Consider the following 275,613-nt stretch of genomic DNA (forward strand, 5'->3'; position numbering starts at 1 on the left):
TTCATGGCCATGCATAACATAAGATTAATAAAGTGGTCACTAGTGTTGGAAAACTGACCAGAGTTCAATTTAGAGAAGTGATTGGATGTGATAATTAAATTAGGCCATCCGGGTTTAATAATTACCCGTTATGGAAACCTGAAGTTTCATTTGATAATGTGTTGACGCTCTCTTAATGTTAGATATATTAAATGAATTGAAAGGCAAGACATAACATTGAGATTGAGCTATATTTGGATTGTGATTCATAATAATTTGTATTGATGAAAATTTCAAGAGTTAATAGGTTTTGATTTCTTATTTAAAAGAGTAATGGGTGACCAGAAGTTCACCAAAATAACTTATATATTATTGTCAACTATCAGGTGACCAGAAGCTCACCAAATACACTATTTAAGTCTTTAAAGATCCAAAAGATTACCACCTAGTAGAATTACAAGCAAGTGATTTATGCTTGTACAACAATTCTTTTGATTGGGGCTATTACATGTCAGCACATATGAAATTGGAAAAGAAGAAAAATGTATAACTGCACAACACATGTCCCCCATTAACATTGTTTTTCCAGAGAATATTATGAAAAAGGTAATAATAAATACACATACAATGTAAAGTTAATGAAGAGATGATTCTTCATTGAAATTGTACTCCAGAAGAGATTGAACTTGTTTAATACAAATCTTCTGAAAAATAAATTTTGATTGTGATCCTTCTAATGAAGTGAATATTATTAATGAAAATTTGTCTATTAAGTTGGTATAAAATTAGATGCCCCTACAAATGAGAATTTTACCAACTTAGGGGGAGAAGAACGAATTAGCAAAAGTTGGAAAAAGTAATAAATAAATAATAATTATGATCCCTATAATGGTAGTTTGAGAAGTTAAATGCCAACTTTTGGCTATATATTATCAAGATATGTTGCACATTTATGATTTGATTTGTATTCAGTTATGACTCATGTTACATAGCGTTGAAGATACATTTTTGTCATATTAATTATGTGTATACATTGAGATAAAAGCTTGCCAATTATATATACTTGAATCACTACACCTGAAGTGTAGATTGTATTATCGGTTCCAAAATAAAGATGTGATATATGGCAAGATAGTGCAGTTGACACTTTTAATAGTGTGATAGTATATTAATAATATAGTGTGAGAAATACCCCAGATAGAAGTGGTATAGATATCTGAACTAAAATAGATGTCCTATGATATGAGAAAGTCATAATGGTACCAATTGAAAATGTATTCAGATATCATTGCAAAACAACATGCAGAATATACATTAAATAAATGTTATGATACCGGTACACAATGGAACCGACGAATAATATGCATATGCATGATAGAATGGACTAGTGAATAAGGGATCTGAAATACATGTCCATTTTTATGTCGACACAATGATAATGATCAAAAGTTTATCATGGACCAGAAGTCCAATGAAATATGGATTTTTCAATCCATACTGTACAATGTCTTGCATTAATTTGAGTCCTATATCCATGTGCATGCGTGAGTCATAGATTAATGGATTGCTTATATATTGCATGTTTAGGAAGTTGTTAGATGCATATATTTTGTTTAATATCCTTTCATAGTTTTATATTTCATATTGCATGTACAAGTTTCCATACAATAATTATGGTATATGGCATATGTGAGTATACGTTAAAAGTATAGTAAGGTACATATACAACTTTGATGGAAGATTAGAATGAGATATTTATATTCAAATGGGCTTATAATTGTGATGAAACTATATATGGCGTCGATTTAATAGAATGCTATGAATGAATCATGTAATAAGAGTTCCCGAAGAACTTATATACGACGTATCTAAATACCTAGCCCTACGAATTATGTATTTTGAATGTTGTACTTATTATCAAACTTCTAAAAGTCTATATGACTACATCATTGACATCTCAACCTGAAGTTTGAGCATGTAAGAGTTAGTGCGATTTATTATTGATATTTATAAGGGAACTCTCGTATCAACTACATATGAGATGTACAAATAATATAACAACAAGATACTTATGCGTGAGAATGTTTTTCTTATGGTCCAGCAGAACCATAAATAGAGTATGCAATTATATATGTTGCACTACTAATTCGTGTAAGATTTATTAGACACCAACTTGCATCTATCGATACCAACATCTATCGATGATATTACATTGCATGTTATCGGATTATTATTAATGAATATATAATCAAATGTTGATCATTAATTTTCAAACGCAAAATATGACCTCCGGAAGAAGGCATAGATTTGAAGTTTAAGGCAACTTTAAACAACGAGCTTCAAATATTAATAATGAGCTTCAAATAATGAATTATTATCATTGCAAGTATTGTAAATTGAAGACACAACACATCATGTGAAGACTTGAAGATGCAACGCCAATTTAGGATGATGCAAGATCAAGGAATGATATCTTTCTACAAGAGAGAAGACATTCAACTATATTGAATTCATTGCACAAGAAGATCAACTCAAGTTATGTATTCATCAGGGGGAGAAAATACGCGCTGCACTCTTTTTCCCTTGATCACGGTTTTGTCCCACATCGGGTTTTCCTGGCAAGGTTTTTAATGAGGCAGCATCTGGAGCGTATTACAAAGATTGTTGTACTCTTTTTCCTTCATTAGGTTTTTATCCCACAGGGTTTTTCTTAATAAGGTTTTAACGAGACACGATCTTTGATAAGTCATCCAAGGGGGAGTGTTATGATATAGATGTATAAGTGGATGACTATTATCCATGTACTATCTAGAATACTCTAGAGACGGGTATTTAATCTTATCCGATGAATCCCTAGATAATCTACATATATATATATATATACCCATCAATGGAATAGAAATAGACTGATCCATTCTCTCCCCAATTTCTCTCTCATTCTCTTTGTTTCATAACAATTTATTTATTTTTTATTTTTAGGAAGGAATATTCAGATTGAAGGTGGCTAACTAGTGACTAATAGGGTATCTAACCATTCGGAAGTTGATTGAAATGGTAACACTAGTAAGAGCTTCCATGTATCACCCTGTCGATTTTCACCGGAGTATACTTGAGATAGGTGGCCCGATGCAAAGCTCATGTACTCCCAGTACTTGTTTTTGAAAGAATGTTGCAATTCAAGGACCCTAGTGTATTAATCAATGCAAATTTCCATAATAACCTACACTAATCGGATTGGTAACTGATGTTCCTTGGTCCCCTGCTGCTGCTGATACCTTGCTAAGCTGGTGGTTCCGTGGTTGGCTACAAGAACAGAATGGAGACTTCCTTGGTCTTAGACCACTCTAAATCTCATGCTTTTATGACTGGTCTGATCAGCACCATCGTTTGCTATCTACTCAACAATCAAATCTAAAAAGCAAAATTAAAGTCTTAGCCAAAATATATATTTACAGTTGAGCAGAGAGGTTCTGCCCCAAAACTTAATGACAGCTTTACTCCTACTGATCTAGCTGATTAGCAACAGTATAAAAGGAGGTAATTCAAGACAAATATCCCTGATTCCTTAAGCAGTGCTCACTGCACACTGCACTAAGTTAAGCACATAGATAAATACAAGATAAAATTGATTTATCAGAGAAAACGCATGACACAAAAAGTTTTGGCCTTGGCTTTGAACACAAGAGTCACATATGTATATAAACCTCAACAGCTCATTACACAAAATACAAACTACATGACAGATTCACAATGACCTCCTGGGCCAACCTACAGAATCTACAGCTCCTCCTCTGTAATCATAGACATAGAACGGAAAACCTCGATGAACCAGAAGATATAACACAAAGTTATTCAATGTCATCAATCCAGTCACCATATATCCTGCTTATCTTGTCAGGTCCTTTCCATTTCTGGGCAGGCCTTTGCCCAACTGCCTGAGGTATACTTGAAGTCCTCTGTGATGGAATCCCTAGTCCGACATGGTGATATTCCTGACGAGGGGTTGATAAACTTGGAGATGCATCTGTTTTTGTGGTCATACCACTTGGCTTTGTTTCTGTCAGCACAGAGGAGTCTCTGCCTTCCCCTTCAGTTCCAGTGAATTTGTGCAATTCTGCCACACAGCAACAAGATGTTAGCCATATGCATCCCCTGGATAAAGATAAACCATGAAATCCAGCCCTAATTCATCTTCTCTCAACTCTAGTAATTGGGGATCGAGAGAAGACAAACCAAATAGCTACTGTTCAGGGGGGGGGGGGGTTCTACGGTTTCAAAGAAATTATATTTGGCACTAATTTGGTAATCCTGTTGCATTCTCAAATGACATTCACGTAATTACAAAAAGCACCAGTATATATTCTGCCTCAAGTAGGGTCTAGAGATCCAACATATGTGATGTTTTTATTCCTAAATAATAGGGCTAGAAGAAAGCATCCAGAATAAAATTCTTTTAAGCTGATTAGGTAATTGCAGATAGAAGCAGAAAGATCCCTAGCACCCAGTTTCAGAACAAACACAGATCACACAGTACATGTCTGTCTACAAAACCAAAACAGTGTAACTAGTTACACAGTGTGGCAAACAAATTTTCAACATCAAATGATTCCCAAGCTCCCTGCCATATCTCATAGATATCTTTTGGTGATTTAGTCAACAAATGCAAATCTAGGTGTTCTACAGTTACTTGGAAAATGCTTGACCCCTTGTAAAACAAGTTAGCTAAAATCTAACTAGAAACACAAGCTTTGAGCCAGCTGTAAACGTACGAAACATACGTTCCTGTTTGATTCTTTCAATGCCCAATCTCTCGGCAACCACAACCAAGCTAGAAAATCTTTAAGGAGAGGAATCAGGTGGCAGAATCTTAGCTCAAGTCTTCATAGCATAGAGCACACACTTCTCTAAGTATAAATGCACAGAACCCTCCAATTATTATCATGTGCTACAATGAAATGGGGGGCTTCAATGGATCTCTGAGTGTGAAAAGTATTAAGGAATTATAAAAGCACATGCCTCTTATTCTATAAGCTTGAAAAAAATAATCCCAAGCAATTGATCAAAGAAATACAAAAAGGAAAAAGATTTCATGAGAAACAACTAATTACTAGTCTCAGCTTCAAATAATTACAAGAGATTCCACCAAACATGCAACCATGTCACAGACTCACATAAACAAACCAAGTCATGAGACTTCAAAGGAGGAATTAAATCATTCATAAGAGAAAACTCTCAAATGATTTACAAATTAGAAGAAAGGTGCTAAGACTGCTAACAGGTAGATGAACCTTAGATGTCAAATAAGATCAGACGTTGAGAGCAATCACATGCTATGCAGAAGAGTACTATCTGTACTATAAAACTGTAAGGAAGTTTTTACAATTTACAAATCGAAGAAGTAACTCCATTAGGAACTTAGGATCCTACATACTATTCATATTAAGCATATAGGCATCTGAGTTAATGATCAGGTTTTACAACGTTTAACAGTCAGATACACAGAACCACTATCTATAGAAAGAGCTCAAGTCCACCAACTGCTGCTAATCTACGAACAATTGAAGTTATGGAAGCCAAATTATGGACAACAGTCATTTCATCAAGACTTGAGACCACCTTCCCAATCTTTCCCGAACTTTTTCACACACGAAATACAAAATTCATACAAGGAAATCATCTAATAAACATCTCTTCAATTCATATGCAAAGTTATAAAGTAAAAACCATTTTATCAAAAATGATGATATATGACTGAGTCTTAAATGGGACAGTGTTGCTGTGGTAGAAGAGACCAAGAATTTAGAGGAAGATTGTTATCAATTAAAGCACGACAATTTAAATGAGATTGATTTTAAGTAACAACGAGGCGAGTGCCAAAATAGCAACAGTTTAAAAAGGAAGGGACTGCCAGAACAGCAACATGTAAGAGGAAAGAAGGCTACATATATGGACAAGTAATTGTAAGGAAAATCAGCTCCCTCATTCAGCTACACTACTATAGTTCCATTATATTGTTGCTACTAGTGAGGAAGTATCTTATTTGTATCTTTAAGCCCCCATTGGAACTCAAAAGAAAACTATATCACCCTGATCAGGGAACATGGATTGCATTTCCCACTTTTTGTCTGTTAAAGTCGAGCAAACTGGGATAAATTGATAGCATCCAATTAGAAGTTTAACAAAATCTGACCAGCATTTTTAATGTACTCATTGCAAGTTCTATCCACATGAGAGTGTCATTATAAGAAATAGAAACAAAAGTACATTACACAAATATATTAACTGCGGACGAATGATACCTGCTAATCCATGGGCAAAATGGCACTTGCTCCCAAATGGGCAGCTACCGGTAGTCTCCCACTTGTTACAAATCCTGGTCTTCCAATTCGAAGGCTTCTGAGTCGGGCCATTAGCACCAAAAGCTCCACCAACAGTGGGACTCACACTTATTGCCACACTCTCTCTAGCTCTTGATTGCTCATCATGAAGGAAGGTGCAATTCTCTCCATAAGGGCAACCCTCTTCAGTATAAAACTTCTTACAATGCCTTCCTTTATAGGTCCTCGGAGATTCATTCCGCAATTCAGTGGTGCTTATAGTAGGTATCTGGTGCTCCTCCCTCTGCTCAACAGTAACACCCCTCTCCTCCTCATGAGCAGCCACAATCTCTTGCCAATTCGGAGGCGGCTTCCGGAGCTCTTCCAAGCCATGAGCAAAATTACAGTTAGTGACATAAGGGCAAACCCCGGCACGAAACTTACAGCATAGCTTAGTCTTATAAAACATCTTCCCAATGGCTTTCGAGCGGCTGCTCGCCGCAGAGTCACCACTCTGGGAGCTCCTAGTCTTTTTATTGGGTGGCTCAGCTCCGGCACCCGACCGCAGGGGCGGAGGTAGGTGGTAATTAGAACTTGGTGTTTCACTGCCATTCCAACTTCTATACTCATCTTCAGTAGCCCAAATTGCCTGATCATTTGGATTAATCCCACCCCAATTGTCAAATGATCCACCCATTTCCGAAAACCCAGGTTCAGTTCCAAAATCCATCCAAAAATTCACAATAAAAAAATCCCCCCAAACCAAAACCTAATTCTCTAAACCCCAATTGAGGAGAAGTAACCCAAAAGCCCTAATTTTCCATGAACATAAAAATTAAGCAATAGGGCAAAATTATAGCTAAGTTTTTGGGGGAATTTTGTACAGCACTATGAACTAAACTAAAATCAAATCAAAGCAATAAACATTCAAATGCAGAAGAACCCAAACATCAGTCACCAGCAGCAGAATGTGAAGAACCCAGAAATTACAGTTGAAAAATTCTCAACTTAAACTGCAAAATGTACATGAAATTCAAGAAAATTTCACATTTACAAATACCCAGATAGTAAAAGATGAAAACTTTACCATAATTTAAAGATAAGATGAGCAGATTCCACCCAAAATTGGGAGTTTGCGAATCGAGGATTTAGTAGAGAAATCTTAGAGTTGCAGAAAAATGGTGGTGGGATGTAAGAGAAAGCTGAAAACTTACAAAGAAAAGTGAGAGAGGATGAAGATGAAGAGAGAGATTGACATTAAGATTGAACCATTTTCAAGGATGTGTTGTTTGGTGCAGTGATGATGATGAAGAGAGCGCGAGGAAGTAGAGAAGATGGCAGATAATATAGCAGTAGATATTCTTTTAATTCTGTACGAATTATGACTAAACCATAATTTTATTATTACTACACTAAATTAATTAAATTAGTTACATGTAATTTTTTGATTTGTTTTTGCTATTTTGGGCTTGTGGTTGGATAAGGGAGGTCTCATGAAAATATCTTCTGTCCGAACAATGGTTGGACTTGACAAAACTGACTCGGTCTGAATTGTTCGAATGTAATTAGAAGAGGGTGACTTGAATTTGATTAACATTGCAAATTTTGAACCAAAAATATGTACGAACATTATAACTCAAGGAGAGAAAAATCTCGTGATGGGTTAGGTCCAACTTTATCGGTCAAACTTATGACATTGTATAACACATGTGTAAAAATCCAGATGAAGGCATATAAAATATTTTGATCAACTCTATGCTATTAATTATTTAGTTTCAAGAACTAAATCTAATTATTCATTTAGTCATGAAGAATTTTCTTTTGTTTTTCAAATTCATGACACCGATTTGAAATTTCAAGGTTCAGAATAAAGGTGTGCAAATCTTCATGATATACTAAGTAGCTCTAATCATCTAGTCACAAGAAAGTGTCTTGCATCCTTTAAATTTTTGACATTATACAACACATTTAAGAATTCAATGTTAGATATGAAGGTGTGTGAAATCTTGAGATGAATCAAAAATGTGTTGATAGTCTTACCCAAGGTTTCAATCCCTGATGTATTATCCTGAATATATGTGTTGTAATTATTTCTCTTGCTCATTTTTCTACAATTACAGGTAAGTTTTACTGATAATTTTATTCATATATTTTGGAGTTTTGCTTAATACAATTATCAAATGATCAAATAAAAAAAAAAAAAAAAAAAAAAAAAACAAAACAAAAAATTTAAGGAATTAGATATAAGTACAGAGCTAATCTTTATACAAATAAGTGCCAAGGAACAGATGTACAAGAAGGCACCAAGCAAGAACCCAATAGTTCAACTACTCGTAGTCTCGTACCATCCACGTTACCTTCATTTCATCATACACTATGTCCAGATGATACAATTGATTTCGTTACCTAAGGGCTAAGGCAGTGCTAAATCCTAAGGGAATCAACATATTTAGCCAAGAGGAGTAGAGGACATTACAATGGAGGACAAGGGAAGAAAGTAAAGTGATTTCCTATTTTGGAATATAATCAGTGATGTACAATGAAGAATAAACATTACTATGAACAAGTGAACTAATATGGAATGATGGTGTATTCAACAAACAAGAAGGCACAGAAGAACAAATATATTCCAGTCAAATTGAGGAATCCTCAAGATGGAAAGCAAATGACTCCGCCAATTCAACAGCGTCTTGAACCCTAAGCCGAGTCCCCTGTTGGCCAACAACTACAGCTGCAATCCTAGCTGCTAATGTACCCATGTCTTTTACATCTGATACTCCTCGTAATATACCGTACAAAATCCCTGATGCATAAGCATCTCCTGCTCCACATGTGTCTACTGGTACACAAGGTGATGGAGGAATGTATACAGATTCACCTCGGACCCCAATATAGGATCCTTGGGGCCCATCGGTCACAGACACAAGTGGGACAAAATGGCTTAGATACCTTGTTGCAGAAGCTGTGCTTTCCTTCAATGAAAAATTACACAGAGCTCTAGCTTCATCACTATTTGCAAAAATTACATCAGCATAGTTCCCTATTATTTCCCTGGAAATATGAAGAGGTGCCATATATCAGTCATGAAAATCATTTATAGTAAACAGAGTCATGATAAATAAAGAAATTAAAAAAAATAAAATCAAAGGGGATAATTTTGGTTGAAATACAACATTAAATAATAGCCGCATGGCCTGCTTAATATAAATGTTGCTGCAAATCCAAAAGTTCGGAAAAAGCCACTTTATAAAGCAAATGCATATACATTGTACACTGTATACTACTTACTACACTGATATATCCAGTATTAAGTATTCTCTAGACTTCAAACCTTATGTACCAATTTACAGCAAAATGTAGTCAGCAGCATGGAAGGCTACCCTTTCTCTTCCCATGTGGAACTATGATTATAGCTTAATCACTAATATATCAGGAAATTATAAGCAAATACATCAAGCTGCTTTTATGGTAAATTTCATATGACTTCGAAAGGTTGAGAAAGATGAGATAAAGAAGGATATCTTAATCATGTATGAATGTAACTTAACATGAAGATAATGCATATTCACTAGCAACCATGTGTTTTTTTTATCAATCATCATCACCATTCAACCATCCCATTACCACCAAGAGACAAGGGGATGAATCATAGCAAATGCCTAAATACAAATAACTGATCATCTATCCTTAACATTAATACCTTATACTATGTACTAAAGGAACCATGCAATTAGTGAATGAAGCATAGCAAATGTCTAACCAGTAATCATCATAGTGCCGCTCAATGCAGGACACATCTGATGCTGTAACTGCAACAAGGGCTCCATTGCTGTGTGCATCTTTGCATGCTTTTGTTATTGATTTAATAGTATCAGGGAGTTCAAATAAATAGCCTTCAACAACAAGAATGCTTGTCTTGGAAACTATATCGGACAGTCCAGAATCATAGTTAATTTTGGACGATGTTCCCTGCAGTCAGATTGATATAGATATATAAGTCTTTCAAACTGGAAATTTGAATAGATTAGATGTGCTTCAAACAAATCTTAAGAAAGTGCAAAAATAGAGGGTATGACAAAATTAAGCAATAAAAAATTGGATCTAGGAACATTATGGAGAGGCAAAATAACTCAAGACAAGCATGTGCGCACGTCAGTAAGTTAGTGCATTGGTTTAAAATACTCTTTTCTAAATATAAAACTAATGGCAGAAGATCATAGAAAGGTATCAAAAATTTATTGAGATATAAGCAAGAAATCACAAAGATATCAATCAAATCCTAAAAGGTCTCCTGCAATCATACCCTATCAATTGAGCTGTCAGGAATATAATAAAAAAATATTACTTCATTGACAGTCACCTAAAGGAAAGAGTACACTTCCCTCCAACTCCCTTATGAGCTTCCAGCTCAAATTGATATTTAGTGTATTCCTAATCCTTTTTAGGGTCAAAACATAACTCAGCTTTCTTCAGAAAATAGTACAGAATCAAAAAATTTCTACATCCTGTGAGAATGCATCAACACTATGTAAAATCTCTTGTACAAGGCCTACAAGCTGTAACTTCCACTTTAATGAAATTCAGCACTATTGTACCCCAAAAAACAAAATGTCATTGTCATAATTGCACTTTAATTAGTTCCTTTTCAAAAATGACTTTGAGGGAGTTTCATACACAGCAAATGGTAACTAAAGAAACATCCAAAGTGTGAGAAATTGCATAAGGCACAAGCTAGAAGGCAAGGATTACACATTAAAGCAGCATAAAATATTAGTAATTCAGTATATCACCCTCTACAGCAGATGATAAAATAAAAATCCAAACCAATTGCAACTCTGTAAATCTTACACAGGTAAAATCAAGACAAAGACCTGCCTCATAATCATGAAAGTAGTGGCTGTCCTAGAAACCCTTAGAGCTATATTGATTTAGGCTTTTGACAAACATTGACCAATTCCCATAAGATATAAAGAAACGATTGAATACCTGATATGCAAGCATTGTGCGCTGGGCATCAGGAGTAGTAAGAACTATAACTGTTCCAGTTGTCCCATCCTTGAGTGGTGTAGACAGAAAATCAACACCTGCTCTACGCAATTTGTTCCTAAAAAAATGTCAGAAAACGTCAATATTACAAGTAGCAAATTGCAGAATAACTTGTATAAAAATGTATAAAACTAAGAAAATGAATAGTATAAAGTTGTACTAAGCAAAGTCCTAAGCTTCTGCAAGAGCAGTCTTCCGCATTGTATACACCCACAAACTATTCATCATAGGAATACAAATTTTACTAAGGATATATAGGCTGCAACATGAAGTAGATTTGTATAAAGGACTAGACTAAGTCAACAGCAACAAGTAATAACTAGACAAACACCTACAAATGACTTAAACTTGCAACAGATGAATGGACAAATTATATATTCTAACCTGCTTTTGATATATATAGTTGGATAATATAACTGTGCTTTCATATAAAATTTTCAACAGCAGAAAAAATTTGAGGATCATCCAGATAAATAAGCATCCAATATCTAACAAAGTGCTTATACCTCATCCATAAAGGACTAACTAAGCATCACATATTTTCTTTATACTTTTTCAAAGCAATTGAAGGGAAATACAAATATACAATCAATCAATCAATAAATCAAAGCCTTAATCCCATGACATGAGCCAAACTGATAATTGAAGGGAAATACGAAAGAGAAAAACCCTCACCTATAGAATCCACCCAATGGATCACTACCAACACTGCCCGCCATGGCAACATTCAGAACAGGCCCTCCAACAGGAAGACTACCAAGCCTCGAAAGAGCAACCAAACTATTGGACAACGATCCACCAGCAGCAGCCTTGTAGCTACAACCATCCATTGCACGCAAAACTTTACCTCTTTCCTCATGATGCACTAGCCTCCTTGTCCCCTTTTCTAAATCCAACCTCTCAAGAAATTCCTCATCGACAACTCCCGAAAAATCAACCTATATATATGAAACACATAGAGTGTGATTGAAATTAAAATACACCAATGAAAAAAGTAATGGCATAATAAGGGTGTTCAAAGGTAAAAACAACTTAAAATTCTCCTTTTGCCTAAGATAACACATCTTTTGCATCAGAACAACAATACACAATCAAGATTCCATTTTCTTTTAATTAATTTGAAAGCAAGTCATTAGCCAAATATTACTTAAGCAGAACCTCCTTTACAAGATCATGTCATACAAATTCGGACACATGAATTTACCAACTTAGCATTATCGACAGTGCCGGCCGGGAAGGGGAGTTGATACCGTTGATAATGCTATAAACAACCACTTAATCATACAATGTGCCAAAACCCATTAACATAAACAACAACATTCACTTAAATACTCCATCATCGCAATTTAGTTGTCACATTACTAGTTCAAATAACATTATCAACATGACAACTAATTTCGAACCAAAAAATAACTAAATAAAAACACTTGATTACTAATAAAATCAGATAAAAATGAGGATAAAGATAATACCATAGCTTGGCCAAGACCCAGAACATCCCAACGGTCAACATCAGGAAGATTAAACCCAAATTCCTCTTCTTCAGCATCACTCACAATTTCAGCTGCATCTTTAAATGGTTCATCATCTTCAGCGGCACTGCTACTACTCTCGCTAGAAGCAGAACCGTCAGAAGCGGCGGCGATAGTACGTCTAGAATGTTCAAAACCCTTTGACAATCGACCCGAATAATGACCCGAAGAAGTGAATGCAGCGGATTTGGGTCTAATTAAATTTGGTTTACTACTACTTCCGAATAATAAGGGATTATTACCTCCATGAGAATAATTAACTATGTGTTTATGATGATTACGGAGATATCGGAAAAGCGCTCCAGTCGGCGGAATTAGAGATGACGAAAGAGAAGATGAGGCGGCGACAACGGCGGCGGCGGTTGTTGGGGAAGTAGTGGTTAAGAATTGGAGAGAGATTGACATTGTCAATAATGAAATGAAATCAATATAGAAATTCTTTTTAGTGATTTATCTAGAATGTGCTATGCTTTGTAAGGTTGAACTCGGGTCGAGTTGAGATTAGTCGGAATCTAATAGGCTAACGAGTACTCGTAATGTAGTTAAACTAAATGTTTATCTGCTACATTCAATGGAGGAGAGACTGAGAGAGATTCTCGCGTCTCAACTCCCTTTGTAATGGTGTAATCTTTGAGGTTGCTTATCCTTTCAAAGTTTCTCTTCTTTCTTTGGATTTGTGGATGAAAGTATGAAACGTTGTTATATTTATACGGACTATCCAAATCTACCTACCCAAGTACCCTGTAATAATCCAACTAATTCTTTGTGGAAATTTCTGATTTACCCTTTTTTAAAAAAAGATAAAATAAAATTGTAGTGGCCTCATGTAAATTGTAAACCCAGTAAAAAGAAATGGGCCTTTTCGTGCCTGCTGACGTCATGGTCCATGACCCACGAAAGTGGTTATATAGCAAAGCTAAACAGCATGCTTCATAAGTTAGTTGTTCAAGTATTCATCCAAGATTTTATTTTGCTGTCTTTGGTTGCATTATTGGCTTATTGCCATTATGCATAAAGCATACATTTTTTCTTTGTACTCTATTATGTGTTAGGAATTCCCTCTGTGAGAGGGGTTTCTATGTTTTCCTTATTTTTCTTACCATTAAAAAAAATTAAAAATAAAGCATATTTTTTTGTCAAAAGAAAACAATGCTAATTAGTTGATTTAGTATTCTTACTATTCTATAAGAGTTGTTTAAGTATCACTTTCTCACATATTAATTGTAAGGTCTTAATTTGTCCAGTCTCCAACTCTCCATTTAACAAATTTCAACAAGATATTGTACTTCAACGGTTCAAAGCTTGTTAATATGATGGGTAAGTGATGCACATTGTATTATTTCTCGCATCTCAATTCATTATGCCTTGTCATCAACGTACACAGTTTTTGGTGGAATTTAAGTGTGTGGGAAGGTATATGTAATGATAGATGATGAAATGTTACTTTTAATTGAATAGGACTACTATAGTGACATAGGGAATACAATTCAAAAGTTAATTCAAGTATAAGGTTCCTCTAATAAGATTCTTTAGCTGTCTATTGTGACTTATTCCGTCATCCCCTATCCCAATATATTGGCTCGACGTCAGGTTGGGGGTGTGTCTTTACTCTTTACTGAGTTTTCCAGTGTTTCCTTATTTATTTTTAACCATGCTCGAGTGTGAGGAAAATACAAGTTTATTTTCATGATAAACATAATTCGTTTATCTAGTGACATTTTTGTAAATAAATCAACAAAACATCTAGGCAACATGACATTTTCGTAAATAAGTCAACATCTGTGGGACTCGAATTTTAATAAAACTTGTTGACTTATCTATGAAAATGCCATGCTGACAGGGATGTTTTGTTAATTTATTTACAAAATGCCACTAGTTAAACGATTTTTGTTTATCACGAAGATCAATTGGGACTCCCTCCTAAAAAAAAAATCCTTATTATATTGATCATTTATGGATTAAACATTGAACATTTGAAATCTACTAGTCGTTGGAGCACGCGCGATGCGCGTGCTCCCCCGACGGTAAGATAAGTAAAATTCGCGATTGTGGTCAGTGATTGTGATATTTGTGATTGTGTTCGGGTTTTGTAATAATAAGGATATATGAATTTGTTAGTACTGACAAGCAATAGTGAATTAGTGATAAAGTTTCCATGGGAAATTACCTATGGAAAAACCAGTGTTATAAGTGAAATTATCTAGAACTCGTTACAATTTAAAGATTTTAAAAAGAATTATATTATTGTTTTAGATATTATTTTAGAACGCAATATGGTTTCTACTGAGTACCTAAATAATTGCTGAATAATTTGTTTTGAAATGATTGTGATTATAAGGAGTAGTTTAAGGAAATGCAATACTAAAGGTTGAAGTTATTTAAAATAGATTAAATGTAAAATATATGAAAGAATTGTGTATTTGTTTGTTATAGTTTTTAAAGTAGAAAATTTTCAATTGGTGGTTCAGTTGAAAATTATAGTAGTTAGAGTTTGTAATTGACGTGGAATGTATTAAATGAATGAGAAATATCATATGTGTATGTATTGAAGTTTATTTGCGGGTTATTTATCTATAAATTTATTTTATATACGATATTTAGATAATACAGTTGGAGGGAATATCTTAACACTTATTTTATTTAAGGTTTAAGTCGTTGAAGCATGCACTACGAGCGTACCCCCAATCCCCTCCAACGATAAGAAATACAATCATTTACAGAGTTTCAAGACCATGGGATCAAGATTAGTAGAGGAGTGTCCCAAAGAATGAATCTTTCTCATCACCTTTCAGAGCTGCCTCGACCAGATTCTTTCTTTGTCATTCTGCTCGCAAAATAATTTAACACGCTATCTCAAAGTTAAATGTTACATTTTACATTAAAAAATTTAAAATTAAAAAAAAGATCATAACCTTCCATTTTATCTTTCTAAATAGTGTGTCACCTGATGAGAAGGCTGAAAAAAGGGTTTGGGGCATTAGATACAACAGAGATAATAACATGAAAAAAAAGGAGAAACCTTTCATCAGCTGTTAGCCCTGTTAGCCTGTTGCCGACTTCCATGGGCGTGGCACAAGGGGCTAGAGTTTTTGCAGGTAGGCTGATACCACCACCTCTGAGGGACAATGTGGTACCCCTTACTAAGCTAGCTCTGGATATTAGATTTGAATCAAAGAATACAATAATCACAGTGATGTCATCGTGGAAATGCTGACGTACCCCACGGTCTATCTTTTTCAAATCAGAGTATCTCATCACTCTTTTTTTAGCTGCTTCTTGCAATGCAGTTTTTACCAATCTTTTAGCACTTCCCTACATTAACAAGATATAAATGTCTTACATTCCCCACTTTAAGATATAGTAGCAAATACTCCAAGAAAATAAGTGCCCACATAACCACATTATGAGCTGTATAAAACTATAAATACAAATATAAAAGCTCCAATAACATAATCATAGTAGCAAACATAACACATTCAGACTTTTAATGAGTGGGATCAGTTTAAGTATACAATCGTTTAACCTTCATGTTTTCAAAGCAAATCCTTTGATAAAAATGAAAAGGAGCATTCCTTAGAATAGGTTCTCAAAAGATGACACATCAAATTAAATTATCCACCAAATACAAACTACTTGATAAAAAGAAATGATAACCATGTTTCTTTTCTCCTCCTCCTCTTCCCATTCCCCTCCCCTGACCCATGCAACACAACCCAACCAGAGTTCCACAGCCCTCTCAGCCACCATACACCACCTCCATTTCTTGCTAGTGAGCAGCACAGGTTTCCGAATCAAATTGTGCTGGCCTGCTGGGGTTTGGTCGGTAATAAGTCAGAGTTGGGGTAAAGCTGGTAAGATGAAAATTCCTAAAGGAAGTTAGGGGTAATCTAAATTTGGCGGTGGTTGTGAAAGTGGTCGCGGAAAGTAAAATAATGCCACTTTTGAAAAAAAAAAAAAAAAAAGGTGTCTGCGTGTGTGTGTGTTGGGGGGGGGGGGAATCGAGGGTTGAGATGGGGATTGGTCTAATATCCCTATAATTTAGTAATCATGATGACATGATTACTAAATTATCAGTTTCCTGCATCTATAAGAAGTAAGAAGTGTAGACAGAATATACAAGCAATACAAGAAATCACCATATCAGGTGAGATTGCAATACAAAGTTTCATAAATCAAGCACAAACATCTAGAAACATCCCATCCCACCCTGAAAAAAAGTGCCAGCGTAGATAGGAAAGCACAAATAGTGAATACCATAAAATCTACCAGAACACACCTAATTCATTGTTGCTGGCCGAATTATGCGCTGAATAATGCAAAGTGAACCATTCTTTCCATATACAAAACAACAAACCTGCACAAAAAATATTACTATAATAAGTAGCAAATAATAAGACCATTTGAGTGCTCTATCCAAAGTGAAATTATTTTGCAATCCTCAAAAAAAAAAAATAACAAAACATAATACCATCTGATCAGCAAGCATAAGAACAGTCTTCAGTGAATACTTCCTACTACAGAAATTGAATAAATCTTCTAAGCTGGGCCCAAGTAGATCTATGACTAATACATTATAGTCTCCTTCAACACCAAACCATCTTACATTAGGAATTCCAGCTGCCAACATCAGACAATATCAAAGTAAGACTAATATCAAAATGTGGGAAAGAATATTACTATATTCAGCTTTAGAATCAATTAAGTGTCGAGAATGGAAGATAAGCTCATTACTTCCTTTTTGCAGAATTTTATACAATTTGGACTTGTAAAGCAATTGAGGATGCTTTGTTTTCACGTTTTCCTGAAAAGCATTGAATGATGTCAGAAAACCACAAAATTGGAAGGCACAGTAGCAGAGGTTTCATTTATCAGGTAGAAGGCAATCACATCAGTATCATCAAATAATAGCTAAATCAAATGCAACCCCAGAAATGAAATAGCTTAACCTGTTTCATGATTTCATCACATAGACCAACAAATAGACTTAAGCAACTGCAACATGTTATTTTCCTCACTCGTCTAAGACAATAAAACAACAAAATTGACCGTGAACTTTGAGACAATATGATTCAATCACAGCACCAGATTGCAAAATAATTTCACGAATCTGCAAGCTAACAAAATCACAGCTCTTTGACGTATGGGTTTAAGTAGTTAATAATCCATATTCAATTACCTAAACTGAATGAAATGTTTGGTAGCTCCAATTTTTCAAAAGTGAATTTATCCTTAAAGCTCCAACAGTTGCTAAATAAGAGCAATTGGGATGGGACTGGAACAACTGTTAACAGTGTATCACCTTCTAATGAAGCTATATAACTACCAAGGCCAAACCAAGCACTGAAAAGGCTAACAACATGATATGTGACACCTCTTTTGTATCAAGCTACTCATTGAATCGTAGGGTTACTGAAGATATGCAGAACAAAGGAAGTATAGCTCAATGGTTGTACATGAATGTAGATAGGCCTAAGGCGGCAAATTGTCAAGTATAGAAAAAATGCAAAGTCCCTAAATACAATTAAAAATAGAAGGTAAGAAAAAAAAAAAAGTTCAGAGGTCCTTGCAGCTTTGCTGACATATATAAACACTGAATATCACAGAAAAGATATCTAGAGCATTCAAGGTGCCCTCAATATCTAACAGCTTTAAATTATAGTATTAAAACTTACAGTCTCGGTAACACGTTGCTACCATTTTGAACAAGTTCGTAAAGATCAAAAACTGAAAAGCCATGCCTGCTCTCATCCTTAAAGAACAATTCCAGCTTCCTCAATTCTTTTAAAGCTCCCATAGTCCCATTGCTTCCAAAACACATATTAAAAATTCAGAAAAAATAAAAGCTATTATAAACATCTGCAAAAAATCATAACAGCAAGAAATTACTCACACGGTTCGATATACTTATGAAGAGAAGAAAGTTTAGAGATTCAAAGCTCTGTAAGCATTTGAACAGAGTACTTCAGAGCTTCTCTGAGATTGTCCAAATCCTAAAATTGAATTTACAACCCAAATTAAACAAAATTAGAAAGAATAATTGGAATGCAATAGAAACGCGATGAATTTTTTTTTTTTATATTAAAAAAAATTATCTCCATGTACAATTCTCAGAACAGAGGAAAAAAAGTAACACACAAAGAAGTATTAGCAGCGCCCAAAAAAAAAACAAAAAAAATCCCCATTTCAAACATGCAATAGCAGAGATTTAGAGAAAATTACCTTGATAATTTGACAATTAATCCCGAATAAACCAAACAAATGCTAACATAAGATCAAGGACGAATTCAATCATAGCAAGAAAGCAATAAAATCACAGAGAGTTAAGGATTAGAGTGTGCGAACCTTGAGAACAAGGTCAGGAATTTGTTGACGATGAAGGGTAGTGTTCATTCTGTTCAAGTTCCTTGATCCGTTTGAGATAGGCTAGCCGTAATCCATGGACGAATTGGTGGTGCGTTCTGCATCTATCGCTAGTTGTGTCGGCCTAGAATTCTACATCGCTTCAAATTAAAGAGAGGATACCCAGAAAAATTCAATTACAAACTTAAATAAAAACATCAATTTTTCTAAATACCACAAAAATGACCAGAGGAAGTAATCTAAGGAGAGAGAAAGCAGTCAAACACCACCGCCATAAATGAATGAAGGAGCAAGAAGCCAGAAAATGGGGAAAGTTGTGGTGATGGTAGAATTCTACATCGCTTCAAATTAAAGAGAGGATACATAGAAAAATTCAATTACAAACTTAAATTAAACCACAAAAAACTCAAATTTTCAAATACCCACAAAAATTCACATTACCCCATTTCACAATCAACAAAAGTAACTCAAAATGTTGGGTAATTAACCATCAAATGAACAACAATACTAATGAGAAATTTATTTTTAAGTTACCGAAAAGCAGTGACGGAGGGAAAATCGGTGGTGGTATTTGAGCCGCCGCCCTTGGATTTCACGTTCATCTTGAGTTGCAGAAGTTTCTCTCTCTAGGTTTCTCTCTCTAGGTTTCTCTAGATTCTCTCTCTAGGTTTACCTCAAATCAACCAAATTTGGGGAAAAATACTCAGAACTCAATAATCAAACTAAAACTTCAAATAAATAAGCAAAATTAACATGAAATCCTTTAAAATAAAGAGTAATTAACAGTATATAATGAGCAGATCCAAACCAGATAAATTTTGCTGCCATGAGAACCAAATCGGAGCAAATCAAGAGCTTGAACAAGCGAATCGAGAAAAGCAACGAGATTAATAACAACATCGTTATCTAACGGCAATTGACTCTCCTTCAATTCCTCAAACATTGGGGTCAAAAGCTTCAACCTACGAGCTAAATTACAGTACTGTTTCTTAACAGGAGGACGATAATCTGAAATTGAAGCAATTTCATTGATTCTATCAATTAAATTGTTGAGCAACTGAGCTTCGTTTTCATCCTCCATTGAAGTAGAAAAAGGAAGAAAAAATGGGGAACAAAAATGGCGAAAAAAAATCAGCGCAGACTTTAGAAGAAGTAGAGGAGAGAGAAAATGGAAGAAGAGTTGGAAGAAGCAAGAAGGTCAGGAAGTCGGTGAAAAGCAAGGGCCAAGTAAGTCGGTGGAAATAAGGGGTATAATTGGCAATTCATTAATGTTGGGGACAAGGCTGTAATAACACCAAAAAATACTATTCATAAGGAATAGTAGCAACATTTGCACTTTTATAATGGTTATGGATAAACCTAAAACCAGACCCGACAAAATCGATGTCGGGTCGGAAACTAATGCCCGGTTTTACAAGCTGCCAACATAAATAAGGGGAGATAGACGAACACACAGAGAGAAGAAATTTGGTTGAGTAAACAAAATGAAGGAGACTACAACACATAAGGAAGAAGAGGAGAGAGAAAAAGTTTGCAAAAGATGCAAATCAAGCTTCTACCCTTGTTCTAACACCCCTTCTTCCTGCCGATTTCATCCTTCTTTCTTCGTTTGTCGTCGTCACGATGATCAGAAGAGGTATTCGCCAATATTTTCTTGTTCTAATCTACTACTGTATTTTTCAATTAATGTACATGTTATTATGAAATGCTGAAATGGGTATTGTAGTGTTGTATGTGAATGGATTTTTCAGCATTTTGTTTGTGTGGAAATGATATGAATTGGGTATTTGTGACAGGGTTTTTATGCAAATTTGGAAAAAGGGTTTTAATTTTTAGGATTAATCAATGTTGTCTTCATTGTAGATCCATCTTTTTTGAGATGAATTGATGATGGGTTGAAGTAGTTTCTAGGTGAATAATGTCATGTAATTGTAAAGCAATGAAATAGGATTTTTTTTTGTGATGAATTGATGATGGGTGTAAGTAGTTTCTAGGTGAATAATGTCATGTAATTGTAAAGCAATGATATATGGAAGATCAATAAAAGATTAAAAGGGCAATCAACCTCTAGCACTGTTCATTATGAAAGAAAATATATTGAATCTATGGTGCCCCCAACATATATTTGACATATTTGTATATCGTGAAGCATTGTTTGAGCTTGATTTGATATGATGCCCACAAGGCCACAACCTTTAGCACCCGTTCATGTCTGGGAACTCGGGATCATAAATGGATACGAAAGGGAAATATATAGCTTCATTGATCATTGAATGTAGTAGTGCCCCACAACATATTTCATATATCTGTACATCATATATTCATAAAGCATTGGTTAAGCTTGATTTGATAGGTTTTGGTGGTACAGTTATATCACCAAAATAGATAAACAATGCAAAAGCAAGCTAGCATGTAGTATTAAACCTAAGTCATGAGCAATGCTTGGGTCTATGTATCATGCCATATCCACTACTTGCAAATTTCTACCATGTTATATTCGTTGGTTTTAAGTTGTTCGGGAAAAGCTCTCACATAATTGCCTTCACATTTTTACATCATCTTTGTCCTCTTTTCTGTGCTCTCACTTTCTTTCAATAAACATGCTGTTTCAAAGTTTGGTCGGAAGTATCCTTGTAAGTCACGACATTATGGAGGTTTTTGCTTTCAAACTTACTTTATAGTACCGAGATGAGACCCTTTGAAGATAAGAGCTATATTGAGATTGGACTTATTATTAGGGAACATGATGCTATTGAGTGGGAGTTTTCTTCTTTTTATTAGTCTCTTTTTAAGGATAAAGAAGTTGATTATTCTTGTATTGTTCTTCTAGATTTGGGTCCCTTGTTAAGTTATGAGTTGGACTGGGGTGATTTGTAAATCTATGAACTCTATCTTTATCAAATTAGTTCTAAGAAGGAATTAAGTCAATAGAGTATTCAGATTTAGTTGATGTGTTGCACAATAGTCTTGTATCTTGTGGCTGTTTTCGGCTATCAATCTTGGAGCCCTTGTATTTCAATATCTAAATAAATCTTCACTGGAACACTCGCCCTGCTTTGTGGTTTGTTTTTCTGGTAGATGTATTGCTACATGTATTGTTAACTGTTGGCCTTCCTAGAAGCAAACTTTTCAGCACTGCAATTAGAAGGTTTTCTTTTTTATTTTTATTTAATTCATTGAATGTATATGAAACACAAATATTCACCAAATTTAACATATTTGTAAATCTTGAAGCATTGGTTATGTATGATTTTAGGTTTTGGTGGTACCAGTTATTTCACCAAAACTGATTAAACGATGCAAAAGCAAGCTAGCATGATGTATCAAACCTAAGCAATTAGCAATGCTTTGGTCTATTAATCATGCTATATCACCTAATTACAATCAATCATGTTATCTTGGTTGATTTTGAATTTCTGAATGAAAGCTCACATAATTCTCTTCACCAAATTCGTCATCTTTGTCCCCTTTTTTATGTGCTTCTCACCTTTTTCAACTGAATTATGCACATAGATAAAATTGGCTTAGCAGTCCACCATGACTACACCAATGACTGCTTTATAATACCTGGTGAGAAGGCAATGTTTAATCAGCTATACTGAATTACTGATTGCCCCGAGACCAGCCAATGCAAGCTACATGTTTCTCCTGGCCTTGGACGCATCACTATCTTTAATGCCATCAATAACCTTTGAGGTTAGAGCCTTTTTCGAGAGTTGGCTGTTAAATTGATCTTGTTTAAAGTCTAGTGTGACCTTCTGGACATCTTCCTCAAACTTGATTCCTTAGCAAAGGGCATTTGATTTGTTAATATTTTTAAAAAAATGAATGGAAGTGGCTTCATTTAGACAAAAGAGTAGTTACTAGTTTGTTTTGATTTATAAGCTTTGTAGATTTTGGCACGGAGAATGGCCATTAAATGTGAAGACTGTTTGATTTTGGCTGACCATAGATTTGAGTTTTGCTGGTAGATCTGGTAGACTGGAAGCATAATTGGTGATTTAAAGAACTACAAAGTATTACTTTTTGCAGAAATTTGTTTTCTTAGGTCTTGATGTGCGTGCTATATGGTAGTTTATTCACCCCAACAACAGTGTGCAACCTTTGCCCTTCCCTTTCGTTTTGTTGTAGTGTTGTTGATGCCTCTGCCCTTACCTCTTATGAACGGAATCAAGCAATCCTTGTTTTGTCTTTTGTGTAGGTACTATGAACTGGGCCCTGATGATCCGCCATATGCTGCCAAGTTCTATGACTGTTGTGGTGCTGAAAATCCTGAGGCTCCCGGCTGTACTGTGGGTTCTCATATCACTTATGATGATGAATGATGTACATTGTATGCCAGACATCTCTAAGTGCATTTGGTTTGATGTATGCCTCATATGAATGTATATGCGATAAGTAATAGATTTTCACTAATTTGTAATCTAAATTTCTCTGTAATTTAGTCCTTCAATGTATATAGCAGTTGCTAGAATGGAGTTTGTTACCGTTTGTGTTAGTTCAAACTTCGAAGTATATAATAGGGAAATTTGTCCGTCACTCCAAGTCTCCAACCATTCATTTTTGTTTTTGTGAAATACCTAAGTGTATTTGATGGTGAATTTAACCTATAAATGATGTTATAATAGACGCATTTAGAGCAACTCCAACGGCAAGCTTGCCAGGCCACATAAGTTTTTAAGCTTAATGTCATTTTACCGACTTTGAACTCCAATGACTAACTAGTAGCTTACTTTTTACACAAATTTTTATATGCGGCTGGCCACATGGTGCGACAAGGGTTACTTGTATAGTGTTATTGTAGGTGTTAATTGTATTTTAGGGTTACTTGTATGGGTGTTACTGGATTTGTCAGGGGTTACTTGTAGGTGTTACCTGTATTATGGGGTTACTTGTATGGGTGTTACTGGTTTTGGTCAAGGGTTACTTGTAGGTGTTACTTGTATTATGGGGTTACTTGTATGAGTGTTATTGATTTTGGTCAGTGGTTACTTATAGGGTGTTATTGGTTTGGTACGAGGTTTTGGTCTGGGGTTACTTGTAAGTGTTACTCAACTCATTCAAGTAATCCATACAAGTAACCCCATAATACAAGTAACCCCAGAATACAAGTAACTCCATAAACAAGTAACCCAGAATACAAGTAACCCTGCCGCACCATGTGGCCTGCCGCACTAGAAAAAGCTCTGTACTTTTTAAATAAAAGTCACCTCCTAAATTAACTCTTTTTAAAAATATAATGGCCAAGCTAACTGCAATTTCTTATTCCATTAGTCAAGCTAGTAGTTAGGGATTATTTAATATTGCAAATAAATCCCTAGCTACAATAATTGGAGTTGCTCTTATAGCTAATTATATTAAAAGAATTTTTTTTATATAATTTGATTTCATTCCGATATTGCATTCCTAAAATTTGAACCATTGCTCTACAAAATCAATGTCAAACAATTGAATCTCATGTTCCACCGTTATTTTTTAAGTATTTTTTGATTTCCTACCAAACAAACAACTATTTAAAATATCGTTTTCCATAAATTTTGATTATCGTGTCGACCAACAACATTTCCTCCGTCTCTTAAAATTTTTCCTATCCCGGTTGGTAATTTGGTATATATTTCGTATGTAATTATTAAGAAGTAGAGCTGGTAAAAAGTCACGCCGTGTTCGTGTCTGGTCTCGTGTCAACTTCTTATTGTTAATAAAATCTATCCAAAAAAAAATACTCTATATAAAATCTAGAATAATTGTATAATTTACTTACTTTATTAAAATAAGTCGTGTTCAGATTGGTTTCGTGTTGTGTCGTGTCGTATCGTGTCGTGTGTAGGGAGTGGAATGGGTTTATATCAGGCATCTCTCCTGCGCCTGCTCTCCAACGAAACAAACCGCGTCGGCGCGTAGCCTAAAATTGGGCAATCCAACTACAAAATCCAAAGTCTCAGTAATTCCCTGAAAAGTCCGTCGACGTTTCAGCTGTTTTACTTAGACCTTAAGATTCACACAAATTCTCCTTCTCACTCCCCTCTTTCTCTCTCCTCTCCTTCATCTTCTTCAATCTTCAACCCTTTCATCTCACAATCTCAATTTCAATCTTCAAAAATGTGGATTGAGGTTATTTGTGGTTTGATACTCTACAAAGTACTCCGTATGTTCTTCGGAAACGACGACGTTTTGGACATCGAAACCTCCGATTTCAACGCCTTTTTCTCCGTCGCTTCTAGGTTTGTTTACTCTTTTCATTATTGTATGATGATTATTATGATTGATGAATTTGATTGTACTAATTTTGAATTGAAGAATTGAACAAATTTGATTTTATTTGAAAAGTGTGATTAACGAATTTGATTTTTCAGACTAGAGAAATTGTATGGAGGAAAGGCGTATGTTGGTCTTCGGATTCCTGACGCCGATTCCGGTTCTCGTCAAAGTATTGATCTGGTTCTTGTCACTAAACGGTAATTTTTCAATTTTTATTTTATTTTATTATTTTTTTTTTATCACTGTGTTAAATTTGTGTACTACCTCGGTCCGAATTTAGTTGTCACGCTATTAGTTCAAATTACACTATCGTTGTCATTATTGATTAATTTCGGATGGAGGGAGTACTAATTTTCGTGATCATCAAATCATGTACTGTCTATTAGGAGTGTTGTGGTTTAAGGGAAAATTTATGGATGCAACTTTGTTGGGTTGTTGTAATAATCTTGTTTATACACCGCTTAGTTGGTTAGGGTTTATGTAATGTCTTATCTGGGGTGTTTTGTAGGGAGGCAGTGGTGATTTGTGTCAAGAATTTGGCAGGGTTTGTTTCTGTTAACGCCGATGGAAGTTGGCTTTGTATAAGTGAGCACAAACATAAGGAAGAGCATCATCCCAATCCTGTAAGGCATTTGATTCAGTTTGCACAATTTACTTGCTAAATGGGTTTTGTTTAGTTGATAGTTTGTGTTGCAAACGCCAAGAGTTATTATTGCGTGTTTGTTGAACGCATATTACCCCCCCCCTCCCCTCAATCTCTCTGTAGTAGGCCACAATTCTATTTCCGGATGTCCAGTAAGTCCGATTGTGTCTTTGTGTGTGTGTGTGTGTGTTTTTTTTTTTTTTTAAATGTTTTTTTTACAGTTGAAGACAACCAAATTTAAAATTTGGTGAAGTTATATATGAAGTATTAAATTTTGTGAGCTGATTTCGAAACATTTTTTCATTTGAGTGAAAGAATAAGCTGACACTTTACTTTGTGTATTGATTGACTTCTTGTAGACTACTTATAATTCAAAATGCATGTGATACTTTGCTTTGGAGTGCAGTTGTTTAATCATTGCATTTGTTGTCATGTGAGGTTGGCTCCAAATAGATATTGAACTGTTTTTCTTCTTCCGGTTTTTTTAATTTGTGAAGACGATTGATGTCTATGCTTTATGATTGGTGCAATTTCACTTTGATGTGAATGTGACTTTGGTGCAAGTGTTTTAATAATATTGTTTGAGGAGGTAGCTGCTTAAAAATGAATATGTAATGCATTTCATGAACTTCAATGAAGTATAACATATGTTACTTTGGGCAGTACAGCGGCCTGTTAATGTTATGTCATGCATTGGATTTTCTTTTTGATGTGTCAACATATAGGATGTCTGATCATTTGTGATGGGTTACTCTGTAAACCTTCACCCATTTGAACTTGTGGCATTGTTTTTTAATTGTGGAATCAAAATCTTTTGCTTGTTGGTTGGCTGCTTTGGTTAAGAATTTATACTTTGTTTTTCTGGATATGAGTTTATGCTTTTTTCCCCCTGGTAGGTAGAAGAAGCTAAACGGCAGGCGTCTGTTCTGGAAGCATACCTTGAACAAAGAGGAGTTTCTCTTCCTGAAGGATATCTTTCCTCCAAAGTCATCATTTCCAACCCAAAGTTCCGGTAATCTATATTTTGTTGTTGTATTATATTGTTTTTGTTTGTTACACTGTACCAAACTTAAAAGCAAATCCAGTCATTTGTTGTTATAAATTTTTTCCCTTTTGAAGCCTATACACTGTAGACTACCTCCTTTCCCTTGGAATTTATCCTAGATTTTTGTAATTGTCTTTAAAGCAATCTTCTAGATTGCTGTTACACATCTTTAGATGGTTGCATCATGGTCCAATATTGTGTTTATTTTTGTAGTTTAATTTTTTACTTCAGTAAATCTGAAAATGAAGGGAAGAATAATTTTGTGTATATATCTGCTATCAAGGTGGTTATAAGAGGAGATGCATGCTTTCTTGGTTTGAAGATAATTATTGGTTGCGAATTTCGCACTGCGTAATCTTTTCTGATAGACATGCGGTCCTTTTGTCATTGTAGCATTTAAGACATCTAATTTTTCCCTTTATGGTGTCAAACAAAAAAATAAATCACAGAACATTAAATCCAGACCACTTCCCACCAGAAGTCGTACAGTATGAAAATTGGGTAAACTTGAAGCCAGAATCAAAAGGTGTGCTTTCTGGATGGTTTAAAGGGGCATTTCGTGCTGGAAAGAAAGATATACAGGAATCTACACATCAGCAACTTCAATCTATTCTTAGCACTGCTCCAATGTGGGATAGGTATGTTTCCGAATCTCTATAGTTGCCTGGTATATGTTTATGGACCTTTCTGCAGCATCTTTCTTCCATTTTACTTGAGAAGCTTATTACTCAATACAAGTGATACCCTTAAACATGTGAAATGTGAAGCACAAGTATGGTGTATGCGATATGTTTTCCTGACTATACCATCACAGGATGTATAAATATATTTGTTTATGATTAAAATTTTCTGCAATTATATTTTGGCTCTCATGATGAGTGGGATGTGTGAGAGTGAAATTCTAGGGCTTTGGAGTTTATTTAAAGTGTATGTATCTCACCTGTTTGAGGTTTTGATTTCTCTAGTTCTCATTGAGTCCTTGAGCCCATTGTTTCACACAAAGAATGCCAATGGTACTCTGAAAAGGTTTTGTTGTCTGTCTGTTTTGTTTAAAACTAAAATGTTGTGTAATGGTACCTGAATTGGTTTTCTGAATTTCTTCCAGCCATTATTTTGGTAACTTGGTGAAAATTTGCATCAGCTCTCTATGAGTTTGCTTGTGTGGGTTTTGCTTTGAGGTTGTGGATTTGTGGTGGGATGTGTATGTGTGTGTGTATTGGGGTATGCATTTTTCCTGTAGTGCAGTTTTTAACTATGTAGGTATAGAGCTGTGTACATTTGGACCTCTCTAGACCCCGTTTTGGCGGTATATATGTATCCAAACATGCTGTTTGTTTCTTTGCATATTATTAGTGCTTTTTTGAAAAAGAAACTGACAATCGAGAATGGAGTCACAGGGGCTTCTATTGGCCAAGTGCTTGAATTTATAAAATGTTCCAATTGCACAAATCATGTAAATTAATTATTTTTTTTTATTTTTATATTTATTTTTGCTGCATAGGCTGGAGCTCAAAGCCAGCAAATATGTGTTAGGAGAATTTTTGGAGTTCAAAGGCAAGAATGAAGATATTCAAGAGTTACAATATATCAAGAGGTCAAAAGTTGGCCAGATGATTGTACAGAAAACATCAATGTTTGGCTTTGGTAAGATTTCTGCTTTTGCGGCTCATTCATTCATCCAAAAATGTTTCTTCACTTGTATATCATCTTTTGTATATAGCACAAGGCGCCAAGGATTGCATGCAAGAGAGTTGTTCATTTGGACTTGCCCACTTTAAAGAAAAGATGATAAAATAAAATTAAGAATAAAATGTTTAAAAGAGGGATTTGACAGTGAATTTATAATCTTTTGTATATTACAATTATTCTCTAGCATGAGGCATTTTTTTGCGGTTCCTTTTCTCGTACTGAGGTATAGTCTTTGGACACAGTTGCTTGCTAGCCAAAATTGAGAGATAGTGGTACTCCATTTGTCCATAATTAGTTGTTACACGGTTCCATCATAAGTATTTGTCATAATTTGACTATATTGCTACATCCCCTTCTCTCCCTCAGTCATTCCTAATGAGGTTATCATGAGAAATCTGTGCTTGATGGCCTTGATCCTTTACTATATATAGGAAATATCACAACGTTTATTGTACACTCTAAATTAAAATACAAACGTGTGACTATTTAATTTTGTTTTCCTACCAACTAAAAAGCTAGGAGAAAAATGATGGCAAGTTAATTAATGATATTCTTGTGTGTGAATTATTGAGCTGTCCTGTTGCAATGATTGTTGATTGGTTATTCTGAGTCATAAAATTAGAATTTTCTTTGGGTATCCTGGCTGCTACCATTTCATAGGTTAATTTTTTATTTTTTTTATTTTTCTCATTGTATTGCAGCTCCAACAAGGCTTCAAGTTTTGTACTGTTTTCGTGATTATCGAACTGAAACCTCTTCATCTTCTGAGTGGAAGGAGGTGACTGTCAGGTCAAGTACTGAAGTTGTATTCCAGCCCCAGAATGCTAAGAAAGTCAGGAAGTTCAAGTTATCCGCTATCACTTCTCTGACACTTAGTGCCTAAGTACTGTACATTGCTCTCAATTAGAGGTAACTTGGTAACTTGAGAGGTATTCAGGTTTGTCTTAACTGTAATATCCTATGCCAATGACTCTTATCATTGTATAATATGAATATTCAATGTTGAATTTCAAGTGGTATACTATAGATCTTTCCAGTTAGGTTATAACCTGATGAGTTGTCCAATGTACTTAATCACAGATAAAGGTCGAGACAATCAACGTAATAATATACTCTGTATTTACTTTATTGCCCCTCTGTACTTATTTTAGTTGATTTTCAGCTTAATTCTATGAAGCTAGTCTCTTTGTTTGCAATTTTTTTTTGAAAATGTGGATATTATTTGAATATCCCCTTGCTATTGGTGGCAGAGCAGTAGCCAACCGATTTTGATTTGGTATGGGTTTGGGATGTTAGCCATGACAAGATTGTTCTTATGGGTCATTATTTATTGTGGGCAAGACTACAGGTGAATTTGTAGTGACTATCGCCCTTAAAGGCTCAAAAAAAGAACAATCTTTAGCACTTACCTTCTTATCAATAATCTGTATAGACTTTATACTAGATAACTCGTTCGTTGTTTTCTAGAAGTCACATATCTGTTCTCCTTGAACAATTGAGCATTTGAGCCTTAGGTGTTCTTAATTAGGTTAGAACTAGTGATAGTTTGCCAAAAATCACTGTATGGGTGCAGTACCAAACTACAAATCCTGATTTGCACTCGAGCTGCAAATTGATAGATAAATCGTCATATGGTGTATGGCTCTCCTTTAGATTAGATACATTTGAGTTGTGTTCATGCTGGCTAGTTGTTTTTCACTTGCTGATCGATGGGTTCTTCCCTCCAAGAACGATCTGCTCTAGTTATTGGTTTAGGTAGTCTTGGCCTTGGCATGGGTCTCTCACTCTCTTGTCTCTTCACATATACTTCGTATAATTCTATTTTAGTTGCAAGCAATGTATAAAAAGGCTCAAGGCGTTTTGGAGTACCTTGCGCCTAAGGCGCGCCTCATTGAAGTGAGGCGCATATAATAAGAAACAAACAAAATCTGGAAAAAAACTCATTATGCGCCTTAGTGCGCCTAGGCGCGCCTCGGTGCGCCTTAGCTGCGCCTCATTGAAGTCGCCTCGCCTAGACCATAAAAAGCGCATGACCTCTAACGCCTTGCGCCTCAGCGCCTAGGCGCGCCTTAGGCGCACTTTTTCAAACACTGGTTGCAAGATAACAAACCAGTAGTGTATACCAAACAAACCCACCATAGAAGAGTAGTTGGGAGAGGATTTTGATATTAATTTTCATTGCTGAAGTTATTTTTGCACTTAATTTTCAAAATTACATCAAGAAGATGAAAAATAATGGATTTTCATTTAGTTACAAGCTTTCAAGCATATTCCGGTGTTGAACAAAGAATGAGGCCATATGTACATGAGCTCCATTCAGTTTGGATGGTGGCGTCTTACTAATGCAGCTGGAATTGACAATCAAAATTCACCATCAACTGGTTGAGTTTCTTGTTGCTTATTCGTTGCGGGTATACTCTTGTATCCTCTGAGCTGCACATGAATAAGGTTAAGATTAAGATATGAGCTAATCTAATCACTTTACCTTTTAGTCCTTTTACCCTTCTGTCATCAGAAAAAAGGAACACTAAAGTAAGGCAATTTAGAGTACTCTTGTTTCTAATGCTAGTGTAATTACCTTTGAGGGGGAGAGGACATAAACATGGAGGCAAGCTTAACAGCATCTTTGTGGCAGTTGATGACATGATTGAAGCACAAATAACGTCCGTATGATGAGACTTCTTCAAAGATGCGAATATGGGCATCCACCAAAAACCAGAGATCTACAGCCACAAGAACTCCATTTTCGTACATCTCAGCTGCACCTTTTAGGTATGACGGAAAATTCTTTTTGCTGGTATATGCAGCAGGATGAGCAGCAGAAGTTTCACGCAAGTTATAATCTAACAACAGCCCTCCATTAACCGACACCATGCTCACTCCTCTGTCCATTGCAAGTGCCCATGCTGTCTTCTCTGCTAGTGTTTTTGACAATGCATGCCATAGCTGTTACAGTTTATTTATGTTAATTTAGAATGAGTTGATGATATATTTTGTTGCAACTTTCTTGAACTTTAAAGAACAGATTAGACATTAGCCTTGATGACAAGCAGAAACACAGCTAGCATGTGTGAGTACCTTGAATTTCTTACAGAAGTTGATAACGCTCCAACTCTTTTCATCAACATCACAAGACGATGATGCACCATCACGGGTATCTGTCCAGACAACAGCTGTGGCGGAAGAAGTAAAGATGACCTTCTCTATGGTGGGTGTCTGGGCACATGCTTCCAGAACATTATGTGCTGCTCTCACTTCTATGTCTGCCATATGTTCCTGCAATGTGCCAATCCAAATGCTGTCAAATACAATATAACCTCCAGAAAACAAGTAATAAGACTGTCTATTAGACATTAGCAAGCGGCGTACATCATAAATAGGATGCTCAAACGGAGGCTCGAATATGTAGAACAAGGCAGAGCAGCCGCTAAGAGTATCAAGGATACTCTGATAATCCAATAGATCAGCATGAAAGATCTTCAGGTTTTGTTTTTCGTCCCCAGTACATTGCACTTTCATGCTTTGCAACTTCCCTGCAAAAGATAACTTTTATAAATAACAAGAAATTTAAGAGTTTGTCAAAAAAAAAAAAAAAAAAAGAGGCTTAAAATGGTATTTAGAGCCAAAATACTTAAAGTCTAAAAAAATTGTTACTCTGTAGTCTGTAGTCCGTATTGGCATACTTAATTAGTGTTGGTCTAGTGGTGAGGACTGAAAAGCCGAATTTGTTGCCAAGAACAGCAAAGGGCACTTTGGGTATATATTTTTTTTCTTTTTTAAAATTTTATTTTTTATTCATACCCTTGAAGGGGTCAAGTGACTCAAGGCTCTTTCTAAGATGAAAGCACCCTCTACCAAGAATCCAAGTTACCAAGTCCTTAATACTACATGTCTTTTTCATTACCTACCAAAATACTTATACAAGTAATAAACAAAAAATTAGTACGAGTACGAAGTATAGTAGTACGTTAGAGTTAAGACTTAAGACTGTTTTCAACAAAATTAAATAAACTTTCTTCAGCAAAAGTAAGTTGAATACATCATAAATAATTAAGTTTCAACAAGAAAAGACTAGACTAGTTCAACAAAAATAAACTGAGTTTGAGCAAAAAAAAAAAAAAAAAAAAAAAAACAATAAAAAAATAAAAAAAAATAAAATAAAAATTGCAAGACTATTTTCATTATAATTACATACACGTATTTGAAATTAGATTGGGTCCCCTCAATGATACGAAGTGGAGTGTTAAACGTGATACTTTGCCAAATTTGTACCGAGTATAAAACGACGAATATGAGATAATGTAAAATTACAACGGGACGTCTGGACATATGGAGTACCATGAAAGTGTAGGACAAAAACTTGTACTCTAGTTTTTATTATAGTCCAGATATTTCTCATTATTTGATTAGATTTGGTTAGATGTAATTATATAAATAGATAAACTAAAATATGCCATAAATTATTGTAATTTACCCTTTTTTTTTTGTAATTTACTTTCTTTGGTGGGGATGAGAAATTGGAAATTAGGATTAAGACACTGAACAATTGAAATTAAAGAGAAGAAAGAATCAAATTCCCACATGAAAAGACATAATATGACTGTTAATCACGTTTCACATAAATTCGGCATATTATATTATATTCCCTCGAATTTCACTCATGAAAAAAAGCATCTTCATTATCAAACTAAAACAAAATTATTTAATTACAAAGATTTTTTTATTTCTTATTTTTTAGGAATTGTTATAAAGAATTCAGTATTTCAGTTACAAATCTTGTGGTGCTGTATAGAGAGTCACAAAGTAGTAACGTTAACAACATTTATTCTTGATTGTCAAAAAAAACAACATTTATTGTTGTAATAGGCTTATATCGGATTTTTGAGTACCACCTTCAAGACTTTACCGGTTTAGTTTATTGATGCGAAAAAATGAAACGAAGTAGGAAAGTAGACAAGATTAAAATCATGAGAAAGAATCAAACCTTTGGAATGAGATTGAAGAGCAGCATGAACAAAGTAACCTTTTTGCAAGAGATTTTTAACAAGTTCAGACCCAAGTGACCCTGAAGCATCCATTACACAAACTGTCTTTTGTTCCCTTGAAATTTCTGATGCTGAATTTGGGTGCTGGTGCCTCATTCCGTTGTCGCCGCCACCACCACCGCCTCGGCCCGCTTCTTGTAGGGGCATTTTAGGGAATTACGGATAGGTAGGGAGAGAAAAGAATTGAAGAATTTGGTTGATAGATTAGCTAACAGCCTAACACCAACATTCCAAACAGGCTGATGTCTCTGCCTAAATATATATACTTCAGGGGTAGTTTTGGAATTTCACAAAGTTGAGATTGGTTAGTTTGAAATTTTAGATTAGTTGGGGGACTGGTAGTTAGTAGGAAGCGGGAAATGACGAGAAACACATACTCTTGACCCATTTAATTAATTACTCTTTATTTATTTAATAAATCTATCATTTCCATTTATTATCAAAAAATTAAACCAACAATTTCATGACTCGTGGATAGTTCTTTGCTTATTTTCTGCCACGAATTAGAACATTAATCCAGAATTTTGAAGTTTTGTGGCCAAGAAAATAATTTTAGCATTTGGGCCAACTATTTTGATTGGTTACTTTCTCTATTTCAATATAGTTGGTCACATTTGATTTCAATATAGTTGGTCACATTTGATTTTTCTAATATATAAGTTATTGAACTTGTAATCTTAAAATTACTCCGCACCTTTGAAATTTAGTATACGGTTACTTCATTTTGTTTATAATTGCAAGATGTTTTCTTAACGCGTATATTTCAATGATGATGTGAAGAGTAAAGGGTTAAGGGAAAAGGTGTTCAAGTTATTTCAATACATGTACCTACGAATATTTACTTCTCTTATTTATTCGGTAAAATGCACGTCATAAAAATACTTAACGATTATAAAACAAAAAAAAAATGAGGTAGAAATACTTGCGTGGACCTGGTAAACAAAAATGAGGAAGTAGGTGTATTTGACAACTTGAAATAGTCAATATACATTTATACCAGTGTGATATAGTCTTGTATATTTATATACCCAAGTTATCAATATGAAACTCCATAAGTAGGGAACAGGTAAACAACAAAAATAGATTTCTTTTTTTAAAAAAGGAAGAAATTGAAAAGGATGTCAAAATTACGTGTGAAAATGGAACTAAACTAGAGGAAATGAAGAACACTCAACAATTGAACAAAGTACAAGTGCTCAAATTGTGTACGAAAATAAAAGAGAAGAGTCATAAGTAATCATAAATAAGTTCCCTCAAAAAAAAAAAAGTAATCATAAATAAGTAGTCCATATAATTTATTATTGCAAGAAAATAGACCTAATTTTATCTCCAAATTTATACCATTTCTAGTAAAATTGACAACTAAACTACAGTATATTGAATTAATTGAAATAGCGTGAACAGGATTACAGGAATACAGCAAAAGTTCTCATGTTTTTGAGGTAAAGTTGACAGGATTATTTATGACCTGAAATCAATAATAAACCTGAATTTTTACATAAATTGATCAGGCTCTACCTAAACCAGTATAATATGGAGTATTAAAAAACAATACTCGTAACTGTTATACGCAAGTAGTACATACCTTGTATAACACTATAAGGTTATGTTTGGTTCACCTTATTTTACAAGCATCAATATGGTGTTGGTTGTCGCAAAACTCAAACCTGTCTCTGTGATAGGATCATACCAACTTAAGCAAGCTCAGCAGGACAGCAGCTAACTTTGATCTCAAAAGAGCCAGAAGAACAAATCCAGCACGGTTTGTGCGGACTCGAGACACTCCTATTTTCATCCCGTATTGTACTCATGTTTGGTCAGTTAAAACTTTTACTGCAATATATGCCACAAACTTCAAAATAATGCCCTTGTGTGTGGACTGTGATTCCACATAATGTGCTGGACTCACTCATCGGAGACACAAGCGATGCCTTGAAAAGTATCCAGTAGCTCAAATTATAAAGCCTCATATCTTGTGTTTCACTACCTTGGCATTGATCCTTGCTCTGAATGTGATTGTGCTCGTGTCACTACTCTCTTTTGTACATAATATAGGAGATGGTGGAACTCACAAAATCACGAGGATGTCAAAATGAGTATTCATCGGGTAATTCATGATATTTGCTCAATAAATACCTCTTGAAGTTTTGTTTCAGGTTTTTACCTGCTCACCAAGGTAATGTGGTTAAGAAAATTGAGAATTCACTGAGACACTAATCTTTATCTTTTCCAATATCTTCAAACATAAAATAAAACTTGTTCATGTTACCTTTAGGTTGGAAAAATGATATGTCCTTCGAAAGATTTGACTGAACTACTTCCACAAGATCTTTCCCTGACAACAATTTGGAATAAGCTCAGGGAACATTTAGAAACCGTAAACTTAAAGCCGTCTGCTTTCCTTACCGGTTATTTGCTTTTTTCCATCATTGATATTTATCAATAAAGGAGTTATTGTGGTGTCCTCTAACTGCAAATGCATAACCCCACAACAATGTCAGAAGACAGCATACGGATGGCAACAATAGCAATGATAGTTACATCAAACTTCTAAAATATAGAAAGTTTGTGAGGGAAGTTCTTGAGTCCTGACCTTGGCAAAAAGAGCTTTTGACAGCTCCAAGGGATCAATACATGACGGGCCTGAATTAAATGCAGGAATGTATTTGCCATTCTGATATCCAGCTAGGAAGTGAAAAGCAGCTTGACCCGGAGAAAGCTTTGAAATAGCAGGAAGGACTCTGGAGCTGATTACAAAAGGTAAAGGCATCCAATAAAAAAAGATATATTCAGCAGAAGATTTTGGAAGTTGTTGTCAACGATGAGATGGAATGGGCAATATCTGCGACCAGCCCCCCTATTCCACTGAAGAAAGTCCATGGATTTATTGATACTACTACAAGGCTAGTAGCCTTTAGACCACACAGAAACCTCAGCTGTTGGACAAAGACTGTCTTTGATGTTTACACAAGGCCAGAAGCAATATCGGGGACATGAACTCAACACTCTTTACCAATGAGAATTGCACACTTGGGGTATTGGAGGAATCTAAAAGGTCAAAATGTCAAATTCACTCTCTGTTTGGGCAAAGGCACATTTCATCATGAATAATATCAAATGGCACTCAACTGGTTTCTATGAACTATGTTGTATTGTTGTTGTATCAGTTAGAATTTCTAGTTTGAGGATAAGAATATGGAATGAACATGTACAAATGAAATGTAACAGAAACACAGCAGCACTAAAATGATTTCTTTACCTATCAGAACATGCAAGGATAATAGCAGCAGGCACTTTGTAAAAGCTTGGTGTGTCAGTGTTGGAATTTTTGGCCCGGAAAAAGGGTGCAACACCTTGAGGAGCAAGAATAACACCTGGATCTGCAGACACCAACAGATCCGAGGAGCTCTGAATAATGTCTTCTGGTGCAAACAAGAGTACTACTAATTCCCCCAGCTCCAGAATCCTGTATTTGTATAAAACTTGAGCAATCACAAAACTTAAATTTCAAACACTTTGAGAGCCAATGGAAGCAGAACAGTTTACCGAGCTGCTAGTGGGATGCCCCCTCGAGCGGCTAATATAGGTTCTGATAAAGCTGCCAAACTTTGTTTGACTCCTTTTGCATCAGCAAATGCTTTACCACATAAAATAAGAGAAGAACGCTCAGTGTCAGCAACTAGAAACCCCATGCTTCCTTTGGAACCAAGACCAATTGCACTCTCTATTGCTTCAGTACTGCAGAGACAAGAGTAAGAATTGAACAGTTTTGGAAACTCATTACATCAAAACTAATGGAGGGAAACTAGGTAGAACTGCCCTTTATTGTCAAATTTAGTTTATTTATTAACAGAAAATAATCCCTCAAACTACAGGCAGTCATGTACATGTATTCTACTATTATACATCAGTAGACCAATCCATCAATTCCACGTGGAATGCTCTGACTAAGTCTATATCAACACACCTTATAGAGGAAGCAACATATGTTGTTATAGGGCAGGTATCATGCGAAACTGCACGAGTTGAGGCACTCCAAAGAACATTCGAAAGTGAGAGTAAAGCTGATGGACTATCACTTATCACACGGACTTTTGCAGAACACCTCGATGATGATCCAACAGCTCCATCATGAATAAAAATGTTTGAGATTGATGACAAATGGCTAGAGACCTAAATCTCATTTCAATAAACAAAAGACTAAACTCAAAACCTGACCATTCATACCATCCACTAAACATTCTAAGTTGTAGATTTCATTTAAATAATGTGATGATAATATAATCCATAAATCGCAATAAAAGAATCCTGTTAACTGTAAAAGGTTCACACATGCCTGTTTCAGCAATTTACTGAACTGTGCCTTTGAAATTTCTGAACATTCTCCAGTCACAGTTCCCCTGACATGAATAGGGAGCCCTGATAGAGATTCTGCATAGATTAAATGAAAGCAGAAGCTTCTGAGCTAGTATGCTAAAAACACGGGGACGGAAAATAAGGGGCAACAATTTGATACCTGTAATGGTTGCACCTTTCTGCTTTAGTTCAGATGTATTTAAGTTCAGAAAAAACTTGTCTTCCACAATTACACCTCTTGCAGCCAAAGCTGACTGCAGGCCATATGATGCTCCAGGATCCCTCTTCAGCAAAGAAAAGGAAAAAGAGGGTAAATCAAACATTTCAGGGGGCACAAGAGCAAACATCATGGTCGGAAATGAAGGATATGTATCAAAAGTAACACAACCCAATCAGTTCTTACAATTATGACAAACATAGTCAGTATGTGCAAATTAAAGTTGTGTGATTGCCTCATCTTGAGATAGATAAACCTCGATAAATAAAACCAAGTATCCTACTGGCAATTGTAATCCGTTATATTAATCAATCCTTATCATTCACTACCTGAACAAATACACATTCATGCCCATGATTCTTTAGTGGGAGCTCCACCCATCTTTGATAGCAGTTTCATCACAAGTCACAGACTTTGATTGCAATTCTACTAAATCCTCCCAATACAGTGGCATAAAGAGCCAAGGGAGTAAAGCTGACCTACAAACCTACCAAAACTTTTTTACAACCTTGAAAATTTTGTGGTCATTTGGTTGATTATGTGGTATTCAGAGTAAAAATCTAGATATTTGCAACAGAAGAAAGACCAGTTCCCAAGTGCCTAATATAATCCACTAATCCTGTGATCCACCCATGAACTAAGAGGGTGGTGCCAACTTCCATCCATTGTCCCAAAATCCATACTCCATATATACTTCATTTCGCCTCAAGTACTCATGTCAAACCCTCGACACTACAGCATAGGTATGGACATTACGACACTTCATATTGGGCCAAAAACATGCAAAATTTTCACAAATTAATCTTTTAGTAACATACATACAAGAAGTATCAAAATTTCAGGTATAATATCCCTTTCAGTCCAATTTGTAAAAAATAAATTGGGAAATCAAAACATCAACAATAGTAATATTGAGAAAGGAAAATTACATGGTAAAGCCTGTGATGCAAGCCAATTGATGACGAAGCTTCCGGAGAAAACAAGTACCTGCTCAAATGTTAGTAGAAAAAGAGAAAACCCCAGAAAAACCATTGAAGAGATGAAAGAAAAACAGGAGAAGATTGAAAGAGTAAGAGAAAAACTCGCCGGAAATTGCGGTAAAGTGACATTATCGTCTTCTTCTTTATTATTTTCCGGCGACGCAAATGGTTAATCACCAGTCACCACCGCTGCCATGTCCAAAACCACCCGCATGGTTGTATGTTTGTACTAGAGCTGATCATTGGGCGGGCCGGGTAGGAGGCTATAAAAATCAATTCGTTAGTTCAGGTCGGGTCAAGATTGGATTGAAAATCCTTGCCCAACCTCGGGCGGGCCAAGAGGGTTATCTAGGGCAAAATGGGCCATGACTATAAAAAACAGTTGAAAATGTGCTTGCCCATCGCCCGCCCAAAACAATTATGTATAGCCCTGGCCTGGCCCAATTTGATTAGCTCTAGTTTGTACTCCATACTAAGGTCCTATTTTCTTCACTTTAAAAAAATTAATATTAAGTAAAAATAATTTCAGTTCAATAAAAATAAATTTAGTTCATTAAAATTAGTTTCACTTCAATAAAAATAATTTCAGTTCAGTAAAAATAAGTTCAGTTTAGTAAAATTAATTAAAGTTCAGTAAAAATAATTTAAGTTCAGCAAAAATAATTTCATTTCAGTAAAAAAAATTGTATTTCAGTAAAAATAATTTCAGTTCAGCAAAATTAAGTTGAAGAGAACGGAGCCTAAGTATTTCTTTGGTATTCATGTGCATTTATTAATACTTATTTTAATACGAAGTACTCCGTAGTAAATATCATTAAGGGCATGTTCACATTTACTGAACTGAATTGAACTGAACTGATTGGAGCTGAAATGCATAATTTATGAGAGAAGAAAATTAGGAGCTGAACTGAACTGAAATTAAGCTGAAGTGAACAGACCCTAAGTACTCGGAATTTGTATACTCCGTATTACAGTTGTCAAAAATTGATCCGACTCGAGAACTCAACCTAAACCGACAATGATTTAAACCTAACCTGTACCAGGACAATGGGGTGAAACTAGTGACCTGTAACCCAACCTGAACATGACCATATGTAAACCGACAATCGATTTGATCCAATACTATTTGACCAGAACCCGAACTTGCTCCCTACCTGAGAGTAAGCGTCAACCGATTTAATCCGACCCATCAACAATCTAAATCCGAACTAGTACCCGACCCATTAGAACATGTACCAGAGTCATGGAAGGTTTAATAAAATTTATATGCCTTTTGTTCAACTTACATACTGGTAAAAATATGTAAACCCACAATCCGATTCAGCTTGTATACCTTTTTGTCTCAAGGCTTTTCACCACTAGGCGCCAAAACCTCAAAATTTCCTCAAAAAGCGTGAATTATAGCCTTCAATTTTGTAATTTTTTAACCTTTTTTCGCCTGAAACTAAAAATTACCATGATATTTACCATGGTCCCTAATATCCTCCGGGAGTACAATTGGGTCGGTGGAACCATCTAATATGCCCTTAAACGGTCATTTTACCCGTTCACAACTTGTAATGATTTCGTAAACTCAAGCCTACCACGGACGTTTATGACAACATATAATGATTATATGTGGTTGCAAACAGCATTATATAGCCCTGAGATTTATCCCTTAAAGTTTCAAGGCTTTTCGCCACGGTGCCCCGAAACCTCAAAAAAATTTCAAAAAGTGTGGATTATAGCCTTTAATTTTGTAATTTTTTGACCTTTTTTCGCCTGGAAATAAAAATTGTCGAGATGTTTACCATGGTCCCTAATACCCTCCAAGAGTCCAATTGGGTCAGTGGAACCATCTAATACGCCCTTAAACGGTCATTTTATCCGTTAACAACTTGTAGTGATTTCGTAAACTCAAGCCTACCACGGACGTTTATGAAAACATATAATGATCATATATGGTTTCAAACGGAATTACTTGACCCCGAGATGTATCCCATAGGGTCTCAAGGCTTTTTGTCACCGGGATCCGAAACATCAAAAATCCTCAAAAAGCGTGGATTATAGCCTTCAATTTTGTAATTTTTTGACCTTTTTTTGGCCGAAAATAAAAATTTCTGAGATGTTTACCATGGTCCCTAATACCCTTCGGAAGTCCAATTGGATCGATGGAACCATCCAATATGAACTTGAGTTCAATTGGATCGATGTTTACCCTTCGGGAGCCCTTAAATGGTCATTTTACCCGTTCACAACTTGCAGTTCGTAAACTCAAGCCTACCACGAATGTTTCAAAACATATAATGATCATATATGGTTTCAAACAACATTATATGTCCCCGAGATGTATCCCTTAGGGTCTCAAGGCTATTCGCCACAGACCCCTAACCTCAAATTTTCCAAAAAAAGCATGGATAATAGTCTTCAATTTTGTAATTTTTTGACTTTTTTTCGCCCGTAAAACCATTGTCCCTAATACCCTCCGGGATTCTAATAAGGTCGGTGGAACCATCCAATTTGCCCTTAAACGGTCATTTTACCCCTTCACAACTTGCAGTGAATTCGTAAACTCAAGCCTACCACGGATGTTTATGACAACATATAATGATCATATATTGTTTTGAACGGCATTATATGACCCCGAGATGTATCCCTTAGGGTTTCAAGGGTTTTCGCCACCGGGCCCCGAAACCTCAAAATTCCTCAAAAAGCAAGGATTATAGCCTTCAATTTTGTAATTTTTTGACATTTTTTCGCCCGGAAATATAAATTACCAAGATATTTCTATCACGGTCCCTAATAGCCTCCAGGAGTCCAATTGGGTCGAGGGAACCATCCAATATGCCCTTAAACGGTCATTTTACCCGTTCACAACTTGTAGTAATTTCGTAAACTCAAGCCTACCACAGACGTTTATGATAACAGATAATGATCATATGTGGTTTCGAACGACATTATATGACCCTGAGAAGTATTCCTTAGGGTCTCAAGGATTTTCGCCACCGGGCCTCGAAACCTCGATATTTCGTAAAAAAGCGTGGATTATAGCCTTCAATTTTGTAATTTTTTTGACATTTTTTCGCCTGGAAATAAAAATTACCAAGATGTTTACCATGGTACATAATACCATCTGAGAGTCTAATTGGGTCGGTGGAACCATCCAATATGCCCTTAAACAGTCATTTTACATATTCATAACTTGCAGTGTTTTCGTAAACTCAAGCTTACCACGTACGTACGTTTATGATAACATATAATGATCAAATGTGGTTTCAAATGGCATTATATATATGGTCCCGAGATATATCCTCTAGGGTCTCAACACTTTTCACTATCGGGTTTCGAAACCTCAAAATTTTCTCAAAAAGCGTGAATTATTATAGTATTCAATTTCGTAATTTTTTGACCATTTTTTGTCCGGAAATAAAAATTGCTGAGATGTTTACCTTGCATGGTCTCTAATACCCTCTAGGAGTCCAATTGAGTCGGTCAAACCGTCCAATATGCCCTTAAACAGTCATCTGAATTGTTCATACCTTACTGTGATTTCGTAAACTCAAGCCTACCACGGACGTTTATGAGTTATGACATGTGATGATCATATATGATTCAAACGACATTATATGACCCTGAGATGTACCCTTAGGGTCTCAAGGCTATTTGCCACCGGGCCCCGAAACTTAAAAATTTCATCAAAAAGCGTGGAATAAAGCCTTCAGTTTTGTAATTTTTGACTTTTTCGCCCGAAAATAAAAATTGTTGAGATGTCTACCATGGTCCCTAATACCCTCCAGGAGTCCAATTGGTTCGTTAGAATAAACCAATATGTTCTGAAACGGTCATTTTACCCGTTCACAACTTGCACAGATTTCGTAAACTCAAGCCTACCACGGACGTTTATGACAAATTATCATTATCATGATCATATATGGTTTCAAACAACATTATATGACCCCGAGATATATCCCTTAGGGTTTCAAGGCTTTTCGCCACCTGGCCTCAAAACCTAAAAATTCCTCAAAAAAGTGGATTATTGCCTTCAAATTTTGTAATTTTTTGACATTTTTTCGCCAGAAAATAAAAATTACCAAGATTTTTTTTTATCATGGTCCCTAATAGCCTTCGGGAGTCCAATTGGGTCGGTGGAACCGTCCACTATGCCCTTAAAGGGTCATTTTATCCGTTCACAAATTGCAGTGATTTCGTAAACTTAAGCCTACCTCAGACGTTTATGACAACATATAATGATCATATGTGGTTTCAAACGGAATTATATGACCTCGAGATGCATCCCTTAGGATCTCAAGGCTTTTCGCCACCGGGCCTTGAAACCTCAAAATTCCTCAAAAAGCGTGGATTATATCCTTCAATTTGCAACTTTTTGACCTTTTTTTGCCCAGAAATAAAAATTTCCGAGATGTTTTCCATGGTCCCTAATATCCTCTGGGAGTCCAATTAGGTCGGTGGAACCATCCAAAATGCCCTTAAACGGTCATTTTACCTATTCACAACTTGCAGTGATTTCATAAACTCAAGCCTTCCACGAACGTTTATCACAACATATAATGATCATATATGGTTTCAAACAACATTATATGCCCCCGAGATGTATCCCTTAGGGTCTTATGGCTTTTCGCCACATGCCCTTAAACCTCAAAATTTCCTAAAAAAGCGTGAATTATAGTCTTCAATTCTGTAATCTTTTGACCTTTTTTTGTCTGGAAAAAAATTTACAAAGATGTTTACCATTGTCCCTAATACCCTCCGGGATTCCACTTGGGTCGGTGGAACCATCCAATATGCACTTAAACGGTCATTGTACTCGTTCACAACTTGAAGTGATTTCGTAAACTCATGCCTACCATGGACGTTTATAACAACCTATAATGATCATATATGGTTTCAAACGGCATTATATGATCCCGAGCTGTATCCCTTAGGGTCTCAAGGCTTTTCGCCATCGGGCCTATAAACCTCAAAATTTCGTAAAAATGCGTGGATTATAGACTTCAATTTTGTAATTTTTTTGACATTCTTTTGCCTGGAAATAAAAATTACCAAGATGTTTACCATGGTGCCTAATACCCTCCGGCAGTCCAATTGGGCCGGTGTAACCATCCAATATGCCCTTAAACGGTCAGTTTACCCGTTCATAACTTGCAGTGATTTCGTAAACTCAAGCTTATCACGTATGTACGTTTATGATAACATATAATGATCATATGTGGTTTCAAACGGCACTATATGACCCCAAGATATATCCCCTAGGGTCTCAACACTTTTCACCATCGGGCTTCGAAACCTCAAAATTTTCTCAAAAAGCGTGAATTATTATAACCTTCAATTTCGTAATTTTTTTGGCCATTTTTCGCCCGGAAAAAAAATTGCTGAGATGTTTACCATGTATGGTCTCTAATACCCTCTAGGAGTCCAATTGGGTCGGTTAAACCGTCCAATATGCCCTTAAACGATCTTCTGACTCGTTCTCAGCTTACTGTGATTTCGTAAACTCAAGCCTACCACGGACGTTTATGACAACATATGATGATCATATATGGTTTCAAACGAAATTATATGACCCCGAGATGTACCCTTAGGGTACAAAGGCTTTTCGCCACCGGGCCCCAAAACCTCAAAAATTTCATCAAAAAGCGTGGATTATAGCCTTCAATTATGTAATTTTTTGACCTTTTTTCGCTCGAAAATAAAAATTGTCGAGATGTTTACTATGGTCCCTGATACCCTCCGGGAGTCCAATTGGGTCGGTAGAATAATTCAATATGTTCTGAAACAGTCATTTTACCCGTTCGCAACTTGCGCCGATTTCGTAAACTCAAGCCTACCACAGACGTTTATGACAACATATAATGATCATATATGATTTCAAACGACATTATATGACCCCGAGATGTATACCTTAGGGTCTTAAGGCTTTTCGCTACCGGCTCCCAAACCTCAAAATTTCCTCAAAAAGCTTGGATATAGCCTTTAGTTTTGTAATTTTTTGACCTTTTTTTCGTCCGTAAATAAAAATTGTCGAGATGTTTACCTTGGTCCCTAATATCCTCCGGGAGTCTAATTGGGTCGGTGGAACTATCCAATATGCCCTTAAACGGTCATTTTACCCGTTCACAACTTGCATTGATTTCGTAAACTCAAGCCTATCACATATGTTTATGACAACATTTAATGATCATATATATATGGTTTCAAACGACATTATATGACCCCGAGATGTATACCTTAGGGTCTTAAGGCTTTTCGCTACCGGCTCCCAAACCTCAAAATTTCCTCAAAAAGCTTGGATATAGCCTTTAGTTTTGTAATTTTTTGACCTTTTTTCGTCCGTAAATAAAAATTGTCGAGATGTTTACCTTGGTCCCTAATATCCTCCGGGAGTCTAATTGGGTCGGTGGAACTATCCAATATGCCCTTAAACGGTCATTTTACCCGTTCACAACTTGCATTGATTTCGTGAACTCAAGCCTACCACGTACGTTTATGACAACATTTAATGATTATATATATATGGTTTCAAACGACATTATATGACCCCGAGATATATCCCCTAAGATGTCAACACTTTTTGCAACCGGGCCCCGAAACCTCAAAATTTCCTCAAAAAGTGTGGATTATAGTCCGTATGTGATATTTATTGAAACATATTTTATCAAAATTTATTCTAGAATAAGTGGTAATTAAATAAGTACTTTATCTGAGTAAAAATGAATGATTTGCACTGCCTGAATGGCCTCCCACGGCCTCCTGTGCAGAATACATCTTGTCCATTTCCCTTTCCGAACTCGAAAAAAGTAAAAAAATTATCTAAACTAAAAGTGTTTAAAACTAAAGATGATAAACTTATAATGTTATAATACACAATTCTAGTCTAATTTCTCGAAGTTTTTCTATACTGAAGTAAATGTAGGGTGCCCCCAAAGCTTATAAAAGTTGATTATGAACCATAATATGACTATCAATAAGTTTATAGAGCCTGAATAAGATCGGTTTGATAATATGACTATTCCGGAATTTTGTTACTTCATACATTGATAATCAAGGTTTGCAAGTGATTACCAATACAAAATATTGGTGCGCTTGTTAGCTTTTACCAATACAAAATATTATTCATAAATAATAAGTTTGACTAATCTTTAATTCCGATTTCGAAAAAGCAAAGACAATCTAACGGCGGGAAAATATTGACCGACATGTAACCATTCGCCGTGAAAGGAATGGACCGCAGACCCAAAAGTGAGTAGCACACCCACATCACTTGTCACTATTCTCCTCATTTCCCGAATCACACCTACCCACCCCTTCTTCAATTCCACTCACATCCTTCAATAAATTCATTCACAATTCACAATTCACCATTCACAATTCACCATTCACCATTCACAATTCACCATTCACAAACCCATTCTTTACACATTCAACCTCAAAACAACAGTACTATCACAGAACTCTCTAATGGCGGATGAGAGAGAAAATGAGAATAAAAATGGAGATAAAACAAGAATATCAGTAGGATACGCATTACCACCCAAGAAAGTTGACAGCATCTTAAACCCATCTTTACTCACTTACGCTAAATCCCATGCTGTTGATTTCATCCCTATTGATGTTAATCAACCTTTGATTCATCAAGGTCCATTTGATTGCGTTCTTCACAAGATTTACGACGATGATTGGAGTCATCAATTACTCGATTTCTCTTCCAAGAACCCTAGTATTCCGATTATTGATTCTCCCACCGCAATTCAACGTCTTCATGATCGGATTTCGATGCTTGAAGCTGTCGAAAATCTTGTGATTCCGTCGGAAACAACGGAGATGAAGCCGAGTGTGGGGATTCCGAAGCAGGTTTTGTTGAGGGATGAAGACGAGATTGAGAATCTGGGGTTGAAATTTCCGGTGATTGCGAAACCATTGGTTGCAAATGGGAGTATCAAATCTCATCAAATGTCGCTCGTTTTTAATTCGAATGGATTGAAGAAGTTGAAGAATCAAACCCCAATTGTTCTTCAGGAGTTTGTTAATCATGGCGGAGTTTTGTTCAAGGTTTATGTTGCTGGGAAATTTGTTAGGTGTGTTCAGAGGAAATCACTTCCAGATTTTGATGTAACAGCTCATCATTTTGAGGATGTTATGCCGTTTTCGCAGATTTCGAATTTGCCAACTTCTGAAAAACAGCAGCTGGTTGATAATGTTGCTATGCCTCCAATGGAGTTTGTCAATGGATTGGCTAGTGCGTTGAGAGAGGGTGCACAGCTTAATCTGTTTAACTTTGATCTGATTCGAGACGGGTCGGAATCGAGTGGTGTCAAGTACTTGATCATTGATATTAATTACTTTCCGGGGTATGCTAAGTTGCCGGAGTTTGAAGCTATGTTGACTGATTTCTTTTTGGATGTTGTTAATAGCAGTCGTTCCGGTGTCGAAAAGGCTTGAGATGGTGCTGCTGTATGATGAAATGATGCTGTAACATTGTTCTGCATTCCAATGTTTAGCATGTAACTTGATCAATTTTGCTTACTGTCCTGTGTAGGTTTGTTGAAATCACATAAATGAAATGCATTTTGTTTTTGTCCCTTTCTCTAACAAGTCTTTGTTTAATGTTAGTACGAGTATCCAATATATAGCGCGGTTTTACTATCTAATTATCTATGTTTGTGAGACTGATCAATATCGTGTATCAACATTAACTTTTCACCTGTCCTCTAGGAAGTCTGTTGAATGTTATAATTCCATACAATTAGCAGTCTTACTCTTCTTGTGTGTGTAAGACTGATCTTTATCGGACATTAGCTCAGACTTCCTTGCCAGAATAATGTTATGTTTAGTTGTTATACTCTACTAGTGGCATTGAGTAATAATCCTGCTAATCAGATCATGGGCTTCATAATCATGGCCATCAAACCCTTGGCAGTTTCGTCCATTGCATTTTCGCAGTCTTAGTTGGTTTTGAGGACTGAGTAATATGTAATGCTTAAGTCTCATAAATCACATTGACAGATATATATCCCAAATTGCAAGCTCCCTTCTGACAAATACTGATATACTTCTGAGATATAACATAACCTTCTTGCTGAAGCACATAGATTCTATCCCATTATGAATTTATGATTACGCTTAGGGTAGTTTTTAAGTGGAATGTAACTTGTATTATAGGCTGCTAACCTTGACAATGCAGCAGCATTGAAGAAAAGTGTCCTGTTTGTGGCCTTTGCTGTGTTTCCCGAATCTTGTCATTTCTTTCCCTTATTCTGCTTTACATGTATTGATAACTTCTGTATTCATTTCGTTAGACTCTTCTTATTAAAGTATATAGTCGTATTAGTCTCAGGTAGCAAGTTTGATATCCCGAATTTTCTTATAGTTTAATGTTAAAGAAAGTGCAATGGCTCATCGTTCAAGGATGGAACCTTAGATTTCTTCTTCATCGTGAAACACATGTGAAAGATTATGATATTCTGTGGTTAGTTATGTGAGAAAGGCAAACATCTGTGGTTAGTTATGTGAAAGATTATGATATTCTGTGACTATGATGACTTCCCTTATTTATTATCAATAACCGAGCAATGTCTTTACTTATGTACCATTGCTAAAATGCTATCATGCTATCAGAAGCAATAAATTTGCAAGCCATTCTTCACATTGCTGTGCGCCTGTGCTTAATCCTTTCTTCTTGTGACATTGCCTCCCTTAATTCTGTCTGTGATTACTGTGAGCCATATCATCTGCAGATAGGATATTAATGGTGGTGTCCATACTATAATATATATAATCCGTATGCTTTGATGGTAAATTGAATTTATCAGCCCATTTCTTCTTTTTGACAGCATTTTCAGGACTCGGATTGTGCTAGGCACCTACGGTATTTGATATGTACCAACTTCATACGACCTTGGTAACGTACATTGGTAAAGTCCTTAACATTTGGAGCATCATCATGCAGACTGATTACTTGGAAATAGTAGGTAAGAAGTTGGTTGCTTAAGCAGGGTCAACGCTGAAATAGTGTACCTACTGCTATAATATGATCAAATTGCTTGTATATGAGTAATTACTTGCCTTTCTTTGTCAAGATATTGGACCTTGAAAGTTAGCTTGTAGTATCTTTTTCATTAATGATATAAATGTTGCTTTATTACTATTTTTCATATTCTAGAAATAATTTGGAAGTGGACAGAGAGGGATGCCTAGGAAATTCATTTTCTTGCTGGCTGCTGTAACACCATAAGAAAAATAGTCTTACCTAATGGTTAACAAATTGTTTTGACTTTTGTCTTTTATAAGAACTCAGAAGGTATATGGAGTTATCAGTCAGTTAGTCCAGAATATAACTAGTATTTTTCGAGGCTCGCTTTATACTCATTTGGTAATGTAACTTTCATGTGGAATTTTGCCCTCTGTTTAAATTTTAATTGGGGTGGAGAAATTCAATTGTCAAGCAATTGGAGATTGGTTTTTTTAACAAAAATATGATCTGTTTTAACGAGTCTTATTTGTTGATTGAAATGGACCTATCGCAAATTATTTCATGCACTTGACTGGTAGTACCTAGAATGATGCACCCAATCTAGCATATGCCAGTACGTGCCCATCCATGCCCTTGTGTGTGCACGAGCCGGCCACAGTATTGTCAGTATATGTTTTGGACCTGTTTCCATGTTATCTGATGGGCACCGCTGCATTAGTAATGAATCAATGATGCACTGTGAATGCTTGATTTTTTATAAAACAAAAAAAATGCTAATCTCAACAATATTATAATCTGCAATCAGATAGTACAACATACAGGCCGGAATGAAGTGGCATAGCTTTTATACAAGAGTCTTCTTCCATCTATATGATAGCAATCATATTTGTCCGGATGTAACACTATAGATTACACTATAATTTAAAAATCTTCTTTTGTAAAAATTATTCATCTCTGAATATATTTGACCAAAATTTACATTCTCTATGATGAGATAGGCCAGGAAGGGGAGGATGCTTGGCTGCCAATAACGAAAACAGAAAACACATAATATTAACAACCAATGGTTGTAATCATGTCATAATCAAGGGTAAAAAATTCATCATCTGCAAAAGCTAAGGTAAAGATAGAGGCTTACTCAATAATGTCTCTCCAGTATGAGTGTGCAGCATCATCAATAAGGTCATTGGTCCAATCAGCAGCTGCTGTTTCAAAGGGATTTGCAGTAGTTGTGGCTGAGGAAGGGTTTGATGACATTATCGCCTCACCCTTTTGGCTAATTAGCTTGCTGCAGTGGTCTGGTGAGGCCGGCACTAGACCAGGCATTAAACTGTCGGGTGTAAGAATTTCAACACCAGTTTGTTTACTGTCATGATATTCATTACTAGTATAACTCCTGTGGCGGCCATGTTTGAAATTTGGTTGAAATTGAGGAGTTGCTGGACTTTCAAGGCTGCTGGAACCTAAAGGATTTGAAGGTGGGAACTGACTACTGATAGCACCTGTGAGTCCGGTTTCAATCTGAGAATTAGCCATTCTAAGTAGGTTATCGTTCAATTGGTTTTGGAAGGGCATGGTTGAATTACACAGCAGACTTGTAATCTGAGAAGCTACAGCAGGTGGGTTGCTGCTGCTTGGGCTTAAGACCTGCAGCATATTGTTTAGTATGTGGAATTTTGCGAGTTGGGTGGTATCAGAGTCTATCAACCTAAGAGTATCTTCCAAATTAGGAACTCCATTTCCTGTACTGTTGTTCATCATGAGACTGTTGCTGAGGTTGGCAGCCATGAGCAACTGAGGGAGGTTAGCTAGCAGGTTTAGGTCTGTCCTCGGCCTGTGAGTCACAGGATCGATACCCATCTGCAGAAGCTTCTTTTTCAGGTGGGTGTTCCAGAAGTTTTTTATTTCGTTGTCTGTCCTCCCAGGAAGGTGGCTTGCAATTGCTGACCATCTGCAATCATCAGATAACAAATACATATACATGCATTAGAACTTTTGAAGGTTACAGACACAATGCAGTAAATTTGCTGCTTAACAGTAAAAAACATGTATGACAGTCATACTTGTTGCCAAGCACAGAGTGAAGGTTGATGATGGTTTGCTCCTCCTCATCAGTGAATTTTCCGCGTTTGATATCAGGGCGAAGGTAGTTAGTCCAGCGAAGCCTGCAGCTCTTACCACAGCGGTTCAAGCCAGCCAGTTTAGGGAGAGCTCGCCAACTTCCATGACCGTGTCTGTCAATGTAATCCACTAGCTTCTTATCTTCCTCTGGTGTCCATGGACCCTTCTTTAGACCACTTTCATCGCAGCACGGTGATCTCACCATCATTTATCCTTGTATATCAGTTCCTATCCCTGTGTCATCACATATAGAACTATTATCTAAAGGAAAATTCAAGCAATTAAAATTCTTATCATATGTTATATATACATGCACAAGTTTGTATAGTCTGTTTTATGTTTATACCAGCAGTTTCGATCCAGTAATTCGAGCTCAAATGTGTCTGAAGGCGGTGTTGAGGAAGGAGGATTTGTATGTGGAAATTAAATGGAGGGCATAGAAGTAGATGGAGTTAAATTATAGCAATTGAGTTTAGGAATCTTAATCTCTTTGCTATAGTGTAAGGAGGGTTTTTATAGGATGTATGTGTTGGCATATTTTATGTAAAAATTGACTTTAATTTAATTGCCTTTAGTTTAGTGTAATTAAGAAGCTTTCCTAGATATACTTTAGGCTTAGATGTATTTGTCACAATTAAATTCCAATTTTGTCCTTGTATAGAAATAATTTTTTTGGTAGTATATGTAGACTAGTTACTTGGGATAAAATCAAATTAGTTACCTAATCACCCAATTGTAGAGTTTAATGTCTCTAAAATTAATCCTAATTCAAACTCTTAACTACTACTATGTGGTAGGGTAATGCTACTAATTATAATTTTGTGCATAAATTTAGTGTGTTATGTTACCTAATCACATGTTTTCTCCCTTTGAACATGATATCATGTTTTCTCCCCTATTCGGATTTGCTAGCAGTCATTCTTACAAATTAATTAGATAATGATCTTGACACTAGGACTAATTATTAAGTGATAATGTTCTTGAATAATCTTCTTTCAACTCTTTTTAGTGATGGTCAAGCTAGAGATCAATCACAAAACACTAAATAGTTAAAAAAAAATGTAAAAAGTATGTTGCATTGGCCTTTAAAAGTTAAAATATATTTATCAGATAAACATTTGCGTAATGACTAAGGGCCTGTTCTCTTCCGTTGAAATTCAGTTCAGTTCAGTTCAGTTCAGTTCAGTTCAGCTCTTATGTCTAATGATATTGCTAATGATATAAAGCCAAATTTCATTCTTTTAAGCTCTTATTACAACGACGCAACAAATAATAATAATAATAATAATAATAATAATTATTATTATTATTATTATTATTATTATTATTATCAATAAATAATAATAATAATCATGAATAAATAATAATAATAATAATAATAATAATAACAATAATACTAATAATAATAATCAATAATTAATTATAATAATAATAATAACAATAATTAATAATAATAATAATAATATCGATACAATTCATTGTTCAAATGGTTCTATTTTTTTGATACACATTTCTATTGTTAATCTTATTGAGAAAATTTATAATTATATTATAAATTTTATAATTATGTCATATGAAATAGTACATTTGTATATACACATAGGTATAGTAATATATAATCAAAGACCACTAATCCGTAGTTAAAAATCACTAATTAATAAGTTCAGTTCAGTTCAGCTCAGTTCAGCTCAGTTCAGTTCAGTTCAGTTCAGTTCAGTTGATTTCAGTCAATCAGAACAGGCCCTAATATACAACCAAAGAAAAAAGGAATCAAATTTCTATATGGAAAAATATGAGACACGTTTTATATTAGACTCGTCAATTCTCTATGATTATTCTACTCTCTTCTCCAATTCTTTATATCCAACGCTCTATTATTATTAGGTATAAACTTGTTTTAGACCGTCTATACGATTCAATTATTGACTTGGATAAGATACGTAAGATTAGTGTTAAGCAAATGCATGACTAAATACGTAGTACGTACTACAACCACAAAGATTTTTTGAAGCAGCGAAATAGTATAATATGTGGAATAATATATGCATGCATGAAAACATAATTAAGGTGAAGCTTTACGCTGTCACCGTAGACTTTTGTCCTCGTTTATTTTTGGAGGGAGATGTTTAGTTAGATACGTGGCCGACATTTGATAGAGTCAAATACAGGACTGATTGCTTTCTTCGCTTTTGGGCTACTTACGTACTCCATAATGCATAATGTTTATTACAGAATACTAAATACGAGTTAGTATTTGTTCTAGTGGTAAGAATTGTATCTCATAAAAAAAAAAATTTATGTATTTAGATTTATTGTGAAATTATCCAAATTAAGGGTTTTTTTTTTTTTTTTTTTTTTTTTTTTTTTTTTTTTTTTTTTTGGGTGTGTGTGTGAAAGCACGCAAAAGTTGGCTTGTTTTAATAATAAAGAAAATTAGTTTTTTAAAAATGCTTTTGAGTTACATTACGGACCTGTTTTTTTTTTCAAATTATTTTCAGTTCAGTTCTTGATTTCCTTCTCTCATAAAATATTTAGTTCAGTTCAGTTTAGCTCAGTTCAATCAACCAGAACAGACCCTAATAAGCATAGATTATATTTGAAATTCTTACTTTAATTCTATCCCCAAAACCCTAATGTATTTGATTATGTAAATTATCAATAAATATACGGATACACCATTGTAATTTGATCAAAAGTAAATATAATTCACTTAAAAAATTGGAAAAAAAAAAGAAGACAAAAGTCGAAAAATATTGATTGAAAAACTTAGCTTAGCTTGATTTTGCTCTTACTATAAGATTTAAGGAAAAATAAATTAATTAAATCAAGCACAAGAGCTTGCTTGAGCCTAAAAGCAGCATCTAAAATCCAACAGAAAACAATAAAGCAGTAGGTAATCCTACTATCACATCAAAAGATATACTTACATTCTAATAATAATATAATTAATTTATACAAATTTTAGCTTGTAATTTGGTGTTCTTTTTGATCTCCAGTTGAACTACTATAAAATTTCAATTTACGACACAAATAAGATAAAATAAATAGTCTCTAACTGCTCCTTTAGTGTCGTTATTACACAGTTCATCTTCTTCTTACCAAACATTCACTTATCATTTTTGTTTGTTTATTAATATTATGTGCACCAATGGTTTAGCCTGACTTCCATCTTTTCTGTATAATTTTTCAATCTATGACGCACATGTTACTCCATTTATTTTATTCTTTCTATATTGTGCCTTGCTTGTACAACTACTTAAGAGTCTTATAATAATGTTCATTGTTCACTTTATGGTACGGTGTGACTGTCTACTAGACAAGTTAATTAGATGTGCACCCGGCCAGGTAGCACCGGTACGCACCCATGCACGCACATTATGTGTCAAGCCGCTTGTGCATATGTGTGTGAGCGGGTGAACCTATGTAATTATTGTCACCCCAGAGAAGTACCTACGTAATTATTAATAAATAATTATAAATATGGTAAAAGTTCTGTGTTGACAAATATAACAGTGCTATGAGTATTATTTTAAAACAAATTAAAGGAAGTATATTTCTCGGTTTTCACAAACATATATATGAATGTAATTTTCTCAAACATTATCTTTACTCACCAAAGGGAGGAAAAAAACACGAAGAAATTGTTGGTGGAAATTAATCGGAACAACAAAACAAATAATAGATCTAGGCGTATACGAAGAACACTTTTCTAAAAACGTTATTTGCCCCACTATACTAACAAGGCTATAATGAACACGTTTTTAGGTTACAATACACTTCAGAGCGTTTAGTACTAACGATCATGAGTTCCTAGAGTTTTTAGGGAAAAAACAGAGGAAAGGGGTGAAGAACTAGCTGATCATCGTTCATCAAACCAGAATTGATCATTTATAGATCAATAATGACGGTTATCTTAGAAAGGATAAGAACAAGCAGTTATTTCTAATGATAGCAGTTGATTAATACTCCCTCCGTCTCTTTATTAATGTCCACTTTCTCTTTATTATGTGAGTAATTAATGATAGAAAATGGACATTAATAAAAAGACGAATGGAGTATTTAATTAATTATTAAATAATATCTATAATCTATATCTATAATTCTATACTTAATAATATTCAAAAACAAAAACCACAAATTTTTCATATGACGGCATCACAAGTCACTCAATACCCCATATGACACGTCACCTCCCTTAATATTTATGTTTGTCTTAATGCATTCTACAACTTGCAAATTCAAGTAAGAAAATAAAGTGTTTCATTTCCACCTTTATAAAATAAAGTTCAATTAACTAGTACACATTACATAAACATATGAGTTAAAATAAAAATTGTCCAAAACACCACTTAGCCCATTTCATAACTCATATCCAATTATTTATAATATAAACAATACATCACCTTCTTATTCTTTCCATGTGGGATAACCTCCCATACATGATACAAATTACATAACATAATTATTATATTGGAAATACTCCACCAGAAATTTGTGATGAAAAAGATCAAAAGAAGTATATAGTTCTTGATTTTCACTAAAATATATATATGAAAGTAGTTTTCTCAAACATTATCTTCACTCACCAAAAAGGGTGGAAAAAAAACACTAAGAAATTTGTGATGAAAATGATCGTTACTCAAATATAATGCATATTAGTATATCTCATTATTTTTTGCGGTCAGCTTACAAACAATATATGAGTACATCAGTACATGAGTATAAATTTATTATAAAAAAAGTTGACGTATGCACCAAGAAAATCTTTGACTTAATGCAATATATAGTTGGACAACTCTAATTTAGCATAATAAAAATATGTAACTAGGTATAGTATATGAGTATATCCTTATCATCATACGAATAATACCGAAATGAAAATTACATACAGAGATTAAAAAAAAAACCAAACCATTATGCAAAACGCATGTATGCAAAAAAAAAAAAAAAAAAAAAAAAAAAAAAAAAAAAAAAAAACTTCTTAATTATAGAAAGCTGCAAGGACAATGATATAAATGAAATTAATTTTGATATCGACTCTGATTCCAAGACTTTAATCAACTATATATAGTTGATATTCATTAAAAAATGTTTGTAAAATGAAAAAACTTCGATCTGTCTTTACTAATACCATCAAATGAATTGTTTATTCATGTAAATTATTAGAGAAACATCTATTGACATAAGTTTTTCTCTTTGTGTTTTAATTTATATAGGATGCCATATAAATTGGTTATAATACTAGATACATGGTACGTACGTACACATGATTTAAGATCATATCTCGTCTAACTGTATTGTTAGAGCAAGGGGTGTTAATATACTTAAACGGATTGTATGACATGATTGACATCATTGATCTTTGATGAGTCAATATAGAAGTTGAAAAGAACGGAGAGTTTGCCTAAGAAGGTGGTAATGTGTCTCAAATCTTCCCATTTTACCTAGCCTCATTCTTAAACTTCATCCTCAAGTTTTTTCTATATATAACAAATCATCCTTAACTTAATTTCTATATATGTTTAGTATATAATTGCATGCTAATAATATGAGAGTGTCAAACAACAAATTAACAAAGATTTTACTAGTAATAGATTTCTTGCTCAACTAGATTTCCTTGTTTGGAATTTTGAGGACTAGTCGAATTCAAAACAATGGCGTAAATTACAATATTTTTAGTTAATAACTTGAACATTTAAATAAACTAAGGACAGCAAACACGCGGATACTAAGCTTGGCACTTCTTTGATACTTTTGCTTATTTAATTTTTGGAATTTAGTTAACAATATTAACAATTTTTGGTAGAATTAGTTTGGAATTCTTGCTTCCTAGCTCCTAGTTTTTCAACGAGAGATTAATTAAATTATGTTTCATTGAATTTATCCTAGCTCTCACAAAAGTTTCCAACATTATGTACAAATGTATTGGTGTGTATCAGTTAATTACTGAAATTAATGCGTTTTGGAGTAGATTACTAGAAATCTAAGACTTACAAATATTGATTATAGCTTAAAACAAGAAAGAATTGAGTTTTTACACTCCATTTGTCCAAAAATATAGTCACATGCACGCATTTTTTTTCAAACATCATAATTAAGTACATGTCTCATTTTTACTTAAAAAAAATCCTTAGTAGAATAATAGTCGGATCACCATATGTACAATCATGTATAGTTGTATACTCCCCCATCACTCAATCTTAATATGAAGGACTATCTCATGAAATATTACAACTTTTTCCGATTTGACTAATATTTTTGGACAAGAGAAGTATAACAAGATAAATTAAAATATCGGGAGACCACTAGGCCAGATTGATACGATTACTTTATCATTGATTAATACAAAGTAAAGTGTTCTCTTTTAACTAGGTTAAGAAATATGAAACTTTCCCAAAAATTGCACCATAATTAAGGTAACCGTACCAAGCTAGTATCTTGACTTTGATTTCAAATTTTATTTTTCTCATGCCTATATATTTACAGCTACCAACCTTTTGAACTTACCTTTCATAATTTATATGATTGTATGATTTTTATCCCTAATAATGATGTAAGCTTGTTTTGTTGTACTCTTTTAGTAGTACACTTCTAATATAGTAATATAAGGATATTTGTAATTTGTGAAGTAGTTTTTAATCAGATGTTTTTTGTTAAATATAAAATTTTAACCTCTGAAAGTCCAAAGTGACCATTTAGAAAATTCCAATTACAATAAGGCTTGTAATTAATTAAACATTGGTAATCATGTTATTATATATTGTAACCGATTCCAATATATGAATATTGAGCGAGAACTCATTTTTTCAAGTATATGTAGCACATACTACGTACTAAAAAATACCAATGCGTGTAATAATTAAGTATAACCATTTATAGATCCCGTCTTTAATATGGTTGTTATTCGATAATCATGATGGTGTAGCAAGATTATACTAATTAAAGAGAGAAAAGAAGATGCTATTGCCATATTGATCACCCTTGTAAATTTGTTTATCACCTGTAAAATGCTACAAAAATGTGTAGTACTTTTCTTTATTACCTTTTAACTAAAAAAGGAAATAGTCAATATAGTTATATTCCAATTACTAGAAATAATGAGGCAAATCTTGTAAGAAATAAAAGTACGTTTCATAACAAAAATTGATGAAAAAAAAGAAGGCTATACTAATAATGGGTAAGTGAACCATTTTTAGGATAGCCAAATTCAATCTTTTTCAAATTCAGTCTAGATCACAACTTTGTCCTTGAAATTGTAATAAAGTAGGTTGAAAAAAATGTGAATTTTAACAGAATATGCTCAGAATAATATTAATATGGTGTTAATCTTATCCTTAAATCTTATCTCTTCCTCCCTTTTCATTTAGTCATAACATTTGCTTAATTTGTAAAGTTATAGTTAATATAGGATATTTTCTGATGATTATGGCTACATTTACCAAGTTTTGGTCTCTTAAGTATCTTACTTAAGAGTTAAGACTTAAACGTGCACCTAGGTGACACTTGTAATGCATGCACCGCCCAAATACGCCTTTTGTGTATTCATCTTAGGTACATCATATATACTCGTATTATGTAAAAATCTGTACTTTCGTATAATTTACAATGGGGATCTATTACTTGTCAACCTGTAACATGATAGCTAAATCCTAGCGTAGTTGTGGACTAATAAGAGTAGCTAGTCAATACTCAATACTATAAACCTGATTTCGTAGCCTATCCAACTAACATATGAGCCTTTTATTTGTCAAGTAACTGAAAATCAAATATGATGAAAAAGAAAGAAAATTTCAATGCTTTACATTCACCATTATGCACCAGATGAACATAATAGCTACACAATAATCTCCTGTAATTATGTCGGGGAAAAAAAAAAAATCAATAAGATTTACATAAATATTGAGCACCTGCCTGCAATGAAAAGGTGGTAAGCTCTTTGGCACGTTGAAATGTACAGCAAACAAGAGATTATTTGACTGCTCCCGTAAAACAGATGATCTGCGATGATTACAAATTGGCAGATCCACACCACTCCATCGAACTTGAGTTGTATGGTGATGTATAATGTCTATTATTACAACTCACACACACTGACACTCGCTTGAGCCTTCATTCACAAGATTCCTCTTGCTATGAGAAGGTGTCATAAAACCACAGCTTTCTCTATACTTTGTCCATCTCCAGGGCTTTTTTTCATCGTATCTCCACAGCTTGCTAGCCACTGAATTCAAACTAGTCCTTACATATTTGACTGCCCCGATGACAAGCTCCCTGCACAATTAGGTAACAAGACTCAACATCAAAATCTAAACAGCAACAAAAAGCCTTGTTTTCCAATTATGACTACAAAGTACGTGGTATCCTTGATTTGTCAAAAAAAAAAGTCGTCTTTCTCAAACAAAGTCTCCTTCATTAGGAAGGTTTCAAAACAAAAATAGAATAATTAGGCTGGATCACCTAAACCATCCAAGCAAAGGGGTGGAAGAAGGTAACCCCATCTGTGCAACATCAAAAATATCCACGAACGCCAATTAGCTTATTTGGTAAGGTCTTGGGGTTGGGGTTGGGTCGTGTTAACCAAGACCTGGGATTGAACCACCTTCGTATCACTGCCTTTTGTGGGTCCCTATAGACCAAAAATAGAAAATAATATGGAGAAGTCCTAGAATGTCTGATAAGCTTCAGCAATAAATTGTTATCATGCAATGCCAAGATATAAAGGTCAACATGTGTATTCTAAAAGTTCTTAGCCAGCAGTGATTTCCATGTATACATTTTGTTGCTGTTCTGTTTTATCACTAGAAATGGCTTCGATTTTGTTACAGTTCTAAATCCTCATTAGAAACGCCTTCAGGAGATAAACACCTTTTACCCTTCAAAACATACAGTAGACCACTCTGGATGTCCAAACTATTTAATCCTAGCATACGAGCCAAAAGGAATGAATTCTATAGAAAATAAAGACCTCAAAAAGTCATCTTCACATTTTTTTCCCATCTTAAGTAATATATTGAACCAACAAAGAAACGTCAACCTAGACACACACACAAAAAGGCAAACCTTTGAGAATCCACTCATCCAGACAGAAAGCACTGCATCTCCCTCCTCCATGGTAAAGCCCTAGATTCGATTTTCATTTTAAGAGGGGTGATAAAATTAGGCCCCAGCAGAGATGCCCAAAATTTGGAGGTTGGGTAAGATTAACCTTGCACAAAAAACAGATTTATTTTTTTTCTTTTAAGGGGAGAAATACTTGATCCCAATCAGGATCTTTCTTTAACCGTATATAATCCATCCTGGTGGACCTTAACATAACATTAACTTATTCTCCCTATTGCACATTGACTGTCCTAGTGCACTTTTTAATGGAATACAAAGATCAACTTTAAAAATTAAATCAATTGAAAATTTGAAACTAACAGGAACATGAAGTATATAAATTCTTCAATCAGCCATCATATAAGACAATAACTTGAGTAAAAAAAATTCAACATATAGTCATAATTTGATAGCTTCAGGTCATAAATTCCAAAGCTATAAATCAAATGGGGCAGAATTAATACTTGGTAGATTTTTACTTACAGCGGTGAGCAAGGAGATCGGCCACCATTTACATAGTACACAAACAAATAGGCATCATAGTGCTGACCCTCGATGAGGTAGAACCCATAAAGCCTTCTTACACATGTGAATGACATTTTCTTGTACAGATAGATGGCTGGAGTATTGTAAGATATAACGTGCAAATATGCAGCTCGACATGTTGGGATAGTTTTAGCATATCTTGTGACCTCTCTGATCAGTGCTGAAGCTGAAGAAAAAGGCAAAATGTGGTTACATCTGCCAAAAAATCAGTAAGCAAATGCAGTAAGGAACTAATGACTTGAGGAATTGGCACATACCAATGCCGAATTTCCTGTATGCTTCAACTACTCCCAGGGTGAGAATATACACTAGAGTTTGATCAGATTGGGTGGAGTCACATTTAACCAAATCAGTGATCTGCAAATCATAGGAACACAATTAAGAATACTACATGAATACACCACTGCACAACATGTATATCACAGCTCATGAAATTTTGGGAGCCAAAATTTGCAGCAAACTTGTATAAAGCCCGTATTCTCACAAAAATCATGAAAGAGAGCTACACTATCAGCCCGTAAGGGTCCTCCACCGGAGGAGTGGAGGAGGGTGCTCCTTTTTATCAATGACTTACATGAAAGCTCTAGAATCATGTTCAAATTTGATTAAGGCATAGCAGTCAAGGTTTAGGCCATGGCTACCATATATCCCTCTTTCTCTTCAATTTACCAACCTGATATAACAGGCTGCATTGGCTAGCATATACCCCATATAATTACAAACAGGAGGTGAGCAAAAATGTTTTGTTTTTATTTTACTTTTTCAAAGTTCTATCTTAATGTAAATTGGGAAATATCATTCCACAGTTAAAATTAAATAAAGGGTAATACATTCAAATATTCATATTGCATTAGATAAATTAATTGATTACATCACAAACTACAAGCGAATAGCTAGTGTGGCTCAAATGTCAAAACATAACAGAAGGTTTCCCTGAATCCATGTAGCTAATTACTGATCTTGCCCATTACTGTTGATAGAACTATCAGAAACGAAATCTCATCCAATATTCCCTGTGGTCCTGTGGAGTATATCCCTATAGGGTAGCCTGATCACACAATCAGCCACACATCATCTACTTATCACGCTATCAGTAGGAAAGAGGGGTATCCAAAAAAGACACAAGGTGTGGAAAACGATCTTGAAGCTTTATTTATCGTATTAGATGTAAAAGTCAAAGTGGAATAAAAATAGTTGTCCACACAAACTCATCAACTATATGATTTCAAATCCAACAATATCAAGCAATCCACAACCTTGACCCAAGCCTATCGAATAATTTTTTTTTTTTTTTTTAAAAAAAAAAAAAAAAAAAAAAGGTTCCAAAATAGAGAGTAGTAGCAACACAAACAAAGAGGCATACCTCACTTTCTCTTGCTAGAACAATCTTTATGGTGACAAATCCAATAAGATCATCACTTTGAGCACCGGGTCTACTACGATCAACAGCTCCCCATGAAATTATTTCACGGCGATTTACAACGTTGTGAAAGAACTCAGGCTCATACCTTAAAGAATCAAAATCAAGTGATATATCACAGAAAGCTTACTTAAGTTAGATAAGCATAAAACAGAAAAAGAAAAAAGGATAATTGCATAAAAAGAAAACTAAGTAAAGAGAGGATAATCCACCTGATGGGAAAGAGATCTGCATGAAGTTGTTGGAGAATTCCTAAATCAGAGGGTCCAATTGGTCGGTATGCAATAAATGGACGGTGGGATGTCTTTCGGCCTATCATGGAACTCTAAAGCATTAATCTCCTGTAATATATTGATATATGTTGAGACAACGGATAACAGTTTCTTCTTCCATCTAAGAGCCTTCAGCTGAAAATTCTGATACAATAAATTCCACAACTTGACAATATCACTCGGCTTTCAAATATCTCCATAGTTCAAAATATCTGGTTTTGGCAAGAAGAAGAAATACACAATCTAATTTAGTTCTGAATCCATGGAAACTACTTTAAGTGGCCATATACTATACATCAAAACAAGACAACTCTCACAAATTATAGACACAATCCATCTGTCAAACAGAAACACATAAATGTCGCTTTTTATGAATCTTCCTATGTTCATATAATCCACAATTTTTTATGATATCATAGATGGTATCTTGCCAATGCGGATTTTTTAACTACTTTGATTTACCTATCAAAGACTTTTCCTACTTTGCATAAGGTTGTAATAAACCAAACTTAAGCCAATGACCGCATCAAGTATAAGTTTTGCAATTAAATATCAAATCTTTTCAAACCAACTGAAGTGATTAAGGTAATCTAGAACTAAAAGTTTACAACTTCAATCGATACTCGAAAATCTAGCAATTGGGTCGTTTGACAATTTAAAGTACAGCCATTTTTCACATTTGGAAACCTAAATAGCAGTAGACAATCAAACAAACGAGTAAATATTTCTTGGGAGCGGCCGTAATGGCCTAGGATCAACCTCGTCTACATCATTATCCTCATTCTATCTCCCCACCAATAATAAATAGATTTTAAATTACAAAAAAAAAATCATAAGATTAATTCAGCAGCCCTTTTCTTATATAAAGCTAATGGTTTTGATTATATTACGAATTTCCCTCAAATCACAAAGCAACATCAATTATATCCCAAATTTAAAATTGCAGTAATAATTAACTAATTAAGCAAAAAAAATCACAAAAATTGAGCAATTAAACATATAATTAAGTATCGTACACTTTATAATCAATGGAAAAATATAATGAAATCACAAACAGTAAAATCTTCTTCAAAATTGAATTTTCGACAGAAAAATACCTGCGACAAGAAGTGGGATTGAGTGAGACAGAAATTTAAGGTTATTAGATTAGTTTAACTGTAAAAGAAGTATTTGGGATTGCTGGAAATTTTTGATTTTTTTAAAGAGAAAATTTTGAAGGGAGAGAGATAAATGATGAAGATTGAAGAGGGTTTAAACTTAGAGAATTCCCAGATTTGTGTTTTGAGTTTGATACTTTTCTTTTGATCGTCAGTAGTTTTTGTCTCCTCTTTTGTTTTGTTGACTTTTCAACGTGTTTTGAGTTTGTCTCATTTACGGTTTATCGTTCAACTCAAGATTAAGTAACTTATGTTTACAAAAAAAAAAAAAAAAAAAAAAAAAAAAAAAAAGAAAGTAACTTATGTTTGAAAAGAATATTTTTAAAACTTAAGAATTAGTGACTTCTTATTTTGAACTTTGTATGTGGGTATAGTTTGTAATTCGCTTAATATCGTGAAGGATTCTCATCATCTTAATAAGATCTTAAAATGCGAAATTAATAATTGCATTCATCGTTTACAACTCTTGACTATCACTGCAACAAAATTCTAAAGTAGCCACATGTCCACATCATTTAACACTTTCGGGGTTTGGGGCTTTTGTGGACTTATTGATAGGCTTGTTATGGTTGCAAACCAATTTGTATGATATCAAAAAAAAAAAAAAAAACTCGCAACATTCACTTCAATTGTAAAAATAATTTTCAAAATTGGTTCAAAGTGTCCTATAGCCTTAAGTTTCTATTTTTTTTTCTAGAAAGGAAAAAGCTCAAGATACTTTTTATAGACCCCAACAGTCCCAAGAGACCATTTGGATGGTAATAAAGTATCCACTTTGCCTTTAAAGTAACAATTTAACCATTTGCACACGTGCCTCCCTTAATTAACTCAAGGTAGACCGGGTTTTTATGTGACTGACTACTAATCGTATATAATTCCAAACAACATTATATAACCCGGTGATGAATCCCCTACTATCACTTCAGTTTCTGACACTAGGTCCCAAAATATCCAAATAGGCAAAAGTGATCCAATGTATTATTATAAGTTCCAAATTTGGCTACGGGAAAACATTTTTGAACCTAGCAAGATTATGCACCAAGGTGCTACATAAGAGCATGGTTTATTGGGGTTTGTGAGTTATGAGGCTTTAGGTCTAAAATCCCCTTTTGCCCTTCCAATGTTGTATTGTTTTATGTACGACTGCTAACAATCTTACATATGCAGGTCCTAATTCTTGTGAATCAAGAAAAAAAAAAAAAAAGAGGTATTGAAGCCACCAATGTTGTATTATGAAGATGTCAGATCGGGGTCTTGTTACAACTGTAAATCCAACCACATGTTCCACCCTAAATTTTGCAACACAGAAAATATAGTATTCAAGCTTTGTTGTGGTCCAAAGCAAAGAAAATGCAAAGTCTAAATCTACACATTTCTTCGCGATGTAAGACACCTGTTAAGTTAATGATTACAAACTTGCATAAGAGATTAAGAGCATAGCCGGTGAGGCAAAGTCTAAGTTCAATTTGTCTGTCGCTGTTTCAAAACAGTTGCAAAGTTTCAATTCATTACGAGGAAGGAGCATGGAAGAGGAAGCACTCGCTAACATTGTATCTAGTAGTTTATAAGGCTTTGTAGCTTGATCACCGATCAAAAATCTACTAAATTCCACCAACCTACTACAAAAGAGCTCCAGTGATGAAACGATGATTCTGCACAGCTGAAGCAACTGGGCGCTTCCTGTAATCAGGATTTAGCATCGCCTGTAATTTGGAAGATAAAAAGTAAACAACTTGACACATTTGTTGTAGCAAAAACATAAAGTACTGCTCAAATTTTGTGGCAATCAAATGAAGTGTTATTCTCTCAACTATATGGTATAGAAGTGAGCATTACAAAAGTTGATCAACTCAAAGCATTACAAAAGTTGATCAACTCAACAGCACATCACCTACATTTAAACGATGATGCGAACATAAAATAACAGCACGGTCATGGTGAATTAAGACATTAAACCCAACATGCATTCAGAAGATAACAAATCAAAAATAACTGATGCACAAATCACCTTCTTATAACATGCTGACAGGGATGCATATATACAGATTAGATAAATTAAATACTTGGAAATGGATAGTTGTCATTACTCATTAGTCAACTACAAGTTGGCACAATAGAAAATTGAAGTTATTTCATCTAGCATGATCATATTAACTGTCAGAGATTCTATAACACATAACAGTATAGATGAGTGTTTAATCCATATAAAAGAAAATTGAGTTTAGAACAGATAATTTGTAATTTGAATGATTAGCTATCAGACCAGCACCAGACAGACTTTTAACAGAACAGAATGTATGACAATTACAATTACAGGTAAAAGAAAGTAATCCACTAACCTGAAGTAGCTCCCAACCAGCACCATCACCAAGATCTAGGAATTTGACAGCCTGTAGCAAGCGATCATCAGCTGAACAGTATCTGTAAACATGTAAAATGCAAAGAAGTTAATACATAACACTGAAGAAGGGTCCTTACTAATGGTTTTGCACCACAAATTAGATGCCTAAGATTTCATAACCCCGCATTTAATTTCGTAAAAACATCACACGGAACTCAATCATCCACATAATAGGAGATTACAGACAGCCTCCCTATTATGAACTCACCCAAAGCCACATTTTGATCATTACTAAACTGCAATGTTACAGCATATAAGTCTACCAAAACCGATGGAAATTCAAGAGACAAACAAAACATTTACCAATCCCATGTTCTAGAATGTAAACTCTTTATGTCCTCTTTCCGAGAATCAAAAGTGACTAGGCTACATGTACTTAGCAAGTCAATATAGCTATGCCCTAAAAGTTACATGTCTACGTCCTCAAAGAATACAAGTTGGTGGTCAGACGATTATAGATCATCTCTAATCATGACTTGTGCTAGAACAACCATCACACACGCGAAGTATAATGCAAATAACAATAATTTTAATAAATAAATAAATAATAAAAAAAATAAAAACTAATTATCTGCAGTGTGCTTATGGTATTAAGCTTAGATAGAAAGTTTGCAGACATACTCTCTGAATGCTTGGAGATCAAGCTGAAAAGTGTTCTCCACTAGCCTCTGCAATTCAGTGTAATTTAGTCCATTCAGTACCCATTCAATTTAAAAAGGCGGGCGCCACAGGCTAGCAGCTTATGTAAATTGCAATGCTACAGCTGAAGTAGTACGACTCACTTGTAAAGAAAGACTATCCATGATGCCAGTTTCACAAAATGGAGCGAAAGCCAAGTATGCAAAAAGAAGACCTGCTTCATATCTGCATATAGAATTTCAAAGACAACATCCAAGTAATTATTCATAATGCCAGTCAGAAAATCATTTTACGTTCAAACAAATCATGCATAACTCTCCTCACATACTTACATGTCATCTGCAATCCCAAAGTTTCTTTTCTCCATAGGATTATAAGCACCAGCTGCAATAGCTCGTCTCCAAAGTCCTTCTGACAAAGATCCAGGACCTTTCTCTAATGACGAATAACTGGGAAAAGGCATTAAGCGTGCATCCATTACAATCATTATCTATATCTATACCAATGATTCAAAACTTACTTATATGCCACGTATCACACATTCACACCCTTCATCCCATCCCTTATTTCCATGCAAATAAGGAATATTCCCTTCCTCATCCCCATTATTATTTGATTTAAATATATTTAGATTCAATCAGATATAATCGCATAATTGCATAAATTTAAAAAAAGTTACATTTAAATAGAAAAAAATCATGGCTTTACATCAACACGTATAAGACGGAAGTTTCACACACTCAACCTATGTGATGCGTACCCATCCACGGCTCCACTATCTCTATTTTTTCACTCTCTTCAAATTCCATGTCATGCGGGCCCACTTCTCAACAAAAAATCTTTGAATTATTATATATTCTTATTCCATACTATCTACCATTCTACCAAAGAATCTACTAGCCCTACTAAGTAACTAATATGTGTATCTAAATATTATAGAAAATCGATTTGAGAGTTGGAGTATACTTTAATTTGATCATGAAAGAATCTCTTTACTTTTCTTGTATCACTATCCCGGACGGTTCCTCATGATGATTTATTTTGGCCATCCCCAAACCATTTTGGACTAAGGATTTGTTTGTTTGTTTGTTGAGGTTGTAAAGAGTGAAGGAATACAAACCTAAATCTTAAGAAAAATAAACCATTAAAATTACTTAAAAATAGCAACTCACGCATCACACATATATAAACAAGGTTACATTTAAAGAGAAACGATGGATCTAACTAAATAATGAATGGGTTTACATAACACACATAAACAAAATAATTAGCCTCTACGGGGGTTTGGCCAGGTCAAAAGTCAAAGATAGGCCTCTAGAAGGGGAATTGGAATTTCACCCTACCTCCATCCCCTTAGAAGGGTATTTTGGTAAATCAACATACCAAAGGTTAAATATGTAATTTACCATAACATGTACCCAATATCCATTCATTAAGTTTATCTATATTTTTTCTATGATTCACACAACACCAAATAACCACAAGTAACTACTACATACTCATAAACCTAACAAATATAAAGCCTGTAGTGTTTACTTAATTAAATATATTTTTTCCCTATTAACATAAGCGGTGGTTGCCATGATGGCACAGCAACTTCGTGTTCAAAGGTTGCAGGATCGAATCTTGATCCCCTTCATTTTTTTGGTGGAATTTAAAGAATGGGTATTAATCTATATTTTGACACTCTTATTTTTCCAAAAAATATTTCTTGTGGGCCCTATAAAGGGAAAATACGGGAAAAAAATGCAGTAATTGTAAAAATAGGAAAATTTGCTAAAACGATCCAGAAGATGGGAAAAAGGTTGGGTTTAAGAGGGGGATGAGTTTTTGATACTCTTTACATCCCATATTTCCCTTATTGTGCTTTTTTTGAGGTTCATCATATTTATATGACATCATTATAGTCAAGGCACATTACATCATTACACTTATATGACATCATTATATTTCAAAATTTCATGACTTTCAAACTAGAGTCAAAACTTATTCTTGGTACTTTATAGACATCTTTATCGGTGTCTTATGGTTTCAAACCTCCTTATATGACCCCAGCACTCACCCTACGCATTCAATTCATTTTTTTATAAAATGTCAAAAATTGACCTGAAATCATGTATTATAGCCTTCAATTTTGGACAAACTTTCACTTTTTCTGACCCGGAAATAATAACAGCCGAGATTCTTACCATGGTCCCTAATACACCCCAGGAGTCCATTTCGGTGGATAAAAACTATTCAATATGTCTTTAAATGGACAATTTACCTGTTTACAACTTACACCGATTTCAAAAATTCAAGACAATCACGGACATTTATGACAACATATAAGGGTCATATATAGTTCTGAACGACATTATATCACCCCGAGATGTATCCCCTAATATCTCAAGACATTTCGATACAACATCCAAATTGCTAAAAAAATGTGGATAATAGCCTTTAATTTTGGAAATTTTTGACTATGTTTACCATGGATCCTAATACCCTCCGGGAGTCCAATTGGGTGGGTGCAACCATCCAATTTGCCTTTTAACGGTCAATTTACCCGTTTATAACTTGCACCGATTTTATAACTTCAAGCCTACCATGGACATTTATGACAACATATAATGATCATATATGGTTCCAAACGACATTATATAACCCCGGGGATGTATCCCCAGAATCTTAAGACTTTTCGACACAGTGTCCCGAAACCTCCAAAATTGCTCAAAAAGCGTGGATAATAGCCTTCAATTTTGGAAATTTTTTACTTTTTTTGCCCCGGAAATAAAAATTGCCGAGATGTTTACCATGGTCCCTAATAGGCTCCGAGAGTCCAATTGGGTGGGTGGAACCATCCTATTTGCCTTTAAGCATCCAATTTACTCGTTTTCATACACGCCTTTTGTATTAGCTATAAGCTTTCACGGGGCCTTTACGTAGCCAAATAATGGTTATATATGGGTCGAAACAAGATTATATGACCTTGGGATGCATCCCATAGTGTTCCGTGAATTACTCCAATTTCGCGTATTATAGCCTTCATATTTGGCTTCTATCATTTTTCACCCGGCGAGATTATCCATCCAAGTACTTCCATAGGTTCTCAAAGGGCCTTGGGAGTAATAAATAGTGTCCGGAACCATCTCAATCATCCTTAATCATCATGTCTTAAGGCAAAGTCGACATACCCTCAAATGATAAAAATATCTCCAAGTATGCCTTGTCCTTGGGTGCACATGTCTTGTGCACATGCCACACGCCCCCTTGCACCATCCAACATTCCAACACTTAGGCTTTGTGACTTATCTTAATCTCGTACTTAGCATTTTTTAGCATATAAGATGCACTGCTAACCACGTTTTCCAAAATCGTGTTCTTAGGGAATAGGGTGGGGGGGAGGGTTGAATCGAAGTGACACTCTTTTCATCTTGTGCCCTAATTAAATATATCTAACGGTACAATGTGCTCAAGTTTATGATGATAAAATTGAAGTACTATGTGCTTAAGTTTATGATAATAAAGTTGAAGGTTCTATGTGCTCGAGTTTATGAAATTAAAGAAGTTCAACCCAGGTATACGCTCTTCTGAATTCTAAACAGATTCCATGCTCTAAGTATACATACAAGCCAGAATGGATGCTGTAAATCTGAAATGTTATAGCTTTCAGATCTAAAGAATGAGTGAGGAATCAATGAAAATAATTTAAGAAAGAAGAAACAGGTAGCAAACCTTATATCAACTGAAAACGCAAAATCTCGGAGTTTTGCAACCAGGTAAGGTGCTTCCCTCTCAGATATTGTACTGCAATTACAAGACAAAATTTTAACAACTATGCACAAAAAACATTCACCAAAGTGACATAATCACATAATATATACTAGTACTTGTCATAGTTAGATAATCAGACAGCATACTTAAGAACAACAGAAGCTGGTCCAAGACTCTGGTGTAGTCTGTCATGGGCATGCATATAGACCAGGCCGTTGAAAATTCCCTGGAGCATCTTAATGACAAAATATCTTCTGCGTTTGAATGTTTGCCCTTGTTCAAAAGGATTCCAAAATGATTGTGGATCAAGAGACTTATTCTTTGTCAATTTTTCACTGGAAATCTTTGCATAGTCTGCAGCAGTGTATTTTCCATTATAGCGGAAAGCAAGCCACTACAAAAGGCAGATATATATTTAGTTTGTGGCAAGCAAAAGCGAAGTAGAAACAGGGAAGTTCAACACAACATACCTGCTCACCAGTTTTTGTCTCGAATCCACCTAATAACATCGAGAGATTCTGGCATGTTTCATTTGAGCAGCTCTGAGAGAAATATAGATATCCCAATTCATATAATTAGTAAACAAAGTGATCTGAAGTGAACTTAAAAGATCTTAAAGTCCATAAAATGATAAAACTACTTATCTTACCTGAAGAAAAACATGAGTACTTAGCTCATTGGCAGCCATCATGTCGGCCTCAGCACCACCGGTCCTTTGTCCAGGATATACCTAAACCAATTTTCAAACATACAATCGATACAGATACTTGGAAACTTCACCAATGATAATAATACTAATAACACACATAACCAGGTCCATGAATGAGTTACTCTAGTTATATTGATATGACTCTGTTTACTTTGAAGTAGATGGTCCTGATTTAAACCCAAAGGCTTTGACACAGACCAAATCCTTGGTGAGTGTAAGCCATTTACATGACTCCATCATGATATTAAAAAAAAAAAAAAAAGAAAAGAAAAAAAATAATAATAAATGGTGGACATATTAGCCAATTAACAATCACCATATTGAGAAGAAAATCCTTGAAAGTAAGGTGAGGTGGAGTTGAAGTGTGCTCTAAACAATAGAGAAAATTGACCGTTTACCCTCATAATTAATTTAATAAGAGTAAGGATTTCATGTTATACACCTAAAAAAGTAAAAAGGTAGCTAAATAAAGTATTTCTAACGAGAAAAGAGTAATTGCCTGCTTGGTATACTTTATTATTAAAAAATTTATAACTGTAATACATTTGTGTGTAATTTGAAAGTAAACATTCAAGCCAATTACCAATTGTCCATGAATACCAGGGACATTGACATGAGATGATCGTCTACAATTGATCCAGCAGTTTTGAGTTTTTAATTTTTTATAATTCTATTTTTCAATACCCGCATTTAAATAGTAATAAATGAAATTGAGAAAATCTAGAAGAGAACACAATAGAAATCAGAGTTGCAATGCCATTGACATTGACAAGAGATACCATTAACGCAATTTACTAGCTATCTTCCTTTTTGTTCCAGTACCTTAAAAAGAACAGAAGTGCCTCTCAAAGAACCTTGAGTAATTCTTCCTTCATATAGCCTGCAAAGAACTGCCAAGGACAACATCACTCCCTCATCTTGAGTTCTCAATTAAGAAAAATACCATAATGCAGTGATCAATCAAGAAAGCGTGTAATGCAGTGATGTAATGCAGTTAGTGATCAATTAAGAAACATCACTCCCTCATCAATCAAGTAACAAGTAACACAAAGGAAGAAGCATGTAATGCAGTGATCAATTAAGAAAAATACCATAATGATTGTAATACAGATGATAACAGAACACACCTGATATTGATGCCACCTTCGCCAACATCTTGCGTTCTCAATTTCCCCATATCCTCCGACAGATAATCATAATCTACACCACTTTTAAACCCTGAATAGCTGAAATGCCAGAGTTGATTTTTAATGATTTGGTGGTTTCAAAACTGAAAAAATCATGAAGATCAAGGAAAAGAAAGGGCAATAACATGGTAACCCTCCCCCCCCTTTTTTTTTTTAACTTTCTATTGGGTAGCCAAATATACAATTATTTTCACAATTTAACCTTTTAGAGAATGAGAACATCTTTGACTTATTTAGTTTTTTCTCACTTAACCTTAAAAGAACTCGGTAATACTCCGTGTTAAGTAAATATAACTATATAACTATATAAGTGTCGAACAATAAGTATAAAATCTAATCAGTTATATCTAATAAATGTATAGAACAAATAATCAATAAATATTAGTTCAAATAAGACTGTTCTACTCACCTTACTGCTTACTCACTTCAAGAAAGATAGGTTTAAATAATTAAGTTTCAAAGAATCCAAACAAATTAATTTAATATAAAGAAAGTACCCAAGTTTAATTCACAACTATAATGAGTTGGTTAAAAAAGTTTAAAAAAGCTAAGTTCAGCTAAGTAAATCTTTAGCAAAAAAAGCCTTATTATAGATGAATAAAATTATTGAGAACTTAAGAGTTCAATTACTTTCGTAAGTTAAGCATTCCAATACAAACAAACAAACAAACAAAAAAAAAAAAAAAAGTACAATAATGATGATCATTGATATGAAATAGTTTTCATCTCCATTTTATTCCCGTTCACCTTCCTACCCATTCCCCTTCCCCTTCTCAAATCATATTGTTGTCTCCTTTTTGTTTAATCCCTTGATAAAACTCGGAAAAGCCAAGTTTTACAAATGTTGACCTTGATAATTAACTAATACACAAGTATATACATCATCTAATGGATCTTGGTAAATCAATATCTATACTCGTGCTTACAAATATAGGTTGATTGAACCTAGAAATAATAACTTAATACAATAACTAGTTTTGAGGCCCGCACAATGTCTAGAGTAACTGCATTATTCCATGATTAGAATGAGATGTAATATGGTATACAATTTAATAATGTGTATTTATACGCAACTAAAAATATTACTCCATAACTACATAGTAAAGATGGACCTCGTAAATAAGTAAACAAAATCAAGCATCCCACTTAATTTGAGACGGAAGAAGTCATAAAAACCTAACAAAAACAATTACAGAGTAACATTTTAATCTCTGGGCCACGAGTCGGCCAGCAACCATCACACCCACACGGCCACACCATCACCACCACCATAACAGAATAGAAAAGGCAAGACAATTCCAACTGTTATAAACTCAAAGCTTTCCTAAACATCATACAGCATAAAAATGGCGGAAAAATTAGAGGAGAGAGAAAATGCTTATGAAACCTGGTAACATTGAAGAAGCCATAGCTACCAAGAAAAGGACCAACTTGAAAAGCATCAGGATTTGTAATCAAATTCATACTCGCTTTCCATTTGCATTCTCCTCTCCCCAATTTAATCGATACTCCATTTCTACCACTCAATTTCAATTTCCCCAACCCTAACCCTAACCCTAACCCTAATCCCTTTGAAATCAAATTCAGTGGTTCCGCCGCCATTAACATTCTTCTTCAACCTAGAAACAAGAAATTATTCGCTTTTTGATTGAAAATTTTCCACCATTAATTCAATTTTCTCTCTCTAAAACTGGATAAGGTTTGTTTGGACGGCTTTATTTATAGTGCAAAAAAAAAAAAAAAAAAAAAAAAAAAAAAAAGGTGCGAAATAAAAGGAAGAAAATGACAAAGCACGAAAGCTTACTGTTGATGGCGAAACGAGTAGGTAATACAGTTAGAAAAATGGCGGGAGATGGTAAAAGCTTGTATACTCCTTTCATGGCGGCCGCTTCTAATGCTGTATCTCAGCGTATTGCTAGTGTTGATTTTGTCCTTGATCTTCGAGATGCTCGGGTAATGCCATTACACTTTTGCTTCATTGTTTTCTCTCTTTCTTGTTCATCGTGACTATAACTTGTTTGATGAAATGCCAACTTATTGTTCTTGTAATTTCTCATAATTTATGTTACTCGGACTCAATTAATTATTCAATCTTCAATCTCTCTTTTTGGTTTGTTATGTGTCATGACTATAACTTGTTTGGTGTATTGTCAACTTAATTAAACGTGTAGCTTATGTTACTCGGACTCAGGTACTTGTGTTACTCTTGAATATGTGTCAATAATATAAGTGTTAAAGTTACCATTTATGGTCCAAAATAAATCTTTAAATGTCCATATATTATGTATAATGTGACATGCATAGATATAAAGAGTCCAAGTAACGATTATAAAATTATTCTATGTTTTGAGCATTTATAATTACTAATATCATGTTCATGTAGATACCATTGTCATCCGAATGTGAGCTACTTAGGAGACTATCTTCTTCTTCGTCTTCACGTCGTATTGTAGTGTTAAACAAGATGGATCTTGCTAGTCGCTCAAATGTCAAGGTGATTTGATCTTCCTCATTCGGACATATTATTGTAGTGGCATGTGTTATGTGTTTGCTTATAGACTCCTATTTTTTTCTTTTAACTTCAGGAATGGACAAGGTATTTTGAACGAGAAAGCTTTCCAACATTCGGTGTGAATTCACATAATAAAGACAACATTCAAGAGGTAAAATTAACCATACAAAGTGCAAAAAACATTGAAGAAGCATGTTGCATGTACTTTACAAAGGGAAGTTTTGCAAAGACGACGGAAGAAACTAGTTATTATCACTTATATATTGATTTGTGCTAATCAGTTCCTAGGCTTTTTGCAAAGCCAAGTGAGAGCTTTGAAGAAAGCAGAGCCTGAAAGGCATACCATAACAATGATGTTGGTTGGAATCCCCAATGTTGGGAAGTCAGCTCTTGCAAATTCCTTACATCAAATCGGGCGGATTAGAGCCGCAGGTTCAAATCTATCTATATCAGTTTTCATTTATGTTCAACACTGTCTCCTCTATAAGCTATTCTGATTGTTGACACTCTTTTCCTTGCAACAGAGAAAGGAAAGTTGAAGCATGCAGTAGTAAGCCCATTTCCTGGTGAGACGAAGGGTATATGCAGCTTGAAGGTAGAACACTCAGATGACTTTAACATTATAAAACTTCTGTAATCAGTTTGTGTCATGATGAACTGATCTATTGTGTTTCCAGGTTGCTAGCCATCCTAGCATTTATATCTTGGATACCCCCGGCATTCTACCACCACAGTTGGTTGATGTGGAAGTCTGCGCCAAGTTAGCTTTAACAGGTAAGGTTGACATGAAGCTTAAGGGGAAGAAGTAAAGGAATTTGAATGCACAGTATGGTTTTGAACTTTTGATTACAGAGTTTAGTCCAACTACCTGAACAAAGAAAATGTGGACGGAACATAGTTTAACTGGATGCGTTAGACACTTTCAGTTAATCAGTGATGAACCAAACCTCGTTAACTTGAGATTTGTATTGTTAGGAGGTAATTTTTGCATCCTCTCTCCTTTGATGTGTTGCAGGAGCTCTCAGCGACAATTTAGCAGGTGAGAAAGCACTTGCACAATATTTCCTCTCTATCCTAAACTTGAACCATGAGTACCAGAAATGGGAGAAGCTATCTACCCATGAGCTTCGCGTTCCAGGAAAAAATGATAATGTTTCGCCACTCATTGGTAGTTTTGAAAACGAAAACTCAACACCAGAAGTCATCACGGACCATACTCAGGTAACTTCATCACAAACCAATAAAATTGGCCATTTATTAGGTAATTAGTCTCATAGCACGATTTAGTTATTGCCTAAGCTATTATATGACGTGTTTCTATGTGTACAGGATTCTGTAGTACTCTCTGTTCGTAGAAGTCTGTTTGAAGCTGTTTCATCCTTCAGAGGTAATTTACAAGAAGAAGAGGAACTGTTAATGCTTATAAAAGCAGAGTTTGACGTTTTGAAAAAGGCTTTAAAACTACCAGCAGGGTCAGAGGAGGATATTGAACACAAAGTTGCAGTTAAATTACTGAATCTTTTTCGAACCGGCAGACTTGGTCATTATATATTAGACTCCATACCCGTAAATATCAAAGATGTCTAACCTTAAGTATGGTAAACCATTGTTATATGCTGAAGATCTACTTAATCCAGCACGGGCAGTCATGGCAGGGGTTTGGTTTACAGAGTACCTTGACTTTTTGTAGACTTTGTACGGAGAATATTGTATAAACATTGGGTATCATGATAAAAGCCAAACAGGCAATCGTATTTCATGTATCTCCCTTCTATTCAAACAAGCTCATATTCGAAAGCATTACCAATCACCTCCTGTCTGCACTTTTACAACGCGTTCCTGTATAAACTGCTAAAAAAACCCAACCACACTGAATCATTGTACAGAATAATCCATCAAGAAGCCAACACAAACTGGTTCACATTTTCAGAAATGCCTAGCAAGGCCTTAAAACTGACACCAAGGAGAGTACTTCATATTTTGAGTGACTGCAGACTTGCAACATTATTTCAGCCATATTAGAAAAGTGATCCAAGGTATCCCAACAAAGAACCAATTATCAGAAAATCCTGAAAAGACACTCATAAACCACAAAACTTCCTACTATCATAACACCCGCTTCAGATTGGCACCAATTCCAAGTGCTTGACATGCCGCAGCAAACCCCACCTGCTCTAACAACCTATGCTACCCATCCCTCTTCAAACCTCTAGTGGGGTTAGGACAACACCACAGCCTGAACTGCCAGGGTTAATTCAACAGCCTAGGCCGGTCTAATTTTTGGTAGACTAAGAAAGCTGAGTCATACCTCAAAAATAGCATCAAATCAACAGCTCTTCAAAGGCAACAGCCATGTAACCATAGAAGTATAGATCCTTTGCCAAATTTAGGAGGTGAAATGGATAGCACGCCTAATAATTTTAGAAAGCTATGAGAATGATCAATGGACAACCTTGCTGCATCATATTTTACAACCAAATATCCCCATTCTCAACATACATCAGGATATATTCATTGGATTATCTCATAAAAAGATGAAAGGATGCATGTGGATTTGAAAGGGTAATTTGACAAGAACCAAAAAAAAAAAAAAAAAAAAAAAAAAAAAAAAAACTTATTAATACAACTTCAAAAATAACTAAAAACCCTTTCATGCTTCCCATCACCAGAGCTTTGGGTATACGATATCTTTCTCAGCCAACAGCATGAGCCACAAACCTGAAAAGGACTTGTTGTAAGCAAATAGATTCTTTGAGGATCATTGACAAAAATTAACCTAGCCTCCTACCAGGCAATATCCATACTGCAGAAGTCACGTCATACAGCTAAGAATTTACAAAGCTAAAATATGATTCACATCTTTGTAATATTCATAACTATTGACACTGGGACAAGAGCTTTTAAACATTGCTAGACTAAATCAACAAGTCTAGACGAAACAAAATGACAAGCAAAATTTATGAGCTGTACAATTACCTCAAAATGACTTGAGATATACAAAGTTGGTTGCTGAGGTCAAATCCTTCCCATCTCTGCTGTAAGAAGACCCATTTGATCAGTTAGATGATTCATATGGTGCAGTTTCTCCCATCCCTTATCTTCGCCTATTTCAAGCTCTCTAGTAATGCCAGCCTCTGGTGTACTAGAATCAACCTCTTCTGTATTTTCACCCAATGGGCTCATGGGGAAAAATTGCTCCCAGAATACATCATTACTTCCAGGAAGACAAACATCCAGATCAGGACAGGGAGAATATTCCTCTGAATCTTTTGGTAATGTCCCACTTTGAACCGTTGACAATGAATCTGTAAAACCAACATCAGGATTCTGGGTCACAGAGAAAGTCATATCAGGAAGTTTTAGACTGCTCTCAGGATGAAGCACTTGGTTTAACTCTGACATCAATGCATCTTCTTGAGAGCTTGACAGATCAATTTCTGGGATTTGAACTTCTTTAGCTGGGTCACTTCCCACAGGGCAAGAAGAATGCATCTCTGAAGTTAAAGCATTATTGCTGGAAAACCCTGTTTCTTCAGGAATGAGCGACTGCTTAGAACACTGTGCTACTTCAGAAAGAATCACTCCTGAGGTTCGAGTAGAGGAGCTGCCACAGTCTACTACACTGGACGCAGCAGGCACATGATCAAGCAAAAAATTATTAGGGTCCTTAGGCGAATGGTCAAGCAGGGGTCCATTTAATTTCAAGATCTCTCTAAGCATTGACTTTGCAGCTTCATTTATCAAAGGCTGATATTTAACAACCTGACCATCAGAGTAGTCAGTATGCATACTTTCTGTTCCAGCACCTTCTTCATCATGATTAGGAAGTCTCCTCTTTTTATTGCCTCCTGTGACATGTCTGTTGCTTTCATTTTGCTGCTGCACTATTTGGGCCAAGAAGCCTGGCCTCTGCATAGCTTTAGCGAGAAACGACATCATCTGCTGCTGCCTCTCCTCCATGCCTTGAACGCGCTGCCCAACACTCTGTAACTGGTTATCTGTTGCTTGCTGTTGTTGCCTCAACCTAACAAGTTCTTGCATAAGAACATTCTTGTCCCTTTTAAGCCTTTCAACTTCTTCTTCAAGGCCAAACTTACCTACCTCAACACACGATTTAACAGAAGTGTTTTGAATTGAGGACTGCTGTGGATGAGGATGAGCATTTACTGGTTTGCGCCTAGTGATACTCTTCAACAAGTGTTTCTGACCTCTTAAAAATCCCTCATTAGCAAATTCCCAGCGGTCTGGATCAACTTTCCTAAAACCCTGGTTAAAGCAGGAAAAAATATGAAAGGTTGCAATCAATACGGCCAGATGATAATTTGACGCACTATGCATACAATATTTAAGTAAAATATATTAAAAATAATTGCACATATGATAGGAAAGAGATTGTCTATGTCTTTCCGTGCTTCCGAAAAAGCATATACTCACATAAGACCTTTGCAAATTCTTATGAATTACACACCAAAAAAGACACGCACAATGCACGCATACATACTCCACGTGGTTACAGCAGTTTCTCCAATTAATTACTAAATGGTCTGTAAGACTTCAGCAAAAAAAACCCTCTGACATAACAAGCAAAATAAAAAGGCTTGAAAGAAATTCAAAGCTCCTAATATCAAATGCAACAATACGCTTTCCCTCCAGTAGTCCAGTAACCTCTTTCTTATCCTGCCAGGAGTACTGGAATAGGCATGTATGTATCCTGAGCACATACAGAGTTCTGTATGCAAATAAACAACTCTATTATGTCTCAAGTCTAATGCACAATAGTCCCCTGTTCCAACTACATTATTCTTTCTGTAAAAAAAGAAGTCCCCATATTACTCACTTATCTTTTTTTCCATGAGAAAAGACCTAGATTTCATAATTTCTACTGGATTGTACAAGGAGTTAACATAAATCACAGTAGAGTTTTTGAAAAGACGAGCACCTGTCCCTCATTATTTAATGGAAGCACGCAGCCACTATTACTTTAAGCAGAAAGATATCCAAATTCTATGAACTGTGGCAACACGCCAATACTTAAAACACACAATATTGAGACATTGGTAAGCAACAAATGAATTATCCAATACATCCACAAAGGGGCTCCTCTTTTTCTCACTTTATTTCTACACTAGTATGGCTGAATTATAGGTCATATACTCATATGTAATGTTTAAAATATTGAACTCGTTATAACAGTTAGATAGTAGTGTTTATAAGACAATTTAATCATGCAAGGTAGTTGTTTCAAAAATATTAATCAGGTATTTGCTTGTAAAACAATATTGTGCTTAAAAAGAACAATGGGTTTAAAATCAAGACGAGATATAAAATGAACAGAAAGTATGCTAACGAAGCAAGACATCATCCACGCAGTAAGTATGCATCCTCGGAGACTGGTAAGCAATGCCACAGACCCACAGTGTCCACCCGTAAATCACAGACGGTCCTTAACCCTAACTCAGGGACTTATTGCACACAATAAAGCCGGTAGTAATCCACAATTGAAGACAATCCTTAATCAGAAATCCCAAAAGATCCTTGATCATAACTTTATTCCTTAACCCTAAACCCAGAAACCTCCTAATTCACAAAAAGTTATTCCATGTATATTCTTTTCACCAGTAATTCACTTACCTAAACTTATCCGAACTTACTAAATCGTACTTCACCCAGTAGATTAAACTCCGGGTAACCCTTATTCGAACTTATTAAACCTTATCCGAACTTATATCACCTCCAAAAATCACTTTAAAAAAGAGCTAAACATGATCCAAAAACTCCACACAAATTCAAAACCCTAGTCACAGATTCAAAAACCAACCAAAGTTCTCCCATTTTCAAAATTCAATCCCAAAAACAAAATCAAGTACAACAATTTCAATCATAATCAACACCAACAATAATGAAAAACTAAGAATTAAATTAAATAGGAGAAAAGAGAGAGAACTAACATAAGTATTAAGCTGACGAACGAAGCTGGAGAAATTGTTATGCTTGAAAAACTTAGGCAAAAGATCTTTAGCAAATTCAGGAACATTCCAAACAACAAAACTGTTACTATTACAACTCCATGAAACCACAGAATCAGTTGAAGGATCATCCACCATATCATACGTCTTGCTCAGAAACGGCGCCGGCGTACTACCGCCGTTACTACTACCGTTACTCGCCGCCATAGCTGCCGTCAACGACGATTCTCCCATCAGATGAACTTTTTACTGATTTTTCTATATACAATTCCCCAAATTTGAAACAAAAAAAAAAATCAAAATAGATGAGATATTTGTAGGGGATAATTAGGGTTTAAGGTTCGAAAAGAGTAATTGAAATTGGGAAATTGAAGGGGTTGAAGATTGAATTGAATTGAATTGTTGTGATAAAGATGACAGAGAAAATGGAGGAGAGAGAGAGACTGGCAGCAGGCGGTATCGAAAGAGTCACCAATGGGGGAATGGGAATGCTGTTTACACTGCTTTTTGGGTTTTCATTTTCTTTTTTTTTTTTTTTCCTTTTTTTTTGGATTTTTTGTTTTTTTTCATCAAAGCTTTTTAAATTTCATAATCATTACCTCTCTTAATGTAAATTATGTAATGTCTATCCTTTTTGACACTGTTTGCTTTAATTTCTTATCCTTATGTTAATGTCATGCTAAGGCCCTGTTTGATTCACCTTAATTTTACTGAACTGAAATTATTTTTACTGAATTGAACTTATTTTTACTGAATTGAACTTAATTTTACTGAACTGAAATTATTTTTACTGAAAGTAAATTATTTTTACTGAACTTAAATTATTTTTACTGATTTTCTATTATAATTCTTCTTTAAGAAAATTGAATTTTACTGAACTGAACTTATTTTTACTGATCTGAAATTAATTTTACTGAACTGAAATTAATTTTACTGAACTAAACTTATTTTTACTGAACTAAAATTATTTTTACTTAATATTATTTTTTTAAGGTCGATTTGATCTATGTCGTTCTTTTAGTCAGTGGCCTTCTATATGAGATTTAGCCGACGTCTTGAAGCTACAGTCTTTATATGTGTGATGTCATGTCATATAACTTCACGCATATTATTTTGATTTGATTTGAGCTCTTCTTTTTAAGATAAAATGTTAAATGTCATATAAACAACATGATTTAAACTCTTCTAATAATCCATATGAGCTAATTTTGATTGATCTTATGTAAGCAGTAAACAAGAATGAATTCATGAGATGTGAGAAGTGTACTAAACAAGTTCAAAGTGACCAAAGGATAACATGCCTTTGATTAATGGATAATTGGGTAAATTAGACAAATATCTAGCTTAGAGGGCTAAAAGATTTTATAGATAACTGGGTAAATTAGACAAATATCTAGTACGTAATATACCACATGTGTGTGTATTTTTAGCAAGAGAATCCGACCAATATTCCTATTGGACAAGAGGACTGATGTGGAACCATGATAGCCCCTCACAAAATCCAATTAAAGAAAAAACTTTTTTTTATGGAAAATGTAGAGTTAAGAAAAATATCTGGATCAAAATATCTGGCGAAACCTGTTTTGTAATTACAGCTCCCCTCATGCCAAAGAACCAGAGGCCTTCAGGCAAGTGCACAATATTATGAGCTTAAAATTACTCAGATAGAAAAGAAACGAGACGCATAACTTTAATCTCTTCGTTTTCCTCTGTAGTCATCTTTAAAACCGAAATAAGCTGTTCGAGTTGTAGGAGCATAGAGACATAGAGAGCCAAGATACCAAAAGTCCAAAACCCATTTTCAGCATACTTTTCAAACCAAGAAGAAAAGGATACGCATACATATATGAATATACTATTCATTTGTACATAATTATTGAGTAATAGCATCCATTGACACAGGTCAGAAACGGACTAGATAATATTTTAGGAGACTGTACAAGTATTAGATCAATCTTTTATTTACCAGCATAGAGCAACCTTAACACTCCTGAACATTCATACAGCACCGTTGTTTGAAAGACATGGTGCAGGCATAAATTTGGCTGCTCGAAGTTCAACACTAGATTTGAAGGTGTTTTCCTCTTCAAAACACAACTATTATGACCACAATGAGAAGGATGATTCCAAATATCACCAAGAGCAAACAAACCTGCAGATTCAGAAGAACTTCATTGTCAAATTAGCTAGAAAGAATACAACAGTCAAGAATCAGGAGGAATATAGTGCTAAGCGTCCAAAATTTTAACAAGAATGATGTTCAATCCACAAAAGACAGCAATCACGGACTCGGCAACTCCGTAAGGTCTATTTACAGCCAAATAATATCACAAAGCTATGTGTGAATATAAAGTAAATGCCAATCACACATTAAGAAAATTAGTTTGACCAAAAAAAAAGAAAAAACTTAACCAAAGAAGACCCAATAGCAGACCCATATGAAATCCTTGTAACAATATTGACGTAATCTAGAGAGTTAAGAGATCAACATTCCTGATTTCCTACATTTTTCCTTAGTGAATAACCAAGCACAAGCGCATCAACCAACTTGTTCCAATCTCCCTATTATTTGATCATAATGCTAATTCGTGCCACCCACACATAATGAAAACAAATGGTAGCCTAAGAATTGATTACATTTTAAATAAACTTAGTTAGCTCAAGTTGCAGCTTACCAAAGAAGAACTAGATTTTTGATACTTTGAAGCTTTAAGAAGTTGGGTAGTTCCTTGCGTAGTTGCAGCATGGGAACCTTCGATGTTTGAACTGATATCATCTGAAAGATGATAATAATGTTAATCATGGTTCATAAGTGATGCGGGAGATATTTCAAATCAAGAAGTAATATTATTATAAAGGAAATGTAACTACTTTTTTCTTTTTTAATTTAAACTCTCACCAATCATAACACCCTGATCATGAACTAGCACTGCTAAATCTTTAAAAATTTCATTCACTTCACCAATCTGCTGTTGGATTTCCTGAATCCCATGCTCTCTCTCTTCTATAATAGCTTCCTTAAAAACCAGCTCATTATCCAGATGCACTACCTCCTGTCTGTATAAAATCAAGGAAGCAGAAAAATTGGTGATGGATACAAGAACATATTTCTGATAAAGACGGTTAATGAATTTCTGACCACACAGCATTCAAGCCAGCTATAACTTAAAGCATCTGTCTTATGAAACTAAAAACATAATGGGCAAACTTAAAAAAACAGCAATAACATAACAATTGGTTAATCATCATAATTCAATATATAGATTCTTTAACATGGCTCCAGTCATGACAACAATCTCCTCTACAGATTAAACACAATTTATTTCCTGAAGGTCCGCAACTTTTCACATAGAGACCATTTGAGTACAGTTTCAAATGGAAAAATCATATAATATAATTACAATTTAAATGAGATGTATTTATTTTCTGGTCACATCTAGGGAAGACTGGGAGTGAACCATGCACAATAGTCAACTATTAACTAAGCTACCATTGACATTAATCTCCTCCACCTCACTCCTCACGCTGTATGTATTCTCTATAAGTATTGGATATTGGAGCACTAGTCCTGGGCCTCCAGGGCTCCAGGCAGGACAAAAATAAGGTGTACAGGCTCTTTTCCCCATTATTCTTCATAGAAGAAGGAGGAATGCGTTATGTTAAAACCTTATGACCCTAAATCTGACACCAACTTCCAGCAGGTCATAATTAGGTAGTAACTTTTCTGTGATAATCTTCAGATATAGAAAAAGAAAAAATGATAGAGGTTAAACCAACAGTCATTCTAGAGAACCATCACTCACCTTCTAGACTCCAATAAAAGGGACTGCTGCTCCTGCCTTTGAAATGAGCTTATCTCTTCATCATTTCCACTAGACCTGCACCCAATACAAGATGATCAAATAAACATTCAAAAGACATGGCACTGCACCAACTTACACAGCAGATATATCATTATAACTACAAGACATTAGCTCAGAGAATAAATTATGATGCTATCAACCTAATTTGAAAGAGAAAAAATTACTATAATATCATTATACCACTTAACTCTTAAGGTTGCCATAAAAAATTAACAAGTGCGTAATATTAATTAAATAAATCCTCCATTCTCATTTTGTTTTGTTAGACTTTAACGAGGGGAAAGGCTATTATAACCCATTCTTTGTGCTTAATACAAGTCAACAAAATCTCTCTCCCCTCTTCACAGGCTCACACCCGAACCACAAAACACTCTGATGCTCTTCAAGCCAGCCCTGGTCGCAAATAAATGCCTGACTCATTATCCCAGATCAGAAACACAATACTAATATTGGCCCAAACATAATAATGTAAACACAATACTAAGTATTGAAGTCCTATGATAGACTGTCTCATAACTTGGAATGTTTCATCAAATAACTACTGAGAACTTTATACAAGGACCAAGACTTCCATACTCAATTACTCATTACCAGAGCCAGTATAATAGGTAAGAACTTATACATAACTACATAACTTTTCAACAAGAGGGCCAAATTAGTTATCCATAATTAAGCAGAAATCATGATAATTTATCATGGGCTATCCAGTTAGTTGAGTAGAACTCCAAAGCTTGTTCAAGATACACAAACATTTAGTAAAAATTTATTCCCATTGTACATAAAAATAATATTCCACTCCATCTCAAATCAAGTCCCCAAGCTACCCTTTCACATAATAAAAGTAAAAATAAAGGACAGAATCAAGGTTGGATCCCAAAAACCCGTTATTCAGCCGAAAAAGTCGAGGGAGGAACCATATATCTGGGACCAGCCTTGACACACTTTATTGATTGATTGATCAAGGGTTTAAGACACAAGTCAACACCTCCACCAACTGAGATCGAATGCCAAATATGACTCGACATATCTCCTTTATCCCTTAGATAAGACCTGAATTCACCTCACTCCATTCTTGGGAGATCTCTGTGACACCATTCACACCAACCAAAACCACTAGACATAGAAGTCCTATTGCTCAAATTCAATGACCCAAACTCTATTCCCAATCCAGCCACCCCTACACAATTTTTCCAACTCACTTGCACCATCCAAATATGGTATATGTGGACAAAATTAACTTAAAAAGGTTTGTATCGTTACCCTAAAAACTTTAATTTTACAAGGAGAGTGAAAAACCAAATTAAAAAGTTGACGACAAGGGGAGATTCATAGAGCTTCAGGAGGGATTATAAACTTCTAGGGATATAAGAGAGAGACAGAATGGAAGAGGAAAACAATCTTTAATCAGTGTTAGTTACTCCGACAAGGCCCGTAAAAACTTTTCTGTACAATTAAACTGTCTGACATGTCAAGGGAACAAACAGGCTCATTGCTTTCCAGTAATTGGTTGACCCATTAATTGTCCCACCCCAACTTTGGAAATAGTGAATCAACATATTAAGTACACAGCTCATGGCTAATTCCTTCAACATGCATTTTCACATCAATAGGAACTTGAAACAAAATTAAACACAACAAAAAACGTAGACTCAATGTCCAATCATCCATATCTGTGATCAAAAACATACTAAAGGACTAATGGCTTCCTCTCAATAAATTTCCATGATTAGCTTCCACAACTCACACTTGAATCTTAAGCAGATAAAACAGCAAAAGAGATATAAGCGAGCAGATATGAATCACGGAATTACCCAGAAGCTGAAACTTCTTTTGGAACAAAGGGAGAATATGCAGTTTCCCTCTGTGCTGCAAGTCGTTGTGCCTTCTGGAATTCCTTGAGAACTGTTTGGAAATCTCTAGCAAGTTTAGCATCAGCAATTTTTTTGCTAGCCTGCAGTTAAGTGGAGAAAATTCCAAGTATAAGAGAAGCAGCAGCTAGCATATAAAGGACTAAATTCACTGAAAGTAAAGATGTTGAAAGCAACAGTAGAGAAGAGAGAGAGAAAATAAACATATATTTAAAATGGTGGCAAACACACAACGGATTTCAGGGAATTAAATATCACCATATGAAAACATAAATGTGCACTTACACCAACTTCAAAGCGCTGATCAGTTTCACTGGCTTCCTTAAGCTTTGCTGAGGTTTCTTTAACCAACTGCCCAATATGCAACCTCGTCTTATGTCTGCATATAATGTAATTCTTAATGAGAGGTGATGAGAGATAATTAAACTACTGTGTATAGGAACATTGTATTGCCATGTCAAAACTAATGAAAATGGAATTGATTTCCTTCACTGACAGGATATTGGGATCTATGGAGGGGGGAAAAAAGTAAAAGAAGCTTTGACAAATGAACATAATGGAAGGAAAACAAAACAAAAAAAAAAAAAAAATTGAATACCAGAAAATACAGATCATATATGAAATTCACTTTACTCATTAGTAACACTTCCTTTCCATCTCAAATTTTGGTTGCAACTTTATTGTGAGTAAACAAATTTAAAAGGTGCATCATCCAAGCAACTAACATTTCAGTTATGTGCTATCTGGAGACTAATCAACTGTATGAAACCACCACAATTTAGCACTATAATAAAAAAAAACTGAAACATAATACTTCGTAACACTTTGGGATTCCCTATTTGCCTTCATCAACAACACAATCCACCATCCTACGAAAGTCCCTAAACTCCCAAGTGTATACAATTTATTAATCTTGGTTTGTGAATATAATAATTATAATACCCAAATTGCAAGAAGCTGATCCATAAAAAAAGTACTCTAATAGACTCCAAATCAGCTCGTAAACGTCATATATAACAAGCTGGCCAAATTTAGGAATTAGGATCCAATACCATGTAGAAGCTCTAGCTTGACAAACTAGAGTGAATTAAGTTCAAAGAATGACCCGTTTGCTCTAGCTCGAAATACTGGAAACATGTCAAACCCAATAGATTACAATACCTAGTAATCACTCTTCTCTTTTTTGGTGGGAAATGGGGATGGGGAGCGCAGTGTTACTGCCAAATTCTCCACAATTTGTTATCGTAATTTTCCATAAACCATCAAAAATAGTTCCCTTCCTAGAAAATCAAATACACAATTCATAATTCAAAGCCACAATGTATCCCAATTATAACCTATTTCAACAGTTTACAATTTCATATAATCAATAATAACAAATAGTAAAAACGAAAACCCAAAAATAATTCAGCTTAATTCATCCCATCAAACAACCCAAATAAATGAATCAAAATAATCCAAACCCTAAACCAATATAAGCAATTCAAATAACACCCCAAATCACCCAAAAACCCTAACCCAACAAAATCAAATAAAAAACCCTAATCACAATCAACAAATTAACCAATTGGGAAAACTCACAATCGATCGCGAAGATCAAGGGTATCTTTAGGAGTACCAAGAGTATTAACAAGACGTTGAAACGACGACACGGCCGTGTTAATCTTAAAAATCCCAGCCGCAACAGCCTGAGAAGGGTCTTGTTGCTGCTGCTGCTGCTGCTGCTGCCTTCGTATAGAAGGCAATGGCCTACCTGCCTCTAAATCGGCAAAACTCATCTTCTTGCCGAATTCTGCAAAATTGATTGAAGAAATTGAAGGGTTGGAATTATTTGGGGTTGACGATGAAGTGGTGGAGAAGTGTGTTTGTGTGCGGGTAGGGTGGAGACAAATTAGGAAGTTGCCGCAACTTCGCTGTTCGTCGTACCAAGAAATGGATCAAGTTTGTGGTTTGATCTTGTTGATTTTGGATTTTCTCTTTCTTCCTGAGTTTTGGTTGTGTACTTGTGTTTTCTTTCTGTCAAATGCGTGACTCGTTTGCATTAAGGGGACCCCATGGTGCACGGGTTGCACCCTTGTGTTGTTTGTCAACGAACCCCCTTTCACCCGCCAAATTGCGAGATCTAAACTACTTATCGGTGATTGTCTTATTTGATTATGTAGTTCGTACTTTATACATGGCTTGAGTCGTTTGGGACTAGGTTGACCCACCATGCACGACACAAACATGATTAAAGAGATGTTTGGTTAAGAGTGTTTTTGGAGAAAACAAGTTGTTTGACCATTTAAAAAAGCTATATGAGGAGATTTTTAAAAGTTTTTTAGCTTTTTGGTTGTAATAGCTCTACACTAAACTACGGAGTAATAGCTAACATCCATTCACCAAATAGCTAGCAGTTAGTCAAAGTAGCTAACAACTAATTGCCAAACAATGTCAACGCAATAATTAGTGATTAAAAAAATACAAGACTTGGACATAACTCGGCTTTAATAAGCATAAAAAATTGGGTCATATATTGCGAGAAATGAAATGGCATGACCTTAAAGATGGATCATGTTGCGCTTTACCCTGTTACCCCGTGGTTTATCCTTTGAATAAGGATCCACTTAGATAGTTGTTTTTCCGATTAATATCTAATTTAAGGTTGTTTTAGGGCCTGTTCACATAACTTAATTTTCATTTCAGTTCAGTTCCTAATTTCCTTATCTCATAAAATATTCATTTCAGCTCAGTTCAGCTCCAATCAGTTCAGTTCAGTAAATGTAAACAGGGCCTTAGTTAACTTTTCCAATAAGTTTTTTTTCCAATCAATGTGGTTAAATTAGAGGTGATCAAATTCTTTAAGGAGAATAGATTGATTATAAAAAAAATACAAAGGAGCTACTTTTTCTATTTCTAAAAAGGAATTGACTTAATCTAACGTACTACGTAGTTTTGTTTGCAAGAGAACCAATTGAAAATGTTACTTTATGATGTGACACATACATCCTCCGTGTTTCGACCTTTGTAATAGTATATTGTTTTCAAAATTTCAAGTTGCGAAATGGACAATATATACAACATGATGAAATAGTTTCCGTTACTTATAGACTATAATTTTTTGTATTTCATATAACATTGAATATTCTAGATAATATATCATACTGATTGACTTTTGCTTTTATGATGTTCTACTTCTCTACCTTCACAATTCTAAGGGATCCTATTTTTTTATTTTATTTTATTTTATTTAGCGCACAAAATTAATGAATTATAGGAACACCATATTTAGGTTTGTGTAAAAGAGTCGTAAAGGACAATAATATAGACGACCTTCAATTAGCAACTCCCGTAATACAAATGCTTAATTTAAGCAGTTTTAATCAAAAAGGGACGAAAAGCGTGAAAGTGATAAATATACGTGATGGCAACGTTAACTTAACCTCCTCGCCACCATCGCCAAAATAAACTCTCCCTCCAAATAATCCTGTCTCACATTACTCAACCCTTCTTATTCCAGCAAAAAACCTAAATCAATCGAAGTCAATCAATTTCTTCTTCATTTTCTCTCTCCTCTCTTCGATCGATCTCTCCATGTCGGTTCGTTTTCTATCTCTACCTGTTTTTTATTGATTGATCGCATTACTATTCGTTTTATGCGTTTTAATTTGATTTCAGTTTAACAAATTAATTTGTAATATTAGTTGATTTGATTATTTTGTGATTGTTTTGTTCTTGTTTGATTGCTAATTAATCATTTTTATTGTCTTAATTTTTGCGTTTGAATGGATTTTTATGTGTTTTTCCCTGTTGATATGTGTGTTCAAGTTTAATTAATTTTATTTTGCTTGGATTTGATTCCGGTATTTAGGGTTTGTGATGGTGATTAGAGAAATTAGTGCTAGTATTGATTTATTGGATTTGTTGGCTATTTCATTTCTTAATTAATCCATCAATCTGTAAAATTTATGTAGTGATGTTAAAAATATACTTTGTAATTTCGTATCTATGGAATCAAGTGACGATTTACAAAAATAAAATAAGGTTGTTTACTTCTTGTGGGAATGGATGACCTAGCTTGCAAAGTGCAGATCACATCAAGGGCATGGAAATGATGCACCTTGATTATTTTCTATGTTGAGAATCTGAACGTCGTTATGGTGTAATAGTTGTTTCTATGTGAGTGTTATGCTGTTGCTCGATTTTATATTTTCGAAAAAGGAAATTCACAACTTCAGATCAACCTTATTATTTTCTATGTTGAGAACCTGAACGTCGTTATGGTGTAATAGCTGTTTCAATGTGAGTGTTATGCTGTTGCTCGATTTTATATTTTCGAAAAAGGAAATTCACAACTTCAGATTAACCTTAGCAAGCATATCATCAATAGCCAGTGTGGCAGTGTTTGTCATATGAATGTGAATCATGCATCTTGTCTTTTCATCGATGTTAAGGATTAAAAATTTAAGAGTGTCACTTTGACGTTCTAATTAGGATGTGAATGATGTTGCTTGAATTCGGTGCCATTTTTCTTCTCTGTATCATTGTAAATCTTTAACCAATTGATTGGCCAATTTTCATTGTGTCTATTATTTTTTGCCTTTTTGCCATTTAATATTCAGAGCACTTCCGAGCATTCTTATGTACATATCTGTGTATTTAACCAACCCTGTGACCCGTTTGACATTACATTCTGCTGAACAAATTGTATCTTTGCAGATAAAAAGTGTGAAAGTGTGCAATGTCTCCCTTGGAGCATCCGAACAAGACATAAAAGAGTTCTTCTCATTTTCTGGTGAAATTGAACATATTGAGTTGCAAAGGTTGGTTATTATGTGTGGCTTATCTTGTTAACTCGGTTTCTTCTCGATATGGTTCCCTAGAAAGAGGATTTTAGAAGTTTCCTGTAATTATCAATTAAGTTAACCTTATATTGGTATGATATTGTATTACTGTATCTTTACTTGTCTTAGTTATGTGATTTTAAATTTTTAAAATTTGCTGTTATCTTATCTCCAGTGAGAATGAGCGATCTCAAACTGCATATGTCACTTTTAAGGATGCTCAAGGCGCAGAAACTGCTGTTCTTCTTTCTGTAAGTACACTTTTAAAGAGTAAAGACCTTTTGTTATATTGTGATCTTTTATTTGTTGTGTACTTTCTTCTCCCATGGAATCTGCATGGTACTATTTCTATAGCTAATATATGCTCTGACAGTCAAGAATAAAGTTTTTGTAGTTATAGTTGAAATCCTGGTTTTGGCTTGAATTTATGGTGGCCACTTTTAGAGTCCTCAAGATGAAATTCTACTTTACTTTTCAGGGTGCAACCATAGTTGATCAATCAGTAACAATAGCTCTTGCACCGGATTACAAGCCGCCAGCTACTGCATCAGTAACACCAACGGTATGATTTATCCATTGTGCTTTAAATTAGGTGTTATACGTATGCTGTTGAATACGAGGATATGACAATATTATAATCTGTTAGGCCACTGAGAACACTGGCGCTGTTGGGTCCCCAGTGCAGAAGGCTGAGGATGTTGTCACTACTATGCTTGCCAAGGGCTTTGTCTTGGGGAAAGATGCACTGAACCAGGCAAGGGGGTTCGATGAAAAGCATCGCTTTACATCTACTGCTTCCGCTACTGTTGCATCTCTGGACCAAAAGATTGGCTTGAGCGAGAAGTTTACCATGGGCACAAGCTTGGTAAATGACAAGATGAAGGAAGTTGATCAGAAATTCCAAGTCTCAGAAAAAACAAAATCTGCATTCACAGCTGCAGAGCAGACTGTCAGTAATGCTGGATCTGCCATTATGAAGAATCGCTACATTTTGACAGGGACCTCCTGGGTTGCTGGTGCTTTTAGCAGGGTTGCTAAGGCTGCCGAGGATGTTGGTCAGAAAACAAGAGAGAAGATGGCCGAGGAGGAGAAAGGAAGAAACACGGCAGCTGGGTATTCTCAGGTATCTGAGTCTGGTTCCCCAAGAGCCAGTGGTCACCCGTGAGTGACAAGGTTTGATCTTGTAATGCTGACTTTTCATCTGAAATTTGTAGCTGGTGAAGTTTCATCATGCCCCACTGTAATTTGATGTTTTTGGTTGATTAAGTAGCAGTTTTAGATGTATAGATTGTCAAGTGAAGTTTGTGATGTTTATTCTACTCCAGTTTTACAGCGAGGTTTTGTATTGTTTGTACTGTCATATGTTAATTCAACTACTAAGGTCTGCATATATTTACCAGTTATTTGCATTCTCCTTTTTTATTTCCCCTAGTATTTTCCAGAAATGCTGCATTTTCTTACTTGGAGAAATGGAAAAAGTTTGTAATTATGGAATCAAATTAATATGTATAAACTCTGCAGCTATAATTTCGAAGCTATCCGGATCCAAATAATTTACAATTGGATGGTAGTACAAAATTAATTGTACTAATATTAATTTTCTTTAATAGACTAATAATTCTGCCTAAATTAAAGCATCCAACACACATTCTATTAAGCTAATTTAATTGGTAACTGCACCATCTTTTCTAATACCCTAATCCTGCTTCAAATGGCACTTTTGTTTGCCCAATCCATGACGATCCATCCACAAACCGATCAACAGTAAATTGCGCTGCCTCAACAATTGACATATTTACATGTACTCCGGGTGATATCACCCTCTGACTAGTATTAGCTCCTGGACCATAGTTATGAAACTCACCATAAAATACACTATCTAGTGTAGTTGTCGAATTCCAAGGTATCCACCCTTGTGGATCAATATGATCACCTATGTACGATAACATGTATACTGTAGTAGCCCCTTGGTTCCAAGGACGTCCCAAGTACGTAGTGAAGTTTGATTTCACAGGCTCCAAGTCCGGGGCAGCTCGAATTTGACATTCGTGGATGGATATACCGGCACATATTTTAGAGCACGGTCGTTTATGGGCTATGATCGTGTTCGTTTGCTGTTCCATAGGCCTTCGAGTGTATATGGTGCAATTTTGAAACACTGCTTGTGCCTTTCCAAATATGAAGTCTATTGTGCCATATATGTCACAGTTTCGGTAAAATTGGCGATTTGAATGTACGTACAAGGTGTCTTGATATCCTTTCATCTCACACTCGTAAAACACCGAGTGCTCCGATTTTACCAAGAGTGCTACAGCTTGGTGATTTTGTGGTCCTGCCGTGCTTTCAAAGGTTATACCACGAGCCACAAAACCCGCGCCCGTGACACCTACATAGGGTAAGTTCAAGTTTATAATCGAGATAAATAATATAAACATATCATAATTTTACGGAAGTATGATGGTGAGATATAGCATAATTCAACAATCAATTAAAGTTGTTCAACATATGTACATGTAATGAATATAAGGGATATAAAGTATATTTACCAAAAGTGGCGGTCTTTATAGTTGTTAAATTATTCATTCTAACGCTTTTATTACCCGTGATAATCGTCTTGCCTTTGCCAGCTCCTATAAACCATAGATTGGTTTTAGATTTTCCCACGGTTAAGTTAACCTCTTGATACCTGAATCGAAAAAAACAATTTAACAAAATTACCTCAACCAACAAGACCAAGTTAACAAAATTTCATCTTACAACAAATCAAATGTACCCTACCTTCCTGCCTTAACATGAATGATGAATGGAATACTACTGTTTTTGGGAGCCATTTCAATGGCCTCTTTAATGGACCTAACAGTAACATTAGGCCCAATACCATGATGAGAAACAGTTACATTGGGCCGAATGTATGATAATGGTGAGCCCAATAACTTCTTATGCTTCTTTGACATCCATTTTGGATGGCCCATATTCTTGTGACCCGTATTAGTGGGCTCAAGGCCCATTAACCTTCTTCCTGGAACGACGTCGCAGTTGACTACCATGCTTGAAAGATCCACGTGGTTGCTTACTATTTGCCACAACTCTTGTATAATATGAGCCGTTTGATGTTTTATTGCTCCTCCTGCTTCCTCAAATCCCTCCGTACACGTGTCTTGGTTTGAGCATACAGTTGCCATCCACGTCATCAAGTCAACCATATGGCTTTGACTCTATTTGTTATTTCCAAAGAAAATATCACAAGCTAATTATCACTCAATAATTCAATGTACCATTTTTTAGAGTAATTATTGGCTTACCTAATTTTAAAAATTTTCATATATATATATAGAAAGAAAGTGAAGAAAAAATTATAATTGGATTCGATTATTTCCTTAGTTATATACTTATATGTGCATTGTTCCAAAGATTAAGAGTTGTCAAATGGATTTTTTCATCATCAATAATGGTTGAACATGTTAGTTATTCTTTTACTTTATGATCAACATTCTTCAACAACAATAATAATGTAACCATGTATGATTATATTCCATTCAAATCTAAAATAACCGAGCAATGAAAGAAATCATTAGAATAACAAATGTATAATCTAGACTTTAAGAAACTCTAGGCTTTAAGACGATGTAACACTTAACTCCGCACACACGTACACAAAAGACATTAACTATCAATCTCAGTAGCATACTAGCTAGCACCCTTACCAAGCTACACCATTGCCCTAATATCATACAAAGACAAACTACTAACCATCAAAATTGTAATACTAGAAGTCTAAAACTATATAATCAAACAACACAAATGAGAATTCAGTTTCACCAAAATTATACAAACATTAATACGTAATTACTTGCTCAATTAATTATAACAATAATTCAATTTAATTACCTTATTATTATCTTGATAATTAGATGTTGATGATAACGTCTTCATTAGGAGGGGTTGAGTACGTGTGAGCAAGTCCACCGAATCTTGTATGAACCCTACACAATCATCATGAGCTGACCATTGAAATGACTCCTTAATTTCATCTAAACCCTTCATTTCCATAATTAAGTAATATAATCCTTTTCTTAATCTCTCCATTGTAACATTTAATGACACTTGCACCACCACATTAGTCTTCACCTCACCATGCCTAATCGTCGCCTCAACACCGTCTTGGTTGTTACTTTCCTCCACCAATTGTGTGTTTATCATGTACTCTCCTAGAGAGTTAACACATAGGTCCGGATACCGTGTCATGGCACATATCCGTATGAGCGACATTGATGATGAGGACGACGATGGGGTTAGACTAAACCCGGGGGAGTAATTAGTAGAATTATTATTTGATAATGATGATGGAATTAAGGTGGGTTTGTAGTAGTGTTTGTGTTTCATCACAACAATTATGATAATTGTTAATGATGCTAATAACATTACTAGGAAAAATAACACAAGGAGTGTAACAAGGGCATACTTTACCAGGATGTCTTTTCGGGTTTGGGTTTGGATTCGCGATATGTTTTCTGATAATCTAGCTGAATATGTGGGTTGGAGCTTACCATACTCCATTGATTAAATTGCTTTCTTGGCTAATATAGCATAAGGTTAGAGATGAATGTTTTTTTTTTAATGAACTTCAAAAAATTAAGTTCATGAACATATATATTTAAATATGTGTATCATATGCATAATTATAGACTCAAATCACCTACATATCTAATATCTTAGATAATTAGGCTAAAAATACGTAATCACATTAGCTGGGTACAATAATTATATAGGTGGACGTGAATAATGTGTAAAATTTTAATTATTATTATTACCTTAAATGTATGGTAGGTTACTAGGATATGATATGTTATGGACTTATATGGTGTATGAATGTATGATGGTGAATTTTATTGCTTAATAGCACAAACTTTATTTTCAGTCATTTTTTTTTTTGAGTTACACAACCACACAAATGAGAAATAAAAACAAAGAAATTATTCCGTAATTCCCAAAATTATTTTCAACTTTTACATTCCGAACATTCCATATTTTTTGACGTAATTTTCAAAAAATTACTTCGTAACTAAAATTTCCAATTTCTAAATAGAAATTTTTTAAAAAAATGTATAGGATCATGTCTCGATTGATGGATGGTTTATGACGAGGATGATAGGATATGACTTGATGTGTATAGCTGATTTTTGGTGTTATTGTAAATTTGACATATATAACTTGGGAATATGACACATAATGATAATATTTTTTTCCTAAATTATATGGCATGGATTGAGTTTTGATTCACACTTAGGGTCAGTTTACTTCAACTTAATTTCAATTCAGTGCAATTCAGCTCCAATTAGTTCAGTTTAGTTTTGTTCAGTTCTTAATTTCCTTCTCTCATAAAATATTCATTTCAACTCTATTCACTTCAGTTCAGTTCCAATCAATTCAGTTCAGTTCCAATCAATTCATTTCAACTCGGTTTAGTAAATGTGAACAAGCCTTAGGGCCTGTTTTGTTCACCTTATTTTTACTTATATCAGGTTTAATAAGTTAAGCTTAGGAAAAATAATAAATTATAATAATTAAGGGTTATCTTAGTTCAAATACAATCAAAATAATTTAAATTAAGTTCAGATAAATGAAAATCAAGTGAACAGAACACATCTAAATTTACTAAAGAATGAAAAAAGGGAAAAAAAATTAGTGGATTTATTATAATAAATGGATATGAATAGAGTTATAGGTGGTCTCTCAAAACTTTGATTTTGGCTTTAAAAAGAATTTAAGTTCATTTAATGCGTGTAAATTGTTGGTAGTATAAACAATGACTTTGGTTCTAAAAAAGTTTGAAGAACGTGTTTGGAAATAACCATTTTGAGAAAGAGGGACACATCAATTGAATAGTTCATGCTCGAAATAACAAGTTTAATCTCAATTTTTGGAACATCCATTTTGAGAAAAAAGTGATTGATTAATTAATTAATTGATTTTTACCGAATATTTATTGTTCATGAAACATCTATCATTTACTCGTGTGAATATATGGTTCCGTCATCTTACTTGGTTGGTTAAAGTATTTAGGGTGGTATCTATGTACACAAACACAATATATGAGATAAATTAAATTTATACTCCGTATCATTTATTTCTTGTGACTTTCTCTTGAAAAGAAGTGAGAATATACGTATCTAAATGACAAAATGAATTCATGTCATGAAACTCATTGCTAAGAAAGAACTTGATTAAGAGATCAAGAGTATGTTCTAAGAATATGATTAAAGTAGCACTCCGTACTTGGTCAATCCGCTTTATGTTTTGATTTTTTTTTTTTTTTTTTTTTTTTTTTTTTTTTTTGTACAAGTGCACTTAACTTTAATCTGTTTTTCGTAAACATATTTTGTCGACGATTATTCTCGATTGAAATTATACAAAATCTCTAACTTCTCTAATTCTTGTGGAGCAATATATTTGCTTTTATGGATTAATCAATAACCTTATTTACCTTCTTGTCTTTACTTATCTGAGTTATCCTATAATTTTAGTTAATACTCGCTTTATCTTTAAGCTTGCAATTTAATGTTTGAGGGAAAAAAAAAAAAAAAAAAAGATTCCAACCACTTAACTAGGAATATTCTCCAAATGACGACATCCACAATTTTCGAACTTGTCCTTAAAAGTTACAATAATTGAAAATTCCAACCTTTATTAAGCTTGGTTTGAATTGAAATTAGGGCGATCAACGACATAAGGAAAGCATAGCCACATGTAGTTTTATTGTTGTGGGCTGAGCATATTTTTTTTTTACGGAGAAAGTATGATACAAGCATACAACTCGTAAAATGCATAAGATTGTGATAAAATTGCATGGAAAAGTGTAGCATTTAAAGTTGAAGCATGTTTATGATTTCGATTACGACCGATACACAACAACACCCATTAATTTTTGTGTCGTATGTACTTCAACTCATCAATTACAATAGGAACGAGCACAGGTTTGCCCTAGTTTCTCAACATGAGAAACATTGATGTTTTTCAAGATGGCAAAATTGGTAAATAATAACATATTACCAATATTTTATTTTTTTTTTGTAGCTGACTCACCATCTTCCTCTTTTATCTTAGCTTCAACCTTTCTCATCTTCCTCAATCTTTCCCATCATCAATGGCTAACAAGCTCCAACACCATAACAAACACCATCAAAATACCACTAACATCAGAACAAACCCCAGCCCCAACACCACCATCTCCGGCAGCTTTGCCGCTGAATTTAGCGAAAAAAAAACCTAAGAAATACATACAATGTTAGAGCATGGTTAACCCCAAATGGTAGGTGTTTGTCGTCTTTATAAGTTTTCCCTCCCTTGTTGAAGAATTTCTCGACCTTCAACCATCCATTGCTGTAGAATTTCAACATTCATTAGTAAGGAGAGATAGCAATGAGGATGTGGATTATCAATTTTGTTAAAATAATACAACTAACCTTGCTAGTTTTAATAAAAATACAAAAATGCCCGTTTGAGAAACATATAGTACAACGTTTCTTATGTTGAGAAACTTGAATTTTCTCGAACAAGCACAATCTAACCCAACATCGAACAAACACAATCTAACCCAATCGAGTGCTAAGCGGTCAAGCCTACCTTTATTAAAGTTGTTTTTAAAGGGGACCCTTATTGACCCTTACTTATTAATGGGTGAAGCTAATAAAATGTCAATAATGGTTGGCATTCACATATTTTTTATTTTTCAATTAATGCTTGGAAAAATAAACCTCATTTAAATGATCTTTTCAAACGTAATTAACGGGACACATAAACACTCCATTAACCAATCACCAACCTCTTATTTTATTTGAAAATTCATCCCTCTTTTGACTCTGTCATACTTTCACATAATCCAAATATATTTAAATAGATAATATAATAATCAAAATTCTTCAATTAAATTTGTCCATTAACATTATCTACTACACTACTTAATGATTGAGAAGTATTATCAACATTATTCAATCGGAATTGTTTTTTTCTAAGTTGGTTGAAAAATTAGGGTTCATCAGAATCACATTCAATTAATAGTGTAGCAATTGTCGTTGACTTACCACCGAATTGCAATCAATTCCCAATTTTGATTTCTGAAAAACATCCGCCACCTTCTTTTTTTCCCCCCAATTTTTGCCTCTAGATCCGTTATTCCCTAATTTTCTCTCTCTAACTTTGTTTTTGTGATCCGAAATTTCCCCAAATTACCGACTTTTTTGGAATTCACTCAATTCTAGGTCAAAGTATTGAATTTTGTTATCTGGGTTTCATCAATCGCATTGGAAATATCAAGAATTCTGGAAAAAATCGATCAATTTTGAGTGGAAATTAAGGGGAAGGAGAGAGAAAATGAGTAGTGATAAGGAAGGAGTGAAGCTAGACGACGAACAAATTGCAGAATTGAGGGAGATTTTTCGAACATTTGATCGAAACAACGATGGAAAATTGACTCAATTAGAGTTAGGATCATTATTGCGATCATTAGGGTTGAAACCCAGCGAAGATCAGCTAGAAACCCTAATTCAAGCAGCTGATAAGAATAACAATGGGATGATTGAATTTTCAGAATTTATTTCTCTGGTATCCCCTGATCTTATTCCAACAAAATGCCCTTACAGTGAGGAACAGCTTAAGCAGTTATTCAAGATGTTTGATAGAGATGGCAATGGATTGATCACTGCAGCCGAGCTCGCCCATTCGATGGCGAAGCTCGGCCATGCTTTGACTGCTGAGGAGCTCACTGGTATGATCAAGGAGGCTGATACTGATGGTGATGGTTGTATCAATTATCAGGAGTTCTCTCAGGCGATCACCTCGGCCGCCTTTGATAATTCTTGGACTTGAATTGAAGTGGTTATGCTGGTTTGTGAGTATTTAGTCCCTTCTTTTACATTCAAAGGATACATGGTTTTGTTCTGCAATTTGTTGTTGACCTTTAATAACCATATATACTATCAGTTCAAGTCTTTGATTAAGGTTTCTGTGGATTGCTTTTCGTGTTTTTTGGGTGACATTGATTGTTTACTTTGGAGTTCTTGCTCTTTTTGTTTGTATATATACCGCCATTTTATATGAAATTTCAGTGTTCTTGGTTCGTTTCATGTGTCTTGTATTGGAGGCTAAGCTGGCTGTTTTCCACAATATTAAGCAATAAACCTATCAAAGTTACCTAATAGTATGCCTTCTGTAGTGATAATTTGTGTTTAAATGATTAATTGTCAGACTTCTAAAATCAGAACAGTATTGGAATCTAGTGCTCGGTTTCTTCTACTAATGGTCTGTTTGGAAGATCATACTGTTATGGTATGGAATTTGAAAGGTCACACTCACACAGTATTAAGAACTCTTCTTCCTCTTCCCGTGCTTACTTTTGTGATGTTGGTTGCAAGCTAGCTGATTACTCAAAGATCGGTAATAATTAGTAAATCCTTGTTTTTTTAGTAATGTCTTTCCTGTGAAATTTAGTACGTGTAAGGATATATATAGGAGAAGAGTGAAACACAGGGTAGTTTCTTGAAGTCAAAATGGAGTGACCTTTCTTTGTGTCCTCCATAACGGTGCTTCGTTTTAAGGTTGAGGGTGGCAGTTTCTCTGGCAGTAGAATACACCTGCTGCACTTGTTATAGAAGGCACTAGTGTAGACAGAGTTCCTAAGCTTGTGACATTGCCATAATTTGGCAAGGTTTATCTCCAGAGGTTAGAAAATGGGCTCCGTTTAGAAACAAATCCCCTCGTGATGTCCAAGTCCATTTCATCCTTCGTTTTGTGGTGTATCAAAAATTCAAAATGACTAGTGACCTGCAAGAGTCATCAAAACATTTCATTGCTACTCCTTTCTATTTCTTGCTAGGTTAGCTATGCTATGCCCAAGCAACTTCTGAATCCGAAAATATATAACTACTTTAATATACTAGGGCTCCCTTTTTCTTCTTTTACTCCAAGGGAGTGAAATGAGAAAATTTACATAGTTGAAAGTTTTTGAAAATGATGGGAAGAAGAATGCCATGAATGAGTTAATCATCAACTCATCCTTGAACTTGATTATCTTGAGCAAAATTTATCCATAATGGTTCATCCTGGATGACCCTGCCTCAATGTCCCAGGTCTAGGGTTGTTAGGGTCATCATCAGGAGTTGTGACCGCATAAATGTTTCCGTAATTACCACCTGTGGCATTCTCGCCAAAGCTGATGCCACAGGCAGCTAATGCAACAGTTTGGATCACACCTGCAACAGCCATCGACGGGATTGCCCGTTCTGCAAGTGGAGTTGGCAACAGCCCTGCGAAAAGGAAGTGAAACTTGTTAATAATAAATAATAAAGGTTGAAGGTTCTTGAAGTAGTTACTTTCACAAACTCACATTGGATGTAAATGTCTTTGTATCATACTCTTGTACTTGTTGAACTACTAGCTCAGATCTTGAACAGGTAATAAACTAGTAAACATGAAAAGATTGAGTACAATCAACAAGAAGGGGGAAAACTGATGCATTGCCTTGTGATTTTTTCCTTTTCTTTCTTTCTTTCTTTCTTTCTTTTATTTTTTATTTTTTTTTAATTTTATTTTTCCCCTTGAATTTTGATGATAACAAAGGGACCAGGTTATGGAACGACAAAAAATCATAGAAAATTGATGGCGTTTCAACCATTTGATGACAAATTGACTTCAAATTGTAATTTTCTTGGTGTAATTACTCAAAGATTTCAAATAATTGAAGACTAATTATTCCTTAGCAGTTACTTGATTTTGAAATAGAATTAATAGGTCGAAAATCAGTTGATTTTAAAGTAAATTTCCATCTAATTTTCAGCTATTTGATCTTTTTGGATCTGTATATTATATCCATTATCTAATAATTGTCATATGCTTCAAAACATTCTTGATAGGTTTTGTCAAAACCTCATAACCACAAATTTAATGAAATATTTGGCTTGGGGAGAGGATAGGATTACGGGAAGAAGAAAACTATTACTCCGTATTATAAAGGGTGTTTTAGTGTAATCACGGCAAATTCTGAATTACGGAAGGTTGGCAATGAGATTGTTACTCTGTTTTTTTCCAAACAGAGTATTCCAAGACTGGTTCTAAGTTAAACATATAGAGTTTACAGAACTAACAGGCTGGTTTTATATATTCAGGATTTGTGTTTGAGCAGGGGTAATCAATTACTGATGTGATTGTAGTGCATATCCTAATTTTCATTAGTTCAGATTCTTAAAATATCATTAATTACATAAATGAAGAATGGCTTTGAATATGCAGAAAGAATTTGTTGAGATGAATGAAATACGTAACTGGTTTGGATTTTAAGAGCTTCGATTTCTTTGGTTTTTGGGTGCAAGGAAATAACAAACACCCTTGCTAGTTATTCACCAGGCGATACTTCTTAGAAAAATACTTTTAATTGATAAACATCTAATGTATTTCATCTAAACTGGATACCCTAGTTTTAGTTATTGGTGAGGCGATCATGTCATTGACTTGATTGTCTAACTTTCTGATCTTTAAATCGTCTTGGCAGCCATGAATATACCCGTATTATATCGTTGAACATTCTGTATGGAGTTTTGGGAAGGATTGGGGGGGGGGGGTGTTTAAAATTACCAACAGCATTCTCATACAAATAACAACAATTTGGGTCAAAGTTATATGGATGAAACATGTTTCTTGAATTCATGGTTTAATAACACTGTAGAATAATCATTTGAACAAATGTAATGAAGCAACAACACATCTGTGAATCTGTGATTACTTTTATCCCTGTATGAAAGGTTTCATTGAAGAAAGCTGAGTCAATTTTCTTGTATTTATAATTTATATATCGAAAAATAAAGAAACAAAAACAAATGAAACAATTAAATTATGGGTAATTGGCCTATATGAGTTCAGAAATAGATCAGCAGCTTCTGTTTTTTTGGCATTTGAGTACACCTGCTTCCTTTGTCATTGAAGCCACAAGTGAAGCTGGCTGAGCGCTTAAGCTCATGGCCTTGGCGTAAGGAGAGGATGATCCACTCCCAGATTTTACAAATCGTGCTCCGTTTAGAAACAAATCCCCTTCTGATGTCCAATTCCATTTCTTCCATTCCTTTTCTGCTGCATTCTCCCGTTTAGTGACCTGTTACAAGCCATTCGAGTCAAGTCATATTTAAGGTAATCAGTCATTTGCTTCGGTTCAAGTCATCTTAGGTCAAGGCTACTGTCTATTAGCTATTGTTGATTAGCATTTATATATTTTGGTTCCGGCCATTTTGGATTTTGTTTCACAAATCGGTCTTGTCATATCAGGTACAATTCAGATTTAAGTCTAATATAAGCTAATAGGTAATGGGGGATGGTACAACCTCGGGTTAGTTTTGTCAGGTTTAGATATGGCCGGAGAAGTTAACAGTAAATAGTTAGCGATTCTGTGAAAATCACCTCTTTATTAGACCGATTATCAGGAGCTAGGAATCTGTTGCCTTGACTGTTGATTGTTGGTCCTGCACTGCCTCCAATGGCATACATTTGCCATTGAGTGTAGTCATTATTTACGACGTGAAAATAGCCGTGTCTACACCTGAAAAATAGATCAAAATATCAAATTTAGTGCATAAAATTGACATATAAAGATTGTTTCAACTTTCTATTTAATCATATATACCTTGGCATTCTTTGAACTAAGCCCTCTCCAAAATGGTTGAAGGCTATTGTAACTTGCATGTTCTTGTCCTGTTTATGATTATCATTATGCCCCAAGAGCATCACCTTGTTATGATCTGTCATGTAGTTGTTAGATATGGTTATCGCAGTGGAGCCACGAATGGCGTCGATCAAGCCATCAGTGCATCTAGACAGAGAGCAATGATCCACCCATATATGCTTTGATGATATGATAGAAATCCCATCACCATCTGACTTGCTTCTCCAACCATATTGAGTTGGGGTTCTCCTTACATATGCATTCCCTCCTCGCTTGCAATCGTGTATGTGAATGCCGTGTATGATAATGTTTTTAACCTCTTGTAACACAATGCACGGTCCCCCGGCTATATGCACATTAGCGCCTCTTCCATCTATGGTCTTGAAGGAATTGATCATCAACTCCTGTTTGAGCTTGATCACCATGTCTATAGCGAAAATTATCCATAATGGTTCATCTTGTATAACCCCATATCTTAATGTGCCTTTCTTGGGGTTAACAGCATCATCACTTGGATCTTTAACCACATAAACTTTGCCCTTTTTACCTCCTTCAGCATTCTTACCAAAGCCAATGGCACAATCAGCCAATAGCTGCCGGTTTTTATCCCAATTCTTGTGACACCGCCAGCAATCATCGATAGGATTTCCAGACCGACGACATGAGGAGGCCGCTAAACTACTCCTAGAAGCATTAATCGTCCTGCAATGAGGAGAAAAAAAAAAAAAAAATTGTTGTAAGCTACACATACATAGTTTTACTACAAGAAACGCGTCTAAGCTAGCTAAAACGGTTGCATCTTATGAAATTTGCTACCATTTTATGACTACTAGTTGAACAATTTGCGATTGTTGATCACTTAAAACTACTAGTACTAAATTGTATAATTGATTAGGGAGACGAAACGTGATTAATGTAACATACCCTTGTACTTGTTGAACTATTAGTTCAGGATTTGAAACAGGGGAAGAGTGAATAAACATGGGAAAAGAAAGGACAGTCAACAAGAAAAGAAACAAGAAATACATTGCCCTTTTTGCTAGGATTATGAGTAGCATATTCATATATTGAATTAATTAGGAGAGGCAAAGTTGTTATGAGGGAAATTAAACGAATTTGGAGGAGTTTATAAAGGTGTTAAAAAGATAGTTGAAATTATTTAGGTTGGGAAATAAATCATCCTCATCATCATCTAATTACAAATTATGTGACATATTAGTAACTTGAGAAAATTTCTGTTCATTTGATCATTAACTTTAGACGTATATCTTAATAAATTGCTTGTTTCATTTGTTTGTGCACATCACCTAAAATTTTTGGCTAAGCACTCGGCTTATGGGACATTCCATCAAGTTATAGTTATCAAGTTATGTATTCTCTCTATATGGTTATGTTATACACGGAGTATTGTCTAAGAAGAATTTGTCGCATTTTTAAGAATAACAATAGATTCATGTATATATCCATGTTTATTTATTTTCAAAACATATCACACTTAAATGGAGTGGAAAAGAAAATTTAACACGGGTATGATAGGATAAAGAGATTGTCTCCAGAATTGTAACAATTTAAGGTTAGAAGGTACTTTCTTTTTGTCCGTTTAAGCTAGCTATAAAAAATAAAAAATTGTAACAATCATCACTTTCTTATTATTAGTGAAAGTTTACCAATTAATTTGCTTGTTTACCTATTTTATTATCTGATTATCTCCCTTAAGATGTGCACCAAAATGATGTGTTGCAAATTAATAAAAAATGGAAGAAGTAATATTTTTAGGTGTAGAGAACGGAGCCAATCTTTGTACTTTTTTGTATGAAATACTTTCTTAACTATATTTGAAAAAATTAACTTTATCAAATCAAGGATAAAAGTGATTGTAATCAATATTAAAATGGAAAAAGCTAACGAACGTCCGAGGGCGTTGGATAAGCAAACCACCTTTTATAACACTTTTTTTTTTCTTTTGAAAAACACCTTACAAAAAGTTTCTTGGGAGCACACCTAAAACAAGTCTTTTTTTTTCTCCCAAAGAAACACCTTAACCCGGTTTTAGGGCTTTGACCCTGTTTTTCGGTGACGTGAGCGTGAGGGTCACGTGCCCAACTCCTCCCTCCTCAGAACCACCAAAACCATAACCGCCTAGCCAACCCCAGTTGTCGACACCAATACATAGCCGCCATTAGATACACCTCTCAACCTTCAACGCTGACAACCCATCAACCTAAGCTAGCCACCATCATCTAGCTTGTACCCTAAGGTTTGTAAAAAAAAAAAAAAAATGCACCAAACATTGCCATATAAGTATATATGGTATATATTTCATAGCCCATTATAAACATAAGTGTTAAATACGGGTCTGGGCCGTATCCGTCACGGAAGAGTGCAAGTCCACCACTTTACAAGATCAAAGAGGCTCCACCTCAAAACCATATGGCAATGAGGAGAGTAGCCCCTTAGTATTATATAGTGGTGGTAATTCTTGAATTCTTTTAATGTGGGATTCCATTACCGCTACACTCCCCTTTAGTCTTTTTAGCGAGGGACAAGAGAATGTTCACATGTGGGTTGTTCATGGACTCAACAATAAGGGATATATACCAATTGGATGTTGGTGTAGTGGTGTTTGGGACTACACTTGGTAGGGAGGACCTGTGTTCGATCCCTCGCGACAACAAATGAGAGGGGACTGGAACCTAACCACCCAAAACTGATCCCCGAATTCGAATTAGCCCAAAGGGTGAACTGGGTAGAACACAAAAAAAAAAAAAAAAAAAAAAGATATATTTATTTCATTAGGCCCTTATATTACATGGCCACACTTTGTCTTATACCTAACCACCACCAACAACATATAAGTTTTTTTAATAACCCTAAAACACTTTAAATTTGATGATAATAGCAACAAAAGGCAAGAAAAATTTATAAGATAACATAATACAACAAAATAAAATAATATGAAGTGGCAACTAAAACAAATTGTGTTCGTCCAAAAAAAAAACAAATTGAGAGGGTTAGAAGTTGCCTTGATTCAAGCTTTTGATTTCAAATAAAGTTTTTCAAAAAAAGTTGTTACCGAAATGGAGGAAGTTAATGAAAGCCTTGCTTTGTGTGATATGGTGTCGTGCGTGGACGATTTAAGTGGAGTGGTGACAGAGTCATTTAGTCAAGAAAAATTTTATGATGGAAGTATAGGGTTGTTCGATTTTGAAAAGCCGTCAAAATTGTTATAGATTGAATAGTAGATATTACTCCGTATTATTATTACTCTCTGCTTTATACTATTGATTAGACTATACTATTTGGTTTATTAGAAAATGAAAATGGAGAACGATATGCATATGGTTAATGAAAGCTGCCCTATATGATATAGTGTCGATGTATGATTTAAATGTAGTGGTGATCGACTCATTTAGCGAAGATCAGTTGTATGACGAAAGTATTGGGTTTTTTTGAATTTCAAAAAGGTTTCAGTTTTGCATCGTCGTTGTCATGGAAAAGGGAAGGATAGTAGGGTTACAAGAATAGGATGATAGAAGGTTTTGAGGATGTGATAATAGAATAGTTATTGATAGAAGAAGTTTTTTTTTTTTTTTTTTTTTTTTTTTTTTTTTTTTACACGAATTGATAGAAGAAGTTGAAGGATAGGACGAGGATAGTAAAATAATATTAGTATTACAAAAATACTTCACCAAAAAATGTGGATAGATAACTTTCGTAATTATACGTGGAACACTAACTTACAATTTTCTCTGACTTTAATTTACAATTTTTTCTGACTTTAATTATTATTGGCTCACTTCCTGATCTCTTAGAGGTACTATCACAAAGCTTGTAGTGGATTAAATTGCCAAATACTTTGTCCTATTTATAGATATCGAAAAGGCACTAAGAATCTTCCACACAAAGATGGAAAAATATACTTAGCCACATTCACTCAATCAAGAAAATGTGATAAGCTCATGGTCGTCATACATGAACCTTCCCTTTTATGAAGTGGTGCCATCTAGGCCCTATCTTTATTTTAAAATAATTTTCAATTTAATTTAGTTAAATAAATATCAATAACTTAAATAGATACAAACATATAATAGAGAATTAGAAATAATAAGTTTTAATCAACAAACATAATTATTTCACTTCAAAAAAAAAAAAAAAATTATTTCGGTAAAATTAATTGCCCTATTTTATTACCTTATTTCTATTGAATAATATTTTTATACAATTGAAATTATTTTTGCTTAACATAAATTAATGTCATTGAAATGAAATTATTTTTACTAATTAAAACTTATTTTTATTGATTCTTTAGATATTTGTTATAATTAGTGGGATTATTTTTCGCGGACGCCCTAAAGATGTGATTATTCCTAGCAATTTTTCCAATGTAGTGGCTAATTAGTCCATGTTTTTTGTATTTAAATTTTGTAAGTTCATGAGAGCACATATATATATATATATATATATATATATATATATATATATATATATATATATATATATATATATATATATATATATATATATATATTCTTGGAATTTGGACGGTACGTGTTAGAATTGATTGATTAAATAAGTTGATACATGCTTATTAATTTAATTAATAATTAAACTATATATCGTATCACCAGTTTCTTTTTAGTTAACACATTTACATGTTCCCCAAAAGTGATTAATTATTGATCAAACTATAGCATAGATTAATTACATTTAATTTAAATAGATCATGACAAAACTAGCAATTTTATTGGACGATATATAGCCTCTACACACTTTAATTCTGACTTGTCTAAGTGCCTAAGAGTGGAGAAACAAAGCCAGATTAAGGTATCTTGTTTAACAAAAGTACTCGTAATTAAGAAGAATAAAAAAGAATAATAGTTTAGGATTTTTTTTTTATATATATATATTTTAGGAAATTATTTAGGAAGATAAATAAAGAACAATATTTTAGGAAATTAATTAAGGAGTAAAAAAAAAAAAAATACTGTAATATTTTACTCGTACGATTTAAATTTGACCGACTTTATCTCATGTATAAATAAATAACTACAGTAGTCATAAATTCATAATTAAAACAAAAAACAACAAAAACAAATAGTGAGTTCCGTCAAATTAAACAAATAGTGAGTTGCGATTTCATAAGTTTTAGAATTTGATTATCGAATTTGATAATGAAAATGGAGGAAGATTTGCGTGCTCTATGTGATATGGTGCCAATGGATGACTTAAATGAAGTGGTGACAGACTCGTTGAGTGAAGACCAATTGTATGATCATGGAAGTCTTGCCTTGTTTGATTTTCAAGAATCCTTGCCCTCGGTTTCGACTTCGCAGCGTCACGGCAAAGGGAAGGAGTTGAAGGTTCTTCGTAGAGTACTCCTCAAATCATCATCATCATCATCATCAAAGAAATCTTCGCCGCCGTCTTCTTGCATTGACTCCGCCAAGAAGTCTTTAAAGATAGTGTCGAGTAATAATGATGTCGAAGAGAATAATAATGATGGAGTAGTGACAGCAAAATTGGAAAACACCAAGAGAAAATTGAAGGAAGGTTATCAGAAGTATAACGAAGCAAGAAAGAAGACTTGTTTGGTCGACATCCGTGCCCTCCCGCCTCCACAGCCGATCTTTCGTACTGGTTACGATACTCGTAAAAGGCGACCACATGGTGGCTTTGTACTGCCACCCGAAAAGATGATACGTTGAGGAGCAAGATTTACGCCGATGATTGTAGAATGGCGTTAGTTGCGGGTTTAGACGGACGTAGTAGTAGTGGAGTATGTAGTGGTTGAGGTACGGTTATGATCTTTCTCCTTATTTTATTTTTAAAAAAAAGAAAAAAAAAAAAAAAAAAAGTAGAATGGATTTACGTATGTTTGGAGATATGATTGTACTCTTGCTCGCATCACCATAGTGGAAGTGATTTGAGATCGCGCCCGTGGATGTAGGCCACATTGGCCGAACCACGTAAATTTCGTGTGTCTTTTTGTTTCGCTTTTTATTCTTTAAGTTCTTTAATTCATAATGTCACAATTCATAAGTATCGTCTAACACTTCACACATAGAGGCTAGGAATGAACAAGTATAATGAATTATGACTAAGTTAATGAACTATAATCAAGAATTTAGTAGTTAATGGGAGTAGAACAGTACAATAGATTTAGTAGTATTATGCATCATATGGTATAATCAGTTTATACAATAGAAATTGCTGTAACGAACAACTATGCCAAATTCATACTTAATTCCCAAAATTAAACTCAATTGGGAATAATGATTATATTATACGGGGGATCAGTTGATCTTTTAATCTGAATTTTTGCGCGGATTTGGAATGATTTATACAATTAAATGATCTTGTAAGATGGTATAAACGTACAATAGTGGCGAAGTAGTCTCATCTTTTTTGAAAATTAATCTTTTGTAAGTTTGTGAGAGTACTGCTAAGCTACTTGTAATTTTAACGTGTGGTGTGCATGTTAGAATTAATTCGATAAGTTGAAACATAGTTAATTGATAACTAAACTATACATATCATCAATTTATTTTTAGTCGACACATTTTACATGTTTTCAAAAACTGATTAATTATTGATCAAACAGTAATGTAGTTTACATGGAAATAGGTCACAACAAAACTAGCAATTTTATTCAATGATAGCCTCTACACACTTAAATTCTGACTTGCCTAAAAGTGGAGAAACAAAGCCAAATTAAGGTAGAACTACTAGTTATGCTTAAAATGTAGCTTTCTTCTTGCCAATAAGTTCTACAAATTTAGCTGCAACTTTAAAGGAGTTGATAGCAGCCAGAGAGCTCAGACCAGCCAATGCTAGTTTCTCTCCACCAGCCACATCCGATACACCACGAAACACGACACATGGTACACCATTCGAAAGTGATGCCTGCACCAAACAAAAAATAATAATACACCATCTCATATTGAACATTAGCAATATTAGTGTTGTCCATTTAGAAAACAGGACTAATTCAAAATAAGCGAGAATTTAGATTTGATTTGTGAAATACTAACATGTACAATTGCAGCACTCTCTTCATCTGCTGTAGATATACTGAATTCTTGGTAAAGGAACTTTGCAAATGCCAAATTAGACATGAACACATTCGCGGTTGAACCTCTTAGTCCAAATATTACTTTTGGCTCTTTAGGCAAGCAAGCAGTCTCATTTAAACACTGCTGCAACTTCAATCCCTGTCATCATTCAAAACCCGTGTTATATATCATTAGTCACTACACGACTTTGTTCTTTCCACCTTACAAATATATGTCTCGACAAAAATAAGTTCAAATAATGTCAGACACGTTCAATCATAACTAAAATAAGTTCAATTAATGCCTGGCACGTTCAATTTACAACTAAAATAAGTTCTCGACACAATAACACATTAAAACAAGGTTTCGTGCAGAAAGTCTAATATTTATTATTTATACCTGAAGTTGGGTAGCAAGATTATACCAATGAGCATCAACTGGAAACCAAAAGAGCTCTTGCATTGCCTTCTTATTAGAGAAAAGTTGTACAGGAGTGAACTGAATTCTTTCCAGTAAATTCTCTCCTGAATTTGGAAGATTATACGCCCCGAATTTCATCTCATTTTCACTCGTTTCATCAGACCCAAAATCCTTCATACCAACAACAACACGAAAACAGCATAAATTACAGGACATACTTCTGAATTACTTTATGTACAGGATATAGTTTCTACTTACCAGCCATTTCCAGGAGCTGGTGAAGGCAAAAGAATGTGGCACGCCGACATCTCCGACAGACATTGAAGAATTAGTACATCCAGCAATGCCATAATGAACAATTCCCCTGATATTAAAAGTCTGAAGCAGAGCCTGAACTGTAAGAGCAGCATTTACCTGAGTATAATACAGCATTAAGCACTAAATTAGATTTTAATCTTGTAATTAGTGTGAAATTGTGGATGTATTATAGAAAGAACTTAACTGTTTGTTCTCCTGTTAAGACATAGATTACATCTACACCTTTGATTTTCCCAATGTTGAATTTTCTGCCTGATCACCCAACAAAAATAAACAAGATTAAGACATATTTTAAGATACTCCATACATTAAGAACCAACTAACTCGTAATAAATTAATGACTATATGAGCTTAGCTAACTCGCAAACTATTTGAATTCGGCTCTAATAAATAATTATATGGCGGAAATGACAAGTAATATAGACAAGAAAAAATAATTGACAGGTTCACTTAATTTGTTAAATTTAGAAACTTATTTATGATAATATTTGGTTATATAAATTTGAAAAAGTTCGCTGATTTTTATGTAAAATTGGCCTGACTTTAGCATTTTTGGCTGAAAAAAGTTTTTCATATTTAGTTAGTAAAAGCGAAAATAAAGTTATCCAAGTCATTATTTATCTTATGTTTTCATTGGTCCGTTAGTACATATTCAAATGTCACTTCAAACTTTTCGTTAAAAAAAATGTCACTTCAAATTATAAGTTCACAATTGCAATGCCCCTTCAAGTTATAGGGGGGAGAACATATTGCCATATTTAATAAACTATAAGGATAACTTAGATCTAAAATCTCGAACTCTTTAAGTACTCATTAGAAGGTACTTAATCAGGTACATCCGAGTGTAATATAAACATGCTTTCATTTAGACAGATATCGACTTTATCAAGATAAACATATAGAGAAGACGAGAATCAGAAAAATACCAGCGAGTTGGATGTAGGGATTCCTAGAGTTGGGCACAAAAAGACCAGAGTTTTGAAGAGGAATTTCTTCAGCAGGAAAGGCTAAAACTAAGCCAATATAAGAAGAATGGTGGTTTATTCTATCTACATCCTCATGTAATGGATGAGTGGACCTCAGTTGTACACTCTGCTTCACTAACAACATCAACATCACCACCATTAATTTTTCATATCCAACGGCCATGATTTGCTGCTCTCTGATCTTACCTTACAGTTGTTATAGTAGCTCCTACAAAGTTGGTTTATCTTTGTATTGGACAAGATTTAATCATGAAAATTGGTTATGTATATATATAGGTAAAGTCAACTGTACATTTTGTGATTGGTTGATTCGGTTTTTGTGGGTCCTCCTCATGAATAACGTGGTTTCTAGTACTATATATAAGTAAGCAATTTGCATGTTTATTTGATTTCATAAACTATCTTTTCGTTCATTTTATAAACTATCTTTTCAATCATTTTATAAATTATTCTTTTAATCAATTGTCCACAACCATTTGCTTGAAAGTACAGAGACATTTTTTATTGACAGAGATACAATGATTTTGGCTAAAAGCCTGAAAGAGGGGTTCGGGGCAAGAAGGGAAGTTTGGCTACTCAATACTTTCAATGGGTGTATTAGGTTGAGAGAGGATTTAAGAGAGGTTCGAGCTTTAAAACTTGATTTCGAAAAACGAGTAGTGGGTTAAAATAGTAACCATGCTCAATTGGGATACAATTCGGGTCAAGATGGAGTTAAGATTTAGATAGTGGTGAAGAGATGGGATAACCTTAAAAGAAAAAATTCAAATGAAAACTCTCAATTATGGCCATTCTTCATTTCTTCCCCCAACTATTAATATTCAAAATCCTCACTATGAAGGATAACCTTCACATGTAAACCGATACAGCGATAATGATCAAAGCAATACATGAAGGGATAAAATACACTGACTAATTCCTTCACGATGATTATCCACAACATCAGCAATCTATTACTAGTAGGGGAAAAATGCAAAGGTAGTTGAATTAATTTTATCCATATAAAATCACTATTACCATATTAAGTAGCCAACAGAAGGATCAACCTAGTATTCATCCATTAAATTGATTGAAATGAAAAGAAATCGGCCCCCAAATAGTAACGATTCAGTGGCAGTACTTTCAGCATGGTTCAATTGCCGCTCCTGCTATTTGAGATTTGAGGTCTCTGTTTTCAGATATCAGAATAAGGCATGTCCTTGTCTCTGGGCCTAAATGGCAAACAACTTCATTAAAGCAACCAATTACAGAAGCTTCAATCCTCCAGTCACATCATCAACCATGTCGGCTGGTCCTGCAATAGCAAATATTATTTAGACATGTGGTCTTCGAGGTCATAATAAAATATTAAGGCAGAGTAGGTAAAAATCCAAGGAATAATACAACAAAAGTGGATACATACCAAGAACAGCCATGACTGTTCGCGAATCTGCATAATACGAAAGAAAATCATTATAGAGGTGGCCAGAGAAAAAAAAGCATCTGCAGTTTTATTTGATAAAATATGATTCAAATATGAAGATATTATGCCTGGCTGCATCCAAGACGGAGTAAAGCCACTCAAGTATTCATAACTATTCTTAACACACACAAACAAACTAAACAGACAGTCAAACACACAAACTCAACATACACACAAATGTGCCTACATGCACACTAATTAGTAATAATGAGGTTACCATAAATTCTTGTAGTTTCAGCCTTTCAGGTTTCAGTTCATCTAAGCAGCTTCTCTAATGCAAGTACTGCTAAGCTGCACTAGGTGGGTACTGTAGGTAAATCATTGCTTGATCACGGTTACAAGCTAATCAATCCAAGAGATGGCTTGGAAGAAAATAAGCTCATTAAAAACAAAATGCCCCATGAGGAATAAGAAACAAAAAGGAACTTATGTACAGTGTAAACATGCATGATCTTATTGACAGAAATTAATTCAGCATCTTACTTGGAGCTATTTGAGTTCTTCCAGCATCTATTACAATATGTGTAGGTATATGAATTGACTTTGCCCTTCCCTGCAGTTAGAAGAAAGATAACGTGATCAGAAAATCAACAAGGTAAATATAGTTCAGAAGAACGCCTTTCATTTAGCAACCAAAAAAGGGAAAATAGAAAAGAAAGAGGAAAAAGGAAAAAAAATGAAAAGATTGGTTGGTTTCCATAACAAAAGCTTAAGAGCATAGCACTAATGAAATCAAAATTCATTAATGAAGTATGCACCACTCAAAATCAGCTAGTGGCTTAAGTCAGTTAAGTCAACCAGCACTTAAGTACTAGTATTAAGTACCAATAGAAATACATTCCTTACAAAGAATATAACACAACTGTGGCAGAAATCAGAATATCAATGTCATGAATGAAGAATTGACAAAAGGCTAAAGATATTAGAAAGAAAAGGCTTGGCAGAGCAGGAACAGAGACTATAGGTCCCAGAAAAGTCAAAATTTTGTATTGAGAAAAGAAAAAAAAAATGGAAGAAGCAACTTCGGATAATTAGGCCTTTAATTTTCTTCTTTCCATTTCCCGTTATATTTAACATGGTGTTAGGAATCTTAGGATGACTAAAAGAGACTGGATGATAACATAAATTACCAGCAGAACAAGTGCAATAGGAAGTTCATTGCTACCGCAGAAAACATCATGTCAACAACTCAACACATGGACATATATAGGGACACTATAAATCTATAACTGTCAATTGTAATGACTCCAGGTCTCCGGTACTTATAAGTTATAACCATACAAGATAAGATGACTTATAATCAGCAGAGGAAAGCAACATGGAATGAACAGAGTCTTAAGACAAAAGAAACTGATGAATGCTGAAAAATGCAGGAAAAAAGAACAGTAGCTCTAAGAATTCAAGCAAGGTCCAGCTAATATTACTGGGATGATGAAATAGAAGCAATAAAACAAAGGGAAAACTAAAAAAACTACCAAAGAAGGGTAATACAAACTCCATCTGAAAAAAGGAATTATGCAAAGATATAGCCTTTAGGATGTGTATTAGATAAGGCTGTGGTTAAGACTTTCCCTTTCCTAGAAAAAGAAGTGACTAAGTGACTTGATGCTTCTATGTACGTAGGACATAGAAAGGGGGAGAAAGGAAAGGTCCCTGTGACTTCTAGCAGATAACAGGATAAGTGGCAATAACAAATCCCAAAATATTCAACAACTTCTTAACCTACGAAAGAAATTGAACCATTCACCTGCAAGGTAAGCAAGTCTTCCTCGCTCTCAATCTTGACAACTACTTTAACTTGCCCACACATCTCCCACCTGCACAAAGATATTAACAATGCTAAGTATAGTACATGAATGTAAAATAGGAAATTATCAGCCAAGAAGCTTCACAGTTTAACTCACCTGTTTAATGCTTTTGGGGCTCGATTAAGAAGCTTTTTGTAGAGACCCAAGGTTGCATGACTGCTCAGAAGATCAAAACACGATATTAAACCACGGACCAACAAAGTTACTAAAGGAGCAATTCTGCAACTCCAATGCATGAACTTAACACATGTAGAAGGAAAAGAAAATAACATATACTCAAGGAAATGGCACAGAGAGGCATGAACAGACAGCAGCTTTTATAAAAAGAATCAGATAGTCGCGTGATTGCAGAATGTCTAAACAAACACATGAATGGCATAAAACAAAAGAATTGAATTAAAAATAAATCTTAGGGGATGCAACAATCAACAAAGTAAGTTTGTGGCACAAATCAGAACCCGGACAAGAGTGAACAAGATCAATAATCTCACATCTTTACAGTTCTTAAGAAGAAATGTTCCCATAAACGCAGAAAAAATAATTAAGCACTTAAAACTACAGGTCACCAAGATTAGAGATTTGGGGCCATTGGGACGGTACCTGCACTGGGCAGCAATCTTTCCTTTACCCATCTTCAAGTCATTCCTCACAACCAATACCTTTTGGAAAAAATAAACAATAAGACCATCAGTTCTTCATGGACTTCATATCGACTTTATACTCAAACAGCTTATGGAGCAACTATCTCTTAAAAAAGGAAAGAGTAGGAAGGGCAATGCACCATTTTGAAATCTTCAAGAACGTCAGCAAGCTTCTCGATCTCAAGAGACTCTTTAGCATGATTTTTCTTAACTCCGCTTTTGGTCACACTATCTTTAGGTGCAGTAGCAGAAACAAAGAAACGAGCAGGATGACGTGCACCAAAGTAATATCCCAATGCAAGACACCCTGCTCCGACTAGAATTGCACTTAGCCATGTCAGAGCCATCATCATGAGGCAAAACAATAATCCCAGCAGCGCCTTAAATCTTATAATCAGTCAATAGCAACCTAGAAAATCAGACAAATTAATCATATACAGCAATAATTCCAACATTCCATAATCAGCATATACGCCTGAATTAAGATATCATATACATCAAAAGGAAGGAAATGCAATTAAATACATCTTATCACCTGAGGATGAGGTCCACTTTTGAATTCTAATAACAAAAAACACCTACTGTACCACTAGCTCAAAACAGCCTCGAAAATCGATACAATTGAGCAAACAAGACAAGATACAGCCGCGTGACAAGAATTAAGTCTCTGGTATATAACTTTGGAGATATCTACAATACTACCTAGATACTCAAACAATACTAACAATACATTAACTATATTTGGTTATTCAGTCACTCTGCCCACGAATCACCGACATCAAAAAGGGACTCCCGTCTATAATTTGATAAGTTTGTATACTGATCAATCAATCAATCAAAGCCTTAATCCCATAAGTGGGTTCGGCTAACATGAACCAAATTTGATTATTCCGTCTTTAATTTGATAAGTTTGTATACTGATACAGTCTTTAATTTGGCACATTTGTATACTGCTAAATAAGCAACTCAATATGCCATAAACTACACATATATAAACTTCGTACATAGCTAAAGCAAGCACATTTGACCATCATTCACTCAAAAATATTAGCAAAAAATACATCTATCAATTCAGTTTACCCAAAAGCTTATTATTGAATTTATAAAAATTGTCGCAATCCAAATATTCAATAGATTAGAAAAGAGCAAAAATCAATAATAATAACTGGAATCTCAGAATTCTAAGTGTTAAATAAGAACTGATATACTTAATAACAAAGCAAATATCGCTAAAACAATTCAAAAATTGCGAATGAGCACGAATAACTAAAATTTTGCAACAGTAAAATTACTAAAATATGATTCGAAAACGAATTAGTACCTAAAAAATTATCGTCATCATCAAATTCAATCGAAAGAATGAAGAAGAATTGCAAGATCAAATGATCATCAGCATGCCGCCCTAAATGATTGTGGGCAGCTGAAGATGAGGAGAGAGAAAATGGTGGTTTTAGGAGAGAGAAAGGGTTTTACTGCTGGAGAGAATAATGGTGGTTTTGGAGAGACTGCAAACTCGAAAACCATTTCAAGACTTTTCAGTTGCCCGCTTACCCGTTTTGGCTTGGATCCGAATTTAGGTTCTCTCGGGTTTTTTTTTTCTCCAACGCGACCGTGTTTTGATAAATGTTAGGCCCTGTTCTTTTCACCTTAAAAAAATAATATTAAATAAAAATAATTTCAGTTCATTAAAATTCAGTTTTTTTAAAGAAGAATTATAATAAAAAATCAGTAAAAATAATTTCACTTCAGTAAAAATAATTTAATTTCAGTAAAAATAATTTCAATTAAGTAAAATTAAGTTCAGTTCAGTAAAAATAAGTTCAGTTCAGCAAAATTAAGGTGAATCAAACAAGGCCTTATACTTCACATTTTATTATTATACTTTTAGTTAACCACTATTAACCGAACACTCATATTATAATTATATATACCTTCATATCTAAAGCTTATTGACAAATAATGCTATATTTTGCCGAACACGACCTAAAGGTCTATTCTCTTCAACTTACTTTCATTTTAGTTCAGTTCAGATCAGATCCTAATTTCCTTCTTCTATAAAATATTCAGTTCAGTGATCAAAACAGGCCCTAAATATAGGCTATGTTATGGTCAGATCTAATTTTGTTGGTTAGTCGCATGTCAAGAGAAGATGAAAAGGTTTGAGAAAATCATTGTTTAAGTAATATTACTCTTTATGTACTCATGAACATTTTGTCCTCTAATTAATACGAAGTATAATCAATAATCATTCCGAGATTAACCATGTGTTCACGTGCGTTAGCTTAAAGAGTTTAAGTGCCTAAGAATTTCCACCGTGTATATGTTACTCTCTCCTTTCTTTCTTTTCTTTTTATTATTACAAGCTAAGAGACGCACACAACAATGCGTGCGTGTGCAATATAAGTAATCTATCAAGCTCGATTTTTCTTTTCACAGTATTATATATTAAAAAAAAAATTAAAAAGAAAAGATGGCAGTTATTTTTCTTTACCAAGAGGATTTTTTTTATATATATTTTTTTAAGGATGGAAGGTTTTTTTTTTTAATTTCTGAAAAAAAGAAAAAAACTAAAAGGGCTATTTTGGGAAAGTGAAATTTATTCAAAACCCCCTTTTAACTTTTTATATAGGATATATAGGATAGGATATAGGATTATTTTTTTTTAATTACGTTTCCATTAAGGTGTTCCCTTTCACGAAAATTCTTTATATTTAGAATTTTTTTTCAAAGACATACATTTTGTACCAAATTATCCTTGCATTACAATTTAAATACTCGATTGTCCTCAATTCTTTATGTGCATTTGTACTACGTAGTATTTATAATAATTTAATGGGTTTCAATACTCATTATAACTTTTTCTATCCCATCTCTTATAGTACTTTTCATCACCCCATATGTACAATATTCTTTTATTTAAATAGAAGTTTACTTTCTTTTTTTTTTGACAAAGGATAAGAAGCTAGTTTACTTTCAATAATTGAATTAATAACCATAAACTTCTACATTACACAATTCTTTATTAGCCGTTCATAATTTCAAACGTCAAAAACAAAAGGAAGTGAAGGGAGTAATATGTTACTAGTTTCTTAGGGTATGTTCTCATTGACTGAACTCAGCTGAACTGAACTAAACAGAACTTATTAGAGCTGAACTGAATATTTTATAAGAGAAGGAAATTAGGAGCTGAGCTGAACTGAACTGAAATGAATATTTTATAAGAGAAGGGAATTAGGAGTTGAACTGAACTGAAAATAATTGTATGAGAACAGGCCCTTAGTGCAAATTTTTCCTCTTTAAAAAATATTTAATATTTTATGCACGATTTATTCATAGTGTTATTTTAACTAATTACTTAGGGCCTGTTCACATTTACTGAATTGAGCTGAACTGAACTGAACTGATTGGAGCTGAATTGAACTGAACTGAGCTGAAATGAATATTTTATGAGAGAGGGAAATTAGGAGCTAAACTGAACTGAACTGATTGGAGCTAAACTGAACTGAACTGAACTGATTGGAGCTGAACTGAACTGAAATTAAGTAAATATGAACAGGCCATTAATTAGCCTGTCCTAGTTATTAATTTGTTATATTTAAAAATATAATTTGTATTTTTAATTTAACATCCTATTTTATCTGTTTAACGTCGCCTAATACATATTTTAATGTAGGAGTCCTTTTATTAGTATGCTATTTACAATTGTTTCATTTTTCAAAGATAAATTGATCGGTTGTAGTTGTAATTTGGAATATTCTAATATTCAAATTTCAAAATTGTTAAATATGTTAATTTTGCAAAAGAAAAAAAAAATGACAAACGATGATATCAGCAACTAGCAACATTTTGTTTTAATAATAGTGAGTAGATAGTTTCGGATACAACCGATTGTACAATAAAAATTGTCAAAAATAATTCAAGAATGCATGTGAAAATGGTTGTCAGAGAAAGGGTAAAGTAGGTAACGCATAAAAAGGAAACGAATGACGACTCACTAGACTAGAAAAGAAGCAAGTACTTTACCAAGTACTGAAAAATTTAAAACATCATCGGAAGAACCTTCTATCTCAAGTCATCTATCATCGTCCTATTCTTCTAAATATCGCAACATTTTCTCCCCTTTTTCTCTCTCCTCCGAATTTATCGTTCTTCATCATCCACCTCCATTTCCAAGGTAAGATTATCCAATTTCCTTTAATTTCTTGCTATATTTCTGCAAATTAAAGATGCATTTTCTCTGTAATTTGTTCGATCTGCTTAGTCAACTTTAATTTGACCGTATTATTGCTGCAATTTCGTTGGATTTTACTAATTTTAGACTGTTTTTTAGCTAATTATTTGTTGTTTTTGTTCGAATTAGTGTTGTGTTTTAGTTGAGTTTTGTGTTGGATTTTTCATTTTTGTACCTAATTTGATGATTTCGTAACTGTCTTTTTAATAAATTTTGATCAATTCTTGTTTTTTTTGTGTTTGGACTTTTTCTAGGTCTTTGAACTTCGAATCTTCTTTGTTCTTTAGTTTCCGTGTTGAAATTTTGATAATGTTTGGTGGAATTTTAATAATTTGGGTTCATTTCTGACTTTTTTGAAAAACCCTATTTTTGTAGCATTTTTTTTTTTCTTCCAGATTATAACGTGCTTGACGAGTTTTAAATTGACTTGGAATTTTCTATTGATTGCCGTTTTTGCTGGTTTTGCGCAATCTAGGGGTAATTTGTCGTTGTTGTCGACGCCAGTGCTGCTGTTCTGATAACCAGTGGTGTTGTTAGGTTATACTTTGAAGTTGGTTGTTGTATTTGGGGTTGTAAAGATGAGTGATAACTTGATGGATAAAGTGACTTCATTGGGTGAGCGTCTAAGGATCGGTGGGACTGAGGTTGGTAAGAAGATGAGCGAGGGTGTGAGCTCGATGAGCTTCAAGATGAAGGAACTATTCCAAGGGGGAACAAATCAGGCGGATAAGATTGTTGAGGAAGCAACTGCTGAGACTCTTGAGGAGCCAGATTGGGCTACGAATCTTGAGATATGTGACATGGTTAATCAAGAGAGAGTTAATAGTGTTGATTTGATTCGAGGAATAAAGAAGCGAATCATGTTAAAGACCCCGAGGGTTCAGTATTTGGCTATGGTGTTGCTCGAAACTATTGTTAAGAACTGTGAAAAGGCATTCTCTGAGGTGGCATCAGAGAGGGTTCTTGATGAGATGGTGAAGTTGATTGATGACCCTCAAACTGTTGTTATGAACAGGAACAAGGCACTTATGCTAATCGAATCCTGGGGGGAGTCCACAAATGAGCTTAGATACTTGCCTGTATTTGAAGAAACATACAAGGTATGTCCATATTTTTATTTGCATATCCATCTTCTCTGGTTTTGCTTTTGACTGGAATGAAAATATTTTTTTATCATGTTTCAATCTTCTGCTTGTCAAAAATTAAAGAAGTTCTATTATAAATGTTTCTCTTTTTTTTGAGAATTTAACTTGATAACTACTTAAGTAGACTCACAAATTCAAGATATAGAATGATGGGGGAAAAGATTGGACACCTCCCCCTTTTGTGACCTTATCCAAGTATGGAGAATTTAGTTGTTCATACTGAGACTAAAATTCCGGTGTTACACATGCCATGGTCATCTCATATTAGACACTCACCCTATAAGTTGATAAGCCTTATAATAAGGCATTTCCTCCATCCATGTTTTAGCTTCACAGAGTGGGGGAAAGGGGGAAGCATATGTTGAAGTCTTAAGACTGCATCAAAACATGTAGTTTTATTATGTGTTTCACTTATGTTAAGTAGACAGTATATTATTTAGGTTGGAAGTTCATGTTTAACTATTTTTTTTAATTCAAAGTCATACGCAATTTTCAGCATTAATAAAGGGCTATATATCACAGTTTAATCAAACTTCCTGAAATGCAAAAACTTTTATAACTTCTTTACTTTGTACTTTCTTGTATGCACATCAAAAGTATATCATTCAAATGATCCAATCTTTCTTAGGAAAGCTCATGAACTCGAATGATTTAAGGTTTTCTCCTTTTTCTTATACTAATTTTTGCTTGACTCTCTTTTTCTTACTTGTTATGGAAGTTCATGGCTGTTCTGTTGATTGAATAAACATAAGATTTGGCATGCTACCTTTGGAATGCAGACTTAACATGTATTGCTTAAAATTGGAATATTTAAATGAACATAGAGTAATATATTACCCTACCCTTTCATTTCTAACGTTTTATTCTTTGCTTGAAAGAGCTTGAAGTCGAGAGGAATCCGGTTCCCAGGGCGTGATGATGAGAGTTTGGCACCCGTATTTACCCCTCCACGCTCCGTCTCTGAAGCAGAATTGAATGCAACTCTTGCACAACGTGATGTTCCTGTACAAACCTTCTCTGCTGAAGATACAAAAGAAGCATTTAATGTAGCACGGAACTGTATTGAACTTCTTTCTACTGTTTTATCATCTTCTCCTCAACAAGATGTGCTGCAGGTAATTTCTGTTACTCTTGCTCCCTCTAAAATCATAGAATATCGACTTTTTTTGGGATCATTTGATGTACCTTTAGAGATGAAGCTTGTGTTAGATTTCATTAGAAGCATAATATGCTTGGGGATCCTGTGCATACTCAGTATATACTGCCGCACCCCTCACCTACTTTGCATAATTGTTATATTTAGATATTTTTATTCATTCCAGTCAATTGATTTGATGGATTTATAATCCCTGACATTTGGTTGTACCCTTGCTGGATATCCTGCAATGCTTATGCTGTAGTCAGCAGTAAAGGTGAGATAGCTCTAACAGGCTATCAGCGGAGCCACCCAAGATTCTTTACTAGTCTATGATTGATCTACACTGTTCTGTTGCTAGAGATTGAGTATATGCTGTTTTAATACTCTATATACGTGATGATTATATTTTGGTGTGCAATATAATATAGCTGGGGCAGTTAATGGCTGTGATGACTAGATGTTAGGCTGTTAGCATTGAAGAATCTTCTTTGAAATTCATTTTGCATTTTGGCCACTTCTTTTATGGCAGAAGAATATAGATGTTTGATTGTAAGACCTAAAATTGTGAAATATATAGTGAAGTTGCGATCCAGTTGTGTTTCCAAACCAGTGTTTTTAGGCTTCCAGTCTAGCATTGTGGGCCTTGTGGTTGATCTGAGATAAGGCGGCGTTGGTTACAGAGGCATTGTGGAGGTTCATAGAGGAAGAATCTAGGCAAGAGTAAAGAGAACAAAGTGGTTAAGGTGGTTCGGGACTGGCTTATTACACAACTGAACAGGGTTTGAAGAACTTTTGCATCAAGCCCTTTGCATGTGATATGATCTTTCTTAGACCATATGCTTAAAAATATAAATTTGTTGCAAGACTGTGCCGATTGATTGAATAACTAGAATTTATTGAGGAATCCAGCAATCAGTCTAGCTGACCTACGTTTGAACCAGCCACCCACTTCTTCCTTATTTTGCTGTCCCAGTATCTGAGATTATGCTCTGTGCAGATCAGGAGGTGTCAAAGGTCAATTTATGTTCATAGTGATGCTTTTGTTGAAAATTAGTTTGTAAGGGTTCCCTGTACCATTTGTTCAGATGGATTGTTTTAGAGTTTAGAGTTTAGACTCCTTTGCTGTGAGTATAAAGAATTGAAGATTTCTTTTGTTGGCTCCATAATGATAGAATTGCAAGCTGTGACATGTTTTCGGTAGAACTAGATCCAGCTAGCGCTTCTTCCAAATTCCAATTGTTCTGCCCTGACATGTTCCTCCACTGTTCTTCCCTCAGCAACACTGATATTTGTATGGCTTATACAATTGACAATGCCATTGCATTCTATACTTAGGTTGAGAGTTGCTCTAAAGGTTGTATCTCTTGACTACACTCAATATTTAGCAATTCCTCATGCCCTTCTGAAACAGAATGCTGGTCTGCTGCATGGCTCAGTAGGTGAAATTCATGGGAGTCTGCATATGACTACTGATGCTGAGACAAATTATTGAATCTATGTCCATTACATGGACCTTCAGGCTTCTGAATTCAAATTGAATTTCTATTCAGTTTTGTATAATATGGAAGTTGAGCAAAATGAGCTGCTACATTTATTTGTATAAATAATAATTTTATCACTTCTCAGTATTGCTTATGATACGTGCTAGCGAGTATTTTTTCAGCTTAACCATTTTGTAACTTCTTCATGTTATGCAGTTGAATTTATGTTCACTATTTCTGTTACTTGGTATTCCCTGGTGAATTTTTCTAATTTTTTAAATGATGCACTTGCTCTGATGTGCTTGACTGAATAATAAGTTGTTTCTTCCCTTTGGCAGGATGACTTGACTACAACGCTGGTACAACAGTGTCGCCAGTCCCAATTCACTATTCAGAGAATCATTGAGACTGCTGGTGATGATGAGGCTCTTCTTTTTGAGGCCCTAAATGTAAACGATGAGATCCAAAAAGTCATCTCCAAATATGATGATATGAAAAAGCCCTCTACTGTCCCATCAGCACCAGAGCCAGCCATGATTCCTGTTGCTGTTGAGCCTGAGGAGTCTCCACGGGCTGGGAAAGAAGATTCGCTTGTAAGGAAACCATCAGGATCCCGAGGCAATTCTCATGGAGGGCAGCATGATGACATGATGGATGATCTAGACGAGATGATCTTTGGCTCGAAATCTGGCACACCAACAAGTTCTGGCATTGAGCCAAAGAAACCGGATTCAGCAAAAGATGATCTCATTTCCTTCTGACTTTACGTATACATATATTAGTGGTTGTCTGGTGTTCTGTGTATGTGTTTGATGCCTGGATACGTGTTTGAGGCTAAAGGAAATGCATGTGAATTTTATAAAGATTGCTAACATTTTCATTGTGTTTGGCCGCTCCTATGTAAGTAGATTCTTCTCGGATTCTTGGATTTTTAGTTCCAGTAATCTTGAATTATCTAGGAGCTGTGCTTGTGTTTACTTGATTATTGTTCCATTGGTCGGTTCGTTGTTTAAGCATGGAAAATAGTTAAAGCATGTTGTCATTCTGCCTCCGTGCCTAAAGGGTAAACATATTATTTTGCTTTAGCCTACCATAATCTAACATTGATCTACTTTGAATTAAAGATTACCTATCATCTTCTATCACAATGACTTCTGTACGAGTATATGAACCATTAATAAGTTACCATGAATCCGCCATAAATGTTGAAGCTGAAATGTAGGGCAAAAAAGTATGGTTATGGTTAGGTCGGATATATTGATTAGGGCCAAAAGCATAATGTCTAAAAGCCGCTTAAAATAGGCTAGGAATTAGGTTTTTTACTAACCGAGTGTGAGATTGAAGCTTGAATCCCCGAAGCCTAACCAACTCATCCCGAATTGTAATCAAACACTAAGAAGTTTTGTAAGTCGTACCAATCAATCCAAACCCTTATAGCTTAATTACACGAATTTGTACAAGATTGCGTTACCAATATATGACTACTTTTGATATAATTGTAAGACCACTTTTGTGAGTTAAGGTGATCTTATGATAATAAGACGATCTTATTTAAAAAATTATTTGAGCATGATATCTAATTTTCATCCTTTATTTCATTTATTTAATTAGTGTCTCGACTAAATTTACCAAAAGTCCAATACGACATGACTTTTTATAAGCGGGTCACCGACTCGCTACTCTAGTGTCGTTCTTCTACTACCGTCACTCCATCAATTTACCATTGATCACCATGTGAAAATAAACACTCAAACAGAGATCTCAAAACTTTCCCACTTCACTCAATTCCCTCTTCTCCTTCTCACTTTCTCTCTCCTACCTTCCAACAATGGCAGGAAAACACCTCCATTCTTCTTCTTCATCTTCCTCAAGAGAAAGACCAATCTACACTTCCCCAATCATCATCATCATCCTCTCTCTCCTCACTTTCTTCTTCATCGTCTTCTTCTTCTCCTCTGCAACTCCTTCTCTCTCCTCCAAATCCTCCTTCTCAATCCCAAACCCTAACCCTAATTTCGAGTACTCTTTCGTCGAATCGCTCGAGAATTTCCTCACCAACAAGGTCCCCAAGCATTTGAATGATGATACAGCAAGTTCCGCTGATGATGAGAGTGTAAGGAAGCTGGATGATTTGATTTGGATGAGAGAGAATGAGAGAATTGGGGATGAATCGTATTATCCTGCTGGTTCGATGCCGATTAGGGTTTATGTGTATGATATGCCGAAAAAGTTTACTTATGATTTGTTGTGGTTGTTTCGGAATACTTATAAAGAGACCTCCAATTTGACCTCTAATGGTAGCCCTGTTCATCGCCTTATCGAACAGGTGAATTTCTGAACTATTCTATTGAGATTCAGGCATTTTTTGTTAACTTTGATTCTGCTTATGAGACTATTGTTTTGATTTGATTAGTTATTGCTGTGTGTTGAAGCATCTATTTGTTTATCATCTGAGAAATTTTGAAACTGCAATTATAGTGTGTAATTAAACTCGAAAACTAATCCGTACAACAAAAAGGACAGAAAGAAATTGAGGCAACTCTCTACTTAGAGCTTCATAGTACTTAAATTACTTGCCTTTTTACCCAATTTAGTAGGAAGCATTGGTTAGAAACCATTGTTGATTAAGGATTTGGCTTGAAATACCATAATCACGCTTGTTTATTCATACTGTTGTCGATAACAAGCATCTTGTTATGAAACTACGAATCAAATCCTAGAATAGTAAGTGTGAATTGAGAGTACATGGTGTAGACTGTAGACTGCTTATGGGTTTAATTTTCTGTATAGTGATGTTGCTTGTGATAATCTGATTAAGGATGAGAATGATCGTGGGATACTTTCGTTTACTCTTTTGCAGCATTCTGTTGACTACTGGCTTTGGGCTGATCTGATTGCTCCAGAGTCGAAAAGGCTGTTAAAAAACGTCATACGTGTTCACAAGCAAGAGGAAGCTGATTTATTTTATATTCCATTCTTCACCACCATCAGCTTCTTCTTGATGGAGAAACAGCAGTGCAAAGCACTTTACAGGGTGTGAGTGCTTCTCTGATATTCTTCGTTCTTTGCTTTGTTTTTCCTGCTCTAGTAGTAGTATGTATATAGTGTAGTAGATGATGGTTTCTTCTGTAGCTGAATGTTGAATGTCAATTGTATACTATGCTTTGATGTAGGAAGTTTTAAAATGGGTGACTGATCAGCCGGCATGGAAGCGTTCTGGGGGAAGAGACCACATACTTCCAGTTCATCATCCCTGGTCATTTAAATCAGTTCGTAGACTTATGAAAACTGCAATTTGGCTATTACCTGACATGGACTCAACAGGAAACTGGTTTGTGATTGTTTTTGTGATTTAATTTCCACCTAAGAAGTTAATGTGGCTGATTTGGATACTATGTGTTGAATTAAGGTACAAGCCTGGCCAGGTTTACCTTGAGAAAGACCTGATTCTGCCATATGTTTCTAATGTGGACTTTTGCGACACTTATTGTCTACGTGAATATGAATCCAAGAGAAGCACACTGCTATTTTTTCGGGGGAGACTTAAAAGAAATGCTGTAAGGAACCTTCTCAATTTCTCATGATAGCTAGTATTATATTTGGAATAATTTGTGTTGTTTTGGGATTATTGGGAGTAACTTGAACTGAAGTACTTCCTACTGTTTTTATGCATGGTAAGTCGTGCATACTGCAGTTTGGGATTTCCAGAATGGGTTTGTATCAAAGACTAAGTCTATCGACATGTTTCCATGTTTGATGTTTCCCTATAAAGTTGAATGTTCTTTAAAATGTTTGGGCAAGATACATTTGCAATACTGTCTGATGAAACTTTCTTAGTCTCTGTGGAATGTAAAAGTGGAAATTTGTTATGAGTTGGAGGTAGTGGATAGAGATTAGGCTTGGATATTGTTACTAATCATTATTTTTCTTTCTGCATTGTTAAGTGTGAGCTTAAGGCAAATGTTCTGTGTACATGTCTAATGATTTTCTTTTTAGTTATTTAAAAGCAATGGTGCTGTTGATTGCTGAAAATAAACTTCTATCTGATTTTGCTTGTGAAACAAAAAAGACTTGTCGGAAATGCCATACACAAGATGTTAAATGTCTTTACTTATATTGCTATTCTTCTTTTCAGGGAGGAAAGATCCGATCAAAACTTGTGATAGAGTTGTCTGGTGCTGATGGTGTAGTCATTGAGGAAGGAACATCTGGAGAGGCTGGCAAAGCTGCAGCCCAAAATGGAATGCGCAAGTGAGATACATGAACTTCACTTAGACAATCTACCTTAATTATTTTTTCTTTCTTAATTCTCAGTACATACAAATGTGTTGAGATTTTTAGCTGAATGTATATTACACCTGCAAATTGTGGATGCAGCTGAGTAGTTTTTCATGCTTGTCAGGTCCATCTTTTGCCTGAGCCCAGCTGGTGACACTCCATCATCTGCAAGATTGTTTGATGCTATATTTAGTGGCTGCATCCCTGTTATAGTCAGTGACGAGCTGGAGCTTCCATTTGAAGGAATAATTGACTATCGGAAGGTATGGCCATGGGCTATGGCAATGCCGCCAATGCCATTTGGACTGTTTATCGTTTCACCTATCAATTTATAAGTTAGGAAATTTTCAAACTAAAATGTCCTTTTAGAGTTTCACATAGTATTTTCACTATATTAGACCCTAATTTTTTTTTTTTTTTTTGGTAGGGTCTAATATAGTGAAAATACTATGTGAAACTCTAAAAGGACATTTTAGTTTGAAAATTAATTTAGCATAGAAGTGTCATCATATGTTTTTTGACATGTTAAACTGTTAAGGACTAACAGTAGTTTATAAAACATAATATCTTTTTATTGTAACTTCCTTTTTTTTTTTTTTCCTTTTGTCCCCAATGTATGGTGTTAATGTTATCTATCAATTACTGCTGTTATGCTATATATTGAACTGTAATTTAGCATATTGCTGACTGCTAGCACTAGGCTGCTAACTGATTGTAGTGAATGTAAAGATATTACATATTCATTTTTGCAAAGGTCTTCGATTATGATTCTCTTTTGTCTCTCTGATGGTAATATACTTATTAGACTTAGGTTTCTTTTCTTTTTTTAATTGGAAAACTAAGGGTTTGTTTGGCATCATTTTTGGTTTTCAGTTTACTATTTTTTTGAAAACTAAAAACCAAAAACAGGAAACAAGAAAAAGGTGTTTTCACTTTTTTGTTGTCAGTTTTCAAAATTATCATGATTTTAATAAGTCTTAATAATTTTTGATTCATTATGTAACATATATAATATACTTTTAAAAAATAATAAAGCAAAAAACAGAAAACCACAGCGATGCCAAACGAATCCTAAATTAAGGTGGATGTAAATTTCAATTTTGATTGTTGTCGTACATTTTTGCCTTTTTAATCTATAAACAGAATAGCTCAAGTTTGCTCAAGAGCTGCTATTACTAGATGCTGTCTGGCTGCATGACCTCCTTGGCTCCTCCATACTCTCTAGGATGGAATTTTGCAAAGCTTGGTTTGGATGTAATTAGTATCTGTAGGACACCCAAATAGATTCCTGCCCAGCTTGCACCTCCTATACGAGTCAAGGAATTAGTCGAGCTGGTCCCTATGTGTTGGCATCCCCAGTGTCCTTTGACAAGCCGAATCTGAGTCTGCCCACATGCATAGAGTAGTATCATCTATTATCTTGCTACTAGTATATAGTGCCCGCATATTTTGAAACGTGCATTGCGTCTAGCATTTTGTCAGCCTATGCTGCTCTTACCATTTGCATTTAATTTTCAAATGTTTAACTAAGTTCTGGGTATCTTTCATTATTCCAAAACATTTGGATAGCTTAATTTGGGCGATTTGGTTCTAATAATGATTTGTTACTATATCAGAAACCCACAAATTGATGTGAACTAGCATCTTATTAAGCTATGCTGCTCGCTATTTGCTTTAAATTTCTGGCTGTTTTCACTTAGTTGTCATAGTTGTCAAATAATCTGTTCATGTTCTAAGTACTTTGAACTGAATTTTATACTCAAGATTCTTCGTCATTTGTATGCAGATGGCTGTATTTGTCTCATCAAATGATGCCTTAAGACCGGGTTGGCTATTAACACACCTTAAAGGTTTTAGTCCTTTGGAGATCAAAGAGAAACAAAAATTCTTGGCCAAGGTAATGTTAAGTTTTTTTTGCTGCCCAATAAACACAGAAATGTAGAAGCATCTTTTGATATGATTTAACCATCTCTTCTCGTCTGCTCGTCGCCTATCATCTTGCCTTTTTAATGTAATGTAAAAGAAACAGGAGAGTGTTTTTCACCCTGGTATCTTAACTGTGTTTGGGTTTGTTGTGGATTTCCATTTTGAACTAGCATAATTTTCTTAATTGTCTTTTGCTTATGATAATTCATAACTGAACTTGTTTTTATTTTCAGTACTCGAGGCATTTCGTTTATTCAAATCCAGCACAGCCTTTGGGTCCTGAAGACTTGACATGGAGAATGGTTTGCTTTTACGATTCATAATCTTGTCAATTTCTTGCAAACCCTTCCCCTTGCCCTGCAAACTTTGGCATGCTTGTTAAATGTGTACTGGACAACTTCCCCCTCCCGGCCTTTGCCCTATTGATTTTCTGCTAACTTAAGAAAGATGCTGCAGATTGCTGGTAAGCTGGTGAACATCAAACTTCATATCAGGAGGTCACAACGTGTGGTTCAGGGATCCAGAAGCACATGCACATGTGAATGCAGGCAGTCGAATTCTAGTATCTCAGGTCCCTTGTTATGACTGAAATTCAATTATAGATAACCCCTTCCACAAATTTTTTCTGTAATTCCTTAGTGCTGGTGTAGAATTGCCTTTTTTGGACTCACATGTTCATAATAGTTCAGTTATACGTCTCACTGTGTTTACTATCTGGATCAAGGAATAGATTGCTCGAATCTCAAATTGTTATATGTCATTCTTATGTTTGTTTTGGCAAAGAATACATTTTTTCCTTATGGTTAATGTAATCTAAACCTTATTATCTAATTTATTGATTCTTAATTTATCTTCTGCGGTTACTTTTGGTTTGTGATGAGTACCGGAACTTGTGAGTTTTGCCAAGTCCGCAGGTCTTGCAGTTCATCATGGCTAGGTCCAAGGATGATGATTGATCAAAAACTACCGCAGGTCTTGCAGTGCATCAAGGATGTTGAATTGGTCAAGTATGGATAGTCTAGCATTTTTTTTGCATTGAAAATAAGAAGGATAAAGAAAAACTCTTAAGCATTATGTCAACTTTGATATGTCACTTGAAAAATTCCAACTTTGAGTTAACTCTGAATATTTACTTAAACTGTCCCGAATATGGGAGTATCTTGAATTGATATTAATTTTAAAATGCACGACAAAATCACGTGTAAATGTGTAATCACATTTTGTAGGGCAGCATATATCACTACTGGGTACAGTCATTTAAAAATAACAATGAGGATAATAATGGTCCTCGCACGAAAAAGACAGCATCCATTATTCCCATACTTCTCGGCTTAGATCTTGCAAGCATATTATATTTCTTTTGTCATCGTATATCATTATTGATTTTTGACTGCATATTTCTTGACAATGACCTTATTAGGCACTTAACAAATTATAAATTAGTGAAGTATATGAAATGATTAAGGTAGCATAGACTATAAAGGCGGTGCACATGAATTTTGTACCTTCGACTTTAATTTTTTTTTGATTTGCAAATTCATGAACGCCAGCATGTATATTCCTCTTGATCTCGATCGAGATCAGACCATTATTAGTTCTTCATTTATACCAACTAATTTAGTACGTTGTATATCTATTAAAAGTAAGGCGAGAAATAAAATACAGGAAATTCTGGAAAATTTTAAGTTTATACAATAAGACGTAATATTTTTACGATAGATATGATTTGATTTCTTTTAAATCTATAGTTGACTTTTAGTACATCTTATAAATTATACGTAGTATATGTCCTACCGTATAATTTATTGAGGAAATATTAAATAAGGAGTAACATTTTCCGTGTAAGAAATATCCATATATCCATATTATAAGTTTATAACCCATGATTAGATTGATTACTAATGTCAAACAAGTTAGTATCAAACTTTTAATAAGAATTGAAAAGTATAGGTACTAAGATTTTTTTTTTTTAAAAAAAAAAAAAAAAAAAAAAAAAAACTAGGAAGGATTCAATTTAGGTGGCAAAGTGGTTGCACCTGTGCCTCCTAGAATGTCTTCTTTCCATACCAGTTGACGTTTATAGATAATTTATTTTCATATATATGGTTATTATTAACATACAATAAATAATTACTGACAAATATGCTACGGAATAGTTGATTAAATACTTGTTGCAACAAAAAGATGTTAGAGCAAATTTCTTTTATTAGGTCAGCTCAAACCCAAAAGTGCATGTTACAGTGACTGTCCCCATACAAATTGCGATGTGTTTGACATTTTTTTCTCTTTTTTTTGTTCTTTAAGAAAAACACAAATTTTTATTTTTTCTCCAATAAAAACTCTAATCTATTACAGTATTGTGAAGTACTTCACTCTTTAAAATTTTGGATCAACCAATTGGTGAAATGGCAAGTAAGAGGAGCTTCTATTCTATTCAATGTGATCTTATATATTCTCAATTATGCCGTGAGATATGGATATTTACTAACTTCTCTTTTATTTATTTATTTGGTAGATAAGACGAAAGCCCGGTGATGAGCTTAATGTTTAATTCTAAGATTAACTTTATTTGTCGTTTTATATGTAGTAGTATGAAAAGATTTTTTAATTCGTGACCCGAAAATAGATCGATTATTATGTTATTGTGGGAGCTGACCCATTAATCTTATAGATAAACAGGTAATATTTATATAGTGGCTCTTATTGTTAATTTTTAGCAATAATGTTTTTGACATGTCATGTGCTAGCTAGAGAAGGATGTCTAGTCACACTTTAATGTTACGTTACTGTGGAGCAATGCATAAACAAAAGGGCTCAGACACTACCATTGAAGCTACCTCCTTCTTTCTTTCGATCTCCACCCACCTTCCATCGACATCACCATTTCCACCATCATCGTTATCGACACCATCTTCCTCATCACCACCCTCTAGCGACTACACCACGATAACCCTATGAATAAAGGGTTAAATCAAGACCATATCCTCTATTGAACCTATCATTTACCTTGACTCATGAATACGGTGTCAAAAATGGTGGAAATCGGGAGAAGGAAAAGGATGGAGGAAGGAGATGTATCAGTGAGACGTTGATGAAGTAGTTAGACATGACATTAGTTCTATGCAATACGCATATGATCATGCCTAGTAAACATACAATAATATCCATCCTTTAATGAAAAAAATACGGAGTACGTATTATATTTGAAATATGTTTATCATACTGATCAACTTGTATTTCATGCACTACGAGTATATATTTTGCATTGCATAGCACATGCTCTACTCATTACTATCGTGACTTCGTGAATATCGTTACACCCCACATTTACAAACACTTTTTACATGACATGGTATAAACAAAAGTATAAAACGCTTGTACTCTCATTGAACTAAGATAAAGTATACTTTAACGGAAAACCCGCACTTTATATTCAAAAAAAAAAAAAAAAAAAAAACGCGTAAAACGGTGTCGTGTAATAGTAGAGTAGCTTGCTTAATCTATCTCACATGAACAATGTAATAAAACCCACTGGCAGCAGCAACTTCCCAGTTCACACTTCCGTGTGAACCTTACTCTCAAAAACACCAATTTTTTTTTTTTTTTTTTCAAACTTTGCTAATTCACAATTTTTATACTTTCTATTTATTTTAATTTATTGGGAAGAGAAAATTTATTTTCATTCTTTCTCCATTTTTTTTTTTTTTTTTTAATATAATCTGGTTTTTTGGAATTTTTTTTTACAAATCTAAATTTTCCATATTAGCTTTGCTAATTGCAAAATTATTATTACAACTCTTATTGCATTTTTCTTACAATCCATTGTATCTCTTCTTTTGGGTTGAGCAAGAACAGCATGTTTCTGCTATTTTTCGCCATTGATTTGAATTTGAAGCTTCTTTACTAAGATCCCACCAAAGATCTCTTCCTTTATGCTCAAAGTGGTAAGCTTTTTTTATTTTCAATTTTTTTTAATGGATTTTTTAATCCATGTTTTTGTTATGTATAATTTTTTAATCCCTGTTTTTTGTTTTTGTTTTGCTGCTATTGCTCTAGTTTAGCTTTTCCCCCCTTTTTTGTGTTAATGATGACTTGAACTATATTCTTAGTAAAGGGTATTTTTTGGGTTGATTTTTGTATTGATTCTTAAGTTGAAATTTAGGGTTTTTAAGATCTGAATTTTGTTTGGGTTTGATTTGATTTATTTTACTGTCATGATGCAAGTTAGTGATTATAGAGCTTATTAGTATTGTGGGGGTGGTTTAATTTTGATTTAAAGATCTGAGCTTAGTATGAATATGATTAATTTATAGTAGTAATAGTAGTGAAGCTTGAGTTAGTTTAGTTTCTTGTTTAATTTTAGTCAACAGTATTAATAATTATTGACCTGTGTTTAAATCTGGGTGAATTTATGCTGTTGTTTATATTATGGGTTCTGCTGAAACCAAGGATTTTTTAGGAGAATCGGAATTATGTATTTGAATGAATAAATAAAATGTTGAAGTGAGTTCATTTGATTGTTGAATTTGTAGGATTCTGAATAGGTATATGCAAATGGCATCTAGATCTTTTAAGCAAAGTCGTTCGAATCTATCAGGGAGCACTGATGCATCTGAGTTGCAGCAACTCAGGCCTCCTCTTCCTCCAACTGTAAGCTTTGGTCGACGCTCCTCTGGTCGCTATACTAACCGTTCGAGGGATGATCTTGATAGTGAACTTTCGAGTTCAGAATATGCACAGTATACTGTGCAGATACCTCAAACGCCTGATAACCAGCCAATGGACCACACCATTTCACAAAGGGTTGAGGAGCAATATGTTTCCAACTCTCTTTTTACTGGAGGGTTTAATAGTGTTACAAGAGCTCATCTCATGGACAAGGTTTTCGATTCTGAAGCTAGCCATCCACAGATGGCTGGTGCCAAAGGATCCTCTTGTGCGATCCCTGGATGCGATGGGAATGTGATGAGTGACGAGAGGGGTGAGGATATTCTTCCTTGTGAATGTGATTTCAAGATTTGTCGTGACTGCTACATTGATGCAGTCAAGTCTGGAAACTCATTGTGTCCTGGTTGTAAGGAACCTTACAAGAATACTGAGTTGGATGAAGCGACTGGTGATAGACCGCTCCCACTTCCACCTGCTGGCGGAATGAACAAGATGGAGCGGAGATTGTCATTAATGAAATCGACAAAATCGGTGTTGATGAGAAGTCAGACTGCAGAATTTGATCACAGTCGGTGGTTATTTGAAACAAAGGGAACGTATGGTTATGGAAATGCTATTTGGCCAAAAGAGGGAGTACCTAATGATGGTAATGGAGATGATGGGGAGGTGCACGATCCTCAGGAATTGATGAACAAACCGTGGAGGCCACTTACTCGGAAAGTGAAGATTCCTGCTGCTGTTCTCAGTCCTTATCGGTAATGTTTCTGTTATGTTAACGTCTGCTAGTTGTTTCTTCTATAATCGTTTCTACATTGTTTATTCAGCAGTATTAATTTTTTGCTTGTAAACTACTATAGGTTGCTCATTTTTGTGCGAATGGTTGTTCTCGGCTTCTTCCTTGCATGGAGAGTCAAACATAAAAATGAGGATGCATTATGGTTGTGGGGCATGTCTGTGGTTTGTGAGATTTGGTTTGCCTTCTCTTGGCTTCTTGATCAGATGCCGAAACTCTGCCCCATTAATCGTGCTACAGATCTTAATGTTCTGAAAGAGAAGTTTGAGACACCTAGTTCTAACAATCCAACTGGAAGATCTGATCTCCCTGGAATAGATATTTTTGTGTCTACTGCAGATCCAGAGAAAGAGCCTCCTCTTGTCACTGCCAACACTATACTGTCTATCCTAGCTGCTGATTATCCTGTCGAAAAGCTGTCTTGCTATGTTTCTGATGATGGTGGTGCCCTTCTTACCTTTGAGGCCATGGCTGAAGCTGCAAGCTTTGCCCATATGTGGGTCCCTTTCTGCCGTAAACATAATATTGAGCCAAGGAATCCTGATTCTTACTTTAATCTGAAGAGGGATCCATACAAGAATAAAGTTCGCCCAGACTTTGTTAAAGACCGTAGGCGTGTAAAGCGAGAATATGATGAATTCAAGGTCCGGATCAATGGTTTGCCCGAGTCTATTCGACGGCGATCTGATGCTTACCATGCCAGGGAAGAAATCAAAGCCCTTAAACTTCAGAGACAAAATCCAACCGATGAACCGTTCGAGGTTGTGAAAATTCCGAAAGCTACTTGGATGGCTGATGGAACTCACTGGCCTGGTACTTGGAATCATCCTGCTCCTGAACACTCAAAGGGAGATCATGCAGGAATCATACAGGTAACATTTGATAACTCTTCATTTCATGACCAATGATGATTGATGTCATTGAACACTAAACCAATACATCTACTGAAAGATCTAGTGCCATAAACTGTAGAAAACTGGTTAGAATCATCACTACATGACTACAGTAATCATATCTCTTGATCAACCCCTGGTTCTACGTATAATTTGCTACGTATTTTGGTGGAGGGTCATGAGGACATAATTTATTTGATGAGATGATTATAAAAGAGATTCTGTAGGGGGTAAACCATGTGGGGTAAATGTTTTCAAACTTTACATGTGGCATTTTGTACATTCGGAAAATTTGTCAAATGGATTTGAAAATCATGCATTGATTAGTAGTGTAAATGCTGACCACAAGCATCTTTCCTTGTTAAATTGAGGGACTCTATCCTTTCGTATATCATCTTAGGGACATACTATGTTTGGGTCTAGAATTGTGTATTGTTGTGCTGTGGTGAAAGGCCAAAGTATACATAGTTCAAACTGAGCACTTGGAGTAGGTAGTCTGATGGTAATTTAGTGATTGTTAAAGCCTTAAGTAGATTAATGCTTTTATGATCAGATGTGCTGATATGGCCTTTTGTAAGTGATGCAGGTTATGCTCAAGCCTCCTAGTGAAGAACCACTTTTAGGTGTTCCTGATGATTCCAAGCTTCTTGACCTCACAGAAGTTGACATCCGCCTTCCCCTGCTGGTTTATGTGTCACGTGAGAAGCGCCCTGGCTATGATCACAACAAAAAGGCTGGAGCCATGAATGCATTGGTGAGAGCATCTGCAATCATGTCTAATGGTCCCTTCATTCTCAACCTGGATTGTGACCATTATATTTACTACGCCCAAGCAATGAGAGAAGGCATGTGTTTCATGATGGACCGTGGTGGGGATCGCATATGTTATGTGCAGTTCCCTCAAAGGTTTGAGGGTATTGACCCCTCTGATCGGTATGCCAACAATAACACTGTTTTCTTCGATGTTAATATGCGAGCCCTTGATGGGCTTCAAGGCCCAGTTTATGTCGGAACTGGTTGTCTGTTCCGAAGAATGGCCCTTTATGGCTTTGATCCACCTCGTGCAAAAGACCGTGCTCCAAGTGTCTGGGATTGTTGCTTTCGACGTAGCAAAAAGCGTGCAGCAGCCGAAGAGAACCGAGCTCTGAGAATGGGTGACGACTCTGATGATGAAGAAATGCCTCTTGCCACATTTCCTAAGAAATTCGGCAACTCTAGGTTCCTCATTGATTCAATCCCTGTGGCAGAGTACCAAGGCCGTCCGCTGGCTGATCACCCTGCAGTCAAGAATGGAAGGCCACCTGGTGCTCTCACAATTGGTCGAGAGTTGCTTGATGCAACGACTGTTGCCGAGGCAATCAATTCCATCTCTTGCTGGTATGAGGATAAGACAGAATGGGGGCAACGTGTGGGTTGGATCTATGGTTCAGTTACAGAGGATGTGGTCACTGGTTATAGGATGCACAACAGAGGTTGGAAGTCTGTGTACTGCGTCACTAAACGGGATGCTTTCCGAGGGACTGCTCCAATCAATCTAACTGATCGTCTCCATCAAGTTCTTCGGTGGGCCACTGGCTCAGTTGAAATCTTCTTCTCCCGCAATAATGCCCTTCTTGCCAGCCCAAAAATGAAAATATTGCAAAGGATTGCATACCTTAATGTGGGTATCTATCCTTTCACCTCTATTTTCCTAATTGTATACTGCTTCCTACCTGCACTCTCGCTCTTCTCCGGCCAGTTCATCGTACAAACCCTGAATGTCACTTTCCTCACCTATCTACTGATCATTACAATAACACTCTGTCTGCTTGCTATTCTTGAGATCAAATGGTCTGGCATTCAACTGGAAGAATGGTGGCGAAATGAGCAGTTTTGGTTGATTGGAGGGACAAGTGCACATCTTGCAGCAGTGCTCCAAGGCTTGCTGAAAGTGGTGGCAGGAATTGAAATCTCTTTTACCTTGACCTCTAAATCTTCCGGTGATGAGAACGATGATGAATTTGCTGATCTTTACATTGTGAAATGGACATCTTTGATGATTCCACCTATTCTGATCATGATGCTCAATTTGATAGCAATAGCAGTTGGGTTTAGCCGTACAATCTACAGTACAATACCCCAGTGGAGTAAGCTGATAGGTGGGGTTTTCTTCAGTTTTTGGGTGTTGGCACATCTGTACCCCTTTGCTAAAGGTCTGATGGGAAGAAGAGGGAGGACACCTACAATTGTTTTCGTATGGTCGGGACTACTTGCTATTACGATTTCCCTTCTCTGGGTGGCTATTAAACCTCCATCAGATACTGACCAAATCGGAGGCTCATTTCAGTTCCCTTAGAAGGTAAAAATTTCGGTTAGATGAAATCTCTTTCTTGCATATTCTTTATACACTGCTGTATGAGTTAATTGCTCATGCGAGTCATAGCATTCAGCAATGTTAGTAAGGCTCCTAATGAGTCCAGGAGCTAGAGTGGGAGAATATGCTACCCCCCCTCCCCAATATTCTTTCATTTTTGTATGATTCAGTAAAAACATTTTTCAGAAAGATATTATTGTGAAGTAACGTCTTCAGTCTTTCAGATTGTGCCATTGTTTGCAATGATTTTATTGCGTAATTTTCAGGCAAATTGATGTAGGTTCTTGTCTAAACAACAATCACAAAAGCATGGTAATTTTTAACTAGGGTAAAAATGAAATAAGAGTAGGTGACATGTTGTCCAACCTTCCTGTAACTACAACTATGTTCTCATCCAAATTTGAGATGTAAAACTCATGAATGATAAGTTTATGATTGCTAAATATCGAAAACGCAGAAACTGTGAACTTTCAGTTGTTGAACCAGCATTGTTGCATGTCTTAAGCTATATAATTTGATTTTCATTTTCAGTTAAGATCTAGTATCCTATTTTAAGCACTTCCTCCCAGCATATAACCTCCTTTATTCTTAACAAACACAGATCACTGCTACCTATGGCCATATACACTGCCCTTTCACTCTTTGCAATGGCGCTGATGCCTTCGGCTATTGCTAAAGATGTCCCCTTAACAAATCAAACCCTTAACACTGCTATTGATGAAATGCAAAGAGCTAACTACTTTGCATTTGTCATGCTTTTAAATATGGTTTCGACAGACAAGATCCCAAGCAACGTTACCTTCTTGATGCCCAACAACCGGTTATTAGCAAAAGCTGTGATACCTGAAAATGATGTGCTTGACTTCTTGCTCAGGCACTCGATACCAGCCACTCTGAGGTTCGACTACTTGATCCGCTTCCCAACAGGGTCGATGCTTCCTTCATCAGAGCCCGAGTTTATGCTTAAAGTCTCGAATAATGGACGAAAAAGCTTCTTCCTTAACAATGTCAAGATAATCAGCCCTGACATCTGTGTTGCTGGGTCTTCAATCAGGTGTCATGGAATAGATGGGGTGTTGCAGGATATCAGCAAAACACCGCCACTGCCTAATTCTTCCTCTCCACCCTCGCCAGTGGCTCCCCCTCCCTCCCTTTCACTTCCGACAGGTTTCAATGGTTTAGATATGGCTCCTGCAGCCACCCCACAACCCGCCGGCTCAAGTTCCATCCCACACAAATCTGGATCTTCCCGTTTGGATTCCGGCCCGTGTCTAATTGGGTATTTGTCAAGTTGGGTTCTGATGTCAATAGTATGGTGGAATCTTTTATAAACTATTTAGGTGGTTTAAATTTAGCTATTGTAGGATTATTTCATATGATGATTAACTTGTCAACATTATGTTGCTGTTAAGAAGCTATTTTCTTTCTATAATTTCCCAATATTTTGGGTTTTAACAATTGCGTTATAATTTGCAAGATAATCAATATGATGTGTACCATTTGTCATTTAGCCATTTCTAATCATACCATTGCATATGCTATTCAACCCTTATAATTCAAGGTTCAATAATGCTTGAATTTGATGGCTTGCAATTTTGGGAAATGAAAACGTGCTAAAAAATAATTGCATGTTTGAAAATAAACTAAGCAATGAAAATAATTTAAAATATATCAACGCAAGCAATTACATGAAAATTAATTTTGGAAATATTTGTTCTGCCTAAGCGTGTGTTGTGTATGTCAAGGCCGATATACGTCGAAAACACACCCTACCGGGCTGGGCTACCGGCTAGGTGGCTACCACCGTAGATTGGTAGCTTACCATAAAATTTGTGATTCTGTTTATTTATTTATTTTTTTTTTTTTTTTTTTTTTGTGATTCTGTTTGTTGTGTTTACTTATGTAGTTGAATGGTTAGCTTCACCTAGTGTTCTTTCCCAAAAAAAAAACCTTGAAAGACCATTGTTATCAAAATTGAATCACTGACATTATAATTTATAGTTATTGAAAGAAAAACTTGAAAGTGACATGAGACTAACCCAACCAAGTGGATCATTTAATATATCTATGAACCAACTAGATTGTGAAAATGAAAATATAACAATAATAACACTAATATACTTTGTATAAAGCTCTAAGGGCCACTAATTAGGAGTTAAAATTGCAAACAATAAATAAAATAAAACTTTTGTCAAACTGATTATGCACAATTTTGCCTTGTGTAATTTTTGATGAATTATTCTTAATATAAATACAAATTACCGATTTAATTAAAAAGGTATTAAATACTTATTTGTAATCCTAAAGACTACATGCATATATCATTGAATAATAATTAGAACAATGACAAAAAGAATAATAACAATAACAATGATAGTAACGATAGATTTTGAACTAATTTAAAATTCATATATGAAATTATTATTGCCGGATGTGATGAACAATCATATCAAGTATCAACTAGTACCCTAAAAAGCCTCATTAATTTTGACAACAGCAGACACTAGTTCTACCAGGAGCAACATGTTGGCATCTTCGGAGCTGCTACGATTATTTCTGTAACACGAAATAAGCAAATATGATTATATGATATATATCGATTGCAGATCACCACTCTTATTCGATATGTTACGTACGTTGAGCCATGAGGCTTGTGGCACTAGCTAGCGGGTTTGTGTTGAGTCTTGGGTTGAGCCACTTCTACATATTATCTCTGTCACATATTATGTGCAACTTTTAGGAAATATTTGTGAAATACTCGGTATAAAACATTTCAAAGTTGCACGTAATATGTAACTGATGTAGTATTAGTGTTATATATTACGGAGTACTCTATTAGGTAAGCATATAAGGACATTGGCATAATTCATTATTGAACGCACATGTAATTGACCAAGTTTTGTTTGTCTTTATATATCGAAATTGAAAATAAAGGTTACATGTGGTTCATATTTAACATAAAAATAAAAGATCAAGTTCGAACCTCTCTTTCAATCAACTAATCACCAAACACAGATATTACGTAGTAGGATTTAAAATTTTAAAGCCATCACAATCATCTTTTTTTTGGACTATTTACAGCAAAATGCTAAAGTTTAAATAATTATAAAGACTTACAATTATTATAAAAACCTGCATCAAATAAAAATTATTATAAAAACCTAAAATGGTAAACTTAATGCACTTTTAATCAATACTAAAATGACCTAGATAGTAGTATCAATAGATCCAGATTCCATAATACAACGAAGTAAAATCCAAGCAACCACCACAAAAAAATTCTTAAAAATTACCCAAAGAATTTACAAAAAACAAACATACCCTTGAAAGATCTTAATGCTTTTGGATTACTCTTCTTTACAACTATCTTCCAAGATTTAACAACTTTAAATCTATGTTATATTTTGATTTCTGAAAGAGAGATCATACTATGTCAAATGTATTGACTGTTATTATTGGACATAGTCCGATCCATTCTATTATGCATTGGGATAATTTGGCTATTAACGAGTATTGTTAGGTGAGCCAGACTTACAATAACTAGACGTACACATAATTATGTAACGAATCATTTCATGTAAATAAAAAATTAAAAATTAGCATGTGGCATGTTTTATATGTAATATAAGACCGTAAGTAGTTACCGGAATTGACCGAAAAGACTACGAAAGCAACCGCAAAAATGAAAAATATATGAACCTTAGCAGATGCCATTTCTCTTCTTGCTGATAATGTTACGGTTTTACAATTTACAAGTCCTCAATTTTATACTTTTATGGAGTATATATTGTGACATTATGTTTATTATACGTAGTCCATAATTAAGTTGTTCATGTATATATTTTCCCTTAATATAAAGATTTCAATCATAGTTTTATGTAAGAATTCATAATTCATAGGAAGAAAAGAAATTGACCTAACTTATATTAATTGTATAGAGCAAGGGTATCTAATAAATTATACAGTACGTAATATTAATCAATGAATTATTTTGTTCATTATTTCTTATACTGTACGAGATACTTTTTATATAAAAATCCAATCCGAAAATGACAGAAAAAGAAAAATTGTCATAAAAAAAAATAGGATAGAATTTGTTCAATTGATAGGTGCATTCATGCACGTTATTGATGATTTGATGTACAATGACTCTACAAGAGAGGGAGGTAGTGTTCCTCGTCAATTAATTATTAATTATGTCTTGCTTTTTCATGCCGTAGCAATAATTAATCTAATGCACACCCAAATACGTGGTAAAGACCTCGAATACCCTAAATAACGTTCGTTCAAGTTCTTCCTACTCGTTTCTTCAAAAAAATAAAAAATAAAAAATCCTGCTCGTATAGTAATTGGTTTGTCTATTACTCGTACAAAGGATTTGTATAGTCGTCTAAGGAACTGTTCTGATTTACTGAAGTGAGCTGAGCTGAAATGAACTGAAAATTTTATGAGAGGAGGAAATTAAGAATTGAACTTAAACTGAAGAGAACAAGCCCTAAATCGATTTAATTAGACATTATGTTCTCTTACGTTGAAATTCAGTTCAGTTCAGCTCAGCTCCTAATTTCCATCTCTTATAAAATATTCAGTTCGGTTCAGTCAGCTCAGTTCAGTTCAGGTCCTAATTTCCTTCTCTTATAAAATATTCAGTTCAGTTCAGTTCAACTCAGTTCAGTTCAATTCAGCTGAGTTCAGTCAATAAGAACAGGCCCTTAGAGTGGTTTGTGTAGTGATGGAGCACTGCAAACACTTAAACAATAATCCCAATATTGTGACTAAAACAAGGTAATAAATACAAAGGTGTATAATACTACTATAAGCTTTTTTTATAAAAAAAAATAAAAAAAAATAAAATAAAACAAAAAAGCCAAAAGATTGATTTTGTACACCCAAAGTACTACGTACTCCGTACTACTCCATATTAAATTATTAATTAAATTTATTACAAGTATGATATAATTGGTTATTTTGTCTTCAAATAAAGTATTTTTACAATATTTCTAAAACAGTGTACTGTATAGTTCGTATTATTTTGTTATACATATTAAGAATATTTTATACGAGGTAAACGGAAGCACATAACATGAAAGAAAGTAACTGTAAGCAATAGTAGGAATTTATTAATCTATTTTTATTTCTTCCATTTCTAAATTGTATTCCTACTTCTAACATTTATTTATCACAAAATAGAGAGAAATAGGAACGTAATTTAAGGACAGAGAAAGTATTAATTTGAAAGTATAGCAGGAAATTTTTGAAAAACTCAATAAGTCCAGTCGTTTATATTTTTCGAGTGGAGAACTGGAGTGTGGACTGTGGAGGATCATAATATCTCTACTTTGACTACGTTGTCTTCTCTTTTTTATAGCCCTCTAAATTGACTATGACTCCTATAAATTACTGTAAAAGTCTTGTAAAAATTGGCATAATTTGATTTTTTTTATTATTTATATATATACTTACTTTGACAATATTATTTTTGGAATATTTAAATTATAAAATGTTGTTCAATTAGTCTATCTGGTATAAAAAAATACACCCGGTTTTCAGTAATTTACTGTATATCGGGTTCACTTTTGTTAAATTTAGTGTCACTTTTGTCAAATTTAGTGTCACTTTTGTCAATTTATCAATGAAGCATAAATAACTCTTATATATGTCAGAGTAACTTTTGTACGTTTTAGTGTAACTTTTGCGCATTTTATTGTCACTTTATAACGGATGTTCAGTAATTTATTGAACATCCGTTTTATTTAAAAGTTTGTGAAAAAAATAAATGATAGAATTTGTTCAATTGATAGGTTCACTTGAATTGATACTTAGTTTTTTTTTTTTTTTTTTTTTTTTTTTTTTTTTTTTTTGACAAATTGGTTTATATTTTAGCCCTTATATTAAGAAATAAAGATGAATCTTGATTATCAAGAAATATCACTTCATCTATTTTACGATTCATTGGCATTTTATACATTTTTATCAGATGCTTATCGAATAATTGTGATTAAACCTCAACTCACATTTTTTCGATTTATATTTCCATTTCCAAAAGATGCGTACCAAAGATTATTTTTATTTTTATTTTTGTCTTAGAACACATTTGATCTGAAATTAGTTAGATTTTCTTATTCATCCATTCAAATTTAATTAAAAAAATACAATGAGAGTACCATTTCTTCTACCGAAGCAGCTTAATCATTGAGCAAAAATTTGTTTTCTTCTATTGATTGATGATGACGTTACGCATATAAAAGTGGTCATGAATTGCACATCATAAATATATTGTTAATTGATAATAAGTCAATAAATTACAATTATTTTTCTTCTTTAAGTTAAGAAGAGTTAAGACAAGTTACTTGGTAACTTCGTAATAATATATTAGCCATACCTTCCAAAAGATAGTCTAAGAACATATTGTACTGTAATCCCTAAATACATATGCATTTTGAATTTTGTGATTTGTCAAAATTGTGAGCAAATCCTATGAATTGATAGCCTTTTTTTTTTTTTTTTTTTCGGCCATAACTACCTATATGTATGCAATATGTAATTTTAGTACTCTCGCTAATTATCACACCATCAATTAAGGGCATGTTCACATTTACTGAATTGAGCTGAATTGAACTGAACTGAACTGAGATGAAATGAATATTCTATGAGAAAGGGAAATTAGGAGCTGAACTGAACTGATTGGAACTGAACTAAACTGAACTGAACTGATTGGAGCTGAACTGAACTGAAATCAAGCTGAAGTGAACAGGCCCTAATTGTGTGTTTGAATTGATCAAAATGGAAGATGAGATAGAAGATCGAGGGACCATTTTATTATACAAAGTACGTAAATAAAAAAAAAATAAAAAATTAAAAATGACAAAAGCATTTTATTTGTGTCTTGTCCGGTCGAAGTGGGCGAACGAAGTTGCCTTATCAATCGACCACAAGTTAGGATCGGATTTCATCAAGTATATGTATACCTCAATTTTATGATATGTTATTACACTCCTGATCGGGTGAGCTTGATTAGCTATTTGCCAAGTTTTGTCATGCTATCAATCAGGCAAGCTGAAAGGAGTTCAATCAAAAGGGTTTTAGGTTTCACTCTTTCAGCATTAAGTGTTGATAACAAACTAGTAATAAGGAAAACGTTTGTTACATCACGATTAGAAATATCTGGTCTCTCTTGGAGTCTTGTTCCTTAACCTCCATTTTGTTCTAACATATTGTAATTATATATCAAGGATGTTGATGCATCTTATACTACGCATAAGAATATTGTTATTTAATACGAGTATTATTTAATTACTTTGTATGAATAATTGGACTTATAAAATAAACTAATTTATAACTTGTTTTCAAATCAACACAAACTAAAATTAAAATAAAATATCAATCTAGTCTTAATTAAAATGCCATGGTCGTTATTGGCCAGAATTTATTTACTGATGCACTAATAAGCCGTCAAATTATATATGCTTTAATGGAGTAGTATATGAGTCAAGTCAAAAGTGCCCAAGAAGAAAAATTCCGCCAATTTTTTTTGAAGTAAAATAAGTCTAGTCCTCTCTTCTCCATATTTCTTTGTATACAATTAACCTAGTAGCAGTGTCTTCCTAGGAAAAAAATAGTAGATGTCAAAAACAAAATAAAATAAAATTAGATTAAAAACAAACACTAGTAGGGTGACTTTTACTTCTAATTATCGAAATGTATTATTTGTAAAAGACAGAAAGAAAGAAAAAAAAAACCAATAAATTAAAGTAAAAGTAAACTCTGTAAGCAAATATTATTCGTAATTCCATTCAATTTTTGCATATTTTTAAACACAACATTTTACTAAATATCCGCATTATAATAACATGTATTATAAAAAGTGGTACACAATGAAACAAATAACATTAGATTTCACGTGATTACATATTTTTCTTATACATTTATCGAGAGAGTAAAGATTAGGGTCTGTTCACATTTGCTGAACTGAACTGATTGGAGCTGAATTGAATTGAACTGAATAGAGCTAAAATGAATATTTTATAAGAGAAGGAAATTAGGAGCTGAACTGAATTGTAATGAATTGATTAGAGCTGAACTGAACTGAAATTAAGCTGAAGTGAACATGTCCTTATATAATTGTATATTAATTTAAAGGATTTATATAGGAATATTAATTAAAAATAGTGGGAGTAAATTTTTAATTAAGGTAAATAAGTATATCAGAATCATTTGTTAAAAAAAAAAAAAAAAAAAAAAAAGAACAAATGGAACATATCATTGCAATTTGCACATACAAGAAAGGCCTCTAAGAGACATGATTGTCAACGTTCCACAATAACGATTCTCCTGCCCTTGCGATGGCTCCGCCTCTAGCTTGAGTGCTTGACCATATGTTTAGGAAAATAATTGTCTATTTGTTGATATGAATAAAATGATGATCTATCATCTATGTTGTATTAGCGAGCGTTATCTCATAAAAAATCTTTAAAAATTGATATTTAGAAAATTCATTTCAAACTAAATCTAAGCAATAGTTTTGATGATGTTTATAAGAGTAAATTTTTGTACTAAAAAAAGCTTATAAAAAATATACTCTAAAGAAGCAGAAATAATACATCAGTTACAGTTAACTTTTCTAGTCGGAGTTAAATTTAAGCCGCGTACTATATGAGCTATGAAGTACTATGCCCATTAGTGCTCCTAACACATATAAATGCGTGCACTAGACATTTCTAGGTATATGCATGCAAAATCCAAATGCACCCGAATTTATCTATCAATGCGCATACTCATAAATGTAATCAAGTAATTGAATTGGGATTGAAGACTTTATCTAAGAAATCGTGTTCTCTAGATCAAATAATTGAGTTGGGATTGAAATTAAAGCTTCAACAAAATTAATATAGAAAATATTGAAGAGATTGATCACGTTATCAGATCCGAGGAAGAGCACGTAGGTCCTATCTTCACCTCCTAAGATGTTGTCTTGTGTCTATTGTTTTGTACTACTCGTAGTATACTTGTGGCAATGTTATATTAGATCCGATGAAGAAGAGTACTTGTATTAGATTCAGGTGGTACTAAAAAAAAGCTACTCGTACAAAGTATCAGATTTAGTGTACAACTTAGGGTCTGTTCTGATTGACTGAACTGAGCTAAATTGAACTGAACTTATTAGAGTCGAATTGAACTGAACTGAACTGAACTGAATATTTTATGAGAGAGGGAAATTAAAATAAGAACTTAACTTAACTTAACTTATTGGAGCTGAATTGAACTTGAAAATAAGCTGAATAGAACAGACCCTTATTACTATTAGTACAAAACCATAAAATATTTTCACCACAAAAATAAAAATAAAATAAAAAATAAATAAAATACTCGACAATATATGATATATGGGTCAAATTTAGGTTGCTCGGGATCAGGTTGTTCTTAGTAATTTTAAGTAAGGTATATATTAGGTTATTGGGTTGAGTCAAGGAATACCAGCCTTATGATTCATGTATATTATTGCCCCTTCATTAAAGATGTAGATAAGTGAGCAACTTAGCATTTATACGAAGGCCATGTTAATATACTTCCTCTGCTCATTTCTAATAGCAACACATTGACTTTCATGTTTGTAAATAATTACTCCTTTCGTTTGATGTTATGCAACACATTGACTTTCAAAGTTGTGCATTAGCATATGTGCCGGTCATACTGTTGCGATTATTATGAAGCGGAGGGAATATAAAAATTTGATGTTATGCAACTATAAATCGAAACGAATTCAACAAGATTCCACTTGAGACTTGACTAAATTTTGTCATACATATAAATCACCAAAGACAGTAAAATGTAAGCATGTGAATAATACTAAATTACAAACGTTACAACTAAAAACAAACGGAGGAAGCAATAATTGATCAAATGACATACTAACGTGTCTCTCATGCCCGTCATAGGTTAAGACTGAGCATCCGACGATCCGCATATAAACTCGGCCCGTGCCCAGCTGAAGTCACTGAACCACCAAGCACCAGTAATGTGGCAAACATGCAGCATGTTCTTTCAAATTTGTAAAGTAACAAAATTAGGAGTAATACTTGGCGTTTTAGTAAAAGTTTGCTGAATTTCTTGTGCTGTTTTAATCAACTTGGTGCATGAGGTGGGGCTAAATGGGGGTAGGTAGGATAAGAGGTTCATACAAATGGCTAGAAAGAAGTAAGTAAGATTGTAAGGGCCACGTACTTTTTAGGTTTGATGGGATTGGGTTATACACGTAGTCACGTACTTGTTTGATGAAGTATCACAACTAGTCAATTGAAGAGACTATTAAACCACTAACATTTGTAGATTAATCTAACCTTTATCACACCACTTTAGATGATTGGTTAATAGATTCACAAATGACAAATTTAGTAAACAAAATTGATTTTAAGTTATTGCGGATATTAACCTACTCCCCCAGTCACAATTTATTTGCTCCATCTCAATATATGAAAGTTTTGGTCAAACAATGAATGTGACTGGAGGAGTGTCGTAATACTTTAACCAGCTATACTAGTTGACATTATAACATCAGTAGTAAGATTTAGATTTATCTTCAAATTTATTAGTAATTATTATTATTTTTTTCTTGAAACAGGTAAGGTGAAATGCTCAATCGGACCAAGTCTCATTAAACCCGTTTCAGTTTAGCAGACAAGCCATCCTAAAAGTATAAAACTACGCATTACAGCGGAATGTCCTATAATGCAAAATACAAATAATTAAAAACAAAACCAACCTGCAAAATAACATAAATAATTACGATTAGAGACCATAACTGAAATTCAAACACCAATTAAAACAGAAAATTTCACTTGTAATCTTGCTAACTACGTACCCTATTTTATTAAGAAATTGCCCACCTCTTTAGAACCTCAAAAACATTCAGCTACCACAACATTTCCTAACTCTCTGAATTTTCTATTCTCCCACCTAACTCTCTCCCCAATTTCCTACTATTTATTACTACTCTCTTCCCATTCTTTCATCCACCATTCTCCCTTCATTTTCTCTCTCCTAAAATCACAACTTTTTCTCCCAAAATTCACCAAAAAAAACCAAGAATTTCACAAACCCCATTTCCAAAATTCAATCTTGATCACAAAAAATGAGTATGGCAGCAGTTCAATCCAAACCCCTTGACTCAGAAATCCCATCTCTGAAATCACCTCCACCTCCAAAAACAGAGGATCTTAAAACAGAGCATATATTCAAATCAAGATTACCTGATATAAACATCACTAATCATCTTCCTCTTCATGAGTACTTGTTCGAGAAACTTCCCGAGGTTGCTGATAAACCTTGCTTGATCTCCGGCGCCAACGGAAAAATTTACTCATATTCAGAAACCCATCTTCTTTGCCGGAAAACCGCTGCCGGGTTATCGAAATTGGGTGTAAAGAAAGGTGATGTGGTAATGATCCTTCTACAAAACTGCCCTGAATTTGTGTTCAGTTTTTTCGGAGCTTCAATGATCGGAGCTGTTTCGACAACAGCAAATCCATTCTACACTTCCTGTGAGATCTTCAAACAGGTCAAAGTTTCAAAGGCTAAATTGATCATAACCCAATCTCAATTCGTGGATAAATTAAGGGAAAACAATGAGTTTAAAATTGGGGAGGATTTCAAAGTTGTAACTGTTGACACCCCTCCAGAAAACTGCCTCCATTTCTCCGTCTTATCCGAGGCGGATGAAAATGTGAGTATACCTGAAAATGGTTCTGCTTCTGATTTCGATCCTAGCGACCCCGTTGCGCTCCCGTTCTCATCGGGGACAACGGGGTTACCCAAAGGAGTGATCCTAACCCATAAAAGCCTGTCAACCAGCGTTGCGCAACAAGTAGACGGTGAAAATCCTAACATGCATTTAACAGACGAAGATGTGCTTCTTTGTGTACTACCACTGTTTCATATATTTTCACTAAATTCAGTTCTAATGGTTGCATTGAGAGCTGGGAGTGCCATTTTGATCATGCCGAAATTCGACATAAATTCGTTGTTGGGGCTTATTCAGGAGCACCGGGTGTCGGTGGCAATGGTGGTGCCGCCGTTAGTGCTGGCGTTGGCGAAGAATCCGGCCGTCGGAAATTATGATTTGAGCTCAATTAGAATGGTTATGTCTGGTGCTGCTCCTCTAGGAAAAGAACTTGAGGATGCTCTTAGAGAAAGAATTCCTCAAGCAGTTTTGGGACAGGTAACTCTTCTTAATTACTTGTATTAAATTTGATTATATATATATATATTTTTTTCTTTTTTAATTTAATTTTGCTTTTGGTGTTTTTTTGGATTGAATTGAAAGTAGTAACTTATGTGAGATGGTAAAAATGGTAAATACTCTAAATAAGCTTTTAAAATGAGTGCGTCATTATACAACCGTCTGTACATGCTATATTTTTTTCAGGCACAAATTATAATATAGAGTATGATGGATTTGTTATATTATGTGCATGGTATAATCGGTTGTATAATAAGAATTGTATGTGTATAAATAAATTATTAAATTCTTTTTGAAATAAAACTTCCATGTTATTTGGACTTTTGGAGTGACTATTCTTAGGGCCTGTTCTCATTGACTGGAGTGAACTGAATATTTTATAAGAGAAGGAAATTAGGAGCTGAACTGAACTGATCTGAACTGAATTTCAACGTAAGAGAACAGGCCCTTAGTCTATGCATGTTGAAGACCGGTGTTTGCTTTTAGGATAATTCATTGTGAAACTAAATTTATTTTTATTTTTCAAAATTTTGGGGTTATTTCTAACACTTTTTTTTTTTTTTTCTTTTTTTTCTTTTTTTCTGGTGCACTGATTTCTTATCTTGAATTCTTGATTATTTCAACTACATTTTTCCATTTTGTGCTTTTTAATATTTTTTTATTTTATAAATAGAATTATTTAATTTTGTGGGAAAAGTGGGAACACATCACAAACTCCCAATATACTTCGTATATTATGAGTTGGAATTAATGCCTTAATGGTATTCCTGTGTGGGCCGCTAATTTAGATCCATCTCATAGTTGACTGCCTACCAGTCTGTGTTGATGTGCATCAGTGCATGCCTTTGCCTTCCCTAAAGTCTACAAATTTATTTAATTCTTAACATAAATTTGTAACTACCAAGTTAAACATTTAACTAACTTGCCACACTTTTTTTGGGGTTCACAACAACGCATTAATGCAGAATACAGAGTTATAATTAAAAGATTTAAAACTCCTTAAATCTCTTGAAACGTAAAACAGAAGAACTTTTAGAGACATAGGGGGTTACTGTTACTTACTACATTAATCCTAAGTTATTTTTTAAGTATTTGAGCTTGATTGAGGTAATACTACATTTTTTCGATGCTCCCGACGTGTCAATTAGAAAACTAGTTTGTGCACTCGGGAGCAAGGTGTACTTAAATCGTCTGTGTTGGTGTGTGTAAAACATGTGCATGTGTATGATACATCGTGTTATCAATACATGCCTCTTTCATAAACCCTTGCGTGTAACCATTCTATAAGATGTTCAAAGGTGATAACACAAACTATGAAGTATAATAATTTGACAACAATTATATTGGATTTTTGAAGCAAACTACTATTGTATAATTTGTATTCACAATAATTAAAAGATATAATAAAAAACAATGCAACAGATAATTTGAATTTGACAAGTTAAATCAAGTTGCTTGAGGCTAATTAGTCTTGATGAAGTATAGTATATGTAATCAAGTTGGGACATTTCTTGATTTAAAAACTATTGATAATTGTTTGGTTATAATTTCCTTATCATGTTCTTAATCAAAATAATTAGCTTATCTCAAAAAATGGATTACAATCATGCCTACCTTTCCTTATCTTTTCTAGCAATACTGGTACTTTCTCTATATATACTCGTGTTAAAAGAGATAATGGTTGGAATCTAATAGATGTATAAATGTATAATTTTGTTGGCGTTTTTGTGCTTAACTTGTTGGTTGAGTAAAGTTTACGAGCGTGATAATGACTTATGAAGTATATCTTTTAGTATAATGTAAGGTTATGATTTGTCATTTGGTACGGAAATGGTATGAAAAATGAAGTTAATGGCTGATAAATTAGGTAATTTGATTATAGTAGTAGGTAATAGTTGAAAATCATGTAAAAGTTATTGACTTTTAAGGTTTTCTAGCAAAGACTACTATTTAGTGCTTGTTTATGATTGAATGATGTCTTAACCAATAACAACATGGCTTGATATGCAGGGTTATGGAATGACGGAAGCAGGGCCAGTGTTGTCGATGTGCCCAGGATTCGCTAAGGAGCCTCTTCCGACTAAACCAGGCTCGTGTGGCATTGTTGTTAGGAACGCTGAGATGAAGATTGTTGATCCTGACACTGGTGTTTCTGTTGGTTATAATGAGGCCGGAGAGATTTGTATTCGTGGTGAACAAATCATGAAAGGTACATATATACTAAATATATATACGTATGTAATTTTAGTCACGCGTTGTTGGTGGTACGTGTTTTTTAGCTAGGGTGTTGATTCACTATATATAACCGGACATGTCACATTTGTGGTTGAACAGAATACTTGAACGATCCAGCATCAACAGCAGCAACTGTAGACGTCGAAGGTTGGCTGCATACAGGGGACATTGGCTATGTAGATGATGACGATGAAGTATACATTGTTGATCGAGTCAAGGAGATCATCAAATACAAAGGCTTCCAGGCAAGTGTACTTATTATTACTACGAGTATTATTCATCAAGACATTTTATATCATTTATTACAATAAGTACCAATTAATTAACATGATTCTGTGTATGTCAAACATTCAGGTTCCACCAGCAGAACTAGAGGCACTTCTAATAAACCATCCATCAATCGCGGATGCTGCTGTTGTCCCGTAAGTCATATACATCCTTCAAGCCGCCTTATTTTTGGAATAATACTAGATTATGCTAATTAAGAATGATTTTTTAGTCAATAATTCTTGTTCTCGAAATTAATTTCAGGCTAAAGGATGAAGCTGCAGGGGAAGTTCCTATTGCATTTGTTGTTAGATCAACCAATGGACTTGATCTTACAGAAGAATCAGTTAAAGAATATATCGCGAAACAGGTATAAACAAATACTTCGTATTACATTACTCTAATAATTTCCGTATTTATTTACTTAATTATTGTTTCGCTATCCATACGTTTATACTAGCAATATATTGTATATGATTAAGCAAGATTCCATGCACCAACCATGTGATTATACATGCTAATAATGTAATTTTTTTTGTTTTCCTGAAAAATAGGTGGTATTTTACAAGAAGGTTCACAAAGTATACTTCATACATGCCATTCCTAAGTCTGCTGCAGGAAAAATTCTAAGAAAAGAGCTTCGAGCACGCCTTGCCTCGCCTTCCCTCACAGTTTAAACATTTCATTAATAATTAATCATATCGATTGTTAAAAATGTGAATTAATTGTATAATCATAGATGTCGTAAAAGTATACCAGCTGATGTGAATTGTTATGTCGCGGTGTGTGCAATGCTGTGCTTTCTACCAAGATCTATCAACAACAAAAGGCTAAAGAAGAAGAGAAGTTAGCAGTAATTGGGGTTACCATCATCCAGCAATATATGTCCTGTGAAAATTATTATTGTAGGCTTGTAGTTGAATAATTGCCAGTTGTATTTTGTTACCCCATTTAATTTTTTTTTGTCTTCATTTAAAAAAATAAATATTTTAACATATTGATGATTTGGACTCATAGAAAATAATAATTATGATTATTTTTATCGTTGCTTATGGCCACGTATTATTGCAAATAATTTTATTAAGTTATACAGGGGAACAATTGCAAATAATAAGAATATTTAACACTTTTTGTGTCTATTATTAATTATATATTCTTTTTTTTGGTATATTTTTAAGTATATATTCTCAATTAAGCTAATTATTACTTCCTTCATTGTGTAATTTTTTTTTCATGTTTACATGTTTACTCCTCTGCATCAATGATTTAATGTGGTCAAAGTGTACTTTAAGTGTAAATGTATAAAGTTCTCCAAAAAAACATGAAAAGTAAAATAAAAAGAAGTGTAAAAATGTGTAATGCATCATACTACTAATTATATTATACAATTTTTTTTTTTTTGAAAGATTATAGTATACAACTATGTAAGAACTATTTTAATGTTATGGTTCCTTCATATCAAAGTAGATGATATGCTTAAAGCATTAAACTTCCATGCTTATACTTCCTTCGTTCCTATCTTTGAGTATACGCAAGTAAAATTTTAAAATTTTAGTAGTAAATAAAACAAGTTTAATTATATTTTACATAATCACATAGATAGATACTTTAGCGCTTCGTAACTATTTCGAAACAGATGAAGTATATACTTAAACCTTTGAAAAATTTGGTTCCTACAAAACAAGACTCTTTCACAAAATCACAACTCACAATTGTTGCAAGTCTTGCACATGGTTGGGCAAAAACTTATCAACTTCATTTGCTTAAGGCACATGTTAACAACTAGACAATTATTCTTTACATACGAAGATACTTGTCAAACACCTACACACTACGTACATGTTGAGATTATTTGTCCAACTTATATAGTTATATATACTTGTAATATACAATACATTTGAAAATGAGTTATTTTCCGGCAATTATCCATATTTTAATAATGAAGATCTTCTGCTAATCAAATTTGTGTTTTTACGTGTTGACTAATAAACATACTTCGTATTTCTTGCAGGCATAAATGCATAATCATGTTGTATATTTAATGGACCTCTCTTGGTTAGCTACAAAATTTACTCTAGGATGTTGCCATGATAGATCTCTACAAAATTATGAAGCATTTCAAACATTAAATATTAATTTAGTGCAAGCATTCTAGTATTACCTATCATAATAATAAACTTATGTACATAAGATTACAAGGAAAGGTGATCGGGTTTTAATTTTAATTTTAATTTTATACTTCGTATGTGATTTTTATGGAGGTGAATTGATGTAATTTCAGCGTATAAACGGGGTGAATTTCACTTACACGGTTGACTAAAGCACTATTCTCAATGTTTTGAGGGTGGCAAGAGCATGAGATAATAATGAAAGCACTTACAATAATTTTATATAACTATTTATACAATGGTTGACATTATTAATATTTAATATGTTAATCATTTACATTTGAAGAAATACCATCATACCTTATAGACTTTTTAGTTCCTTTCTAGGAAAAATCATACAAGCATGCATTTTTTGTATAGAGAGGAAAAAAAAAAAAGAGCAAGTTTATAGGATAACTACTTTGGACCTGTTCCCTTCAGCTTAATCAGTTCTGTATAGTTTAGTTCAGTTCAATAAATTAGAATAGGCCTTAAGATGCCATTTCTCAAACAATCTACTAAAGCTAACAAGCATCCCTTGCAGAGAAATCGTACACCTTGGATAGCCTTATCACTCCATTAACCCAGGGGCTAAAGGCGACACTTGTGTCAAGACTCGAGGGGCTTAGAGATTACACATCGGGTGATGTTTGGTTCACAAAATGGTATGAATTTATGCAATCGGGTTGTCGCGATAACAAATAAAATTCCAAATTCCCACCCAACAATGATAGTGTCTTTGAACTTGTACTTGTACTTGTACTTGTGCCACTTCTAGTTTTTCAGCCCAAGCCCATCCTTCACACAACTAAAAAAAAACTGAAAAATAAATAAACTAAACCGAATATCTACCGGTTCAATACCAATAAACCGGTTCAATATAAATAAAACCCCAAAAGTAAAAACAATCTCAAACATTCTAAACCGCCATGTCTCAAACCCTACCAAAACCCTGAAAATTATCTCACATTTTCTCACTCCAAATTCATCTTTCTTGCTAATCAAGCCAATTTCTTCTTCCCCAAATTAAAACCCACCCATTTCAATTCAATTCAACCCCAATTCAATTCAATCATTTCTAACCCTAGAAAATCAGAACTGCTGAAAAATTAAGCTGAAGAAGAAGAAGAAAGTTCAACAATGGCGGTTGCGAAAGTATGCGCAACAGGGATAATGACAGCCATTGCTGCTGCTGTAGGTTCCAACAATACTTACGCTGAACCCCGTTTGAACTTCCCCCCTTTCTCTTCTCCTTCTCCGCCGCCAAATGCCGGAAACTCGCCGAATCAGCTTCCACAATCTGGGAATGCTCCGCCGCAAGCGCCGCCTTCTGACGAGCCGGAGAAGCCAAGGAAGCCGAGAAATGATAACCCCAGAACTTCTTCTACTGGGTTCGATCCTGAGGCGTTGGAACGAGGTGTTGCTGCTTTGAAACGGATTGAGAAGTCTAAAGATGCTAAAACGGTATTAATTTGATTTGTTAAAATGTGTTCGAATTTCAATGTTTGAAGTTTTATTTGATTGTTGTTTTGTGGTGAATAATTTGTTGTTTTTTTTGTTTGATGTTTGTAGGTGATTGGGTTAATAAAGGAGCAGGAAGAAACCAAGAGGAAAGAGATTGAAATGAAGACACAAGAGCTTAAGGCAATGGCTAATCAAGCTGAGTTAGTAAGTTGGCAAGCTTTAATTTGTATTTACATAGTTGTTTGAATTAATGTTGGAACTAAATTGTAGTATTGATGATGAGTTTGATTTAATGAGCATATGTATCTATAGTACTGGTAGCAAGACTAGCAACTAAACCCTTATTGAGTTGATATAGGGCCTGTTCGGAATCACTGTAAGTTTTGAACTGTGACTTGGATTTTCTTCATGGCCGTCATCGTTGATCATACGTCTATGCCTAGCATAAAGTTAGTTCATACTTGCATACTTGCCTAGTTACCTTAGGATGTTAATAACGCTGTGAACTTATTAAAACTCGGGGCTGTGGGGTGGGGTGGGGGGTTCGGTTTTATAATGTATGCAGAGATTTAGAAGGTAGGAGATGTTGGTGGTGTAGTTTGCTTAATGGAATTTCTTGCTTTTTTAAAGGGCGTGGATCTTCTTATAATTTCTGTTTGCCTCTTTCAGTAACTTTTATTATATATTGTTTAGCATTGTTTCTTTGTTCATGCAGGAAAAGCAGAAAGTGATGTATGGAGAACAGCAAAAATTGAATAAGCAAACAGCAGAAATTAAATCGCAGTTGGCAAAATATGAAGATTCATTGAAAAAGAAACGGAGTGATGTATGTAATATGATTAGTTTTGTTACCATCCAAATGTGTATGTAATTATGTTAGAGACTTATTTTTACCCTTTGACAGGAAGAGCATGAGAAACAAAGAGCTAGAAATCGGGAGCTTGTGGAGATGCAAGGGGAGATGGCTAAAAGAGTAGAAGCTGCTAGGAGACAAACGGAGGAGCAGATACAAGCACAACGTATCAAAACTGAAAAAGAGAAGGCAGAAATAGAGCGTGAAACCCTTAGAGTAAAGTCAATGGCAGAAGCAGAAGGGAGAGCTCATGAAGCAAAGTTGTTGGAAGAGGTTAATTTACGTTTGTTTGGGGAACGTGCAAAAAAAGAGACGGAGAAATGGGTTTCAGCTATAAACACCACTTTTGATCATATTGGAGGTATCTTTATTATAGTCCTCATTTTGCTTTGTTTTGATTTGTTGTGTACATTAGATGATTATTTGTAATCTTGTGTTTCAATCTTGAAGTATCGCATAGAGGTTTTTGTTTGTTGTTATCATTTCTTTTCTTTACTATTTTTATAAATCATTTCCATTCTTTACTAGTGTGCCATACGGCCATTTTGTGATTGAATTTTTAGTAGATTGTCTTGTGCTGGAATTTTGTTGATGAATTGGCCATATTCTTAGGTCTATTTTATGCTTGCGCATGGCTTGATTGATTTCCCTTGCTCATTCTAATTTCCTTATTAGGGTTTTTTATGAAAAGTAAATTTTGCAAAATCTAATCAAGTGTGTGTTAAATTTTTTTTTTTCTACCCCCATTATAATTAGCTTGATTTTGTTTCTTTATTACTTTATTTAGGAGGATTCCGAGCTATATTGACAGATCAAAATAAGCTTATTGTTGCTGTTGGTGGGGTTACTGCTCTTGCTGCTGGCATATACACCACAAGGTCTGTTGGAAGCTTTGAGTTTACATAAATATCTATCTCGCTACCTAATTACTCCGTATGTATTACATAGGCCAAATAGATTCACCTGTGGATTGACACTTGGCAATCCCTTCATCCCTTTACATGCCTATCCATTAACTGAGATGCTTTTTGATCCAAGTGTGAGTAAGTTTTCAGGCGTACCTGGTAGTTTCATTGTGGAATGTGCTTAAGTGTTGATCATTTAAGTTATTTACAAGGACTGATTACACTGATATTTTCTTGAACTTAGCTCATGCACAAGGTTGAACATATTGTGCCTGGTCATATTTTTCCCGAAAATTGAATAATTAAATCATGAGCTTGAAAATCAATATATGTACGTTCAAGTTCAAGTAAAAACGAATTATGCATAGTTAGTGAAAAAGTTGCACACCAATCCATCTCATCACTTCATCAGAAAGAGAGAGAAAGAGAGATGTCAAATTGAAATTTTTATCTGATTGTTTTATACTCTGTAGTTTGGTTTCTAAATTATTTCATTTAAGTTTCTAAAGCATTATTTGTCTTGGAACATTGCCTGGGTTTGGCCGTTTGGGTATCGGGTTTTTCCTATATTGAATAAAAAAGTCATGTATAACTCTGTTTGTATTCCCTCTAAAAGGTATCTTAGAGTTGCACTAACTGCATAAGTGCATATCTGTGCATTGATTAATGTTAAAGTTTTGCTAGCTCATAGTACACCTCCCTGTGCCTAAAAATGATCTGTATCTGTTATTTTATGTTGCTTGTGAGTTATACGTATGGCACAAATTCTAGTGTGCAGCTGTAAGATCCACTGGGCTCTCTCTTTGGAGTTATGTTGATAATTTGGCAATCCTTGTCTTAGATTAAGAAAAACTACTTCAGGATCTAAAGACCTTGGTCTAAGGACTAAATTGGATCTTTCCCCTCCTTACAATTCAATTTACATTTCCATTTTTTTTTTGGAATATTATGTTGGTCAATCAGAATCTAATATCTAAATATTTGCATGCAGTATTGACAGTGCCGTGTGCTTTATCAGAAGACCCTAAAGATTAAAGCTTTTGGATCCATTTGCATTTTATGTTTGCCTGTTTAGATCATAACTCAGGGTCTTAACTCTTAAGTAATAAATTAACAAAAATTAATGACAGATTGACAGGATTCACTTACAGCTTGTTAGCTATGTCCTCATGCAAAGGGACAAGTATTACTTAGGTTAGAGTACAGAATACAGAATAACTAGGTTTTGTCTTGCAGAGATTTTAAACACTACTCTACGAATACCCCCCATGCTTGGTTTTTCGAAGTGCTTGATTCAAGGCCTCTCAACATGGTTAATTTAGGGGGCTGAGCTTCATCTAGGTTGCTGGCCAAAGCTTGTGTTGCAGCTTTCTTATGATGTTTTGATCTGCTTTCCATGCACCAACTTTAGTGATATGATTTTAGGTGATTAATTAAATTTTCAGCTCACTCCTATGTGGAAAGGCAGCCTACTTTTGTGATGGTTTGTGTGACTGATATATTTTTCATTGTGACTAAAGAGTGAGTAGACTATGTTCCTGATAAGCTGATTATTAGTATTTTACCATTTACATATTCCTTGTTCTGTACCTTGTATTGTATGTGTCATTCTAGATTCAACCTATACTTTTTTTTTTCGCCTCTATTTTTCGTATGCTTAGTTCTGTTATCGTATTATGAAAATTGTTAGGTGACATGCAAACTAAAATAAGAATCCTAGTCTCCTTGTTGCACTATGGTGCATCGGTGCGCCAATATTTGAAAGCCTAAAAGGGATGATTGGAAGTTAATATTGGAAAAGGATTGCTGCCATTAGTAGAAGAAAAAAAAATGATGGGTGAATTAGTTTTGAAATAAAGGAAAAGGTCAGGAAATGGAGTTTTGGAGAAAATTTGAGTGTATGTATGAGCACTGGTACATGCACATGTATGAGCACTGGTACATGCACATGTTTTGGGTTTTGTAGCTGTGTGGCTTTTGCAATTCCGTCTGTTTTCCAATTTGAAAGACTTTTTTTTCTTGTTTCTTATCTTGCAGAGAAGGAGCTAAAGTAGTATGGAGTTATGTAGACAGGATATTGGGGCAGCCATCATTAATCAGAGAATCCTCTAGAGGAAAATATCCCTGGTCTGGTGTTCTTCCCCGTGTCATGAGCACACTCCGTTCTACTGGAGGAAATGGTTCCAAGAATGGAAATGGTTTTGGTGATGTTATTTTACACCCTTCTCTCCAGAAGAGAATCCAGCAGCTAGCTTCTGCAACTGCAAACACTAAAGCTCATCAAGCACCATTCCGTAATATGCTATTCTATGGCCCTCCAGGAACAGGGAAGACAATGGCTGCACGAGAGCTGGCTCGCAAATCTGTATGACATCTTACCTCATACATGTCTTAGCTTGTTAATACCCTGCATAATTGAAAATTTGAAATAGTGGTCATGTTCTGAACTTAAAGTAGGACAAATCATGCTCCTGTTCACTGTGGTTTATTGTATATCAATGTTATGCTTTATTAAAGAGGGGAAATAGTTGTAGGCATGATTTATGCTTCTTGAACTTTTTAGCGTACATAGGGGAGCTCATTTTATGTTACAATGAAATTTCTTCCTATTTAGAATTTGTTCTGTCATGTGATGTGACAAGTTATACGCTGGCCTTCACTGGCCTACTGTAACCCTCTCCTTTATCCAGGCTTGGAATTGGCAGCTAGAAACCCACTGGCAGAGTTTGATTGATTGATAGAATTTTGTTCTGTGTCTTATCAGGGATTGGACTACGCGTTGATGACTGGTGGAGACGTTGCCCCACTAGGGGCACAAGCTGTAACAAAGATACACCAGCTGTTTGACTGGGCAAAGAAGTCTAATAGGGGTCTATTGTTATTTATCGATGAAGCTGATGCTTTCCTTTGCGAGTAAGTTATACTTGATTTCTAATGTGCAATTCTTCCTATTTCCGGAAATTTTCTTTGATGCATAGTAATAACAAATCATTAGTTACACATCAGAACTTTTTTGTGTAGCTTACTCACAAACTATTATTTCTCAGAGTTGGAACTTGATTTCTCCCACAAAAAAATGTGTAATTACTCTAAAATAAATCAGATGTTGTCGTGGTCTCACGTGAAGTTCTCATAAAAGATTCTGCTTACACCATCTTATTAGAGTTTTGGCTTGTCCTTCATGCATGTCATAATTGGCTTTCATGATCCATTTATCACCTTAAGTTCTCATGCTCTTAATTGACATTTTCCAGACGAAACAAAATGTACATGAGTGAAGCTCAAAGGAGTGCACTCAATGCACTCCTGTTTCGAACAGGTGATCAATCTAAGGACATAGTCCTAGCTCTTGCCACAAACCGACCTGGGGATCTTGATTCAGCAGTGGCTGATCGTATTGATGAAGTCCTTGAGTTCCCATTACCTGGAGAGGATGAAAGGTTTAAGTTGCTGAAACTTTATCTAGACAAGTATATAGCACAAGCTGGATCAAGAAAACCTGGGTTGTTTTCACAATTTTTTCAAAAGCAACAGCAAAAGATAGAAATTACAGGATTGACTGATGACTTGCTCAGAGAAGCTGCAGCTAAGACTGAAGGATTCTCAGGAAGAGAGATAGCAAAGCTAATGGCTGGAGTTCAAGCAGCTGTTTATGGCAGTGAAAATTGCGTCCTTGATCCTCAATTGTTCCGTGAGGTTGTAGATTACAAGGTCGCAGAACACCAACAAAGAAAGAAATTGGCTGGGACTGAAGAAAGTAACTCGATGAAATCGTAGATGACTTATATAGGCAAAGCAAATTATCTTTTTATTGCTGAGATTATTACTATTTATTTGTTGGCGCTGTGAAGACAGATAGGTTAAGCACAGAGGAATTTTTTTTCATCATCCACATTGATGTTGGTCATAATTTTGCCCCTATTTGTGGGAAATTTTGGCATACTTAACATCACAGTGTAAAAATATGAAGTTCGACGTGGCTCCAGATTGTTTTTTTTTTCTGATGTATCTGACAAATGATATGGTGCTTGTTAACACTCTGTACAATAAATCATTATAGAAAATTTTGATTCAGATACAATTTTAACATCAAATGAATAAATTGGTTCTAAATTCTCAATTGAATACATTTTGAGATCCCATTTATTTTTAAGGTTTTGTACCAATTAACCGAGTCCTAAATTTTTTAGGGATGTCTTGTGCAATAACAATTAATTCCAACTGGATGAGGTGCCTTAATAAATTGTCAAGGAAATAAGACTATCAATAATGAAAACAAAAAGGCATGGGTATTACGTTATTTTCAATTGCATCAGCTATGTTCATTGAATCAAATTGTTGTCGTTCTGTGAAGCAAAAAAGCACTCAAGGCTTACATGAAAAGAGGATGCAACAAAGCAAACTACATTGACAATTATTCCCCCAAATTTCAGATTCAAGTGGGGAATTACATACACAAAATGGTAAATCAGCTCTAATGATGATGACCATGGTCTTGAACGTAGCGCAGGCCACAATATTTGCAGACTGCTGGAGCGTCTAAGTCAAGACATATGAATTCAACAGGGTGCCCCAGAGGATTCTTAGCTGCCACCAAGAAATAACACAAAAGAACAAGTCAATTGATTTAGATTTTAGGCTCTTTGAAGCTCTGTGAGACAGTGACTTCTCAATAGTATGTCAGCATAATTATTATTTTTTTGTATAGTGTCTACTTAATTCGGAAATAAAAGAGAAAAAATTAACTCAATACATTCGGAAATAAAAGAGAAAAAATCAACTCAATCTAACCTCCTTCACATGCAACTACTCGGTCTTGCACTTTAATGGGAGGTACTTCATTGATCAACTCCATTGGAGACTTCTTGCTTTTATCCTACAACGACAGCAAATGAATACTGTAAACATGCAGTGCGTTATAATATCTCAGATATGAAGGGTTTGTTTGGTTGACCATAAAAAGAGAAAATGTGGGAAGTGCAGATTCATGGGAATTACATTACCAAGCCTCCCTTGGCAACTTAAAATTCCCATGATTTATAAATAACTTTAGCCATTTCCTAGGAAATTTGATGTGGGAATTCAAATTCTAATGAAATACAAATGCCTATGGGAATTCAATTCCCATGTCAACCAAACAACACCCAAATGCACAACCATAAAAGGATCCTAGAACAACTGGTGGTGTGCTAATAGAGTCGGAAAAAATGAAATAAAGACTAGTTGGAAAGTATGACAGAAGAATTCACCACCGAATAGATACAAGAGTAAGGTAAACTAAATTCAAGGATCAAATTTACAGAGTTAAGTTTTGTTTGATTCTAGGTGGTTACTTACACTTAGTTTATCAGACAGAAAGGGTTAGCAGAAAATTCTCCCAAAGATTACATCTTTATGATAGTTAAGGGGCTCAAATATATACAGATATCAAATGGCCAGTGAAAAAATTGAGCTATGGGAAGAAAACCAGAGCAAGTACACAAAGAAAAGGCTTGAAACTATAACATCTCCTTTACATGAGCTTTAAGCCAATGGCGACCATAAATTAATCTTGAAATTAATATCAACTGGAAGAAAATTACCACAACGAAAGCTAACAGAGGTAATAGAGCCCAAAGAGATTGTCATGATCATGAGAAAACAGATTCTTTTTTAAAACTGAATGGTACTGTAAATCTTTTAACTCAGATAGCCTCTATGTCAATTAAATACTGTAGTAATACTTCATGCTACATTCAGACCTTAAAATGCACAAGCAAATCAAATCTTTAAATTAAAAAAGAATTAGAATAACCTAAAGACTGAAATCTTAGAGCCAGAATTTCAGTCAATGGTTAAACAAAAAGAATACTTGTTATTTGTTCTATTAAATAATTTTTTTTTTATTTAAAAGTTCTTCGTGTCATAATGGAAACCTTTCGAATGTCATCCGATGAAGGCTCTCAACTTAAAAAAGGATAAGGGCAAAGAGAAAAAGAGCTTTGCCAAAATTTCTAATCCATTTCATGTTCAAGCTCTTGAAAATGGGTTGAGTACATGCACTATGAAAAGATTATAGACACAACAAAACACGCAACTAACAAGGGTTTAATAAAACTATTCACAAGTATCAATCACTAACAATATTATAGACATTAATTGCTCAGATGAAGGACTATACTACATCAATTAAAGGTGGAAATTTCCTCTGTTCTAGGAGAAAGAAGACACATCGACCCTTGAAACAACCATTTGACAAGGCCTAATAAGTTATCAGTCTTATCACATTCCAGATTCAGCAATATTCCAAGGAATAAAAAAACGCAAGTACTAAATGCAGTACAAAATAACCTAAATGCAGAAATTAATTAATAATATGAAAATAATAAAATGACTGAAATACCCTTTTCCAAAATAAAAAACTCATTTGCCATTTCACCAGGCTTTTTGATTTTACATTTCTTATTTTGCAATTCATTATACTCGCCTATTTTTTCCATTTCATTCACAATTTTAGCCACCATTTTTTTTTACTTTTTTTTTTTTTTTTTTGCAATTCATTTCATTCCATCATTTCCCTTATAATTCTTCAATCTAATAAGCCCTAGAGACGAAGAAGTCGTTCACCGCTCATAAACCATCCAGTCATAGGTTTTTTTTTCGTTTTATTTTTTTGTTGAATTGTTATAATTTTTCATTATAAGTACCCCGACTTTGTTTTTCGGGGGTACTAGAGACCCCCGGAAATCTTAGCCGGGGGGTACTAAAGACCCCCGGAAATCCTAGCCGGGAAATCCTAGCCGGGGGGTATTGGAGACCCCCGGAAATCCTAGCCAGGGGTACTTGAGACCCCCGGAAATTGTATGAGGGGGTGCTAGAGACCTTCAAAAATATTAGCCGTATAATATGGAAATTTTATGTTGTTTGATTGTTCATCTATTACAACACATAATTTTCATACCTCAAAAAAATGTCGTAGTGCATTTCATTATTGTCTAGGAATTTGTTTAGTATTGAATACTCCGTATTAAATAGGATACAAGATTGAATACGTTAGAATATGGTTGTAAATTAAACAGTTGGAATGATTGATTTAATTTTAATCATTTAAAAAAGTGTAAAGGATTAAGGAAAAACAAGGACAAAATTGGAATATAATTTTTTTTTAAAATATAACTTATCCTGCATTTAGATAAAATTGTCCTGCATTTAGTACTCCCCTAAAAAAATCATAACAATAATCACTTAACGGAAAATTCATCAATAATGGTGAAAAATCATATCTTCTATAGTCTTATGTTTGAACAAAACTTTTACTACCACCCGGCATTCATTTCAAATTGGCAAATAACTTGAATGATCCATCTTATCAGTAACCTGTTTATCACTAACTTAACTAATTAACGAAGAAAAACCAAAATTTTCACTTTTTATTTCTCCTCACAGTATCAATAGGTCATTATCAAACCTGAATATCTACTTTGATAGAACTTATATGAATTATATCAAATGTTGGTCAAACAATTAAAAAGATCACAGTATCTTAGAACAAAATTAAACACCTAATTATCATTGTAATGATTAATTTACCCCCAAAAAAACATTCTCAAAAAAATCAGCATTTGTTCTAATCACAAAGGATACAAGTCAGAATTAATAACCCTAAACCTTAATTTGATAGAGCAGAAATCACACAATAAAATTGGAGGAAACCCAATAAAATTAAAATCACAACTAACTCAGATCTAATTTTAATTAGAAATATGATAATTGCATAAAAATTATAGAATAGTAAAAGAATCAGCAAAAAAAAGGGGGAAAACATAGGGTTTACCTGCATCCATTTATCAGTGTGAGAGGTGACGACTTCAGTGCTAACGATGCAAAAACTCCTGGCATTCGAACGCAAAGAGGTTGAATTTGCAAGATTTCTGAGCAAACTCAGCGCCATCTTCAATTGATTGATCGAAGTACAGAAGGAAGAAGAAGAAGAGAGAGAAAGTGAAAGGGGAGGAGAGAGAAAATACCAATTGAGTTGGAAGAAGAAAGATGTTGAGATATTTGGGTCTTACGAGTACTATTTTGGGGTGAGATCCATTTACCCATTTACAGTTTCATTGTTGGCCCAATACAGCAGAAATCAATACGGAGTATCTCACAAGAAATTTGCCCGATACCATTATAGGATTAGTTATATACACCCGGGTGTATATATAAATTTTAGTCAAATACCGCGATACGGAGTATTCATTGGTCTCGTTTCGTTTAATACCGAATACAGAGTACCAAGTTAATTTTGGTCTATTGGTAAGGATTGTACCTTTCAACCTTGAGGTTGGGGATTCAATCCCCATTAAAGGCACTTTGAGGGTGGGGATCCCTTGCCCTTCCCCCTCACTCTCAAGTGTCTGACCCGCAAATACCGAACCCAAAAAACCGTAAGGGTTGAGGTTCGGTCTGGATCCTTCTCCTTACCATTTTTTTATGAATTGAGTAAAAATTAATACGAAGGAAATGTATTGAGTCTTAAGGTTTGAAGGTTCTTTTCTTACTGGAGTTAGGACCTGTTCTCATTTACTGAACTGAGCTAAACTGAATTGAAATGAATATTTTATAAGGAAATTAGAAGCTGAACTGAACTGAGCTGAGCTTAACTGAACTGAATTGAATTTCAACATATGAGAACAGGCCCTTACTACTGCTAGGCCATAAAAAAATGTATAAAAAATAGTAAAATACATATACGAGTATATATATTACAAAAACAAAAAAAAAAATATGTATGATAAATTATAAGCGTAATCCATAATACACAGTTGATTTGAAACAGTTTATTATGAATAACAACAAAACCAACACTACACAGTCAACCATCTTCCCAAGAGTCCCAACAAAGATACTATACAAAATCATGGAAACTGTACACTTGGTGTTCTGTATTTCTAGCTAATCTTCTAAAATTTTCACCAAACAAGAACTGCAATTTTGTACTCAAAAATATGTCCACTAACTTCTAGGAAGTTCCTGTGCTGCAATCCTGCTTCCAATTTCAAGGCTTCTCAAAAATGGAATCCCCATGTCGTTCATTGATTTTAAGACAACATCTGCCTGATGACCCTTATCCACGGCTTTGTACAAGTGAATAGCAGCACTCATGATAAATCTGTCTGCCTTCGCAAATTGTTGAATCCTTTCAAAGAGAGAAATTCCTTTATCCACATATCCATATTCCATGTAACTCCGTAATATGGTCCTACAGCATACAATATCAGGTTTTAATCCAGATGCAAGCATTGTGTTGAAAACCCGGTCAGCTTCCTCCATTAGGCCAGCTTTGGCAAAGACTGATATCAAGAGATTATAATGAGCACAGGAAGGTTGTATTCCTCCTTTCTCCATGGATGCAATCGTTTGTTCTGCTTCTTGGTATTTCATACTCTCTGTGTAAGCTTTAATAAGGGCGAGATAAGTAAAGGAATCGGGACAGCGCCCATCTTGCTGCATGATCTTAAAAAGCTCCTCTGCCTCGGAATAAAGTCCCACAGAAGCATAGACATTTAGCATAACATTGTAGCTTATCTGCAACATTGGAGGGACATAGGTCAGCACCCGAAAGTCACAAAACTTAGAAGAGCAAGGGCAGGCAACATTAGTTTAACAAATATCATACTAAGTACCATGTATATCATAGCTGAAAGAGTTAAAGTCATGAATCACTTCTTAATACGAGTATTCAAAAAGTAAGCAACATAGAAAATTCACCTTTCCAGGTTTAATGCCTTCCTCCCTCATTTTAGCAAACAATGCAGATGCTTCCTGAGCTTTTCCTGCAAAACAAGTTCTCTCCATTGTAATCATATGGTGGATAAACCAGGTAAATGAAAAGGCATAAGACTTCATGGAAAAACATACCAGACTTTCCATATATGCTTATTAGATTAGTGTAAACTTTCTCATCCAAAGATATGCCCATATTCTGTGCCATGTTGAACATCTCTACGGCCTTATCTAGCTTCTTTTGTCTTCCATAAACACTACACAAACCAAATAATAATGTATTAAAATTAAGTAAGACATGCTTTCCTTCCCCTAGTTAATGCGTTATTTTTTCAGTGAGGAGGCTACCTAACCTGATCATAGTGCTATACGTCTGTATTGACAGGGAAACTCCAGATGATAGCATGCGGTCATATATGCTCGCAGCAAAATGTAATTTACCTGTGAAAGTATTATGTTAGCCATCAGTTATAATTGTTTTTCTTGTATTACATCAAAGGACTTGACAGAAAGAGACTAAAAAATATAACTCCCCAACCAACCTGCTTCTAACATTGCCTTAATAAATGTATTATATGCAATAGTGTCAAGAACCAAGTTGTCATGAAAACTTCTGCTAATCACATCCTCTGCTTCCCGATATATCCCTGGGGCATATGCGAATAACTATGTTAGAAGGAGGAAACAGATCAAGGTATCAAGTATATACAACCACACACTAATACATTTCTATCACAAAAAGAACAGAACTTGACTAGAGGTGAGCCAATACCCTACCACGATTAGTTAGATGGTTCACAAGCACACTGATGACAAAGGGACTCAAACAAATTCCTCTTTTTGTGCATTCCTTGAAAACCTGGTAACCTTCCCTAGGTTCACCACATTTAACACAGGCATCAATCACGGAATTGTATATTTCGGCCCCGCAATTAGCAGAATTCCCCACAGCTGAAAATAGTGTTTTCACTTTTTCCAGATTCTGTTGCTTTCCATACAAACTAATCATTGAAGCCAAGATTCCACCATTTTCCTTTGAGTCTCTTTTAATTAATAGATCACAGAGGATTTCAGCTTTAGAAGCATCACCTACACCAGTTAAATGTCAATCGTCAAGAAAAACTCAACAAGATAAATATTGCTTGAGTTTGTAACTGAACAATTGATAAATTTGCTAAGATAAGATGCAACACTATTTCAAATTCAAGAAGACACCAACTTCACCTTCATGTATAAACTTTCCAATGAGTTGTTTTGCAACAGATAAGCCACCAGCAGCTCCAAGTAAAAAATCAAGCGTGTATTCTATCTTATTGCCATTACCATTTGCTAGATAAAGACAAAGCATAAGCTCCAGTGCATTAGTATCAAGGGAAGCAGGGACTAACGAGTGACCTTTTTCTTTCTCAAACTTCCCATCTTCTGATTTCAAAATCATGGAAACAGTTTGAATAAAGCTGCTATTTTCCACATATCCATTTCCACTTACGTCTTCAATAAATTGCTCAGCTTCTCTAAGCATTCCCTCCTTAGAGTATACCTTCACCACCGTCCTGCAGAGCTCCTCATCAAACATAACATTGTCCTTCCTTATCTGAAGAATGAAATTCTTAGCCTTCTCAAGCAATGTTTGTCTTAAGAACATGTTGAGCATGTCATTACAAGATCTTGAATCCGGGACTCCAGTACTGCATAAAGACTGAAATGTTGCTTCAGCAGATCCAAGATCTCCATTCATCTTGTAACACTTCAACAAGATTGAATTGGAAAAACTGGAGAATGGTACATTTCTAGACTTCATCACCTCCATGGTACGCAAAGCTTTCACATATTCTCCTGCACTAAAATACACTTGTGCCATTGCTATATATGTTTTCTCATCACGAAGCAGACCCAACCTTTCAGCCTCTTCAAAAGTCTTTTCTGCATCTTCACAAAGACCAAGCTTACCATATATCCTGACAAGTAAACCATAAATGACTTCGTCAGCTCGGATTTTGTACCTATCCATTTCTGAAAATAGAGACAGTGCCTTTGAGTAATCTCCATTCTTATAATAGAGATTTAACAGAGAAGCACAAGTAAAATTACTTGGTATTATGTCTTGATATGTCATTTCTTCATAAAGCCTCAATGCTTCATCTTGCTTGCCTTCTTTGATGTTACATGTGATCAGAAGGCTGTAAGTGACCTCTTCAGGTACAAAACCAAAACTTTTCATCTTATTGAAAGTTTTCAATCCCTCTTCAAATTGACCTTCCTTAACAAGTGAACAGATGGCAACCGTGAAGGTAAAGTGGTTAGGTACAACCTTCTTATCAATCATGTCTTTATATATCTGTATCACATTTTGATGGAGTGACTTCTTTTGCAAGGATGATAGCATGAAGTTATAAACTGCGACAGAAAGTAGCACATCCCTCTCTCGCACAGCCATGTAAAAAGATAGCATAGCTTTGTGTCGTCCCCATCTAGCATATGTACACAGCATAGTCCCACAGGCAATTTCATCAGGTTCACATCCTGCATCAAGCATCTCTAGAAAGGTCTCTTCAGCCAGCTTAATCTTCCCAACTTGACCATATGCACGCAAAACAATTGTATAGGCAATAACACTAGGACGGTAGCACAACTGTTCCAAGTGCATCAATAACTTCAGTACATATTATTTAAAACAAATGAAGCAACGGAAATGATTCATTTTGGTCAGCTCAAAGCAACTTGCTTTACTACAGTTGTCCTCCAAATTTCCTATAGCAGATTCATTATTGTACAGTTGTAATCCAACTCAGATAAGCTCAGCCAAGTAATAGGCAAGCTATCAAACAGTTCCAAGGATATAACAGGTGAATCACTAGCTGCTCTTCAATGCATTCAACACACTCACACCTCAGTCAAGAAATTCTTACTTAGTTGAGTAGAGATGCAGACACCCTGCAGCATATAATTTTCCAGCCTATAGATTCATTAACAAGGATAAAACAACTCTTGAATAAAGAAATCCTAGTATACCATAACTTTCCTAATGCCAAAACTTGACAGCAATAATTATCATGTATAAGATCAGTCAAAGCCATGCACATATATCTCCTCCCCAATAGATAATTTGCAAATTCTAAAAGTCTAAAACTTAATTCTAAGAAACTATGTTAATCAGACTCTTCATTCACCTCGCATTGGTATGACAATTGAAAACCTTATTCTAGCCCAAGATAATGCACAATTGAACAATTTTCATAAAGTGGCCGTGTTTGACCCTTGTATTCACCTCAAGTACTATACTAGATACTCGACACTCTGACACGGGTACGACACTCAAACGCTTCATCCTATAACAATTTCATGCAAATTTTCCATATAACAGCCGTGTCTAACACTTGGACACATACCCATATCCAAACACTTCTACCCTACAAAATAGGAAAATGCCATAATCTCATATCAATCACAAATTCCAAACATATTAACCCCAATAGAAAACCAGAACAATTCAATTAAAAACACAATCAAAATACCATCTAAAACAAGAAGAACACAAATAAAACAAACCCACCTGCAATTTCATCCAAGCAAAAAAATCCCTAACTTGGCGCCACCCCTTTTGCTCCTTCAACACAACACACATCTCTCTAAAAGTAAGCTTAGCAACAAAAGAACCCATTACTTTCCTCATATCATAACTACCTTCAGTTTTCTGGGACAAGCTTCTAACAACCTGAATTGCAGCAATAACCTGTTTACCATACAAATGACCATTCCTGTCATCTTCCAAGTACTGAACCATCTGCTCCGGCGTACGGCGAACCCACCTGGGGGTTTGAGCTTGAGGGCCCTGGTTTCTTCGAAGCGTGCTAAGGTAGCGAGCTTTGGACTTGATTATGCGACGGGCGTTGTCGTCGGAAAGTGGGTTTTTGGGGTTTTTTGAGCGGGGTTTTGGGGTGGTGTTGCCGTCGCTGAGGGACCATGGGTCAGGGGTGACGGAGCACCGGAATTTGGTTATGGTGCGGGTGGTATGGTGGTGGGGTTGGGGTTTATGGTGGGGTTTGAGGAGTGGAGTTGGAGAGAGAAAGGATGATTGGAGGGATTCCATGGAAGAAATGTGGAGTGAAGTGAGGATTCATGGAGGAATGAAAAAAATCTTAATTTTACAAAGTGAATTGCTAAATCGCGTCCGGTATTTACTGGGTAACGCCCGTATTTTAACTTGACATTACAAACATGCCCCCTTTTAATTTTACCTAATCTACTTTTACCCCTTGTAAATTTATCCTATTTTATTCTTACTCCACCAGCCACCATACATCCTCCACCACTAGACAACCACCAGCCACCATCCACCACTCCACATCATAATTTCAAAAAAAAAACCTTTAGTTGACAACGATTTATACAAGCGGCGAATGGACGAATTTGCGCAATTGACAATGCCACCGGAGAGGTCACCTATGCGAACGGATTCAGTGTGAGTTCTGAATTTTGGTCTTTTTTTTTTTTTTTTTTTTAAATTTCGTAACCGCCAGAGGAACGCCTGAAATTTTAGGATTCACCGTAGAACATTCTAAAATTTCAGGTGTTCTTACCATGATTCACCTGGAATTTCGGAATGTCCCATGGCAGATTCTAAAACTTCAAGCGTTCCTCATATTGCATTTTCTAATGTTCGTGGAAACGCCTGAAAATTTTGAATCTACCATGGGACATTTTGAAATTTCGGGCAAACCATGGTAGGAACGCTTGAATTTTTAGAATGTTCCACGATAGATCCTAAAATTTTAGGCGTTTCTTCCATGGTAAATTCAAAATTTTTAGGCGTTCCTAGCTTGGAGATTCCAGATTTTCAGGCGTTCCTCAAAGTTGATGAAAAATAAAAAAAAAAATCGACTCACCTGCTCGCCGATGACGACTCCCTTGCCTTTGCAATTTCCCGACAGCTGCGCCTCCCTTGGTGGTTGAATTTGGTGGTAACCGGTGGTGGTGGTGGTGGTTGATTTTGGGTGTTGAATTTGGTGGTTGAATTTGGTGGTAACCAATGGTAATGGTGGTGGTTGATTTTGGGGGTTGAATTTGAGTGAAAGAGAAAGGTAGGTGATAAGGGTGAAGAGAGAGAAAGATAAAAGTTTTTAAAAAAAAAAAAAAGTTTTGATGGGTTTTTAAGGGAGGGGTATATTAGTATGTTCATTTTGAAATACGGGCGTTACCCGGTAAATACTGGACGTGATTTCCAAATGCTCACTCATGTAGTTTTTATAAAAAGGGTAGTTTTGGAATTTTATCAAGGTGTGATAGGAATTAATGTTTCCAAAATTAGTTATTCAATCAGCTACTCAATTTGTCTCGCGATTACACAATATACATGTCGAAAACTCCAACTACTCCCTAGCAAAATCACTGAGGAGAAGACGTATGTGTGCGATTATATGATCCATCTGCCATAGAGCTGCCCATAAAGCCTTTAATTGAGTTGATAACCATGAAATTGTCGATTTCAATATGAATGTGTTCTAATGCGTTGTTCAATCGCAAGAAAGAAGCCTTTGTGGAGAGCTGATGTTTCAACTATGAAAGCTTTAGTGTTGCCAAAGGTTGAAACTGCACGTGCATTGAAGGTTGTTGATGCTGTCTTGAATGACGATTCCCGCTGCTTCTAAATTATGATGAACAATGCCGTTAAAGATTTGATGATTGACAAATTTTTTAATTACGTTTATGGTTAAGCTAATTTTTAATTGCGTTTAAAGAGGTTAAGCTAGAAAATTATGATGAACACTACCGTTAAGCTAGAAAAATACGAAATACATTCTATAATTCTAACACGCAATACATTTTACACTTCAACACAAAGTACATCTTTAATGATTATTCTTTTAATACGAAAAAACCTTGAGATATTGTCTGAACACACACAAAAACAATGACCGAGTAACCCCTAATTAACCGAGTTACCTCATACCAAGTAATCCCGGCCACACAATGTGATCAACCACATATGAAACTGTTTGTCGTATGAATTACCTAGGCAAAAAAAAAAAAAAAAAAAAAGTTTAGGGTTCGTTTGGCATCGCTGTGGTTTTCAGTTTTTTGATTTTCAAACTCATATGATATATTTCATTTATTAAAACAAAAATTAGACAAACCCATTAAAATCATGAATATATTGAAAACTGACAACAAAAAAGTGGAAACACCTTTTTCTTATTTCCTGTTTTTGGTTTTTTTCTCAAAAAAACAGAAAACTAAAAACAAAAAACAATGCCAAACAAGCCCTTAACATTACGATTAACCTCTAAATATTAAATCCTCCTATTAACCCCTATGAAAATCTCTAAAATGACCCCATATTACAAATTTACACTCCTTGAAGCTCCAAATTCTCCAAACTTGAAAACTTCAATCCCAAAGTTCTTGAAAACACTCCCAAAAATCCCAAAACCTAAAAACTTGAGCTCAACAGTAGTAGGATAACAATGGCTTCCATCGGTGGCGGAGGAGCAGGCAATCCATCATCACCATCACCAAAAATACTGTTAGCAAAGCCAGGTCTCGTCGCCGGAAGTCCTTCCGCCGCCGGAAAATTTATCCGAGGTTCCGCCGGAGAAGACGATGCATCTTTATCAGCAGCTTCAATTCGGTCTCGTCTTCCTCCTGTTGGCTCCCTTAATCTCCTCTCCGATTCATGGGACTTCCACTTTGATCGTTTTCTTCCTGTATGATTAATAATTCATTCTCCCTCTTCTGTTTTTTTTGTTGATTATTTTGGAATTAAGTTTGTCAAAGATTGAATTTTTTTTCTGGGTATTGCAGTTTTTGACTGATAATACTGATTTTACTGTAATTGGAGTAATTGGGTCTCCTGGGGTTGGAAAATCGACAATTATGAATGAGATTTACGGGTTTGATCCTACTTCTCCTGGTAATTTTTATTATCACATTTAAATTTTAATTTTGTAGGATTATTGATTGTTTATTTAAGTGAAGAAATTGAGGGAAAAGATGTTGATTTTCATTTTGATTATTGTAAATCAGTCTAATTATGAGAAATGATATAAATGGGTTAATGCTGTAATATATAATGATCAATGGTGGTTGATTATTATTGTAGGAATGTTACCTCCATTTGCAATTCAATCTGAGGAAACTCGAGGGAATGCTAGGCATTGTACTATTGGTATTGAACCTCGGATTTCTTCGGAACGTTTGATACTACTTGATACTCAGGTTTATTTCTTTCTGGATTGCTATGTTTAATTTAAGTACCTTGGTTTATGATAGTATGAACTCATGAGAATAAGACTCTAGGCTTTCTCAGTTACTATGTACTTGCTAGAAATTGGCAATTATGACAGTTGCGAACCATTGTGCCGAAAGAGGAGTCAAGTGGTTCTTTTTTTTTTTACTCCATTAGTCCATTACCAATATATCTAGTTTCCCTGCCTCCTGGTCTCATGTCATTTCTGTAACATATCGTTCTCTAATACCCATTTACTTCAGCAACAGATATAACCGTAATACCCCTTAATTATATATGTACTCGTAGTATAAAAATTGGTCATTCAAAATGCACAGTGCTCACTATTGATGATTCTGTTTTGTTTTTGACTATTATTTGCTCTTACAGCCTGTGTTTAGTCCATCAGTGTTGGCTGAAATGACGAGACCAGATGGCTCATCTACAGTCCCTGTGTTAGGAGGTGAAACTCTATCTTCTGAATTGGCTCATGAACTTCTATGCATCCAGGTTAGCACAATTTGAAACACAGCTTTGTCCAAATGTTATTTACTTTGAGATTCAGTTACTTGATTTTAGTTCTTGCAATCAGCGCCTCTGTGGTAAACTGGTAAACGAGGTATCTTAGTTGTCCAGTCTGCAAAAGAGTTCTTGTTCTAAACTTGTTCTTTATGGTTTCTGCAAGGAATCTTTCTAGCTTGGCGTGCTACTTTCTTCTGTTTGTCATGTTTTGCTGGTGGTATCAGAAGGAGCTCATGAAGCTAACATGTGGCGCTTAATGTCAACGGTAATTTTTTACAGTATAACTTTATTTTCACATCTAGCATTGTTGCGCTGGCTCCCTTCTAGCATCATTTATAGGAGGAAAGACTGCACTGCTGTCACTAACTTAGGATGAAGACATGTAGTGACCCTACTGTTGCAATTCACTGCTTTATTAAATAGTTATCTAGGGTGCTTACTATACATCCTTAGCAGCTGACACCCCCTCCCCAAAACCGCCAGCACTTTGCCAATTTCCTCCCTAAGTTTCCACTTTAATAGTTTACTGCTTAACTTGGCCTTGTACCTGGCCATTTCGCAATCTACTTTGGCTGGGGGTGATGTGTTGTTACGTTTGTCAAATGCTAATAGTTTAATATATATGCCTGCACTTTTGTCAGCCAATCCTTATGCATTTGATTTGTGGAGGATTTATTTATTGTAAAATGTTTTCATGTGCAATCATTGCTGGATCTTTGTTTATGGTATTCTTGCCTTGTGGCAACATTTTCAGCCTTGAAACGATGTTTTAGACACTAGGCATCAGTTGGCTTGAAGACTGTAGAACAAATGATTTCAGTAATCTTGGCTTTTCAGTAATATAGACTTTACTCTGGTATGCAATATATATGAATTGAAGTTTGTGTGGTTTCTCAGGTGGACTTGTTGAAACATGGCTTACCTGATCCTTCGTCAGTAACATCGCACATGCAAAGCTCAAGCTCAGGCACAGATAAGGATAACAAGGACAAGTTTCTAGAAGGCGGAGAAGAATACATGGCAACACCTGTTTTCATACATACAAAGTTAGTATTCTCACTGGATAATGATTACTTCCTCTGTTTTTTTTACTTGACCTATTTCTTTTATCACGCTTGCCAATGCAAAACTTTAGCGATCAATAACTTAAGTTCTACTTAAGTATTAGATAACAATTGCCAACCAGAGAATGAGTATATTAAAGAAAAAAATCATGAAAAAGCCTTGAAGTAATGTTTAATTAGAGAAGTATACAGCTTCTTTTGTATCTTAAAGTTCTTCATGCAGCCTTACCTTTGCTTGTGCAGATAGCTTAGTTTACTTAATACTCTATTATACACCCACCCACCCACCCACACACACACACACACAACACACACACACACAGAGTAGGGTATTAAAACATTAAGAGCTGACTGGGAAGACTATATTTTCGTTTAATGCAGACTGCGAGATGAAGATGTTTCACCACAGACTTGTGAGCAGATGAAGAAGGTTCTTGGGCAATATTTTCATTCGTCTTCATTCACAAGACCAACAGCGGAGGATCATATGTCTATCCCAAAATCTTACCATTCTCAGGATACCAATGTTGACTTTAAACTGTTGGACTTGTTCTTGGTACCTAGAAAGAAAGATAACCCATTGGCTCTTCGCTATGAAAGTTGTGATTCAATGCTGTGGAGAATTCGGGATCACATATTGTCTATGGCCCGTCCCTCTTTTGCAAGAACTGTATCTGAACGAGACTGGCTGAAAAACACTGCAAAGATATGGGACTTGGTGAAGAATTCTCCCACCATTGCAGATTATTGCAGAACTCTACAAAGCTCAGGTTTATTTAGGAGATAGCTCATTTACTTTATTGATTGATTTCTTAGTTATAGGGAATTTGTGTTGATTTAAATTGTAACTTGATGATAATAGATTGATAGTTGCTTGTTCAACTATAGTTAGATACCTACATTGTCTTTTCTTAGTAGACATACAAAGTAGAAGTTTAGTACTTCATGACCGGGGAGTCGTGGTGATAGTTTAATGACCTGTCATGACATAATTCAGATATAATTAAGATATTTGACTTTGGGCTTGTAATTCGTAGGGAGTAACAATTAAAGAAAATTAATGTTTCGATGATTTTGCAGTGTTTGTTTTCCCACTACTCCTAAGATATAAAGACTTCTTATCACTTTCTTAATCATCAGATGTTACTTTCAATGATACTCCATAATAGATTATGGTAATGTTACTTGTATTGCTTGTCACTGGCGTATCATTACATCCAATGTTTGCCTTATTTTCCTTTTCTTTATACTCTATTCCCTAAATACTAAATAGGCAGTGATCCCAATTTAAACTCTCATCAACAATGTATAATCTCACGGACAGAGAGAGTATTGCAAAGGAAAAGTGATGGAATAAGAGTCCTAACTACGTAGTATATCAGCATATCACAATTTTGCATTACACAATAACATCAAAAATAAGCTTTTAACATTTGTCAAGGCAAAAAAGGGGCATCTCTTGTGTACATTAATACTATAATGCTTAATTTTGCAATCTACATTTTTCTCAGCAAGACGTTCTCCTAATCTGAAAGCTTACAAACAGAATGAGTAAAAATTAAACAGATTACAAGTGAAAAGAGTAATGCCATTAATCTAAACAAATTTTGTAACGAAGAATGCCCAAGAGACTAGCTGGTAAGAACTTTCAGCAAGGCAGAATTGAGCTGCATTTTTTCTGAAATTTGAATACTTATTCTACCATGGCATCAGCACGAGCAGCTTCAGCAGCAGGTTTAGAAGATTCACTTCGGCCTTTACCTGTATGATTTATTCAAACATTAATATAAAAAACTAGTGATGCTTACTTTGTGGTCACTTGATTGAGGGAATGGGGATCCACATATTGATTCAAGGATTACCTTTGTGCTTTTTCTGTTTGTGTTTAAGCTTTACACTCTTCTTCACGTGAAACTTGGTAGGAGTTGTCTTAGATTCTGCAGGTTCTGTATTTCATTCACACCAGTAACAAGTTAGTTCAAGCAAGAGTAGAGAGAGTAACAACAAAATCACTTAAATTGTGTCCAACATCATACTAGAACAAAGATTCATGCAGTGAAGCTGGCAATCAACAATTGAAAAGTTTCAATTGTAGTCTGGATACATGGAAAACTGTCTTCACCCTTCATTTCCGTTAGAACAACCGAGTGGCCTTTTTCCGTTCACAAAAGCAAGTTCAGTACTTTCACTAACATTCTATGGAGTACATACACAATTGTGCTACCAGCAAGCCAATAGAAAACGGAGGTAATGACAGCCACATACGTTAACTCAGCTATAGTGCACCCGTAAAGAACTGATTAGAACATGCTCCCCCATTTAATGGCATGAGTAGTCAATAAAACCAATTCCCGGGATAAATTTCCAAGGGTATTCAGCAATTCAACCAACACAAACTTCACTCTTTACAGCATGTATTAGCACCTTAACAAGTTAGCAGAAACCGCCCACGCGAACTAACCATGATACAACAATGTACTAAGATATTCACTCTCTAGTCTCTCCCATAGTGAATGAACCTTGCAAAACATTCTCAGCATAATATTCCTGTAATACTAAGGTTCTCCATGAGGTACATAAATATTGATAATATCATAACATGAGGTACAATTCACAAACAACCATATCATAACTATTCTCAAGCTTCTAATCAACACTCTACAACCCAGAAATTCAAGCAAAAACCTTGAAATCAATTAATTAGAACCCTAAAAATACAGTTTAAAACAAAACCCACAATCAAAAGTTCAAATTAAGCAACAATGAGAGATAAAGACAAACACTTACCATCAGCAGGAGCCATATCAACATCACCCAGAGTAATAAGACCCTTTTCTACAGCCTCCCTTTGTTCCTAATTTTTGTGGGAAAATCACCAATTCAATCAATTAATCCCTAATATGAAAATCAAAAACAACAACAAATCAAAAAAATTGAAAAAATTGGAAATAAAACAAATACCCGACGCCATTTTTTGAGGTTCTTGCGTTTGCGCTTGCCAGAAACAGAATGAAGCTGGGTTTGGCGTTTAAGCTTTCTGGTGTAAGGATCTCCATGAGCAGCTCTCTTATTCTGGGAAATTAAAGCTCTTCTTTTCTTCTGTACTTCGTTAAATTTCGCCATTGTTTTTTTTCTGTAAAACCCTAATTTTAATGGCGGAACTTTACTCTTTCGGCCGTCTATCACTCGACGGCTTTGCTACACCGTGTTGTGTGATAGCGAGCACTCCAACATTTATAGGTTACTTTTTTATTTTTTATTATTTTTTTTAATATACTCTCTTTGTGTTTTATTAAGTGTTACAGTTTGACTTTTTTCACTATTCACTTAATGGTTATGAAACGGTTGCTGTATAATACAGTGTTAGATTCGTTATGATGTATACTTTCATAATATCAATTTTCCTATAATTTTACTAACATATAATTAGATAAATTAATGGTCAAAGTTGTATCTCGACATGCGTGTTTAGTCAAACTGTAACACTTATTAAAACATGGAGAGAGTACTTTTTTTTTTTTTTTTTTTTTTTTGGTGTGGGAACTGGGGATAGTAGTAAATGACAATATTTTTTTTTTTTTTTTGATTGGGTGAGAAAATCTAGGTAGGCTTTTTTTCAATGGTGAGACGAAGGGGGCTCATTTGAGGGGGGAGATAAGGGAAATCCCTCAAATGAGTTCCATGAGATTTGATCCCTAGAATTCAGTGATATGAGGTGGAACTGATGTCACTACTCCATCACCTCAATCTCTAGGTTAGCCCTTTTGGGGATACCTAAAGCATCCTTTTGGATGATAAGGGAGAGGGAAGGCGCAAAATTATTAAAGGACCAAAGTAAATTTTTATGGTGGTGCCCCTTCTTTGCCATGTAGTCTTCCGCCATATTCGTCTCCCTGTAACAATGGTGAACCGAGTGACAATCAAGAATGTTCAAAGCTACCTATATGTCACATATGATGTTGTTGTTCTCCCATGGGATTTGCCACGTCCTCTTGATGGCATTTAATGACTGCAAGATTATGGTTCTGTTTGGCAAAAGTAGCAGTAGCGGGTAGCTGTTAAGGTAGCAAGTAGCGGTCAATTAGTAGTGGGTAGAGGTCAGCTGTCAAGGTAACGGTTGATAGTATGAGTGTTTGACAAAAGTAGCGGTTGCAATACCAAAATATATCAAAATTGATATAATTATTGCTTTAAAAGTAATAAAAGCTGTCGAACGCTACCCGCTACTTCTAAACGCTACTATTTTTAATGTTTGAGAAAAACTAACTAAATGCTACCTCTATCGATAACTGCTACTAGAATCGCTACCTTACAAAAAACTCTCAAAATTTTTCTGATAGTGTTTTGACCGGTCAAAACGCTAACCGCTACCTCAAACGCTACTGCCAAACAGGGCCTATTGCTTTCAATAATCAGATTACGAATGCCTAGGAAGTTAGCTCCCTTTAAGCCTTCTCTTAGGCCCATTACTTCCGCTTGGAGAATTGAAGTGTCGGGGTGGAGAGCCTTTGCCCTTGCAAGAATGAGCTTCCAGTTATAATTTCTAATTACAAAGCCAAAGCATAGCTACTTTCGCCTGATTTTGAGCCATCAAAATTTAACTTGTGTCAATGACAATGATGTGAACAACTCTCGAGTTTGACTTTTGAGTGTAAAACCGAAGGCTTAAACCAACTAGCTAGTAGTCATATGGGTAAACATGATATGGTTCAAAACCAGCTTATGGCAATGGGGACATCCGGCACACTCACTTTAATTTTTGAGATTAATTCTTGAAATTGATTTGAGTATGGGAATTATAGCATTCAGTTTTTGGCAATTTCCAGCTTTTCGACACCAGAAAAGGAAAGAGGATTAACTCAAGGCCTAGCACGAGAGTTTATATGACCGACTTGTGGTCATATATGTTTCCAAACATTGTTATATGAACTTGTTTTATATTCACTACAATCTCGAGTGTTTTCAGCATTGGGTCTTAAAATCTTCAAAATTGGTTCGGTATCGTCTATTATATACGAGTAGCCTTCAAATTTGATCTTTGGAAAACATTTTTGGGATCGGCAAGGTAATGTATTGAGGTGATTGGGAGAATTCCAAAGGGCCTTGCAAAGCCATTTGGGTGGTTGGAACCGTCAAATTTGTCTTTAAAATATCAATTTAGCCATTTACGTATACGCCTCAATTCTTTGACTCAAGACCACCAAAGGATTTTATGTAACCGACTAATGACCGTATATGAATCCAAACACTATTATATGACTTCGTGATTTGTCCCTTATAATTCTGATGAGTTTTCGACAGCGGGTCATGAACCAAAAATAGTTGATTTCATGCATTAACCTTCAAACTTGGCGTCCGGAGAACATTCTTGGATCAAGCATGATTATGCATCAAAGTTCTATCCCGAGTTAATGTATTGTTGATGAGATGAGGCATATTGAAGATTACAATCTAAGCTTTCAGACCAATTTCAAAAACTCTTCCGAATTTTGAAGTGAATCTGTGGAGTGTCCCTAGGTCATATAAATTAGTTTGGAACTCTAATAATTAAGCTTGCTAAGGCCTGCTGCATATGATGTGTTGCTTTCCAATATATATATGCAGCAAACAAGAATTAGGCAAAGTTGCCAAGTCGTGGCAGCTACTTACTTAAGGAGATCGATTGAAGCCATTAATTGATATGGAGCGCGACCATCATGAAGTGGATGAGAGCAATAAACAGATGTTGCTGAGACATCACAGTGAAAAGCTTGCATTTTCAATTTTGGGGATTTGGGATCATCAGTACATATGCCCTCCAGTGCACCTATCAGGATAATGAAGAACTTGAGTATTTGCGGCGATTGTCAAAGTTTTATGAGGTTTGCATCGATCATTAGAAAGAAGGAGATCATAGTCAGGGACTTGAACAAATTTCAACATTATAGTAACCCTACTGTTCCCGCGGAGATTTTTGGTGACTGATCATGCGGCCAGCTTTATGCTGCTTGCTAAATGTCATTCTGATTGAATTTTTTGCTACAAATGTACAACCAACATCTAGTTATAGGAATGCAGAATGCACAAGAATACATCACACTTTGATAGTTTGATCCTACGTTACACTGCACCATCGAAAAGGGCATGCCACCACTTTGCTCTTACTTATTCACCAGTACGGTAGTTTCAACGTCAAGGTAATAATAGCTGAAAGAAGTTACAACACTCTGGCCTCAATTTCCTCGAGAGTCAGCCCCTTGGTCTCCGGAATTGCAAAAAATATGAATATGAGAGACAAGAAAGTTATGCCACCAAACAGAAAGAACAAATTTGCAGCTCCAATGAGATCCTGTGATAAGAAAACAGGTCAAAGGTTTATCCTCCTCTTCTTCCTCCATATCCAATAATATGTAAAACTTAGAAAAGAGAACATGAATTACACATTAATTAACTTCAGGCTGCTTTTCAATTTTACTAACATCAATATTTGGAGCATTAAAGAATAGTGATTGTAAGAGATACCTTCAAGGGAGAAAATGCAAAAGCAACAAGAGCATTTGCCCCAAAATTCACGAGCACAGCAAAACTCACTCCTCTTCCTCTCATGCGCAAGGGGAAAATTTCTGACATCAGCAACCAGCCAATCGGACCAAACGATAACTGCAAAAAGTAGTACATTAATCTCTGAGTGGGGGTGGGGGGGTACATGAAGCTGTTGAATGTGCAATCAACCATTATTTAATCCACCGTGTTATATTACAGTGTGCAATATAAAGTCAAAAACAGTTCAGTGATGATTTGACCCAAATATTATCCTCACATCTATAAAGAGATGATACCAGGCTGCTAACCTTAGAAATTAGAACCTGAAGGAAGCATGTATTAAAGTATCTAGAGTAATATGCAAATTAACGAAAAAGTTCAGACAAACTTGGAATTTGCAAACTCATGTAAGATCAGTGAGGATTATGAAATCCTATTTTATCAGATAGTAAACAATACTACAGATCTTGTACTCCCAAGTGATTGCCCTATAGATCTCATGTGTTTAAATGAATAGATCAAGAAACCATGTAATGCTGGGGATTCAATTATTTGTAAATACAGTATTTGTAACTTAAAATGCAAGATTAATCATTGGTCATACCTGATAACAACCAACATAAAGGAGGAGACCAATTACAGCTATAGCCGGTGCATCACCAAGGAATGTGTAATAAGCTCCAAGAAACAGCAAAGAGATCACCTGCCACATGAGCACTATAATTTTTGGAAATCATAGCTAAAAAGTTCATATTGTATACAGTTATGCTGTCCTTTGGACTTGTACTTCAGTATTAATAGGCCTCAATTTGCTATTATATTGCATTTCAAAACATAAAAGCACAGCACATGTGCATAAATCCAGAGAGAGAGAGAGAGTAGGAGGGAGTAGCAAAGGATTACCATCCCAGATACACCACCAAGTAATAAAGGTCGTCTCCCAAATTTATCAACAAACAAAACAGCAACTCCAGTCATTACCAGCTGCAATCAATAAACCACATAAGCTTAAAGGACTATTTACATGACATGCACCATAAGAGGAAATAAGTCAAATAACACTATACAAATGCAATTCATCCTTTGCAATTAACCTATGTAGCAACAGTGCAAGACTAGCTGGTAATCTTATCCAAATGATAGAATAATAGATTATACTGAAAAATATTTCCAAGTAATAAGACATGATTAGTAACCATCCTAAAAGGAACACATGCTTCTGTAGTTCTGTATCGATATTGAAAAAGATCTACCTTAACCAAGCCAAGCAAAACTGAGACCCTTGTCGCATCAGATGCGGCAGAAAATCCTGCAGTCTGTTGGATATAAGTTAGACAGTAACATGAAATCCCCTAAGAGTAGTCTAGTTCATCAATGTCTTTAACAACAATAATTCAGCTCAAACATCTTGCCTGAAAGATAGAGGCAGCATAGTACAGCACACTTGGTTGACCTGTTATCTATGAAGAACCATGAGGATAAGATGAGTCAGAACGTTAGATGATGATTTAGAAGGTTCATGTATTACTACCCAAACAGAGAGATGCTACCTGTTGAAATAAGACTAAACCGCAACCAATAAACAGCGCCTTCAAGCATTTCCCTCTAAACATCTCAATTGTAGACATTTCATATAGATCATCCGAAGCAGAAAGTTCTAACATGATATCATTCACTTGCTGGGTTGCTGTAGCAGTGACAGTTGGCCCTCTAAGACGGCACATGCAATCAATGGCAATCTCCCTTAAATCCTCAACGTTTCCTTTTCCTTGTATAGCACAAAAAATTAGCCATCTAGGAGTTTCTGGCAGCCACCACATCCCAATTGTCATTATAACTGATATAGGAGAGCTCAAGCCATACATATAGCGCCAACCAGCAATGACATCCACTAAAAGACTCCCAATGACATAACCAAGCTGCACATATCAAGCAAAATTTCATGAAATTGAGGAGCATCGAGGATCGAGTTGTCTAGATGAAAAGGATGCTTGATGTCCCCAAAGTCTCAAACTAGCCAATAACAAAGGTAATGGAGCTGAACACTTACAACCATGCCGATAATTATAAAAAACTCTTTAAGAGAGATTACTCTGCCTCTTAAATGAGATGGAGCAGTCTCAGAAATGTACATTGGAGCAGCATGCATTGCCTGCAACAGCACATAGCATAATAGGAAGTGAACACACTTTCATGATGTTTAAAGAAACACCTAGTTATTGGCCCTGCCCCGGCTAATCATAAATTTATAAGTTTAAAGAAAGGTAAATGTTGAACAATATTATTAAGTGAATGAAAATGTAATAACATATATCATATTTCATTTATATATATAAGATATATCAAATTTAAATAGGGAGGTTATACATATAAAGATTTTTTTAAGTAAATTATACGAAGTACTTTATTATAGAGAATTAAAGTTACGTCAATGAAGAGTTAAGCAAAGACTAAACATTACTACAATTCAATGTGGTGAAAGAAAGGTGATGACGCATAGGGTGACACATGACACACACATGTGGCACCAAATCATATTGAAGAAAGGGTGACACAAGTCGTTAGCATGTCGTCCCTATGAATTTTAATAATATTATAAATTACATAAAAACTGCCTCATCACAGCAGCCTTAGTTAATGAGAACATCTTTGAAGGTGCTAGATCCTTATTTAGCAAAGAAAGACAGGTATGCCGCCCCCAACTCCCCCTTAAAAAAAATTGCTAACATAAAAAAACTCTGGGAGTGGAATACAGGAAAATAAACACATAAAACTGCAATAAGACACAACAGGCGCATACGAATGTTATGAGCAGAGAACAAGAGCTTATGGTGAGTGAAAGTATAAGTAATTGTTGTGAATATACACATAAATTATCAGTGAGCACGGCAAGAATCATAACTCTCATGCAAACTCAAGTGAAAGAAGCATTTTTACGATAATTACCAATCCAATCCCAATGCCGTAAATAAAACGCCCTATCATCAAGATCGCAAAGTTAGGTCCTATTGCAGTAATTAGAGCCCCAACAAAATAGAGCACAGCAGATGTGATCAACTCTCTTCTCCGACCTATAAAAGATATGCAAAAAAACATCACATAAACAAACAGGAAGGTAGCTAAAAAAATTATCAGCTACTCAGCATATGTAGAAGTACAGACCAATGATATCAGCAATTTTAAAGGCCAAAACAGAACCAATCAGAGCTCCATATAATGAGCCACTACTCTGCAGAAGACAAAGGCCATATTAAGTAAAATGTAGCTTTATCTGTACAATATATCTTTATAAAGAGTTGGAAAATTGTCTTCACAATGAGCAAGGAAAACGGAAGACTCACAATTAGGCCAACTTCAACAGAAGTTAAGTCATACCATGTAGTTCCACTCAGAGTTGGTGACTGCAAAAGAAGAGAGATGAATTAGTGACCAAACCAATGTTTCTGTTGTCCAAATTCCAATTAAAGGTATATAACTTTCTCCACTGTAAAAGAAGTGTATACTTCACAAGCCATATAAATTGATGAAATCAACATTCAAATACACATCAAGATATGGTATCTCATTTCGTAATAATATTAGATAGCTTCATAATTTTATAAGTCCACTCCAGAACCTTGTGAATTCACAGCTTTGACTGTACAGAAAAGTCTGCATAGGCCAGAATTCAAATGGTAGCCATATAAATACAGCCTCATATAACATGCACAAGGACGATGTTCTAATAGATTTGGCTTATCAAATCTCAACAACAGTCATTGAAATTTATTTTAAAAAAACATCAATAATAAATACATCAATAAAGAACCATGTAAACTCTCTTGAAGATAAATTATTAATTTTTGCCAATTTACTAATCAGGTGATACAAGTAATATCTTTAAACGAACTAAGAAATAATATACAAGTATTTTTTTTTTCCGATTGTAGATACTGTACAAAATTGCCAACTTGGACCACTAACATAGGCCTGAGAGGCTGAGAGATGTAATTTTATTGCTAACGGCAGAAGCTAAGGCCCTTGTAAACCAGTGAGACATCCTGCTAACCACCAAGGTGAGAAGCTAAGACTTCAAGCATCACAAACCTCAACCAAACAGTGACATGAAATTACATTTACGCTTTGTTTGGATAGCAAAGAAGGAAGGAGGAAGGGGAGGCGAAAAGAAAGGGAGGGGGGAGGTGAGCTCCATCTTCCCTCCAAATCTTTCCAATTTTGGAGGGATTATGCTTATTAAAAAGAGAGGGCAAATGGATCCCTCCCTCTCCTTCCCCTTCTTTACCCAATCCTTTACCCAAACAAGAGAATTTGTCCCCCTCCCTTTCTCTTCTCTTCATTTCCTTCCATTTCTTTCTATCCAAACAAAGTGTTAAGGTATGAGGATAAAAAATGATAGAGATCTATATATATACTAAGAGTTAAACAAAAAGTACTCCATATCAATTTGACCGAAGAAGACAATTTATTGTCTTTCAAGTATAGATACTATAATACAATCAACAAGAAATGTACAGCAGACATGCAGATTTCCAAAAATGAAGCTAATCTGGTTCAACAGGAAATGTAATCTGGGGTGATTTCGGAATCATAAAGAATAAGATATAAAACAGATTTTTAGCAGCTAGAAATTCAATATTTTAAAAGAAAAATTGACTGAGGTATAAGTCGTAAAATGCCACTATATAAGACAAATCAGGTCAGCAAAATAATCAAATCGCTCCATATAATCCTCGCACCTGAATTGAAATTGTGGCAGATGAGGTGGCACCAATATCATATCCAAAAAGTAGTCCTCCAAGAGCTGGGAATAAGAAGCTGTGAAAACAAAATGAACACATTTCACCATATTTGATAGGAGCATCAAGTTAGCAAAGATCACCGGCATAACAAAGGTTGTACGCAATTATTTTACACGTCAATTACTGAAAGCAGTATCTTGAGCCACAGTAATCCACATATATAACCCATAAACTAAGAACCATCACACATCCCGCGTAAATAAGGGTAAAAGGCAAAGCTCTCACACACAGCAACACATCTTCCTCCTCCAAAATTAAGTGTCTCATTGCGATTTTATTTGTCATTGATGACACATTTTTGCAAGAAACCAATTATAAATTACACGTTTCGAAATACAAACCGCTTTAAAATATTTAACCTATCATCAAAACTCAAAAACAACCTTAGATGACACTTTTTTGGCATATCACCACCTTTTAAACTACTACGGTATAACAATCTAGATTCATCAATCATTTTTCTCACAATTTTTGTCAGCCAAAAAATGAGAACAACCTTTTGGAAATTTAAGTTTTAATGAATTTCCATAGAAAATATCATATTAGGTCACAAAATTTCCTAGCTAAATTTAAAAAATCATGTAACTATGATTTCATCAACATTTTGTTTTTTCTAGTTCTATGTACAATAATTCACATGTTCAAATTCCGCTTCCATTCGCAATCGATAATTTGTAAATAATATGCATCTCATTCGGACCAAAAAAAAAATGAAATTAAATTCACTTACGGTAAAATGCAGAACCTAAGCGAGTATTCCTCATCATTATGATATCCAGAGACAGGTTCAACTGGAGTCTGAAAAAAAAAACTCAAATCAAAACGAAATCAAATTTACTCCAAATCAAACAATTACGAAATCAAATTTACTATCAAGCAATTACGAAATTAAAATTACTTCCAAATTAAAACAACAACAACAAAAATGCAATTAAATTAACAAAATTCCAGCAATTGAGAGCGAAAATCTTAGGCGATCACGAACAACAAAATGAGTATAGTTGAAAAATGATCAAATTTGATGCGAAAAAAGTTTTACAAAAATGGAAAATCTACCTTTCCAGAAGGAGTAAGAAAAGGTTGATGATGATCGGAGGTAGCGGTAGCCATTTTTAGCGCAGGAAACTTTGGGTTGGTTTCAGCTCTTCAATAACAGAACCGCCATTTTTATACTGCGCTATTATTTTTATTTTTTTAATTATTTTTTTTAAGAAGCGTCATCTAGATTCTAGAGACACGTGAGAAAAAAATAATTCTATCCAGTCTTTTTTTTTTTTTTTTTTTTAGCTGCGTTTTTTTTGGGCACAAAGCCTTATATGTGGCTAGCCACACGGTGTGATCATCCATCATCATAAGGGTTACTCGTTCAGTTTTACCGGGGTTACTTTGTCAGTGTTATAGGGGTTACTTTGGGGTGTCAGTATTACAAGGGGTTACTGAGTTGAGTGTTAAAGGGGTTACTTTGTTCTTTAACAAGTGTCCACATGGTGTGGCCAGCCGCACACAAAATATGTTTTTTGGGAGAGGTTGAGGTTTTTTTGGAGAGTTGAAATGTTAAATTATTTTTATTATTTACCTACTATCAAAATGATTGGGATTTTTTTTGTGTCAAAAAAAAGATGATTGGAATTTTTCAATATACTTCGTATAAACGATACACATTACTCCTTATCGTACATTATATGTTGTTGAATTACGAAATACTTCGTAATTTGTACTGAGTAGTTATTATTCTTATTAATATCATATACTATGCACTTATAAATATTTTTGGCCAATATTGTTTTTTCAATATGCTAAATCAATGTTAGTTAGGCTTTATGTATTTACTACAGAATTATACTCCATAGTTTTTTAGGAGTATCATAATGGAATGTTAACTTCAGTGTTTTTTAATTTTTTTTTTTTTTTTAACACTTATCTTTCATTTTCTCCTAATGACACTATCTGTCTCAACCCCTAAAGTTTCTTTTAAAAAATCATAGATGTAGTAGCGATCAATCAATCAAGTGTTCATGGTTGTATCTTGTATGATTTCAGCAGAGTTGATAAGCAATAGCACTCAAATTTACCCTAACAAAAGGATACGTACTACAAGTCTACAAGTATATCATTAGTAAATAGCAATTACAATCTCCCCTTTCCTTCTTCTCGTATTGCCATCAAAACCCTAAAGGCGACAACAACAAATATTAACTACTGCGTATTAGAGTGAACCCATATCGAAATAATCCTTCTGTTTAAAGACTTTTAGTACGTATGTTATTTGGCCACCAAGTTGCTTAAAAGTATGATACTAAACCAAACAACGTGGTTTAATACTCAATCATTCATTATTTTCATTAGATAGAAGTATAGTATACCAACCAAAATTCAACATAAAGGAAGTAAGCGAAATTTTGGTCTTATCTGCACTGATTCTGTAATTTAAAACCTTGAAAGCTAAAGCAATTGCTAGTTTGCTACCCTGCATTAATGTTAATTGAATATGTTTATGCATTAATAGCAAGACATGGGATAAACATCAGATCCACCCTTATCTTCTAAGGATGTCAAATTTCATACTCCCTCTGTCCCCTTTTGATAGTCCCTTATGGACATTTTTCACGGAAATTAATAAACACAAATAAGAATAGTTAAATTACATTGAAAAAGTAAATTGACATTGGATATGCAAAAAAGTAGAGAGAGAAAGTAATAAAAGTACATAGGAAAACAAAATTTACATGGGAAATATAAATTTGCACAAGTATTGTTGCAAATTGGGGGGAAATTTAGTAAAAAAATTAATATTTATGATTGTTGGAAAAAGCAAATGAGGTGAACATTTTGGGACTAAAATTTGCCCATAAGGGACTATCAAAAGGGGACGGAGGGAGTATAAGTCATGGAAAAAGAATCGTGTTGGCCACAATGCAGGTGTTACATTGAAAAATACTCCAACAATGACCACAAGGAACAAATTGCAATACGGAATTGAAACAGAAAAGGCTCTAGGTTCACATACAATTAATCGCGTTAAAACATAGGAATGACAACAAAATTATCCGCGTTTTAATTTTGCCTGGTTTATGCTTATAGTTACAGCGAACATTTGGCCATCATAGAGCATTTAGCATAACAGGGTGTTATTCATCACAGGATGTAGCTTGATAAGGGGAAAAAACCTAGCCAAGCATAAATGAGCACAAGATGATAGTTTAGCTCTTGCCAGGTTGCCATGACTGGTACCTGGTCCAGTCCCTTTGCCCAGGATTGAGAGTGTGGCCTTTGGAGTGGTAAATTTTCTCATCACCCTCTCCAGTGAAGTTCTCCTTGTGGTCAATGGCATACCTGCTCGGCTTTAGCATAAGAATCTGCAACAAATGTATTAATATTCAGTCAGACAATGGCACAATAAAAAACCATAGGGCAAAATATTGAAGTTCTTCCACATGACAGACTAACCTCATCCCCGGTGTGGTCAGTGATGTAATGAAGCCAGCCATGCCATTCTGGTGGCACTTGGGAAGCATTATAGCGGTTTTTACTCGCATATTCTACCCACCTGTGTCTTCCTGCAAAACAAGAGAATTTACACTCTCATTCCTATATTATATGAAATCCTATTAACACCCATTATCAGATTCAGGTGACTCTCGTGACAGTACAAGAGACATGAATTTGCCATGATTATAGCTTGGAATACATGTGTATTATAAAATTCGTAACATGAGAAACCATCCTGAGGCGCGCACAAGGTGCATATGAGGTGCACTTCTGTGAATTTTAAATTGTTTACACTCTGTGCCTCAATTCAAGAGGCACACTTAAGCATGCCCAAGGTGCGTCCAAGGCACAGTATGACCTTTGTTGGCTTGTTGCTTTAGTGCACCTTGAGCTTTTTTATACATTGCACACAATTAAGACATAGTACAGCCCAGAGTCAACTGACTCTTCAGAAAGATTACTGAATTGCAATTTTTTTTGCTTTTTCAGACAACTGAACAATGTATACAACCTAGTAATGCATAGTCAGATTAGACAGCATAAGTTCACGATAATTTAGAAGCAATCAATTCGACATGATACACTCTCAAATAACTCCTGCTTTTATCTAAGTAACCTTACCGAACTGCAGTACTAAAAACAATAAAAAAAAAAAATATATATATATATATATAAAATAAAAAAATAAAAAAAAAAAAAATCATGCAGAAAAACATGTCACCCCCTGAAAAATTAAGAGCACATGTTTCATAGAAAAAAAAAAAGTGAGGGAAACAAACAAACAAAACCAAATCATTACACTGATAAGCTCAATAGTGAGTTTGATAGTACACAAGCAAGGAGAGTGGGTGGCAGCAAATAGGAGACAAGAAAGGACTAACCATATTGAACATTCATATTCTCATAGTACTTATTTCCATATTGATCAACGCCCACAACCTTTGCCCCAATATTGTGGATTTTGGTTTGCCTGAACAGATATAAAAGGAAGATTCACTAGCTGTATAACCAAACTTTCTAATGCCAAATCATGGCCAAAACAAGCAAAAAATCATTAATGCTTCATATCTTTATCAGCCCAAACAGAAAGATGAGATAACATAATACAGAAAGGTACCTGTTATCACTGTCAGTTATATACTCAGGTTAAAAGAAATCCATGAATAAAAAAAACTAATTGCTCAGAATGCAGTATTTGAGGTTTATTGCAAATGCAAGCACAGCCTCAATTACATACATACAATATGCAGCAAAGCATTTTCTTTGGGGGGCATATAAAAATCATGGTTATCAACCCAAAAGACAAACTGTCACAAATAAATACTCAAACTATATATACAACCGAAGAAGCTCAAAAGGTGGGACGGAAGCAAACTAAAGAAGCCCTACCTATGTGCCTCCCAAACAAAACAGAGTCCTTACACCATTTTGTTGTCCTATATCACAAACAAGTCCATAATCTGTAAAAAGGATTTGAGGTTGAAACTTAAAACCAATTCCTACTTATCTAGCAACTAAGCACTACAACCCCATCTTTCAGAAACTCCATTAAATCCAATCCTTCATAGAATGGAAGAATACATAACATGTACGAAGTATTAGCCAATTCAAGGAATAAAATGGTTTCCTCGTCAGACAAAAACGGGACAACATCGAGCCAACAAAACCCAGTTCAAAATATATTCATGGTTTACTAGCAAAAACATGTTAATCCAAAGCTAAAATGTCAAACCACGCAACATGACAATAGGAAGGAATGTTAAGCTTATACTCGTAATTCGTAAATTCCAACATCTACAACAACAAGAACACTCAAGCCATCAGAGTATATATGCAATAATTCAATCTGTCATCCAAAGCTGCTAGTTATATAGAGCTATCAAATCAGAGATTCGGATCGGTTTCAAGTGATTTGTAGTCAAGTCAAGACAATCAGTTGGTTAGTCAGTCCAAGTCAACTCAAATCAGATCAATTTTCGGCAGCTCATAGCAACAAACTGAAAATTTAACGAAAAAAATTGCAGCATCAAGTTCATAAGATTCAACCTATTCTAACATAAAATGTTACAGATTACAATACATCAAAATAAATTCTACTTTATCATGCTATAAATTCGTGAATTAAAAATAAAAAATAAAATAAGATAATAACAGATTAAAAAAAACACTTACAGAAGGTTGCCGTCCGGTAGACATCTCCTGAAAACATCAAAATCAGAGAATTGTTAAAAACAAATTGAGTAAAAAAATCATCAAATAATATAATTTTGCTTTCAATTTGACAAAAAATCATCCAATTTTCAATCGAAAAGAAATGACATGAGATCCAATAACCCTAATTTAATTTAAAATTCAACAACAATTTTCTCGAAATTAATCAATTGATTGATGAAATAATAATGTGAAAATAAAGACTTACAGATAACCTTCTTCTCTGAGCTCGCGAAGAAAGTTGCCCAAACCCTTCTCCTTGATCGCCTTGAAGGTGTTCCTGACAATCGACGCCATTGATTTTCTCTCTCCTCACCACTTACTCCTCCTATAGTCCTATTTTCCTCTGTCTTTTTTCTGTCGACAAAAATGATTGACCCATTTAGCAATTTGGGCCTAATAATATTAGCAGTCTAGGCCCAAAAAATTACAAAGGAGTTTTTTTTTTTTTTTTTTTGTCATTTTGAATTTAAAAATATTATGAATAAAGTTTTAAGAACTTGCTCGTTTCAGCTCAAGCTTGAACAAGCTTTAGAGATGTTCGGCACTAGTATTTAAGTAGCGTTTCGTAGTTTGACCAAGTTAAATCACTCATTAATTAAAAAGGAAAAAAAATGAGTGTGTTGACAATGTAGTGGTTTAAGTAGCTTTTAGTGGTTACAAATTTATTGTGAAAGATATACAGAGATGATAAAATAGCTTTTATATAGTAAAAGATTAACGAGACAAACTTAGAGTTAAAGATGAAACTTAAATAAGATGTTCATAAACATGAACGAGTCGAACATTTAGCTCATTTACTTTGGTTTACCTCCGTTATTTAAATAACTAATCAGTTTTGAAAAATGGCCTACACGTTTTGCTCTCACCCTTTGGTGGTGTTGAGCCCATGAACAACCCACACGTGAGCATTCTTCTTGTCCCACACTAAAAACTCTAAACACTAAAAAAAAAAAAAGGGGGAGTGTAGTGGTAATGAAATCCCACATTGAAAGAATTCAAGAGTTACCGCCACAATATAAGGCTAAGGGGCTACTCCCCTCATTGCCATATGGTTTTGAGGTGGAACCTCCTTGGTCTTGTAAAGTGGTGGACTTGCACTCTCCCGTGGCGGGTGCGGCCCAGACCCGTATTTAACAGGTGGATTTGGAAGTGGCGCAATGGCCATGTGTTTGGAAGAGATGATGACAGCCCCCTTGACAAAGGTGCTTTTATTCGAAGCAAAGTAGACGAGTCGTGGGAGGTGCTTATGGGCTTAACTGATGAATGGTGGTCCTATCTGTAGGGAAGTGCTGGTCAAATGGCTGTCTCCACCAGGTGGATGGGTATCCCTCAACATAGACGGTGCTGCTAAAGGCTCACCTGGTGAAGCTGGAAGTGGTGGCTTATTGCGTGACTGTTTTGGCAAATTCATTAAGGCTTTTTCAGCCAACTTTGGGGTGTGTTCTACTTACCGTGCTGAGCTGCTTGCATTGGAGGTTGGACTTAAGATGGCAGTTGACAAAGGCATATCCAAGCTAGTGATACAAATGGACAATAAGGCCTACATTGAAGCACTACAAAGCGAAGAGCTGCAAAGCGGAGAAGGAGCGATTATGCTAGGGGAATGTCGTAGTATCATTAAGTCTCTTGGGCTTAATTCTTATATTTTTCATTGTTACAGGGATGGTAATATTGTAATAAGGTGGCTGATAGGCTTGCTATTTAGGTGTTATCCAAAAGGAGAGGGTCCTTCATTTTGATAGTCCTCCAATCGAAATAAAGGAACTTCTACGTGAGGATAGTCTAGGAGTCACCACTCCCCGGTTTGTAATTTAATTTCTGTTTTTCTTTGAATAAAAGGGTTTTGCCTTCGTTTGCACCAAAAAAAATACGAGTTTTGACCAAGTTTGTGCTATATATAAAAAACTAAAGCCACCTTTAAAATTATCAAACAACTATTAAGAAATGATTGTTGCATAACATTATCACAAGTTTATTGTTTTTCTAGGACACATGTTCATTTAGGAGGATGTATAGATGTAACAATGAATCGATTTTAGATTGTGTGATTTCTAAATAATAGAGATACACTCGGATCTCTTTTCACTAGTTTTTTAGTTGTGCAACATACAAACTATTTATAATCTTTGATTGAGAGAAAGAGGTAGGGATTGAAATATATAAGTAGAAGAAATTAAGTCAAAGGATTCATATTCTCTTACTTATTTTTTCATAGCACACCTAACACAGCAATCTTGAGATAAAGAAAATCTTTGAAATGAGCCCATAAAGTTTGATTCTTATAACCTTAAATTTTATAACGATGTCACTGCTTCACCACCTCAACTTCACTCATTTTTTTTTTTCCCCGAAGGGACTTCAACTTCACTAATTGAGGTTATTGTATTTTGCATTATTGGCTTTTATTGCATAAGGCAGCATAAAAGGCAGTAGATTAAAGTGTAAAAGGCCGACATCATATAATCATATATCACCCCTTTGCCTTCAAATCAACAAAGATACGACACAAAATTCGCCTTCCTCCCCACAATTCCCACGAATATCTCGTGTGATAATGAACACTGTTACACTCTTGAAATTATTTTACAGAGGAATTTGCAACTTCAGTCGAATTTGATGTAACAATTCTGAAATTTTAAAAAAAGCAAATGATAGCAGAATCAATCGTAGCCTTTGTGGTAGATTTAATGGGGTCATTAATCATCGAAGAAGTCAAGTACTTATATGGAGTAAGAGAACAAGTCTACAACCTACAAATCAAGTTAAGATATCTGCAAAGCTTTCTTAAAGATGTCAAGAAACAAGACAATTCTAACAAAGAGCTTCTCCAAACTCATTTCGAGGTGATCGAAAAACTCGTTCGAGAAATCGAGAATGTGATCGGTGTGTATAAATTCATTGTCAATGATGGCTATTTTTTTAAGGAATGTATACGTAGGCCTTGTAATTTGGTGAAAATACATCGAATCGGGGCGAAAATTGATCAGATTCAAAGGAGTATGCAGGAAGTGATCGGGATTTTGAATGAGCTGTGGACTGTGAGCAGCAGCAGCGAGGAAGAGCACAGTTCTGATTCTTCTGATATCAGATCTAGATTGTGATCGGAGTGTTTGGTTGGGTACTAGTGTGTAAGAAAATTATCGGAACATTTTGTTTAAATAGTACTCCATAATTTAAGTATCAAATTGTTTAAAATAAATTTTGAAAAAATTGTCTATTTTTCAGAAATCTCTTGAAAGAGTGAGAAAAAAAAAAAGAAAAAAAAACACACACATTTTTCACCAAAGAATGCAATTTTTTTTTTGTTGTGAAGCATATAAAGCCAAAATTTTAAAAGTATGGGAAAAAACCTTCATTTCACAAGAAAATAAAGATACAATTCTACATTGATACAAAATTTGGTACATATTTCACAGTATAACTCTATTGTATTAAGGAGGTATACAAGATTGCCGCTTTCTCTGAAGGGCGGTACCACAAATTAAAATAAAATATTAAGTTACATTCTATGATTATAAACAAACATAAATAAATTAACATAAAACTATTCTGAGGAGCTGGGATCAAATGAGAATTTGACACCCTAAGGTTTTGGAAGTTCATTGTATTAAATACTAAGGTGGGTTGAATATAATTGATAAATAGTTCAGATTATTCACGTTAATGAAAAAAAAAAGGGGGTTAAATAGCAGAGAGCTCGACTTCATGGTTACAAGGACGGTATGCCACAAAGGTATGGTCACTTGAGAAGGAGCCAGGATTGAAACATGTAACTCCTCCATACTTAAATGCCTTTTGTTCACTTCTATCCCCTAAAATTATCTGTAGCACAGATTATAATGTAAGCAAAAAAATCAAGTCAAAATTATGGTTGCAAGTCTTGTTTGGTGCAAATTGTTTCTTAATTCTTCAAGGGTATTCGAGTTATGATATTGAATGATGCGAGAAATAAAGAGCAAAGATGATACCGTGTGAGGGGTTGGATACAAGTTGAGACAATGATCGTGATTCCAGCTGATTGGTTGAATTGTCAGTGGAAGAGGGCAGAGATGGCTTTGGTGGACAATTGTAGCAACTAACTGCAGAAGAAACACAACAATAATTTATGTGAATAAACAGAAAATGACCAGCAGATATAAAGACGGTCAGAACAAGTAGAATGATAAGCTCACATGAGCGAAAGGATCACTGGTTTCAGCAGATGAAGGGGGAATCAAGCATGAACGCCGCATTCTATACAAGAGGTCCCGTCGAAAAATTACTATTTCTTGAGAGTAATACTTTATTCTGTTTTCCAAACCAGGAAAACTAGTCAGGAATAGTCATAAAGTACATTATACTCTCATTCTACATGCTTAAAAAGCTCCATCAGATGGTTATAATAATAGCATAGCATTAGAAAGGAAGTTGAATTACCAAAAATATAGAAAAATTGATGAAGTAATTACTGTCTTATAAAATAAACACAATAGCTTTGACAGTGAAGCAACTGCAGACATGATTAAGTGTACCAATTTACCTGCAAGGATTGCTCATAAAAAGGGCATTTGGTATTTCTTTCTGAAGTTCTTCTGTTAGATACTTTGGAAGAGCACACCTTGGGAGAACAGATGAGGGGCCTAATAGTAATAACACTATGACATAAGAATGGACATTGGGAATGATATATACAAGCAACAATAAGTCAATAAACAGAAATCACCTGCATCATCAATGCTAGGGATAAATAAAAACCGGCTTTGCTCTAGTAATCGAGGATATTCAGCAATCATTTTACCAAGTTTCCCAAACTGCGATCTACGTGCAAATTTTTGTCATTCAAGGTTGTAGATGCATTAGTATCCTGTAAATTATAAGCTAAAAGAGAGAATGGAACACGGATAAGCATTAATCCTTACCTAAGCGAAGCAAAAGAATGAAATGATAGATTACATGGGAAAGAGCAGAAACTCCCCATGAATATGAACAAAGAAGGAACCACCTCCACAGCTTCATATCCCTCCAGAACTTCTTTCAGCTTTACCATAGTCTAAGAACAGGGATAATCGAGCTTCATTAAAGTGATAAAGAAAGAAAACAGGAAACTAGTAGAAGTGTTGATATTCCATTACCTCTTCGTCATCTAGCCATATGTCAGAAAGTACCACAAACATGTCATTAACTGCTTTTCTTTCCATATCAGCTAGTTTCCTCTGTTGTGAAAATATAAAAGGTCAAAATTTTTGAAATAATTGCTGCTCCTCAAGAGAAGGTACTTCTTGATTGATTTTGACCAAAAAAGAAAGATGTTAGCAAGAATTACCGTCTCCTCACTTGTAAATGTGCCGCAACCAAAAAAATCCAGTCCTGAGATAAATGCAAGACTCTCTTCCCTGTTCTCTATGGGAGGGAAGCCACATGTATTGACCTGTACAGCTCCAATGGAATAACATTCAGAAGATGAACTAACAAAGGCAGAACAAAAGTACTAGCATCAGCAAGATACAAGTATATGGTCTAAAATTTTCATGCATTATGAGCGAGTATCAAACAAAGCCTATAAACTCTAACGATTATCACTTCGCACAACTCTTCTAAATTTGGCATACATCCACCCCCCCTTTTGCAAATGTGGTTGCTGGAGGTCCACATATCTTCCAATCATTCTAATTCAGACTTTAATGATACGTAGTTCGAATAATTTTGAGTACTTTAAGGTACGACATTAGTTACCCTGGAGTTTGGACTGTATAATACTACATCAACCCAGTCACTGAGCTATCATTCTATAACCAATAGTTCATGCAACAGTATATTCTATGCCTATTATTTCTGTATTTTATGTATACTTTCACACAAGCGATTGCCTTAACTTTGCATCCCAGGTTGACATAGAGCTGCAAAATTCTTATCAGTTTTTTTTTATGAAATGTTGCCAAAAGTCAAGTAGTGTTATATTGGCAGTTCAAAAAAATTGTTTGCTTTATTCAAGAAGACCAGAAAGATACATCAGCTGGTCATACATAGTAGTTAACAAGAATATTCTCATAGATTATACTAGCTGCCCGGGGTTTAAACATTTTGACAGCACGTAAAAATTTACTGAAAGGCAGAATGCTGAACAAAGAGCAAGAAAAAAATAATAATAATAACAGGGTTAAATGTACTCACGCATCCAATGTGCCTTAATCTAGCACCTAGTCAAATAGCAACATTAGGTTATTCATAAAAATAATAATTAGCATTTAGAAGTTTACCTTAAATATACCACCAGAAAGCTTCTCACCTTCGGCTACAACTATTGTATTCTCTGTAAAGAAACCAGTGGTAACCTTGTAATACATGTCAAGGAAACATCGATTGTGGTTTGGAATAAGACACAGGTCATGTAACCGAAGCATTTACACATCCCTTTCCGTAAAAAAAAAAAAAAAAAAGACTCCTTCATGGGTGACCTACTAAGCAGTAAATTACATGAAACTTAACCAGCTACTGATCTTGGCAACTCTGCACTACTTAACAGTTTCAACAAAGAACTATGATTTTCATCAAGAGGAAAATAGCAACAATGATGACAAAAGCAACCCCCCAATGTTGACACTCATCCTACCAGTAGCAGTAAACTATAAAATAAACCACAGAGATGAGCAATATTGAATAAAGCAGTTAGTCATATGGCAAGGATATTGCGCTCGATAAATCTACTTCCACTGAGGCAGTGAGATCTTCTAGATAAAAATGTCCATCTTCCAGCTGGGATATTACACCCATTATCCACCTTCTCCCTGTTTGCCAATTTAGGTTCTGAATGGGAACTATCTGCCAACCCACAATATCATGGAACAATCAAATAAACATATATGGGGATTGGGGCTGTGAGAAGAAAAAGGAAAACCAATAGTATAAGGACATGCATCTTGTCGGAGGTTGAAAGGAAATACACTGATGATTTCATGTTATAATAACTGGGAATCTGGGATATAGGAGATAATTGCATACCTCACAGCATCCAAAATTTGATGCTTCAGTTTCAAAAGCAGGTTTTGAGAAATGTGGATGGCGAGCAAGTTTCTGTGCCAACAGCTCAAATCTATCTCTATACAAACCTGCCTTTGCAGGCGCATTACCATGGATAGGAAGTGCCCCCGTACACCTACATACCAAAAAATGCAACCATCAACACAACATATCACGCAACTTTTAAGCACTATCAGTCATCTTAGCCACAGCCCCAGTTGCCTAGGTTTTAAGGTATCAACTGAAATCATAGCCTTGACATGATTGCATAAATGACATTTTGTATATCTTATGCCCTAGCTATGAAAACAATATAAGTTTCAGCATGATACATTATTACATAAATGACATTTTGTATAATCCCCATCTCCCTAAAAAATAAGCCAAGTTCAAATCTTTTGGCCAAACCTTGTCAATTTAGGCCATTAATGTCAATATGACAATTTTACAAACAAAGGTCTTAAGATAAATATCAAAGTGGATAAATATCAAAGTTCTACTTTGACATATTAGATATAGATCAATATGATACTGACAAGTTACGGTCAAGTTATTGAACTTCTACCACAAAAGTAAATGATAGTCCATTATTTAGAAACAATGTGCTTAAGGTGAGAATTCATTGTTTTTCATTGCTTTATCCTTGGCAATGAACAACACAAACTCATCAAAATCTTCTAATTTCTTCCCTAAACCTAGTTGAATTCTTCCAAAAAAATAAATGCAAAAAGTAAAATTGAAGCTTAATTGTCTAATGTAAACTACTTAGTAGTACCAAAAATCCAAATGATTAAAAATGAAAAAGGAAAGGAAGAAAATTACTCATAGAAAACCTTCCGAGTAGGATCGAATCGATATTTGGGAACAACGAAAGCATCAATGAAACGCAAATGAGAATGCGCCGGAGAAACTTCATCAACATCAAGCATTTCCGAAATCACACGATTAACAGTCTCCTTATCCAAAATCGACGATTTCACTATCAAAATCCACCAAAAAAATCAATCAAAATCACAAAAATAAACCTAATTTCGCCAAAATTGTAACTACAGATAACAAATTGAGAAAAAAGATTACAAGGTTCTTGATCAAGGAGGTCAAGGAGAAGTTCCAAAGCTTCTTCAGGATCATCAATTCCATTGCGATTGACGAATGAAAGCACTTCTTGAAGAGCAGCAGCTTGAAGAGTGTAGCGCCGTTGCTTGAACTGCTTGCTCACTTCCTTCCTAGTTATCGCCCCCATTTTTCTCTCTCTAAAGCTTTCTCTCTCCTCTGGTATGAACCCTAAAAATGGCGGAAGTTGTTCTGCTAATTGGTGTGTTGAATTTGAGACTCAGATCTTTTGGAGGTTGAAAGGCGGGAAAATGGGTGGAGTAGAGCGCGAAAAAAAGGTTGAAGCATTTTAAGGGTTTGGAATGTTGGGGTCTTTTTCAATTTTTTTTTTTTTTTTTTTTTTTTTACGAGAATTTTTTGTAGTTTCTTGAGTGCTTGTTTGGCTAACCTTCTAAAAACCTTATTAAATGCGAAACGCGAATTTATATGGATTTGGGAAAAATAAATTTCCCACTGTCCCTTTGATTACTCAAAATTCCTGTGAATTATAAATTTCTCGGTGACAATGAGATAACTTATGCCTATTTCCTAAGAATTGTGTGAAGAAAATAATTTCTCATGGATTGCATTCACCTTAAAAATTTGGTTCTCATGTCAATTAAACAAGCCATATCTTGAAATTGGACAATCTCTTCCTTACGTTCCTTTTTATTCTATATGCTTTCATCCATAGATCGTAGAAACTTGATATTTATACTTTGTAAAATATATGGCTGACACAAAGTCTTATATGTGGCTAGCCACACCGTGTGGCCAACTACTATAAGGGTTACTTCACTAGTGTAATAGGGGTTACTTGGTCAGTGTTAAAGGGGTTACTTCGTCATTGTTATAGAGTTACTCGATTAGTGTTATAGGGGTTACTCGGTCGGTATTACATGAGTTACTTAATCAATGTTATAGGCGTTACTTTAAGTGGCCACACGATGTGGGCGGCTGCACACAAGACGGGTTGTATTGTTGTGCGTTAAGGTCAATAAGTAGAAGGAGTTGTGATGAGTTGTGTTTTTTAGCACAAAATGCTTTGTGTATGTCATGACTCATATTAACTTCATATAATATGGAGCTTAAGTTTGATAATTTATATTGTCAATGCAAAAGTATTGAACACGTGATCTAATAAATAATAAGTGAACGGGGGCAAGACCATTCATAACAATTTTGGCTTACCAAGAAACATGAGAATTTCCTTACCTTACTCCCTCTTGATAAATTAAAATTCCTATGAAAATTTACTTCATCCACTACTCATATCAAATTATCAACCAAACTAATTTGACGATGCACACAAAGATTAGACTTAATTTCTACAATTAATGAAATTTATGGGAAACTTTCACTTCCCTAATGAACCAAACGACATGTGCACCCCCCTGATTTAGCCAAAAATATACTACTTCTCCATGAAATACTTTGGTAAAAAGCGTGCATAAATTTCGAATAATCATAAATATCCCTTCTTGATACGAAAAATGCAATTGAATTACCTCTTGCGAGAAATAGATTCTTCCCAATAAATACAAAAAACGTCAAATAACTTAACAAGATTTCATTAGATAAGTTTTCCATCAATGGAATATTTTACTTCTTATGTCCCTTTTCGTTTGCCTTCAATTTCTTTTTGATTCGCACCTTTATTTTTGCCTTATTATATTTGTAGACATACGAGACCATACCTTTACTCTCATAATCACCCTATTAATTCCACCAATTTTCTCTCTAGTTATTCTTTCCAACCAAAACTTAATAAAGTAACAATACCCTTATGGATCAAATAAATTAAGGGACATACATGTGTCAAAATCATACCCGACTTGATCCATAACCGACTCAAAAAATATTTGATTCAAAAATTGACTCACACGAACACAATAATTTAACATGACTCAAACTTAAATATAGAGTCGATCTCACCAAACCCGATCCGGACACCCGAATTGGATATTTTAGTGATTATTTAACACGTAGCATGATTGCATGAGATTCATCGTCTTATGATAATTTTTTTTCTTGGACAAATCAATTAATAAATGCCTTTCATCTAAAATCCATTCGGGTTCGGGTAAAAACAACATTACGGAGTACCAAAACTACCAATTGAATCATATATGACGTGGCATCTTATAATTGGGTAGATTCTATACCTGTGACGAGGAAATTCATCTTTCTCTCTCCTCTTTTCTTCAAATTTTTCATTCCAAAATCAAATTCGACTTCTCATCAGCTAAACCCAGAAAGCCCCAATTTCTTGCTCGAATTGACACAATTACAGGTAAATTCGATCTGATCCCTTACTACCCTTTAATTTTTCACTATTGTTTGTCGATTTTTTAACTTAATTCGTTAATTTATCCATAATTTATTCAAAGATTCATGCTTGACATTCATTTATATACCAATTTGTTTCAAATTCTCAGTATCCCATAATTTTTTTGGGGAAATCAATTAGGGGGTAGCATTTTTCTTTGGGCAATCTGATGAACAACATCTAATTTTCCCCCAATTTAATTTCATGATTCTTGCATGACAAGCATATATGTAATTACTGTGATAGATTATATAAATTTGTTCCTTTTTTCAATGTCCCATTAAATTTTTCGGGAAATCAAATTAATGGGTAGCTTTATTTTTTGGGTAATCTGATTAACATCTATTTTCAGATGTCCAATTCTCTATTATTTAATTTTTTGCTGTTTGGATTGAACCTGTATGTAAGCAAATCGAGCCAGGTTTATGATTATTTATTGATTTAGATTGTTATTTTATGGTTAGTTATACAATGTTTGATATAGTTTTGTGAAAGTGTGAACTAGGTTTTTTTTTTTTTTTTTGGGTGATTAACTTAGATTAATGGTGGTTGTTTAGGTTTGCATGATGGTGAGGCTAAAGCCATATGCCGGGCTTAGTTTGTTTGCAGCACTTGCTGTTGTTTACCATGCATTTCACAGTAGAAGGCAGTTTTACCCTGCTATGGTATACCTTTCGACTTCAAAGATCAGTTTAGTTATACTTCTCAATATGGGTTTAGTTATACTGTGTTCTTTATGGCAATTGGCAAAACGCGTGTTTCTTGGTTCTCTTCGAGAGGCTGAGGTTGAGAGGCTGAATGAACAGTCATGGAGGGAGGTTATGGAGATTCTGTTTGCCATCACTATTTTCCGGCAGGATTTTTCTGTTTCGTTTCTTGCTATGGTTACCGCACTTTTATTGATTAAGTCGCTGCATTGGCTGGCCCAAAAGAGGGTGGAATTCATCGAAACGACTCCGGCTGTGCCCACCTTGTCTCATGTAAGGATTGTCTCTTTTATGGGCTTCCTTCTTTTCCTGGACAGTATCTTCTTATACAGCTCGGTGAAGTCTTTGATTGAAACACAGACAGCTTCAGTGTCCATCTTCTTCTCATTCGAGTAAGTCTTCATGGATAGTACGAAGTATATATTATTGATACCACTGTTGCACAGGGGGTTAATTTTCACCTGTCCTCTATGTTGGAGCCAATGATTATGATTTGCTCATTGTTATATAATTTAGGTACATGATACTTGCTACGACAACAGTGGCTATGTTTATGAAATACATATTCTATGTGAGCGACATGCTTATGGATGGGCAATGGGAGAAGAAGGCTGTGTGTACTTTCTACCTGGAGCTTATCCGAGATTTGCTGCACCTGTCTATGTACCTTTGTTTCTTCATGGTTATATTTGTGTAAGTTTCCTAATTGAACTTGTAATATATGATTTAATACTGTATTGGGCTAAATGCTTTAAATTTTGCATACATGCCTCCTTGAGGATATTGGTTGATCTTTGATAAACTGTGTAGGAACTATGGTGTGCCATTGCATTTGATAAGAGAGCTTTATGAAACATTCCGTAACTTTAAGATTCGCATTGCTGATTACATTCGGTACCGAAAGATAACTTCAAATATGAATGACCGTTTTCCAGATGCAACCCCAGAGGAACTGGACACGTAAGCTATTGACTTGTTTTCTAGTGTCATCATATCTATTTGTCACTAATTAACTGTGTTGTTTTTCTGAGCTTTCTCTCATAACAATTGCAGAAGCGATGCAACCTGCATTATTTGTCGTGAGGAAATGACCACTGCCAAGAAATTGAGATGTGGACATTTTTTTCACGTGCACTGCCTTCGATCATGGTTGGAAAGACAAAATACTTGTCCAACCTGCAGGGCTCTTGTTCTTCCACCTGAAACTGGTGCAGTTAGTGCTGGAGGGCAACATGGACCGCAGCCTGGTGTCCAACAATCTGGTAACCACGCTTTTCTTCTTAGTATATTTGTGCTATATCCTAAACTATACATAGTATAGCAATTCATTGATGAAATATTGCAAGATTCATATATATTCAGTGATTGTTAGTCCCTTCTTGTAACTTTGTTGCATTCACTGGAATTTGCTGACAATGTTTTGTGATTCTTCAGCTTCTACTAATACTTCTGGTCAAGGGTCAACTAGTGGTACTGTTACAGACAGCCCTTTGAGCAGTAATCAAGCTAGACTGCAGGCTGCTGCAGCTGCTGCTGCAGTTTATGAGAAATCCCTTGTTTACCCATCTGCAAATACATTAGTGTGGTGAGTTCTTATTGTTTCTGCTATCCAGATTTTTACTGAGTACAGTTAAATGGTATAAGTTTCTCACAAAAGATGTTGTTAAATGATGTTACATTTCGTGATGGAATCATCACAGCATCAACTGAGAATCAATTCTTGCTGTCTGCTGGTATAGGGGAAAAAAATTTGTCTAAAACTTTAAACATATTAGTTATCACTCTGTGTTTTGCTGAAGTCCTTTAGTAGCAACCATAACATCCAGCATTTTCTCATTACCAGTTTGTTGTGAATGATTGGAGCTGGAAACCCTGTGAGTTTTATTTTTATTACAAGTAACTTGTACTTCTAATCTTTTTCACAAATTGGGACCTGTTAATCTGGTATTCTTTATTGCCTCATCTTAGTCTTAAAATATAACATGAACTCCTTATTGTATGTGTTCCATAAGACCAAGTAGAAAATAACCCTTAAGTATGCTTTAGCTGGACTGGTTTTGCTTGAATGTGCAGATGTCTATTGCTCATTTGACAGGAATTTTGTGGATATTCTAAACTTTAGTTTTGAGCATTTAACTAATGGTCTTCTACTTGGCATGCTCAGCAGTGTAAATAATTTTTCATCCGACTTTTAATTCATAAAGAACATTAGAGGCCCTTCATAATTTTAATTTTCTTCTTATCTGAAGGGCACCTGGATATGCTGTACTTCCACAAGTTCATGGTGCTATGCCGGGTTCAAGCAATGCAAATTCTGATGAGGGGGTTGGTCCAGTTGGACAACTTCAGCATCAACAAGTGATGTCCAGTGAGCAAATGAGTTTTCCCTACGTGCAGGCGCCTCCTTTTCCTGTTTCACCTATTCAAGTACCTGGTACTGATATGTTGAGAGAGGAAAGCAGTCATCTTTCAGTTGAGTCTCAAAGGAATTTTCTTGAGCATCAAATTCAGGTAAGACTGAACTATTTCCAATCTTCGCTATTTGGATCCTGGGATTTTTGTGAATCTTCCCTTTGCTTTTTTAGGTCCCTTGATTATGCTGTTTTAGTAAATTTTGTTTCTGGTAATGTGGCATCTTTTGTGATATGAGGATATTCTAGCTTTCCTTTGCTGATAAGTGTTTCCTGTCTTTATGGGTACCAACACCAATTGTCTGTAGATACCTTGTGTGTTTTGCTTAATCTGGGACTTGGTTTACTCATTGACTGCAAATCGGGGCATTTAGATGCGTTGGCCTGATCACTTGCTGAATCTTATTATGAACTTAATTCAAGCACCCATAAACAGAAAAGAAGGTTATTAATCTATCTTTATACTTTGACACTATTAATAACATAAATCATGATGCCCTTTGACTGTACTAGACTTTTCATGAAGTCAAGTTAACTGGGTTTAACAATGCAACAAGTCTTCAGCTATGCAACAACCTTAAATTAAGAATGTTAATCCTTGACAAGTTTGCCACAAGATTTTTGCAGGATCCCTTCTTCATCCCTGATTTCCAAGCCTTGATCTATATCTTTAGAATTAGGCTTATCAGTATGCGCCCTAGTGTCCAACTGATCCCTTATTTGCCTATTAGTAAATGCCAAAGAGAGAATCCAAGAACCCATATACAGAAAAGATGGTTATTAGATTATCTTTATACTTTGACACTAGTTACATCGACTTACTAGACTGAAATTTCTCCTCTCATGCACATCCCCTGTTTGGACTTTGGAACTTTACCTTTGACAGCTGCTAAGATGAACAAAAGGGTTTGGGCTGTAGACTAAGCTTTCAGTTCAAGATAGACAGTGAAGGGAGAATGAGTGATTGAGATAGAGTGAGTAGTGATCTCCTTGTAGAAAGTGACAAATTTTTTTGATGAAAACAGACCCATTTTATATTGTGTTTCCAGAATTCCAATGTATATTATCTGTGCAAAACACATCCTTCATTAGAAAAATTAAGGTCATGCTTGGATTGGGGGAGATGTATTACTAGGGTAATAAAAGTCAAACTAAGCAAAATGAATGTGAAAATAGGGAAGAAGGAGATAGTGATGGTGTGATTGTAAGGAAAATTGTGTTGTGATGGTGTGGTATGAGGTGAAGAAAGAGGAATCAATACCCTCATTTTGGGGTTAATATTTACACTAGGGGGGAGGTGGGTAACTATTACCCTCATTATGAGAGTAATAGTCCCTCCATCTCTCTCTTTTCCTCATGGCACAACTACCTTATTTCATTTGTAAACACCATGTCTCCTACAACAAACACCTCTAATTACTTTTGTTTTTACAAGTTTGACTTTTATTACACCCTTAATATATTATCCCCAATCCAAGCATGCCCTTGACATCCCTAATGCTTATTATTATGGACTTATCAAGTGCTCAATGTTTTATGTTTTTTGGAGTAAACAAGTATATAAGCTATCGACAGGCTTGTCTATGGGATCTTCTTTACCGAAAACCCTTAAGTTGGGTTTGGGGTGGAATATGACGCAGATCGTTTATATTTCAGCCTTTCTACGAAGATGATCGTCTTATGCTCTCAAATTCCAACAATATTCTTATGTATCAACACATGATTTATGTACTGTGGTCTCTGTTGGCTTATTTTGAGCAACATCTGAGCTATTCTGTATCTTTCCACCAAATCCACCCACAATTAAGGGTGCCAATAATAATGAACTCATTTATGAGTTTGTTTTATGTTAAAATTTTACAACTTTATCTATTTGCTAGCGCTTAAATACCTGTTATGTTTTACGACTAACCTTCACGATGTTCTGCCTCAGTTGTTACAGAGTCAACTTGAGTATCTGCGGAAACAACAGGTGGAGAAAGGTGCTAGCTCTAGTCATTCAGTATCCACAGTTACCAATGTGACAACTACAGAGTCATCTTCAGATGCTACTTCCCACACAAATATCCAGGAATCAAATTTGTGAGTTCTTGATAATCGTTGAAAAGCAAACCTGATAAGTGAATTTGCAGAATTTTAATCTGAGGGATAGAAAGGCTGGTATAGATGCTTATTTTCTTTCATTTGAGGTAAAGTAAGCCCTTCCGATTGGCAAAATTGATCACATCATTCATGACGACTTGTTAAAGGTCTGTACATATAAAAGAAGAGAGGTGTTACAAGATGTATAGGCCTCCTGACTATTGGAGAATTTTGGCTTATGTAGTCTTCTCCAATATGTTCAGTATACTGTTTCAATTTCGGCATCTTAGATGTATGTTGCAGAACCCTTAGGTTCCTTCAGGCATGTTGTATTTCTTACTAAACTTTAGATACTGAATTGACTCGTAAATTATTGATGAAAGGAAGATCTGTTTAGTGTCTGAGCCAAAATTGGCTATATATGTAATGCCTTTAAACTGGACGGATAGTCACTTGTGTGTTTTGTTACATATAAAAGCTGGCCTTGCTGACAATACAGTGCTTCCGCAAACATGGCGTCCAAGGTTAACAACTGCATAACCAATTAACCTCTATCAAGCACAATTGACTTGGCTCAAAGAATTGATATTCGTTGAATTCATTTGAGACACAAATCAAATCAAGAGTAAACTTGGCAATATACCTTACAAATTTCTATTACTTCCTTCGTTACATATTACTCGCAACAAAGGAATATTTTATATCTCACAAATAATACCCCTTTGTTGCGAGTAATTCGCAACGGAGGAAGTATTTATTATTTTTTAAAAAAATAAAAAATAAAAAATAAAAAAAAAACCTTAATCTGAGCACTTCACCTGCTTCCTCTTTTAGAAAGGTAGATATAATAGAAGTTTGCTTTGGCTAAACTGGTTGAGTTCAAACAGCTTTTTTGTGTGGCAAATGTGACCAAGTTTTAAGCCAAAAATTCTCATTATTATAGACCTTGTAGTATTAGTAAAGGCAAGCCAAACTAAACTTCTCACCAATCTAAACTCAAATTGTTAACAAATTGCAAGCTGCTGAGATATTTGACAACTTGTTGAAAATTCACAAAAATAATATTTGTGCTGAAAACACGTTCACTTCCATTAGTTTAGGAGAAAACTGTATAGTATTGGATATAGCTTCTTAAGCTAAACCCCATATAGAGAAGTGATTCAACAGACAACCATTGTAAGTTCTCGGTTCAGTAAAATCTAATCTAATATATATATATAAAGGGGAGTTTTTTCCCGAGTTTTTAGAGAGTCACGTAGAATTTAATTTTTTTAGCGCGCCATGTAGGATTATAAATTTTAATTGTAACCAATCAGATAAGAGATTATTATTTTCTTTTAGAATTAAATAATTCACATGCCACGTAAGCAAAATTGGCGAATAAGATTTATAAGTTTAAACTAATTAAATATAAAATATTATCTTTTGATATTAGAAATTTTATCTAAATATGTAAAAAAAAATATAGCACATAAATAAAAAAAAATGTTTTAAAAAATTCAAACAAACCGTGCATCGCACGGGCTTCATCTAGTCTTATACAAAATCAGAGACTCGGAAAAAGGGAAGAAGAATATATGAAGTACAAGCTAAGATAAGTGACAACTTGTTAATAGTTATCATGGTTCTACACTAAACAAAATTAAACTAGAAACAGCGGTATTGCTGCTAGGTTAGAAGAGGCACATAACTATGTCTCCTAAACATTATGATATGATAAGAAAATATAAGATATCCTGTAGCCTTTAGATGAAAAGTGTTTTTTTTTTTTTTTCTTTTAAATATATATAATCTGGAGTTTGTTGAGTCTCGGTGTCATTGGAACCATGTTTTCCACTTTCTGATCATGTATAAGGCTGAATCAAAGCTGCTCCATACATCAAGCAGGAAGCTTGAGCTTCTCATGCTTTTTCCAGCTGCAAAAATTAACAATTTACTGATTAGAAAGAAAGAAATCAGATTAAATCCAACTAGAAATCATAATTTTGATATCAAAGTATGATGTTCAAAATGTCTTTGCACTTGAACACCTTATTAGTACGTTCAAACAAGCTTTGTCAGATAAAATCAACTTGGAGATTGTAACAAGTTCAGGTTATACTGCAAATTTTCAGGAAGGCCAGCTACACCGACAATTGTCCCGCTAATATTTAAGCAAGATCGAGCACATATCTATAAAAGAACATGACAAGCATTTTGTTTCTTATTGGCATGGGTCATGTTTCACATTAGGGGGAAAGAAAGTAACATACTATAGACCACATTGATCTACATGACAACGGAAAAGAAAAGGTATAAAGAAACTGCATTCATCAATACACAGTAAAAAATCCATGATCTCGGACACACAAGAGGGGGAATCTATATAGCATGCCCTGTAGCTCCAATTGATTGGCATGAATACAGCATGATCATGGCATCTTTTTTCTAAATTTTAATGTTCTTTTCCCTCTTTTTCTTTGTTTAGGAATGAGGTGGAAAGGGCTAATAAGGAGCCACAGCAAAGCAGATTCATGCAGAAAAGGAATACTCCGTACCTGAGTATGTAGTAATAAAAGAAGTCGGCATAAAGAGCTGTCTGGACCAGACCTGATATCCAAGCTGCCATTGTTTTTATATTCAAGTTATTTTCCCAGATATGGACATCATGAAAAATCAATCAAATAAGCGTGAAACTTCTAGAGACTTACGAATCCAACGAGCCCTGTGATCTTGCAAAAAGTACCGATATATCCAGTTCAAAACATAAAGAGCACGATATGCACTGCAAAAAAGGGATAAAAGATGAATCACTATAATCCATCTACCATATATGGAATCTCATTTGAATGGTTGACCAATAAAATATACAATCAGGAGCCAAGAAGTACATCCCCCATAACCCCCTTTCAAAGAAATCTTGGTAAAGAGAACATAATGACATAACATTACACCATAACACTACTCAATTTTTTTAGATTAAGCAAGTAAGCAACCTCCTAAACCACGGCAGTGCCTAGGGGAGTTGGAATTGAAAATAATACACAGTCTCACTCTGGTAGTTGCACAGAGGCTGTTGCCTTTAACTCTCGAGTGGAAGGTATATTTAATACTCTAGTTCACTTAACATATAGAAACCAGTGTGAAAATAATAATTATGGAGCACATATTAAGAATATTTCAAAAAAGAAATACTCTGCGTTCCACCCTTAACACTTTGAGAGACAGAAACAGAAATTCAGATCATTGTGGACCAGATACGGATTATTGGCAACTAGATTTTTTCCATGCAATGCACCGATTGGATTTTATAATGATTACATAAATGTGTATTATCTTTACCTAAAATCTTGCAAAAATACAAATTAACACTGAAGACATTATCTCCCTACATTGTAAACAACAATAACTCAAAAAATTACCTCTTTTTCGTTTAAAAGACAGAAAAGACAAATTAAGTAAAATTTATTATTTGCAAGGATAAGGGAGATAGCGCCCATAGCGGTATTAAAAAGGATTATGCAACCCTTCAAAAAAAGGGGAAAAAAAAAAGACTAATAAGGTAGAAAAGTTAAACTATGATTCGTGGCACTAAAATTTCTGTTACAAAATATTAGTAAAGGTGTGAACATATGTTCTTTCAAATCTTTACTTGATTGTGTGCTTCAGTCCTTAAAGCATTTCATAACGCTGTTTGGGATAAAGGGCCGAAGAAGGGTCGGGGGTGAGTTACATCTCGATTTCATGCAAAATAACATCTGAGCAAGTAAAACATAAACCCCCCATCCAACCTTGGATCTTGGCAGTTTAAGCCAATACAATCACAACGGCTTCTGAGTTATCCAAACAATTTCTTTCACAAATTACTGCTCATACAGTGATACAAAAACAACCTCCAGTATAACAGATCAGATTAGGCTAGAAGGAATTTTAACAGAATAGTAAGAAAGATGCTAACCAAATACAAACATCTCAATAACAGCAGCCAAGAAGAATGAAACAATATTCATTATGATAACTTTTCTTGAGCAGCAAACTTAAACCAAACAGAATGACTAAATAAGGTGAAATGGAGGGAAAATACCCCAAGAGGAACACATAATTTCCAGTCAAGTTGTCAATGTTTCTTGAATGCTGCAACAATACCAGTTGTGGCAAGATGGCAACTGCTTCCAGATACAATGAAAAGGTCCACAAAACCTACCATACACATTTAGGAATCAGGATTCAAGAAAAATGAAGAATAAGTAACACTTAATTCATCAAACACTGAAAGTATGTTTCTAATAAAAGAAGCTATCAAGTCTCGAGTCTCGCATGGATAAGTGAAAGTTGAGCTGAAGTGAACGCTAGTCCCTAATAAAAAGACTTGTAAGCCTCTTCAATGTACTGACAGGTTTTACATCCTGGTATTCAGGCCCTTATTATTGCAACTTACCTCCTTAAAGAAACATGAATTGTTAAGTGAACATGATATCGGGTCTACCTTCTGTCAGGGATACCACAGGAAAATTAAGGGAGATCTATCCACTAATAGAAAATTATAACTTAGTCATAAGATCCTGCACAATAGACTCTTCAAATTAGCTCATCGGTTCATTTGTTCAACGCACATCATTTGTAGTTAAGTATCAAGCATTCATGTGAGCACATATGTTATAAAAGGTAATTTATCTGTCTGTCCCGATTTCCTTTATTGTAGGATTGCTTTAGTTCTCTAGGTATTAACATTTGATTACTATTACTACTAGCCTTATTCGGGGGAAAAAAAAAGGCTACAGATTTTGTTCAAGATTATTGTTACGACATCAATAAAATCAGCACAGATTTACAAATTAAGTGTAAGAACAGACAGTATGACTTACATCCATCAAAGTGAATTCGTTGTGAAGCAGAAGAGCCAACCCAAAGCATGGCAGCAGCAAAAAGTAATGCTTGAAAGTATCTTCGTTCATGCTGTATGTTTGTTTTACTACTTTATGATATCTCATGTACCAAACAATAGCAAATGATGTTCCAATAAAGACTATCTTCATTACAGTGTTATACAGCGACACAAATCTGGTGAAGAGATCCAAGTACCGGGTCAAGAAGACAATAACATATAATTCCTGGGTTTTCAGAGATATCCCTGGAGAATTATATAACAAATCATTCAGCACAAACAAAAGTTCAGCTTACTCTCAAACAAGCAAAATTTCTTAACATGAAATTGCACCACAATTAAATCATCAATATTTGCACCAAGATGTAAATCATCAATATCACCCATGACTCAAAATTAACATCACACCAATGCCTTTAAACCGGCTCCGCGATAATAGAGAGGTTGATTCCCAGATACTACACAATATATACCCATCTGCTACTTTATATTGCAATAATTAAGGAGTGACAATTTATCAATTTCGATTATCAATTTCCAATAACTTAACCCTTCTTGCACCAATATCATTCACATTTCTTCCTACATGCCCCCATTTTAGGTCAAGGTGAACAAATACAAATTAGTTCACCGATTTCCTAATTACCCACCTCTTCTTCCCACATGTGCATGAATCATGATCAAACAAACCAAAATCAATTAAATCAAACACAAAACAAAAACTTTATGAAATACAACAAAATTCCTAATAAAAAATTCCCAAACTTCATCCATAAAAAAATCCAACATGCATAATCTAAAAAAAAAAAAATACTCGACCAAATACTCAGAAATGAAAGAACCCCATTAGCATATAATCAATACCCACATCAAAAAATCATAGAAATGAAAAGAGGAAACAAGAAATATAATACCAGAACAGGACTTGGTAGCATGGATCTTCAAAAGAAGAACAATGATGCTGAGGAGATGGGTCATATCCCCGGCTAACCTGAATAGGTTCATCATTACTCTCACTTCCTCAAACCTGGGAATGTCAATTTGATTTCAGACGAGTTTTTGCATAAACAATCGTATCAGAAGAGAGAGAAAGATGAGAGAGAGTAGCCGTGGCGTAGACTTTGTGCGTGAGCGCCTGAGCGGTGACCCTGTTGTTAGTTTTGTGAGCAAGACTTGTTTGGTTCGAGGGAATAACTATTTTCGTTCATTTTTAATTGCAACGTATCATGCCTTAAGAGCTAGATGTGTTAGTTGTTTACATTTACTGAATTGAGTTGAACTGAACTGATTGGAGCTTAGCTGAACTGATTGGAGCTGAATTAAATAGAGCTGAAATGAATATTTTATAAGAGAAGGGGAGCTTAACTACATAGAGCTGAAATGAATATTTTATAAGAGAAGGAAATTAGGAGATGAACTAAACTGAACTAAATTGAAATTAAATTGAAGTGAACAGACTCTAATTATATTGTCTTTTTTGTTTTAAATTACTGAGTAGTTGCAATGGTATATTATTTGGTCGGTGATGTTCTTTTCTTTATTTATCTCTTCAAGTTTTAGGTCTTTTTCATTTTTTTTACAATGTATTTCCTCTACATTGCAATTGAAGGATAGCAAAGAATTTGTATTCATTACTATAAAAGTACTTTGTTTTAGGCCATTGTCCACAAACTAAACTGCATAACAATTCGCATAAGAGTATTGGTTGGATGTTGATTGGTTTGAGTTTTGTTCAGTTGTGTTTAGCTTAGTTGATTGTTTATGCATCTCACATTGAATTGCAAAAAGATAAATGTCACCTACCTTGAAGTATAGGTGAAGTTTTAATACTTGTAAATGATATCAAGCTAATACTCCGTCTACACTTGACTACTTGAGTGATGTTGTGATGGAGAAATGAATGTTTGCACGCTTTTAAATACTACGCATGTTTTAAAAAATGAAGAAAAATATAAACGGTGTAATCAAATATTGTTTGAGTTGTTTAACCTATCTTACTGAGTAAGCAAAATTAAACATTACAAAATGCAAGTTTGAAGCAATGCAATAAATTTTAATGTGATTTAATCTCTAAATATAAAACTTCCGACCAAATTAAAAAAAAAAAAAAAGAAGGGATTTTAGTACCTTATAAATTTAAGTATATGGTGTAATTAGTTGTAGTTTTATTTTTTGTACATGGTTAGGTCAACTAGGCCCCAACTAAGGCTCTTATCCGAGGAAGCTTTATCGGAAATGCCTAAGGGGATAAGGGAAGAGATGCAAGGCGAGCTTTAGGCCACTACACCAGTCTATCTCCATATTAGTTGTAATTGTGGATAGTTGAAAATGTTAATTGTAAAGCATTTGTTATGGTTGTGAGATTTAAACTATAAATCTTACTAAATGTAAAGAAGAGGCATCTTTCAACCCATACTAAGTGGCTGATGTTTGATTATCAAGTGTTGGTTTCTTGAATATTTGATTTTCTTCATTCGTTAAATAAAATTTAATGAAAATAGTCTAATGAACCCCTTTAAAGTTGAGCAGTGTTGGAAAATGACGGTCAAATATAAGTGTCTCCTTGTATAACAATGGGCACTATGCACATGTGCTTAATGCATTTGAAGTTTGATCATGATCATTGTTTCCAAACAGCAGAGATGCTCGACATTTTTTATTTTTTTTTATTTCTTATTTTGAGTTTAAAGCATGGTTTCTTTTGGTTAGTCAAGATTTTTGAAAGTCTATTACAGTATGTAGTAATATAATAAAAGCCGATAATGAATCTTTCACAATCTGAAACCATGGAAACTAGTTGACTAAGAGGATTGCTTAGGTTATTTTCATGGTATCACAGAAATCCCATACCCATATAGAAAACAAGAAGAAAATCTTTTTAGATCTGTTCACGTGACAAACCGAATCATCTTAAATTTATAGTTACAATAAACAATCTCATTTCCAGATCCAACCAAGTAGATTATACCTCCATTATTCTCTGTATCATCAACACAAGAATCCTACAATACAGTTATCGTTCCAAATACCTTTTTTTGAAGAAGGTAACATTCCATAAAAATGCATAAACTATTTATTTATTTCAATTTCCATAACTATTGTAATTTTCCAATTACAATAAACAATCCCTTTCATAACCCAATTTATTATACGAGTATCGCAATTATTCTCTGCATCATTCTCACAAGAATCATATAAAACCAGTCACTGTTACAAATACCATTTGTTTTTCACAGTAACAATCTCCATCAAAAGCATAACACATATTTATTCCAAATCCTAACTTTTTCCAACATATTCAAGAAGAAGATTCAAATTCGAAAAAACAAAAACAAAAATGTTCACTTTTCCCTACCAAAACTACATTAAAAAACGTGGTTTATTAAAAAAAAAAAAACTACATTAAAAAACGGGCCGAAATATTATCATTTTGCCCCGAGCCTCCAGCTCCTCCCTCAACCTTCTCTTACGGAGTACCATACAACGGTGTGCCGCACTTAATAAAACTCCCACTTCAAATTAACGCTAACTCAAATTATTATAACTCCTATAAAACCCAAAAACTTAAACCCAAATAAAAAAAAAAAAAAAACTCTGCTTCAATTTGAAGCTGTCTTTTTTTACAGTTTTCTCCCTTTCGTTGTCCCGCTTTTAATTTTCTCTCTCTTAAATCTTCCAAATTTTTTAGAGAGAGAAAGGCTAGGGTTTTTGTTTTTCACTGAACTTTTTTCCGACTAATTTCTAGGGTTAGGGTTTATCGGAAAACGTTTTTTCCGATCAGTAGTTATGGCGGCTGAAAAGCTTAGGGATTTGAGTCAGCCAATTGATGTTCCTCTTCTTGACGCTACCGTTGCCGCTTTCTATGGCACCGGATCTAAGGATGAGGTATTGTAGTGTCAAATTTACGCTCGATTTTTAATTTTTATTTTTGCAGCATTTTTTTTTGAATTTTTTCTACTCGTTGAGTGTGGAGTATTTGCGACTTTGTGATTTTTTTTATTTTTTGATTTTGATTTTGGGTTGTTTTGTTTTATGGTTGCAATTGAGGATTTGTTTTTGGTAATTTGTTATGTTTATGGTAATACATTGGTTGTTGGAGCAATTTAGGGCATGTAATTTTGATTTGTTGAGTATTTTTGGGGATATAATGTTGTTGTTATGCTCGCAAATATTGTGAAATTGTTGGGAATCAATGAATCATTGTATGGTTGTCGTTGTAGGATGGTTTACCGTTTGAATTTACTGCTTATTGTATACTGGATTGGTTCCTCGTGAAACTTTATGATTTTGGGAGTTTAGTTTTCTATAAATTCGCTAACTTGGAATTGATAAGGAACTACATGTGAAGTAGTGTTCGAGGGAATTATGCGGCGAGAAGTGATTAATCTAGATGTGTTTGGAGAAGTCTATTTATTTTTTTTTCCCCGAGTGTTCCTATTAGTATATAGTCACATGTCAAATACTTGTATTACTGGTTTGATTGTACCACAAATTTGCTTTTTGAATGAGTTATGTGATTACCCTGGGATGTATGGAGGGAGAGTGGTGATTAGACTTGGTTATTGGGTAGGGTAGCCCAATGATAATAGGGTTAGGGCCAAGTTTAAAGGGCCTTCAATAGTTCAATGGACATGGCCATTATTGGATATGGTCAATTTAGGGTTAAAATGTTTGTCCAATTTAAAACTTAAAAAAATAGATAATATAAATAAATTACATAGATATTTTCATATTTATATACACTTAATTATGGCTTTGTCTGATATTTATATTGATATAGTTTGTTGTCTCTCCCATTTTCAACCCGCTATTGACCTATAAAATGTGATCCTCTTTGACATGATCTGCATTGACCCGCTATTGACCTAGTGGTTATATTTGCTGCATAGTAGTTGCTTATGACTCCCTCTAGAGCTGGCCAAAGTACGTGCCGTGTCGTGTTTGTGTTAGATCTCATCTTAATTTCGTGTTGTCCATAAAATCTATCAAACTTTATGTAAAATGTAAGATAATTGCATAATTCGACCACTTTATCTATACGGGTTGATTTCGTGTCATGTCGTGTCGGCTTCGTGTTTTCTCTCAGTAACTTTGTGTTCGTGTCATGCCGGTGTCGGTCGTGTCACCCCCTCCCCTAAAATTCATAATTTGGAATAATTAGCTGCTTCATTTAAAAATCCTTTGTGGCTCAGAATTTCATCACAAGCCCTAAGAAGAGAAGCAGTAGGGTCAATGACTTTTCCAAGTTTTTTTCTGAAGCCTAACGGAATGTTTTTCCCTTTGCGATGTTGACAGAGGGCTGCAGCAGACCAGATATTACGAGAATTGCAGAACAATCCTGACATGTGGCTCCAAGTAGTGCACATCCTTCAGAACAGTCAAAACTTAAATACAAAATTTTTTGCGTTGCAGGTCAGTCCAAATAATTTATTAGTTTACCATTTAAGAACTTTATGGCTCTCAAAATTTATTTTGTTTGCATGTTGTTTTGCTTTTATTCTTTTAATTTGTGGAAGTTGTCGTTTGGATTTTTGTCAAAGCTGTGCGAATATCTGATATCAGTTCAGACTATAAGCCATATTCCAAGGTCTGACTATACGCAATATTTTGACCTCAGCACAACACTGGGGCCAATTTTTCTTGATGTATTGTTCGAAATCTATTTACACTTTAATACCCCATCAGTTTGTGCAATCATTCAGTGAAAAGGGGAAAAAAAAAGGACGGTTAGCATTTATTATCACATGAATACCTGAAAGCTTTGGCCAGAATGGATTACTGCTCCTAAATGTCTAGAGTTCCAGTATTACTGGATTGGCTATTACTTGTGACTGTGAATGTGTAGGACACATTTTAGTTATATATAGAATAGTGCCTTTTCTACTCATTGATTAGCAGTTGGTTAAGGTTTAGTTTCTACCTATTTGAGCTTATCCTTTGGAAAGGGACTCATCAAATATAGCCTTGATTACTGGGACGACCCTGCGAGCCATCAAGTAAGCAAGGGATCGGTGCATTATATTTGTGGCAATATTATTATTCTTATGAAGGAATGAAGTGAAAAAGGAGCATTCAGTGTCACAGTCTGGATTATGCTGATGATGGGCGTAAGGGTGGCAAATACATTTCTTTCTCTGAGAAAGAGGTCCAATGTAGCTTGAGGAATCGAGGATAACAGACGACTGAAGTTAATTTTGAATACGAAAAATTGAAAAATAATCTGAACATTTTGGTTTTGGAGGTTTTCCCTGTGCCAGTGTAGCCATGGTAGCCATGTTATATTGTCACTGAAGATTGTAAATTTGGAACTTTTGTTGAAGTAAGATGATGATTAAACACTATTAGCAGCTTTAATGGAAGGGGCAAGAAGTATGTGGTGGAATTATGATGATTAAACACATCTGATGGAAGGGGCAAGAGGTATGTGGTGGAATTATGATAATTAAACACATCTGATGGAAGGGGCAAGAAGTATGTGGTGGAATTACAGTGCATGCATATAGTTCATATATGATTATCTTCAAGTTCATTGTCAGGGGTCGTATATTAGCTCTTTCGGTTGGTTCTATCCCTCAACTATTTTATACATAGTAAATGGTTGCCAGAGCAGAATTGTTCAGATCCTGTGGATTAATTTTTGTATATAGAATGCTCATTAGAGAGTACTCCCCTTTCTCGTCTAATAAGGCAGGTTTCCAAAGCCCCTATTTTGGGAATAGATGTGGACCTGTGGCAGACTATGGTACCAAACACCAGTATGAGTATCAGGTTCAAGTATATTTCAAAAACTTGATGTAGCAGGGTGTAAAATGTTAAAATTGGGAACTCTATTTTTTAAAATCCTAATACCAAGACTGATGTAGAGACACTTCTTGAAATATATTCTTGATTCTAAATAGTCATTGAGCTGTCTGAGCCGAGAATTGAAGTGTTGTGTTTGTATTTGTATTGACTGTGTGGCAAGGGTATTTGAGGTTGAATTAAGATTTAAGTTGGTAATATATGTGGCTGGTGGTGCAAGGAAAATGCTGATTTGCTTGCTTTATCTTTGATACTTGCATTGCAAGGTTTCTGTCCAGTCTGACTACTTCTTTGACTGTTATCCGGATCACAAAGCATCCTAGTTTTACTTTGTATGTTTTGCCTTTTATTTAAGTTAGCTGGATTTCTGTGACTTTTACTTATTAGAAAACATATGACCTTCTAACAATAGAAATAGTCTTATCGGGGTTGGGTAACAATGATGGCTGCTGCTATTTCTTTGGTTCTTTGTAATTTTACCAGCATATGCAATGACAGCAGAGGGATAATCATTGCATTGGGTGTTCATGTGAATCTTTAGGTCATTGTATTGTACAAACCATTAATTTTCATGTAAATTTTAATTGATAAGCTGCAGAATAGTTCAGCTATAGGAATAAAGCTGTAATTCTGTTATAATGCCTTTACTGTAGAGTATAGACCATCGTTTTTGTATATGGTGTCCAAATATATATGTATACTTTAGTTTATGATTATGTTTTCACTGTATTGTGACAGGTTTTGGAAGGTGTCATTAAGTACCGATGGAATGCATTACCTGTTGAACAGAGAGATGGTATGAAGAATTATATATCTGATGTTATTGTCCAGGTGTGTACCTCACACTTATTTACCTAGTATTATTTGCATTATTTCCCCCCCTTCTCCTTTCCTTAAAAAGCCGTTTTTTTTTTTTTTTATCAACTTTTACACTAGTACTTTTCTCAGCTTCTGAGTTATCTTCTTTGTTGTTTTTGGATCTTACTTTATAATTACTGATCAGGTTTATTTTTCTTTATCTTTTTGAAATTTGAAAGCTTTCGAGAGATGAGGCTTCTTTCAGGCGGGAAAGGCTATATGTTAACAAATTAAATGTCATACTGGTTCAGGTATGATTGATTCTACTTGTTAAGGTTTTGTCTCTTCCCCCGATAACTAATGTCTACAAGGAAGAAATTGAAGAGTAATTTTTAACAGTTTGGAGTGTCTTTAATGATTTTGGACTTTTGTTAGGGATTTGATCAGTATTTTGAATATCTCAAATTAACTTGGATAATGTTTGAGACATTTGTATAATCTGCTGATAGTGTAAGTTTGTTCTACAAAAGAATATTGGAAATTATTATGCTATCCCTGATAAAGTGTCTTTTTTTTAGCATTCTTGCTAACAGCATAAAAGATATTGGGGAATGTGGGTGGTGGTTGCATAATGGACTACACTTTTATAAGATTTCTTTTCATGTTTTGGGTGATTGTCTGTCTCAGAACTTTCTTTTGTAACCTTAATCTTGTGTTTTGGTTAGTAAATCCCTCTTTTATCTTTTGATTGTAAGTTCTGTTGCTGGTCATGATTTGATGTGTGGATAATTTTTTTTATCAATGGGAAATTGTCTTGGACTGTGATTAGAATGGTTCCTATCATTTGTTCGTTCTTTTTTTATGGCAGCTGATTCTTGTTTATCTGGCAGATTCTGAAGCATGACTGGCCCACTAGATGGAAAAGCTTTGTTCCTGATCTTGTTAGTGCTGCTAAAAGCAGTGAAACAATTTGTGAAAATTGCATGGCCATATTGAAAGTATGTATTTTTTCAAATATCATTGCACATTTTTTTCCCCCTGCAAATACTGGCTCTTTTAATTAATTGCTGTTATTTCTTTTTTTTCTCTCATCAGCTGTTGAGCGAGGAGGTTTTTGATTTCTCAAGAGGAGAAATGACACAACTGAAGATTAAGGAACTTAAGCACTCGTTAAATAGGTTTGTATTTGGACTTGTAATTTAAGAAATCTTCAGAAGTTTGTTTTTTTTGGTTTTACTTAATCAAGAAAGAAAATAGAAATCGAAATTTGGGTTCTCAATTTCCTTTGCTTGTGTCTGGTTTACTCTTTGTTGTTACCTTACTTCAATCTTGTTCGTAGAATTACTTTAATCTCCTACGCCCCTTGGGATTTCAATTCTTCCTTCCCGGGTTTTAAGATTATGCCTACTTTATCATTCATCTCATGGCCCACAAGCACTATTGCAACTCTAGGAGACTCGACATTGTTGACCTTTTAACATCGTTGCTGTAGAAACTAGTCAAACTACTGGTCTCTTTCCCCTTCTAGACCACTGCTGCAGAAACTACTAGTAATGTGTAGCATCCAAGTTCAATCACCACACTGCCAATGGAGGAGAAATAGTGGTCCTCACCCATCACCAAATTCTGGTCCTTGTTGCCACCAAGCCTTAAAGGCTCATACCCTAAATCATCCGGAGTTCCTGACTTGCAGAGAGATCTTAACTACAAACATCAGGATTACCTTTATGGGGGACCTTTGTCGGATTGAGGAAGATTATTAGGGGGAGGGGTAGATGTTGAGAAAATCTGGTGTTAGGGCCTAATGGTTAATCTTATTATTATTCTGTAAAAGTAAATGTAGGATTGGAATAGTTCTATTTCATATTTCCATTATTAAAGCTATACAAATGCAAATTCCCTTTCTTGATTCCTTTATCATCTTATTCCAATTACCTCACAATATTTACTCCTTAATACACAATCTTTTTATCTACTAATTCTTACACCCATTTAACTTGTTATTTCGTCTCTCTGAGTCTATGCTCTGAGTTTGATTTTGCTTATTAGTGTGTGCCTTTACGTTGTGATGGTATTTCAGATGTTCTTACCTTATTTTTCTTGCACTGCTGCAGTGAATTTCAACTTATTCACGAGTTATGCCTGTATGTGTTATCCGCATCCCAGAGGACGGAGTTGATACGTGCTACTCTTTCTACACTTCATGCTTTCCTTTCATGGATTCCTTTGGGATATATTTTTGAATCCCCTCTGGTTTGTCTAATCTGCTTCATTTACTGGTGCTTCTGATTTCCCTTTCATTATGTTTGTCTAACTGTTGTGTCTTTCTTTCTTGTATGCTGTAGCTGGAAACACTTTTGAAATTCTTCTCCATTCCAGCATATCGAAATCTTACCCTCCAGTGCTTATCTGAGGTAATATTGATAATTGATTTTCTTAAGGTCTTTTCTTATCCCTTGTTGTGATTCTGTGTCACTGTTTGTGTGGTTAGGAATGAATCTATTTTTGTTGATATGGTTACAGGTTGCAGCGCTGACCTTTGGTGAATTCTACAATGCCCAATATGTTAAGATGTACAATGTATTCATGGTTCAGTTACAGGTGAATGGCAATAGGGTTCTCATATCCATCTTCAATTTTTTATGGTCATATTTGACTGTGTGCTGGAATTTTTTTTTCCACTTCATTAATTTCTGTTATTAGTAAATAAGAAAGGGGTGGGGGTGGGATTCTCTCATTTTTCTCTCATTTAGGTGAAACTTCTAACGTCTTGGGGGAAGATCTGCATATAACCTCTTTTTTTTGAGTTTTCCAGCTAGATTTTTAGGAATTTTTTTAGGAATTATGTTTTCCTAACGTTAGAGAAGGGTTTTACTGTTTAGCTTACTGAGATGTTATATATTTATGAGCTATATTTTTTCTCTTATCTGTTTGCTCAACTTGTTTCATTTAAGCTTCTCTTTCTTGTGGGTTTAATGTTCAGGTCTAAGTTTTTGTCAAAAGGGAAAAAAAGGTGCTGAATATTAAGTTGATTAGTGAATTAGGGGAATGAATTTCTTAAGATATTTAGTGGTGCACTTGGAACTAGTGAAGAACGGGAATGAGTTCTCTAAGAGGTTGTTCAATTATAGCTTTTGGGTTATTATTTCTGGGACTTCTTTGTGCTCCGTAATATCATTGTTGAAACCACAATCTCCTTCTGAAGTATCAGTTGTTAATTGCTACACAATTTAATATATATAGTCATTCTTTTTTGAGGTGATTATGATTGTTTTGTCATTTTATTCACATTCATTTACCGTTGAATTCTATGGGGAGAAAGTTGTAGTTTATTCTTCCTTTCTTAATAGTTGCCTCTTTTTGACTTTTTATATTGTTCTTTTACTACCTTTGACAAAGGCCTATTACAAATATATAAAAATAAATTTCATGTTTATAATTGCTGTTGAGTTAATCTCATTACATATTTTAAAATTATAATTTTTCTTTATAAAGTTTAATAAAAGCATTTATAATGGTCAATGTAGTGCGTTTGCAAATTTGGCTAGTTATATAGTATTTTGGTGGTAGTTTATATAAATATAAGCTGATGTGTAAATGTTTCATATTTTTTTATTTTTATTTTTATTTTATTTTTATTATCTGGTTATGCCGTTATGCCCTTTTTTTTTGAAAAATTTGCTACTCTTGTTCCGTGTTATTAGCCATTAATGAGAAATTCAATTATAGAAGGGACATCCATTCTTCCTCTTCGCCTTGAATGCCTTAATCCCATTAGTGGGGTCGGCTACATGAACCAACATGAGGACTTCTCAGGATGTCACCCATCCTAGTACTACTCTCAATCATTGTGGGTCATGCCAAGGGATGTGACGAAGTTTTACACTGGTTGTCACTAGCCTACCGTAACCCTCCTCCTCTATCCAGGCTTTTGGGACATCCATTAGTGCTATCAATTCTTTTTATGCTTATAAATTCATTCTTAATTAATTAGTTTATATTGTTATTGATCATATTGTTTGTATTGGTTTTAGCATGCAGTCAATGCATTTAAGAAATTTTGGTATATAGTTTTTGGTGGTGAACTAAGCTCTAGTAAAGAGAATTTTGGAATTCTGGCACATCAGTTGTTTTTTCTTTTTCTTTCTTTTGGTTTATGTTGATATTGATTATTGCTTTTGATTGCTCTCAGGCTATTCTCCCGCCAACAACAAATATTCCTGATGCGTATGCTAATGGATCATCTGATGAGCAGGTTATACTTGGTTTTCGATTTTCACCTGAACTATCTGCTACTTAATTTGCCATTCAAGATTCAACTAACTTCAATTTGTGGTGTTTTCTCAGGCTTTTATTCAGAATTTGGCTCTTTTTTTCACTGCATTTTTCAAAGTGAGTTTCTTTAATGAACACTTGCCTTTTTTTGGGTTTCTTGTATAGTTTTTGTCTCGAATTAGGGGTAAAGTCGCATAATGCATTGACTGTTAAATGGATTTCATAATTGTATGATAATAGTTTACTGAGATTTATTTTTCTTTATTGCTTCTTAAGTAAGCTGGAATTAGTGTTGCCCATTTTTTAGGCCATGTCGTTGCTGGCTGTCTATCCTTTCTGAAGTTTGTGACCTTAAGCTATGAGTTATTTTGCTTTTTTGCTGACAAATACCACCTTCATTTTTTGCATCTAAACTTTTTACACATATTAAGACAATTGGAGATAGAGTGTTGATGAAGTAAGTGGGTGTTACAATAATTGTGGATAATATACGAGAGAAAAATACTGTAAAAAGGCAGGTTTGTGTAAAAAAAAAGTAGCTACAATAAGAGATTTTTTGTGGAAATTGGAAATGTAAATATTGTAGGGTAAGAGGGGTAAGGTAGTAAAGAGGGTATACCAAATATTTAGTAAAGTGCAAGTGAGAAGTACTATTTGCAATGGAAAAAGATTGAAATTGCTGAGTAACTTTCTGAAATGGAGGTAATATGTCTTAACATCTTGTACATGTTCGTTTCATGTTGATTCGCATCAATCTCACTGATGCCTTTGTTTGCAGTCACATATCAGGGTTCTGGAAGCCTCTCAAGAGAGCATAGCTTCCCTCCTGATGGGTCTTGAGTATCTTATCAACATATCATATGTAGATGATACTGAGGTTTTTAAGGTGAGTTATATAATTTCGTAAATCATACTTTGTGGCTCTCAATTTGTGGTCTTGGCTTTTCATGGATAGTATTGATCTTTGATTCCTTCTGATGTAATTGCTTGTCAGGTTTGCTTGGACTACTGGAATTCTCTAGTCTTGGAGCTGTTTGAGGCACACCATAATGTGGATAATCCTGCAGCAGTTGCGAATATGATGGGGCTGCAGGTGAAATTGTTATGATTTCCTTTGTTATTTCTATACAGTGTCTTATATTTCACTTGGAAGTTTATCTTCTTTCAGATATTTCATGTAGCTGATTTTTCTGTCAATTTACTGTCTTCTCTGTATTTTATATTGTTAAAATGTCTTTTAGCATGTGTAAGTTTTACAGATGGATGCCGTAACTGTCATGATGTTCCTTGTTTGTGCATTTCTTGGATGGAGATTCAATTCTGTTCTCGTGTGCTGCTCAATTTTTACTCAAAGTTATATTTTCTTAGCAGTTGCCCTTTCCTGGTATGGCTGATGGTACGGGCTCTCAGCTCCTTCATAGACGGCAACTTTATGCTGGCACTATGTCAAAGTTACGTTTGCTAATGATTTGTCGAATGGCAAAGCCTGAAGAGGTTCTGATAGTTGAAGACGAAAATGGAAATATCGTCCGCGAGACTATGAAGGATAATGATGTTCTAGTTCAGTATAAGGTGATTAATCGTTTTGGACTTGTCTTGTACCTTAAGTATTGGGTGCTGCATTCTGTTAGAAATTTAGAATAGTTATTTTATTCTTTGCAGATTGTTTTGGTTATAGTCTTGAAGGCTTTGACTTGAATGAATTTAAGTCTGTATGTGGAGATGCTTTTTTTCTTTTTATCTGCGTGTATATACTCATCTTTTTGGCATATTGAAGGATAGATTATCCTTGATTGTGAGGAACTGGCGTATGTTTTTAAAATCCTGTGTGCTGGGTGGTGCTCTGGTGGTATGATGGTTGTGGTTTTGGCTGAAAGTTTGTTTTAGTAGTCATTTTGTGGCAGCATATGAGTTGCTGGTTATTTGTCTGCAAAATTATTGTTTTCTACCATAACTTTTGACTGTTGAGCTGGGGGTATAGAGAAATTTGCTCTTGTTGAGGATTTAACATCTGTACTTGTTTTAATTATCTGTTATTTTTCCAGCATGATAAAAAGTTGTTGCAGTTTATTGCTTGATTCTGATTCTTGTGGATTCCTTTCTCTTGCTTGCACCTTTTTAGCCTTTCCTCCTTATAGTTGTTCCTTAAGGAGGGTTTTTGTGTTGCTGTCTCATTGGTGCTTTGTCTTTTGCAGATCATGAGGGAAACTCTCATATACTTGACACATCTTGACCATGATGATACTGAGAAGCAGGTATTTGACAATTTCTTGTTTCAAAATCTTTATAGGCTTTATATTGTATGCTGTGTTTATCTGTTTGTACATGGTCGACATACAAATGCTGGTGAGGTCGAGAGTTGTCACATTTCTCAGCCAGCCTAGGTTTTTATCGTTGGATTTGGTGGTTGATGTTTGTTTTTATACTTCATTATTTACGTTGCTGTAATGTCTGGTTTTATTATGGGCATGCCTTTTCTTTACAGTAAATCATTGAGGTTTTTGTTAACAGGATCTAGATTATAGACAAATTTTTGGTGCTAGGATTTGTGCTTTCTTGATATTTGATTGTAGATATCTGCAGTCAGTGCCTAATGATATGTGACTTCTTTTGTCCTAATCTGCTCTGTTTTATTTCAGATGCTTAAAAAGTTAAGCAAGCAGCTTAATGGTGAAGATTGGTCATGGAATAATTTGAACACATTGTGTTGGGCAATTGGATCGATATCTGGATCAATGATGGAAGAGCAGGTATTTTATGTGATTTTTTAATTGTAACATTTTGTTATCAGCAGTCTGATCTATGTGTTCAACCCTTGTTACAGTCAACTTTTCTTATATTAGCTTTATAATTGAAATATTTCTGGTTTTTTTTTTTTTTTTTTTTTTTTTTTTTTTTTTTTTTTTTTGTCATTTTTAGGAGAACAGGTTTTTGGTGATGGTTATTCGTGACTTGCTGAATTTATGTGAAATCACAAAAGGGAAAGACAACAAAGCTGTGATTGCAAGTAATATCATGTAAGGACTCATGCTTGTTTGACTGGTTTTCTGCTAAGCTTACTTTGGTATTGGTGTTTATAGGATTCCAAGCTTTCATGTTATGGCTTGATATTGTATTTCCCAGTAATGAATGCTTTTTATTTTTATTTAATTATTTATTTTTTTATAATTTTAATTTTTAATTTTTAATTTTTTACAAGTTTTGATAGACATATTGGTTGAGCCTTCTTCCTGCTGTAATGTTTTGTTATTTTGATTTGATTTACGCCTGTATTCATTAATTTGATGTTGTTGGGGATGGCAGGTATGTTGTTGGGCAGTACCCAAGATTTTTGAGGGCTCATTGGAAATTTTTGAAAACAGTTGTCAATAAGTTGTTCGAGTTCATGCATGAAACACATCCAGGAGTTCAGGTTTGCATTGTTATATTTTCATAATTCTGTTGGTATTCAGCCAGTTGACCTTGATTTAGTGTTTTATTGGAAGTTTGGTTCTGCTTCCATTTTCATTAAATTGAATTTGTTTGTGTAGATATCGAGGTAACCTTGTGGGCCATTGCTTCTTTGGCCTTTAATAAAATTTGATATGTTATTATTATGTTGTTTCTAACAGGACATGGCATGTGATACATTCTTGAAAATAGTTCAGAAATGCAAGCGTAAATTTGTCATTATTCAGGTAATGGGAACGAAGGCTGGATTTTTTTTTGTGGCGTGCTATATATTTAATAGTTATTCACTCTTTTGCTCGTTAGACATCTTGTGGTTCTTGATGTTGAACCCATGGAGTTCACATACATGAAGACTTTATGATAGTTTTTTGGGACTGCAGGTTGGGGAAAGTGAGCCATTTGTATCTGAACTTCTTACCGGCCTTCCAACAACGATTACTGACCTTGAATCTCATCAAATTCACATGTTCTATGAAGCTGTATGTCATTCCCCTTTATCGATTGTGTTACTCTAGTGTTTTCCAATTGTGTGACAGCAATTTCTACGCATTGCTAGGTTGGTCATATGATCAGTGCTGAATCTGATCCACAAAAAAGGGATGAATATCTGCGGCGCTTAATGGAGTTGCCCAATCAGGTACCTAGTCTTTGGTGCTTTAATAATTAATATAATGCTATTTGTACTCCATCGTCATGTTTTTATGTGATTGTGATCATTTTGTTGCTGCACAGAAATGGGCGGAGATCATTGGGCAGGCACGCCAAAGTGTTGATGTGCTGAAGGAAACAGAAGTTATTAGGGCTGTTCTTAACATTTTACAGGTAGAAACATAACTGAAATTACGTATGTCACTAATAGAGATATTGTTGCATGTATTACCCTTAATATATGAGAAAAATTCTAAGAAGATTGCCTATCCTTTGTTTACGTATGCTGTTTTTGTAAGTCTTTTGTCTTGGAGAAGGGAAAGGAAAAAAATTGGCTTGACTGAGTTTGGGAATATTCAGAAGAACCCAATTTGCCTTAAGTGGCTGCCGATCATTTCTTCTTTTTAATGCTAAAATGTGCTATTTTTTCGTAAACTTGAATGGCAAAGAGAGGTGTGATTTTCTACTGCCTGGCGACATAGGGAATTCTTAGTGTTTTTAGTGGTGGTATGGTGGAAGTTAGTGGGTGCTGGGTTTTGTTATGGAATTTATAATTCAATTTAGCATGATAGTGATTGGGTTTGTGGCTAGGTTTTTCGGTTGTTTTGAGTTTATGTATTAATTGTCTGAATGAATTCACTTTTCAAGTTGAATGCCTGTGGTTTTTGAAGAGTACTGATTAATTTTATTCCCATGTTTTTTTTCTCTTCTTATCAGACAAATACAAGTGCCGCCACCTCTCTTGGCACTTGTTTCTTCCAACAGATCTCGTTGATCTTTTTGGACATGCTTAATGTGTACAGGTATATTGTATTTTTTTTGTTCCCTATTTCTTGTAGTGTGTAATTGTGTATTGCTTTATTTGTGATGTAGTCTAATAACCCATCCTCCCTTTCTCTCTCTGCCTTTCTTTTTCGGGCTTTGTAGAATGTATAGTGAACTTATCTCAAACACCATTGCTGGTGGTGGCCCTTATGCATCAAAAACCTCGTTTGTGAAGCTTTTGAGGTAATACTAGGTCTTAAATCTACATTCCCGCCTTTTGAGGCTATTAAATATTATTCCTTTTTTCTGCTTTAACTTGCTTTTGCATTGAGGTCTTGTTGTGGTTTATTTTGCTTGAGCCAGATCGGTGAAGCGAGAGACTCTTAAGCTCATTGAAACTTTCTTGGATAAGGCTGAGGATCAGCCACATATTGGAACCCAATTTGTGCCGCCAATGATGGATCCCGTTCTTGGGGATTATGCAAGGAATTTGCCTGATGCTAGGGAGTCTGAAGTCCTCTCTCTCTTTGCTACTATAATTAACAAGTAAGATCTTACTTTGAGGCTATAATCTGTCTGAAATTCTATTGTAATGTGATTTATGCATTTCCATATGCATTTTGCTATTCCTACTATATGCACATTGTTGTTGAATAATATTCTGTATTGGTCATGGCTATATTACTGAATTTGATTCCTTCATCTTCTTTAATTGCTTTGGAAAATAGCAATCTGGGTTATGAATGAGTTTATCATGTTGCTAACAGTTTGTTACTTTGAACAGTAAATGAGTCTTAACTAATTAGTGGTGCAATTTTCATTTGTTTGCCCACAATTATTATGATTGCATATGCTAATGCCTCGGTCTAATAATGCATATTAGGTTTTTGAAGCTACTGTAACTTCTTTGGATTATAAATGAGTCTTCTTTGAACTTTTGTCAGGTACAAGGCTGCGATGATTGATGATGTCCCTCGCATTTTTGAAGCTGTTTTCCAATGCACTTTGGAGGTCAGTGTCTAAATTTTCTTAGCAGTATTGTCTTGATGTGTTTACATGATTGGATAGCTGATATTGTGGAAAGTAAACTGAATTACTAAACTATTTTTTGAAGTATAGCAATCTGATTTTGATGAACTATTAGACATTGTCTTGCACCCTAATGGTTACCCAGGAAAGTAAAGAGACGTTGTCCTGTATTTTAAGCTCCTATGCAGGACAATGTACCTGCTGCTTCATAAAACTGCTTTTGAAGTTATATATGCTGCTGCATAGTATCTGCATCTATGTATGCTTACATTGGATTTTGTTGCTTTGGTTGGAATTTTTACCTTTTTTTTTTTGCTAGATGGGCCTTTCTGTTAGCTTTTTTTCTATAGGGAGAGTTATTGATGCTGTTCTGTATGAGAGAGCTGTCATCAGGATTTTCCCCTTCACTATGTTATCTAACGTGTACTTTTATTGTGCGATTTAGATGATCACAAAGAATTTTGAAGATTATCCAGAGCATCGACTAAAGTTCTTCTCATTACTTCGGGCAATTGCTACTCATTGTTTCACTGCATTGATTCGACTGTCACCTCAGGTTGTTTTTGTTTTTAATTCTTGTTACTGTTTATTTTACATTTTCAAGTCTCTAATTCTTTGGAGAGTATTTAATAATCTTCTATTCTTCTGTTTGTCAAGTATAATTTTTTTGTTAACTTATGTTGCTTTAACTGTTTTTATGTATTTGGATAATTTAAGACAGTCATAGAAAAATATAATGTCACATATTTAGTAATATCTACCAAATTATTATTATCTAACATATTTGCCTATTCCAGCAATTGAAACTCGTGATGGACTCGATTATCTGGGCATTTCGTCATACAGAAAGAAATATTGCTGAAACTGGGCTTAACCTCCTTCTAGAGATGCTTAAGAACTTTCAGGTTTGATGCCTCTTGTTCTTTGTGGTAGTGTTGCTACTTGTGCACGTTGCTTATGCTTGCTGTTTCACGTAACAGGTATCTGAGTTCTGTAATCAGTTCTACCGGACTTACTTCTTGACAATTGAGCAAGAAATTTTTGCTGTGCTGACGGACACCTTTCACAAACCTGGGTTTAAGCTGCACGTGTTGGTCTTGCAGCATTTGTTCTGCCTGGTATACTTTTTTGTATTGATTTTGGTTTCTGGTTCTCGAGCATTCTTACATTGTGATTACAGACTTTGAGATGAAAACCTTTCATCTTATCCTGCCGTGGAATTCTAATATTAGCATGAATATCTGTTTCTTTTCATTTTCTGCTTATTTCTTTAGTTCTGCATTTGCGAAATCTGGATATATACTACCTCCGTTTCATATTATTTGCTACGATTTGACATAAAGTAGAGAGGAAAAATGTCTAATCATTGCAAATAATATGAAACGGAGGTAGTTTTGGCTTTATGTACATTTTGTTTACTTAAACAGTGGATCATTATATAGCATTTGAGAGACATTGTATTTCCCATTTGCTGATGTTTGTGTGGTCTAGAGGTAGTAAATTGGCTTTGTTACAAGAAGTGAGTTTGTTCCTAAGAAAGTTGCTTCAAAGACATTATTTTCTACAAAAGGTCAATTTGTATTCCTTGCTGTGACTAGTGTGTAGCACTGGTGATGATTTCTGCAATAGCAGATTAGCTGCAGTATGATTTTGTTATGTTCTCATTCAGATCTCTGGTTTCTATTGCATGATAAAATGTGTGGTCTTGGTTGGAGGTGTTAAGCCTAGATGTTATTCTATTTACATCACCGTCTTCTTAAAATTTTTAATATAGTGGAGCAGCTGGTGTTTCTAAATTTTTTAGTAATTAATAAATTTTATATACACTTCTGTTCTATCCATAACAGTTTTACCACCTACTAAGTTTATCTTTGGCAATTGCTGAAACTTCAGTTTCCCTTTCTCCTCAGACAGAAATTTTGTTCACTTGCTTGAGTTTTACTCTTGACCTATAGCAAAAATTCTGTTAGTCTGGTGGAAGTAGCTTGCAACACTTGGGCAAAAATCCCCATTCTTGAGGAAGCTGTATGTAAAAGAGTCCAAACCTTTATTGATGTCAATTTTTTTTTTTAAAAAAGCTGCATGTAAAAGATTCAAAGCTGTATGCAAAAGTAGGAGAGGGATTGAAAGTATGTGTAATGTTGCTGATAGTTCTAGTCCCATGCATCTCAGGTTTCATGCTTTGACCTGGCAACCATGCATTTCAAAGTTTAGCTTTTGCCTTGAAGTTAGAAAGTAAGAGTGTCTAAGAAGGCATGAACAGTGATGTTGTTAAGAATCTGGCTGTTGCTTATTGGGTTCCTTTCAGGTACAATCTGGTGCTGTTACGGAACCTCTATGGGATGCAGCGACAGTCCCTTATCAATATCCAAATAACGAGATGTTTGTTCGTGAGTACACAATAAAGCTGCTCAGTACTTCATTTCCTAACATGACACCTGCTGAGGTACATTTTAATTTATTCAAAAGAGCTGGGTTATGTCTTTATTCCTCGTTTAAAGTTTTAAGCTTTTATAGGTTACTCAATTTGTCAATGGACTGTTCGAGTCAACAAGTGAGCTTCCCGCATTCAAGAATCACATACGGGACTTCTTGGTGCAATCAAAGGAGTTCTCAGCTCAGGTAAAATCATGTCGCATTGCTGCTACTCTGTTCTTCACATGTTTCTGCAGCATTTATGCTTTAAATTTTTATTTGGATGGCATTTATTTAATGAAGAGATTGCCCAGAAAGCGTTTTTATTGCTTTTATACTTGCTTGACCTGGGTTAAAGCACGATCTAATACATTTTGACCTGAAAATACTTGAATGTTTCCATGTTTTCCCTAGCATACTTTGCTCTGGGTCGATAGTTCTCTTCTCTGTTAGATAGCAATTTCAGTTTTTGCTCTTGTTGGGTGTGATGAACCTCAAATATCACCCTTAAAAAAACAAGATTATTAATTTTTGCATACAAGGCTTCTACAGCAGTAAAGTTTTATAAATTGTGTGCCAAGTGTTCTCTCTTGGTGTCTTTTTTACTGTAATTTTATAAATTGTTGCTTTTATTTTCTGCAGGACAATAAAGACCTTTATGCAGAGGAGGCTGCTGCTCAAAGGGAGAGGGAACGCCAAAGAATGCTCAACATTCCTGGGCTTATTGCTCCTAATGAGATCCAAGATGAAATGGTGGATTCTTAAGAAGGCTAATATTCTGGGCATAATTGCTTCGTGGTTCCTAACTTAATCATGGGGGAACTTAGATTAACCAAAGGTTTACGAGGCTGGTTGGCGAGCATGATCCACCTTTTTCCCGTGCTGTTTCTCTGAAGTATAATTGGTTTTGGCTTGTGGATGATGACGGTGCCCCTACTGGTAACCTTGGTTCTTTTTAGTGGATGGCTTATATCATCAATTGGCTGGTTGTAGATTATTTAGGTTTTCCTAGGAACATACAGAGCCGTTTTAAGGGCTTTTTTAGAATTCAGTTGAATTGTATTCATCTGGGGGGTTAAGAGGTGTGTTATTAGTTCGACTTTCTGGCATCAATCTTTTGATGTAGTTATTATAATTTGTAAGTACTGCGTTAGCTGGTTTGTGCAGAAAGTTTTTCTTATACTTTTGGGGTTTCTCTTTTAGGAATGGGGTCTATATTAGACTTTCAGTGTATTCTTATTGACAAAGAGCATTGTTCTTTGATCTAACTATACAATTTTGTTCGACTAAATGTTTTGTTATATAGCAATGAGATTTATAGCATTAGTTTTGCTTTCGAAATGAGGCTCTGTTTGTTAAACATTTTTAAGGAAAATAATTTTCCAGGGTAGAAAAAAAACATATATTACAAGAGTAAAAAACACTACTAGTGAAAAGGATTGTCATTTTTATTTTTTTTTTTTTCTCACTCATTATATCCCTTTCATCCATTTTCTCCCTTGCATTCCCATTTTTCCCTTTCTCTTGCAAGGAAACAAAAGAAACTAATTTTACAATTGGTTAGTTCCTTGAAAATTGTACTACCTCCGGTTTCAATTATCTGTAACAAAGGAATATTTTATATCTCACAAATAATACCCCTTTGTTGCAGATAATTGAAACCGGAGGTAGTACTTGTTAAGGAAAATCAAATTCTGGAAATGTTTTTTTATTTAAAGCAAATGGAGCCTGCCTTGATTTTTCAAGTACATTATTGTTTCATTCCAAATATATACTCAATTTATTCTGTCAACGTATCATGTACATTCGTAAATTTCATACTTTTCATATGTATGGTATCTTAATGTGATTTCCTTTAAGAAGTTTGGTGGCTTGATGGTGGAATTAATGGTGTAGTTCTATAGATGGAGGTAGATAAGGCAGCTGCTTATGGTTGTCAATTGACGCCATTTAACGCCATCTACTTCTATTAATTGAATAGTACAGTGTCAATTACAATTATACTCCTTAATCTACACTTAAATGTACTATTTTACCCTTTGATAAGCTTCACATGTTTATCAATGTTATAAATTTGGGTTTTATCTTTTTTCATCGTTTCAAAATAGATGTAACACTTGAGATTATGTGGAGTTATAGCCTTATAAGTGTGTTTATTTGCTGCAATATTAGACTTCTTCAGTCCCAATGTTTTTTGCTCTATTACCAATATTTGAGTCAAACATTTAAAACTTTGACGAGCACGCCCCTTTTAACTTTCATGATTAGCGTGTTTTGTCCATATAGTAGCAAAGTTGACTTTAATTGAATGTCAGGCTATGAGCTCATGTTGTTGACTGTGTATAATTGCTGACAATGAAGGGGAGCAAATGCAATGTTGTCAAGCTTGGTTAACTCCTTAAGTTTGCCTGTTAGATAGTGTTAGCATAGGTGAAATGCTAGACAGTAATGTCATTTTGGGATAGTTTGAATTTATTACCAAGTAATTGTTAGTTTTGGTTACATTTTTACAGAGTTCAAATTAGTGTTTTGTTAAAACAGGCAATGAGCACCGAATTTATAATAACCAATTTTGCTACTTTAATCCTCAATTGCTGGTTTCTAGACTCATGTTTTCGAAGTATCCTTCTCTTGCTGCTACTCCAATGACTCGGATAGCTCGTCCCTCTTGGGGTTGTCGTGGTTTACAAGAAGCCCTTTCAGCTGTGGCTTCTGGTGTTAGGTGGAAGGTTGGCTGTGGTAATAGGGTTCGTATCACAACCGACGGGCTCCAAGGGGATCGGTGTCTTTTAAGGTTGGTATTTCTGAGTCGAAACTTCCGAGTTATGTGTCTGCTATTATCCGCGTTCAAACGCGTAGGATTCCTCGAGGATCCATCGGCTTTTTGACGGTCCAACGGCTACTAGGATTCTGAGTTTGGACCGTCCGCAGGAACAAATGGATGATTTCATCTACTGGAAGTTCACTAGGGATGGTGCGTTTTCTACGCTTATTCTCTTTTGCTGCAGCAGGGTTCCAGCACACTTTCGGTGGGTTCTGTTTCACCTTATTGGTGGAAGAAATTATGGGGTTTTCCCCTTCATCCTAAATGGAAGATTTTTTGGTGGAAAATTCTCCAACCTGGTCTTCCTGTTGCTTCTGCTCTGGCAGTTCGAGGCCTTGCTATAGATCCTCTCTGCTGTTTTTGTCACCGGGAGCAGGAAACGGTGGACCATCTGTTCGAGATTGTGATTTTGTTACCCTATTGTGGGTACGTAGTTCTTTACGCTTCGATAGGCATGACCTTTGTTGTCTTCCGTTTGTCTGGTTTGCTATAGGGGCTTCTAAAGATTGAGTAGGTCGGGTGAACTTTTTCTCTATTTGGCTTTCCCATAATAATTTTCGCTTTCGACATCTGGCGGTCTCGCCAGACGATGTGCTGCTTCTTGCTTCCCAGTGAGAAGTTGTGGAACCTTTAATTATAAAAAATTATGAGGGGAGGGTGAGTTGTGGAACCTTTAATTATGAAAAATCTTTCGTCAAGCCAAGCTCTTCCCAAAAGAAGAATGTTGATGTGCTGAGAAAACTTGGATCGAATAATGAATTCATTATGGCAATTGATTATTTGGTCGATAGTGAAGCATCATTTGAGCTTATGGCGGGAGAACCGGTTATGCCGGTTAGATATTTTTTTTAAACGCAATTGGAGTTATTTTGGAGTACAAATAAGCAATGTGCGTTTATTGAAGAAAGCTTGGTGGATATCGGATCTTCTACGATGGTGAAATTATTTGTTGTTGTTTGTTAATTAGTTTGTTTCTATTTTTTTGTTTTTTTTTCTACATCACTCAATAAATACATTAATATGGTGACATGTTGCAAAATATGAATTTAAAATTGAATTATTTAATGTGATAAAATATTATTAAAACTTATATACAATACATGTAATAACAAATTACATGAAATAAATTTGTATTAACAAATTATGTGAAATCATTAAGATTTTACACACTAGAAATTAATAGTGTCATAATTCTTTATTTTAATTCATTATTAAATTTCTGGTTATGGATTAAATTGTGCCTTAATTGGATCAAGGACCGAGGATCATAATATAAAAAGTTTGATTGAAATCATGCAAAAAATCATTAATTTGCTTTTCATTGAAGATATTGTTGATGAATCTTACAATCTTCCGAAAGAGTTGATGGGATTCCTTGTATTTGTATCTCCCGACAAATGGTATGTTTTAACTTTAAAAAGTTATTTTGATTTGGTTATTTTTCATAGTTTATTCATAATGTCTAAAGGAATATTTGTTTTTTTGGAAATATATCTTTTTTTGGCTAGTCAACCATTCATTTTTTTGGTCAATGAAAGAGAGGGTCGATTTTATCATGGACTAAAAATTCTTTACGAAACAAAAATTTTTAATTGAAATGGATTTAGATGTAAGTCTTATAGACCTCGACTCTTTTGCAAGTCAAGGTGGAAAGAGTGTTCTATGGGATGCAATGATGAGGATGAAGTGTTTTAGGAGATCTATAAAAACACCAAAACGGCTATGAAACTTTATGATTCTCATTATCCAGTTGAGATGATTTGCTATGATATATGGCAACCTGTTACCATCATGTTAAAGATTATGTCTACCGCCAATTTTTAAAAGAAAAGTTAAGTTTTTTTTTTTTTTTTTTTTTTTTTTTAAATTTTATTTTAAATTATGTTAATAATTGTTATTTGACTCGTATATATCTCATACTTGATTCTAGAGCTCACAGCTTCATTGTTATGATCTGTTAAGGTTTTCTTTTTCCTAAGTTGACGCCATGTTTGTGAGCTAATATATTGGAATATCACAGAGTCATAAGTATGGAGGTAATCCGACACAGATTTGGATGAGTGTTTGTTCCAATGCGCAATAAACATTAAAGACTCGGTTTCAAGATCTTAGGAATGAAAATGGGTTTTAAGATCTTTAATAGAAAATTGGGTGAAATTTAGTGGTTGAAATGGCCCCTTAATTCATCATTCCGAAACTTGTTGTTTTATCGCAATATAAAAATATAAAACAGAATCTTTTACATAATAAATAAATGTTTTAAATGGACCCACTTGTAGTTACTATATTTTTTAGGTGAAAGTATGTTAGTTTGTTGTTGATTTCACCCTCTGACTTTTGTTGTACAAAGTTTTAAAGCTTGATGTTGTTTGTGGCTCTTGAACTCTTTAAGATTTCTTAGTGATAAAAATCAACTCAAAAATAGACTAGTACAACTTTGTATATCCGAAGTGTATGTCTCTCACTCTCTCAAATGCATTGCTTAAAAATTGATCAATTCTACTGTCCCTTGTTGATATGTTAGGCCTTACCTTTATAGACTTTGGGCTGTTAAATATTCATAGGACTGTTTTTAATGAAACCTTTCCTTACTTGTAGGTTCATTTACTTACAAATTAATGAAATCATCCTATGCTAATATATCAATATGCAGCATAGCAGAAATAACTAATAAAGGACTTAACAGATAGACATACCACTAAATAAAACAGGAATTATCAAGGTTTTGGTGTTATTTTCTTTGCTGAACCTTGCAATTAGTCTCTGATTCCTGCTAACTAGCAGGACTTGTTCACTACTTCTAACAACTTCTTGAAATCTTCGTTGCAGCTCCCCTTGGAGCTAATGGCCTTTTCCACAAGACTTCTTAGACCGCTGACATTTTCTCTCATTTTTTTGCCTTCATCACCATGTAGAATTTTCTCCAGGCTCTTGACTACTCCATCCTTGGTGAGAATTCCGCCTTCAACTTCCAGACCTATCTCCCACACAGCTTCTACTAATCGTCCATTCAACTTCTGTTCACCATGGAATGGCCTTCCGATGAGTGGAACTCCAGAGGCTACGCTTTCCATTATGGAATTGTGACCGAAATGGGTTATGAACACTCCTACTGCATCATGTGCCAAAATATCTGTTTGTGGTGCCCAAGACACGAGCATGCCATTCTTCCTGCTGCTGTCTAGAAATCCATGTGGTAGATGCTCCTGTAAACGTCGTTCCCATGTCAAATACTTGGGCAGTAAAATGCAAGAACATTAACAGTTATAGTGCAGCACTGCAGCATCTAGCCGTCTATAAGGTAATTGAGGATGAAAATTCAATCTTGTAAGAATGCCTTGCATGTTAGTACTCTAGAAGGGTGTGTATTAGACCTCTGTAGTGTAACACTACAACTGCCAAGGGTAGCTAACTAGCTACAATACGGATAGTCAGGGACTTACAATTGGCCTCACAAACAACACATTTTCTTCAGGCACATTTTGGTTTCATTTAAGTGTACAGTCAGAGACTTTCCAAGAGGTCATCCATCTAAGACTACATCCGTAGTACTCTACTGTACATCAAATCAGAGTTATCTTCATCACATATAGAGTATAAATGAATTTGTGTTAGTACCTTGTTCAAACATTATACTCTGGATTTGTTTCTAGGCTTATAATTAAATCAAAAAATGGTTATAAACATTGAGAGAATTTGCAAAGTTGCATATATGTTCTCTGCATCCAATTTAACCAAGAAAGCCTACTGATATGCATATTCTTGAGACATTGACTTAGGACTAATTATGTTCATCTTGACCTCAAACTCTATATGAATTAAACAAGTGCTTGACTGACATTGTTACAGAAATTGATCACTGAAGAAGCGAAAAGGAATTACCTTTAAATCGTCCCTTAGAGACCATATAAACTTGACTCCACTTGCTTCCAATCCTTGAGCTAAAGCTGCAATCTCACTTGGACTAGGCCTTGCAATAGAGCCAAAACTAACATACACAACCTCTGCCTTATTATGACCCTCCTGCTGTTTATCAAGCCAAACTAGGCAATTGTTTGTGTCAGGAGTTTTCGGTGGTGGCATCATTAGACTAAGAGGTCCAAGGCAAAGCAAGTTTGGCAGCTTCGACTTCAAATCATCGAGTACAGCAGAGTTGAGCTCTGCACATGTACTAACACACACTGCAGCTGCTCGCGGTAAGACTTGAGCCATTTGGTGAAGCATCTTTGAGAAAAAAGATCCGAAGTTTCCCATGACAATACCATCAGGCAAATCTCTTACTCTGAACTTTGACATTCCTGGTACAAATTCTAACAACTCATCTTTTCTTTGTTCAGCAATTTCTGTATTCATTTAGGAAGGGTAAAACATCAGCTATGTATATTATTTGGACTATTCAAAAATTTGTATCAGACACGAGTATGTGACCAAGTGTCACACTTGACTGTTTTTTGAAAGCTTTCTTCATATTTATGATTTAAAATGAAGTGTCGAAGTGTCTATACACAAATCGGAGTAACAAAGAACTGATACACATACTTGAGGTAAAGTGAAGAGCTCTAAGTATCATAGTCAACACAAGCAACACATAATGAAATCAATGTGTATAGTTTCATTATTAGCTTCATGTAAAATTTCAAGATATTTTCAAACATTAATTCATTATAAATAAATGTGAGGCTAGTTACTTGAACTACCATACCAACTTCTAGTCTACGTATTAAGTACTATTAAGTATTGACATTCACAAACCCCACCATATTAATTAGTTTAGCGGCCACAATATAATTACTACGGAGTATGAGTATAAAATGTAGACAACCTACGTCCCCTAAAATTTGTCCCACTTTTCATTTTCTCTAAAAGATTGCCTTTGCATAGTGAATTTTCAACTATACTCTTACATAATTAACTTAGGTTCGTTCTATTACTTTTCATTAGACAATTCCAATTAATCAAAACTTAATAGAGTAAATAAAATATAAATAACGGGGTAAATAATCGGGTACAGAGGGAGTATACGGCAAATTTACCTTGAATACCAATCTTTTCCCTAATAAGATCAGTGTAAAAATGAACAGTAAGTGAATGTTCTTCAGACATGTACACAGGCACCCAAGGCACACCTTTCTCTTCAGCCATCTCAACCACAAACCACAAGAAAGAATCCCCAATCATGCAACTAACCTTCCTCCCCTTCTCCTCCTCTGCCTCGGCTACCGCCTTTCTTAAACTCCCGGGGGCCGAAACCATGAACAACTCAATGGGTTCTTGTAGATTGCCATTGAAAACATACCCTTTTGGCATCCCATCCCAAACATCATAAGCCTTTATGTTAGGCAACAAAATTTCATCTTTACACCCCAAAAAAGTCTTATTATTAGACTCATTAGTACTAAAAAATGAGAAGATTATATTAGGTGCAAATGAGGCTAATCTTTTGGTTATGTTAAAAAGTGGTGTAGCATGTGTTGCAAATGGGAAGGCAAATACAGCTACATGAAGTTGATCATTAGATGATTTGGGGTTGTAATTTGGACTTAAATTTGACATTATGGTATGATTTAAAGGGATAATTATCAAATGGGTTTGTTTTTTTTGTTTTTTTTTTTTTTTTTTTTGGTGTTTATCAAATGGGTTTGTTAATTAATCATAATAAATGATATAATTAATCAAATAGTTGTATGAATTGAGTAATTTGGGTTGTGAATTTGTGGTATATATGAAGATGTTTCTTGTAACAATATATAGGTAGGTATAATTACTCGTAAAAGAAAAAGGTCTTCTTTTTGTGATTTGGTAGGTATAATCTGTGGTAAGTAGGACGTCCAACGGTTCTACAGTTCTACTTGATAAAATATATGGTGGGGATACCTTTGAATTGGGTTGTTACGATATTTATGAGTTTGTTCAGATATACATTAAAAGCTTTTTTCTATTAATTATTCAGATAACTATTAATTATTAGTTAAGGATAGAAAAGTAATTAGGAAAAGATCCAATTTCTTATGTTCAGATATTCAGATATACATTAAAAGCTTTTTTCTTTAAAATTCCTAGTTTGGGGCTATCTTTAGACCTGTACAATGGGTCGAATCCGGACCAAACCTTAATTAAAAGGGATCGGGATGGGTCATGGCTCATGGATCATTAGGCTCGACCCGACCTAACCCATTCACCAATTAGATAGGTGCAACAACGTAAAAAAAAAAAAAAAAAATCAACACTACGCTCTACAAAATGAACATTTAGCAAACAAATATGAACATTTAGTAAAATAAAATATGAACATAGCTTTTCAAATTTTTTATGCAATATCCAATAAAGGGAAAATTTTGAATCCTGCATCATTCTAATGACTAGTCTCTGCAGAACAGGTCAACTTCAGGTCGTTCTTTCAGGGACGGAGAGAGTAATAATATAATACGAAGTATGTATAATATTGGGAAAGAAAGTGTTGTTTATGAATATAATTTGGTTTCTGCAATTTGCAAGTATTTTTTAAGTAAAACTTGTTTTATATAGGTTGGAAGCTTGTCCTATCTAAGCAAGAAAACTCAATCAAAAGAAGCTCTCTTGAATCAAAGTTATTTCACACTTAAAAGCTCTAATTTAAAAGACATTATAATTACACCAGCAAAACTTAAATAATTTTACCAATATAGTACAGCCACCTTAAAATGAAAATATCACAATTCGATAACTCGACTAGTTTCACACCTATGTTTTCATGATATGTTCCAATAGCAACATACAATTCTTGATTGTGCTCCCATTAGGGGCAATAGCTTTTACAAGCAATTCTTTTAGGCTTTTGATATTTGCCCTCATTTTCTTTCCTTGATCACCCAACAAAATTTGATCCAAATTCCTCAATACTCCTTCCTTTGTAAAAGTCCCTCCTTCAACTATCAATCCAATCTCCCAAACGGCCTCTACTAGCCGTCCGTTACACTTATGGTCACCGAAGAAGGGTCGGCCAATCATCGGAACATCGGCAACTATACTCTCAATTACAGAATAGTAACCAAAACGGGTGAGATATACCCCTACTGCATCATGGGCTAGGAATTCTCTTTGGGGTGCCCAAGGGACCATCATGCCATTTTCTTTGTTTTCCTCTAGGAAATTGTTTGGAAAGTGTACCTACAATAATTTTGGTCACGTAAAAAGTTCCGTTCTACGTACAACCATACTAAGGGCCTGTTCACATTTACTGAACTGAGCTGAACTGAACTGAACTGAACTGATTGGAGCTGAACTAAACTGAATTGAGCTGAAATGAATATTTTATGTGAGAGGGAAATTAAGAGCTGAGCTGAACTGAACTGATTAGAGCTGAACTGAACTGATTAGAGCTGAACTGAAATTAAGTAAATGTGAACAGGCCCTAAGTCTATTTCAGCTATCATTTTAAATGAATTAAATGAAAAGAATAGACTAAATTAAATCACCTAAACACAAATACACAAAAGAATTAAAGACGATGGCCAAGGTTGGATACTGGTGAGCTTTCTACCACCCGCACCCATGGTCGGGTTTGATCCTTCCACCCTCGACCATGGGTGCAGTGCAGAAAGCTAGTATCTTAAATTACCTTTAGGTGATCCTTGATTGACCATAAAAACTTGAATCCACTAGCTTGAAGAGCCTGAGCCAGAGCAAAAATCTCATTTGGTGGTGGTGTAGCAGAATAACCAAAACTCACATAAACAACAGAATTAGCCCTTTGTTTGTCAAGCCAGCCCAAACAATTATAATTATCTGCCATTTTTGGTGGTGCAACTACTAGGCTTAGTGGGCCTGCTGTAAAAACCTTTGAGAATTTTGACTTTAAATCACCTATAATAATAGGGTCAAGTTCTTCAGAAAAGCCCAGGCAAATTGCACTTGCATAAGGTAAATTTTGACTCATTTTATGTTGCATTTGAGAAATGGAAGAATTAAGATTTCCTGATACAACTCCATCTGGGATGTCTTTCAACCTGATCTTGGATAGCCCTGGTATAAAATCCAGTGTTTCTTCTTCTCTTGCTTCAATGCCTAGTTCATTGATCACACCAGAAAGTGAAGGGATGAGCCCTACTTATAAATTCTTGAAGGAATATATTAAATGATGATTGATGGTGAAACAAAAAGAATGTTTGTAACGATACCCCCTCCGTCCCTTATGGCCAACTTTAATTCCCTCTAATTTGTAACAATATTTGTGTAAATTTAATTTTCACATGTAAATTTGTTTTCATGTACTTTTATTACTTTCTCTCTCTACTTTTTTGCATACCCAATAAAAATTTACCTTTTCAATGTGTTTTTTCTATTTATTAATTCCCGTGAAAATTGTCCATAAGGGACGGAGGGAGTAGTATATAGACAAAAGCTAGCGAGTGCCCCATGGGCGTTAGATAAAAGAATTAAAAGTGGAAATATTAAGTAAAATTAACATTATTACACCGATCTACGCGTGATTTTGTCATGCATTCCTAACTTAGATACTATTTTAAGTAATACATTAATTACTTATCTAACGCCCCCTTTAGCAAGATCCTAATATTTAAACTCATAATTATGTTTTTTTTTTTGGAATATAGTTGGTGAAATTCAAAACATATAGGGCTTGTTTGGTGAACGGCTTTTGCTTGGCTTTTTAGTTGGCTTTTGGCTTTTTATCTTGGTCAAACAGCCGATAAAAGCGTTGGTAAGTGGCTTTTTTGTTGGCTAAAAAGCCGGCTTTTTCGCCAAAAATAAAAAGCTAGTCTTACTAGATTTTTGGTATTGACTTTTGGCTTTTTACCATTAAAATTACTTTTCTATCCTTAACTAATAATTAATAATTAATAATTAATAATCAATACTCGTAGTTAATAGTTAATGATTAATGATTAATGATTTTTAATTATTAATTAGTAATTAGTACTCCCTCCGTCCCTGAAAGAATGACCCATTTGGCCTAATTTTAGTCCCAAAAAGAATGACCCATTTGCATTAAAACACCCACTAATTTGCAACAATATTTGTGCAAAATTAGCTTTCCCAAATAAAATTTTGATTTTCCATGTAATTTTATTACTTTCTCTCTCTATTTTTTTACAAACCCCATGTAAATTTATCTTTCCAACATACTTTTACTTCAATACTCACATAATCAACCCAAATGGGTCGTTCTTTCGGGGACGGAGGGAGTAGTTTGTAATTAGTAATTAATAATTAGTCAATAGTAATTTATTATTAATAATTAGTAATATGTAATCAAATATTAATAATTAGTAATTAATTATTAATTATTAGTAATTTGTAATCAATCATTAATTATTATAAATTAGTTAAATTTATTAATAATGATACTTAACTATTAACAATTAATAACAATTAATAAATAATTATTAATAACTTAAAGTTAATAATTAACAACTATTAATTATTATTATTATTATTATTATTATTATTATTATTATTATTATTATTATGTAGCCCTAAGGGCTATGCATAGTATTTTTCTTAATATAAATAAATAGTAATTTAAATAATTATTATTATTTATTAATAATTCACAATAGTAATTATAATTATTATTATTATTATTATTATTATTATTATTATTATTATTATTATTATTTGCAATTTATATTACAAAGATTATAAAATAACCAATGTCCTTAAAAGTCATTTTAATATAAAATAACCAACAGCCAACAACTAACTTTACCAAAAATATTTATTAACAGTCAATAGTATAACAACCAACATAAAAAGCCAATACAAACAGCTGGTCAGATCAGCCAAGAGAAACAGCCAGCAGCCAACAACCAATTGCCAAACAAGGTCATAGGTAGGCTTCCTTAATTTTGCAACTGGTTGATATAATTTTGTATGTACATTAAATTGCAAACATACACGGTTACACCACATATTACTTTCCGTAAAATGTTGTTGTATTAGTCGTCACAATTTATATTTTTTCTCCGTTCTTTTTTACTTAGCTATCTCATTTATCACGCTTTCCTATGCAAAACTTTAGCTATTAAATGTTTAATTTCTCTATAAGTAAAATTATAACAGTTATATATTATGATTGTACTTATTGTATCGATTCGAACAAGATCTCACCATAAATATGTTTTTCTTTGCAAATAATTCACAAAAGACGATCAAAAGGGAGATGTTGAATAGTGTAAAAGTCAAAGTGGATCATGGAAAAAAGAACAGAGAAAGTATATAAACTTGTACCTTGAGTGCCAAACCTTTGCCTGATAACATCAGTGTAAACATGAACAGTGAATGAATGCTCCCTGAGTTCCAACAAGGCACCCAAGGCACATCAATCTCCTTAGCCAAATCACATAAATAATACAAGAATGCATCTCCCATAACACAACTCACTTTTACACCTACATCCTCCTCAGCTTCCTCCAACACCTTCTTCAATGCACCCGGCCTAGTCGCCGCCTTCATAAAGAGGTCAATCTCCTCCAAGGGATTGCCCTTGAAAACATACCCTACAGGCTTACCATCCCATATTTCATAGGCCTTGATGTTGGGTTGATCTACACAAGTTTTAGACTCTTTAGGGAAAAGAGCAGAGGCGGAGCCAGCCCGGGGCAAGGGGGGACAGCTGTCCCCCCACTTTAAAAAAATCAGATAAATATTATTTAATGCGCCATAATAGTTACAACATGATAGATGGGCAGTGGTAAAACCCCAATAGAGTAGCTTGCGCAACCCGGGTTCAATACCTACCTAGCAGCTTTTTACTTTATTTTTTTATTTTTATTTTACCTTTTTTTTTTGAAAGGTCAATTTACCTTATTTTTTAGTAAAGCATTTTATGTTTTCACTTTCTGTAATTTTTTGTTTACTTTTTTATATTTTACCTTTTTTTTAGTTAAACCATTTTTACTTTTTTTGCTTTCTTTAATTTTTTGTATATATGTGATATGTGTAAGACAATTTGTCTTCCATTATTTTTAACAATAAAGTATAGGTATAATAAGGAACAATGATAAGTGCATTTAATTACATATATTATCATACGTTCAAATTCGTCTAAAATTCAAACTCATAAGTAAATTTTTTATAGACCCGTCAGTATTCAAATTTTTTTATATTAGTATATGATGTTAGATTCTTTAGCAAGTATTTTGGACAAAATTGTTTAACTAATTATGTATTCAAGTATTGTTTTTTTTTTCAACATACATTTTTGTCAGACTATACGACGTTCATTTGTCCCCCCGGATGGAAATTCCTGGCTCCGCCACTGGAAAAGAGAGTTTATTGAGTTGGGTGTGCTAAAGAAAGAGAAATGCACCTTGTTTCGCGGTGCTAAGGCGGCTAACTGCCTTATTATGTTTAGAAGATTGGCGCCATGGCTGGCAAATGGGAAGGCAAATACTGCTATATGATTACTCATGGCTTTGGTGCTCGTTATTCTCTATTGCTTATAGACTATATATAATGTTGACAGAAAAAATAAGTGAGTAGTTGGCACCTAATTACTTATTAATTAACCTTAACGCCTTAACTTAGTATGAGTACTAAAAATATTTAGGAGGATTGATGAGTAATAAATAGGAGTAGTTGGTACGCGCTCTGATCCCTTCACTTTTAAATAAGTGCATCAATTACACATGTACAAAGTGTTACGCTTGTAAAATAAAACAAATATTTTAGTATGTCAGCGGTATAAGAAATTAGACTTTTGAATAAACCATGGAAATGGGCTTGGGATTATATGCCCTTTATTATTATTATTAATAAGAGGGTAAGGGGCAAGTATTAGGAGATGAGAATTGAAAATTTGAAAAATGACTATTAATGAATAGAATTATAGAAATGAGAACTTCTAGTAAAGATTTTTTTGTAAACTTATAACATATTTCTTAGGTACATATTATGATTTACATTTAAACAAGACACTGATCGTATATTAATTAGATCTTCCCCAAAAACAAACTAAAGAAAAAACAAAGCAACTAAAATAAACGAACACAGCCTAAGGCATTCTACCAGTCGGCACCATCCTAGCTAGCCCGCGTCATCCCACTAATATAAGAGACCTGGTTCACTAATATAAGAGACATTAGGTGCAAGTGTGAAACTCGGTCTCTATCTTAACCTTTACTCTCCAAATTTTCATACAAATTCTTAAATATATAGACCTGGTTCACTAATATAAGAGACATTTTAGTTATATATTAATGTATAATAAAAAAAAAGGTCACTATAATATAATAAAGGTTATTGTTTTAAAACAAAAATCATTGTGTTTTTTATAAAGGTCATAAGAGGTCAATTTTTTTTTTTTTTTTTAATGAAAATTTTATAATGCCGGTTAATATGAATAATAAAGGTCACTATTTTTTTTAGACGAGAATAAAGGTCATTATGTTAAAATTAGGGTCACTATAGTGAAAATAAGGTCACTATATTAAATTAGGATCACTATATTCAACATAATGTCATATTTCATGTTTGCTAATATTAAAGGTCATTTAATAAAGGCTAATATGTTAAAATTAAAGTTACTATTTAATACTTCACTTTGCATTATGATCATTAGCAGTTTCGCAGATATAGACTTCAGGTCCTAACAATTTTTTTTTTTTTTTTTTTTTTTTTTTTTTTTTTCCAAATTTTTTTTCCCCAAATTTTCATTCTCACGTACTATACTAAACATCCTTAATAATTTGGTGTAGGTAGTTATTTAGAAAATCGTTGCATAAGCATCAACTTTTCATGCATTTAATTCTTCATTGTAGGTAGTACTCCGTATTATTAGCCAATATTTGTAACACGCGAGTCATATTTCTATTTAATTCAATTACTCCTATATTAACTTTCCTAAACGTCAAAATAAAGCAATAATAATGATATTAATGACTAATGAGTGCACCGAAAACCTAGGCCATCATCTTCACTTTTATACATATAAGCATTAAATATGTACTAGAATATCGTACTCCTTCCGTCCCTAATTTACATTGAAATTTACACGGGAATTAAGGAGGGAAGAATAAGACAAATAACAATAATTAAATAATGCAATGGGAAGTACAAAGATAGATTAGTTATTACTCATGACATGTCATCAATCCTTTGCAAAAAAAAAAGCACCAATCACATGCTCCTAATTGAAAATTTTTAACCAATCATATTCATTGTAATTTGGCACAAGGATTATGAGTGAGATTAGGTAAGGATAAGTGAGAAAGCATTAAATATAAAACAGAAAAAAGAGAGTTAATTTACTAAAAAAACTTACCAAAAATAGAAAGGAGGAATGTAATTTTGGAATAACAAAAATAGAAAGGAGGAATGTAATTTAGGGATGGAGGGAGTATAAGATTTAAGAAATCATAAATATTTGTAACACGCGAGTCATATTTCTATTTAATTCAATTACTCCTATATTAACTTTCCTAAACGTCAAAATAAAGCAATAATAATGATATTAATGAGTGCACCAAAAACCTAGGCCATCATCTTCACTTTTATACATATAAGCGTTAAATACGTACTAGAATATCGTATTAAATTTAAGAAATCATAAATATTTGTAACACGCGAGTCATATTTCTATTTAATTCAATTACTCCTATATTACCTTTCCTAAACGTCAAAATAAAGCAATAATAATGATATTAATGGGTGCACCAAAAACCTAGGCCATCATCTTCACTTTTATACTCCCTTCGTTAATCATTGCTACTGTATGTATTAATTTGTTACATGTTTGATTATTGCAGTGGGAAAAAAGGTTACTATTTTTATAGTTGTGCAACTGCTAATATTTAAGAACATCTAATAGTTTGTATGCAGTATGTGTCTTCAATACTTTGTAAAATACAAAGTATTATTTATTGTACTAGGTTAAAGCATAATTGACAATAAGCCTAAATAGTTAAATAATATTATTTCTTCTCAGAGGTTAAAGTGTTTGAACCTTTGCATCCATATATTTTGTTTTGACTTGAGTAAGCGACATGGCAAAACGAAAGAGTCTACGTGGCGTACTGACGTTTTTAAAACGTCTTTAAATATATCAGTATACACGTTCCTTTCACAATTCACATTAAACCCCTTTTCTCTTCTATTCTCTCTTTCTCCCAATTACCTCGCTTGTGCATCTCAGCATCTGTGACTATTGTTGCGCCATGGGAACACCAGAAACCTACTCGATATTCATTACAAATGATGGCTTTGTTCAAGGGTATGTACTAAGAAGAAAGAACAATCATTTCTATAATTGCTATAGGATGTGTAATTTATGAATTTGTTATAATTTGTTGAAGTTAAAACAGTTAGTTATAATTTCTTTTGTGAATCATTAATTATTGTTGTTGTGCATTATTTGCCAATTTATCACATTTTATTCACTTAATTCTTAGTTTTAATCAAGCTAAATAATTGATTTTTTTTAATTATTATTATTATTATTATTATTATTATTATTATTATTATTATTATCAAAAACAAAAGTCATACAACCTACAATAAATTAGTGGGAAGCCGAGATACAATCTGGGCCCCCACTCCTCTAGCTATAGCAAATCCTACCCTAGTGAAGATATGAGCTGCAGCACGAGCCCCAATGTCTTGCGTCGTCGAGAACCTCTGAATCCGCTTCAGTAACGCAACAGCCTCCTTCTCTAATTCCCCAAGCGAAGAAAAGGAGAAGGGAATGAAACCATATCCAATCGTCTGACATCGAGCTTCATACTTAACCCGCTTCCGATGAGCAGCATCAGCCACAACCCGCCCAGGAATAAAGTCAGATAGCCCTGACTGTGTCAAAGGAGAAGACCCTGTCAAATCAATACAGACATCGCGACCACGATCCCATGAATAAAGTAACACATCCGCAGGTCTGAGGGCCTCGTCGTTCCCTCCAGCCAACCCAATGTCAACCTCTTTTCTCGCTGAAATCCCAGAACGATAACAAACATCAACAAGGGTATCCCGAACAACATTATGCCGATGTTTAATACCCACAATACCAGCACAAGACACCGCGTGATCATCGAAAATATCTCCAGCAAAAACCCTCGAACAAGCAGAGCACGACGTCGAGATAGAGAACAATGGAACACCCAACCGATAGGACAACACACAGCGATAAGTCTTGGCGTTCATCGTCTGACCCAACCCCGAAATAGGAACCGCCCGGAGCCAAGCAGAGGTGTGATCACCCTGCTGTGATTTCCACAATGCTGATTGTCGAGGAGTTAAAGAATAAGCAGATTCTGCAGAAGCGGTAATCTTTGTGAAATACATATCTGCCAATTTCTTCATGAGTTTAGGGGCAGCGACCTCACTCGGATTACTCAAAATGTCAGACTCCACTGTTCCATTAAACAGACACAACGCATCCTCAAAGGCACGTCCAAGACCAACAATGCCAGTATGCCGAAGAAGTTGTGTCTGCAACCCAGCAGACTGCAACCGAGAAGCAAGAAAAGCATAGTGACGAACATCACCTGCAGAATAAACACCAAGGCCTCCAAACGCAAATGGTAAGGTGGCAAGCCGCCACTACCAATCACCAAACCCAGGCCCCGAAGCGGTAACAATACGCTCCAAGGAAGATCGAAGAGCTCCATCAAAAGTGCGCTGAGCTACCTCAAAAGTACTAGGAGGACAAGTACGTAATGCAAAGTAGAGTTTTGAAACTCCAGTACATGCCCTAAGTAACAACAGTTCACACTGAGGATCATCTAGCATAGCGACCTTATCCATAAGGGCAATGGTCTTGGTCACCCTCTACATCACAAGCTCACCACAGAAACCAGAATCGGAACTAGCGGGACCTCCAAGCAACCTAACACCACGCAAAGGTCGAGCAATATTAGGCGGAAAGACACCCACCAGCCTGCTTCGAGGGTCTTCCGTAGGCCAGAAAACTTCAGTTTTTTCCACGTTAAGACATAACCCAGAACGAGGTCCTTCCTCCATAATCAACTGCAGAACTTGCCCCACCACCAAAGTGTCTCCAATAATCGTGCCGTCATCTAAATACCAAGCCTGAAGACATACATCAAAAGTCTCTCTAATTTTACACACCAGAGGTTGTAAAACCAAAGAAAAAAGCAAAGGACCAAGGGGATCACCCTGCTGCACCCCTTGAGATGACCATAAGGTTTGGTCCCCATAGTACAACCTGGCTGGATTAGAATAGCAGAATTCAACCCATCGCGAAATGCCTGGACAACGGCGACGTACCTCACTTAACATGACCGAACGATCAACCAGATTGAAGGCATTTTGAAAATCCACCAACAACATAGATAGACCCACATCAGAACCACTATCCTCAATTAACCGATTCACCGCATGAAGAATTGCCTCACCACCTGAAGAAACCCCAACACCAAATTGAAGGCCATCAAAGTAACTCCCTAAAGACTGACCAACCATAACAGCACCCACCTTCGAAACGAGACGCCGCCAAACCGTACCCACAGCAATAGGACGGATACCACCACCGGGCTTGACAAGTGGCGTAAGAGGAGCACTAGCAATGTACTCTCCTAATTCCATAGGACATCTTCCAGCTAGAAAGAGATTAACCACCCCGGTAATAGAGTCAACCAACTCATCTGAGACTGCCACAGCTGCACCACTTAAGCAATCCATAAGATGTTGAGCACGCAAACCATCCCTACCACATGATGTGCCACGGGGGAAGCTCTTAATCCGATCCAAAACAACAGCAGAAGTCATTACGAGATGAAGGTGATCAATAGGTATATCAGGCAAGGATGGAGCTGGAGATGAAGGGTGCTTGGACTGTAAATCCGCAAGAGTGGCGTCATTATAAGGAGCAACGCCTGAAGAAGAAAGAACCCGAACTGCAGCAGTGTAATGGCCATCGCAAATCTTCCTACGACACTGCTTTATATTACGCTCCTCCAAATCAATGTCCTCATCATCAACCACCGACAAAGTAGGAGATTCCTCCGCCAAAATTTCCCTCACAAGCTGCAAATTACCACCCGCTACATTCCAAGAACAAATAGCACGGGAAATACTCTCTTCCTGATGCCGACGTCTTACCGCAGACCGAGACTCACGACTACTCCGAGGGCGAAAGATTTTAAGGATGCAAAGAGGTAACACCAACAAAGAGACCCAATTAGAAATGTCATCAGGCTTAGAGATCACCTTATCAAGAGCACCTTTCAGAACCCGAGAAAACCCCAAACGACACTTGGGAGGGATAGACTTAACAGTGCGAAACCCCTTAGAGAAAAAACAATCAAGGAGAGCCACATCAAAACCACCGTTATGATCTCGCACCTCACCATCCACATGACCAATACCATCTCGAGCAGGAGAAGAAGGAGCTTGCGGCTTGGTGAAATTATGAAGCACAAAACGAACAATACCATCTCCTTCATCAGGGGGCGAAACATCCTCATCCCTATCATGACGACACTTAGAACGAAACGTATGCGTTTTATAGCAAACTCCACATAACCAAATCCCCATACGCCTAAAAGTAACTTCTGCCTCATTATAAACAGCTAAATTAGAAGTTAGAGAATGTCGGGTGATATCTCGCGCACCGATACAACAATGACGATCACTAAGATGCCTAATTAGAGAACGTCGAGTAAGGCCATTTCCACTCCCATCTTGACAACCACTAAGACCCACAAAGGGACAATGAAACTTCACAACGGCAGCCGACATAGATGACTTGCACCACCCAAAACTGAAGTACGCCCAAAAGAGCACCAGAAACTGCCGTAAAACAGCACCCAAAACTGCACCCAAGAGCTGCCGAAACTGGACAAGAAACTGCACCAGAAACTGCTGCAAAAACAGCACCCAAAACTGCTCCAAAACAGCCCCCAATATCGAAAAATCACTGGCAAAATAGAAACCAACGAAGAACCTCCGCTGAACCACTGCAAAAACACACCCAAAAAACCACTGAACCGACTGCAGAATCCGCCTGAAATGCACCAGAAAACCCGCTAGAAACGCACCAGAAAACAACAAAAAAAACCTTCCCGAAACTGATCAAAAAAACGGCTGCCAAACTGCCCAAAAACTGACCAGAAAACTGACCAGAAAACAGCAAGCAAAATGCCTGAAACACACCAGAAAACGCACCAGAAAACAACCCAAAAACCTTCCCGAAACTGATCAACAAACGGCTGCCAAACTACCCAAAAACCGACCAGAAAACTGACCAGAAAACAGCAAGTAAACACACCCAATTTTCATTAGAAAACTGACCAGAAAACAGCAAGGAAACACACCCAATTTTCGCCTGAAAATCGCCTGAAATTGCACCCAAAAACACCCAAAACTGCCCACAAACTGCCAGAACAAACCAGAAAATAGACCTGAATAGAAAGCCGCTTTATGACGATCACAGAACCCGACGCTGCACCAAAAATACACCAGAAAATTCGCCTGAAAACCGCCAGGAAACTGCCTGAATTACGCCCTAAAACAACACCAAATTGAACGAGAAAACAGAGTCGTTGCTGCCCCTATATATGCCGGACCACCGCTGCAGAAGCCGCCGATGAACCTGCCGGAAAACTAACGTGGAAACTGCCGGATTATTGACGAGGACGAGAAACCTGATCGCACCCTAATCGCCCCATATTATTATTATTATTATTATTATTATTATTATTATTATTATTATTATTATTATTATTATTATTATTATTATTATTATTATTATTATTATTATTATTATTTTATACTATCATCATTCATTGCTCAAGGTTAAATTATTATGATGTTGGTTGCTGCTAGAAGAAAATGACGCCATATAATTGGTATCTGGAATTAGTATTACTAGTTCGAGTCATGGTATTATTGGCTATCAGTGGCGAATCTAGGAATTTTTTTACTACGACTACTCTTGTAATGGTACCATTGTGAGTAGTAATAGTGGAATTGGTAGTGGGAATTGGGAAGGATCCCATGTTTCAAAAATCTCTTGTAGAACACCGATGTTGAAGATGCCCTGTTCCTATTTCGGGGTATGATAAGAATGAACCCTCTTCCTACTATTGTTGAATTCAATCAACTTGCTGCAGCAATTTCTAGAATGAAGGGTTACTTAGCTATTTTGTTCAATGTATTGGAACCTCGATGTTCTCGGTGTCTTTCCTAATCATCATTACCTTGCTATCATCCTGAATTGTTATTGCCATTTGTTTCAGGTTGATCTTGCCTTCTCTGTCTTTGGCAAAATTATTGAACTTGGCTTTCGTCTTAATGATATCACCTTTAATACTTAATGGCATTTTTCTCACTGGCAACTTACTCGAGCATTCGAGTTTTCTTTAGTCTTATCTACATTATGCACCAGCAACTTATGCAGCCCCATCCAGTTACCATCAGCTAGTTGAACTATGTAAACAAGGCATGCTTGATGATGCTGTAATCATTGTTAATCTCATGTTTCAGAGATTTCAAGTCCCGAGTTCTGTCACCTGCACGATGATAATCAATGAATATTGCTCACTAAACAAGATTTTTGAGGCATTAGAGTTGTTTGATCTGATGATCAGTCAATGCCTCGTGCCTGATCTCTGCACTTACATCAAGCTGATAAAAAATTGCTGCAGGAAGCATGCAATGATTGTCAGAGCTCTTCAAAATTTTTAATGCAATATTTATTAGAGGGATGATCTTGAAGCCTGCATCAATTCTAATGACCAGTCTCTGCAGAACAGGTCAACTTCAGGTTGCTCTACAATTGCTGTAACATATGTATAATCGTGGCCCAATTCCTGATGTTGTCACCTACAACTGTCTTTGCAAGGGAGGCTATCAGATGTTGTTGAATTAGTTCATATTATGGAAATAAATGAGTGTCTCCCAAATGCTTACACTTACAATATAATTGTACGAGGTTATCTTAGGAAACACGACACTTCAATGGCCATAGAGTACCTTCTCATAATGTATGATAAAGGATTCAGGGTACATGTATGGGTATTCGTATACCCAATCATCTTCTTCAGCTTGTGCCTAGGGATTATGAGGTGCAAGAAATTGTTGATATTTATACAACTCGCAAAGCTAGGAACAAACCCATTTCTCAGTTTGCTTTTGGTGGAGGTATTATTTCCTTTGTTGTTTTATTATAAGGGGTTGATCAAATAATTTCGTTTACTTCCTACATCTACGGTGCCTTTCCTGATATATGAATATATTGTGCAAATCCCTTTCCTGGTTTATGAATTTTTTGGTATGTGATTTTTTCTGTTGTTTGGTCTGAAATCATGTTGCAATCTGCTGTTAGAATTCTAGAATCCAAGCGCCTCCTTTTGCAGGATTCAGAAATTTGTCTTGAAATCTATGTTACTCGGACACGCCATTTTTGGCCTCATACCCGGGTCGGTACGACCCGACACGGACTCGGGTATGAAATCCGTTCCGGATACTCCGATTGGCTCTCGGGTACGGCTAGAGCAGAAAAGAAGATGAAGAAGCAAAAAATACCGAACCAAACCACACCAATCAAAAACCAAACAAACAAAACCACACCTCTAACCTAGATATGCAGTTCCGCACCTACCACAACCCACCTTATTTCACCACCCTTCATCCCCAGATCGACCCAAAAGGCCATAACTACCTACCACCACCACAATTTCAATCACAAACCACCATTAAAGTAAAGTTGAAAAACAAAACTTAAACGAAATAAAAAGAGAACATACCTCACGTCCTCACATTACACCAAAAAAACGTCGGTTTTGGGTTTTAATGGTCAAATTCGACCATGAAAACTCTAGATCTAGAGTTTTCATGGCCGAATTTGACATGAAACCCCTTTAGTTGATGGTGTTCGAAATGAAAAATCTTAGTTGATGCCCTTATGGAGTTCGAAAAACCTCGAAACCTTAGTTGATGGTGATGCGGGCTGGTGGGGAAAAGAGGAGATGAGAGTGAAAGTTGAGAAAGGGCGGAAGAAAGAAGAGATGAAGACGAAAGGAGATAGAGTGAGACTGAGAAGAGGAGAGAGAGGGCGGAGAAAGAGGAGAGAGGCGGAGAAGATAACTCAGAGAAGAGATGCGGCCATTAAAGAAGATCTAGGGTTTTATTTTCTGGTTTCCAAGAAAGAGATGCGGAGAAAATTTTGTACTGTACAAATGTACATTTATTTTTATTTTTTATTGAAGTGTACTGTACATTTAAAAGGTTTTGTGGTTTCCAATACATTGGTACAGAAAGGTTTTGTGGTACACTGATACTCGTTTTTTTAATAATAATGGTTTGGCTTCCCAAACAAGCTATCCCAAGTATTTTTTTTTAAGAAAGTTATCTCAAGGTTTTATACTTCGTATTGTGTAAATTAAATATTATATTATTTATCTTAATTAGTTAAAAATAGACTCAATAAATTTTTTTATCTTTGCCAAATAAAAAAAATAAAAAAAAAAAGATTTCTGATTATCAAGAAAATATTTGATATATTATGGTGAAAAAACTTCAATACGGAGTATATATAACTGGAGTCTGGAGTATACATTTTGTTTAAAAAAAATCCAAATGAAGTATAACAACTTGAATAAATAATTAAATATTACTCAAAAAAAATATATGGTACACTATATAAAAAATAGATGGAGTTCAGATTTAAAAAAATGACGTATAAAATAGCGAACAAAAAGTAAGAAAGTTTATCTTTAAAAAAAACAACCTTCAAAATTCTTGAATGTTTTTTACCAGGTATTTTTAAACAATTTTTGAACATATATTAATTAGAATTTCAATTACTACTGTAGTAGTCTATTGTAAAAAAAAAAAAAAACAAAAAAAAAGGATATTGTTTATATTTTGCACGCTTTAATGTATAAATTTAAAAACATTCCATTGTACAAATCAATTGTAATTTATTAGTCTAAAAAAAAAGCTCAAATGACATAGAGACACTTTACTGGTGGTAAAATCACATCTAATTTATTAATCAAAATCACAGTTCTCTTATACATTATTTAAATAAAAAAATTTATAAAATTATACTTCAATTGACATAAAAAGAAAGGTTATCTTCGCTATTTTTTATATGATTTTATTTTATTAGTTATAAATCAATTGTAAATATTTGTTTTTATTCTTTAGATCAATTAAGTAATTGTAATATTTAGTAGAGTCAAGAAGAAAATTTATAGTTGATCAATTAATTTTCCAAATCAATTAACCTATTAAAGATTAATATAGCGAGCTAAGTTATAAGGAAATGTATTATCGATGGACTAATAACTAAGTATTGAAATAAGTCAAATAACTCTATAACAACAAGTGAACAACAATACACAACAAAGGAATTATTCATATTAAAGTATTGGCTAATATATTTAGAATCAAATAAAACAAAATTACCGAATCAACAAATTCTCGATTTATCAATTGATCAATAACTAAGTATTGAAACAACTCTATAAAAACAACAATAAACAAAAAAGGTATTGTTCATACTAAGTTATTGGCTAACCTATTAAGATCAATGTAATACGAAATAACCGAATCAATGTAACACGATATATCGACTGATCAATAACTAAGTATTGAATAATATCTGGAAGAACAATCAACAACAAATTAAGAAATTGTTTACTACCTCCGTTTCGTATTAGTTGCAACTTTGGAATATTATATATCTCACAAATAATACCCCAAAGTTGCAACTAATACGAAACGGAGGTAGTATATTGAGTTATTAGCTAACCTATTGAGAATCAAGTCGAACGAAATAACCGAATCAATGCAATACGAATATCGATTGATCAATAACTAAGTATTGAATAAAATCTATAAGAACAATCAACAACAAAGAAATTGTTTATATTGAGTTATTAGCTAACCTATTGAGAATCAAGTCGAACGAAATAACCAAATCAATGTAATACGATATATCGATTGATCAAACTAAGTATTGAATTATATCTATAAGAACAATCAACAACAAAGAAATTGTTTATATTGAGTTATTAGCTAACCTATTGAGAATCAATGTAATACGAAATAATCGAATCAATGTAACACGATATATCGATTGATCGATAACTAAGTAGTGAATAATATCTATAAGACTATAAGAACAACAATCAACAATAAAGATATTATTTATTTTGAGTTATTGGTTAACTTATTGATCAATAACTAAGTATTGAATAATTCCTTAGTTATTGATCGATCGATCGTATTACGACTGATTGATTAGATTGATCAATAACTAAGGAATTGTTCATATTAAGTTATTGGCTAACCTATTTAGAATCAAGTCGAACGAAGTTACAAGATCAATGTATTATCAATTTATCGATTGATTAACTACTAAGTTACAAGATCAATAACTTATCAATTTATTGATTGATTATCAAATTATTTATTGATTATCAATTTGATTAATCGGTAATACATTAATTTGATTAATAGATAAATAGATGATACGTTTTTTTTTTCCTTACTTTGAAAATTAAAAATAAAATAAAAATCTTGATAAGACCAAAACCTTGGGAAAAGCCCACGTGTGATGCACAAATGCACAATAAAAGGTTTTGGTCTTAAATTCTTTCTAATCCTTCTTCTTCCCTGACTACTCATGCTTATTCCTCCTTGACTCTTCCCCTTCCCTCATTAACTACTGCCTACTGGTTTACAGTTTACTCCATAGTCTTCTATATAAAACACCCCATCAAAATAAAATGTTTCACAAATTTGATATGCTGAAACATTCCACAAAATTGAGAAATTACCAGAAAAATTATCAGATCTACAATTATAATAAGGTACATAGGAATCAAATTCCCCTGATTAATTTTCTTTTGATAATCTTTAATTACATATATGATTACCTTCTAAATATATTATCAATTTTTTTACTTTCTTATTTATTTGTATTATTTAATTAATTTAATTTTGTCTTATAATTTATAATTGTATCCAGCATTCATGCCTCGACCAACTAAGAATCAAGGGTTTGACGATACACCGTTGTGGAGTCATGTCGAAGTTTTGAAATTGTCTGCTGGTGGAGGTGGTAACAGGAAGTGGAGATGCAAGTATTGCAACAAAGAAGTCAGTGGTTCTTATTCTAAAGTGAAAGGGCATTTGCTTAAAATTCCCAACCTGGGTGTTTCACCTTGCACAATCGCAGACGACATATATCGAGAGATTAAGAGGGAAAATGATGAAGCTGAACAGAAGAAAAGGTCTCGTAATTTAAGCGCCAAACAAAAGCAGGATTACATCTCTCTTCCCGAAGGTTCGGATTTAGCTCATTCAAAGAAAAGAAAAGGTACATTGGAGTTATCCTTCAATGTGTTAGAAAGGGAAGAAGCTGACAAAGAATGTGCTATGATGTTTTATACGGGTATGCTCTCTTTCAACTTAGCAAGAAATCCTTACTTCAGAAAATTTTGTCAAAGGCTAGCCAATGGAAACTTGCATGGGTTTGTTCCTCCTACTTATGAAAGACTCCGAACAACTTTACTATTTCAATTGAAAGCTCATGTTGACAAATTACTCCAACCAATTCGAGACAGTTGGGTGAAGAAAGGAGTTTCAATTTGCTCAGACGGTTGGCAAGATCTAACATCAAAGCCTTTGATAAACATAATGGCTGCCTCAGCTGCTGGCCCTATGTTTTTGAAAGCTTTTGATGCAAGCGAAATCCTTACAAAAGACGCTGAATATCTGGCAGGTTTGTTCTCTGAAATTATTGAAGATGTAGGAGAATCTAATGTTGTTCAGATTGTAACTGATAATGCTGCCAATTATAAAGCCGCTGGTCGTGCGATTGAAAAAAAATATCCTAAAATTTTTTGGACACCTTGTGTTGTTCATTGCTTAAACTTGGTTTTGAAATCTATATGTGAGCCTAGTGAGAAAGCTGACCATTACAAAGAGTGTCAATGGATTTCAGATTTAGTGAAGCAAGTTGATGAAATTAATTATTTTATTCAAAATCATAGTTTGTCCAAAACAATTTTTGAACGTTATTCTGATTTAAGACTCTTAAAGGTTGCTGAAACTAGGTTTGGGTCTAAGATAGTGATGGCAACTAGGCTAAGAAAGGTAAAGGATGCTCTTGAAAAAACTGTGATGGATGCTGACTGGAAGAAATTTAAGGTCAATGGGAAGGGTTATGTTGAACTTAAGGCGAGGGAGGTTAAGGATTTGTTGGTGAGTGATGGATGGTGGGATAGACTTGATTATTTTCTTGAATTTACACCACCCATGATGAACTTCTTGAGGGCTGCTGATACAGACTCATGTGTCTTACATTTGGTGTATGACATGTGGGATACGATGATCGAACAAGTGAAAAAAGTTATTTTCGATCATGAAGATGCTGATTTTCTCACAGGGCAGTCTCCATTTTATGATGCTATTCAAAAAGTCATTGAGAGTAGGTGGAACAAAAGCAATACCCCTTTACAAAAAGTAGGTGGACATGTCCGAGTACTTCCTACATCTACGTTTTCATTACTAGTTCCAATAGCAACTCAAAATTCTTGTTGGAGCTCCCATCAGGGGCGACAGCCTTTCCAACAACATCTTTAAGGATTTTGATAGCTTCCTTCATTTTCTTCCCTTCATCACACCATAAAATTCGATCTAAGCTCTTTAATACTTCATCCTTGGTAAAAGCCCCTCCTTCAACTAGCAGTCCAATCTTCCAAACGGCCTCTACCAGTCGTCCGTTTAGCTTGTGGTCACCAAGAAAGGGCCTCCCAATCATTGGAACTTCAGCTGCTATACTCTCAATGATGGAATGGTAACCAAAGTGGGTGATGAACACCCCTACTGCATCATGTGCTAGGATATCTACTTGGGGTGCCCAAGGGGCTAACATGCCATTTTCTTTGTTATTTTCCAAGAAACCGTTTGGAAAGTGTACCTATTTAGGTCACGTAAATAAGTTCAATGCAACACTATAGATTATTATAACGTATTACGTAAACATGACTGTTATATATATAGACAGAGCCAGTAATTAATAGTACCATACCTTTAAGTGATCCTTAATCGACCACAAGAACTTGAGTCCACTAGCTTGAAGAGCCTCAGCCAAAGCGAAAAGCTCATTTGGAGTTGGTGCAGCAACAGAACCAAAGCTCACATAAACAACTGAGTTAGCCCTTTGTTTGTCAAGCCAACCCAAACAATTATAAGTGTCTGCCACTTTTGTTGGTGCAACCAGTAGGCTCATAGGACCGACAGCAAACACGTTCGAGAGCTTAGACTTTAAGTCATTGGTAACAATTGGGTCTAATTCTTCACAAGAGCTCAAGCAAATTGCACTTGCATAAGGTAAAACTTGACTCATTTTATGTAGAATTTGGGAGATGGGTGAATCAAGATTTCCTGTTACTATTCCATCTGGTATATCTTTCACCCTGATCTTGTTTAGTCCTGGTATAAAATCCAGAATTTCTTCTTCTCTCCCTTCTTCAATGCCTAGATCAATCACATGAAATGATCAGAACAACAGATGTGAGTGTGACCATTGTGAAGGATAATTTTACATTTTTTTTTGTTTAGGAAAAGATTAATTTAACATATTATTATGTCATACCTATATTCTATAATAAGGGGTGTTCAAATTTTTAATCAAACTTGACCAAAGATAAAGAATCCCATTTTTAGGTTTAAATATAGAACTTTTAAGTCTCCAATACAATTTGGTCCAAAATTTTCAAAATCATAATATCATGAAAATTTCACCAAAAAATTAATAAATAATTTAAAAAAGGCGGGAAAATTAGGAGATGACACATTGTCCTGTATCACACTACCTTTAGTATAGATTTCTAGATAGTTATTGATGTTTATTATGCATGCTTATAAACCCTAAAATGATTAAGTTCTCAATCTATGATTTGAGAGTATTTTTTTATATTATGAGTTATTTTGGATCAAAGTTTAATGCAGGAAGGCATTGAACAATTAGATTTCTTAAAATTTCTTAAAAAAAATTAAAATTTCCTTAATATTTTAATAGATTAATAAAGAAGTCTAAACTGCTCCAAACCAGTCCGGTTCAGGTTTTGGACTGGTTTTATCGGTCCAATTTGAATCCAGTCTTAGTTTATTAGAGCCTTACCCTGAGTACCAAACCTCTGTCTAATTGCATCAGTATAAACATGGACAGAGAAAGAATGTTCTCCTGGGATCCAGCAAGACACCCAAGGCACCTCAACTTCCTTAGCCAAATCACATAAAAACCACAAGAATGCATCTCCCATAACACAACTCACTTTAACACCTACATCCTCCTCAGCTTCTTCCAACACCTTCTTCAATGCACCCGGCCTAGTCGCCGCCTTAACAAAGAGGTCAATCTCCTCCAAGGGATTGCCCTTAAAAACATACCCTACAGGCTTACCATCCCATATTTCATAGGCCTTGATGTTGGGGTAATCTACATCATTTTTAGACCCTTTTGGAAATAGAGAGTTTATTGAGTTGGGTGTGCTAAAAAAAGAGAAATGCACCTTGTTTCGCGGTGCTAAGGCGACTAACTGCCTTATTATGTTTAAGAGAGGGGAGCCATGGCTGCCAAATGGGAAGGCAAATACAGCTATATGATGGGTGTTTTTGGCATTGACATTGGTGTTGCTATCTTCCATGGCAAAGGAATGAAATAGGCTTTAAAAAGGGGGAAAAAAAAAATGTCAAGCCAATTTTTATGAAAATTTCATGTTACATGTCTAGCTATATGTACTAATTTTCCACCTTCTACTACAGAGGTTCAATTAATTCCCCAATTTTTCCCAACAATAGACTCATCTGATACATCTTTTCAGTTATCAAAATCAAATTAACTATGTTGTACTCACTATAGTACTGTTACTGTACTATTGCGCACAACAAACATGATATCTTTGTAACGCAATGTAAAGGAATGAAATGAATCAATAAATTTGCGAACAACTTATTTAAAGTCATACACCCTCCGTTTTCGTAATAATTGCGGATGTTGCATAAATTCTTAGGAAAATTATAGAGTGAGACCAAAAAGAAAATCAATATACTTCATATATATAACATTAAAATAGACACTAGGAATAACACGTGTCATTTACTGGTGCTATTTTTTTTTCCTCCCAAAACAATTTCCAAACAAAAAAGTTCTTTATTCTTTCTACATCTTTTTCATTGACATCCTTATTTACGAACAATAAATATATTAGTATTGATTTTATAGATCATGAATAGTAATAAATAAAAGATTCTTAGTACTGATATCAATATTATATGCTAAGAATTTTTAAATATATTTCAGTCAAACAGATTTAATTTATAGTTCAGAATAGAAAACATCCGTATGTAATATTGAATTAAATTGCCATTAAGCATCGAGAATATTTTCTATTACATTATATAATAACATATTGAGTGTGTATTAAAATTTTCCTACACATTTTTTTGACACACGAATCATTAAAGATTTATTAATCTTTGACTTTATTTTTTCCTTATCCATTCATATTATTTTTAGATCAAAAGCTACACAAACAAAAAATGACTTACTTCAATAAGTATTATTATTGTCCATCCATATATTTTTTTTTTGAAAACACCTGCGGGAAATTATATTAAAGGAGGTCAATTTCCGCCAAAGCTAAAAGACTTTGAGGGAAAGGACCTAAACAAACACGTTCGTTACAACCATTAGAATCCCACCAAGCAACATTGTGGGCTAAAACATTACCCGCACGCTTAACATGAGAAATAGAAAAATCAATAAAACTACGAGACAGAGAACAAATATCATCAACAAGCAAAAGGAAAGGAGTGTAAGCAGCAGCATTCCTCTTCACACCATCAACAACATTGGTAGAATCACTCTCAAGAATCACCGAATTGTAGCCCAATCTAGCAGCTACTTGGAGTCCGTAACGGCAAGCCACAGCTTCAGCATCATCGATCCCCCATCCAGTTCTCTCCCTACGCACAGCAGCCGCTAAGATGTTGCCAACCTCGTCCCTAATCACCACCCCAAGCCCTGACACAGAACCCACATGAGCATCGCAATTGATCTTCACCAATCCACCACAAGGCCGAACCCACGAACTGGCAGATTGCTGCCTCGGAACAGCAGACCCCATAAACACATTCTTCGCATACTCACCATAATCAGTGACAGATTTGAGGAGGTTTGAAGCAACACTAACTGGGCATACATTTGCGCCATCAAACACCACCATATTTCGACACCACCAGGCAGCCCACGCAAGAGAAGCAATTGTTCTCAGCTCAGTACTGCTGACTTTTGCAGCTAGCCAAAGAAGCCTATCGCAGAAGTCATTGGACGAGGCCTGGGAAATCAGCAAGGAGAAGTTACTTGCTGCCCATATGCGTTGAGCAGCAGAACATTCAAACAGGGCATGTATTACAGATTCATCTCCACACCTGCAAATAGAACAAGTAGCATTGTCCATCACATGCTTAAAAACTAACCTCTCCCGAACTGCTAAGAAGCCTTTGCAAGATTTCCAAAGAAAGTGAGCTAATTTCGGAGGCCCTTTTATACCCCAAATTAATCTCCATACAGCACTAAGTGACTGGGAATGTGTACTTGCTGCACCTTGCTTAGCCAACCAATACCCCGATTTCACCGAAAAAACCCCATGTTTAGATGGCCACCAATACATTACATCATTCATAGCTCTCACAGATAAAGGAATTGATAAAATTTGCAACTGCTCGACAGCATTAAAATTCTCCATAACCACATCTTCCCGCCAAACCATAGCTTCATGATCAATCAAATCACACACACGAAGCTCCATATTACTATGAGGCAGTGGCGTTGGCACACACACAAATGAACGGCCAGGCAGCCATGCCGAATCCCAAACCGAAATTCTACTCCCATTCCCCACTCTCCATTTCAAACCATCAAGAAGCAAAGACTTTGCACCCCATATACTCCTCCAAGTATAACTAGGGTCGAAACCCCTACTAGCTTCCAACACATCACAATTTTTAAAATACTTTGCTTTCAAAATAGAATGTAAGAGAGTACCTTGGTTATGGTGTAACCTCCAACATTGTTTTGCCAATAGAGCTTGGTTAAAACATTTGAGATCGCGGAAACCCATACCACCAAGACATTTCGGTTTGCATAATTCCTCCCATTTTTGCCAATGGAGTTTTTTCCTCGCTGTCGTAGAGCCCCACCAAAATCGAGCTAAAAGAGAGTGGATTTCATCAATGATACCATCCGGATCCTCAACATGCACATCATATAGGTTGGAATCGCTTGAGCTACTGCTTTAATCAGAACCTCTTTACCCGGCATAGACAAAAGCTTCTCTTTCCAACCCTGCAATTTATTCCATAACCTTTCCTTCAACCCGGCAAAAATAGCACGCTTCGATCTACCAATAACTGTAGGTAATCCAAGATATTTCTCATGTTTCTCAACTTCCCGCACTTCCAAAGTATCAACAATTTCTTTCCGACGATTGATGCAAACTTTTTTACTAAAGGCAACTTCAGTTTTGTTTAAATTAATTTTCTGGCCAGAAGCTCTCTCATACTTGCTAATAATATTAGCTATCACAGAGCACTCTTGAGTATTAGCTCTAGCAAAAAGAATATTGTCATCGGCAAAGAATAGATGTGACACCCGGGGAGCCCCTTTACAGATCTTGGCTCCATGAATAAACCCCTCCTTAGCCGCCTTATTAATCAGACACGAAAAAGCGTCAGCACATAATAAAAATAAGTATGGAGAAATCGGATCACCTTGACGGAGGCCCCTAGAAGGAGTAACAGACCCCGAAATCTGCCCATTGATCTTGAAAGCAAACTGAACACTTTGTAAGCAGCTCATAATTCTACCAACCCATGCCATCGAGAAACCCATCTTACACATCACCTTCTCCAAAAAGACCCATTCCACCCGATCATACGCCTTACTCATATCCAACTTCAACGCAATACTACCATCCTTCCCCTCCCCTCCACGTTTCATAGCATGAAAAATTTCGAAAGCAACAAGAGCATTGTCAGAAATCAACCGACCTGGAATGAATGCACTCTGATTAAGGGAAATCACCTTATCCAAAATACCCTTCAATTTATTAGCCACCGTTTTCGACACAATTTTATAAATCACATTACAACAGCTAATAGGTCGGAATTCCGTAAGATGAGAAGGAGAATCACACTTCGGAATAAGAACAATGCAAGTATTATTAACCTCCAATAAATCCACATCCCCCCTCCACCAACCCTTCACAAAGGCAACGATATCAGGACCAACAATATGCCAGAATTTTTGGAAAAAAAGAGCATGCATACCGTCGGGGCCGGGAGCTTTATTAGGGTGCATTTGGAAAAGAGCAGTTCTAATCTCCTCCGCAGTCGGCTCACAGTCAAGCATGGTGTTCATGTCATCTGAGACCACCCTTTCAATTCCCTCAAGAGCATCCTGAAACCCAGTCGGATAACTAGTAGCAAAAAGATTAGAGAAGTAGGCAGAAATCAACCTCTCCAAGTCCACACGCTGCTCGAACCACTCCCCCGCATCATCAAAAAGGCCCTTAATTCTATTCTGTTCTTTCCTCTGACTCGCCTTATGATGAAAATATTTAGTGTTTTTATCACCATCCCGGAGTTCATTAGCCCTTGCTCTAGCATACCAATATGATTCCTCCAATCTGTATAAGGCCTCCAACTCCAACGACAAAGCATTACACATCTCCAATTTTGGTCCATCCATCGTACCTGCTTTCAATGCCCGCAACTTCTCCTCACCTTCTTTAATTTTTTTCTTCACCGATCCAAAGGTGATAGCAGCCCACGACGCCAAATTCTCTCCACATACCGCCACCCTTCTAGCCATATCAAGACCCGCACTATCATACCATCCCTTCGCCACCACATCCCCACAATCTTCTCGAGAGAGCCACAACGATTCGAATTTAAAAGCCGATCCCCCATTATGTCTGTCACCCCTCTTCTCAGTGGATAACAATATTTGTGCATGGTCAGAATTGGATTTGAAAATAGGCATGTTCCGAACCTCAAAATCAGGGAAAAGAGTACACCACTCCTCATCAGCCAAAAATCTGTCTAATCTTTCACGAACAAAAGTGTCAATAGAGTTACCCCGTTCCCAAGTGAAAATACTACCCTTGAAACCCAAATCACGCAGAGCACAATTATCCATGGCTTCCCTAAAAGCATCCAAAAGCCTGTCATTTCTCGGAACACCACCTTCCTTTTCACTCATACACATAATTTCATTGAAATCACCAAACATGACACATGGCAAGTTACACGCAGCTTTCAAAGAGGACATAAGGGACCAAGTCAAATGTTTGTTGGCTTGTTCCGACCAACCATAAATGCCAATAGCTCTCCACATTGCACAATTATTATTATCCAAGATATCGATAGCAAAGTGATGCACAGAATAGGAAACAACATTAGCCCTTACCCCCTTCCACCACATTCCCATACCCCCAGATTTTCCAACACTACTAATACAAACACCATCAACATAGCCACATTTATTTTTTATTTTATTAAGACGTTTCTCATCAATCATAGATTCCATCACAAAAACAATATTAGGCCTATCCCTCCAACAACGATCTTGGAGGGCCCTAACTGTCCACGGGTTGCCAATCCCGTGGCAGTTCCAACTTAAAATTTTCATTGTTTTTCGAGGGCTTGGACATCCCCAAGACCCTCTACTTTAGCAAAAGAAACACCAGAAAAGTCAGAACTCACATCAAGCTTCAACTTCTTTTCGGCAACAGTACTATGAACGTTGGGAGAGACATCAAGCACGGCTTCCACTGATCTCTTCCTTGATAGTTTAAGAGGATCACCACTCTCCGAAAGATCCATGTCAACAGCCTCATTCTGCTGAGCTCTTTTACGGCTTTTCTTCAGAGTAGATGGCTTATCCCCAGGGGCTTCAACCACCTCGCCAAAACCTGTGTTAGTAGCAGTCGAACCACGCACCTCCCCAGCAGATTTTGTGCACACCAAATCAGCAGTAGACTCCACATTCACACTATTGTCAACTTGTTCATGAATCACAACCGGACGCAGCACTAAGTTAGCACCACTCTCATCAGCAATTGGACGGAGAGAGATACCACGGGGCATAGGAGTACGGTCAGGGCTATCACTTGGCGAAGAGAACAACAATTTTCTTGCAGCCCCAGGCGGCCCAAGTCTGATCACAGAAGGGTCATTATACTTTGATCGTTGCACTCTCCCTCCTCTTGACAAACTCTCCATCCATTTTTTCTCTTTTTCTCTTTCAGTAGCAGGTATTTTTGATCGGTATGGGGAAGCAGATAAGAAAGGTCCGTACTGGAAAACTAATGGAGATTCAACATCACATTTTTCCTTCTCCTCACAATCCTTATCATTGTGGCCAATCCGACCACAATAATAACAAAAGTCCCCCAAACGCTCATACTTGAATCCCACCCATTTTGTCTTTCTCGAATCAACAGCAACCTTCATCCCTCTACGAAGCGGCTTATTAATATTCACCAACACCTTCACCCTCATGAACTCCTCCCACCCAATAGGATCAGTCTCGTCAACCTCTAAGCACTCACCAATGCAATTCCCTACCTCCCTAACAAAGCGAGACGAACGCTTACCAAACGGCACATCAAGAATTCGCACCCAAAACGGACACGAATCAAAAGTAATATCAGAGGGTTGTTCATCTGCACAAATTTCCTTCAGCAAGAGGGTTTGGTTGTCAAAAGCCCACGGCCTACCATCAAGCACCTTCTTCCTATCAACATCATTAAAGAACTGGAAAACAAAGAGGTTTGTATCGACAACCCTGATTGCAACATTGTCATCAATTCTCCATAGGTTCTTTAGAACACGTTTCATAGCCTCAATGTTGAAAGACTTCTTCGTGAGGAGCTTCCCCACCAGAGATAAGGCCAACTTCTGGTTAGGAACATCTTCCTCAACCATATCACTCGATTCACCCAAGACAAAATTCTCCTCATCGGTTAATTTCAAGTTTTCCCAAGCTTTAACCAATTGATCATCCATCACGTTCGATAAAACAGTAAAGCAGAGAGTAAATTGTAAACAGGACAAAAATTACAGAGGATTGCAGAGGATTATGGTCGAAAATTGAGAAAAAAAAACGAATATACGAACCCTAGCAGAGAGCGTTTTTTCGAACCCTATTCGAGGGACTACTAGTGATTCTTTTCGATGCTATTGTCCATCCATATATATAGAGCATTAAATAAAAAAGATAATAATTAAACGATAAAATATGTAATCTTAATTATTCAATCAACTTTCACCAAGAAAAAAAAAATAGAACTAATTAATCAAAGAAATTATAATTTACCGGTGATATGGGTATTTTTCTCAACTTTAATCAAGAGGAAAAATTAGAAAAAATAATCCCAACTTTCATCAATTTTGGTACAATAATCCCAACTTTGGATTATTCTGGAATAATCCGAACTTTAGGGGGTCTTCATTTTCTTCAGTCCCAAACCGGTTAACGTGAGTCAACAACCTTTAATAAGAGGTCACCATGACACATGTCAGCTTGTCATTGGTCCAAAAAAAATAAATTAAAATAAATAAAATAAATTAAAAATTAGAAAAAAAAAAATTCCCCCCCAAACCACCAGTTCCCCACCTAAACCACCCCTCCCCACCCTTTCCTCAAGCCCCCACCCCCGAAAATACCCTCACCCAGCCGGAAAACTCCCCCCACCCCCCGACCACCACTCCCCACCCTCCCCCTCCCTTCCCCCACCCACGAAACCCTCCCCACCCTCCCTTCCCCCACCCCGTAAAACCTCCTCCCCCTCACCCCGTAAAACCCCCTCCCCTCCCTTCCCTCACCCCGTAAAAACTCCCCCCCTTCCCCCACCCTTGAAAATGGCCGAAAACGGCCGGAAATTAAGCCCCCTGCCGTTTTCGGCCGTTTTTGAGGGTGGGGGAAGGGGAGGGGGAGGTGTTTCGGCTAGGGTGGGGGGTGTTTTTGGGGTGGGGGAGGTTTTCCGGCTGGGGGTGGGGTGTTTTCGGGGTGGGGGCTTGGGAGGGGGTGGTTTGGGTGGCGGTTAAGGAGGAAGGGGTGGGTTTTATGTTTTTTTTTTTATTTTAATTTTCAAAGTTTTTTTTTAATTTTGGACAAATCATGTGCTGACACGTGGCTTTTTAAAAAAATAAAAAATTAACCTTCTCAACAGGTAACCGGTCATTAGGACCGAAGAAAATGAAGACCCCCCAAAGTTCGGATTATTCCAGAATAATCCAAAATTGGGATTATTGTACCAAAATTGATGAAAGTTGGGATTATTTTTTCTAATTTTTCCTAATAAAAATGCATAAAAAATATTTTTAAGTATCTCGAATATATTTACATTTCATATTTTATTTTTTTTTATAAAATTATCCACTAAGTATAATATTTCCTAGAGAGTTATCATAACTCAGATAATTAGAGTTTTTCTCCCAATTGTAGGAGATCCTTGAATTGGTTTTTATTATTCGCTCTTGTGGTTCTCTAGAAACGCCAAAGAAGTAACTCGTACTCCCTCTGTTTTTTTTTTATATATATGCATCAGTTGGCCGGCATATTTGCCGAGACACTACTTTGACCATTAATATCTTTAATCGTGTATTAGTAAAAATTGTAGTAAAATTATGTTATGGAACTAGACATTATGACAAACTAATGTTATATTATATAATAATATTTATTTATTTTTTAGAGGTGAAAAAATTAAGTCAACCATGGTACATTTTAAATGTCAAAGTGATGCATATAAAAAAAACGGAGGGAGTATAAAAGAAACAATTCCTGCTACTCACAAGAAATAAAATAAATAGTCAATTATATTATATGCAATTTGTTATTTTATTTATATATTTAAATATTATTTTTTCAAATTAGTACTCCTTATAGAACTAACTAAAGGAGTAATTTATTTATTACAAAATTGAAATTTTGTAACATCATGCTATATCTAAGTTTTTTATAAATAAAGTGGAAATAGTATAAATTATTGTTATGTTAATAAAAAATAATGAATTAAGTTTTAGGACATATTCACTTCAGTTTAATTTCAGTTATTATTTTAGCTCAGCTCCAATCAGTTCAGTTCAGTAGCCTAATTTTCTTCTCTCATAAAATATGTATTTCAGCTCTATTTAATTCAGTTCAGCTCAGTTCAGTAAATGTGAACATACCCTTAGTAATGTCGTGCATGGCATAGGTCTTAAACTAGTTCTATAATATAAAGTATAGTTAATGGGGATATATTTAATTGTTAGTAATGGGTCCTCATTACATATGAAAGTGCTGCAATTATTATGAAATGGGCGTAAAAAAAGG

At 35.0% G+C, this 275,613-nt stretch overlaps 33 protein-coding genes, 1 long non-coding RNA gene and 4 pseudogenes across 48 annotated transcripts; 15 read left to right on the forward strand and 23 right to left on the reverse strand.

Moving 5' to 3' along the window:
* Positions 1-3,588: 3,588 nt before the first annotated feature.
* LOC145606597 (zinc finger CCCH domain-containing protein 56-like) lies at positions 3,589-7,628 on the reverse strand. Of its 2 annotated transcripts, XM_081662390.1 has the most exons (3): positions 7,384-7,628; positions 6,279-6,945; positions 3,589-4,093 (listed from the first exon to the last, which is right to left on the reverse strand). In XM_081662390.1, the coding sequence occupies exons 1-3, from the start codon at positions 7,384-7,386 to the stop codon at positions 3,828-3,830; spliced, it is 936 nt and encodes a 311-aa protein (XP_081518516.1). In that variant the 5' UTR covers positions 7,387-7,628; the 3' UTR covers positions 3,589-3,827. The 2 variants fall into 2 exon arrangements, with proteins under 2 accessions (XP_081518516.1, XP_081518515.1); XM_081662389.1 differs by having other exon boundaries at positions 6,279-7,628.
* Positions 7,629-8,514: 886 nt separating this feature from the next.
* On the reverse strand, positions 8,515-13,555 carry LOC145606596 (uncharacterized; annotated as a pseudogene). Its single transcript, XR_014105392.1, has 5 exons — positions 12,815-13,555; positions 12,018-12,280; positions 11,283-11,400; positions 10,057-10,265; positions 8,515-9,347 (listed from the first exon to the last, which is right to left on the reverse strand). The product of XR_014105392.1 is annotated as an uncharacterized LOC145606596 (transcript).
* Positions 13,556-15,760: 2,205 nt separating this feature from the next.
* Positions 15,761-20,512, reverse strand: LOC145608276 (uncharacterized). 6 transcript variants are annotated; one of them, XR_014105771.1, is made up of 9 exons: positions 20,043-20,512; positions 19,769-19,907; positions 19,217-19,366; positions 18,765-18,864; positions 18,547-18,678; positions 17,606-17,675; positions 17,343-17,491; positions 17,151-17,228; positions 15,761-16,186 (listed from the first exon to the last, which is right to left on the reverse strand). It is a non-coding gene; the product is annotated as an uncharacterized LOC145608276 (long non-coding RNA). The 6 variants fall into 6 exon arrangements; XR_014105770.1 differs by having other exon boundaries at positions 19,769-19,897; positions 20,043-20,511; XR_014105769.1 differs by having other exon boundaries at positions 19,217-19,374; positions 19,769-19,897; positions 20,043-20,508.
* Positions 20,513-20,701: 189 nt separating this feature from the next.
* On the forward strand, positions 20,702-23,773 carry LOC145608989 (F-box only protein). The gene is made up of 2 exons (XM_081664562.1): positions 20,702-20,870; positions 23,436-23,773. Exons 1-2 carry the CDS (start codon positions 20,719-20,721, stop codon positions 23,557-23,559), a joined length of 276 nt encoding a protein of 91 aa, XP_081520688.1. The 5' UTR covers positions 20,702-20,718; the 3' UTR covers positions 23,560-23,773.
* Positions 23,774-25,130: 1,357 nt separating this feature from the next.
* On the forward strand, positions 25,131-30,041 carry LOC145608671 (uncharacterized). The gene is made up of 7 exons (XM_081664277.1): positions 25,131-25,455; positions 25,588-25,689; positions 26,001-26,115; positions 27,032-27,147; positions 27,630-27,818; positions 28,682-28,824; positions 29,571-30,041. The coding sequence occupies exons 1-7, from the start codon at positions 25,334-25,336 to the stop codon at positions 29,750-29,752; spliced, it is 969 nt and encodes a 322-aa protein (XP_081520403.1). The 5' UTR covers positions 25,131-25,333; the 3' UTR covers positions 29,753-30,041.
* A 972-nt stretch (positions 30,042-31,013) lies between these two features.
* On the reverse strand, positions 31,014-34,330 carry LOC145608831 (cinnamoyl-CoA reductase 1-like). Its single transcript, XM_081664423.1, has 5 exons — positions 33,854-34,330; positions 32,239-32,402; positions 31,948-32,145; positions 31,448-31,815; positions 31,014-31,302 (listed from the first exon to the last, which is right to left on the reverse strand). Exons 1-5 carry the CDS (start codon positions 34,059-34,061, stop codon positions 31,209-31,211), a joined length of 1,032 nt encoding a protein of 343 aa, XP_081520549.1. The 5' UTR covers positions 34,062-34,330; the 3' UTR covers positions 31,014-31,208.
* Positions 34,331-35,282: 952 nt separating this feature from the next.
* On the reverse strand, positions 35,283-39,668 carry LOC145608832 (uncharacterized). Its single transcript, XM_081664424.1, has 9 exons — positions 39,417-39,668; positions 38,431-38,554; positions 37,882-38,345; positions 37,461-37,652; positions 37,174-37,380; positions 36,508-36,661; positions 36,321-36,384; positions 36,184-36,249; positions 35,283-36,078 (listed from the first exon to the last, which is right to left on the reverse strand). Exons 4-9 carry the CDS (start codon positions 37,604-37,606, stop codon positions 36,002-36,004), a joined length of 714 nt encoding a protein of 237 aa, XP_081520550.1. The 5' UTR covers positions 37,607-37,652; positions 37,882-38,345; positions 38,431-38,554; positions 39,417-39,668; the 3' UTR covers positions 35,283-36,001.
* Positions 39,669-46,767: 7,099 nt separating this feature from the next.
* LOC145609082 (inositol-tetrakisphosphate 1-kinase 1-like) lies at positions 46,768-48,046 on the forward strand. The gene has a single exon (XM_081664646.1). It carries the CDS (start codon positions 46,923-46,925, stop codon positions 47,901-47,903), a length of 981 nt encoding a protein of 326 aa, XP_081520772.1. The 5' UTR covers positions 46,768-46,922; the 3' UTR covers positions 47,904-48,046.
* Positions 48,047-50,568: 2,522 nt separating this feature from the next.
* Positions 50,569-51,763, reverse strand: LOC145607418 (transcription factor MYB92 pseudogene; annotated as a pseudogene). Its single transcript, XR_014105559.1, has 2 exons — positions 51,498-51,763; positions 50,569-51,385 (listed from the first exon to the last, which is right to left on the reverse strand). The product of XR_014105559.1 is annotated as a transcription factor MYB92 pseudogene (transcript).
* Positions 51,764-59,324: 7,561 nt separating this feature from the next.
* On the reverse strand, positions 59,325-64,212 carry LOC145608316 (histone acetyltransferase MCC1-like). Of its 2 annotated transcripts, none has more exons than XM_081663932.1 (6): positions 63,990-64,212; positions 62,833-63,036; positions 62,564-62,708; positions 61,458-61,557; positions 61,138-61,366; positions 59,325-59,826 (listed from the first exon to the last, which is right to left on the reverse strand). In XM_081663932.1, exons 2-6 carry the CDS (start codon positions 62,937-62,939, stop codon positions 59,637-59,639), a joined length of 771 nt encoding a protein of 256 aa, XP_081520058.1. In that variant the 5' UTR covers positions 62,940-63,036; positions 63,990-64,212; the 3' UTR covers positions 59,325-59,636. The 2 variants fall into 2 exon arrangements, with proteins under 2 accessions (XP_081520058.1, XP_081520057.1); XM_081663931.1 differs by having other exon boundaries at positions 62,833-63,104; positions 63,990-64,211.
* Positions 64,213-65,362: 1,150 nt separating this feature from the next.
* On the reverse strand, positions 65,363-74,740 carry LOC145607744 (uncharacterized). 2 transcript variants are annotated; one of them, XM_081663334.1, is made up of 13 exons: positions 74,546-74,740; positions 74,129-74,360; positions 72,682-72,780; positions 72,377-72,434; positions 71,495-71,575; positions 71,316-71,387; positions 70,992-71,239; positions 70,807-70,878; positions 67,422-67,538; positions 67,233-67,314; positions 67,072-67,118; positions 66,389-66,470; positions 65,363-65,752 (listed from the first exon to the last, which is right to left on the reverse strand). In XM_081663334.1, the coding sequence occupies exons 2-13, from the start codon at positions 74,347-74,349 to the stop codon at positions 65,669-65,671; spliced, it is 1,263 nt and encodes a 420-aa protein (XP_081519460.1). In that variant the 5' UTR covers positions 74,350-74,360; positions 74,546-74,740; the 3' UTR covers positions 65,363-65,668. The 2 variants fall into 2 exon arrangements, with proteins under 2 accessions (XP_081519460.1, XP_081519461.1); XM_081663335.1 differs by lacking the exon at positions 74,546-74,740 and having other exon boundaries at positions 72,377-72,444; positions 74,129-74,288.
* Positions 74,524-76,951, forward strand: LOC145607745 (DAR GTPase 2, mitochondrial-like). Its single transcript, XM_081663336.1, has 8 exons — positions 74,524-74,694; positions 75,125-75,235; positions 75,327-75,404; positions 75,535-75,685; positions 75,778-75,848; positions 75,931-76,027; positions 76,269-76,474; positions 76,583-76,951. The coding sequence occupies exons 1-8, from the start codon at positions 74,524-74,526 to the stop codon at positions 76,838-76,840; spliced, it is 1,143 nt and encodes a 380-aa protein (XP_081519462.1). The 3' UTR covers positions 76,841-76,951.
* A 733-nt stretch (positions 76,952-77,684) lies between these two features.
* LOC145608395 (heat stress transcription factor A-1e-like) lies at positions 77,685-81,760 on the reverse strand. Its single transcript, XM_081664005.1, has 3 exons — positions 81,202-81,760; positions 78,230-79,519; positions 77,685-77,971 (listed from the first exon to the last, which is right to left on the reverse strand). Exons 1-2 carry the CDS (start codon positions 81,451-81,453, stop codon positions 78,269-78,271), a joined length of 1,503 nt encoding a protein of 500 aa, XP_081520131.1. The 5' UTR covers positions 81,454-81,760; the 3' UTR covers positions 77,685-77,971; positions 78,230-78,268.
* Positions 81,761-83,010: 1,250 nt separating this feature from the next.
* LOC145607897 (syntaxin-22-like) lies at positions 83,011-88,973 on the reverse strand. The gene is made up of 7 exons (XM_081663493.1): positions 88,532-88,973; positions 87,236-87,329; positions 86,894-87,033; positions 85,023-85,097; positions 84,119-84,276; positions 83,895-83,995; positions 83,011-83,371 (listed from the first exon to the last, which is right to left on the reverse strand). Exons 1-7 carry the CDS (start codon positions 88,726-88,728, stop codon positions 83,306-83,308), a joined length of 831 nt encoding a protein of 276 aa, XP_081519619.1. The 5' UTR covers positions 88,729-88,973; the 3' UTR covers positions 83,011-83,305.
* Positions 88,974-90,370: 1,397 nt separating this feature from the next.
* Positions 90,371-93,105, forward strand: LOC145608400 (binding partner of ACD11 1-like). Its single transcript, XM_081664010.1, has 5 exons — positions 90,371-90,529; positions 91,649-91,752; positions 91,949-92,024; positions 92,252-92,335; positions 92,420-93,105. Exons 1-5 carry the CDS (start codon positions 90,524-90,526, stop codon positions 92,936-92,938), a joined length of 789 nt encoding a protein of 262 aa, XP_081520136.1. The 5' UTR covers positions 90,371-90,523; the 3' UTR covers positions 92,939-93,105.
* Positions 93,106-93,461: 356 nt separating this feature from the next.
* LOC145607419 (putative pectinesterase/pectinesterase inhibitor 61 pseudogene) lies at positions 93,462-94,820 on the reverse strand (annotated as a pseudogene).
* Positions 94,821-99,749: 4,929 nt separating this feature from the next.
* LOC145608310 (putative calcium-binding protein CML18) lies at positions 99,750-100,849 on the forward strand. The gene has a single exon (XM_081663927.1). It carries the CDS (start codon positions 100,144-100,146, stop codon positions 100,636-100,638), a length of 495 nt encoding a protein of 164 aa, XP_081520053.1. The 5' UTR covers positions 99,750-100,143; the 3' UTR covers positions 100,639-100,849.
* Positions 100,850-103,690: 2,841 nt separating this feature from the next.
* On the reverse strand, positions 103,691-105,504 carry LOC145606578 (putative pectate lyase 5). The gene is made up of 4 exons (XM_081662370.1): positions 105,401-105,504; positions 104,438-105,178; positions 104,215-104,353; positions 103,691-103,912 (listed from the first exon to the last, which is right to left on the reverse strand). Exons 1-4 carry the CDS (start codon positions 105,502-105,504, stop codon positions 103,691-103,693), a joined length of 1,206 nt encoding a protein of 401 aa, XP_081518496.1.
* Positions 105,505-111,211: 5,707 nt separating this feature from the next.
* On the reverse strand, positions 111,212-118,656 carry LOC145607420 (bark storage protein A-like). The gene is made up of 14 exons (XM_081663075.1): positions 118,485-118,656; positions 117,304-117,572; positions 117,123-117,181; positions 116,619-116,678; positions 116,462-116,531; positions 115,198-115,267; positions 114,655-114,681; positions 114,499-114,546; positions 113,193-113,438; positions 112,451-112,518; positions 112,207-112,362; positions 111,928-112,119; positions 111,508-111,687; positions 111,212-111,379 (listed from the first exon to the last, which is right to left on the reverse strand). Exons 2-14 carry the CDS (start codon positions 117,514-117,516, stop codon positions 111,212-111,214), a joined length of 1,557 nt encoding a protein of 518 aa, XP_081519201.1. The 5' UTR covers positions 117,517-117,572; positions 118,485-118,656.
* A 2,545-nt stretch (positions 118,657-121,201) lies between these two features.
* Positions 121,202-126,209, forward strand: LOC145607902 (TOM1-like protein 1). The gene is made up of 4 exons (XM_081663500.1): positions 121,202-121,337; positions 121,870-122,494; positions 123,418-123,654; positions 125,497-126,209. The coding sequence occupies exons 2-4, from the start codon at positions 121,973-121,975 to the stop codon at positions 125,917-125,919; spliced, it is 1,182 nt and encodes a 393-aa protein (XP_081519626.1). The 5' UTR covers positions 121,202-121,337; positions 121,870-121,972; the 3' UTR covers positions 125,920-126,209.
* Positions 126,210-126,876: 667 nt separating this feature from the next.
* On the forward strand, positions 126,877-132,167 carry LOC145608734 (putative arabinosyltransferase ARAD1). The gene is made up of 9 exons (XM_081664340.1): positions 126,877-127,484; positions 128,019-128,192; positions 128,332-128,489; positions 128,568-128,715; positions 129,294-129,409; positions 129,561-129,699; positions 131,223-131,333; positions 131,596-131,664; positions 131,819-132,167. Exons 1-9 carry the CDS (start codon positions 126,987-126,989, stop codon positions 131,945-131,947), a joined length of 1,542 nt encoding a protein of 513 aa, XP_081520466.1. The 5' UTR covers positions 126,877-126,986; the 3' UTR covers positions 131,948-132,167.
* Positions 132,168-134,803: 2,636 nt separating this feature from the next.
* LOC145608733 (cellulose synthase-like protein D3) lies at positions 134,804-141,071 on the forward strand. Of its 2 annotated transcripts, none has more exons than XM_081664339.1 (5): positions 134,804-135,306; positions 135,895-136,785; positions 136,888-137,695; positions 138,303-140,054; positions 140,944-141,071. In XM_081664339.1, exons 2-4 carry the CDS (start codon positions 135,911-135,913, stop codon positions 140,049-140,051), a joined length of 3,432 nt encoding a protein of 1,143 aa, XP_081520465.1. In that variant the 5' UTR covers positions 134,804-135,306; positions 135,895-135,910; the 3' UTR covers positions 140,052-140,054; positions 140,944-141,071. The 2 variants fall into 2 exon arrangements, with proteins under 2 accessions (XP_081520465.1, XP_081520464.1); XM_081664338.1 differs by having other exon boundaries at positions 140,847-140,984.
* Positions 141,072-150,985: 9,914 nt separating this feature from the next.
* Positions 150,986-155,932, forward strand: LOC145606857 (4-coumarate--CoA ligase 2-like). Its single transcript, XM_081662699.1, has 6 exons — positions 150,986-152,283; positions 154,315-154,513; positions 154,639-154,784; positions 154,894-154,961; positions 155,071-155,176; positions 155,361-155,932. Exons 1-6 carry the CDS (start codon positions 151,198-151,200, stop codon positions 155,481-155,483), a joined length of 1,728 nt encoding a protein of 575 aa, XP_081518825.1. The 5' UTR covers positions 150,986-151,197; the 3' UTR covers positions 155,484-155,932.
* Positions 155,933-157,829: 1,897 nt separating this feature from the next.
* On the forward strand, positions 157,830-164,290 carry LOC145607717 (uncharacterized). Its single transcript, XM_081663311.1, has 8 exons — positions 157,830-158,417; positions 158,526-158,621; positions 159,133-159,243; positions 159,322-159,631; positions 160,058-160,148; positions 162,213-162,540; positions 162,940-163,088; positions 163,430-164,290. The coding sequence occupies exons 1-8, from the start codon at positions 158,094-158,096 to the stop codon at positions 163,950-163,952; spliced, it is 1,932 nt and encodes a 643-aa protein (XP_081519437.1). The 5' UTR covers positions 157,830-158,093; the 3' UTR covers positions 163,953-164,290.
* Positions 164,291-164,442: 152 nt separating this feature from the next.
* Positions 164,443-168,204, reverse strand: LOC145608337 (NADH dehydrogenase [ubiquinone] iron-sulfur protein 6, mitochondrial-like). Its single transcript, XM_081663951.1, has 3 exons — positions 167,989-168,204; positions 164,967-165,051; positions 164,443-164,762 (listed from the first exon to the last, which is right to left on the reverse strand). The coding sequence occupies exons 1-3, from the start codon at positions 168,103-168,105 to the stop codon at positions 164,650-164,652; spliced, it is 315 nt and encodes a 104-aa protein (XP_081520077.1). The 5' UTR covers positions 168,106-168,204; the 3' UTR covers positions 164,443-164,649.
* Positions 168,205-168,908: 704 nt separating this feature from the next.
* Positions 168,909-174,079, reverse strand: LOC145609260 (pentatricopeptide repeat-containing protein At5g27270-like). Of its 2 annotated transcripts, none has more exons than XM_081664787.1 (8): positions 173,485-174,079; positions 171,156-172,563; positions 170,709-171,020; positions 170,474-170,578; positions 170,285-170,372; positions 170,067-170,188; positions 169,917-169,981; positions 168,909-169,733 (listed from the first exon to the last, which is right to left on the reverse strand). In XM_081664787.1, exons 1-8 carry the CDS (start codon positions 174,019-174,021, stop codon positions 169,161-169,163), a joined length of 3,210 nt encoding a protein of 1,069 aa, XP_081520913.1. In that variant the 5' UTR covers positions 174,022-174,079; the 3' UTR covers positions 168,909-169,160. The 2 variants fall into 2 exon arrangements, with proteins under 2 accessions (XP_081520913.1, XP_081520914.1); XM_081664788.1 differs by having other exon boundaries at positions 171,156-172,865; positions 173,485-173,584.
* A 2,126-nt stretch (positions 174,080-176,205) lies between these two features.
* LOC145609046 (uncharacterized) lies at positions 176,206-179,814 on the forward strand. Its single transcript, XM_081664617.1, has 7 exons — positions 176,206-176,635; positions 176,733-176,841; positions 177,031-177,146; positions 177,547-177,666; positions 177,854-177,943; positions 178,576-178,724; positions 179,124-179,814. Exons 1-7 carry the CDS (start codon positions 176,396-176,398, stop codon positions 179,527-179,529), a joined length of 1,230 nt encoding a protein of 409 aa, XP_081520743.1. The 5' UTR covers positions 176,206-176,395; the 3' UTR covers positions 179,530-179,814.
* A 274-nt stretch (positions 179,815-180,088) lies between these two features.
* On the reverse strand, positions 180,089-181,942 carry LOC145608708 (uncharacterized). Its single transcript, XM_081664315.1, has 4 exons — positions 181,704-181,942; positions 181,530-181,596; positions 180,605-180,688; positions 180,089-180,503 (listed from the first exon to the last, which is right to left on the reverse strand). The coding sequence occupies exons 1-4, from the start codon at positions 181,863-181,865 to the stop codon at positions 180,436-180,438; spliced, it is 381 nt and encodes a 126-aa protein (XP_081520441.1). The 5' UTR covers positions 181,866-181,942; the 3' UTR covers positions 180,089-180,435.
* Positions 181,943-184,703: 2,761 nt separating this feature from the next.
* On the reverse strand, positions 184,704-191,294 carry LOC145607721 (D-xylose-proton symporter-like 2). The gene is made up of 14 exons (XM_081663315.1): positions 191,120-191,294; positions 190,794-190,861; positions 190,001-190,079; positions 188,606-188,665; positions 188,427-188,493; positions 188,211-188,335; positions 187,315-187,416; positions 186,815-187,183; positions 186,677-186,724; positions 186,518-186,580; positions 186,168-186,248; positions 185,869-185,967; positions 185,244-185,381; positions 184,704-185,070 (listed from the first exon to the last, which is right to left on the reverse strand). The coding sequence occupies exons 1-14, from the start codon at positions 191,171-191,173 to the stop codon at positions 184,939-184,941; spliced, it is 1,485 nt and encodes a 494-aa protein (XP_081519441.1). The 5' UTR covers positions 191,174-191,294; the 3' UTR covers positions 184,704-184,938.
* A 1,715-nt stretch (positions 191,295-193,009) lies between these two features.
* Positions 193,010-196,117, reverse strand: LOC145608490 (putative NADH dehydrogenase [ubiquinone] 1 alpha subcomplex subunit 12). The gene is made up of 5 exons (XM_081664106.1): positions 195,972-196,117; positions 195,725-195,751; positions 194,434-194,522; positions 193,511-193,620; positions 193,010-193,419 (listed from the first exon to the last, which is right to left on the reverse strand). The coding sequence occupies exons 1-5, from the start codon at positions 196,058-196,060 to the stop codon at positions 193,264-193,266; spliced, it is 471 nt and encodes a 156-aa protein (XP_081520232.1). The 5' UTR covers positions 196,061-196,117; the 3' UTR covers positions 193,010-193,263.
* A 3,099-nt stretch (positions 196,118-199,216) lies between these two features.
* On the reverse strand, positions 199,217-204,244 carry LOC145608897 (DNA polymerase epsilon subunit B-like). The gene is made up of 13 exons (XM_081664482.1): positions 203,840-204,244; positions 203,585-203,741; positions 202,745-202,898; positions 202,433-202,564; positions 202,003-202,080; positions 201,069-201,173; positions 200,878-200,958; positions 200,665-200,795; positions 200,469-200,563; positions 200,286-200,385; positions 199,939-200,053; positions 199,735-199,845; positions 199,217-199,588 (listed from the first exon to the last, which is right to left on the reverse strand). Exons 1-13 carry the CDS (start codon positions 204,003-204,005, stop codon positions 199,448-199,450), a joined length of 1,566 nt encoding a protein of 521 aa, XP_081520608.1. The 5' UTR covers positions 204,006-204,244; the 3' UTR covers positions 199,217-199,447.
* A 1,781-nt stretch (positions 204,245-206,025) lies between these two features.
* Positions 206,026-211,871, forward strand: LOC145607833 (ERAD-associated E3 ubiquitin-protein ligase HRD1B-like). The gene is made up of 8 exons (XM_081663428.1): positions 206,026-206,147; positions 206,741-207,282; positions 207,407-207,583; positions 207,701-207,850; positions 207,944-208,152; positions 208,325-208,475; positions 209,140-209,401; positions 211,235-211,871. Exons 2-8 carry the CDS (start codon positions 206,747-206,749, stop codon positions 211,385-211,387), a joined length of 1,638 nt encoding a protein of 545 aa, XP_081519554.1. The 5' UTR covers positions 206,026-206,147; positions 206,741-206,746; the 3' UTR covers positions 211,388-211,871.
* Positions 211,872-212,871: 1,000 nt separating this feature from the next.
* On the reverse strand, positions 212,872-217,410 carry LOC145608152 (ER lumen protein-retaining receptor B-like). The gene is made up of 6 exons (XM_081663763.1): positions 217,162-217,410; positions 216,228-216,493; positions 215,447-215,562; positions 214,074-214,147; positions 213,921-213,984; positions 212,872-213,299 (listed from the first exon to the last, which is right to left on the reverse strand). The coding sequence occupies exons 1-6, from the start codon at positions 217,253-217,255 to the stop codon at positions 213,263-213,265; spliced, it is 651 nt and encodes a 216-aa protein (XP_081519889.1). The 5' UTR covers positions 217,256-217,410; the 3' UTR covers positions 212,872-213,262.
* A 2,429-nt stretch (positions 217,411-219,839) lies between these two features.
* LOC145609757 (protein EXPORTIN 1A) lies at positions 219,840-237,769 on the forward strand. 2 transcript variants are annotated; one of them, XM_081665230.1, is made up of 32 exons: positions 219,840-220,132; positions 221,543-221,659; positions 223,787-223,879; positions 224,086-224,157; positions 224,737-224,844; positions 224,942-225,024; positions 225,961-226,099; positions 226,192-226,260; positions 226,370-226,447; positions 228,039-228,101; positions 228,194-228,238; positions 228,900-229,007; positions 229,116-229,214; positions 229,490-229,693; positions 230,317-230,376; positions 230,761-230,871; positions 231,041-231,138; positions 231,425-231,533; positions 231,733-231,798; positions 231,952-232,050; positions 232,128-232,208; positions 232,304-232,393; positions 232,937-233,022; positions 233,147-233,227; positions 233,348-233,530; positions 233,929-233,995; positions 234,459-234,569; positions 234,811-234,918; positions 234,994-235,131; positions 236,322-236,459; positions 236,531-236,635; positions 237,071-237,769. In XM_081665230.1, the coding sequence occupies exons 1-32, from the start codon at positions 220,034-220,036 to the stop codon at positions 237,191-237,193; spliced, it is 3,231 nt and encodes a 1,076-aa protein (XP_081521356.1). In that variant the 5' UTR covers positions 219,840-220,033; the 3' UTR covers positions 237,194-237,769. The 2 variants fall into 2 exon arrangements, with proteins under 2 accessions (XP_081521356.1, XP_081521357.1); XM_081665231.1 differs by having other exon boundaries at positions 229,493-229,693.
* Positions 237,770-241,867: 4,098 nt separating this feature from the next.
* Positions 241,868-245,072, reverse strand: LOC145609181 (anthocyanidin 3-O-glucosyltransferase 7-like). 2 transcript variants are annotated; one of them, XM_081664729.1, is made up of 3 exons: positions 244,286-245,072; positions 243,135-243,550; positions 241,868-242,458 (listed from the first exon to the last, which is right to left on the reverse strand). In XM_081664729.1, the coding sequence occupies exons 1-3, from the start codon at positions 244,803-244,805 to the stop codon at positions 242,030-242,032; spliced, it is 1,365 nt and encodes a 454-aa protein (XP_081520855.1). In that variant the 5' UTR covers positions 244,806-245,072; the 3' UTR covers positions 241,868-242,029. The 2 variants fall into 2 exon arrangements, with proteins under 2 accessions (XP_081520855.1, XP_081520854.1); XM_081664728.1 differs by having other exon boundaries at positions 243,135-243,595; positions 244,286-245,070.
* Positions 245,073-245,951: 879 nt separating this feature from the next.
* On the reverse strand, positions 245,952-250,662 carry LOC145607422 (anthocyanidin 3-O-glucosyltransferase 7-like). Its single transcript, XM_081663076.1, has 4 exons — positions 250,561-250,662; positions 249,494-249,875; positions 246,850-247,334; positions 245,952-246,398 (listed from the first exon to the last, which is right to left on the reverse strand). The coding sequence occupies exons 1-4, from the start codon at positions 250,660-250,662 to the stop codon at positions 245,973-245,975; spliced, it is 1,395 nt and encodes a 464-aa protein (XP_081519202.1). The 3' UTR covers positions 245,952-245,972.
* An 8,554-nt stretch (positions 250,663-259,216) lies between these two features.
* Positions 259,217-264,687, forward strand: LOC145607423 (uncharacterized). Its single transcript, XM_081663077.1, has 3 exons — positions 259,217-259,346; positions 263,185-264,560; positions 264,607-264,687. Exons 1-3 carry the CDS (start codon positions 259,217-259,219, stop codon positions 264,685-264,687), a joined length of 1,587 nt encoding a protein of 528 aa, XP_081519203.1.
* A 27-nt stretch (positions 264,688-264,714) lies between these two features.
* On the reverse strand, positions 264,715-266,872 carry LOC145607424 (anthocyanidin 3-O-glucosyltransferase 7 pseudogene; annotated as a pseudogene).
* Positions 266,873-275,613: the final 8,741 nt, after the last annotated feature.

This window comes from Chenopodium album, chromosome 23, assembly GCF_948465745.1.
Source record: "Chenopodium album chromosome 23, dcCheAlbu1.1, whole genome shotgun sequence".
Taxonomy (NCBI): domain Eukaryota; kingdom Viridiplantae; phylum Streptophyta; class Magnoliopsida; order Caryophyllales; family Amaranthaceae; genus Chenopodium; species Chenopodium album.

Excerpts from the sequence above, each read along its gene's own strand:
- LOC145607745 (XM_081663336.1), top strand. The coding sequence starts at position 74,524 with ATGACAAAGCACGAAAGCTTACTGTTGATGGCGAAACGAGTAGGTAAT. Across the intron at positions 75,405-75,534 it reads ATAAAGACAACATTCAAGAG|TTCCTAGGCTTTTTGCAAAG; the intron begins GTAAAATTAACC and ends TGTGCTAATCAG. Across the intron at positions 75,686-75,777 it reads CGGGCGGATTAGAGCCGCAG|AGAAAGGAAAGTTGAAGCAT; the intron begins GTTCAAATCTAT and ends TCCTTGCAACAG.
- LOC145608831 (XM_081664423.1), bottom strand. The coding sequence starts at position 34,061 with ATGCCCCTACAAGAAGCGGGCCGAGGCGGTGGTGGTGGCGGCGACAAC. Across the intron at positions 32,403-33,853 it reads TCTTCAATCTCATTCCAAAG|GGAAGTTGCAAAGCATGAAA; the intron begins GTTTGATTCTTT and ends TATCTTTTGCAG. Across the intron at positions 31,303-31,447 it reads ATGTCCTCTCCCCCTCAAAG|CTCAGAGGATACAAGAGTAT; the intron begins GTAATTACACTA and ends ATTCATGTGCAG.
- LOC145606578 (XM_081662370.1), bottom strand. The coding sequence starts at position 105,504 with ATGTATTTCTTGTTTCTTTTCTTGTTGACTGTCCTTTCTTTTCCCATG. Across the intron at positions 105,179-105,400 it reads ATAGTTCAACAAGTACAAGG|GACGATTAATGCTTCTAGGA; the intron begins GTATGTTACATT and ends TCCTCATTGCAG. Across the intron at positions 104,354-104,437 it reads TTAGTTCAAAGAATGCCAAG|GTGTAGACACGGCTATTTTC; the intron begins GTATATATGATT and ends TCTATTTTTCAG.
- LOC145608734 (XM_081664340.1), top strand. The coding sequence starts at position 126,987 with ATGGCAGGAAAACACCTCCATTCTTCTTCTTCATCTTCCTCAAGAGAA. Across the intron at positions 128,490-128,567 it reads ATGGACTCAACAGGAAACTG|GTACAAGCCTGGCCAGGTTT; the intron begins GTTTGTGATTGT and ends TGTTGAATTAAG. Across the intron at positions 131,665-131,818 it reads AAGACTTGACATGGAGAATG|ATTGCTGGTAAGCTGGTGAA; the intron begins GTTTGCTTTTAC and ends AAGATGCTGCAG.
- LOC145608337 (XM_081663951.1), bottom strand. The coding sequence starts at position 168,105 with ATGGCGCTGAGTTTGCTCAGAAATCTTGCAAATTCAACCTCTTTGCGT. Across the intron at positions 165,052-167,988 it reads ACACTGATAAATGGATGCAG|GATAAAAGCAAGAAGTCTCC; the intron begins GTAAACCCTATG and ends CTGTCGTTGTAG. Across the intron at positions 164,763-164,966 it reads AGTAGTTGCATGTGAAGGAG|CTAAGAATCCTCTGGGGCAC; the intron begins GTTAGATTGAGT and ends TCTTGGTGGCAG.
- LOC145608310 (XM_081663927.1), top strand. The coding sequence starts at position 100,144 with ATGAGTAGTGATAAGGAAGGAGTGAAGCTAGACGACGAACAAATTGCA.
- LOC145607423 (XM_081663077.1), top strand. The coding sequence starts at position 259,217 with ATGGGTATTCGTATACCCAATCATCTTCTTCAGCTTGTGCCTAGGGAT. Across the intron at positions 259,347-263,184 it reads TCAGTTTGCTTTTGGTGGAG|CATTCATGCCTCGACCAACT; the intron begins GTATTATTTCCT and ends AATTGTATCCAG. Across the intron at positions 264,561-264,606 it reads GGGATACGATGATCGAACAA|GGCAGTCTCCATTTTATGAT; the intron begins GTGAAAAAAGTT and ends ATTTTCTCACAG.
- LOC145608733 (XM_081664339.1), top strand. The coding sequence starts at position 135,911 with ATGCAAATGGCATCTAGATCTTTTAAGCAAAGTCGTTCGAATCTATCA. Across the intron at positions 136,786-136,887 it reads GCTGTTCTCAGTCCTTATCG|GTTGCTCATTTTTGTGCGAA; the intron begins GTAATGTTTCTG and ends AAACTACTATAG. Across the intron at positions 137,696-138,302 it reads ATCATGCAGGAATCATACAG|GTTATGCTCAAGCCTCCTAG; the intron begins GTAACATTTGAT and ends TAAGTGATGCAG.
- LOC145608708 (XM_081664315.1), bottom strand. The coding sequence starts at position 181,865 with ATGGCGAAATTTAACGAAGTACAGAAGAAAAGAAGAGCTTTAATTTCC. Across the intron at positions 181,597-181,703 it reads ACCTCAAAAAATGGCGTCGG|GAACAAAGGGAGGCTGTAGA; the intron begins GTATTTGTTTTA and ends CACAAAAATTAG. Across the intron at positions 180,689-181,529 it reads TGATATGGCTCCTGCTGATG|AACCTGCAGAATCTAAGACA; the intron begins GTAAGTGTTTGT and ends AATGAAATACAG.
- LOC145608152 (XM_081663763.1), bottom strand. The coding sequence starts at position 217,255 with ATGATGAACCTATTCAGGTTAGCCGGGGATATGACCCATCTCCTCAGC. Across the intron at positions 215,563-216,227 it reads ACGAATTCACTTTGATGGAT|GTTTTGTGGACCTTTTCATT; the intron begins GTAAGTCATACT and ends TGTGTATGGTAG. Across the intron at positions 214,148-215,446 it reads AATTATGTGTTCCTCTTGGG|TGCATATCGTGCTCTTTATG; the intron begins GTATTTTCCCTC and ends CCTTTTTTGCAG.
- LOC145608671 (XM_081664277.1), top strand. The coding sequence starts at position 25,334 with ATGTGGATTGAGGTTATTTGTGGTTTGATACTCTACAAAGTACTCCGT. Across the intron at positions 25,690-26,000 it reads CTGGTTCTTGTCACTAAACG|GGAGGCAGTGGTGATTTGTG; the intron begins GTAATTTTTCAA and ends GGTGTTTTGTAG. Across the intron at positions 26,116-27,031 it reads AAGAGCATCATCCCAATCCT|GTAGAAGAAGCTAAACGGCA; the intron begins GTAAGGCATTTG and ends TCCCCCTGGTAG.
- LOC145607422 (XM_081663076.1), bottom strand. The coding sequence starts at position 250,662 with ATGAGTAATCATATAGCAGTATTTGCCTTCCCATTTGCCAGCCATGGC. Across the intron at positions 249,876-250,560 it reads CCTTAGCACCGCGAAACAAG|TGGGGGGACAGCTGTCCCCC; the intron begins GTGCATTTCTCT and ends ATTTTTTTAAAG. Across the intron at positions 247,335-249,493 it reads ACTGATGTTATCAGGCAAAG|GGCTCATCCCTTCACTTTCT; the intron begins GTTTGGCACTCA and ends ATTTATAAGTAG.
- LOC145609046 (XM_081664617.1), top strand. The coding sequence starts at position 176,396 with ATGGCTTCCATCGGTGGCGGAGGAGCAGGCAATCCATCATCACCATCA. Across the intron at positions 177,147-177,546 it reads TGATACTACTTGATACTCAG|CCTGTGTTTAGTCCATCAGT; the intron begins GTTTATTTCTTT and ends TTGCTCTTACAG. Across the intron at positions 177,667-177,853 it reads ATGAACTTCTATGCATCCAG|CTTGGCGTGCTACTTTCTTC; the intron begins GTTAGCACAATT and ends GAATCTTTCTAG.
- LOC145608316 (XM_081663932.1), bottom strand. The coding sequence starts at position 62,939 with ATGATAGGCCGAAAGACATCCCACCGTCCATTTATTGCATACCGACCA. Across the intron at positions 62,709-62,832 it reads GCAGATCTCTTTCCCATCAG|GTATGAGCCTGAGTTCTTTC; the intron begins GTGGATTATCCT and ends TGATTCTTTAAG. Across the intron at positions 61,367-61,457 it reads ATACAGGAAATTCGGCATTG|CTTCAGCACTGATCAGAGAG; the intron begins GTATGTGCCAAT and ends CTTTTTCTTCAG.
- LOC145608989 (XM_081664562.1), top strand. The coding sequence starts at position 20,719 with ATGAAGGAGACTACAACACATAAGGAAGAAGAGGAGAGAGAAAAAGTT. Across the intron at positions 20,871-23,435 it reads CGTCACGATGATCAGAAGAG|GTACTATGAACTGGGCCCTG; the intron begins GTATTCGCCAAT and ends TCTTTTGTGTAG.
- LOC145607744 (XM_081663334.1), bottom strand. The coding sequence starts at position 74,349 with ATGTTAATGGCGGCGGAACCACTGAATTTGATTTCAAAGGGATTAGGG. Across the intron at positions 70,879-70,991 it reads CCAGCTTCTGTTGTTCTTAA|TACAATATCTGAGAGGGAAG; the intron begins GTATGCTGTCTG and ends TTGTAATTGCAG. Across the intron at positions 67,539-70,806 it reads GCGTTTTCAGTTGATATAAG|TTATTCGTCATTAGAGAAAG; the intron begins GTTTGCTACCTG and ends GCCTTTTCCCAG.
- LOC145607897 (XM_081663493.1), bottom strand. The coding sequence starts at position 88,728 with ATGAGTTTTGCCGATTTAGAGGCAGGTAGGCCATTGCCTTCTATACGA. Across the intron at positions 87,034-87,235 it reads ATCAGCGCTTTGAAGTTGGT|GCTAGCAAAAAAATTGCTGA; the intron begins GTAAGTGCACAT and ends ACTTAACTGCAG. Across the intron at positions 83,996-84,118 it reads TGATCAGGGTGTTATGATTG|ATGATATCAGTTCAAACATC; the intron begins GTGAGAGTTTAA and ends ATCATCTTTCAG.
- LOC145608490 (XM_081664106.1), bottom strand. The coding sequence starts at position 196,060 with ATGGCGTCGATTGTCAGGAACACCTTCAAGGCGATCAAGGAGAAGGGT. Across the intron at positions 193,621-194,433 it reads GAATATGAATGTTCAATATG|GAAGACACAGGTGGGTAGAA; the intron begins GTTAGTCCTTTC and ends CTTGTTTTGCAG. Across the intron at positions 193,420-193,510 it reads CTGACCACACCGGGGATGAG|ATTCTTATGCTAAAGCCGAG; the intron begins GTTAGTCTGTCA and ends CATTTGTTGCAG.
- LOC145608897 (XM_081664482.1), bottom strand. The coding sequence starts at position 204,005 with ATGGGGGCGATAACTAGGAAGGAAGTGAGCAAGCAGTTCAAGCAACGG. Across the intron at positions 202,899-203,584 it reads ACTCGGAAGGTTTTCTATGA|GTGTACGGGGGCACTTCCTA; the intron begins GTAATTTTCTTC and ends TTTGGTATGTAG. Across the intron at positions 200,054-200,285 it reads TTTATGAGCAATCCTTGCAG|AATAAAGTATTACTCTCAAG; the intron begins GTAAATTGGTAC and ends TTTGGAAAACAG.
- LOC145607833 (XM_081663428.1), top strand. The coding sequence starts at position 206,747 with ATGATGGTGAGGCTAAAGCCATATGCCGGGCTTAGTTTGTTTGCAGCA. Across the intron at positions 208,476-209,139 it reads TCTGCAAATACATTAGTGTG|GGCACCTGGATATGCTGTAC; the intron begins GTGAGTTCTTAT and ends TCTTATCTGAAG. Across the intron at positions 209,402-211,234 it reads TTCTTGAGCATCAAATTCAG|TTGTTACAGAGTCAACTTGA; the intron begins GTAAGACTGAAC and ends GTTCTGCCTCAG.
- LOC145607902 (XM_081663500.1), top strand. The coding sequence starts at position 121,973 with ATGAGTGATAACTTGATGGATAAAGTGACTTCATTGGGTGAGCGTCTA. Across the intron at positions 122,495-123,417 it reads TATTTGAAGAAACATACAAG|AGCTTGAAGTCGAGAGGAAT; the intron begins GTATGTCCATAT and ends TTTGCTTGAAAG. Across the intron at positions 123,655-125,496 it reads CTCAACAAGATGTGCTGCAG|GATGACTTGACTACAACGCT; the intron begins GTAATTTCTGTT and ends TCCCTTTGGCAG.
- LOC145609260 (XM_081664787.1), bottom strand. The coding sequence starts at position 174,021 with ATGGAATCCCTCCAATCATCCTTTCTCTCTCCAACTCCACTCCTCAAA. Across the intron at positions 171,021-171,155 it reads TGGAAAGTTTATACATGAAG|GTGATGCTTCTAAAGCTGAA; the intron begins GTGAAGTTGGTG and ends TAACTGGTGTAG. Across the intron at positions 170,579-170,708 it reads GAACCATCTAACTAATCGTG|GGATATATCGGGAAGCAGAG; the intron begins GTAGGGTATTGG and ends CATATGCCCCAG.
- LOC145606857 (XM_081662699.1), top strand. The coding sequence starts at position 151,198 with ATGAGTATGGCAGCAGTTCAATCCAAACCCCTTGACTCAGAAATCCCA. Across the intron at positions 152,284-154,314 it reads CTCAAGCAGTTTTGGGACAG|GGTTATGGAATGACGGAAGC; the intron begins GTAACTCTTCTT and ends CTTGATATGCAG. Across the intron at positions 154,785-154,893 it reads TCAAATACAAAGGCTTCCAG|GTTCCACCAGCAGAACTAGA; the intron begins GCAAGTGTACTT and ends TCAAACATTCAG.
- LOC145608400 (XM_081664010.1), top strand. Across the intron at positions 91,753-91,948 it reads GAACATATTGAGTTGCAAAG|TGAGAATGAGCGATCTCAAA; the intron begins GTTGGTTATTAT and ends TCTTATCTCCAG. Across the intron at positions 92,025-92,251 it reads AAACTGCTGTTCTTCTTTCT|GGTGCAACCATAGTTGATCA; the intron begins GTAAGTACACTT and ends TTTACTTTTCAG.
- LOC145609757 (XM_081665230.1), top strand. The coding sequence starts at position 220,034 with ATGGCGGCTGAAAAGCTTAGGGATTTGAGTCAGCCAATTGATGTTCCT. Across the intron at positions 228,239-228,899 it reads TTTTCACTGCATTTTTCAAA|TCACATATCAGGGTTCTGGA; the intron begins GTGAGTTTCTTT and ends CTTTGTTTGCAG. Across the intron at positions 233,023-233,146 it reads GACATGCTTAATGTGTACAG|AATGTATAGTGAACTTATCT; the intron begins GTATATTGTATT and ends CGGGCTTTGTAG.
- LOC145608395 (XM_081664005.1), bottom strand. The coding sequence starts at position 81,453 with ATGGGAGAATCGTCGTTGACGGCAGCTATGGCGGCGAGTAACGGTAGT. Across the intron at positions 79,520-81,201 it reads TTCGTCAGCTTAATACTTAT|GGTTTTAGGAAAGTTGATCC; the intron begins GTTAGTTCTCTC and ends TGCTTTAACCAG.
- LOC145609181 (XM_081664728.1), bottom strand. The coding sequence starts at position 244,805 with ATGTCAAATTTAAGTCCAAATTACAACCCCAAATCATCTAATGATCAA. Across the intron at positions 243,596-244,285 it reads GGAAAAGATTGGTATTCAAG|AAATTGCTGAACAAAGAAAA; the intron begins GTAAATTTGCCG and ends AAATGAATACAG. Across the intron at positions 242,459-243,134 it reads CTCTAAGGGACGATTTAAAG|GAGCATCTACCACATGGATT; the intron begins GTAATTCCTTTT and ends CGACGTTTACAG.
- LOC145609082 (XM_081664646.1), top strand. The coding sequence starts at position 46,923 with ATGGCGGATGAGAGAGAAAATGAGAATAAAAATGGAGATAAAACAAGA.
- LOC145607717 (XM_081663311.1), top strand. The coding sequence starts at position 158,094 with ATGGCGGTTGCGAAAGTATGCGCAACAGGGATAATGACAGCCATTGCT. Across the intron at positions 159,244-159,321 it reads TGAAAAAGAAACGGAGTGAT|GAAGAGCATGAGAAACAAAG; the intron begins GTATGTAATATG and ends ACCCTTTGACAG. Across the intron at positions 162,541-162,939 it reads GAGAGCTGGCTCGCAAATCT|GGATTGGACTACGCGTTGAT; the intron begins GTATGACATCTT and ends GTGTCTTATCAG.
- LOC145607420 (XM_081663075.1), bottom strand. The coding sequence starts at position 117,516 with ATGATGATGGCTCTGACATGGCTAAGTGCAATTCTAGTCGGAGCAGGG. Across the intron at positions 112,363-112,450 it reads TCTTAACAGGAGAACAAACA|GTAAATGCTGCTCTTACAGT; the intron begins GTTAAGTTCTTT and ends TATTATACTCAG. Across the intron at positions 112,120-112,206 it reads CCAGCTCCTGGAAATGGCTG|GATTTTGGGTCTGATGAAAC; the intron begins GTAAGTAGAAAC and ends GTTGGTATGAAG.
- LOC145608832 (XM_081664424.1), bottom strand. The coding sequence starts at position 37,606 with ATGGGGTTTCTAGTTGCTGACACTGAGCGTTCTTCTCTTATTTTATGT. Across the intron at positions 37,381-37,460 it reads GGCATCCCACTAGCAGCTCG|GATTCTGGAGCTGGGGGAAT; the intron begins GTAAACTGTTCT and ends ATACAAATACAG. Across the intron at positions 36,079-36,183 it reads ATCATTTTTCCAACCTAAAG|GTAAAAACCTGAAACAAAAC; the intron begins GTAACATGAACA and ends CTTGGTGAGCAG.
- LOC145607721 (XM_081663315.1), bottom strand. The coding sequence starts at position 191,173 with ATGGCTACCGCTACCTCCGATCATCATCAACCTTTTCTTACTCCTTCT. Across the intron at positions 190,862-191,119 it reads TTCTTACTCCTTCTGGAAAG|ACTCCAGTTGAACCTGTCTC; the intron begins GTAGATTTTCCA and ends TTTTTTTTTCAG. Across the intron at positions 190,080-190,793 it reads CTTAGGTTCTGCATTTTACC|CTTCTTATTCCCAGCTCTTG; the intron begins GTAAGTGAATTT and ends TTGTTTTCACAG.
- LOC145606597 (XM_081662389.1), bottom strand. The coding sequence starts at position 7,026 with ATGGATTTTGGAACTGAACCTGGGTTTTCGGAAATGGGTGGATCATTT. Across the intron at positions 4,094-6,278 it reads TTTTGCCCATGGATTAGCAG|AATTGCACAAATTCACTGGA; the intron begins GTATCATTCGTC and ends GCTGTGTGGCAG.